The 223563-nt window shown below is 41.4% G+C and overlaps 1 protein-coding gene across 10 annotated transcripts; it reads right to left on the bottom strand.

The window, feature by feature from the left end:
- Window positions 1–11074: 11074 nt before the first annotated feature.
- On the bottom strand, window positions 11075–188859 carry OSBPL3 (oxysterol binding protein like 3). Of its 10 annotated transcripts, XR_012010850.1 has the most exons (25): window positions 188624–188857; window positions 123485–123616; window positions 100100–100339; window positions 79493–79609; window positions 79276–79329; window positions 78206–78319; window positions 74747–74914; window positions 74077–74200; window positions 72043–72146; window positions 71744–71836; window positions 70559–70715; window positions 60355–60485; window positions 57319–57426; window positions 50795–50929; window positions 49786–49879; window positions 45176–45426; window positions 42261–42398; window positions 32060–32123; window positions 28637–28715; window positions 27309–27453; window positions 24276–24420; window positions 20177–20303; window positions 18870–18992; window positions 14976–15195; window positions 11075–11827 (listed from the first exon to the last, which is right to left on the bottom strand). XR_012010850.1 is itself a non-coding variant. In XM_072783727.1 (24 exons), the coding sequence occupies exons 3-24, from the start codon at window positions 100193–100195 to the stop codon at window positions 15099–15101; spliced, it is 2664 nt and encodes an 887-aa protein (XP_072639828.1). In that variant the 5' UTR covers window positions 100196–100339; window positions 123485–123616; window positions 188624–188857; the 3' UTR covers window positions 11075–15098. The 10 variants fall into 10 exon arrangements, 9 of the variants coding, with proteins under 9 accessions (XP_072639828.1, XP_072639829.1, XP_072639830.1 ...); XM_072783727.1 differs by having other exon boundaries at window positions 11075–15195; XM_072783728.1 differs by lacking the exon at window positions 188624–188857 and adding an exon at window positions 147705–147807 and having other exon boundaries at window positions 11075–15195.
- Between the last annotated feature and the right edge of the window lie 34704 nt (window positions 188860–223563).

Below are 223563 nucleotides of genomic sequence, written 5' to 3'. Positions count from 1 at the left end.
CAGGGTGTGGCCTTTTTCTGGAAAAGTTGAACTCTGGAGATATTTAGTTGCAGAAGCTGAAAGATATACAGAGAGAATTTAGGCAGGAGAAACTGAGCAAGCGAAGCCGTGAGCGAGAGAAAAGGTGGTCAGGTGAGAAGTCATTGGTAAGTGCAGGATGGCAGGTGGAGCAGCAGAGAAGCACCCAGGAGGGGAATTCACTAGTCCTTGAGGAGAGAAACTTACTGACAGAAGTGGGTGGGATGCTGTATAATCTTCTAGTTTCACAAATATATTGTAGTTTCTAGAGCCTGGGAGTAAGGCTGCTCCTCCATTCCCTGTGACACAAAGGGAATGTCACATCTCTCAAGTTGGAAATGTGACAACATGGTATGTTGTGTTTGTTTGTATCTGTGTGGGTAAGGTGCCATGTGTGTGCACTCAGCTGGAGGAAAAAAACAGCTAAAAGTGGCCTAATGAGTAAGGACATCTGTCATATCACATATCAAGACATGCAGAAGTAGGGCAGTTTCAAGAGAGCTGATTCAGAGACCCAGTGACATCACCCACAGCCTAAGCTCTGTCTACTGCTTCTTGCTGCCACTCTTGGCCCCATGGTACTGTCCTCAAGCTCGCCTTTTCCTGGTTTCAGGATGATTGTGGAAACAATCCACACAAGTCATAGTCCAAGGCTGGAAGGGTACTTGTTCTTATTTTATCCCTTTGTGAAACTGGAAACATTTCCAAAGCTGCCAGCAAATCCTCCCTACCCCATCTCCCTGCCCAGAGCTACATCTCATGTCCCTTCCTAAATCGATCACTGGCTGGAGGAAGAATTCCCATATAGGCTTATCCTGAACAAGATGCTGGGGCCAAAGATTGCTAGAACTGATTCAGCAGTTCAGCAACATGGCGGGATACAAAACCAATGCCCAGAAATCAGTGGCATTTCTATGCACTAACAATGAGATTGAAGAAAGAGAAATTAAGGAATCGATCCCATTTACGATTGCACTCAAAACCATAAGATACCTAAGAATAAACCTAACCAAAGAGGTAAAGGATCTACACTCTAAATAAAACTACAGAACACTTCTGAAAGAACTTGAGGAAGATGTAAAGAGATGGAAAAACATTCCATGCTCATGGATTGGAAAAATAAATATTGTGAAAATGTCAATGCTAACCAGGGCAATTTACACATTCGACGCAATCCCTATCAAAGTACCATGGACTTTCTTCACAGAGTTGGAACAAATCATTTTAAGATTTGTGTGAAATCAGAAAAGACTCTGAACAGCCAGAAGAATGTTGAAAAAGAAAACCAAAGCCGGGAGCATCACAATGCCTGACTTCAAGCTCTATTACAAAGCTGTGGTCATCAAGACAGTGTGGTACTGGCACAAAAACAGACCCATAGATCAATGGAACAGAACAGAGAATCCAGAAATGGACCCTCAACTCTATGGTCAACTAATATTCAACAAAGCAGGAAAGACTATCCACTGGAAAAAGGACAGTCTCTTCAATAAATGGTTCTGGGAAAATTGGACAGCCACATGCAGAAGAATGAAACTGGACCATTCTCTTACACCATACACAAAGATGAACTCAAAATGGACAAAACATCTAAATGTGAGACAAGAATCCATCAAAATCCTAGAGAAGAACACAGGCAACACCCTTTTTGAACTTGGCCACAGCAACTTCTTGCAAGATACATCCATGAAGGCAAGGAAAACAAAAGCAAAAATGGACTATTGGGACTTAATCAAGATAAAAAGCTTCTGTTTTCAAGATAAACAGCAAAGGAAACAGTCAACAAAACCAAAAGACAACCTACAGAATGGGAGAAGATATTTGTAAATGACATGTTAGATAAGGGGCTAGTATCCAAGATCTATAAAGAACTTATCAAACTCAGCACTCAAGAAACAATCTAGTCATGGAATGGGCAGAAGACATGAATAGACATTTCTCCAAAGAAACCATACACATGGCCAACAAGCACATGAGAAAATGCTCTGCATCACTTGCCCTCAGGGAAATACATATCAAAACCACAATGAGATCCCACCTCACACCAGTGAGAATGGGGAAAATTAACAAGAGAGGAAACAACACATGTTGGAGAGGATGTGGAGAAAGGGGAAGCCTCCTGCACTGTTGGTGGGAAAGTGAACTGGTGCAGCCACTCTGGAAAACTGTGTGGAGGTTCCTCAAAGAGTTAAAAATAGAGCTGCCCTACGACCCAGCAATTGCACTGCAAGGGATTTACCCCAAAGATACAGTGAAACATCGGGACACCTTCATAGCAGCAATGACCATAGTAGCCAAACTGTGGAAGGAGCCATGATGTCCTTCGACAGATGAACGGATAAAGATGTGGTCTATGTATACAATGGAATATTACTCCGCCATCAGAAAGGACGAATGCTCACCATTTGCTTCGACATGGATAGAACTGGAGGGTATCGGGGATCTCTGGGTGGCGCAGTGGTTTGGCGCCTGCCTTTGGCCCAGGGCGTGATCCTGGAGACCCGGGATCGAATCCCACGTTGGGCTCCCGGTGCATGGAGCCTGCTTCTCCCTCTGCCTGTGTCTCTGCCTCTCTCTCTCTCTCTGTGACTATCATAAATAAAAAAAAAAAAAAAAAGAACTGGAGGGTATCATGCTGAGTGAAGTAAGTCAAATGGAGAAAGACAATCATCATATTGCTTCATATGTGAAATATAATAAATAGTGAAAGGGATTATAAGGGAAAGGAGGGGAACTGAGTGGGGAAAAATTAGAGAGGAAGACATACCATGAGAGACTCCTAACTCTGGGAAACAAACAAAAGGTTGCAGAAGGGGAAGTGGGTGGGTCGGGGTGGGGGGTACCTGGGTGATGGGCACTAAGGAGGACACATGATGAGATGAGCACTGGGTTTTATACTATATGTTGGAAAATTGAATTTAAACAAAATATTTTTTAAAAAAGATGCTGGGGCCAGGGATGAGCTTGGCCTCCTTTCAAACACAGACTATCCATATCCAAAAAGACCAATGTTCTGTTAGTAAGTAAGAAAGAGGATGAACAGGTGACTTTGGGAAACAATCTATAATGTCTGATGCAGGAGGTCTGAAGTTCAGCTGATTCTTCTGGTCACTCTCCTGGGGGTTGGTTATGTCCTGTGGATCATACTGAAGGCCTTAGTGTTAGGGTTAGAAACATAATGTGGCCACCCGACATTTTCTGAAGTATTGATACATTAAAGGTCAGTTTATAAGTTGGGATATCAGTTTAATGATTTGCAATGCAGTGTGCACAAAATGTCACTCCAATGGCTGAAAAACTCACGTTTACTATCCAGTAGAGAATAGCTAAATAGCCCAATTAATATCCAGAAAGTTTCTTGGTTGGGCATAACATCAAAGCAAAGGATGCCAGATGGTTTTGTGCCCTTCTATGTCTGTGCCACACACTTCCTTGCTTCTTTGCTGTTGTATACGATATTTTCCTTGCCTAGACACCCTTGCTGCCCTTCACTGCATAAAAATGCCCATTCAAGCCAACTCAAGTGTCACATCTGTGAAATCCTCCCTGACCCTCATCCCAATAGATCCAAATCTCCTTTTGTGAATTTTCCATAGGTGGCCAATATTCCTTCTAAGCTATATTTCCTCTCTCGTAATATAATTCTTAGTCATCTTTGTCCCATGGATGGTAGAGTGGCTCTTCTGGAACCTACAAGTATCTGGAAGAGCAGTTCTCAGACTTTGGTGTGCGTAAGAACCACCAAATCAACATAAGACTTTCTTTTCAAAAATCATAATCTTGGCTAGAATATAACCCTAAACACTACAGAATAAAGGAAAACCAACTTCCTTCAACATCTAAGCTTATTACTAGCCCATTAAATTAGAAGAAAACCTACGGCTGGCTTACAAGCAGTACCTCCTGTACTATTGATTGGTGGCTGTTCCAAGAACATACTAAGGACTGTAGCGCTGAATAAATTCATATTTTTCTGAACAGCTTTGTGGAGATATAATTTGCATACAATAAAATTTACTGAGTTAAAAAAATCATATTCTCAGGCCCTATGAGGGGCTGACTCAGTAGGCTGTAGACGGGGGCAGGAATCTACATATTAACTTGTGCCTCAGTGACCTGGAAGCCGGGGCTCTAGGCCATATTTTGGGAAACACTGGCCTGGCCCATGATCCTCCTTGCATCCATTTTCTGCCGAAGTCAAGGTGAGTATGGTTCAGTGGGAAGAGCCTGGACAGGGGGTTCGAGCAGGAGCATCTAACACAGAACAGTCTTCTAAAAGGTGCAGGTGCCTGAGTCGAGGCCGGTAGGGGAGAAGGTATGAGTTTGGTAGGTGTGGCATGAAGTGTGCAAAGGCGTGGGGATCCAAGCTTGCGTGTAGCTCAGCGTAATAGGATAGAAGAGTGATGAGAAGGCTCAGGCAAGTCAGAAGCCAGTAAATTCATGACTCGTGTGCGCAGCCTTATAAAACAGTAAACACAACCATTTGTTGTGTCCTCATCCTCTGTTAGACACTAGAGTAAGTGATGACATCCAGTCTGCACAGCGTTAGTGCTCTACTTCTCACACTATTTGGTCTCAAGACCAAATAAGCTCTTAAAAAAAAACAAACCCAAACACAAAGATTTTATTTATTTATTCATGAGAGACACACACAGAGAGGCAGAGACACAGGCAGAGGAAGAAGCAGGCTCCATGCAGAGAGCCTGATGTGGGACTCGATCCCAGGACTCCAGGATGATGTCCTGAGCCAAAGGCAGATGCTCAACCACTGACTGAGCCACCCAGGTGCCCCAAGACCAAATATGCTCTTAAAAACTACATGCTCTCAAGAAAATCTTTACTTTCTTAAAACTTACAGAGAAAAAAGAAAAAAAAAACTTACAGAGATCCTCAGAGAGCTTACATTTATGCAGGGAATATCTTTTGATGTTCACTGTATTAGAAATTCAAACTGAGGAATTGGGAAACAAGAATTTATTTAAAATATCACCAGGGCAGCCCTGGTGGCTCAGCGGTTTAGTGCCTCCTTCTGCCCAGGGTGTGATCCTGGGGTCCTGGGATGGAGTCCCACGTCAGGCTCCCTGCATGGAGCCTGCTTCTCCCTCTGCCTGTGTCTCTGCCTCTCTGTGTGTGTCTCTCATGAATGAATAAATAAAATCTTTTAAAAAAAATCAACAACAACTCCATCGTATGTTAATCGAAAAGCATACTTTTGGTGAAATAGAACTACAGTTTTCCAAAAAAAAAAAAAAAAAACCAGAGAGAAGAAGAGCATTGCTTTACGTTTTTGCAAACATCACTGAATGTCTGGCTTAAAGGCAGACAGCTGGACATAGCGTAACTGCTTCTGCATCGACCTGCTGCTGCATTCTCATGGCTTGTAGCTTCTGGAAAAGTCCACAGTACACTCGTGAGACCATGAGAGCGAGAAAGGCAAATGGTGTATTGATATTATTGTGAAAACATGGGACCTCACACATCCCTCGGATGGGTCTTGAGGGCCCGCAGCGGTGCCCAGACCACTTTCTGAGAACTGCAGGCTTTGGGGCTAAGAGCACCTGCAGCCTGACTTCGTCAAGCCTGAGGCTGGACTGTGAGCTAGCTACCTCACCTGGGTCTCGAACTCCTCTTAGGGAAAGTGCGGATGCTGAAGGAGCCTGGAACTAGTGGCTAACCCAGAGTGAGCAGCGATCCTCACAGCAGCCCTGGGGATTAGAACCGAGAAAGGGCACACAGAGCACAGCAGAGCCGGGTTTCAAACCCTGGTCTCTCTGATCCCAGGCTGGGCTTGTGACCTCTGTGTTACACACTCACCATGCTGCGGTGCCCTGCGCACAGCAAGATTACAAAGAGATTAAGAATATGATGAGAGTCTAGAAAGATCTCTGTGTTTGCCGCCTAGAGGATGAGTGGGAAGGGGTTGTGACCGCGCCGGGGGCCCTGTGCGCCAGGCAGGAACCGACAAGGGCCCCCCTGCGGCATGGACAGTGGGGCTAGGAAAAGGAACAGCACGGGAGGGCTGGGAAGGCTGGGCAGGCCTCGGTCCCCATGAGCGTGGGGATGAGGGCGATGGTGGAGTCCAAACCACCCTGGTTTCCCACAGGAGAAATCCCAACAACATGGTGTGACAGCATATTCAGAGTGCTGTCAGCCAGGGCAGGCTTGGTCTCCAGGCTGGGTCGCAGGAGCACGGGGCACCCATGTGGCTGACCATAGTGACCTAGTCTCTGACATGTGCAGATGTCAAACTGATATGGGGTTATCCAAAGTCTCCGCTGTAAGACACATTTTTAGCATAAACGATGGCACGGGCCAAGGTCCCAGGTCTACAAAGCCACTCTTGTCAGGAGGGATATTCCGAAGGCTCGGAGGGTATCTCCCAGGAGATGGTCAAGCGCCAGCCTTCTCCTTGCTTACATGTGCAGGGTTTGAATAAGCCAAGCCAGCTGCACTACCCTTTACTGCACACACACATCCAGCTGCCTTCTTAAGAGGCCCTCTGGGAAAGAATCACCACCTCATTTTTTCACCAGCGCACCCGAGTCTGCTCTGTCCATAGTGCTCCTTATCTCAGCCCATGGCAACTCCGTCCTTCTAGGAGATTGGGCCACAGAACTTGGACTTGTCCTTGACCCCTCTCCTCACACCCCAAATCTGATTCATCAGCCAGTCTTACTGATTCCACTCTCAAAATATGTCCAGTTTCTTATGGCTTCTCTCTACCTCCACTGCTTCTGCCCTGGTCCAAACCACCACCACCGCCACCTCTCTCTCTGGACTGGGCTCCCCGGTTTTGCCCGTGCCTCCTAGGCTCCCCCAGGCAGCCAGATCATAAGTCAAATCATGTCATTCCTCTGCTCAAAACCCTTTATGACTTTTCATTTCACTCGGAGTAAAAACCAAAGCCCTCTGATCCCAAATACCTCCTGGCCCTCATTTTGACTTACTATCCTCCCCCACACTGCTCACCCACTCCCAGGCTCCACTCACACTGGCCTCCTGGCCATTCCTCCAACTGCACCAGACACAACTTTGCATCAGGCTTGTATTTGCTGTTCCCAGAACTTCAAATGTTCTCCTGCTTTTCCTCTGCACCACTCTCAAGTCCTGGACCAGTGAAACCTTCCCTCACCATTCTGTGTAACATGAAATAACAGCCTCCTCCAGTTTTGCCTTCCCACCATCCTTGCATATCTGTCTCCACACATTTGTCTGTTTCTGTGCTCTTGTCTCTGCCCCCACCCTCTGCCCACTAGACTCTAAGCTGCAATGTGTAGATAAGGGTAGGGACTGTGTCTGGCACATGCTTGGTGCTCATGAATACTTGTTGAATGGCCAAAGAACATTCCCACCTATTCTTGACATCACAAAGTGGTAACATAGAGAGAAACTTAAGGATAACTTGTCCCATTTTAGCCCCAATTTGCTGTTGGGCCTAAATGGGAGATTTGTAGAGGGTAAATGACTTACCCAGGGTCTCACCGCTAACTAGAATTCGGTTTCCCAAGTCCCATCCCATGGTTCTTTCCCATCCTTGAACTGCTTATGTCAGCTTCAAAGACCTGATGAGACCTTTGGAGTTCTTAACATTTGGAAGGGACAAGGGAGTCGCGGTCACATTGCACCTCATTCTGTATCAGAAGAAGTTGGATTCGGACAGGTCAGCAGAATGTCCCCATAGAGCTATCAACTAGTTGTGAGAGTTGGGTCAAGTGGCTTAACTTCTGGTCCTCAGTGAATTCATCTGTTAAATGGGGATGACCTACGTGGTGCTGTTGTGAGACTTCCACAGCAGGGTGACCCACGCTGTGACCCACGCTGTAACTTACAAGTCAGGAAGATCTAGTGCTTCCATCTTGTCGGTAACTGACCTGGTCTTCCTCATGAGCCCTTCACCTATTGATTAGCAAGAAAAAATTAACTCAAAATCCAATTTTGTTTAAAACTTATCTAAATGCAGGACACCTGGGTGGCTCAGGTTGAGCACCTGCCTTTGCCTCAGGTCATGATCTCAGGACCCCAGGATCGAGTCCAGCATCAGGCTCCCTGCACAGAGCCTACTTCTCCCTCTGCTTATGTCTCTGCCTCCTGCCTCTCTCTGTCTCATGAGTAAATAAATAAAATTTTTAAAAAAAACAACCAACCCTAGTCTAGATGGGAACAGATTTTCAGTATGAGACAATGAAAAAGTTCGGGAGATGCGTATTGGTGATGGTCCCACAATAATGTGAATTTACTCAATGCCACAGAACTATACACTTAAAAATGGCTAAAATGGTAATTTTTTATGTATATTTTACCACAATGAAAGATTAAAATAAAAAACATTAGTCTATTCAGATAATTCAGATGCTGTTCTGGTAATGTTGAGTCACTTCTGGAAATATCATCAACCCTTCAGATTTCTCAGGCTTGGCCTCACTTTCCCTAGGACTGTGTTCGGATGTATGGAGTGGGGGAAAGCCTGGAGGTGGTGGCTTATGTGATCCAGCAGCGAAGGAGGAAGAGTGAGGTCCTGGTGTGACTTCCTTGGTATTCTTCAGTCCACAGAGGCACCTGGCAGCTGCCTGCCAACACCCCCCACCCTTTGTCTCATGGCTCCAGGCTGAGGAAATCCCAGGTCTTGTGACACATCAAAAACTTCACTGTGATGTTAGTTGGGAAGCAGCGTTGTGACTCAACTGGCATGGAGAGGGACTGGGAGTCAGATGTGGTACCTCCTTCCCACCCCGGCCTTCTGGGTTGCCAGGTCCTCTTGTTCTCTTCACTGCCAGAGGTCTGTCCCTCCTCTCAGCGCACGTCTGAGGAGACCCCGTCACCTCTCCCCTTGTCACTTGGGCGTCCTCTGTCCTGACCTACTGACTTCCCACCAGACTGGAAGCTCCTCAAGGTGGAGGACTGTGTATTCCCAGGGCCTGGGGCCATTCCTGGCTGGGCACATGTGTTTCAAATAATCTATCACAGCAGCTGCGGACTGCTCCCTGGGGGCAAGCCCCTTTTAGAGTACCCATGAGGTGTCACAGGAGAAAGAGGTGACAAGGCCCTTATCTTTACATTTCCAACGTGGTACAAAAGCAATACACAGCATTTTGTGAAAAGAAAGACCAACACGCTACTTTTAAAGACCTAGAACGATCATACAATCAGAAGGTGGTGTCGCAGCTCAGTGGTGAGCAAGTGCTGGTGAACAGAATATGTGCAGCTGTCTGGGAAGTGTGTGTGTGTGTGTGTGTATAATTACTACTAGCACATTATCCAAATTTGAGAATCCCTGCTGATGTTGCTATGTCCTTCCTAGTCTGGTATAAGTTATGGTAGTTAATAAAGAAGAGAGGCTGCTTTTAGCTCATCAAAAATTTGACAACCATAATATTACAGAGAACCAGTTTTGTTTTGTTGTGTTTTTTTTTGTTTTTTTGTTTGTTTGTTTTTTTAGAAAGCACAGTTAATCATAATTCATCCTTGGTAAAATAACTGGGAGCCAAAATAATTTAACAAATTCTATTCTCTCAAAAAATAAAAAAAAATTAAAAGTTCTTAAGTCTATTACTTACTGCAGATTCCTCTGAGAGCCCAGACAGGAATTCCTCCCATCCATATAAGATCCAGGTGTCTGCTCTGTTTGCCGTGGCCCTCCCCACTGCCGCAGGGCTAAGGTCTAAGAACAGTGCTGCAGGTTCTGGCCTGACTTGGATTCCACCACCAAGTAGGATAGAGGCCAGAGGAGACAGAGATTGGGCTAAGCTTCCTTACTCTGGGCTGGGTTTTCTAGCAGAGACCCTCCACTACAGCTCCTGATGGCACTTCCCTTCTTTGAAGCTCCAGCTGCTTCAGAGTGGTGGTAACAACTTCCTGCTGTTGCTACTATGCCTTCAATTTGCTAGAAGCCCCACAAGTAACCCCTTTACTCACTCTCTAGAATGACCAGAGTTAGATTTGGTTTCCTGCAGGGTCTCCAACGAATAAGTGCATGATAAGAGGTGACAAAGGTGTGGAGGAGGACAGTGCTGTCCTGTGAGGGTGTAGAGGAAGACAGTGAGGTCCTGATTTGCAGATAACTGACGGCCATGAATCATGTCAGTGCTAATATTCTGTTGGCATGACTAAGGAAATAGTATGACCAAGTTTGTAAAAACCAAGGCCTGGAACCCATACCTCCAAACTTTATTGCCTCCTCAAAGTTGACACCATAGGATGTTTTAAGACCTATTTCAGCATTGGCCAACATGTTGAAATATTGAGGTTGCTTGTTAAGATTTCCTTTAGTAAAAAAAAAAAAAAAAAAAAAAAAAGATATTTCCTTTAGTGTTCATCACCCATTATTTTGGATAATGTTGGAAAATGGTCCTTCTCTGATGGCAGATTTGATTCAGATCAACAGGCAATATCAACAACACAAATTTGAAAATTAGCAAGAATTTCATTATGTTTCCATGCAGATTTCAGTGATTATCCTCACAATGTCTTTTATAGCTTATTTTTCTTTTCTTTTAAGCCAGGATCCAATCAAGTTTCATAAATTGTTTTTGGTGTCTAAGTGTTTTTAGGGATACAGAGATGTGAGTTGATGCACATAATTCTACGATCCAGTGTCTTATGTAACACGATAAATATGTCAATGAATCAGACGGGTCTTTGGTGAAAGCTAAGGATGTTCCTGGCATTGCAGAGGACACAACTTGCATAGGGGAGGAGGCGATGAGTCAGTCATTCATAAGGGCCATTACATGGGTATGAGCAGTTAGCATTTCCTTTCTCATGTTAGGGCAGACAGAACATCATATTTCCATTGTATGCTGGGGTAAACATAGGGCACTCCTTGGGAGGCATCTGGGACTCCAGCTGCCTCAGGTCCCTCCTCCAAAGGGCTGGGGGATCTACATTTGTAGTATGGCAACTTTAAACTCTTAGTTTATATCCCAGGGTGTTCTTATTTCAAATCTCTATCGCTTTAGATAACCAGGCGTGTTTCTTCAAAAGAGCCCAGCTTAGACTCTTGCTTTGTCCCCTTCAGCAGCCACTAAAACTCATTAACCAGCAAAAACAAAGACAAGGGTGACCCTTTTTCCAAGTTGTTTATTCACTGTCAACTAGCTACATGAGGAGGATAAACAAATTAGTAGGAGCTTTTGGGGGAGAATGGGGTATGGGTGGAGGGGTGGGATTTAAACAGAAAATAATCTTATACACAGCCAGAGAGAAGATTTACAGATATCCTGTTTAAAAAAAAAAAAAAAGTATCCTCTGAAGGTAATGGAGGAAGATAAAATCATGAATAAAATAAATTAGCAACTTCTTATCATTGTGTAACTCAAAACAAAAGTCTCAGAAAATGGTTTCCATTTTCTGTCATGATTTACAGATACTTCTGTGATAAATATTTCCAACACAGAAAAATAACGACTAACACCAAGTAACAGATTCTTACAATGCAGAAGGAAGCTGAGTGCATGAAAATAGCTATCATCTGGTAGCAAAAATAGATTTATGCCAATGTTAATATCAAAATTAAAGACATTCAAATAAATATTGCCAATGCACTGAAACTATTATTCCCAAACATCATAAGAACAACTTTATTGCTCCTACCCATAACTAAGAGGTCTGAGGATATTCCATGATAGCTTGAGGGCATAATATAACTCGTTGAATATGTAGGAGGCCTGCCACAAGGTTCAAGAGCCAAATAAAAACTTGGTTATTTTTCTTCTCAGATTGACACGGTTAATAGCAGAATAAGACCATTCATCATAAATCTGGAAAATACAAGAGGAGGGAGAGTCCTCTCGAAGCCCAAGCAAGTGATTTACTGGAAATAAATTAAAAGTAGAATATGAGAAAAGCAGCAGCTCAAATGAAGTAAACATTAAGAACTTTTTTTAACTTGTATGTTTTTTCTCTTCCAGAGACTCCCACAGGAAGCACACAAAGATCCTGGGCTATCCGGGCACTCTAGGGACTTGATAGAGACCTGGACTCTTGTCCTAAAGTGAACTCTGTCTGCTTAGTTTGTATCAGAACCAGGGCCACCTGGATGGCGCAGCGGTTGAGCATCTATCTGTCTTTGGCCCAGGGCAAGATCCTGGAGACCAGGGATCGAGTCCCATGTCGGGCTCCCTGCATAGGGCCTGCTTCTCCCTCTGCCTGTGTTTCTGCCTCTCTCTCTCTCTCTCTCTCTCACGAATAAATAAAATCCAAAAAAAAAAAAAAAGAAAGAAAGGAAGGAAGAAAGAAAGAAAGAAAAAGAAACAGCCTGTCTTCTGGGAGGTGAACCGCATGGAGAGCTGCACTGTGATTTTGATTATGACATTTGACTCAGGGTGATCCCAGCCTCTGCTCTGGGCCCTGCAGAGGGAAGTGACTTGCTGCCTGGCTCCATGGGACACTGCTGGCTTCTCCTGCAACTTGGGGTGATTGATAGTGGCCACGGCCACATCTGAAGTACAACATGGTTGACTGCACAGAGTCCCATTTCCAAGTATATCTATCTATCTATCTATCTATCTATCTATCTATCTATCTATCTATAATTCACCATAAATTCGGGATAGAATAATCAGGAATAAAATGGAGGTTAAAACATGTATCTCAGCGCGGTGAATGCAATTATTTCACTGGGATTTTCAAAATCCAGAAAGTTAAATTCTATCTCCCTTCATCCCAAATAATGCTACCATGTTTCTGTTTTCTTTGTCCCAAAAATATAAAATGCCCTTGAACTACAAATTAGATGGGAGGGTGCTTTTGAGAATAGGGACTGAAAGGAAAAAGAAGCATTTCCCCTCCAGGTAGTTTTGAGACTCTAACAGGATGCATCCCTAAGCTGTTTACATTTCAGAAAAGCCCTTCATAGGGCTGGTACTCACTAGTAGCTTTTTAAGTCTGCATACAGTCCCATATCATATTCTAATTTATCCCCACTTCCATCTCAAATAAGATGACTACGAAGGTGGTATTTGGTCCATTTGTCCTTGTGATTCCAAAATAAAACATAAGGTCAAGTGAGATAACCGCAGTGGGACAATTTTTTAAATTTTCCAAATACTGTATAACAAAGCTATATCCATTCAGGCTGCACGTCTTGCTTGTGTTGCGGGTTTTTTTGGTTTGTTTCTTTGTTTTTTGTCTTTTTTTTAGCCAGCCTCTGGAGGAGGCCCATTTAATAGTCAATATCGCTAAGAGTCTACATTTTCCTTCAGAATGTGAAAACTAGATTTGTTTTCCCCTTGAGCATCCTTAAATCTACAGCCTGCTTTTCCTGTCTGTGGAGAATTTGGATACATGCTTGAAAAGAAAAGAACAAAAAAAAAAAAAAAAAAAAGAAGAAAGAAAAAGAAAAGAAAAGAACAAAGCACATACCAAAGAATTGGACTGTGTCATTTAAACTGCTTAGAAATGGAAATGATATTCACATTGTACTCATCTTGACTTCTTGATATGGAAGGAATGGATGTAATATTTAATGAGCCATTTATTGTCTTAAAAATGCTACTCACTTGCAGATTCCAAAAGGCTGCTAACTCCATTTTGAAAATGCAATGCTGTCCGACTACTTGGTTATTTGGTGTGACACTGAAAAAAATCATGCGTTCTCTTTTCCCTTTACTTATTCTACTTTTCATTCATAGAATTCTATATGCTCTGGAATTATTTAAGTATCTGTAAGTGTTTTCTGGAGAAATCTTTTTACTACACCATTATACTTGATATTCCACAGGATTGTTATGGACATGAGAGCAAAAGGCTTAAAAATCAGGCTTTGGTTTTAATGTAACCTGGGCAGAGGATGGCATTGCTTTGATAACACACTTCGACTGCTGCATAAATTGTGTTTTTGTACTTTAAAAAGTTATTTAAAAAGACAAAGTTTCCCCTTTCAGTAGTTATAATCTGTATTACTCAAGACTGCTGCAAAGCTCACAAAAGAGTGAAATGAGTAAGAAGAAAGTATAGGGAAGAGATAAAACAAAGCGTTATCAGAACACAACACAAAGGAAGGACATGAATTCTCTACATTTGTCTATAAGGCAGATGGTCAAACTTTTTATACAAGATCTAAATTACGGTGTTATTAAGAGGTAGAAAATACCAAAACAGTATTTAAGAAAATCTTGTTATTTAAAATAATCAGTTATTTTGCTAAACCTTTAGAAAGTCAAACTGCAGTGTGGAATGTACTGTATGTTTTATGCTAAACTGGAACATTCCACATTCAACAGAGCTAGAGTAAAGGGTGGGGAACCTAGTGCTGGGGGTGGGGGTGGGGGAGTGGGAAGCAAAAAAGTTAACTTGTCAAGAATTCAGTTCTCACGAAGGAGAATCTCCTACTGGATCTCTGGGATGCCACTCTAGCATTTAATTAATGGGAATTTGTCAGATTAATGACAATTTCTCTGAGTAACAGGGTACAATTTTGCACATAAGGCAATAAAACTCTAGGGAGGGATGAGCTCAAATGCTTCCTCCTCTTCAGGAAGGTGCCACATCTATCTGATATAAAAACATACATTCCACTAATCTTATGCCATCCTCCCAACCACCAAAATGCAAATGCAAACATTCTTCAGACTCCAGCACCAGCAGAATTGTTCTGTATGAGCAATTCAAGAGCTGTCGGAGGCAAAAAGATATCTGAGCTACCAAATTAAACTTGGGTAGCTTACGCACGAGTGAGTAACCCTGCGTATTCTTATTTCTTAATGCACCTGGGAGAGATAAATTTTTTTCTCCAACACAATTTTATAAGGCATAAATTTAATTTGAATTTTCCTAACCTTTGGAAAATTAGTGTTAAAGCTGCTTTTTTTTTAACCCACACATTAACATTCAATCTTTCATTTTTATTAAATAGTTTATATATAAAATGAAATATCAAGGTGTTCTACATTCATATAAACAATCATGATAGCATTTGAAATTGTAAAGAAACCTACTGAAGAAAATACATAAATACTTACAATGCTAAGCTAAGCACAGGTGATCATTCTAGATAATTTCTCCTAAATACATAGACACAGGTTTGTGGCTTTGGAAAGCAAACACAGGAGAAGTCTAAGGGTGCATCATTCTTCTTTCCTTCTTCACCACAAGACAGGATGGTCCAGTTTGGAAAAACCAAGATCTTTTCTAAGTTCTAAATAGGTGCCATTGCTCACCCAGGAGTCATCACTGGATTTCCTGTGAAAGAGAAAAGAATTTCTTGAAGGCTATTGAGAATATTGTCATATTGTCTCTCTCTTTATCTCCTTTCTTTTTCCCCAACCCTGGGCCTGGCTGTCTTTCTCATAGGCTTACCATAGCCCTGACAGTCTCCTAAGGGAATTGTGAGGGAACAGGAAGCCTGGAAACCAGGCTTTGTTACTCCTAGCTTTGCCTTCTCAAACTCAGAGGCTGTGAAAAAGGGTGCTTCTGAGAGAAGCATGGATAAGGGAAGAGTCTGTCATATACAAAACATGGCTGGAAAGATGGCCACCACCTTGGGTGTGACTATGTAAAAGCTGCAAATCAACCAGGTGGTTGATAACAAGTTACAAGTTCACGTTTAAAACAAAAGGAATTGGAAGACATAGGAGTCAGGAGACAATAGCCTTGGTTTACTTTCTTTGAGTAGATAATATGATAAATAGTTAAAAATTCAAAAGCTACAAAAGAGTGGATAGCTAAAAGTTTTCTTTCTATTCTTATCTCCCAGACTCCCAGTCCTTTTTCTTCAGAGGCAATGATCTTACAAGCTTCACTCGTTCAGAGAAATTTCATGCACGTGTGAACATGCGTACATATACATACACGGTCTCTCCTATTTTTTACACAATGACAGCACCGTATGGTGTCCTACCCTTTGAATTTTTGGCATAACAATATCTACTGGAGATCATTTTCCATTGTCACAATAGAGTCAACAAACTATAGCCCAAGGGCCACATCCAGCCTTCTGCCTATATTTGTAATATTGTTTTTTTTAATTGAAGTATAATTAACATACAGTGTTATATTAGTTTTAGGCGTACAACATATTGATTCAACAATTCTATGCATGTCATTCTATCAGTGGTTACCATACATTATTACAATATTAATGACTATATTACCTATGCTGTGTTTTTCATCTCTGTGGCTTATTTATAGCTAGATCTCCTTTAATCTTACTACCTTTTTATTGGAATATGACCACGCCCCTTCATTTAGCTATTGTGTTTGGCTGCTTTTATGCTGCCCAGTGGGCCTGGGTAATTACTACTAAGACCTCACGGCCCACAAAGCTAACAATATTTACCATTTGTCTTTTATAGGAAGAGTTTGGTGACTCTGGCAATAGGGAATCCTAATTTCTTTTTAAAGAATTGCATGATATTCCACTGGAGAAAGGGACCACAATTCAACAGGTACCTCACCAGTGAGGCTTAAGGAGGTTATTTTTAATCTCTAGCTATCACAAACATATGTTACTAATGTGATAGACATTTAACAGTATGTAATTTTATATGAGTGAGAACAGTTACATTAAAAATTAAAAAAAAAAAAATTCTTGTTAAGTAGGACGCCTGGGTGGCTCAGCGGTTGAGCACCTGCCTTTGGCCCAGGGCCTGATCCCAGGGTCCCAGGATTGAGTCTCACATAGGGCTCCCTGCGGGGAGCCTGCTTCTCTATCTGCCTAGGTCTCTGCCTCTCTCTCTCTGTCTCTCATGAATATATAAATAAAATCTTTAAAAAAAATCCTGTAAGTAGAACTGCTATGTCAAAGAATATGTGCATTTGTAATTTTGTCTCATATTTCATGTTTTAGAAGCAAAAGTGGAGAGTGCCTGCTTTCCCATGCTCTCAGGAACACAGATTTTTGTCACGCTTGTTTCCCTCTTCTAATAAAGAGATGTGTCTAAAATGAACCAGTCTGCATTTCAGATACTTTACTATGACACAAGGAGCCTCACTCTGTCCCAATTCTAGTTTCTACTTGAAATTCCTGCTGATGCTTTCTTTGTTCCTACAGGCCTCTCTGTCACCTCTTTGCCAGGACCACTACTTCTGAGGATTCTTTGCCTTTTCTCCAGCTCTTTATTTGCTGCATCCAATACTCTGATAATTTCACAGACAATCACGAGGAAAAGGAGCCGTGGCCACCTGACTGCGGCTGTGTTCAGTCCTTTGCCATTCCATTCTAGGTGGTTGCAACAACAGCCTAAATAAGGTTTTATATTTTGCATTTAAATATTAATTCATTTCCCATAGAGTTCCACAGACTTTGTGAAGTTATTTTTGATGCTTTCACATTAGGTTGAATTGATGAATCTCCCTACCTAGTTCTTGAGACAGCTTGGTTACCCACAAGTTTTAATGATCCTAAAAAATACTGCAATGAACATCTTTATAAATGTAGATTTCCTTGTTCAAAAATGACACTAGATGATTTATGAAAGAAAAAAAAGAACTGACCTACTTAAGGGTATATGTGTATATCTACCAATTGATCAGTAAATCAACGGATCAATCTGTTAATCCATCCATTTATCTCTCGCCTTTTTTTTTTTTTAAGATTTTATTTATTTATTTGAGAAAGAGCAGAGAGCACAAGGGAGGAGTGGGAGTGCAGAGGGAGGGGGAAAAGCAGGTTCTCTGCTGAGTGGGCAGCCCGATGCAGGGCTTGATCCCAGGACCGCAGGATCATGATCTGAGCCAGAGGCAGACACTTAACCAACGCCTCTATCTCTTGCCGTTTAAAAAAAAAAAAAAAAAAAAAGTTTAAAGTGTCTTGTTTTTAAAGTATTTAAACAGAGTCATGAATATTTTGGGATGAAACTCTGGGCAGTTGAATAATCTTTATTTGCTTGTAACCTGAGTTTGTGGAAATGATCAGAAGGGATCTGAAAAAATTCACATTGGTTCCAGGGGAAAAAAAGCATTATATTTTAGAGATAAAACATTACTTGTTGCTATTTTGCCATTTTGGAACACACACCTTATTGCTGCTGCTGCTGCTGCTGCTAGATTAGTAGCTAATTCCTGTTGTCCACTAAAACACAGTGACAACAAAAAACCCCTTGAAACAACAAAACCCGGGCTGCCCTGAAAGTATGCCTGGGGTGGAATGGGTAGGGCAAGAATCTGCTGCTCTTCTATATGGGCCTGGTTTAATGTTGATTTTTTTTTTATTTATTTATTTTAATGAACAAACAAAAAAAGCCTCTAAAACCATACAGAGCCCTGGCTTACAGGCAGGAGGGCCAAGCCCTGGTCCAGGACATCTGACTTGGGCCTTCCATAGATCACCTATGTTCCCCGGGTCTCTGTTTCTTCTCAGTTAATATAAAAGAAGGGGTGAAGGGCTGATGATCTGTGATGCTCCTTCTAAATGGTTAAGTCGATTTTTAACAACACCTTTAATGGCAAGTTATTTTAAAATTAATAAGAGGGGCACCTGGGTGGCTCAATCAGTTAAGCATCTGCTCAGGTCATGATCTCAGGGTCCTGGGATCCAGCCCCACGTCCAGCTCCCTGCTCAGCAGGGAGTATGCTTCTCACTCTCCCTCTGCCTGCTGCTCCCTCTGCTTGTGCCCTCTCTCTTTCTCTCCCTGTCAAATAAATAAATAAATAAATCTTCAAAAAAAATTTTTTTAAAACTAAAATTAATGGTAAATGTTCCAAGTCCAAACTGCAGTGCTTTGGAATGAATCAAGCATTAGATCACTTGCAAGTTCCATGTTCCAGAGGAGAGGTTTTGGCACTCTGAAGCAGGAGAGACCCCCAGAACGCTCGCATATGAGGAGGAGACGCCCTCTCCCTTTCCGTCCCTGTGAACCAAAGCCTCAGGAGTCATCAGTCCCTGCCAATCCAGGACCCACGTGACGTGCATGCACCTGAAAAACCGTGGCTGGTGCTCCACGCTGTTTTCTTCCAAGACCCGCCGCCTCTCTCGCTGCAGCTGCTCAATCCTCTGCTTTTGTATTTCAGCTTCTTCTATATTCCCTTCTTCGAGGAACCTGGGGCATTCAAGGGGAAAATAATACAACACAAATTCCAAGAAAATATTGTAATCACGACTACTAGAACTATGTGTCTAGGATTGGAGATTCAGTCCACTTCCCTAATCATCAGGCCCCTCTCCAACCCTAAAGATAGTATTTTGCGGTACTTAGCGACATAGTATTTGTTGAACTGGTGGTACATAATGGTTCAAAAAATTCTATCTATAAAAAGGAATTTGTCCCTTTTGTCCCTGCCTCTCATCCCACCATGCCTTTTTCCAGGAGCTGCAGAGCGCATCAAACTGTTGAGTCTGATAGGTTAAGAATTAATATGTCAACATGCTTTTAAAAATATGCATTTCTTTCAGTGAGACTGAGCATCTTTTCATATGTTGAAGGTACAGCTGCATTTCCTATTTCATGAGCAGTTCATTTTCCTACGTCCATTTTTTTTTTTAATGAGTTGATCTTAATTTTTGGAACCAATTCATGAAATGAGTCGCAAATATAGATTTCTCAGTTTGTCAGTTATGTCGTTGATTCTGGGTATGTATATATACATGTGAATATATGTATATACACATCTTTAAGAATATGAAAAAATATATATAATATACAAAAAACATAAAAATATATGAGTGTATATGTAGTATATACATTACTTTGTCATGAAGAGGGATTTTTTTTTCTCGAATAAAGTCAAATACATATTTTTTTTCCTTTCTGGGTTTTGAGTCTCTTTCCTTCTGGGCAGAGATAATTATTTCCATTTTCCAGAATAAGAAACTGAGACTAAGAAAGATTACATAGCTTATTGTCAGCAAATGTAGGATCAGAAGTTAGATTTTTATACACTAAAATAACTTAAATCTGAGGTTATAAGGGAACTGGGTGTCCTTCACTCTTTCAGATACACGGAAGTTCTATATTATTGTATGCAATAAAAATCTTAAAAGTAAACACTTTTTTTGGGATATTTCAGTAGAATCAAGGCTCTACTGATGAATAAAGGTCAGGCCACATGTAGAATTAAGCTGGGTTCCACTATTTCCATGACATGATTGCTTAGAGTCCCCCTAGATCTCTACTGCTGATGACACCATCTCTCGGGTGCCTCTGGTGGTCTGGGAGTTGTTAATAAGACTTTTCATAAAGAGTTTTACATCTCTGGAGATAAAGATCTTTTAAAAAGTACTTACCTTTGGTCTGGTCTAAACCGAGTGTCAGTAGGTGGTAATAAAGGCTTTGAAAATGGATCCATTTCATTTAATTCTAGTGCAAATTGTGTGAAGCCATAATATTGCTCATAGCCTTTTGGCATGGGGTCTAAAAGAAAAAGAAAGCATTCATCTCTAACTTGCCTTTCATTTACATTACATTTTAATTCCTTCACCTTTTTCATCTCAGACCAGCTATAATTTTTCTCTCTCAGTTTTAAATTCCTCCATTTCTATTAAAGTATTCTGGCTATCAAACTGGTGGTGACCATTCTTCTATAGATCTTTTTCTCCCGAAGTTTTCTTCTACCTACAAGGATAAGACCTCTTTTGTGTGGTCATATAGGGAATTTATGTAATGCCATGAAGTTTTTATACTGTGTAAGCTATAAAAAAAGTTTGTTACAAAAATAAACATGTTAAAAAGAACTCTGGGTCCATTTTTTTCCTGACTAACAAGACTCTCACTCTGTAGAATTGATTTTTCATTTAAAAGATGTCAAATCCTCCTGGAACTCTGTCTAGTTCCTAGAATAGTGCTGAACCCATAGCAAGTGGTCAGTGCTATTCTTTACTTCCATTCCTGCCCCCCCTTTTGTTTTACCAACTCTTGTCCCTGAAAATCTTATATATTTAAATTTATATCTAGTTCAGCAGAAGCCAGGAATAAATGGATTAAACCAGCAGAGAAATGCTGCCTGATGTAAAGGGTACAGAGAAAATGGAACCGAAAGAAGTAAGGCTGTTGGGCTACTGCCATATACAGGATGGGACCCTGGAGCTGTCCAGCTGCAAACACGGATTATCATTCAAGAAAAGGCAAGAATGAATGGGAAGGTGATTCAGAGATCATTAGTGCTGCCCTTCCCACCACAGGCCCAGACTACACAGGCCCAGGGGGGAAGGCTGCTTCCACCTTTCAAAGGGTGGGGCCACTGGTGGAGTTTCAACCTGCCATGCTGTCACCACCCAGCCTTAGGGACCTTGGGAGCAGAGCCACTGCCCCAAAGGATCTGGAGGGCGGGGCACTGAGCCAAAAAATATCATCTACTGTCTTAGGATCTAATGGCATTTGCTTTACTGGGTTTTAGACTTACCTGGTACCCATCATCCCTGTCTTATGCCTCCTTTTTGGAATGAGAATGTCTATCCTATACATGTCCTGCCATCGTATTTAGAAGCACATTTTGGCTTTATGGGTTCACAGCTAGAGAAGATGAATTATACCTCAAGTCTCACCCATACCTCATTTAGATGATATTTAGCAGAGACTTTGGATTTTAGACTTTAGAGCTGATGCTGGAATTAGTTAAGAGTTTGGGGGCTGTTAGGATGGAATAAATATTTTACATGTAAGGAGGGTGTGGCTTTGGGGGGCCAGGGGCAGTGTTACAGACTGAAGGTTTGTATCCTTCCAACATTCATACATTGAAGCCCGACCCCTTCACATGGCTGTATTTGGAGAGGGAGCCAAAGAAAGTCATTAAGGTTAAATAAAGTAGAAAGGGTGCGGCCCTGATCTGGAGGCTGTCTGTGAGCCAAGAGGAGGCCCTCCCCAGAGCCCAAATTTGCCAGCACCTTGATCTTTGATTTTCCAGCCCCCAGAGCTGTAAGAAAACACATTTCTGTTGTTTAAACCATCCAGTCTGGGACGCCTGCGTAGGTCAGTGGTTGAGAGTCTGCCTTCTGCTGAAGGCGTGATCCTGGAATCTCTGGATCATATTCCACATCAGGCTCCCTGTATGGAGCCCGCTTCTCCCTCTGCCTGTGTCTCTGCCTCTCTCTGTGTGTGTCTCTCATGAATAAATAAAATCTTAAAAAATAAAATAAGTCATCCGGTCTGTGGTATTTATTATAGCAACCCAAGTGGACTAATCCAAGTATATTGCCTTAACTTGAATCCCAGCTAAAAATCAACCTTTTTTTTACGCTTTTTTTTTTTTATATTGGGTAAATCAAATGTAGACAAATAAAATCCACTTCTAGCCTTAGCAGGCAGGCATTGCTTTCACATACAAATACACTTTCCACGAACTGTTCTGTAGACCCAGTTTTCCAAGCTTAGGGAGTCCTTTCTGTCTAATTTAAAATCTAATCTGCTATGTATCCTAGTCATGAAAATAGCAGCAAAGCTTCCTATCGTGCATTCAAAAATCCAGCCCAGTCTCCCAACCACAAGAGTAAAGACAGTGCTTCTTCTTGAAGATGGGCCAGCGACTCTTGTGGCCAAGGCAGAAACACAAAGTCAGTGAGCAACAACAAGAAGCGTAACAGCTCACACTGTGTGCTTTGTCAATGTGCTATTTTAAATCCCAGAGACAATGGCTGTTCTCATCTCTGATACACACTTTAAGCAAAGGATAGTGAGTGTCTCTCTGAACTTCAAAAGCTAGGAAGGTGGCCACTGGTGCCAATTCATTCTGGCTTCAAGGCTACCTCTGTGACAGTGGACGATACGTGGCTGCTACCTAGCAAAAGAGACACTGTTGGTTGCTTACCCTACAGTTATTTCCTTTTCTTACTTGCTAATGGGAAACTGATCTGTTCAAGTGGCATTGTGTCCTCCCTAGGGAGTGAATCTTCTTCTTCTTCTTCTTTTTTTTTTTTTTTTTAAGATTCTATTCATTTATTCATGAGAGACACAGAGAGGCAGAGACACAGGCAGAGGGAGAAGCAGGCTCCCTGCAGGGAGCCCGATGTGGGACTCGATCCCAGGACTCCAGGATCATGCCCTGGGTTGAAGGTGGTGCTAAACCGCTGAGCCATCCGGGCCAGCCCCTAGGGGGTGAATCTAAGCCCACCTGAATCTCTCCTGCCTATCCAGTTGCCCATGACCGACTCAAGCATGGGTTTGGACCCACTTGAAGCTGACAAAACTTAATGACACATTTGCTGGGGAATCCTAATAAATAGTTCATTCCTGAAAAAAGAGAGGCACAGAGAGGACAGTGCTTTTGTCCTCGCTTCTCCCCTGCCTAGTGAGCTGTCACATGAGGATATGATAGTGAATCATGATAAATGTTTTACACCCATGAACAGAGACATCACTGCCATATTGGGAGTGGAAGAATGTGGTTTATGCTCTTGACACAGGTAACTTGCCTGTGTAGCAGCAACAACTTGCCTATGTAAGGCCATCCAACCCCTTCCTGGTTAAGTAATAGCACACATCCTAATGGTTTAAGTCACTATTTGAATGGTTTGTTGTTGTTGTTGTTGTTTTATTTTGATCAGCCTAAAGTGTGCTAATGGTGGTATCTCAGAACAATAATTTATAATGTGGCCAAGACTTGGCAATATACTTATCAGATTAGAAGATGGAAAAAAGTCTTAAAATGTTTGGGGGGACATGTTATGAAGGTTTGGCTTCCCTGGCCCTTCTCCCCACAGCTGCAAGGGCTCAGTATTTTTCCTAGAATTACAGGAGAGATCAGAGTGGCTGATGGTATTGGGTGAATCTGGGAGACCCCTCACTTTGGAGAAGCCCCAAGTCACTCTTCTTGTCTAGTAACACTTTTCTCTTTATTTATTCCTCCTCTAGAATGACCTCTTGTACTTCACCGACACTCCTTCTCCATACCCAGGGTAGGCACAGGAGTGACATGCAGAGCCTGGAAGATTTCCTCGGAGACAGTGACCATGGATTGGCAATGGCTTTGTCCTGGGATTAAGAACCTAGGAGACCAACTGAGGTATGGATAAGCAGGAAGATGAGTCAGATAGGATTAGTGAATGAAAGAAGGGCTGGTCTCTTGAACAGAGTTCAAAGGTGGGAAATGTCAGAAAGGGAGACAGAACACGAAGACTCCTAACTCTGGGAAGCGAACTGGGGGTGGTGGAAGGGGAGGAGGGAGGGGGGTGGGGGTGACTGGGTGACGGGCACTGAGGGGGGTACTTGACGGGATGAGCACTGGGTGTTATTCTGTATGTTGACAAATTGAACACCAATAAAAAATGAATTTATTATTAAAAAAAAACAAAAACAAAAACAAAAACAAAGCAGGTAGAGGCTGCCCCTCTGCAGTTCCTTTGGCCATGTCCGCCCACCCCTTGCCCAAGACCGATTAACCCAAATACTAACTCGCTCTCCAGACACAAGCGGATGAGGAGGAGCCACCGCAGTAGATGCTTTCATGCCACTTCCCGAATAGCCGATGCACCGCCTTTCCATTCTTGTCAAACACTGTACCTTCAATCTCACGAGCATTAGTGCTCCAGTATTTTGCCTATGATTCAAATGAGAGTTTAGTCCTTTGGAGTCAACTTATTACAGATACAAGAGAAAAAAAAAAAGTAAAGAGAAAAAACCCCATAGGAATGATTCCACATTGCATTGAGTTTGCCAGTTCTGGGTTCTGGGCTTTTTTTTTTTTTAGTCATACTTTTAATGACTTAATAAAAATTAACACTAACCCTTTATTTATAGTTTGCAACGCAACAGCGTTTGTGAAAGATACAGGTTCCCCCCTATTTTTGCTACCTACAACATCAGAAGGAAAGGCTCAGGTCTCACACATTGGCCAAGTAATGTGGTTGGCTCCTAAGCCCCCTCCTCTGGCATAGCTGCTCCCTGGATGTCACTGCGGCTCTATTGCAATTGAAAAGTAACTCATTTTTTTTTTTTTCTTGGACAGTCTTTAGTAAACCACCAAAGGAGGCTCCTTTGTAAAGCACCCAATTTTCCATTTCTCCTATCATTTCTCCCCCAAACCAGATTTGTTAATTCAATCCCCTGGCACGTTATACAGCCCATATGTACCCTGTGGAGGGGTCCTGGTCTGAGAGCAGCTCAGCCCCGCGCAGCCCTGCGGGTTCCGTACAGTACCGCACGGTGGCCAGCAGAGGGGGGTCTAACTCCCTAGAGTTGATTTTTCCCCAAGTCTCCCAATTACCTGAACGCCCTAGAAAAATCTCTACGAAAGAATGGAAGGCATTACTTCATAAATCACAACTCCTAGTGCTATTTACAGCCCAAACAGAATCCATATTTGGAAACCAATAAAGCTGAGCGGCACTTTGGGGCCATATTCGGATGGTCTAGTTTCCTCATTCTTTGTCTCTGGGGAAGATGGGAAGGAGAGAGTGTAGCAGCATCACAGAGCTGAAGCCCAAACCTCAACCTGAAGTCTCTACTCACACAAAAGTGGAGGAAAAGGGAAACAAATGCTGTCTAGGTTCGTAAGTTTATTCCAAAGCAGGTGTCAGATTTTCTGTTACAGACATTTGCTGACCAATCCAATGCTGGCAATACCGTGGGATGCCCCAGAGGAAGGCAGTCATGCTCCACTGGGAACGGCTGTATCTGCTTTCAGATTCTCTCCCAACGGCAGAGGTACAGCCGATGTTCTAATTCCCTCCTCTCTCACAGCCACAGGAATCAATTCTCTTGCCCTAAGTGTGCAAGGACCAGGTGGGTGGTAGAAATGGGACTGAGCACCTTTCCTCGGGGAAGGTGCTGAGAAGTAGGTGCTCTCATCTGGACTGGGGGTGTAGATCCCCACTCCAGCTTGCCTTTTTCTTCTTTTTGCAGAGAGCCTGCATGAAGTTTTGAGGCAGATTCGTTTTTATTTCACCCTAAACACTATTAGCTTTTTACCTGTCTACATCCCAGTCTGAATTACAGGATATAAGAGAGATCCCAATCCACTTCTCTCCGTAGTGTCCCCTAGTATCAATAGGTGGTACAGAGAAGCACTGCATGAAATTCCACAATTAGAGCCTAATCTCTCTGCTTATGATTTTGATCCTAATTAAATGCAAATATTCCTGTAAGACCATTTTAAGTACATGAAATTTTTAAGGGCAAGAGGAATCTAAGGGAATCGAAGCATTTGGAAAGGTAAGCAGACTATTCCATGCTTTTGCCTTTGGCCAATCTGTTCATTTATCCTATGAATGTTCATGAGCCTTTCCAGACATCAGCCTACAGCAGTGAACAAGATTAGATCAGGGTTTTGCTTTTCCGGAGTCAGGGATGGTAAGGAGGTGCGGGGAACAGAAAATGAAAATACACAAGCAAACCAACAGCGAGCAAGCTAACTAGGGAGGAATAAAAACTCTGAAGAAAATGGGATATGACAGGAAGTAACTAACAAGGCAGGGCTGATGGTGGAAGGATCTGGGGAGAGGGGCCCAAGCAGAAAGGGGTGGAGTGAGAAAAGCCAGTGTGGTCAGAGGATGGTGGGGAGGGAAGGGGAAACGGGGTGGTGGGAGCTGAGGTAGGAGAGGAGTGAGTGTATGTGTGTGTGTGTGTGTACATACCTGTGCATGTACAGGTAGGTGTGTATGCGTGTGTGCACACACGGGTATGCACTTACAGCCATGCATAGGTGTGTTGCATGCACATATATGTGTTCACACACATACATACTTGCAGGTGTGCATGTGCGAACATAAGGGCTGGGTGGGCAGTGTATACTGCACAGGGTCTTGTGGGCCACTGTCAGGAGGCAGGCTTTTATACTGGGAAAGATGAAAGTTGTTGGAGGATTTTTGTGATATACAGCATAACTTCCTTTTTTTAAATTCTAGTAAAATAGACATAACAAAATGGACCATTTTAACCATTTCTAAGCATATAATTCAGTGACATTAAGCACATTCATCATGTTGTATAACTTACATCATCATTATAAATTTCCAGAACTTTTTCATCTTCCCAAACTCAAACTGTGCATCCATTACACACTAACTGCCATTACCCAATCCTCCAGCCCCTGGCATCACCATTCCAATTTCTGTCTCTAGGAGTTCAACTGCTCTAGGTACCTCATACAATATGCATCCTTTTGTGTCTAGCTTATTACACTCAGCACATTGTCCTTAAGTTTCATCCATACTGTAGCATGATGAGTTATGTTTTAAGAGGGTCCCTTTGGCTGCTGTACTGAAAGACAGATCATTAGGGAGTATGAGTGGAAGGAGGAAGGCCAGAGGGGCCATGGCCCTGATCCAGGTGAGAGAGGTTGGCAAGGGGACACCAGGGAGTCCCTGGCATTACTGGCCTGATGGTGCAAAGGGGAAGGTGAAAAGTTCCCTGAGATATCCTGTGCCCTCAGGCCCCAGCTCTGCCAAGGCCTTTCCAGGGTCAAGCTCATGGGGCCACTTGGGTTACCTTTATAAAATTCACTTTGCAGTGGCAGGAGTCATCATTCAGGTTCTTGATGACAATCTCTCCATAGTGCTCAATCCATCTCTGCCCACTTAAGATGTTATGGATGCAAGAGGTCACTTTGTTCCACTCAAAATGATCTCCAAAGCTAAAAAGGAGGAAACAGTGACGTTAACAATTCCCAGAAGAGATAGCAGTGAATGCAAACAAATATCGCTATTTAAAAAAATAAGTCACAGTGAATTACTCATTCCTCCATTTATGGAAGCAGCATTGACTGGGCGCCTAAGCCGTGCTGGGCTTTCAGAGCTTCCACTCTCCAAGGAGACATGCATGCCACAGAAGGCCATGGCAGCCAGAATCAGGCACTCTGGAAGCTGCCAGGGACCTTACCAGAAGCTGGTGAGCTCCTGGAAAAACCCACTCTCTCCTTGGAAAGAGGAGAAAACTGAGAGCCAGAGATGACTTGCCTAAGTCAGCAAACTGGAAAGAAAAGGGAAGAGGCAACGGGGAAGGTGTGGGGATCTTTTACAATCTGCTCTCTCTCTACACACATACACACGTGCATACACACAGAGATATGTGTATGTGTATATGCAGAGCCATGCATCTACCTTATATATAAATCTTAAGATACACATATCTTAAATCTTCTTATAATGAGAAAGTATTCAGATGCTACTTACAGAGTCATACAACAGTTATGAGGATAATGGTAATGAGACCAAACACTTACATGGCATAGACCCTGTGCTAAGTACTTTTTTTTCTATGCTTTACGTATATTATCTATTTAATCTTCACAACAGCCCTGCGAAGTAGGTGGCTTATTATTCCCATTTTATAGATGAGGGAACTAGTGATCAGAAGGGTTAAGTAACCTGCTCAAGGATCTGCAGTTAGTAAGCAGCAGTGAGCACATGAGTCCTGTTGGCCCTGTCCCAGGAGCCACCCTTAGAGCCAATTTGCTTTCTAAATGAGTATCAATAATCTCTGTTAGATCAAGATCATATTTTTCTTAAAAGGAATTTTGACAGTGAGGTAGGACAACAAACGAAAGCAAAACTACCATTCTTAATTTTGTTAAAAGGGGAACTGAATTTTTAAAAAGCTTCTATTCAGGGAACTTTGGATTCCAGGTAGCATTCCTATTTGAAGGAAAGAAAATGTGAGCTTGTCAAAATGAGCTAAATTTGAACTTACTATCAAACCAATTAAAAGAAAACAAACAAACATGTACTCAATACCCTCGAGGATAAATGGGAATGCCATTCTTAAAGCTGTATCTTGGCCCTAAATTCTATACAGTTCTTAACCACAGAAGAACTTACGCTGGTAGAGTCACATGGGTCGTGCCAATGGGAACAATTTCCATGGATTTGCCCCAGAATTTGTTTTTCCATCTCACATCTGAAATGAAATACCAATTAGTACATATTTGGCAGGAGAGCTACATTCTTAGACTGGATAAATGATCAATCAGTATATAGAACAATCTTTTCATAATAAAATCCATTATCATATAGAATAACTTTTCATTCAGTGTAAGTACCATTGGGTAGCTGGAACAGAATCAGGAAAACTAAAATTATAAGATAAAGTCCCTCCCTTTAAGAACTCACAGTATATAAGGCAGACAAAAGTGAAAACAAGTAATGTTCAAACAGAGAGCCACAGGCTATAACTGAGTATGTTGTAAGATGAAATGGAGCCAGAAACAGGAATGATCAGCATGCTTGGGGAAAGCATCAGGAGAGGCCTGTCTGAAGGGGCCACTTAGCCTGGGCTTTGAAGAATAAGCAGGAGTTCACCAGGCAGAGAAAAAGCAATATAAAGCAGAAGACAGCTTGTCCTAAGGGAGAGATGTATAAGAGAACAGGGTGTGCTTCTGTCTCATGGGTCTTGGATTGTTTAGAAAGAAGAGCAGAGGAACAGATTGAGTACAAAAACAGTGGGCTCAGAAGCCAGGCTAAGAAATCTGGTTTACATGCACTAGGGGAAAATAAAATGTTTATTTAGCCAGAAAACTCATGTGATTAGATACAGACTTTGCAAAGATAATTGGGAGTAATATGGAGAATGGACCAGGAGCACAAGAGATGAGGAACAAAATGAGGAGTTACAAGGCTGCTGTAATTGTTCAAGGGATAAGTGAGGGTGAAGTAAACTGAGACAGTAGCAGATAGAAGGGAATGATCCCAGAACCATGAAAGACATAGAAATAGAACTAGTTCACAAATTAGATGCAGATTCTGAAAGACAGGGAGAATTTGTAGACGATTTCATATTTTTCTCATTTGCATAAGTAATGATGGCACCAACAAGGAGATCAAAATAGAATAGAATAGAAATAGAATTTTAGGAAGGATGGCAGAGACAGGTGATCCCTCTGACTGCCACATGACAATACACAGACCACAGGGGAGCAAAGGTAAAAGCAAGGATGCCAGTAGGGGGCCATGGCCGTGACCCAGAAGAGTGATAGGGCTCGACCAGGCAGCCCCAAGCCACATATACATGATTCCACTTTTATAAAATATCCAGAATAGGCAAATCTATAGATAGAAAGTACATAAGAGGTGGCCTAAGGGTAGAAGAGGTTGATGGAAATAGGAAGTTGGGGTAATGGGTGGGTATTGGTTAAAGGGAGTCCTTATTGGAATGATGCAAAATTTTTTTTTTAAGATTTTACTTATTTATTTATTTGTTTATTTAGAGAGCTCACATGGGGGAGGGTGGAGCAGAGAGAGAAAGAGAGGGAGGGAGAGAGAGAGAGAGAGAGAGAGAGAGAGAGAGAGAATCTCAAGCATACCCTGCACTGAGTGCAGAGCCTGATGCAGGGCTCAATCCCATGACCCTATATTGTGGGGTTTATAATATACATAAATAAAATGTTATGTCCACAGTAGCACAAAGGTTAGGAGAAGGGAAGTGGAAGTATACTTTTGCAAGTTTCTTATACTATTTGTGGGGTGGCATAATATTAATTGAAGACAGACTATGATATATTAAAGATACATAATACAAATCCTAAAGTAATAACTAAAAAATGAAACAGAGGTATAACGAATAGGTCTGCAAAGGAGATTTGATGAAATCATAGAAAGTACTCAGTCCAAAAGAAGGCAGAAAAAGGAAAAATAAAGGGAGCAAAGAATAGATTCAACAAACAGAAAACAAATACTAAGAGGCCACATTAAACTCAATTACATCAAAAATAAAAATAAATGTAAATGGTTTAAACAACCTGATTAAAAGGCAGAGAAATGTCATATTGGATTAAAAGGAAGATCTGGGAGTCATGAGCCTATGGGAACAGGTGGGATGGCCCAGAAAAGGCTGGTGAGGAAGAAAAGAAGGGGGCTAAGGAAAAACTGTTGTATAAGGTAAGGGGCACACAGAAACTACTTGGAGAAAATCCTTCCCATTACCTAATCTATAACTTAAAAATAAAATAAAGTGTTTATAGTGTCAATGACACTTAGTAATTAAAAGGTTAGAGATCTTAAGAATTATTCCCAGAGGGTTTCAGTGAAAGCTGGAGACATTTCTAATCAAGCTTCAATTCTAAACTTTAATAGCAAAGCTTCAGAAAAATTAATATGGTACTTGTAAATTACACTGGTAATATTGCCCCCAGAGCAAGGAACTGGGTAACTGGGGACCTGGGTGGGGGAAGGAACTTTTAAAAAAATTTTTTTTTATTTATATGTTTTTATTTAAATATTTACATATATATTAAAATATATATTATATATAATATATTATAAAATATATATATACCTTAAAAACAAATTTTATAGATTTTTAAAATTATTTTATTTTTTTAAGATTTATTTTTATTTATTCATGAGAGACACAAAAAGAGAGAGGCAGAGACATAGGCAGAGGGAGAAGTAAGCTTCTCTCAGGGAGCCCGATGGCAGGACTGGATCCCGGATCCTGGGATCATGCCCTGAGCCAAAGGCAGACGCTCAACCGCTGACCCACCCAGGTGTCCCTATAGATTTTTTTTAAAAGGCAAAGGTGTAACCTAGTGTTATCACTGTCAACAGAGAAAAATGCTTTAAAAACTGGTGTGTGCTCATTGTTTAAAGAGCCAGGATGCTCACATTTTCCTTGTATAGTACACTCTGCCTTTTGAATAAATATATTAAGTTAACAAAATTAATTAATCCATTTAGGAAACATTTGCTGTCTTACTTATTCTACAGAACAACCCACCCTCCTTCCAAATCCAAAATACAAACTGAATATAGAGACAACCTCCAAACCAAAAAAAAAAAAAAAAAGAGTCAGAAATCTAAAATGTGCTGTCTAGAAAAAAATTAAAACTTTCAAAAGCAAAAAGAACTCTGTTGTCTAGACTCTGATAAACATCTGTAAATATTTAGTGTCTCTTGAAATACACATGGCATTAGAGAAATGTTACACAAGGAATTAGAGAAATGAAATACACAATGGATTAGAGAAAAAGTTACAGGAATAAATGGTGGTGGCCCAGACAGAGATAAAGAATTTTTTTTAAAGGGGGAAACAACTAAATTATCTTTCTAAATCCTTATTTATGAAGTAGGCAAGTATCGGTAATTGTTCAGGGAGGAGAGGCAAGAACAGCAAGTGGTGCAGATCCATGCAACAGGGCCCAAGTCTGGGCCCATTTTTTACCTTAACAAGCATCTGCAGTAGTTCCTGAATGAAATAAATCTGACATTACAAAAGATGATGAAAGACTAAATACATGAGCACATTACCTTGCCAGAAAACAAAATTTCCAGACTCAGCATGACATGCAGAGATAGGTGGATGGTGGCTGACCTGATGGAAACAAAGGCCAGAAAATAAAAATTAATTCATTTTTGTGTCTCATGAAATCCTTTCCTTTGCCCTTGCCTTGAAAGTTAACACAGTGGGCAGCGTCTAAGTGAATGAAAACTTTAGCTTTCCTTCAACAAATCTGTCCTCAAGAGGGCGCTCCTGATACGGTCAGCCCCAATTTGTTCAAGTTCCTAAGGCCTGGGAAGATAAGAGGTGAATGAACTCACCAGTGGGGAAAAATTAAGAGAGGGAGACAAACTCCTAACTCTGGGAAACAAACAAAGGCTTGCTGAAGGGGAGGTGGGTGGGGGGATGGGGTACCTGGGTGACGGGCACTAAGGAGGGCACTTGATGGGGTGAGTTCTGGGTGTTATACTATATGTTGGTAAATTGAATTTAAAATTAAAAAATTTTTTAAAGAAATTAAAAAAGAAAGAAAGAACGAAATCAGGTGAATGGAAACCTCCAGAAGTATGGGAAAAACAGCCAAAGGGCAAATGTTGAAGATAGAGACACATTTTGAAAGATATGAAAATGAAAGTACGGTCAAGCAAGGAATGCCTGCTCTTAAACCATATAATCTGACAGTGGATACCAATGTAATAATCTCTATTAGCTGCTGTGAAGGTATCTGCAAATGTTTTAATTAAAATACCAGATAATAGATATTTTTAAATGCTACTCCTGAGCAATGCAAAAATGCTCTTGGCTCAGCAAGTTTTGCTCTCTTGAAAACCCTGCATTACAAAACTCAGCCCCTTTTCAAATCACCTGTAAGAACAGATCCAAGATAATTTTTTAAAAGAATAATGTTTCTATTTAAAAAAAAAAAAAGGGCCAAGCAGTTATTAAAGAAGCGTTAATCAACTGGTAACAAAAATATTTTAATCATTTTTTTGTCAAGATAAAAATATCTTGAGTAAATATGTAATTTTGTCCCAGGAAAGAGAATTCCTGTAATGGACACGGTCTCACATTTCCCTGTGTTTTGTCACTGGGGTCATTACTTCTGTTCTATTCACTAATGAAGAAGCTAATGAGAAAATGGTTCCCGAGTTGGATTTCTTCATTATCTTAGTAACTCAAGGCAAGTGAGTGGTGTCCGTACCATGATTATAATTCAGTACCAGTGAAACCAGAGTAATGTTACCAGCAGTGTTTCAAAACATCTCTGACTTAGCTGGCTCTTAGGAAAAGTATCTTACATTTAGAGCAGCTAGCCTAGCTAACGCCTTCATACTACACAGGAGGAGACCAAAACCAGAACAATTCAGTAATGCTTCCTAAACACACCGACAGGGAAGAAACAAAGGTAAAACCCAGCATCTTGGGTGTACATCATTGGTTTTCAGTGGGGAAGTGACACATCTTCAACCGTTCACCTTGCTCCGGACCCTCAGCTGTAATGAGGAACACAGTCTGGAAACCACTTGTATGTGCCTGCCACTTTAGGTGGAGAATTCAAGGACAGGCTAATCTAGAATCGTGCCACATGCACATTTAACTGGTGGAATTTTAACTGTACCAGCTTGACTCAAAGAAAAGTAGAGACAAAGATTTCAATAGTTCCATGCATCTTTCAGGTCTCAAAGAACACAAATGGCAGATCTGATATGAGGTGGGAGATGCAAATTTGCTACCCCTTGGATGGTTTTCATTCCCATAGGCCTCTTAAGAACGTAGCCTCTCTTCGTGTCTATGAGATTTCCCAGGGCAATTTTCACTTCCAGCACGATTTAAAAGCCTAAGTCCTAAAATGCAACTCTCTGCTGGCCTTCATTGCCTTTTTTCCATTGAACTCCTTGGAGACACTTTATATTACAAAATGCTGCATCCCTTGTTCCTCCTCCCTCCCTCACCAGCTCTCAATGTAAAGAGTGGAGTTAACTTTGAAACCTTGGCATCATATAAAACTGATTCAGGCAAGAAAACACCTATACCCTATTTCTCCCTTTCCTTCCCTTGCCCCTTGCCTACCCCACAGTGCAGCAGGTGAGGAGCTATGGAAAGTTCCCCTTTCCCCATAACATAGGCATATTTTCAAGTAGACTATTAAAAGTAGATCATAGTTATTCTCACAGAAACAATGTAGTAAAAAACGTAGGGATCACAGCTTTGATCAAGAGCTTGGCCATTTTATAGGTGTGCCAAATGTAAACATCAAAGCAAAATACAGTATATACAAACTATAAACTTCCTCTGTAATAATTTTAAATCCCATAAAATAGGGACATATTATCCATATGAATTATAAAAGAAATCCTATCATACCATAAAATATATATATGTCCCATAAAACTGCAACTTTGACCTTCTAAAGCTCTCGTGTCAGATACAGGAATCCGTGCTTAGCAGAATGCTTTTATATGGATTCAAAAGCTGCTTTCTGAATGAAAATAAGGTTTTTGAATAAGAGTATTATAATAATAATAATAATTGATATTTATTCAAATAAATGTGACTTTGTTTATCTTTTTCTGGCTTAAGAGGGCCTTTGGGAGTGATGTATTTCGCACACGATGCTTTTAAGAAGTTTACAAAGCTTCCCAGGAAAATTAAAGTGATTTATCATTTTTCTTCGATACATTTTCTCACAACAGGTATTTACTCATGTAATATTTCTGGAGCATCTGCCGTGTGCTGTACTAGGGTCAGGGAGTAAGGGAGCCTTCTAGAGTCCCAGACGTGTAGGTCCTAACTCAGCAACATCATCTATTGGCCAAAGGGCCTTTTTAAGCCCTCCGAGCCTGAGTTACCTCATCTGTAAAATAGGGCTAATACCATGGGCTTTGCAAACACAAAGATGACATGTATAGTGTTATAGGATCCTATGCTGTGTAGGAAGTGGGCAGTGGCTACCTTGTAGCCATTTTTCATGAGTAGTATTCCCATTTAGTTATCATAATGACCTTGTGCCTTCGCTAGCCTTATTTTATAAATTAGGAAACAAAGAACCTGTCCAATGCTACACAGTTAATGAGTGACAAGGGGTGGCACTTTAAGCTAAGGTCCTCTGATTTCAGATCTAATGCTTTTTTTCTTTATGTCCCGGTTGCCTCTCTATGGCTGCTTTCAAAGCTGGGCTCTGGTCCTCCCAATGCCTCCGTACACCATTAAGATCCCATCTCATGGATATTTAGACAAAGAATCTTTTGAGTCTGACCTTCCAATTTCTCTGAGTCTCATTTATTTCATTGTAAAATGAGGTCGGAGGGTACTTCTGACTTCCAAATGCCTCAAATCTAATATCTAATTCTCAGTGTCTCTTCAAATCCCAGCATCGGTGGATGTCGGCCAACTGGAAAAAGATTATACTAAGGCTTTGACTAACTCAAAGGCCCATTGAAAGGGGGGTAATTCAAGGCTCATAATTTAATTTTTGTTGATGGCCATCTTTCTAAAATCCACAGGAGTGGAGAATGATGAGCACATTTTAACCTTAGTGTGGGACTTAGTTGACTTTTTATTCTTGTTACATATTAATCCAGACGTAACCCAGAAAGGTATCATATTTTGAGTCTGAACTGACCCAAGCCTGAAGCAGACACTGACTGTCAGTATACTGGATAAATCCAATCGACATAGGCTTTTAGCATCCCTCTCTATCTCTTCCTCTCCAATCCCAAATAAGAGCAATTTCCAATTTGTAAAGATTCCCAAACATTCAGGAATTTAGTATATATGGTTCTTCTTTTTAAAGATTTTATTTATTTATTCCTGAGAGAGGCAGAGACACAGGCAGAGGGAGAAGCAGGCTCCATGCAGGGAGCCTGATGCGGGATTTGATCTCAGGACCCCAGGATCATGGCCTGAGCCAAAGCTAGACGCTCAACTTCTGAGCCACCCAGGCATCCCTAGTATATATGGTTTTTATTGTGCAGGCATTTATATGTATCTTTGTTTCTATAAGCCCAGAGTCAGTGAATTCCCCGACTAATTGAGAATTCCTGTGGTTTATTTGTATATCTCAAGACTTTCTTCACCCTGGCCTGATCATTTTTGATTTATGCTTTGAATGTACTTTATAAAAGAGGTGAGTGGTATAGGGGAAGCAGATGGGGAAAGACTATATTTAATATTTGAGTATTTTTGTGACTATATCTTTTTGAGATTTAGAAAAATATCCCTTAAATACATCACTTCTGCAGCTGCCCAAAGATGTAACTATACAGTCTACCTAGTTCCTAACTTGCCTCTGAACTTGATGGGCAGCTTGTAGAAAAGAAGACAAATGCCAGGTGAGAAATCATGCAGGTACCAGGTGAGAAATCCCATGGCATTCCCCATTCACTGACTGCCTTTGATGTGTCAGGCACTGTCCTAATCACTGGTGATATAATGCGAAACAAATGAAACAAAAATCTTTAGCCTCTTGGGGTTTACATTTTAGTGCAGGAGTGGGAGAGATAGATAATAAAGAAATAAGGACATAATTTATAAGTAGTAACGGATGTTAAGCAGAAGAATGCAGGGCATGGGGGGGGGGTGGTAAGTGGGCGTGCTATTCCAGACAGGGTGGTAGGGGCAGGACTCTCTACAATGGAATCATCTGGGGCTAAGAGAAATAAGAAGTTAGCCATGTGGAAAACCGGGAGGAAGGCATTCCCAGCAGAGGACACAGGCATTGCTCAGGGCTGGCAAACGCTCCGTATGTTTTAAGGGAGGCAAGAGGCCAGTGTGGCTGAAGCTAAATGAGCAGGGGTGGGAGAGGCATGCTTTCTGGGGCTAGCATCTTTGTGGGGGGGGGGGGGTGCTTTGTGGGGCCATGGCCAGGACTCTGGATTTTATTCCAAGTGACATGGGAGATCATTGGAGGGTTTAGAGCAGGTGTTCCTCCTATTGGAAGCAATCGCTCTGGCTGTTGGGTGAAGAATTGGCTATGGAAACCAGCACCGGTGAGGGAGGCAGGGACAATAGGTGGCTGTGTAAGGCATGCTTCGGGGGGAAGCCCCCAGGATTCACTGATGAATAGGATATGAATTCTAAGAAAAAGCTATTAAGGATGATGCCACAGATGCTGGCCTGATTTTTTGGGAGAATGCCGTTGCCAACTATATTCTCTTCCCCCACGTTCAGAGTTAACCAGTTTGTTTGACAAACAATGGCTTCTTGCCCAAACCAGAAACAAAAACACTTTATGTGATGACTTGACCTAGAAGTGGAGAGCACTGGTTTAGCTGCCTTGTATTTGATCTGTTGCTAGTTTTATTTGAACAGCCTGAATTTCCCTTCTGATAACGTCTTTAAATAAGATGCCACTGTAATCAGTAGTGACTAACTCTGCCTACTAGCAGATAAAAGAGCTATTTTATCATGAGCCAGCGTGCAGGGAGAGAAGTGATAGGTATGGTATTTATAAGTCTGTCCAAGAATGTATGTTCAGAGTTCTCGTGATGAGTAACAGAAAAGCAAGGAGAGCTGAGGCCAGAGAGCAAAGGAAAAAAAAGACTTCATTTGAAACTTTGATAGTTTAGTTACTTCCAATAACTCCATTTAGCTTTCCCAGCACAAATTCTCAAAGTGCATGGCTGGGGGGAGCGGGGCCCGAGGGGAATGCATGGTTAAAATGACTCCAACAGGGATCTGACAACCGAAGTTCCAGATCATCAGGAAGAGCCACGTTTAGGTAATAGCTTAACTGTGGATCCTTTAGATCCCAAACCTTTCCCAAAGGTATAAAAAGAGAAGCAGCTTTCTGAAACCACCCAGTCTCCAGTGAGGCTCAAAACCCATTCGTTAGCAGCCTGCCAGGCAGCAGAAACCAAGTAAGGAAGAACTTGTCAGCAGGAGACTCAGTCCCTGAGGAGAAAAAGGAAGTCCTTTCTGAATTCCCCCTTTTTCTGAGCTTGTTCAGACAGCCAAGGCTGCATCACATTTCTTGGCACAAATTGAACTGCTCCCCTGAGAAGGTGGAACCGCCAGAGGGTAGAAGAGAGGCCAGGGATGGTTATGATTTACTCCTGAACGTTGTGCATTCACAAAGGCCACTCCCCAGACCACAACGGGAGCTGGGAACAAAGTCCCAGCTGAGTTTGGAGGATGAAAGGTCTAAGGGACAATGGCAGACAAAGTCCCAAAGTCTGATCGGCATTCAGAACACTTTTTCCCTTCAGCAGCCTATGACCTGGCAGCTCTGAGCCCAGTAACTATACCTACGAGAGACCCCAAGAAAGGAGAGGAAGGGAGGCCACTGGGGTGAAACAGAGGGAGTCAGCTGCATGGGGCACTGGGAGAGGCTGACGCTCCAGGCCTGCTTCCCTGCCTCTAACTGATCCTCGCTTCACCTGCCACACAGCAGGTATTTTGAAGATCAAATAGATCCTGTACGTTTGAAAAGCATAAAGCATTCTGCAAACCTAACGGTTCATTATTGTGGGAAAAATTTGAGGAGCAAATGCTTTCTCTGGTTTCTGACCACATGAATCATTTAGATCTGCATTTTGGGGTCTTTGAAAAGGTGAGAGACAATACAGAGGAACAAGCTGTGATGTAACCAAACTCTGTGAAGAAGCAATTACTTCAATTTCTTTGGCCACTGACTACTTCAAACACCCACATTCCCAGCCAAACCCCAAGACAACTACATCTCTGAGCTAAAGGCTCGGAGAAAATGAATAGATGTCGCTTTTCAAATCTAGAAAATTCCACAGAGACCCTTGTTTCCTTCCAGGTCCTTTCACTGGGATATATGAGTTCCATCAACATCGTTGTTTGAATAAAACTCCACCCAAAAATACTAATTTGGGAGTCCTACCTGTTTATTACATTAATCATTCAGTAGGTAGAGAGGTACACAAGAAAGCAAAGCAAGCCCCAAACTCCGAAAGCTGCAGCATATCACCTACACATAATGCATGCTGGTAGGGTCTCCATCAAGGTAGAATGTCTCCCGGGCCAGAAGCAGAAAGAGCCATACTGGCAGGTCCCAGCATGAAACACAATAAATAGTCTGGCACTCTCTTTCATTGTGTTAAATTAGAAGCTCTTCATGCACAAAGAGTCAGAGGTCAGCGTAAACAAGGGTGAGAAAGGCAGTGCAGGAGGCTGAGCTGACGTGTCTCCTGGGGCCCAGGAGGGTCCCAAACGCCTTCCACTCTGGGGGCGGTAGGCAGCCGAGCGCCTCAAATTCAATAGCCACTTGTCCTTCTCATTGTACATGTACCTGGTGATTAAATTCTGGTTTCCCAAGTAATCTGTTCATGGAGAAAGTATGCCTGGCCATGTGACCAAGGCCTTCTGGGCCCCATGGTAGGTCTATTTTTTAGAATTTAAAATTCACAGAAATAAATAAATAAATAAATAAATAAATAAATAAATAAATAAATGTCACAGAATAGCATTCTAGGTTGTACATCAATTTCTTAAAGGCTTAGCTGGGGTGACTCCGTCCTTGAGAGACTCATCCATTCTTGGGTGTTGTAAAAAAACCAACTCTCTGAGGCCATAAGGCTAAGTTCCAGACAGATGAAGTGGCTCCATCACGATCAGGACTGGTGGTGCACTACACAGCTGGCTTTCCGTCAGACACTCACCAGGGACAGAATGCCCCCTTCAAAGCACTTGAATTAGTAGAAGAGATCTATCTTATTTGCTATTCTTAACACTGCATAAAAAGCAGTTTTTAAAGCTGCCCCTAAAGATGAGAGCAATAACCATGTACTGAGCATTTACTGTCTTCGGTATAAGTATTCTTTATCTCAGGGTAGTATTTCACTTGAGCCTTACTGCAACCTATGTGTTAAGCATTATCATTCCTATTTTATAGATAAAGACATTATTGAGGCTCAGAAAGTTTACATAGCTTATACAAGGCCACACACAGAGGAAGTGGTGGGGTCAGGGTGTGAAAGCAGGTCAACATTACACCCAGCACACCCGAGACTACGAACAATGGCCAGGATCCCTTTCTTGCTTATTTCCTCGGGATCCATTGCATGGAACCAAAGACTGAGTTATGTAATGCTCTTTCTGTCTTTGTGCACACGTGCCCACGAGCTCTGCTTTCTCTCTCCATGTCACCATCAGAGGTAGGCAAGCAGATCCTGAATTTGGCCCTGCCCTGTCAGGGGCTCATGGGATGGAAGCACAGCTTTACGCAAGCTCATGTTACTACTCTTTTCTTACACCATTCATCCTGCCCTGATTGTCTGCTGTAGTCTGGGCTATTTTGGGCCTTTATTTTTTCACATGAGTGCATATAATGCCATGGTAACCCAATTATATTTTCATTTATTCTCTTTCCATTTTAACTTTAGTATTTAAATAACCCAGTTGAGTTTGAATCAAATTATCTTTTCCTTTTAACTACTGATTTAACTCTCACTTCCCCAATATCAGTATTTAATTTGTTTTAGCTTCTAACTGAAAATCTACTAAAAATGTGCTTTGGGATTATCGTATATTCATTTTCCTTTGAGTTTCAGAGAACACTGCTAGTAATTGACAGTCAAGACCAGCACCATCCTCCTAAGTCTCTCACCACCTTTCCTTTCCTATCCCCCAAATGCAAAGCCATTGATCAAGGAGGCAGCAAGATAACAGGAAGGAAAATAATATGCTAGCAACCCACCCATTTTCCCTTAGTTTCCTAAGAACTAGGAGAGAGGTGTATCAAAGCAATGGTGTTTAATATTCCCAGGCTGACATTTAGGGATACGAGGAGGGTGGATGTGTTGAGTCATTGTTTCAACTAGGGGTGAAAGGATTATTTTTTATTTTCAGTATCAGTGCATCCTATTTTAGCTAAACAATTGCTTACTGACAGATATTTGGGATGTTCCCAATATTCCACTATTACAAACTATGGTGTCATGCAGCAATAATGACAGCAACCACTCATGTAACACTTTATGTACCAGACACCATTCCGAGTGCATGGTAGAGAGTATCACTTATTTTTAAAAATTTTTTACAAGATTTTATTTATTTATTTGACAAAGAGAGAGCACAAGTACGTGGAGCAGCAGGCAGAGGGAGAGGGAGAAGCAGGCTCCCTGCTGAGCAGGAAGCCTGAGGTGGAGCTCAATCCCAGGACCCGGGGATCATAACCTGGGTCATAACCAACTGAACCACCCAGACGCCCAGAGAGTATCTCACTTAATCATCACAAAGCCATCTGAGGTCTGTCCCACTGTTATTATTTCCACTTTAAAGAGGAAACTGAGGCACAGAAAGGTTAAGTAACTTGCCCTGGGTTACAAACCTAGTGAGATGTAGAGCTGAGATCTGAACCTAGGCTGGCTCCAGAGACCCTGCTCTTTCTTCCCAAATATTATTATGTGCTAATGCTTAGGTGCAAAAGTCTCATGGAACTTCAAGGAATGCAGGCTCCATAAGTACAAAGTACGTCCATCCATCAAATGAAGACAGGTATTATCTGCCCCCAGCCCCCATCCCACTACAGTCTTCCCACATCTACAACAAGGCTGTGTATGAGTTACATGCTCAAGAAATATTTATTGAGGGTGCCTGGGTGATTCAGTCGGTTAAGCATCTGCCTTTGGCTCCAGACATGAACTCAGGGTCCTGGGATTGGGCCCCACATAGGGCTCCCGGCTGAGCAGGGAGCCTGCTTTACTCTCTCCCTCTGCCTGCTTCTCCCTTTCTGCCTGCTTGTGTTTACTCTCTTTCTGCCAAATAAATAAATAAAATCTTTAAACATATATTTATTGATTGAATATGTACATGAATGAATGATTCCTCTTAAATAAAATTAAGAACAATGCCTTTATTTGGTGCAGCATTTTGATGGGGCATTCATACTCTAGAAGGACAATGTCAATGAGTAAGGGTATACGCTTTAAACCTTTAAATCAGTTGGGCAAATGCTTCTTCATACTTTGAAGATTTGTCTCACTATGACTTGACACAAAGGGCTCTGTTGATGGACATAGTCAAAGGAGTGCTCAGCATTGCTAGTACCTTTGTGCTAAGGGGGTGGTTTGGTTTCAGTAGAGGGGAAATCATTCCTTCTCTTTATGTGTAAAAGCACTGTAATTATCTCAGTTGCTTTAAAGCCAGTGAAAGGTGGACAATAAATATTTCAAAAGCACATGTAATGGAAGGCGTAAGCAACTCCTCCAGTGCAAGTGGGCAAACAGGGTGTATACAACAAACAGAAAGGGTATATATATCCACCTGTTCGGAAAAAAAACGGAAGCCTTTGTCCTCACGGATACACTCATAGGTTTCTCCAAGAACAGGATTAAAGGGCTTGCTCCCGGCTCGGAAGTAGCTGGATGCATACGCCGATACAGCAAAGGCTGCCACATACACCTAAGGAGAAGGAGGATAGAACTCTATTATTTCTCTGTCATCAAGAATTTTTTTTTACAAAGACATGAACAAAATAAAACCCTTATTTCTCTCTTTATGGGTTATTTTGGAAATCCAACAATTTGTCTCTGGTTTAAAGACAACCAAACCAACTTTGGTTTAGAGTTGCAGGTTTAAATAATGTTCATTTTGGCCCAGAGGCCAATGAACCAAACATTAGCAAACTGTCCATCTGTCCTGATTCCAGCTGGTAGAGGCTTTCCAAAGGATGGTATTTATCAAGTGAACCACCCTGTTTTTGAGCTGTTAGGCTAGGTTCAGGGCCTTTAACCCTGATAATATCTGAGAAGCCTGATTTTCAGAAAGGAGAAAGAAGAAGAATGTAAAAAAAATCCAAACTTCCCTCAAAATTCAGGAAAAGGAACCATTCCTAATTTGATACTGTAGAAACCACTCTGACAAAAGAAAATCTGTGATAGCAATTTCCTGAGTTTCCTGTAACGGGCCACAGGACCGCGCACAGTGCCTTTCAAAGAGTCTAGCTTTTCTGGGAGGAAAAATGAAAAATCAAAAGGAAAAGGATAGATTATAGGTAAACATGAAATAAGCATTCACTGTGAAGCTCTCGGGAATTTTTTTTTAATCAGTTCTCCTTTCAGGACACCAAAGAGACCTATTATTTTTCTTATCTTTTTTGGGGGTGGGTGGGGTACAGATCGTTGAACCTAGGTTGTGATGGCAACTTTCTCTTTCTAAGTGAGTAACAATCTCAAGGTCTCCCCTTCCCAACACATTTCATGAGGTTTCTTATCCTGGCAGGGGGAAGGGGGGGGCGGGGGGGCTGAGTGCCTTTCATAATGTTCACTAGTCATATAACTTGTCTTAAGCCTTTTGCAACTAGAACCCAGTTTACCACTCACTCACACCACAGAATGCTATAGAGCATCTAAGGGTAGTTCATAAAAACCAATTCGGTATGCTCAATTCTCTTTGTTCTGGAAATCTGGGGATCTGTTCCTCTCTTTGTTTCCCCATATGCTTGTTACCTGTTAAACAATAAGCTCACATTGTCTATATGGAATTTTGAATCAACCCTGAATCAACCTCACAATTTAAAATATAACAAAATTTGTAATAGAACCTGGTATCATTCATCATGCTGCAGGGAGAAGGGAGGGAGGGAGCCGACACGATGAAGCATCCTCCTCTTAGGCTGGCAACAAGAGAACCTATGCAGGGGCAGAAGCTGACCTACAGGGCAGTGAACACCCCCACGGATGCGGTTCCTACACAATGCTTTCCTCTACTTGCCCTTCCAAGTGCACTGTACTGGAATGTAAAGCCTTCCCTCAAATTCCTTCTCAAGGTCAAGTACACCAATCATTCAGCTGACATCCTAAGGGTCTCTAAATTGCCACAAGAATGAAACACTGAGATGAATATTTTCATCTTCAAAGTCTATCTTTTTTTTAAAGAAAAGAGCCGACCACAAATGTTGACTTTTAACACTCATTTTAGAAGCTATTTGCCTCCCTTTGTTTGGCAGAAATTATCTAGGAAAGAGTAGCAAAGAAGATTAAAAAAACACACACAGCTTGTTTTTTCTCTCCTACTCTTATTACCATTAGTATCAAGAAAGCCTCTTTGATGGAGAAGTCCCCAGAGACCTTGGAAGGAAGGACGGTGGGATGCTCTCATCCACCGCTGGATTTCCCCTTCATCTTCAAACCACTGAAGTAATGAAGTTTTAATAAGGGTCAAACCTATGGAATGCTCAGAATTTAAAAAAGAATGCTGTCTTCCATCAGTGAAGGGATGATTTAAGGTCAGGTCCATGAAGCCCAGGGATGTGCCGACGCCAGTTTAGCCCACCAGTAAATGCCCAAGACAGAGACCGCATTTGTCGGGGAGACAATGAAGTGCCAGCCTCCCATTCAAGCAATGACCTGACTGTGGGGCAGGTAATATATGAGGGAATAAAAAGAGGAAGGAACACTCAGTTTCAAAGAACAAAGTTAACTAGTCACCAAAAGGGCTGATTTGGCTATCATCTGACCACCTTGGTCCCTTATCTCCCCCCACCCCAAGACAAGGATGAGAAACACCTGGAGGCCCCTTCATGGGATGACCCATCACTTGATTGGAAGTAATACTGAGTAGAGGACAGAAGGTGAATTTTTTCTAAGATGAGCTGCCCTTTTTTTTTTTTTTTTTTTTTTTAACTTACTCTATAGAATAAGAGTCAGGGTGGAACAATTATCTTTCTTCTGTAAACCCCTTGACTAGGAATGTTATTTTCGAAAACCTCGTCGCTCGTAGGACAATTCCAAAAAGAAACAAAAACATTCTCAAGGGAAATTCACCCTTGACAAGAAAAACAACTTGAGAAATTAAAGTCTGTCCACCCGGGATCATAAAAAAAAATAAACGTGCCGACAGCCCGCAAGACATGTTTTCCAGTCGGACCTATCAGAACAATCACTTGGAAGGTTCTGGAGAAAAAGGAAGTGTAAAACCACAAAGCAGAACTACCCAGAGGCACCAACCGTCACAGAGAAGCTCCCCCAAATGGCAAATCCTGACACATGCCTGAAAACAGCCAGGCATAGGGGATCTAGACCCTGGTGAGAAATGAACCTATCTAAAGAATAATCCGAAGGAAAATCAGAGGAGCCCAGAGCTCAGGCCCTGCATATCTTGGCTCTGCCTGGTGGCTCAGGAGCAGAGGCTGGACCCACAGCTGAGCTGGACCCACAGCTGGGCAGGGGGTTCCTCACCATCCTTTCCAAGGCACTGGGGATTTGTGCGGCCTTGTCCAGAAGCTCACTGTACTCCAGCTCCTCGCAGAGCCGCTGCAGTGTGTTCAGGGGTTCATTCAGCTCCACTGGCATTGCCACCTTAGACAGATCCTTCCCGATGTTATTCCTCAGGATGTTCCACAAACTGATGTTACTTGCGTTGGGGCACGGAGCCGGCAAGCAAGTTCTTCTTCTGGACTTGGCTTCTCCACCACTTTCAAGCACAGGCCCTAAAAGGGAAAGAAGCCTCGTTGATTTCTGTAAGACTTTTTATTTTATTGTATCATTTTTAAAAATTCAGAAATAAAACCTTACCCAGCAAGTGCTCAATTCTACTGTTAATCTCAGTTGCTGAGAATGGGACCGCAAGTCAGAAAATAAAAATTCTGTGCAGCTAACTGAAGTCAAATTGCATGCCCTAGGACTCATGGACTCTCTTCCCAGGGAGGTCTTCAAGGTCTGAGTCAGAAGCTAGTGCCGCATAGCTTAAATAAACTGGAAGCTGGACTCGTATGTTCATAGCAGGTTACTGTTTATGTCTTTAAATGCTTTATAAATTTTTATTTAATTTTTAATCTTTTTAATGTGGGGTTTCAACTTCTGACCTGGAGACAAACACCTGAGCTGAAATCAAGAGTCAGACCCTTAATTGACTGAGCCACTCAGGTACCCTCAACTCTTTAGATTTTTAAAAAGCCCTACAGACTCTGAATAAAAACTTTTCAGCTGTTTTTAAAAATCACTTCAAGGGGCACCTGGGTGGCTCAATGGTTGAGCGTCTGCCTTTGGCTCAAGTTGTGATGGTGGGGTTCCAGGATCGAGTCCTGCATCAGGCTCTCCACAGGAAGCCTGCTTCTCCCCCTATGTCTCTGCCTCTCTCTGTGTCTCTCATGAATAAATAAATAAAATCTTAAAAAAAAAATCACTTCAAATTCTGATAAAGAAAACAATTATGTTTATTACAGAAAAATGGTAAGAGAAATTAAAGTCTTCCATTATTCCACTACCCACAAATAGGAGCTATTTATATCTTGGAGTATTTTCTCCATCCACAGAACTCATATAGCACATCTAGTTTTATGTTCTGCTCATTCCCTTAGCTATTTTTCCATGCTATTCAATATTCTTCTAAAGCATCATTTATAATGACTGGAAAAAAATTCCATGCTATGGATTTGCCACAATCTACTAAATCATTCCCAAATGATAATGATAAACAAATCATAGATTTGTTTCAATGTTTTGCTATGATGCAAAAAAGAAAAGGTAGTGAATATTTATATTCTTAAAATTTGATTGTATCTCTGAGCGTTTGCTTAAGATACATAGACATGAAATTACTGTGTCAAAAACTAGAATCACTTTTAGACATTTGATTCATATGATCAGACGGCTCCTCAAAAAAAGCTATATCAATTTCCTATTTATCATCAGCATATATGTGTCAATCTCCTAAGAACTTTATGGGCTTATCATCATTCATTTTCGATTTCTGGCCAATTGTTGGGTGGATGGTGTGATTTCTTTGTTTTAACTTACATTAAAAAAAATTCTTAGTGTGATCTGGAATGTCTCATGAACACTTCTTTACTGAATTATCTGCTTTCCTATTTATATATTAAGATATATATTTTTATTTTTATATTTCTTTTACAATCAAATCCCTATTTGACATTTATCTTTAAATTTGGTACATGTGGTTAGTTGATGAATAAAACATTTATATCTTAGGTATTTACATTTTTTTTTTAAAGATTTTATTTATTTATTCATGATAGTCACAGAGAGAGAGAGAGGCAGAGACACAGGCAGAGGGAGAAGCAGGCTCCATGCACCGGGAGCCCGATGTGGGATTCGATCCCGGGTCTCCAGGATCGTGCCCTGGGCCAAAGGCAGGCGCCAAACCGCTGCGCCACCCAGGGATCCCTAGGTATTTACATTTGTCAGTCTTTTCCTTTGTGACACTTCCATTGGCTCAGGCTCTGATAGTCTTTTCCCATCCCAACTGAGCCTATGCAAATGAAATCTCACCAACATATGAGGAAAGAGCATTTTATTTGTATATATTTATCTATTAAAAGTAAATATTTAACATTTACTCATTGTAAAGCCAATTGCTCTGAATAAAGAGGCTTCTTTGATAAACAGAAAAGTATGAAAATGGGCTCACGCTTTGCAGTGTCACATTAACCTAAGCATCCAATTTGTTGTTGAATTTATTTTAATTGCTTGACACGAGCAAAAATCTGATTTGCCCAATAGCTGCAAATGAAAGTAGTTTTTAAAAACAGTTTTCCATGTAATCTCAAAATATTTTCTCTGATTGCACAAATCTAGATTTTGAAACACTATATGATGATTACTATCAATGAATGACCAGTATCTATCTAGTTTTTACTCTGGAGCAGCAGGTCTTCAAGCATTTTACATATATTACCTCAGGTATTTTTACATATACTTTACATATATTACCTCTTAAGTAACTTGTCCTAGAACACATTACCAGCGAATGGCAGAGCTGAGGTTAACGGAGGCAATCTGGTCATGAACTTACATTCTTAAGTCCTGAACCTCCCACAGCACCCATCACAGTGACAGATCCTAATATTTGCCTCCTGATTTGGGGAGGAAGAAATCAACAGGAAGCATTCTAAGTATCTAGCATTTACTATGGGCCCAGAGAAATTCTCATATCATAAATCATCAAGAACTTGATTCAATCCCTATTTCCTTTCATAGGCAAAACTGTGTCATATGATGCAAAGGCTATTATTTTTACCTCTAGTCTTCTCAGTGGTGTCCTAATGTTTAGAAATATAATCTTCAACAGAGACAGTTAAACTGGAGGACACCTATTTTTTACCTCTAAATACTGCTGAAGAAGAAAGATGAATTTGGTCTAGTGTTTGTTCAAGCCAAGGCAATGTGTTAGTCAGTACTTCAGCAAAATGAATGTGGAGTAAGATAGAACCAGCCTTAGCTTCTCTGCTTTTCCTGGCTGATGCCAACTCAACACAGCTGTGGTCTTAGGTTCTGGGGCAAGTCTTGTTTCCACCTCTGACCTCTGAACCCTCTATCCCTGCACTCCCCTTAACCCCTTCCTTAAGGCCTCAAAGAGAATGAGGACTGCAGCATTTGTCTGTCTTCCTCATCCATGGTGGGAGTGCCATTTCAGTGGGTGTGCTGTCTGTCAAGGGGATGTGATGTTTCTTCATTTCTCTTTCAGTTCACTTCCTTGTTTTTCTAGAAAAACAAGTAGCTCCTATAGTGTTGGGTTTCTCCTTTGAACCACTGGTTCTGACTTTCCACCAAAGGGTTCATCTCTCCAGAAACATTTCAAGCAAGATAGAATGTAATGAGCATCAGACTTCTAGCAGGTCTGATGATGAAAGGATGTTTCTTCCAAAGAAGTAAAATTACCTGCCTTTTCTGTGGTCCCCGGAGAGTAGGCCCTTTGGCATTCAGATAACGACTCATCATTATCATATTTCACATATACTTACTAACCTGGGAAGCACTAAAATAGAAAAAGCAATGACATGTTCCCTATTCTCTGGGTAGATATGAAAATAGGTGGTGCTCTGGTATCCAATACATGGCACAGACAACCCCCAAGATGTACTGAGTACAAAGACGGGAATATTTGATGTTACAGGATCCATGCCAAGAACTGTCCAGTGGGCCAATTCTTCTTAAGGGCAGGAACCTTCTTCTTCTTTTTTTTTTTTTTTAAGATTTTTATTTATTTATTCATGAGAGACAGAGAGAGAGAGAGAGAGAGAGGCAGAGACACAGGTAGAGGGAGAGAAGCAGGCTCCATGCAGGGAGCCTGACGTGGGTCTCGATCCCGGGTCTCCAGGATCATGCCCCGGGCCAAAGGCAGCGCCAAACCACTGGACCACCGGGGCTGCCCGGCAGGCACCTTCTAAAGAGACTTTAGTCTGCCTATTAAACTCCTAAATCAGAGGTGTCTGGGGAGACACTCCAGGTACCCCACGGCTCAAACTAACATTTCTTGGGCATTTTGCTCTTGGGATCAATCAGTAATAAAGGAACATCTTAGGATAGCTTGACAGCCCCATCCTCCCTTCTAGGAGGTAGCAGTTTGTTACTTCTGGGGGGTGGCGGGAGGGTACTTTTAAATGTGTTATCTTGAAGAATCTGAGGCTAAATTACCACTTAGACCAGACCTTTTAACTACATGATTTCCACTGAATTCCTAAATCATGAAAACCACTAGGTATCTAAAGGCAAAAAGCTGTATTATAATATGTTTGCAGAGAGAATTCTTGACCATATCAGAAGTACCTGTTGTACTAATTTTTGATATTTATGTGATAATTGGTATACATTCACTTTATAAAATAGAAGTTTTCATGAGCAGACAAGTATATTTGAATGAATACATTTTTAGCACACGTGAGTGCTATCTCCCTACCTCGATTATATAAACATCAAGGGTAGGGAGCATGTCTTAATTTTCTTTTACAGCATGTGTTACAGTTCAATGCCTATAGCAGGCACTATATCTGCTTGCTAGTATTCTGTGAAGAGGCAAGGTTTCAGATATCAAATAATTTATATCTTACCCAAGGTCTGTCTCTCATTATCTAAATCATTACTGAGATTATCTAAGGAAAGATTATCACTTATGTCACTGACATAGGAGTCATCTTCAGAAATCTGTGGGAAAAGAAAAATACATTAGTGTTAAAAGTAAACAAACCAGATTTTGTCAAAACTTTATTCCAAATCAAACATCTTGAATCCCACCATTAAAAACCTACAGAAATAATTTTGGGTTGTTTTCATAGAGGCCTATACACCAGTCTGCATCGGAGGTGTTCATAATAAACACCTGTTATTAACATTTCTATACTTTCTTGGCCAGTTATCCCAAAGAAAACATAAGTAAACTCAGGGCTGCAGTTATTACAGAAATTCTTATTCAGACTGTGTTTTCAGAATTTGTTACTGTTCACATAGAATGAGTTATAATTTGTCTTTTAACCACTTGTGAAAGAAAAGAATCTTCTATGGAAATTAAATAAGATTAGTACTTCTATACTTATGAGATAAAATTATCGATCTGCATTTTCACAAAGTAATGCCAACTATGGTGTTTGCTTATTCAGGAAACTATGATTTTAATGCATCAATATAAAACAGTATTATTTTATACTAATTATTATAACACCCATATTGCAATTATTATAATAATATAATAATTGCATGTTATAAATTGGTATTGGTCAAATTCAATGATTAAAAAAACCCAAGATGCTAATTTCTGGCTCTGTGATAGAAATATTACATCAATCACCAAATTAGCTAGTAGTTAAAATTATGACAAATAATTGAAAAGAGGTAAAATAAATCAAGTAACAGAAATGAGGAAGTACCCAACACCTTCTACTTTTCCAACCTTTTCCCTAAGGTCTTGTATCTTTTGTGTTTTGGGGGGTAGGGGTGAGAAGAAGATCCTCAGACTGGAACGGCAGAAAGAGGCCATTGAGTTTAGCATTTCTGAAGATGGGTATTTACTGGTAAAGCCACAGAAGAGATTTTGAGGCATCGAACTGAAAACAGTGCTCAAACCTCATTTTCTGATGAGCTTGGAGATAATAGAACTTCCTGTGCATCAAAAAACTCTGAAAGGGAATCAGTGATGGAGAGTCTGCTCTCGTTGGAAAGCTGATGGACCAGAGCTCGGTTGTCATCTCTCAAGTTTTCCTATTTGAAACACAAACACAAAGTTGCATATAATTAGAAACAGTCTCCAGAGAAGTAAAATAAACAACTGATTTCACTGCACAATACATAAGGTCACAGGTGCATGCAAACAAGCAGCTCAAAGCAGAGGTCAGCTCCCAAGTGGAGAAGCAGCGAGCCTTGCACAAAACAAAATGAAAAACAAAGGTCTCCTCCAAATGGGTGCCTCACTGTCGCGGCTCAGGCTCATGCGACACATCTCAAAGCAAAAAGAGACTCTCCAGGCCAGTCTTCGTTCCATTGAAGAGGGGGAAATTCCCACACTCTCTGAATCATATCCTCTTATTCTCTACCACTGCAGGATGTTTCTTTTCATCCTAAAATTTCTTCTGAATCAGGGAATGTCCTAGTGTGGCTGATTCAGAGCAACCCTGCTTTCTTCTGCCCCCACGCTCTCCCAGAGGCCTACATACTGCTCTGGATGCATCCCTTGACAAATCCATAGCGTGTTTTGGTCTAGAAGTGCCCCTGGTGGCAGATCATTCATTATTCATGGATGACTGAAAGGAATTCTCTTTGTCCGGCTCTCTCCAACCACAATGACTCTAAGAGCGAAGGAAACTCTCAATCCCCTTTAGAAACCTCCCTTTATAAACAACACAATGGCATATCATGATTTTCTCATCTTGCACAGCCCTCCCTTCCCTACTTCGCTGGGTCTAAACTCCCACCCTAGGAAGGACCTGAATATTTTGTGTGGGCATGTGCTTTGTGCAAATTCAGTACAACTCAACAAATTGAACAACCGCTCTGTGCTGGCCTTGGGGGTGATACCAGGATGAATGAGACAAGGTTTCTGGCCTGAATGAGTGGCACAGAGAATGCACCCAACACAGGAGATTGAGGCTGTGGAAGAGAAAGTATACAGAAGGGAAGAGGAAGGTGAGATTGATTCTATTTAGGGCTTTGGTTTAGGGAGGGCTTCAGAGAAGAGGTGACGCCTGACTGGACCTTGTGGAATGGGAACAGATTCAGGACAAGATGACTCAATCCCTTCAAATCAGAGGAGTAGATTCATGCTCTGAACTTCCCTACAGCTCACATTTCTCAGGGCTGATAAAGGAACTGCTTCCACATCATTGTTGTGTCTGAAAAATGAGTCCCAGAATAATTTGAGGAACAGGAGTTAAGGCAGATTATGTCTTTTGCAGAGTTTTTTTTATGAGTTCAGTATATACTCTTTGGTCTCCTAAACAAATTATATTCAAGAAGGGAATGTGATAACAGGAGGACCACAGCAGATTTTCAAAGTGGCCCCTTTGGGAAATGTTTCCTTCGGGAACTTCCTCTTTGATTCTCCCTAAATAAGATACCTGGTCTCTCAAAGTTCTTAGCCATTTTAATACCCATACAGCATTGTGAAAAGCATGCATCTTCTCTGCCCTGATCAAGAGACCACTTTAGGATCTACAAACAATTACCATAGCTGTCACCTTTAAGGAAAAGGCCTGTCTCCTCAAAGGAGGAGTCACCTTAGTGAGTAACTGAGCCCCTTCAACACCCACTGAAACAGAATCTTCCCGTGTCTTTGGTGTGCTACTGCCGCACAACACTCTCATGATTTACTTACTTGCTTTATTCACAAATTCATCATTAGTCACTCCTGCTCTCTTTCTCCTCCTAGACTGGTGGATCAGAAGGATTGGCTGATCAACAATAAAAATTATACACCTAGCCCTAGCCCCTCCTGTTCCACTGCTCCAGAAACTTCCTATTAATACCCACTGAAAACTCAATGGACTGCAGCACCCCGAGCCCCAGCGTACTACCTTACTTACACACACAGGACCACACTTCTTAAATATCAACCTGGTTAGTTCAGTTCAATGATTTCCCCACAAGTTTAGAAGGCCTGAATGGTTGTTTTATCTATTTCTTACATTGAAAAAAGATAAACAGAAAAGGGAAGGAGAGGAGCACTCATAATCCTATCACACTAAAACCACTATATGCATTTTGATACATTTCTCTCCCATCCTTTTTTTTTAAAGATTTTATTTATTTATTTATGAGAGACACAGAGAGAGAGAGGCAGAGACACAGGCAGAGAGAGAAGCAGGCTCCATGCAGGGAGCCCGATGTGGGACTTGATCCCAGGACCCCAAGATCATGGCCTGGGCCAAAGGCAGGCACTTAACCGCTGAGCCACCCAGGGGTCCCTCTCTCCTTTTGTGTACATAAAGCCTTGCTTTGTTTTAAAATAATTGTACATATGTATATATTTATAAACTTCCCCCAAACATTATACCATAATCATTTTTTTCAAAATTAACATTTATCTTGAGGGCAAAAGTAGTATGTGTTCAAACTAGAAAATACAGAAACATGTAAATAAAATACATATCATTTAAAGCCTCATCACTCAGATGTGACCCCTATTAACCTGTTGGTGTATTTTTTAATATTAAAATATTTGGGTGGGTGTGTATATGGTATGTATGCATATGTGTACATACTATATATAGACTTAAGTTTAAAATACAGGGATCACACTGTACAATCTTTGCATAGTCCTCTATATTCATTTAACATTATATTGTGAATTTTTCCCTAGGCTATTAGTTTTTTGAGACATTAACTTCAGTTGATAAATAATATTATATACGTGCCTTACAGAGTAACCCTTTTATGTATCGGAAATAAAAAATGCTTCCAAATTTGTAAAAATGGTAAGCATGTTTGCAGATGTCTTATAAATAATAAGCTATTATCCTTATTTTTTAGAATCACTATCTCTGTTTAGAATAACATCTCTATGGCTAGTTCCTTTTAAAAGAAAAAAAAATGTTAGACCTAATTTTTAATAAAGAAATGCAAGTTAAAGCAATTAGGTTAACATAAATTTTTCTGAATTACAGTATTTATGCCCTTAAACATAGAGAAAACAGAGATTCTCAAGTTTGTTGATGTAATTAGGTTTTACATATATATATAATTTTATATATATTTATATATATTTTATTATATATTTACATATATATGTAAAACCTAATATATATTATATGTTATATAATTTTTAAATTATATACATATTATAATATATAAAATTATATATATATGTTAACACTAGGGGAGACTAGACCAGATGCATGGGACCTCTCTCTGCATTTCTTTGAACCTTCTGTGAATTTATTAGTACAAGTCCAAAACAATCTGTATTTGGGGTTTTTTTTGGTGAACTGTGTCTTTTTTTTTTCATTCATTTGTTGAGGTCTTCAGTTGCTTGTTATTACTTATTAATTACTTAAATATCAAAGACATGCTCACCTATTTGGCATTACCTGTCATTTTTCCTGACAATATTTTTCCAAGTTTATGATTTGTCTCCTTATTTTTCCACACACACCAATTTTTCCCTAAAAAAAACCAATCAGATCTAGACAACATTTCTTTTGCATTTTTTCTATTGCTTCCAAATTTAGGAAGTCCTCCCTACTCCAGCCATTTGATAAATATTTAAACCGATCTATTTCAGCTTGAGTTTTTATATTTAACTCTAATTCACTAGCGATTCATTTTAGTGTGCAATGGGAAGATTTAAACTGCTTTCCAAATTGCTTTTGAGCTGTGCTAACTGAATTTATTGAATAATCCATCTCTTCTCCATTGATTTTTTTTTAGTCTCTTCTATCATATATTTGTTTCTTTTATATGAAATGGTGTTTATGTCTGAGATGGTTATTTGGTCCATTCTCACACCATCCCCAGAATATTCTCACTACTGGAGCTTCACTCTGTCTTATTTTCTGGCCTGGCGCATTCCTCAATATATAGCAGGAGTGTGATACTATTGAGAAAACACTTCGGACTCATCAGATGGGGGTTGAGGTTCCAGCTAGGTCTCTTACTAGCTGTGTGCCCTAGGGGTAGCTTTTTTAACCTCTTTGGTTTCCTTGTCTCGAAAATGAGACTACCATCACCTACCTCAAAGAACTGTGGTTAGAATTTTGTGAGTTAATGCATTCAACTGCATATGGAATATAGCAACCAGATAGGCAATTAAAAGAAGTTCCCTTCTTTCAGATGTTTCTTTAAAGTTCTTGCCTACTTAGTTTCTTAAATGGACTATAGATTTGGTAGAATGTTATCCCCCAAAGTCACTTAGCCTTTCATATGAAACCTAAAATAATATAAAAACTAACATGTTGATCATGTTAAATTTTCACATTCAGAAACACAGAACAGGAGAACTTAATAGAATAATGTGGGAGTAATTTCTGACAGGAGAGGGGGAGATTCTAGAATCCGGGAGCCAGGTTCAATGTCACAGATGGGTAATTTGCACAACTCACAGGTCAGAGGTAAGGGAAGAAAACAGAAACACAGAAAACAGCAATCCCACTGTGGAGACTGTCATTCCCTGATGGAATGCTTGGGGTATCTGAGCCACCAAAGAAAAATAAACGGGAATGGAATTTTTAGGCTCTGGGGCGGCCACTTCCACTCCCTCTCTGGTTTCCTGAAGACAAGAATGGCTTTTCCCTTTCTGGGAAAGTGAGCCTGAGTCACTCAGTAAAAGCAGGATAAGACATGGAGATCAGAAAATCACTGCAAGAGGAAACAGCAAGGAGAATACTCCATCGACAAGATTCCAGAAGGCTGTTTTGGAAAGTGTGAATTTGGGCGATGTTACCACTCCTCCTCAAGGACATTTAAGCCTTCACGTACCTTCCTTGTGAGATCAGTTTAAAAACCTACATTTTAAAAGACCCGTGATTCTGGTTTCCTTTCCCAAATGCAAATAGCCCCAAGTATATAGAATCATAAATGAGGGATCACCTTGCTTACATGGGTGAATATAATGAGGTGGTGATGCTATTGAGAAGGCAAGCACTGCTTCGAAACAGACACGAACCCCACCCCCCTGTCAACAACGCCATGGCATGTGGCAGCCCACAGCACTTGGTGATGTTGGGTCACACTGATTGCTTTAAAGATGATTCAAAGGATCCCTGGGTGGCTCAGCGGTTTGGCACCTGCCTTCGGCCCAGGGTGTGATCCTGGAGACCCAGGATCAAGTCCCGCATTAGGCTCCCTGCATGGGGCCTGCTTCTCCCTCTGCCTGTGTCTCTGCCTCTCTCTCTCTCCTCTCTCTCTCTCTGTGTCTGTCATAAATAAATAAAATCTTTTTTTTTTTTAAAAAAAAAAAAGATGATTCGGTTTAGAGCTGAGCTAAAGTGATTGAAAAGATCTTTTGGTGGGGAGTGAGCATGGCAAGGAATGTCATGGTCAACCACTGACACGTCTCGGAAGTAACAGTGGCCTGGGAGTCTCTACAGAGATAGGGTAGGTTCCTCGACAGAGAAGAGGGTCCCTTGGCCTGTGGCCCAGCCTGTGGTCCATGGGCTGTGGGTGCCCAGGCCTTGCTGACCACAGATCTCTGTGCTGATTTCAGCCACTACCCTTCTCAGTGCCTGAACACGTGGCTTCCTGCAAAGTGAAGTAGTGTGTGGGGGTTTGCTTTTCTTTGAGGACAGGAAAAGGAGGAAGAAGGATTAAGCTTCAACCTTAGAAACACCTTTTAAAAATTTACACACACGCACGCACACACACGCGCCTTGTACATCACCTTCCTTCTTTTTAAGTGTTCTCAGTCTAATAAGTTAATGAAAAATTTAGCATCTCTGAGGCAGGCACATACATATGATAGCCAAAAACAGTTTCAAGCCTTATTATCCTTTTCTACTTATTTTTTTAATAATCCACTTGTATCTTTTCCGCAGTTTCTCATTTTAAACACAGGCAAAGAACATTTTGTGTAAACATCCTGAGTTTTGAGAAAAGCCATTTTAACATCCTACTGGTTGACCAAAAGTCTTCAAGTGTAACACAGTATTTTTTTCCCCCTCACAGGGTACAGCCGTGCTTTTGAAAAGAAAAAATAAATCACAGGAGAAGAAGAAGGGAACAGCCACAAAGAGAGGGGAGAGGGGATCTCACGGAGGGGGGCAAAGAGGAGGGGGGCAAAGAACGCTGGCGGGGATTCTGGGATACCGCAGGGCAGAGAAAATGAAGATGCTGCAGAAGGAACAGGAGAAAATGTTTGTCTCTGCATTTCCACTCTGGTAGTAACTAGTAAAAAGATGATACTTAGGAGGAATGGGGGCAAGAAATACAAAAGGAAGAAGACTTCTGGGGGGAAGGAGCATTTAACAATGCAGTTAGCAGGTACTCAGGAAAGCCTTGGGGGAGGGGGGCTCCCAGGCAGCTCCGGGAGGAGGGGGGCGTCCAGAGATGGGAGCACCACCTCCCCCTCCGCAGGGGGAAACAGGTGCAGAGGGACCAACGGAGGGTGTCAGGTGAGGGGCCGGCGGTCGTGGAAACATTCCCAGCCAAGAAGCCTTACCCACCTCTGCCAGACTGTCACCCGACTTGGCAGCAGCGGGGGGATCGAGGAGCAGAGACTCAGCATGGATTCTGCATAAGCGTTCTTTAAGGTCTGTGTTTTGTGCTAGGGCCTGGAACATGTTAAAAATAGTGGGGCTCTGTTAATAAATACATGTAGCGGAAAAGCACAGCGGTGCGCCTAGTGGGACGGAGCCCCAGGTAGGGGCACTTCCTGGATCTTCTTGAATATCATCCCACAGGACACTGGTTCTGGGATGCTCCTGAGGTCAAAGACCCTAAACTTTGGAAGTGATGTCCGTTCTCTAGTTCTCACTTCTGCGGGTGGAAGCAGGGGTTGGTAAGGCTTTCCTTCAGGTGGAGAAGGAAATCACCAGCATGTTCAGCTGGCATTAGGGCCAGTGGCTTCGTGGCCCTGCCCCCTCCCCAGCTCCCTCCTTATGATCCCATGTGTTTCTCATCTTTAAAGAAGACGTTGCTCCCACCCCTTATGATTGGACATCTTTTAATGTTATTTAATTTTCATACCAGTTGAACTGGATCTTAGGAAGTATGCTTGGAAGTAAGATTTTGTGGAGGATTAATTTTATTTCCCAGTATAGGTGATGACTGTTTTATTCCTTCTTCATGACTAAGACATTTTTATTGAAAACAACAATAACAACGCACTTTCACTTACCTGGGTAAAGGTTAAGGACCAGGCCCTGGGAATGCAGGGAGGGATGTGAGCACATGTAAACCTATGCTCTGGGCAGGTCAGATTCCCTCTCCCAACCTCCCAAATGGAAAGGAACTGGCTGGAAGGTAGAGGAAGATGTTTCTAAATGATTTTCTCTCAAAAGGGACAAGTGTGCCTGATTGTCAACCCAGACACTCCCACAGTCAGCTCCTTGGGTGCCCGCACACAGATCTGTCTATCTGTCTTCCAGGCTCTCTTCCAAGAAGCTTGGAGCCTTTCCCATCCATTAGTGCCCACAGGATCTACCTGCTGAGACCATGGAATGGTTTGGCACTGTCTGATTTGCTGCCTGGATCTCAAACAAGATGTTGGTTTTATTTTTTAATGCCCAGGAATGGAACGGGTTATTTGGAAATTCTTGAGGATCATTTAGGAAACACTGAGTAAATGTCCTTAATTCACACAAGTACATGTAACAATCTCTGTGGGGTACTCACTTTTTTCTAACATTTTGCTGGTTATCTTAGCATAGGTGGCTAGAATCTTAGCATGGCCTGGAAAATGTATTATTTTAGCTGCTTCTGTTTCCTTTGTAAGAGGCAGATGAAAGAAGAATACCAAGATTGCATATACAGCACAAACACATCCATTCTGATAGCCCTGAGATGACACTAAAATTTTTATTTTTAGAAGACAGGTCTTGAATCTAACCCAGAATCTAAGCCAAAAAAAGGAAAGAAAGAGTCATTCTGTTATATTTTAAGTTTCCAAAATCTGAATATGGGAGAGAATAAATTCCTTAGAAGAGTAACGACTTTGGCCTAAGGAAACTATGCCCTCTATAAGACAAGCAGATGAAGAAGAGTCGTCCAGACCTCCAAAGGAGGAGGGCACGGGAGAGGAAGATACCCCCGTGAAAGGGACTTGTGGGAGCCCATCAGAGGTATCTTCTGAAAGTATTAATGGTCAACCTACTGGGAACAATAAGACATGCTTTGTAGCACTAAAAAATAAATTAAAAAAAACAAACAAAACAATAACCTCACTTCTCTCAAACCCAAAAGCACCCAGTGTGAAGCTGGCTGTCCCTTGCAATCCAAAAGAGGGTGTTTCTGTCCCTGACCTTAGAAAACCCAGAACTTCTCAGGGTTGGCAACATTAAGACTCTCTGCATAGAATAAGTCCGCACTATTTTTTATTTCTTTCAAAGATAACACACTTGGAATGTCAACGGAGTAAATATTCCTTAAGTATTTCTCAACAACAAATATGTACTACTCGTAATGTTTCTCATTAAAGTGTCACACCAAAATCATTTCTTTTCTCAGTAACATGATGAATCGAAAAGATGAACGGATATTTTCTAGTTCTCTCAAAGCCTGAATCAGCCCCTGAAAACGAGATCCTAAAATTCATCACCCCAACCTAACCCTAACTGAAAAGTTCAGGATTGCTTCAGCTGGTAATTTCACAAGTGCATGCATACTCTCTCTTTACAGTAGGGATTCCAAAGGACAAGCAAAGATTTGGAGCAAATAAAATAACATAATAAAATAAAATAAATATATAAATAAATAACATAATAAATATGTTATTTTTAAAATTCTCCAGATTTTCGACAGATACAGAGTGAACAATCAGACAACAATGCCAGCTGTTCAAAGTAGAGTCCTAGGACACTGTGCCTGAATGGAGCCCAGCTGGAATCAAGGGGAAAAAAGCAGAGAGAGTGAATAACAGAAGGGCTTACTGAAAAATATTTGAGGCTTGACAGTGATTTTTCTGTTATGAAAACACAATGATTATCTGACATTCCTTATGACTCATCTCTTTGTGCCCATGCAGGAAAAAGAAGCTAAATGTTTTATATTACCAAAGCAAATCAAATGACTTCCAAGTAACTTTGGAAGAGTGGTAAGTAGGATCAGTGCTGGGCAGCAAAGAAGATAAGAGTGAATTTAAAATTGCCTTCTGCTGTCATTTGCAAAGTCAATCTAAGCTTGAGAAGTCTTAGGTACAGAAATCTCCAAACCGCTGGATTTTGTATTAATAGACAAATGTCTGTAAGGCCCACACAAACGCACAACAAACACTTTACAGAAACATAAAAATCAAGATAAACAGAAGGAAACCAAACTTAAAGCATCTAATGCTCCGTGAAATACTAGCTACTAAGACTTGAGATAGGCTCGGTTTTGGTGTTCAGAATTAGCAGATCTGATAAAAGGTTAAAATAGAATTTGGATAACTTGTTTGACTTTTTCATGAATTTTCAATACAACCATGGAGTTGGGAAGTATTAAAAAATTCATGAGATTGGCCATGTTGTCAAGTGTTTCTGTGACACAAACATGCAACTTACGGATGACAGGGCACGCTTCAGGCCAATGACCTGGGCAGAGGGGGAGGAGGAGACATCCTGTTCCATCAGCTGCTTCAGCTTCTCTCTCTCCGTCGATATGGTATTAAAAGCTGACCTTAAAGCGAAGTAAACTATAAAGATATAATCATTATAAAAAGGAGTAAAGGAAGAGGCATAATTAAAAACAACACATGTATTTCTTATTTAAAAAAAAAATGTAGAAAAGTAACGGCCCTGAATAGTGAACTGAATAGTATAGCAAATGGACATTCTAAATTGACTTTTAAAAAGCACATCTGGTTGGGGCACCTGGGTGGTTCAGTGGTTGAGCATTTGCCTTCGGCTCAGGTCATGATCCTGGGGACTCTGGGATTGAGTCCCGCATCAACATCCCCAGGGGGAGCCTGCTTCTCCCTATGGCTCTGCCTCTGTCCCTGTGTCTCTCGTGAGTAAATAAAATATTTTATAAATAAATAAATAAATAAATAAATAAATAAATAAATAAATAGCTAGCACATCTGGAATGTACAACACCAAGAGTGAACCCTAACTTAAACTATGGACTCTGGATGATAACGATGCTTTGTTGTAGGTTCACTGACTATAACAAATGGACCACGCTGGTGGGATGTCGACAGTTGGGGAGGTTGTGTAGGGTGGGGGTGGGGGGGGGACATTCAGAACTCCATACTGTTTGCTCAATTTTTCTATGAACCTAAAACTGCTCTGAAAAATAAAGTCTATTTAAAAATTTAACAGCATATACATTGACCAATTCCAAACCTCCTACCCACTATACAATTCTAGGAATTTATAACTTCTCAAGATATTTGGACACTGGAAAGAACACTTCTGTATTCTCCATTACTAGTATTTAGTTTTGTTTGTATCCCCAAAGACTGAAAATGTTTGCAAACAGAGCTTATTGGTTGTTGGGGAGTCATGGCGACAATGCAACCAAGAAACCAGACAGCACCTTAACCAGGTGACCAAAATGAATCACCAGGGAGGCTCAATTGGGCTTTTTGTGCCTCCAGATGTAATAGCCAGAAAGGTACACCTTCGTTTTTGTTGTACCCCGAGTCAGGGAGAGACCACTCCAAAGTGAGGAACATTCTTATGTTTAAAAATTGACCTGTACCTTTCAAAAGCATCAATTTCATCAAAGAAAAAGGCTGAGGAACTATTCCCAATTGCAAGAAACTGAAGAAGAGACATGACAATGAACACAGTACGTGATCACAGGGGAGATCCTGGATTGAAGGGGAAAGCGCTCTTTGAAGGACACTGGAACCACTGACAACACCTGAACACGGTAGAAGAGATGAAAGTACTGCTTCAACATTAAATTCCCTGAAGTTCATAACTACGCTGTGGTTAGGTAGCAGACCATCCCTATTCTTAGGAAATAGAAACTACAGTACAAAGGCATTTAAAAAAGATATGATGGATGATTCTTACCCTCACACGGTTCAGAAAAATAAATATATACACATGTGCACACATCTAGGGTGTGTGTAGAAAGAGGTAGGTAAGGGACATGTGGCAAAATATAAAAAATGATGAATTTGGTTAAAGGATAGATGAGAGTTCTTTGTATTATTCTTGCAACTTCACTGTACATTTGAAATTATTTTAGGGTGTGGCCTACAGTCTTGTTAGGGTTCTAGCTGCTTGATCCAGAATCCCCCACCCAGCTCTACACTTGGCATTCAGCTACTCTGTTCACTTCCGTGAGCCCTCGCGTACATGAGAGCTTAGCACTGCTACGCACTCAGATGCTGGCACCAACGTTTTTAAAACCCGCTAACATATACAGGAAAAGATTCATCAAATTTTGATCACATTTGTATGACTTATCTCCTAGGGATGGGGAAATGCCATCTAACTTACTTATCGTGGATATCACATTTGAATAATATCTTTCCAGTCTCTTTTAATATATTTTGTTTTAGAGAGGTAGGAAGAAGGAAGAAGCAGAGACATACTTCTTCTCAGATGGCCTGGTGTATATTGAATTCCACAGGCTTGCATTTTTAGAGGCACTGTCATTCAAGAGTGGCCGATTGAGTATCACAGAAACTAAATACACATTATTGACTTACTTCCCTCATTTCCACAAGGACAGCTGCATCTCTCCATAAGCTGTTGCTGAATTTGTCTGAGGTTGTCATGTTCCGGGATGGATTTAGACTGTCTTCGTAAAGTCATCATACAAATTAGCAATTTGTTTAAATACACACATACATACACACACACACACACACACACACACACTTTCCTTAGTTTATTAAGCACAATTCATTTCTTCTGTGAACAGAACACAGGGTAAATAGGTGCTCAAAGCAAATAGGTACTAAAATTTCCTAACAATGTCTATGGAACACACTTAGCTCTTTGATGTAAACAATTCCATTGAGCAAAATAATGGGCAGCACCGCAGAGTGAGCAAGTGTGAGCTCCAAACCAGCCCTGGATTCCTCCCAACTCTATCACTGAGTCATCACATGACCCCGGACAAACATCTGCTGTTCCTGGACTCCCGTTTCCTCATTTGTAAATGGGGGTCATGATTGCGTTTATTTATAAGATGGCTATGGGGATTCGATATGATAATGCAGGTATGAGACTTAACCCAATGCGTAGTACATGATAAATAATAAATGTTGCTGCCATAATAATGGTGATGGTGATAAAAGCAACATACAAGGGTGAGAGTGGTGGCGATTTGAAATACAGGCACGAGTTTTAGGAGAATACTTTGGTCTTTTGCCAGGACAACATTTGTAAATAACTGGATGCAGGGTACAGGCTCTATGAAGGAGGGACTGACCAGAATCTGTTCAACAGTTGGAAGAGCAGCCTCAGCTGGGGAGCAATGAGCCCCACAATTAACATTTCACATCCTGTTAGATAGGCACCCCCTCCCCTCACCCACACATGCTCTATGGGATACCCATACCCAGCTGAGGATGGGTGGGAATTTCTCTTCACTGCCAAGGGGTTTTTTTTTGTTTTGTTTTTTTGTCTTTTGGTATAAGTGTCCTTAATTTGGTATTACAGTCCATTTTTTCTCTTTTTTAAATTGAGGTATAATTGACATTAACATTATATGAGTCTTCGTGTTTACCATAAAGATTTTGATTTCTGTGTCCACTGCAAAATGATCCCCACAATAAGGCTAGTGAACATTGGTCACTTTACATAGTCGCAAAAGAATTTTTCAAAAATTTTTTTCTTTCTTTCTTTCTTTCTTTCTTTCTTTCTTTCTTTCTTTCTTTCTTTCTTTCGCTGTCATGTCTATTGCTCTAGAATAAGTAAATGTGGCACTCAGCTGGCTGTCACTTTACCAGATCAATTCCTCTGGCTCTTAGACAGCCTGTAGTAAAGGAAGGTCTCCCACTTGATGAGAAGATTCCATTTAAAATTGGCAGCATCTACACTGCTTGGTTCAAAATGGATAGCAAACAAGATTGGAGAGAGCATAAAATAAGCAGAAAGAAACTCATATAGTCACTATATTTAATTTTCAGGTGTAAATTGCTTTCTAAACCACCTGACAAAGGAGCTTGGATGATCAAATTGCCATGCACTGGATTTCTTAAATGACTGGTTAGGCCCACTCAGAGGGCATCAAAAGAGTCCCTCACAGCGGCCTAAGGATCCAGTACATGCAGAATGATTGCTGGAGGCTGCTTGTGGGAAACCATATTTATATTAATCGTTAAAGACACAGGATCCCAGAGGTGAGGAATATTCTCTGTGACACAATGTTTTCTCACTAATTTCTAAATGATGCTAGAGAAAAACCACCACAACAAAAAACTTACAAAAATAGAAAGATCCAAATGACTGTATCACATCTGTGGATATCCAACAACAAATAAAATCACACAGAAAATCTTCAATGCTCAGAGCTGCAAAGAACCCCCAAGATCACTAAGGCCACCTACGGTATAGAATGGCCAACTCCTCTCTGTCTCTAGACTCCCTTGCCTGTGGTTTTGGGTCATGTTTCTCAGAGCACTTGCTATTTCCTAAAGCAGTTCGCTCTGCCACTAGACTGCTGTGGGGAAGGAAGTCCTCCTAGTTCCAAGTCAAAATTCCCCTCAATGTCTCCTCATTGGCAAGTAGAACTACCTCTTCATTCATGCGGTGTTCAAATATGGAAAGGCAATTATGGCATCTCTGCTTACTCATCTTTCCCAGCCAGGCTTTAGCTGTTTCTCAGACCCCCTCACTGTACTAAGACAGTGGGATACAGACAGAATGGAATGCCATAAGCCTCTCGGACCACTACGTCTCCCATCTCCACAGTCTTCCATGGTATTCTTTTATTAAGTTAGATGGTAAGAGTATAGTTAGCATGGATGGATGGTGAAAGGAGGTACTAAAGGACACCTGTACTCTCAGTCTGCCTGAGCTCTACTGTTTAATGTGCTCCTTTTCTAGCAGTTTCTCCTCATCACAAAAGAATAAGGTCTGGGGGAAGACAGTCATGAATACCACAGACAGCACTTTTATGGAGACAGTATGGTCCAAGGCAAAGACATTTTGTAATAAGGCAAATGTGAACCAAAATCCTACTTGTGCCACTTGGTTGCCATTTTGATTTTGGACAAATCCTCGGTTTCTGTATCTTTTATGTGTGGATAATGCCCACATCTCATGAGTACTCTAAGGAAACAATGAGAAAACATGCTATATTGTATAACGCCCAACCCACAGTAGGACTCATTATTTTTTTTTAAAAAAAAGGACTGATTATTTTTCTTTCTTTCTTTTTAATGAAAAGCACATTTTGGTGAATTTTCTTTAAAATGATAACATACCCAAAATATATCCAGAGTGGTTTGGTCTTCTGTAATCTGCTTCCTCTAATTTTCAAACCTCACAAAACATCCATGGTTTTAAAATATCTTCTGATATTGTACCCAATGGTTCTTTCATTTAGATGCATTACATAATTTGATTAAATGGTCCCACTTATTTTGTGATAATTTGCATAAATACAATTGCTCAGCAGAGTTTTATACTGAATTCTAAATTATGTTTGATAAATGATCTGGCTTTTCTTTAGATTCTGTATGTCTTCTAGCTTTTAATATGTGGAAATGATACCACTGTGACATGCTTGGCTTTTTATCCAATATTTCCAGAAACTCCAAACAGTTCAGAAAATGATCCTGCAACAATTAAAACTCAACACAGGAAAAGAATCAGGAACAAAAGAATACCAAATAACGGAATACAGTTTTTAACTTTGTTCTACTTTTAACCTTTTCATTTGTAAATGAGGATTTCCCTTACTGAAAATATCTTCAGGGAAGTATCATTAAATTTATCCTTGTTTCTTTTCAAAGTAGAACGCAAATGCCCCACTTCCATATAAGATCCTGGTCCCATCCTAGTCCTTTCCCTCCCTACAACTGCTCACCATACTCAGCCATTCCTGTTTCAGCTAGGAATAGAACATTGTCTCCTAAAACTTTCACGTAACAATGAGCAACAGCATGAATTCGTCCTATCCAGAACAAAATAATCAGTCATAGAAAACAGTTATAGAATTTGAGACCAAAAAGTCAGAAGAACTACTTTAGGACATTTAACAGATGAGGCAACCGAGGCCCAGAGAAGTTAACTGGCGAGATCAAAATTTCACAGCTGGTCCTAACAGAGTGGCCCAGAATGAATGCCTATCTTCTAACCCAGGTGGTACAGAGGGTTAGCTCCATAAAGGCTTATTATTTACCATGGTTCTTGCATTATGTTTCTCAAGAACTTTATTTTTTTTAAAGATTTATTTATTTATGAGAGAGAGAGAGAGAGAGAGAGAGAGGCGCAGGAGGAGGGAGAAGCAGGCTCCATGCCAGGAGCCCGACGTGGGACTCGATCCCAGGACTCCAGGATCACACCCTGGGCCAAAGGCAGGCGCTAAACCGCTGAGCCACCCAGAGATCCCCTCTCAAGAACTTTAGTTCCTGGGTATCAACAGCTACTGGGGAGTGGGGGAAAATGTTCTAAATACATTGAAAATCACTGACTTAAAGCTAAGACTTCTCTGCTGCGGGATTTCTCAGGGCCTTTAATATTTACTATTCTTGTGTAAATTCAAAGGGAGCCATAATCAGCAGTATTTTCCAAACATTTTTAATCCTGTAACTCTTTTGTTTTTAAAAGCATTTTATGGGCAAAGTGTTCAGTGAAATATATTTGGAGAAATGTGAACGTTAATATATGCAATGTAAATTCCTTAATGACTTTAAAGTTTTAGTACTCTTTGTTCTCTGTTTACTTATATGTGTGTCCACATACACGCAAAGCCAAACACATGAACCAACGAAAACTCAATGATATACCATAAAAATCAAATTCTGTTTATGATATATGAGGGATTTTTTCAACTATGATGGGTATGAATTGGTTGTCTACCCTTGGATCGAATCTTCTACAAAACAGAGAGAATTCACATGCATTTAACAAATTAAAGAAAAAGTAGGCAACACAGACTATGTCACAACAGCAGTGGAATTCCTACATTGAGTACATCTGCTCTGGAATCACAGTCAATAGATTAGTCATGCAGTCAAGAAAGTACAATAAAAACCGACCGTGACCCGATCAGCCTCACGCAGGAAGAAAGGTCAAGATGCTTTTTTAGAGTTTGAATGTATGGAAGTGAGAAAGCACGCGAGGTCACAGGACTGAGGAGTATCTCCATTCCAGGAGGCCTTTGAGTCACAGCTGTGTAAAAGCGACTCCCAGAGATCTTTCGGTCTAAGCAAGTGGACTTTAGAGCCACAGCACTGAAACAGAGCTTGTTAGGCGCCCTGTGGAATTGGAGTCCGTAAACCTGTGGGGCAAAGGCTGTTGGGGAATAAGTGCACCTGGGCCTTTCTCGGAGCTCAAATCTTGACCTACTCCAGGTATGCGGCCGGCTCTGCAGCCAGCTGTTTCTAACAAAGCCTGAAAGGCAAAACATCTGGCCACAGTCCATTATAGACAGTCTGTGAGGCTGAGCCCTCCGCAGGAGGATGGGATCAGTGGATTGACTCAATATGGGCAATATATCTCTGCTGAGGGAGCAGCTTCTTCAATTGTAAAAGTCAGGATATCCTTGCGGTGGAGATGCATTTTCTTATTTATAAAAAGACAGATTGTGGTTTGGGGTGTATGTGTGTGTGTTTAAAGATTTATTTATTTATTTGAGAGAGAAACAGAGAACAAGCAAGCACAAGTAGGAGGGGAGGGAGAGAGAGAGAGAGAATCTCAAGCAGACTCCCTGCTAAGTGTGAGCTCAGCTCGAGGCTCAATCTTATGACCCTGAGATCACCATCCAAACCAAAACCAAGAGCTGGATACTTAACTGTGCCACCCAGGTGCCCTGACAGTTCATGTTATTTAAAAGTCATGCTCTTTTTCAGGAATTTCCTCCCACAAAGCCTAAAATACAACACCCTAATTACAATCGATCCTTTAATACTAGAGAACACACAAGGCCTGCGTGAAGAGTTTTGAAAGGCTGGGGGCAGGTAGTTCTTCTCCTTTAACAGACTGACCCTACAACTGCATCGTAAATGCTGACAAAGTTCTGACAGCAACTAGGACGGGAGTTTGATTGAGGTAGAGGTTTGTAAAGAACAGGGAATGGTTTCCTCATAACCACCATGTTTTATGTTTGTGGGGTAAGGGAAAAGCAAGCTGAAAGAATCAGGTCATGGAAGAAAACTCAGGGCTAGGGGAATAAAGCAGCAGAGCCAGTATCTTCCTTCCTTTTACTTCAAGCACTGTCCTCTCATTTAAAAAAAAAAAATTGTGTAAGAGGGATGGATGCAGAGGAAGAGGGAAAGTTTTAAGCAGACTCCATGTCCAGTGTGGAGCCCTACATGCGGCTTGATTTCACATCCTTGAAATCATGACCTGAGCCAAAATCAAGAGTCTACCACTTAACTGACTGAGCTACCCAGGTGCCCTACTGCCCTCCCATTTAAAACTTTTAAGCTCATCTGCCTCTTTAAAAAATGATAAATTTACCATATTTTTAAAAAATATAAACGGTAAGATAATAAGCACTTAACAACTGTAGTCTCCATTATTAAAATGCTAGTGTAGAACGTTCCAGACTTTTTAGTACACCTATACGTGCCAATTTATATAGTTTCTGTACAAACAGCATCATACCTATACACTGTTTTGAGAGCTGTATTTTTACTCAATGATATGTTGTGAACATCTTTCTATGTCTATAAACATAACCCTGGCCAGCCCATCCATAAGGGTGGTGAGACACCAAGTGAGGAGCACAGACTCGGGGCCAGGCAGGTTAGGATTCAAGTCTCAGGTTAGCCACTTTCTACCACTTTCTTACTCAGGAAGCTCTCCAGCTTCTTCCAGCCTCGGCTTTCTTATCTGTGCAATGAATATTACAATAATATCTGTTCCACAGGTTGCTCCTAGAATGAAATGAAATAGTGCATGTGGGATCCCTGGGTGGCGCAGCGGTTTAGCACCTGCCTTTGGCCCAGGGCGTGATCCTGGAGACCCGGGATCGAATCCCACGTCGGACTCCCGGTGCGTGGAGCCTCCTTCTCCCTCTGCCTGTGTCTCTGCCTCTCTCTCTCTCTGTGTGTGTGACTATCATAAATAAATAAAAATTTTTAAAAAATTGAAATAGTGCATGTAAAGTATTTAGTGAATATCTGACATAATAACTATGTGTTCAATATAAGGAAGCTATTTTTATTATTGTGGCTGTTGACTATTCTATCATATAATTATATTGCATTAAACAGTCCATTTTCCCTATTTTGGGGCATTTAGGTTATATCCGTTTAAAAACTTTGTATTTTGAAATCATGACAGATTCACAGGAAGTTGCAAAAATAGTACAGAGAAGTCCTGGGTACCCTATATCCCATTTCTCACAGTGGTAACATGTTAGAGAACTATGCCACAATATCAAAACCAGGAAACTCACATTGACATAATCTACAGCCCTTATGCAGATGCCACTAGTTTTACATGTTCTCATTTGGGTCTGTGTGTGTAAATACAGGTCAATGCAATTTCATCACATGTGTAGATTCATGGAACCACTACCACAATCAGGATACAGAACTTTCCATTACCATCAAGATCCCTCTTGCTACCCCTTCATAATTCACCCATATTTTTTTTCCTTTTCCTAAGCCCTGGAAACCACTAATCTCTTCTCTCTATAATTTTATCACTTCAAAGGTATTAATAAGTAGAATCATATACTATGCAACCCTTTTGAAACTGGCTATTTTCACTCATCATAATGTCGAGATCCATCCAAGTAGCTACACATATCAGTATTTGTTCCTTCCTACTGTTGAGCTGTATTCCATTGTATGGACATCCCATAGTTTGTTTAATCATGTGCCTGTTGAAGGACATTTGGGTTGTTCCTATCTTTGGCTAATGCAAATAAAGCTGCTCTAAACATTTATGTATAGGCTTTTGTGTGGACTTAAATTTACACTTCTCTAGGATAAATGGCCAGAAATGTGAATGGTAACTGATGTTTAGTTTTATATAAAGCTACCAAATCACTGTCCAGAGTGGCTGTACCATCTTGCTTCACCACCAGCAACATATGAGAGATCCGGTTTCTTCATGTCCTCATCAGCATTTGGTACTGTATCTTTCTGGAGCTCTAACAGGGGTATGGGAATACCTCATCCTAGCTTCAATTTGCCTTTCCCTAACAGCTAATGATGTTGAACATCTAATTTTGGATATGATAAACAATGCTACAATAGATCTCTTTATTCAGATAAGTTTTAAATTAATTTCTACAAGTGAATTTTTCAAAGTGGAATTGCTGGATAAGCAGATTTTTTTTTAAAACTCAAAACATAATGTCATACTGCTTTCAAAAAAAGCACCAATTTATACTCCCACCAGCAGCATGTGAGTTCCTCAGCTTTTAAAGAATACCTAATGCTCTCACTATCTCCCCTAAGGGCTTAAAAAAGAAACTTTGTGTTAATATACTCCCTACTACCAGGGAAATAAAATAAAAATTAGATTGACCCAAATCAATTAATAGATTGATTTCTATTTCTCTAATAGAGCAGAAAACAAACCAACCAAGATCCCCTCTCCAAGGACATCCCACACCCAGACATGCATCTGACAGTTTCATCAAACATATCAAGAACAAAGAATATTCACTTACCTTTATGTGCAATATGACACAGGTCTTCTTGCATTTTAGAAAACTCTGACGAGGTTTCAGAGCCATCAGAATAATTTTTCTCTTCTCCAAAATCTAATGTTGACAAATTAGGGTTGGAGGAATGAAGTCTTATTGGGCCCGAGAAAGGTTTAGGGACCTGAAGTGACACCAAAGGGAGACATTTCTTTTCAGATGTAGGTTGCTTAGACTATCTTGTTACTAAGATTAGAAAGCTGTAGGAGAACATTTTATAGGTAAATCTTTCTACTGGGTGATAAGTTCAAAGAAAATAAATGAAAACCCAGGAAAACACTTTCTCCAGCAACCTGCTCTGGCTTCTTGCAAAATAAAAATGGGTGAGAAATCACATTTCTTCTGGAAATGATAGAAGCATCAAAGCTCTAGGTTGCAAATGACAGCAAAAGCTGCCAGGCTCTTTCTCCTTTATACTCAATTCCTTCTTCCTGGCAATAATCATCCAGTATCTGGGTTGTTAACAGTGGGTAGGTTTAAAATGTTTTCTTAATTTGCATCTGGTGCTTCTACAAAACTAACTTCTCATGGGCTTGTACACAAATCACCCTTTACTTTGAAAGTACTTATGTCCAAACCATAAAGTGCTTTGAACAGAGTCTATGAGAGTAGAACAGATGACTTAGCCATTACGTTTCTGATTTATTTGACCCTAACAATGTCCCAATGTAATATGCAATGACCGAGCTGCAAATCTTGGCCTCTGGCTTAGCTATGCACTGGGGAAGTCGGCGGCTAGCGTAACACAGTGAAGCCCTGATGGGGGTTTGGGAGGTTGGAGGCAAGAGGCAAAAGAAAGTCTGCACGATGTCGCATTTCCAGAGACTCCAGCCAGTAGGTTCCAAGGGATGGTGAATCCACTGACTGGCAGCAGAAGAGGTGGGTCAGAGCACACATGCAGGTGGGAAGAGGGCGGGCAGGCTCTGCATGAAAGAAGGGAAACCGAAGTCCTGGAAATGGCTGTACTCCCTCCCACCTGGTGTCATTTTTCCCTTACCCAATTCCATTACATGCTTATTGTAGCATGCAGAAAATCGAAGTGATTGAATTTCTCTCTGCACAGGGTATTTGCAAGAACAGCCACGGAAAATCCTATCAGAGTCCAAGCAGCCCCCAGCACGAGACACAGAGAGCAGGGGAAGCAATGGTTACCTGTAGCATTCCTTTAGCATCTTTGCCAATAGCTCTGGACCGCCACCTCCTGTGTGATCTTTTTTCCTTTTTGGGACTTTCAAAAGCTCCACCCTTTGTTTCAAAACAGGAAAGAGAGCATAGAAAGTAAGGTCCACCAGACCACAGAGAAAACCACACAGCAAAGTGACCACCTCCATCCCCTTGAGTTTGGCTGAAGCAACTGACCGGACAACGTCCCACTGTTAGTGGCGAGGCTGGGGAGCAGAAAGGAAAGCAGAAAAATGCCAGAATGCAAACAGAAGAGGGACCTGGCTGACCTGGATGGCATTGATAGCCGGCGCCGAATATGTCCGATGCAGAACATCCATATTCTGTAGGAGCTGGCTCATTTCCACCAGGTAGGCATGACAGTGTGCCAGGTCTGTGCAAGACAGGCAAAAGGAAGATTCATAAGCCCTTACCTTGGCATCCAGGTTTCCCTACACCAGGGCCTGCTACTTTTTATTTATTTTTATTTTTATTTGCCAGCTACTTTTTAAATTTAGCTATACTCTTCAATTTATATCTTTATAAAGATGAAATTTTATTTCATTTTTTACAGAAGAGGCAGTAAACTGCCATGGTTAAGGACACAGATTTGGAGAATCCGAGGCAAGACTGCCTCGGTTTGAACACTTCCTGAACTCTGAATCTTGGGCGAATTACATAACTTCTCTGTCTTCAGTTTCCTCATCTGGGAAGGGGAGATAATTAAACACTTGCCTTCATGAGCCAGTCGTGAGTTGACATATGTGGCATGCTTTTAGAATGCTGGCACACTGTAAGCACTCAATAAATCAGCTATCATCATTATCATTATTTCTAATATTGTAATAATAGGGTTTCGTCATCTGTGTATCAGGACTCCAGGCAAGTAAATGAAACAAAAATGAAGGTTGTACTGGTCTCTAAGGGGAACTGTCAATCGGGGACCCACCTTGGGTCCTTGAGACCCACCCATCAAGATGACTTTGATGATCATCTGCACATTGACCTGAGAGCACCTAAGTGTTTTCACACCAGTTCTTGGTTGCTAACTCAAAAGATAGTTCTTAATTTGATGTTCACTGGATGATAATGGTTATTTCCACTGAGAAATCAAGACCCAAATGGCTCTCAAACTTTGGCATCATCAGAATCAACTGGAGAACTTGTTAAACCACAGATCATTGAGATCCACCCACAATTTCTGATCCAGTCTACCTGAGAATTTGCATTTTAAATAAGTTTGGAGGCCAGGCCAATGCTGCTGGTCTACAGATGGCACTTCAAGGACTAGCTGTGCCAAAATGTCACTCAGTGAAGTTCACTCAGGAGCTTCATTGAGTGACATTTACTGGGAGGGCAAAACCTCTATGGCCCCAGGTGTGATAGTATCTGAATTCAACAGGAGAAAATGTACTTTTCAAGGCCAATGCCTGGCATCTTTCTCTCATAGTAGTTCTCAATCATAGCTCAACTGGGGAAATTTTTAAAATTCCATATGTCCAAGTCCCATCATGAGATAATTAAATCAGAACATCCCCAATCCCACTGGTGACTTGTTTTGTTTTATAGTTCCCTGGGTGGTTCTTAGCTAATTAGGGTTGAGAACACTGAGCTTCCTGATAGAAGTGTTCTTAATCCTGATTCCTTATCAGAATCATTTGAGAAATTAGAAAATCAGTGATGCCAGGACCCAAGTGCAGACCAATTTAACGAACTTCTTGTGGAGAGTGGGTATTCTTGCCTTTTAAAAGCTCTTTTGATGGGCACTGGGTGTTATTCTGTAAGTTGGCAAATTGAACAACAATAAAAAATAAATTTATTATAAAAAAAAACAAAAAAATAAAAACTCTTGGTGATTATAGTGTGCAACCAGAGTAGAGAACTCCTATTTCGTGGGGATCTCCATTTGATTCACCCACTCACCTTCAGCAATGACTCCCAATTTTGGATATATACTAGAGTCAGTTTTGGCACTTCAAGAACACACACACACACACACACACACACACACACACACAAACAAAAAACAAAAAACAGAGAGATGTGCAGAGACCACCCAGGGAGACTGATTTAGCAGGTCCTCATGGAAATCGCACCTGGGTACTTAAAGAATATGAAAAGAAACCTGTCTGCATGCACACCCAGGTGAAGACGTAAAGCTCTGCAAGGAGAATGTCATTTGTTCATCACCAGTGCAAACTCAGAAGCAAACTCTGGAGGGAAATGTAGACCAGTGATGGGGAAATTCACCTGAGGTGTAAATACTCAACAAGCACAATTTCAGAGCCATGACAGAAAGAAGCAGAAGTTTCAAGTCACTTTACCTTTTGAGCATTTTTCCATGTCCTCTGAAGACTGTAACCATAATGGAACTCGTGTCTCACCACCACAAGAAAATGATAAATTGCTTCCAGTTTGAATCGAGTTCTGCTTTGATATACTGCTACGCTGTTCCACAGATGACAAAAGCATGTTATAAATGAAAACAGAGCCCAGTGGGAACACTTTAGGGTAAAGGACAACAAAGTGAGCTAGTTGCTAATGGAAGCCATCTGCTTGTCATGGGGAAGAAGCTCCTACAAAGCACTCCACTAGAGACCTGAAGCTCTGGCTGTCACCTCAGCCTGGTCATACCATGCTCTCATACCTGGGGCTGCTCTCCTGAATTTCTTCTTTGGTCAAATGCTAATCATGCCAAAATAATGATATAAATGTTGAGAAATCTTGCAATCCTGCATGGCTATAAAGATACATCCTGCATTTTGCAATCAAATAAGAAAACCAAAGTCAAAATGGTCAAGGAAGAGCTGGAGCATTCGGCCCTATTAAACTCTTCCTTATGTGCTGTTTTTCAGTTACTGTCCCAGTGATAACAGATACTCCTCTGGCCCTGGTTCTGACCAGCAAGGCCAACACATTCCTCCCCACAAGCCCCCCAGTTGGGACTCCCCTGCACAAGCCACTCCCTTCTTTTAATTATTGGCAAACTCTTACCTTCCTACTTGAAATGGAGTCCAAGACCCCAGGTGCAGAGTCTGTGACAGTGGATCCTGGGAAGTAGTGATTAACCTCGTGTGGAAACATGGCGATTTCATTCTGACGATACATTCTGTGGTGGCGGAGTTTGGAGACCCACTCATCAAAGATTTCTTCTGACTTGACCTAAATTATAGTAAAAAGAGGGAAACAAGAGCATCACTCAATGAAAGGAGCAATTCTTCATCAAATTGAGACACCTTCTCTTTACATGTTGGCACACGTAGAAATGTAGAGATAGGTTTATTGACTTAGTTTATACTTAGGTGGTCTATGGGAACAAGTTTGAGGAAGAAATGGGGAATAAAAATGGTCTTTGTAAACTTCATTTGGCCTCTCCATGAAAGGGTCCAATTGTCATGCTGTTATTAAGAAAGCAAACCATTAAACAATGAACTAGAACTCCTATTTATCTGTCTCAAAGCATTTCCACATTCACTTGTCCCCACCTTTCCTATTCTTACTGAAAATATTAGCACCATGTTTCTTTTTAAACTCTTTTATAATTCAGATTTTTCAGATTAATCTTCTCTGAACTGGAACAAATTCGTAAATTCTTCCCAAAATATTTAACCTTGTTAATCTTCTCTGACAAAGAACACATTGCTGAGGAATGTGAAGTCTATTTTAAAACATATTTCTCCTGCACTTGGAAATAGAGAAAAAATGTGAAAAACTATTATTGGTGATTTCCAAGATTTTTCAAACACACCTACACAAACATTTAGCCACTCTCTCCATAAATGAGTATCAATGTCTACTTTCCACGAAGAATAATATTTATAACTAGCAACTTTTATTATAAAGTATTTCAAATGTTTATAAAAGTACTAGAAAGACTATAACAAGCACCTATACACTAGATATTTCTTAATAGTCAATGTTTTGTGTGTGCAAAGGTGTATTAATATTTTTAAAGTGAAAAACAATAGATACCCACATATTAGAACAGACTCATGAAGTGGCAACTTAAAATCACCCAAAAGGATGCATGGTAGGTTACCTTCTAAGAAGAAAACTCCAGGTCAATCTGTTAAATCTTTATTACTGCCACTGCTGAGAGCAAGGATGTCAGGAAATTTAGGAAATGTAAGGTCGGCTCTTAGGTTTGTTGTGTTGATTAGAAGTACATGCAGGACTTAAAACACTTCCAGGTGCTACTGAATATATAATATACAGGAAAAAGCAATACAAACAGACTTATACCTATTTATCTTCCCCTAAATTATATCCTCGAAATGTATTTCCTTTCCAGATGCAGTTATAGCAGGGATTTTACAGGAATCTTACATCACCCTTTGCACTGATCTGTTCTCAGAAGCCCTTAGAAATTGGTGCCCAGAGTATTCATCTTGACCCATTTTTTTATTGGTTAAATGAGGTAGAGGAATAAAAGCACTTTATTAAATAACTGTCCAGCCTTCTGTTCCAACCCCACAAGTAGTTATAGGACCATAGGTGGACAGCCACTTAACCTCTCAGCTGCCCTCCCTGATTCCTCATCTATAAAATAAGATGATGGGACTGGATGGCCACCATTTAAAAACTGCCTGACTCAGAGGCTATCAACAAGGACCCTCAGATAACCACACATACCCACACTAACATTCACAGCTGACATTCAAACAAAGGAACAAGAAACATGAACAGAACAAAGTAAATCAACACAGAGAAATATTAAACTGTGTTTCTCATGATATTAGTATCCAATGTTATTCTAACAACGAATCCTTACTAGCTGCTGCACCCCCTGGTTCTTTAAAGATTAGGAATTAATAATTACTTTTATTCTGTTAACTGGAGTAGTGGATGAACAAGAACCTATTATTTCCTGATCATGTCAAAACAGAATTAAGCATCATTGGAAGTACATAGAGACACAATTGAAACTATTCTAAAGGAGACTGACCTTTAAAACAAGGGGGCGGGGGGGGGGGGGTCTTTCTTTTTTTTCCTTTTTTTTTTTTTTTTTTTTGGTCATTCTCAGCCAAGGGACATTTGGCAATGGGAGACATGTTTTTTTTTTTTTTTTTTTTTTTTGGCTATTATAACTGAAGGGGGCTTGTTATCAATATCTAGCGGGTAGAGGCCAGGGATGATCCTCAACATCCTATAATGCACAGGACAGGCCCCACAGCAGAGAATTTTCCAGCACCCTGTGTCAATAGTGTTGAGGGTGAGAAACACTGCTTTACTCTGAGCTTAGGCCAGGAAACAGTATGGATTTGACTATTTTGTGCAATCAATCAAGCACACGTATTTGTTATGTTATTTATGTAAGCACCATATATGTGCTTTGGGGCATCTTAAGACACGGAGCTCATCATCTCATGGTTTTGTTTTCCCAACCCCCAGCCTCCATTCTTAATTTTCCAAGTAATTTGTCTAAGTAAGAAAAGAATCTTAACATCCTCTCAATTAATTCCTCACATTTGAGTACCACCTAATAATTACACACAAATACTAAACTATTGAGCTTACAGCAGGCTGGGCATTATGCCAAGTTTTTTACAGGCTGCCTTACAACATGGGCACTATAATTTTCATTCTGGGGAAGGGTAGTGAGAAAACGGAGACTTTGGGGGATTAAAAAAATTTGCCAAAAGCCCATAGCTAGTAAGTAGCCAGGCAAAAATTTAAAACAGATCGGGACCTCTGAAGCTCTTATATCATGCTCTTAACCATCTATGCCACCAGCAGGGAGAGGGCAGAAGGGGTTAGTTAAACCACTTTCAGAGGTACAAATTGGAGGCCCATACTTAAGGAGGAAAGTTCTTGACATTCACTGTAGTATGAGAATTTTAATGGAATCCCTGAAGTGGTAAGATTAATTTTTTTTCCAAGATTTTATTTACGTATTCATGAGAAATACACAGAGAGAAGCAGAGACACAGGCAGAGGGAGAAGCAGGCTCCGTGCAGAGGGCCCAATGTGGGACTTGATCTCGGGACCCCAAGATCACACCTTGAGCCGAAGGCAGACGCTCAATCACTGAGCCACCCAGATGCCCCGGTAAGACTAAATATTAAATGTTGTATTTCAGGAAGACAATTTTAACCTATGGTTAATGGTTCTCCTCTAAAGGTGGTACAGTTTGGGGGAATGAGTTATTTGGAGACATGAAGATTTTTTTATTACTGATTGTTGGCACAATCAAGGTATGTGTGTTGGAGGGATGGGGGGCAAGGATGCTAAGCCTTCAGCAGTTGTGTGAGACAGTCCTGCACAATGAAGACCCATCCCACCCAAATATTAATAGCATCTGTTAGAAATGCTTTTATAACAAAGATCTTCTACATGTTGCTTGGATCTTTTGAAATATTCAAAGAGCATCACCAATAGTTCTTTAACTTACAATCCCTTTTGCAATATAAAGAAACCGTGCCACAGGAGATGGATCCTGGGAAGCAGGCTCACCTTCAGATGGTAAATGTGCTCTTCCGTATCCAGATCTATGCATTTTGATGACTTCTTTACAGACATTACCGAGAGCCCAACATCAATGCAGCCATGCAGCTTCTCTCTCTCTATCTGCAGAGGCATGAGAAGAGGGCCACTTGAGGTTCATGGTGTTAAAAACAGTAGTAACATCCCTGACGCTCCTCCCCTATAGCCTCCCCTTCAACATCCACCAATATAAACACAACGACTACGACTTACCAAGCACTTAGTGTGAATTAAGTACTGTACATGCACTGTCTGTTTTAGCCTATGAGGGTTAAGTACCAAGTGGTTCGCACAGCCAGTGAGTGAGGAAGCAAGAGAGCAAGCCCCACAGATCAACTCCCACAGCAATGAAATCACCTGTTAACTGCACTGCCTTCCACAGAATTAGTTTCTAGTATCTAAATTCATGTGGAAGTGACTTTAAAAGGAGAGTAAGGGCAGGAAGCTAAGATAAGTCACTGTGGGTTGGGGATTATGCCAAGTTTTCTACATGCAGCCCTACAAAATGAGCACTCTAGGAGTCAAGGGAAGCAAGAGAGGATGAGGGTAGTCCTGGGTGAGAGGAGGACCCACACAAGGGGCAGGGTCGTTGTAACAGTCATTCCAGCCACTGTGAGCTGTCTACCTAGTGTTAACAACAGGAACTGTTTCCCCTTCATCAAGGGGCTTCTCCACCAAAACCCCTGGCCCCTGTAATAGTGAAGTGACACCTGTCCCATGTTTTGTTCCTGCTATCTCACTGGGAAAATGTTTTCTCCCACCCATAGGACCCCCTCAGTCCAACCCTAAGACCCACACAGACCCCTGGATCCCTGGTAGGATGTTTAGAAGAACCCTCCACCTTCACTTGGTGGGTGAATTGAGCCAACTCAGAACCCAGAGCAGAACCTCTCGCCCATGTGAAAGAACTATTATTACTCCCTATGGTTTCCAGTTCAGAGAAATGCAGTCTCCAAATGTGTACAACCTCATCCATGAGCTGACAACAATTAGCCCTTCAGAATTCTTTAATAACATAGTTGATTAATGAGAAGACTTACATCCGTCTGGCTCTTGGCATATTTCAAAATCCCTTTGTCCAGATAGAAAAATCTCTGTAGGGAAGAAAGTAGAATTCACTAAGACATTCCATTTAAACAAGCACCCTTCTGTTGGTCCCAATTTTCAAATTCAAATTAAATATAAGTGCCTAAGAACCATGTACTGAATGGGGTAGTGTGGAGACAAATAAAGGTGAAGCCAAGGCCAGTGTCTTACCTTGTGCCAGCCTTTCAAGGGCCATTTCCTCTTTTTCAGCAAAAATCCTTTCTGGATGGGTGGCTCCTGGGTGTAACTCATCTCTCCTCTCAGCCCTTCCACCACTTCCCAGCTGTCCTGTTTCAATAAAACAGATCATGCTAAATGTCTACCTTTAATAATAATAATAATATTCAGAAGCACTTCATCCTATTGGTAAATCCATCAAAGATGGTGAATTTAGCTGGTTTTTTGGGGGAGAAGTTATTAAAAGTTAATTTTCATACAGGTCCTGGACATCATGGATTTAATGCTATAATTTAATGGCATCAAATTTGATTTATTTTTCCAAAAGCCCTCTCCTGAAGGGAATGTTTCTCTTAGTGCTTGAACATGGCTAATGGTAAAGCTTTACTGTAAGTTCTATACCCTGTTAGCTCACCACTAGACTTCAGTTTGAATTTTAACCAAAAGCTATAGATACCAGGTGATAATATGGTAAAACTGGCTTAAGAAGTGGCTGAAAAGTAGGATATTGAATGCAAACTGGTAAACATAACAAATTGGTCAAAATAATGATTCATTTGCAAATTAATCTCTTCATATTTAAATACTGGAAATACTGAAGCATCAAAAAAATGCTTTTGAAATGAGAATTTTCATCCTCTTTTTCCAGAAATGTTGCCTGCCACACCCTCCTTTTGTTTCAAAAACTTCTGGCGGGGGTGGAAGTAATTATTGCTTTACTGAGCTGTTCATAATTTTGAAGAGGTACAAACTGTTATTATAATTAATCTTCTGTTGTTGGCTATCTAGGGTAGTATCAACCAATTGAAAAAGAATTTAAAAGGGAATACTAAAGAAAAACACTAAAAATTCTGAAAATTTATTTTTTAGTGCTTGAAAATGCACAAATCATTGCGAAATTATCCCAAGATAGACCAAAATTGGCAATATCTATTTTAGTGGCTGAGATAATGGATTTTTAGTTTACTGATGGATTAACTTATGTGAAATGCACAAATCTTAAAAGTACACCCTGATGAATTTATACATCTATACCATTAGTAACTACCATTCAGATTAGAGAGAAACATTTCCAACACAGGATAATTTAGTTTTGACAAACGTGTCCTTCCCCACCTCCTCCAGCTTTTTTGAGATATTATTGGCATATGACATAAGTAAGTTTAAGGTATACAATGTGATGATTTGATAACCTCTATTTCCCTACCCCCATCATTACCACTTTTTTTGTGTAGTGATAAAACTTAAGATCTATTTTCTTAACAACTTTCCAAGAATATGGCATATAATCACCATGTTGTGCATTAGTTCCCCCAGAACTTACTTCTAGCTGGTAGTTTGTATGATTTGACAAGCATTTTGCCATTCCCACCTCTTCCTATCCCCAGGAGACTCTTTCCATGAGCTCAGCTTTTTCAGATTCTGCATATAAGTGACAACATACGGTATTTGTCTTTCTCTGATTTATTTCACTTAGCATAACACCCTTAATGTCTATCCATGTTGTTGCAAAAGGCGGGATTTCTGTCTTTTTTTATGGCTGAATGAAATTCCCCTCTGTGTATGTATCACGTTTTCTTTATCCATTCATCCACTGATGGACGCTTAGGACGCTTAGGAAGGACGCTTCCTTGTCTTGGCTACTGTGAATAAAGCTGCAGTGAACACAGTGTGCAAATCTCTCTCTAAGAAACAAATGTGTCCTTTTGGTCAAGATTTCATGTTGACTTAACTTGCTCTTAGTCAAATCTCCAGACAATAGGTGAGGGTTACAGGTAGAGGCCAAAGAACTGGGAGATGGACAGTAAGTGTGAACCAGCACCAGAAAGCAGAAGCAATTTGATTTAAGCCCCAGGAAATACTCTAATGACAAGGCATGGAACCTTGTCAGAATGCTGTCTGGCTCAGTTTCTGTGTTGTCCTCAAGCTTAGCACATGGGAAACACGTGGTAACAAGAACACTTCTGTACTTTAGCAACCGAACTCTTTTTATGACAATCCTGACAGATCTGCCTTCTATCTAATTGCACTTTACTGTGAATATAGTTAAACGTACATTCCAGACTTTTGAAATGTGGTAGTGGTATCCCAGGGTCTGGAGTTGTAAAAGGGAATTCTTCAATGGAAAAAAGCAAAGCTTATATTTAGCTCTTTCTTTGGAGGACTTTTTCAGAAAGGCAGCAATGTCAAATGAGATTTCTTTATAGTATTACCAATTATTCAAAGTGACTTAATCATACCCAGAATAAATGGGGGATGCATATTATTAAGTGATGAGAAGCCTACGTGCACGTACGTGCACACACACACACACACACACACACACAACTTCTGTTCGCATGTATTTCAGCTTAGAAAGCCATTCCTCAAAATCTAAAGTGTCCTCCCTGTCAAAATTGTAATGAATTTTTAAGGTCAAGTTAAAAGTTCCAGCTCCTCTAGGAAGCCTTCTTCAAAGGAAAGTACTATTTCACCCTAGAAACTCCATCAGCATTCCATCTACCTTTCCAATGGTTCACCACTTATGATATTATATGTGAGATTTTATCATCCCTACCAGACAGACTCCTTGAGGATGTAAAGTGTCTAGTTCATTTCTGATTTCTTCACAATGCCTAACCTGCTGTCCTGTGAATAGTATAACATCTAGTTGGCTAATAAACAAACTTGGTCTTAGAATAAGACTGCAAACAGATTTTTGTTCTTGGAATATTATAAATCAGCATGCATTTGAAATGTTCCCAAAATCTTTGGGCCAAATAACTATTTACAAACTAAACAGACTACATTCATATTTGTGAAAGAGGGTGCATGTGTGTGTTATCATTGTTAAATGGGAATCTATGGCTCAAAATCTTTTGGAAAGTATTCTAAGGGGATCAAGTCCTATCGATTTGTTTAAGACACCCAAACAGAAGGCAACACACAGTGATAATACTAGACAATCATGCATGTCTGCTCAATACATTCAATTGTGCAGAATGCAAATGCCAAGAGGGATTAGACGTTAATTGCATACTTTACAAAACTGAAAAAAAAATGGAATGAGATCATATCTGTAGTTTAAAGAAAAACAAGAATTAAATTTAAAAATTGTCTCAAGGATTCACGTTAGAACTGGATCTCTCCTGAATTCTTAAGACATAATACATTCCTGCCAGTGAGCCAATGTGGAGGGCAGGGAATCAGATTGCATTTGTTGGCATTTAAAGGAAATAAGTCAGAAAGGGTTTGCATTTATTCCAAAGAAAATATCGTCTTTTTTCATCACTTTATTTTCTACCTGGGCTCAGAACTTAAAAGTCTTACCAGGTTGGAAAAGCCAGATTTGAAGTATTTAAGAAAGTGAAGACTCTGCTTGACTCAGGAAGGAAGCTCTGCAGCCAACTCCTTTTCTGGGCTTGCCGTCCAAATCCTCCCCATCCAACTTCCTTGTCTGTCACAGTCCTTGAGTCACTTGGCTGAAACCTGAGAGCCAGCGTTCCCAGTGGGGGCAGTACCTACCCTCTGGGGCTGTGAAATAGTGGGGGTACTTTTAGTTCTCACAGTATCTCTGATCTAATGGTTGGGATCCAGAGATGGTAAATGTACCACAGTGCCTCTTAGACAATGAAGAAGTTGTCCCACTTTCCACGTGACTTTCCAAAGTGCCAGTGGACTCTTTTGTAGGTGAAATCTGTTTATAATTTCTTGAGCACAGAATTTGACTCTGTTTCACATCCATACCAAACTATTTCTGCATGGTTTTTATACACTTTGAATTCTTGGTATTGCAACTACTGGATAACTGAGGGAAGACTACATTTCCTTCTGTTTGGGACTTTAACAAGCATTACCCACCATTTTGGAGAATTGTCACTGAAGGCCAGGCCACTTGTGGTATTTGAGTTAGTAGCACAACACACCTATGTGGGTCTGCATTAGTAGCTGTCACATTTTATATATAGGTATATCTGACCACATCATTATATCTTCTGGCATAATCATATGTGGGCTTCTACACAGTAAAATAAATATTTTAATATTAACCACTTTCTTTGAGTTTTCCTTTGTATTTCAGTTAAGTATACGGTGATATTTTCGGAATTATGTGTACAAATAAGTCAATAACAAATTTCATTTGAGGAGAGTAATGGGGTCATTAAAATATTGTCACAATAAGGGATATTGTTTTGGTGGAATTAAGAACCACTGCAGAACCTGACACAAATTCTATGAGAAGAAATGATATGTCCTCATGGTGTAGTGAAATCACTTCAGAATTGTAAGGGCCTAATTAATTAATTAATTTCTCATAAGTAGTCCTATTGCTTTCATCCTCAAAATGTTTATCCTCTATGTCCCTTCTTCTCTGTTCCCCAGCCACCATCCAGACCCAAGCTCTCATCCAACCTGGCTTCCCAAGACTCTCCACTTCCATAATCATTCATGGGGCCCCATTATGCCCTACTCTCCATGCAATATACAAATGAATATAATACTTGTCTGCATTTCCACTTCTGTGGTTTATTTATGTCGTTCAAGCCTTCCAGAATCTTCTCTTAATCTTTTCTACCCATGCAAACCCTTCAAAATTTTAGTTCAGTTTTTGAAATTTTCCTAAATTACCTAACCACATTAATCGTATACGCCTATGAATATAATAGTATTACTGTCTATTACCAGATAACTTAGTGTTTAATTAACTCATGACTTTTTTTCCACTTTCATTCCCAGGGCTTTGGTGTTTACTACTCAGAACAGTTATAGGGACCATCTTTTCAACATGAGATATATAAGATAGATAGATAGATAGATATAGATACATATATATATAGTTTTTAGCAATAAACTATATATATTTTTTATTTCAACATCATATATATCATTCTTCTACATATTATAGTATAATGCATATAGTATAATGCATATTTTTTATTTCTACATCATATATATATCATTCTTCTACATATTATAATATAATGCATATTCTGCTATAATTTAAATATATAAATTCTAATTATGAACCAGAGTAAATGCCAAGCAGTGGCCAAAATCTCGAAGCAATTTGAAGGAGTTAGGATACACCATCCGATGGATAGAGACCAGCAAGTTCTGGGGTCCTGCTCGGAGCTACCGTGTTTCCTATCTGTAATCCCACTGAACTAGGACAGGAAGTCAGCCTGAGCGATTTAATGCAGCCAATTCTTTGCTCATTCACTTTTTTATATTTGGAATGTCTGCCCCCATCTACTTCTCAGCCTGAGAATTCTCATTTGCCCCAAACCTCCTTGGGGCACAAATTCTCTCCCTCACCAGCACTGACAGAAACCTCACTCATACGAGTCTCTCTCTGAGCCAGAACCTGGGTTCCAGGAGAACAGGGACAGGGTCCCTCTTTGCAGTAATCTCACTGCTTGGGGACATGGGGGCCCTGAATAAAATATTCACTGAATGGGCCAGTCTGAGGAGCAAAGGGATGTGAGAAAGGCTCAGCAGAGTCCTCGGGGTGAAGGATTTGAATCCTGTGTACTGGAATGGGGCAGAAAAAAAAGCAAAGATACCAGCTTCCCTTGGCTAAAGGGATCAGATGTCCTGAAATAGCTGTTTGTGTTCCACACACCTGGTGACCGGGCAGTAGGACACGCACCTTGAGCTGAATGTCCTAAGATACAGTACAGGGTGGACTCGGGGCCCTGGGGAAGATCAAGGCCCTCCTGACTTGGCCCAGCAAGGCTGGGCTGGTGTCCTGCCCTGAGGGGGTCAGGCCAACCACTCACCACGCATATAAGATGGAGAAAGAAATGCGACAGGGTCTGGGGAAAGCGGCTTCTTAAGGTTTTCGCTTCATTTTAACTGAAGACAGTCTGGCACTGTCGTCCGGCATTAAATTCAGTCTGTTTTACTGAATGTCAAAAGAGTGCCAAATATAGAAAGCTGCTTTGTGGTTGGAAAGGCAACTAAGCATTTATCCATGCTCATGAGCTGGCACGGTTCATTTCCATATTGCTGAGTGCACGAGTTGAAAGCCTTCCCCGCACCCCCCAGCACAGCTGTTTCCACAGTGTACGTCTCCTCTGCAACTTTCAAATGCTGGATTCTCAGCACTGTCCTTCCAGGGTTGTCAGAAATAGAAAATGACCTAAAACTTCCATTTTTCCTGCAGCTGAAGAGTGTTGTGGAAGAAGTTTTGGTTTTACTTCCCCTATCTGGCATGACCAGGGAGTGGGTTGCTCTTATTATTTATTTGAATTGCTTATCAGGTTTTTTTTTTTTAATTCACGAAGCAACAACACCCAGCATTAAATCACATGGAGCATAATCTAACAGGTCTTTAATGATTTTAAAGGCATTTCTGATATTTTTTAAAGAGTTTATTTATTTATTTGAGAGAAAGGGTGTGAGCATGGGGTGAGGGGGTGGGGCAGAGGGACAAGCAGACTCCCCGCTGAGCACAGAGCCCAGACTGGGGCTCGATCCCAGGACCCCTGAGATCATGACCAGAGCCAAAGTCAGATGCTTAATTGACTACATTGCCCAGGCACCCCAGCATTTCTGATTTTCTTTTTTTTTTTAAGATTTTTATTTATTTATTCATGAGAGACACAGAGAGAGACAGACAGAGAGAGAGAAAGAGAGAGAGAGAGAGGCAGAGATGCAGGCAGGGGGAGAAGCAGGCTCCACGCAGGGAGCCCGACATGGGACTCGATCCCAGGTCTCCAGGATCACACCCTAGACGGAAGGCAGCTCTAAACCGCTAAGTCACCCGGGCTGCCCATTTCTGATTTTCTAAAACCTCGGGATTATCAATATTATCTTTTATGATTATACTATGAACATATGGAAATAATTCTCAGTTAATATAACGACAGCTTTAACTGATGCCAGATCAATTCTGTACTTATATTCAATCACTGAGAGTTGTCATTGTTACTTCTTGTCCAATGTTTTCTTCCTCAACTAAAATTTTTGAGCATCAGCAGGCCTGACAGCAAGAGCAATTTAAAGGAACAAATTAGTTGGGGGGATGATGTGTTTGAACTAACACAGTGCTTCTCAACCTGTACCATGCATACCAATCACTGAAGAGCCTTGTCAAAATGCCGATGTTAGGGGCAGCCCGGGTGGCTCAGTGGTTTAGTACCGCCTTCAGCCCAAGGCCTAATCCTGGAGACCCGGGATCGAGTCCCATGTCAGGCTCCCTGCATGGAGCCTGCTTCTCCCTCTGCCTGTGTCTCTGCCTCTGTGTGTGTGTCGCATGAATAAATAAATAAGATCTTTTAAAAATATATTAGTTTCAGTAGGTCTGGGGCGAGGCCTGAGCTGCTTCTGCACCTGCCCAGGTGAGGCTGCTACTACTGGACCACGGGAGCACTTGAGAGTAACCACACTCCAGGTGACCAGGCTGTCTTGAAGAATTGGAGTTTGACTTCATAGGCTCTGAGGGCCAAACTGGGACTAATGGGGTAAGAAGTACAAGGCCCTGGATCCCAGTGCTGCACAAAGGACAGATCATCTGATTCTTTAATAATCAGTGCAATGAACAATTACAAAAGCAACATGGAGCCAGTTGCCTAGTCACTGGAGAGCTCCATCGGAGGCTGGCAGAGGGACTCCAGGGGGATTCCTAGACCAGGAAGGAGGTCAGAATAAATGAACGAAAGCCCGTCCAAATCTTACTTCCCAAACTCATGTCATGATAAAATTGGTACAAAGTCTCAGTTATGCAGGATGAGTAAATTCTAGAAATCGGCTGTACATTATGCCAATAGTTAAAAATATTGTATTGTGAACATAAAAACTTAAGATAGAAGATCTGTTAAGTGATCTAACCATAATAAAAATTAAAATAAAGTAAAATAACATAAAATAAAATAAAATATTGGCTGATAAAGTCTCCTAAAGCAAACCAAAAACCAGTAGCACTAGCTTCTATCTAGTAACCTCAGGTACAATCCCTGATCTTAGGGTCTCAGTGAGAAGAAAAAAGGAAGTCTACACAGGGAAGAACCCACTCTGAAGGCTACATGGGGAAGAGAGTCATGACCTGCCAATGGCCATCTCCTTCCTTTCCCTTCACACTCGAGATGCAGCTCATGCCCAGGTGGGAGTGGCAGGGGGATGACATTGGGATGACTTAGTCCTTAAAATGTGTTAAGCCTTCATTATTTGGGCAGTCACAGACCAAAACTCTGGTGTCTTAATTACTTAGATAATGCAGAGTATGAACTCAATCTTGGGGGTGAACTCTTGAGCTAGCACAGGAGGTGAGGGGAAAAAAAGGAGGGTCATTGGCAGCAGGTGATATCTACAATAAGGAAAAAAAAGAAAAGAAAAACCAGGTGATGTGTCAGCTGTGCTGCTAACTCCACCTGAGGTCCAAATAAAAGAAAAATGCTTTCTAGTCATGTTAACCACAGATGGATTTATAATTAAAACAGTATTAATAAAAAAAACTTTAATGTACACATAATGATTATTTCTACCCTGCTGCGCACTCAGCAGCTATGGCTGTAATTACACTGGTACTTTTTTAGGATCTTCAAATAGATTTGTGGGTTATTCATTTTGTTAAATATCCCCCTAATTGTATGCAAGCTCTTCAAGACTACGGACAGCATCTTTTATGCACTCTTTTCTCTATAATCCTCTGCTCTGTCAACAGGACCCAGAGAGCTGTAGCTATGTTTAAGATAGAGACAGCAAACCTATAAATGTCATCGTGCTGTGGCCGTGCAGTCCACCAGAGAGGGGGGAAGGGGCGATTAGTTGCTACTGTGGTAGCAACGATAGGAATACAAGTAATAACTACTGCTTCTTGATGATCTACTATGTGCCCCCAATGACTCCATAATGAAGGTATTACTACCCTCACTTTACGGATAAGGAAAATTAAGCTCCTATGTAGTCTGGCCAACATCACAAACTGGTAAGAGGGCTGCAGATCACACAAGACCCTGTCTGCTCAGTGTCCACTCAAGGTGAGATCACCTATGGGTAAACTAGAGACCATGCAAGGCCACCTGCTGCCCTGCCAGCCAGCTCCTCGCACCCTGCACTGTTCTCTCCCCAGGCAGAATCTGTCTCTGGTAGCACGTTCCTGTACTTAATAGGCACGTGTGTTAGCCAGTGATGACAAGATAACTCTATCTACTCAAGGGACTCAAGAGTCTCTCCTGGTTTTTTTTTTTCCACACCCCCAGGGTACAGAGGTACTGATTTGTTTTCCCTCATAAAGTCATGGAATAGTTTTTTTTTTTTTTTAAGATTTTATTAATTTATTTGACAGAGAGAAAGAGAGCACAAGCAGGGGGAGCAGCAGAGGGAGAGTGAGAAGGAAGCTCTCCACTGAGCAGGGAGCCTGAGACAGGGCTCGATCCCAGGACCGTGGAATCACGACCTGAGCCTAAGGTAGACGCTTCTCCGAACTGAGGCCCCCTGCCCAGGTTTCCCAGAATAGTTCTTTTAAACCTCAGAGTTTGAAAGAGAACATGAAGTCATTTACCTAGCTCTTTCATTTTAGAGATGAGGAATCCAGGATAAATGATTTGTGTAGGACCACAAAAATAGGTGAAGGGCTTCTGAGGACCAGGACCAATCTTCTGACTCCAACCTGGTACCCTTGCCAATACCCCTTGCTAAGAATTCTCTCACTGTCACAGTGGCAGACGGCCTCATGGAAGGCTCCCCACCCCCACCCTGGCTCACTCACCACACAGGGGCAGGTGCATGTGGTGCCAGGGAAAATCTCCCACATGGACTCCTCTGTGAGTGGAACTCAGCCAGAGGCACAAAAGGGGGGAGACTCTCTTGCACTCTTTGTTGTATACCTTCCAGCACCATTTTAATATTTTATCTTTACTATCTTTTCATTTAAAAAAAAAAACATACTCTTTTTGGCATGTTGTAGAGCTCTGCCCTTTGGTGTCTGAGCCTGGAGAGAATCACAGACTCTCGGTATTCAGACATAACACTTTGGCACTCCAATTACGGGGTACGTAACTCCTGAAGAAAACCCACTTCATTGCTGGATGGCGCTAGCTGATAACAGTGTTCTGACAAGTGTGCTCAAAACTGTTTTTTCAAAGCTAATTAAAATTTGCAATCAAAGTAGAGACACATTCTGGCTAACTAATGCACATATAATTTAGAATCATAGTAGTAGGTGCCAGAATAAACTCTTCCTGTCCCTGATCCAAATCATCCATGATTTTTCCCTCCGTCTGTAGAAGAATAACTGGTTCTCTAATGAGAACCTAGTGACAGGATAAGATCGTGGAGAGCCTTATGAATCAAAGAAGGAATGATCCAGGTGTTCAGTTAGACTCTGATTCGTAACTGGCCTTCTATTTAATAAGGCAGCTTCTACTCACAGGTCTGAAGCTTAGCATCAGGCCCTAGAGATGGAAAGATGTAAAACCAGGTGCTGGCCTCCAAGAAGCTGGCATATATTAAAGATACGATAAAGAGATAGCACAAGGCCGAAGACTTGAAAATGCGAAATGGGAGATTCAGAGGAACATGCTACAGGAGTTCTCGAGCACAATCACACGAGCTAGACCCACCTTAGGAAGAGGACTTGAGACAGGACTCAAAGAAAAATGGACACAGAGTGCAAAGGAAGGTTTCTGCAGCTGTCTGGACAGCTGGGTGGCTTAACACAAAAGCCATTTATCCCCTCACTGTTCTCCAAAATCGAAGTATCAGCAGAACCTCACTGGCTCTGGAGGCTCTAGGGGAGACTGTGTTTGTATCAGCTAAGGTTGCTATAACAAAATACCACAGATTTGGTAGAGGCCGGGGAATCTAAGATCATGGTGCTGCTAGATTTGGTTCCTGGTGAGAATCTGCTTCCTGGCCTCTACACAGCTGCCTTCTTGCTGTGTGCTCACACAGCCCTTCTCCTGTATATGAGAGTGAGCTCTGGTGTCTTTTCGCTTCTGATAAGGGTCCTAATCCCATCATGGAAGGCACCAGCCCCCATGTCAGCATCTAAACCTAATTACCTCCTGAAGGCCTGCCTCTAAATATCATCAGGAGGGTTAGGGCTTCAACATATGAATGGGTGGCAGGTGAGGGAGACACACACATCCAGTCCATGAGAGCATTACTTGCTTCTTCCAGTTTCTGGAGGCTACTGGCATCTTTGGCTTATAGCCACATCACTCTAATCTCTGCTTCTGTCTTCGTATCCATGTCTGTATTCTTCTCTGTTTGCTTCTTACAAGGACACTGGTGATTGAATTTAGGGCCAACCTGGGTAACCCAGGATGATCTCCTCATCTCAAGATCCTTAAATAAATCACATCTCCAAAGACCCTCTTCCCAAATACAGTAACACAAGTTCCAAGAATTAGACTGTGGACATATCATTTGGGAGGGGAGGACACCATTCAGCCCACTAACACAGTAAAAGGAACCACTAAGCCAGAGATGTGCCAGGGATGTGCCCCCTCTGGAGTGGGACAAAGGGAAGGTGATTTTAACTGTGATGCAGGCTTGTGTACAGATGCAAAGGGAGACACAACTGCACTGGATGGTAGGGCCAGCGTATAGAGGATTTAGGAGGGATGTCAGATTATTCTAGAGAAGTCTTCTGTTTTTCCACTGTCTTACTTCTTACACTGTTGTTTCTGGGCCTTCAGCTTTTTAATATCATCTTATCACTGAAGTAGATTTAGACTACCCCCTCCCTAGGAAAGAACAGTTGAGTCAATTTAGTTCATATTTGTATCTATAACTTCTGGAGAAAATACAGTAACTGTAGAGCCAGTGAGCTGTGCCCTCAACAAAAGCTTTTTGGGTCACTCTTCTGCTTTCCTGTATCCTGCCCTATGGCCGATGCCAACCATAGATAAATATATTGACTTTCTTAGGGTACCCTATGTAGTTTCTACCAAGGTAGTATTTCTAGAACCCACCAGAATATATTTGCTATGCTCATCCTCCTGCAATTGCACAACAACACAAGCAGGTTTCTGAAAACCTCCAGAAGTGTTTCAAAAGTTCAACTTTTCCTGTTCTTCACAGCGGGAATATAGCTGACAGGCTATCATTTGTGGACATGGAGAGTAACAAAGAAGCCCCAACAATTCAAATATGTTCTTTCAGCTGAAGTCCTCACCTCTTCTATTGAACATTTATTTTTTTTTCTCTCTAAGACTCTGAGTGGAAAGATACTGAGAATTGAGCCTTGTATCTTTGCCCTGCCTACTTTCAGTGCATCATATCAGTGTGACTTGTTTAGGTATGATCAAAAGGTAGGCAATAGCAAGAAATAAAGGCCCAGAAAGTGAGAATCTGGAAAGCTAACACAAAAACATATAGGTTAATTATTTTTATCTGTTGGGTCAACCAGAAAAAAAAAAAAAATCAAAACAAAACAAAACAAAAAGCACTCCAGAGAGACCTCAGGGATCCTAAGACCACCTCTGCGTTATCCTTGTCTCTGCATTCAGAGAGGCCTTAGCTTAGGGAGCTTTGTTACAATGACAATCATTTGTCCATGAGGCACATAGAACTTGAATGAACTTCTAAAGCAGCTTTCTAGCACCCACAGAAATCCAGAGTTCTCCAAATAGATGGTTGCCTGGTCCCCTACCATTTCCCAAGCTGTGTGACTCTGATAAGTCGGTTAGTATCTCTGAACCATATTTTCTTTCTAAAGTTTCTAAAATAAAAACAGACCTTACTGGGTTGTTCTGAGACTCCAAGGGATGGCATGAAAGGATATTATGAGCTGTAAAAATGCTAACAGATACTTGTTAATTTCTAGTGTCCGTCACTAACTCTTCCTTTCTCAGACCAGTCCAGACAGCAGAAGCCAAGCTATGTGACTACACTGTGACACCCAGCTCGTAGCTGAAAGAAGTGGGGAAGCAGTTATCATGTGGTATTGCATGAGGACTCCTGGGCCTTCTGCTTATGGAAGGTGATGGTTTATGTATCTAACATTTACGTAGCACCTACCGCAAGCAGCCTTTCTTCTAACTCATTTGCACAGCCTTATAAGAAACCACGGCAAAGAGAGTTAAGTAACTTGTCCAAAGCCAAACTGCTTATAAACAGTTCAAGATTTAAACTCAGGCCACCCAGCTCCCAAGTGAGTTCATGCCTGCTGCCTGTCATCTTTTGTGACCATCGTAGAACAACTGACTGACATAATCGACATTCTCAAGTCCCTCCTCCTTGACTGGTCTTCCTTGTGGTGTTTATATAGCTCATGCTTACAAAAAGCAGATATTAAATCTCAGAGTCTCTAAAGACATGATCATTTAAAAGAAATAAGTAGGACTAATCATGTTCAATACCCAGACAGCTGAAATTATAAACACCTGAGCATTACGGCTTTCACTTTTCACTCCTTGGTTTATATATTCTCTCCCATTCAGGCCCATGTCTTAGGGGTCCTGGCACCAAACCCAGACAGCCTCGGCTCCCTGAAGCACAGCATAATCTAATAGCCTGCATAAATAAACCCTCATCAGGTGACCCTGAGAGAGCTCAAACACCATCTCAGATGAGCCCAGGGGCAGGCGGGTGACCAGAGCAAATTGCATAATTGTATGGAGACTTATCTCGCAATGGCTCTCTCCTTTCAAATCCCCTACAATCATGAGTGAAACAGTTGCCAATTACTTTAAAAGGATTCACCTTCTGATTTCCAACTTATACAGCAAATACTAACAACACATTAAGAAAGAAAGGAAACGTTCTCTCTTTACAAAGCAATCTCCCCAACAGAGTCAATTTCTCAATAGTGGTCTGTTCAGCTGTCCTGTCCTTGGTAGCCTCACATAACCCTGGCCCAGGGTCTTTTAATAATTGCTTCTTAATAGATATTGGCTAAAAAAATAAAAAATAAAACGTTGGCATACAGGACTCTTTTAATAAAGAGAAAACTTATTCATCTTTATCTAGCTCGGTCTGGCTTCTGAAATGTGTTACTTTGAAAGTTCTAGGAAAAAAATGTAAGGGGGCAGTGGGAAGAAGGCGAGAGGAAATTACTCATATTTTACAAGTTCAGAAATAGCAATTCTCTCTCCCACTTAGGTATCCCTTAACCTACTTAATATATCCACAGAACTTTGTGAATAGTCATCTTTCAACCTAGCAACTGCATGCTTATTCATTCATTAATCCACACTTACCTCATGTCTACCGTGTGCTAGCCTAGGTACTTCATATTTATTATTTCATTTAGTTCTCCAAAGGAAGCACAACGATCCTAATTTCACAGCTGAAGAACTGAGACTCAGAGATTTTATATAACATGGCAAGGTCACCCAGCTAGCAGAAAAGCAGAGCCCGTGTGAATACAGGTCAGCTTAAACAAAGACAGCCCAGGTGGCTCAGCGGTTTAGTGCCACCTTCAGCCCAGGGCATGATCCTGGAGACCCGGGATCGAGTCCCATGTCAGACTCCCTGCATGGAGCCTGCTTCTCCCTCTGCCTCTCTCTCTGTCTCTCATAAATAAATAAATATCTTTAAAAATAAATAAAGACAACCTTTATATCTGTTCCATACTTTCCAAGAGAGTGTTTGTTCAGAGACCACAGGCATAGAAAGCATTTAGGAATTTCATCGTTTGCCAGAAGAAACTCAATGGAGAGGCTTTTGTTCATTTTTGAAGATCCTCACAATATGTCACTGGAATGAGGGAGCTCAGGGATTTGTGGGCATTCTGCTCCCATTCCCCATGTACACCTGGCCATACATTCTAAGCTGCTCTGATGGATACGTGCTATAAGCATTCAGTAAATTTAGTCCAATAATTGGAATCTGCCATGTGCAAAGCCTTATGCTAGGTGCTATGAGAACTAAAAAGATGTGTGAGTAGAAACCCAGGACTCTGAGAACTATACACTCTTTCAACCAATGAATTAATCAGAAGAGGGTTATCCATGTGAGGAGAGAAAAGGGTAATGTTTAGCATGGTATTATTTAAGCTCAAGGTTCTCAGATGGAACATGTGAAGGCTTCTCTCAAATCCTGTCTGGGGCCTGGAAGAATTGGGGGGTGTCCTCTTTCTCTTTTCCTATTCTCTCGTGAATGAGCTCTAACCAGCCTTTCACACCTGCCTCTCCCACTAGACAACACCAACTCTGACCTCCACAACCAACAGTCATTCTCAGGCTTCAATTGATTTGGCCTATCAGCAGCATTCATTAAAAGTAAATGAATCAAAGTATTGCAATTCAACATAGATGTGCAGGTACCTTGGAAATGATCTGCAGTGAGCATATATTATTTTTATAAAAGTTATTTTTGAAGTGTTACAGCGATAAATGAAGATTCTTTTCCAGAAAAATCACAAAAGTCAAAAGGATAGTACAGTTTCATATGGATCAGTCTAGCTGAAGGGGTAGCTGAAACAAAGCCTGAGGCAGGGAAGACCGCTAAAGCAAAGATGGACCTAGATCACTACAAAACAATAGGGTATGAGTAAGACAATCAGAAGGGACCAACGGCCTATTCCTTGGGTAGTCTGGTTCCTTCAGTTGGGGGATTTCCTTGAGAACAGGTATCTATCCTACAAAGGCCCTATATGGGAAGGATGCTCTGCTCCTCTTCAAAGAGATCCTTTTCTTCCACGGACTATCAGGTTTCTTGACCATTTCAAGACCATTTGATAAGACCATTTCAGTTCTGGCTCTGGAACTGGTTTGAGTTCAAAGGGAGCTGATCTGTAATGGTCAGAGTTTCTTAAATTTACAGAGGATCTTTCTCCCAATAGTTTCAATATCTTTTAGTCAGTAAAACATTCAATTTTCTCTCATAACAACCCTGAAAGGAAGCAGGAGGCAAGTTTTGTCTCCATTTCATGGATCAAGAACTGAGGCAAACTTCACTTGCCTAAAGTTTCTGCAATAGTGGAATATAAAGACTATAGCAGAGATTGCTGGACTTCAACCCTCTGGTATCACTATGGGGCGACAAATGTGGCACCTGCGCTGCCATTCACCCTTCCTATGCCCATGAGCCACAGCTGAAAACGTGGCACTCTTTTTCACGATAGTCAGTCTCAGCTGTAGAATCCATCTCAACGCAACACTCTAAGCAGCTACTACCATTAAATAGGCCCTGGCAAGGGAAGAGATAAAAATATATATATACCCAGGAGAGGACAAAGCCCAGCAGAACAGAAAAGGGTAAGGATTCACCAACTCTTCTTACTTGTTTTAGGTATGAATTATGCCAGATATTGAAGATACCAAATGCAGCCCAAATATTAAATATTCTATTACATTCTTCTCTAAAAGCATTTTGGGGACGCCTGGTTGGCTCATTCGGTTAAGCATCCTACTCTTGATTTTGGCTCACATCACGATCTCAAGGTCATGAGATCAAGCCAGTGTGTCTAGCTCTATGCTGGGCATAGAGCCTGCTTGAAATTCTCTCTCTCTCTCTCCTCTGTCCCTCCCCCTCTACCCATGCACTTTCCCTCTAAGAAAATAATGCTTAAATAAATAAATAAAAGTGTTTTGTTAATGTGCATAAAAGAAGGCACTTTTATTTTAAAAGTATATATTCATATATGGATTGTATACTTTTGTAGGCTTTTGTACAGTAGTAAGGAGGTATGGATAGATACACTTATAATGCCTATAGAACTTTCTAGGGGGAAAAAGCAGAACTATTCTCTATGAGCACTTAGATTTTTCATAAATAAGTTCAAATTAATGTTAACTATAACAACAAAAATGAGTATTAATATGAACTCTGGACCTATTATGAGTCTGATCCTAGATGCTTTAGTTTTAATCCTCACAATAATCTGATGTGAAAAAGAATGATAATTTCAATTTTGCTGATGAGAAACAGAGACTTAAGTTTAAAGAGTTTAAGGTCACAGAATCAATGATGGGGTGGAACCAAAGCTGGAGAGTTCAAATTCTAATCACTAATGCAGACATTCCTCCCAAAATTATCTTGATGAGATTGTATTTGCAGGTTGTTTCCATACTGAGAAAATGAGGCATACTAGACTTAAATTTCAAAAGCCCTAGTATTTAAGCTAAAAGATGACAGATCCCTTCTTGGGTTTTCATGGTCTTAGGTTGTAAACTTGGGTCAGATGTAAAAACAAAGACACTAATCACAATTGTTGGTCATTCTATCCTTCAAGGAAGCAAGCTCTTCTCACAAGACATGCAGAGAGGGGAATATCTATACATAAATGCATAGCTCCTTGTGGTTTCATGTGAGGAGGCTCTGGGGTAAGAAGGCCACGTTCAAATTCAGTTCAAGAAACAAGAACAAAGGCAAGTTCAGTGCAAGGAACTGAAAGAAAGCCAGTGTAACTGGAGTACAGAGACTCTCAATGTCACCTAGTGATGCTGGAGGAGAATTTAAGTAAAATGACTTAAGACGACCAAGCCTTCCAACCAAGACTATCTTGTTAAGTTTGGGCATTTAGTACCCCTCTCTTATCACCACCCCAGCCCCAAACAGCAAGAATATGCAAAGTTACAAACATGTAGGGGGTTTGTAAGTATGTGTGTGTGTCTGCGTAATTAAAAAACAAAGATTAAATATCTCCATGGGTCTAAATAAATAAATAAATAAATAAATATCTCCATGGGTCAAACACAAATAGAGATGCAAAGGACACTTTGAAGAGTCCAGGAGTCCTACTTCTGTGGGCCATTGGGGCTGAAAATGTCCACAGGGACCTGAGCTAGCCTCCCTGCTAGAAATAAGCAAATGCAGAAGGGGAGCTCCATACCACAATGAAAGGGGGTTTTTAAACCTGCCTTATCCAGGGAGGTAGCAGAAGGCAGACACAGCCTCACAACCAGACCTGGGCCATGGGTACTGGCCTGGTCGTGGATCTTGGATGTTTTATCATTGAAGTGGAAGAGAAGCTCCCAATTGCTTATATACCCCTGGCTCTGGGTTGGGGACTTTGGTGGTAAGAAGCAGGTAAAAGCAAATCCCTTGATAGGGCAGGGTGAGAGCAAGGAAAGAACAAAGAAACAAACTCAAGATCATGCTCCAAAGCATAATTCCAAAGCATATGAGAAGAACCAGCATTAAAGAGGGTCCAATACTGTCAATATCAGACTGTTCCACCCCCTGCCCCTGCCGTGAAATGAAAAGAACAACCTAATAGTGACTTTAAACTGGAGCTTTATAAACATGTAGCTTGTTGCACAGACTATCTGTATCAGAATTCAACATTCCTCACAGTAAATTTCTTATTATATAAATCTTTAAGTTTGAAGTGTTGAACTTGTACTTTCCAGTGAAGTGATCGGAAACACAGCATCACTATCTTTAGCATCTGTGAGACCATGGGCTATGGCTCTGTTCCCTCCAAGCCATGAAGGCTGAACTTCCAAGGTCTCTGCACCTCCACAGCATCTTTAGAGAATGAAAGACAATCTTGGGACAGTTTGTGACAGCAGAACGGACATGGCTGCCAAGGTAGGTGATATGGATGGAAAAGCTAAGCCAGTCCTGCGACAGAACACCTCTCCTTGATAGAAGGATGGGAAAGTGGGCAGAGCAAGAAGATGGTTCCTGAAGTTAAACATGGCCTTTATAACTAGATTCAGTCTCGAGTTAGAATGAACTTATTAAATTCTCCACCTGCTCTGCCACAGAACTGTTTATGTTTACAAAGCAACATTATATGTACTTTAAAATGGGAGATCCTAAATATAAAAGATGGCCATTCGATGAATGAATAGCTGAATGGGCCAAATCATCCTAAGTTAGAAAAAAACTGGGGCATCATGCATATTCCTCTTACTTTTCATGACAAGCTCAAAAGAAGTTCTGTGAAAACCAAATTAATCAATTCAAATAATCCACCAAAAGAAAGTTTCTATAGTATTCAATTGCAGAAGGTCACAGCACTGCTCTAATTTCAATGGTGGTATAAGCACTGGCTGTTTAAATCAATCATGTTCCTTCTCTTTCTCCAAAAAAGGCATAGTACTAGATGCTACTAAGTACAAAGGATGAGGAATAGATCACATATTCAGGCTCCAATCCCAATCAGAATTTTGGTTTAGGGAGAGAAATACCTTCATGGAAAGCTGACAATGTGGGCAAACATATAGCCACCCTTGTGAAACTACAACTCCAAAGAAGCCATGATGCATTAGCCAAGGACTAATTTTAGTCCTTTTTTTTTTTTTTAAATCCCAGACAGCAGTGATTACAGTGCTGAAAAAAATGTTTTCTTCCTAACCCCTCACAGGAGATCTAGGAGGGCTCCCCAAATGTCTGGTTTGGGGTAAAATCTAATCTGTCAAAAACTGCAGATTCTAATGACAAGATGCAGCACTGTGAAGTGGCAAGCTCCCTGTCCCAGGCGATGTTCAGATGGAGAGACCCGTGATGATGCGTCATAAATGTGCGGACGTGCCTGAGGTGGGAGGTTGCTGGATTATTGCTTCCAAATCTGGAACCAAGGACTCTGGGCCAATTCTTAGGCCAGCACTTCCCATGGGGGAAAGGCAATGACAGCACAGCCGCTAGATCCTGAAAAAGCTCAGAGACCACTTTGGTTGTGAACCTACGGCTTGTTGACAGCCCACTCTCTACTTAACTGCAGGTGGCAGACTTATAATGATTCGTAGGCATTTACTGCCACTGACCTAAAACCAGCGAATTCTGCTAACAGAGATTTATTAGAAAGAAAATCAAGAAACAACGTATAATTACAGGTGACGCTTAGTTAGCAGTTAATTATTCAGTTCTTTGTTCCACTCCTTTCTTCTTCCTACTTAATTCCTTTTGGCCACTTTTCTGTGAATTCACTTCCTTCGTCCAGTGGATAAATAAAGCAGGTGAGATTCAAAGTCCCCAACAGGGCAATCTGTGGTTGGAAGCGGTGGGAAAAGGCTTGGGAAGGGGAAGGAAGGCAGGAGGATATTAAGCTTACTGGAAAAGTGATTGTGTTTTTTTGTTTTGTTTTGGTTAGTAGGGTATAAAGTCTGGAGTCAGACTGAGTTTTGATTTCTTGTTCTGCCACTTACTAGCTGTGTATCCTTGGGCAAGTAACTCGGCTGGTCTGACTCAGCTTCCTCATGGAGAAAATAGGGATATTAATATCTGTGTTGGAGGACGTTTGCAAGGATTGGATAAAATAATGCAAAGAGCCAAGTATGGTTCCTTCCCATCTGGTAAGCACTTAAGCTGCGTTATTAAAAGTACCTAAAATTTACTCTTCTCATGTAATTAAAATATGTCTGAAAGCTCTTACACTGAGAAGTAGGGGTTCCCAAGTATATGCACACATATTAATCTAAAAATTTCTTAGTATAAATTTGCATTGGTTAAGGGTGGCTCAGCTGGTTAAGCATCTGCCTTCGGCTCAGGTCATGATCCCAGGGCCCTGGGACTGAGCCCCAGAGTTAAGCTCCCTGCTTTAGTGGGAGCTTCCTGCTTAGCCTGCTTCTCTCTCCCCTTCTGCTGCCACTCCCCCAGCTTGTGTGCATTCTCTCTCTGTGTCTCTCTGTCTCTCTGTCTCTCTGTCTCTCTTTCTATATATATATATCTATATAGATATATATATATATCTTTCTCTGGCTTTCACTCTTGCTCTATCTCAAATCAATAAAACCTCTTTTAAACATTTTTTTAAAATTTGCATTGGTTAAACTTTACCTGTCGACTTCCCTGCTTGGAGGAGCAGCTACTTGTGCTCCTTGAAGGGGAGACCAGTTTTTGGGACACCCCAAGGTTCTTCTCGTCACTCATCATGAGCAGTGGGTCACTTGGCCTCGATGCAGTCAAAATGCCATCAGAAGACAGTGGAGCTGAGAGTATGGAAGTCCCACACAGGCAGGTGGCTCAGTTCTTATCCAATACGTTTTAAAAGCATTTTGGATGACCCAGAGGAAATCTCTAAAAGCAAAAGAAAAGGATTACAGAGAGGGTCAGAGGCATCAGACACCATCTATAATTAGCCACTGATAGTCTGCAAGTGGTTTGTCTATGGTTCAGATCACAGAGCCATGATGCTTAGTTGTATCAAAAACTGAGAAGGAAAAGATGTTTTTATACCCATCTTATATTGGAAATTATGTATATGTGGTTTTTCATGTAGTTTTGCAAAATGACAGAACTAAGAACAGTAGTAAGAAAATATGAGTCCAGACACATACAAAATCAGTACTATAAAAACCATCTGAAACCACAATGAGATACCACTTCATACTTAGTGTATAATTTTTTTAATGGAAAATAACAAGTATTAGAAGAAACTTCAACCCACAGGCATTGCTGGTAGGGATATTAAATGGTACAGTGAAGTTGGAAAGAGTTTGGCAGTTTTTTAAAAAGTTGAACAGTACTATCATCTGATCCAGGAATTCCACTCCTGGGTGCATCCCCCAAAGAACTGCAAACAGGTGTTCAAACAAAAACTTGTACAAGAAGGTTCACAGTAATGCTATCGGCAGTAATCAAAGGTAGTAACAACCCAACATCCATCAACTGATGAATGGATAAACTACATGTGATATATGAGGTATTTAGGTCTTGAGGACACAGTCTTTATGAATGGAATTAATTATAAAAGAGACCACACACAGCTCCCTTCCACCATGTGAGGATACAATTAAGTATGAGACCCAAAGGGGCCCAGTGCCCACACTGGCATTCCTCATTTTGGGCTCCCAGCCTCCAGAACTCTGAGGAATAAATTCCTGTTGCTTATAAGCCACCCAGCCTGTAGTATTTTGTTACAACAGCCTAAATGGACTAAGACTGTATATCCATTCAGTGGAATATTATTAGGAATTAAAAGGAATGAAATAGTGATACATGATACAGCATGAGTGAACCTTGAAAACATCATGCTAAGTGAAACAAGCCAGACAGAAAGACCACATATCTTTCTATTTATATGAAATAATCACAGTGGGCAAATCCATAGAGGCACGAGGCCAAGTATGGGTTGCCAAGGGCTGGGGAAATTGGGAAATAGAGTATGGCTATGAGGTCTCCTTTTAGGGTGATTAACTTCTGGAACTAGATCATGGTGATAGCTGTACAACAGTGTGAACAACTAAATGTCACTGAATTATATATGTGAAAATAGTTAAAAGTTGCTTTTATGTTATATGTATTTTACTGCAATTTAAAAAAAACTGTTGTGTGGTTTTTTGTGGGTTTTTTTTGTTTTTGTTTGTTTGTTTGTGTTTTGTTTTGTTTTGTTTGCAAGGATCGGGTAGAAGATTTATTCTACCAAAGGTTTTGGAGACATTGTCTAAAAACACTATTATATAGTGTGACAAAACTATGAAGGAAAACAAAACTTCTCACATCACCTAGAGAATACTAGTAATTGAAACAATAATCATCTTTGAGTCCACACTACTTACTGCCAAGTCCTAAAGTAAGAGTCTCCCATACACATTATCTCATTTAATCAACAGTCTGATGGGAGGAGATTCTCTCTCCTTTACAGAGGAAAACACTGAGTCTCTGAGAAGTTAAATAACTTGCCTCCTCGCAAAGCTGGCAAGAGGCTGAATTCACCCTAGATGCCAGGTCTTTAACCTTGGGGTTGGAATTCAGCATGCTTTAATAGCCAGGTCTGGCAACAACAGCCACTGCCCAGCTCTGGGACCCAGTAGAACCCAGAAGCTGCCTAGAAAGACTCAGGAGGGCATACATCCTATATCAGCTCTGCAGAGGTACCACCCCCCTCCTTCCCACATCCCACAGCACAGGACCTTTAAGATGGCAAAGTGTCTGAGATGGGGAAGGGGACTGATCGGGGAAGGGGCAGGGACGCCTCCTACAGTAGTTAGCTGGGCTGCCAGCTGCCACCCGCAGCTCTTCCCGGGTGAACCACTGCCTTCACCCACAGCCCTGAGCCAAGAGTGAGTAACGTGTTTGGTTTGGGCTGAAGTAGGCCAGCCTTTTATTTGACATACTAAGTTCAAATAAATTCTGTAACTTTCCCAAGCATATTAACAACAACAATAAAAAAAATTATATCCCATCTATTTGGTTCTTAGTGTTCACATAGTCTAATTTTAAATAGAAGCGTGTTATATAATCATCCGGGACCCAGCTAGTTAGATATTATTTTAAACCTTTGGTTAATTATTCAATATTCAATCTCCTATGCCCTTCATTAACACTTAGCTCTTTAAAAATGAGTCTGCTAATCAGCAGCCAGTGATGTATGGAAGTTTTGACTCACTATAGTGTACGCCAGATACCAATACTTCAGTGTTGTTAACTGGGATTTATTATTTTATTTTATTTTATTTATTTTATTTTATTTTATTTTATTTTATTTTATTTTTTTTGTTACCTGGGATTTAGATAAAAACTTTTAAAAAATGAGTAGGCTAAAACCATCAACTAAAACCAAGACAGTGAGGGAAACCTGGGTGGCTCAGTGGTTAAGCATTTGCCTTTGGCTCAGGTCATGATCCTGGAGTCCCGGGATGGAGTCCCACATCGGGCTCCCTGTGTGGAGCCTGCTTCTCCCTCTGCCTGTGTCTCTGCCTCTCTGTGTGTGTCTCTCTCATGAATAAATATAATCTTTTTTAAATAAATAAATAAATAACCCAAGACAGTGAGAAATATCATCTCAGAAAATAAAATTAAGGTACTTGTGGAGCTGGAGAACTCAATTCGCACATTGCTTTCCTAGAAACCCCCCAAATCTCTGAATTCAGATATATTGGATCCAACAATAACTAAGACTAACACCAAACCAACAGCAGCTTGTCCACAAAGTCAGCGTTACTTGTGGGCCATGACTAATTGGACCCGAAGTTAGAGGCCAACACCGTTGAGTTCAGAAACTGCCAAGCAAGGCTGTACGGATATATTAATAGTTGGGTTTAATAGCACGGTGGCTGTTGCTGTGTAAGAAGGAGGGGGGAAGAAAGCTGTGACGGGAACCCCAAATGATGAACTGTGTGCGGGGGCAGCCGTTGCCATGACGACCAATGCCACAGTGGATCCGGAACACCAGCAAAGGGTTTGTGCGTGTGCCCGCCAGTATTTCTGTCATGTTTTTAAAAGCTGAGGCTCCCCCAGGGTGAGTGCAGGCTGAGGGGTGCTGTCTAACGACTGTGCAGCAGGGGCAGCAAGGAAGACTTAGGCAATGAAGGGTCGCAGGACTTCTGAAACTACCCGGTTAGCAACACAACAACCCTGTCCCAGAGGCAGCGGATATACAAGGTCATCTTTATCTCTGAGCTCCACTAAATTTCACCTCGAAAGGAAGAGCCAGCAGGACTAGGGCTGTGAGCAGGCCAAGTGCCATACTCACTGAAGTGGGTACTTTGAGGTCCGGCCTCTCTTTCTCCCTCAGGACTCCAGCCTCTCAACATCCATCCTCGAAGGAGTCAGGGATTACCACCCAGGCAGATGCATCTTATTTCATCTCCCAGAACCTTCCAGCCTAGCTGCATCAGAAACTCAGTTAAAATCTCTAGTTAAAATTCAGTTCACTTATGGCTCGAAAGGCAAAAGAGGTCAAAATCTTGGGAAAAGGAAATACTTGAAACAGGGTAGAACAAAGCGTGAAGGCACCAGAGGCCCGAGATGAAGGTGCCTCGGGAGTAAAGTGGTCATGTGGAAGGAGTAGTTATTGTGACAACCTAGAGGACCCTAAGGGCTGGCCGGGAGGGTGCTCAGAGGGAAGACCCTGACAGGAGTCCCAAGACAAAGGACCCTCACAGAGGAGTCACACAGAAGGTTGGGGTCTTCCATGCCAAGTGCTGACCTAGTCAAATGGAGAAGACAAAGCCGTTAAGGGTGATGAACACTGGCCAGGGCCCAGGGCCGCTGGTTCAGGGGTATATGGACCTATGAAGGCGCTTTGGTGCTTTCTCTTCTCCCAGTGACCCTTCCATGGAAATCCTCTAACTTAAGGGTTTTTTTTAAAATAGTTTCCCTGCCCACATGCTGTGAATGACTTAAGGACAATAGTTTATCCCTCCTCCCCTTATTTTTTTCACTGAAACATAACTTCCATATAGTAGAGAGAACAAATCTTAAACAGACAGCTCTATGATATTTTACATTGGTAAATCCTGAAATAATCACCACCCAGACCAAGAAATAGAACATTTGCAGGCTCCCCAGAAGGTTCCTCCATCCCTTGACCCTTGATCCAATAGGGAAAGGAGCAAATCCTCCTGCTGAAAGCTGTGGTACCTGCCCCCAGTCAACCTGTCTGGCAAGTATTTGTCTAAGCCTCCAACAGACAGACAGCTGAGACTTCCCAAACTTATAGGAACAGCTCGTATGACTGCTCTTGTGCCTTCTGCCTAATGCAAGTGTTTGCTGCAAGACAGAACTCAGTGTGGAACCCGCTTTCATTTCAACAAACCACCTGGTAGCCAAATCCAATGGGTATGAGAAGCTCAATGCACTTAGGTCAATTAAAAAATGCCCTTCTGGTGCTTCTAAGATGAGCTAGGTCCTTGCATCATTGCCAGTCCCCTTGGAAGCTAATGGGTCAGACCGAGGCGAAAATAGTATTCCAACTAAAAGTCCAATGTGCATGAGACATGCAAGCACAGCGCTTCCATGAGGAAAGAGAACTGATTTCTACCAAGAATGGGGAAGAATAAATGATAAAGACACTGCCAAGCATTTGGGCCACAAAGGCTGATTTTAAGACTTATTGTGGCTATTTTTTAAAAAGATTTCATTTATTTATTCATGAGACACACACACACACACACACACAGAGAGAGAGAGAGAGAGAGAGAGAGAGGCAGAAACACAGGCAGAGGGAGAAGCAGACCTCCACGCAGGGAGCCCGATGCGGTACTCGATCCCAGGACTCCAGGATCACACCCTGGGCCGAAGGCAGGCGCCAAACTACTGAGCCACCCAGGGATCCCCTGTGGCTATTTTTACTTAAAAAAAAAAAAAAAAGAATACACAGTTTGGAAAAAGATGTAAAGAAGATGTATAGACTAAGATGTATGTGACTCAGAAGGAGCTTTGAATTGGTGCTCTCTTATTACAAACTCTGCACACCTTGACAGATGTAGTAACCTCTGTGATCTTTAGGGTTTTTGGGTAGGAAACGGAGCATCATGCGGATTAAATGAAAAATGAGAACAAGGTGTCTGGTGTGTATAGAATAGACACTCAACAGACGTTAGCTCCATTTTTTCCTCTCTTGGCTTCCTGAAAGTGGCATATACAGCACCAAATAAGATCCTATACTCCTCTTACAACAAAAAACAAATAAGAACTCTACAGAATTTTAAAACATATTAACATTTTCCCCAAATCCGTACCACAAGTGTGAACAGATTTTTAAATCCTCAAAACAGCATGCTTACTTTGAATAAGACATAAATGCAAATGATGAAAGCCACGTTATTCATCAGCATTGGCTATCCAAGAAAGCAACTGAACAATAACTAGTAAGTTTGAAACAGTGGCATATAGCACAGCTATTTATTATTCTATTAGGCCTGGGAGTCTGCACTTACACACTTGGTCATGTTTGGCTGAGAAACAGCTTTTCTTTTCATCCTTGAAAACAACTCACAAGAAGGCCAGATGGCATACAGTTCTAGTTAATTTAAAATTTCCCAGTATAATATATAGAAGAATTATGTCCCAAATTAACACCAAAAAAAATTATAATGGAATATCCATTTCTGGTCTTCCAGTCTGCTTTGGTAAAAGAAAATTATTCAAATCCTGGATATGCATGTTTTTAGAAATGATGCCCACTGAGACACCCTGATTTCCACGATGTTTACATGATCAATAGTAGGGCTTTGGTCATTTGACTCTAAGATCCATACATTGATCAGAGGTTTCTGGAAGCAGGTTCTAATCACAATGGCCTCAAATAGCTTGATCCTGCACCTCGGTGTGTAATGCTGGCCAATATGCCTTAACTACATGGATGGCTGACTTGATGCAGAGATGTTGCCGACTGCTCCTGGGGGGATAAGTATTGAGGCTCACAGCCAAACTCATCTCCAAAGAAGTCTATTCTAGACAGTTTTTCAATTAGAGTTGAAACCTGTCTCACTAGGACACACTGCTCCCAGACCTGCCCTCTATCATGACACAGGGCAAGATTAATAATTTCTTTTTCATCAATGCCTACACTGGAACCACCACCACTCCCCCATCCTGCCCAGCAAATCTTTTCTTCTCCAGACCAAACAGTCCTATTTTCATCAGCCATGTCTTATGTAATCCTTATGACCACAGCCATCCCATTCTGATTACACTTCCATTTGTCTGTGCTTCCCCAAAAATGGTGCCCAGATCGAGGCAAGCTCCAGGTGTGGTCTGCCCAGAACAGGAGGGCAGAGAGCACTCAGGCTCCCTGGCCACGTTCGCACCACAACTGTAACCACTGCCTACTTGTGTCTGAGCTCTAGGGACACCCACACCTCTTTCTAGCACTCCCTTCCTTACAGTCCTCTAGGGCTCTGATGTGGCAAGAGCCATGAAGAAGCTGGGCTTTTCTCTCTGAATAGGACTCCTTTCCTTCCTTTAGCTGAAATTCAGGACTTGCCTATTCTTTTTTATTTCTTTATTTCTTCATATTAGTTTTGACCCCTGATTCCAGTCTGTCAAGACATTTCTAGGGACCAGTTGCCATTCAGTGTTCTTGGCTGGTTTTTCCTTTGTGGAAGCAATCACAGATTGCATAGGCATGTGAATTCTGTCCTCATCTAACAAATGATACTAGGAGATTTACTAAGAAGAGCACCAACGGCACTGAAATCCTCTCCAATGCTTGATGCTAATTTATCCCTTTATTCTCATTTCCGGGTTCAAATTTGCCAACCCACTGCAATCCCCCTACCTGTACAGTCATGCCCAATTTCTCAAAGTGTCCAGATCCACCTTCTTCAAAGTCTCCTGGATTCTTGTTTCAAATGCAGATTTTGGAAGCTCCACTTTAGATGGATTGAATCAGAATATCTGGGGATGGGGATGGGCCTGATAACCTGTACATGTGACACATTCCCCACGTGATTTTGTGCATGATGTAGCCAGTAGTGCTTAACCCTTCTTATCTCACCCCGAGCCAATCCTTCTATTTGTGTATCTGTGATGTAAGCAGAGTAGATAGGAAGCCAAAACTCCCTTTTATTATCCTAGGCCTGTGGTTTTCAAAAACTGGTCCTCAGAGCAGCAGCATCAACATGACCTTGTTGGAAATGTTCGCTAGAAATGCTAATTCCCAGACCCCGTGGAGGACCTGCAGAGCAGGAGCTGAGGGTGGGACCTGTTTTTAGTAAGCTTTCTAGGTGATTTTGATATATGAATTTAAGAACCACTGCCCTACATTAATATTCTAGCCATGGAATCTTGAGATTTCTGGTATACATTTGTCAGGGACTGGACTAGATCCTGAGCTCTCCTCTGAGAAAGATTCTGTTCTGTGGCTTGACTGTTCCTTTAAGCCAGGGATGGCAACTACCAGATACATGTGCTTCCAGTCCCCACTCCCATGCTTAGTCACCATGGCACATTTTCTTGACCCTTCAGAAAACAAAGACAGAGGGGGACAGACTAAGGCCCGTGCGGGCATGGTGGGGGTGGGTGGAGATCCATGCATTCCCTTTTCCTGATTAGGAGCCTTCATTTCGTGAGACATTAACTGCACTCTGATCACAAGAGTCATCACATATGAATCTGTCCTTGATCCTCAACACAAAATATCTACCCTGGAGGCTCTTGCCAAATATCATAACCTTGAGTGTTGTACTGTCTAGACTCTGTAGAGCAGTGGATCTCAACTCTAACTGCACCTCAGTATTATATGGGGAGCTTTTAAAAATGCTGATGACCAGGCCCCATCCATGGTCTAGTATGGTGGGATTTGTGGTGGGGCCAGGCTTTGAAAGTCCTAAAACCTCCACAGGTGATTCTGATGCACATCCAAGGTTGACAGGCAACAGTAATGATCTAAAAAGGTAACATAATGTGTGCATGTAGCTCAAGCCAGATTCATCAGTGGAGGAGTTGGTCAAACTGCACTGTTCTTAGAACCTCTAAAGAACTGCTTTGCCTGCACTGCCCTCTGAGTCCTCTCCTTTGCCTACAATGAGAGAGATCATATTTACAAAAATAAACAACCAACCCACCCAATGATATTGGAAGGTTTTATACAGTAGTGTAATAATTAAGGCCATGAGCTCTGGATTCAAACTGCCTGGGTCCAAAGCCAGTCTTCCTAAGTGGCTTTCAGCAAATTTTGAGTATCTCTAAATCCTCAGTGTCCCGTGTGACAAATGGAAATAATGAAAGGATCTTCCCAAAGGGGTTGTTGAGGTGATTAGATGAGCTAATGCATACAAAGGCCTATGAAAGGTGACAGGGCAGTCACCTCTCCATGAGCCTGCCAGTGTACAGTGCTGTCGTCACTCTTGTGCACAACATCACAGTGGCTGCTTTTCTCTTAGAATCAGAAAAGTAGGGCAGCCCGGGTAGCTCAGCAGTTTAGCGCCGCCTTCAGCCCAGGGCCTGATCCTGGAGACCCAGGATTGAGTCCCACATCGGGCTCCCTGCATGGAGCCTGCTTCTCCCTTTGCCTGTGTCTCTGCCTCTCTCTCTCTCTCTGTGTGTGTGTGTCATGAATAAATAAATAAAATATTAAAAAAAATAATCAGAAAAGTAAGAAGGATATTTACAAATATCCACATTCCTATTACCTAACATTAACAGGTCTCCATCCTTATTTAAACAATATTTTATTTTTATAACTACCATTTTTCTGGCTTTTAAAGAATTTTGCCTAATGTATAGTATCATACCATACATTTATTTCTTTAGTAGGCTGATTTTCAATAACAATCACTACACATGCATACACTCTAGTTCATTCGTGTCACACAGTTTCATGGTATGAATAAGCCTTGTTTAACTTACTCTTCCTTTACGTTGTTTTGGATCCTTTGCTCTTAAAAACAGAGGGGTAGGGTCTGCTCTTTCTGATGCTATGGAGTGATTTTCTGAAATAAGTGGAATGACCGTGTATCTCGAGGTAGAACTCATTTTAGTTCCAAACTGCTCCTCAAACTGGTCATACCACCTTACACAGGGTTTCTTTAAAGAACCTTTCTAAGAAAACGGCCAGGTCTCAGTATCAGAGTGCCACTCCTAAATGACTGGTGTGTTCTCCACTTTTGGAGCCTGGGAATTCACAGAGAACATATCCCTCTTTGCTTGGGGTGCCAGGGTGGACAGAGAACTACCATAGTGAAGGTGAACATTTCTGTGTGCCTGGCTTACCTTACTGTCACTGTGCTCTAATTCTCTCAACTACCCACTAATTTCCTGGATCCTGTGTGTATTCTTGGGAACCATTTCAAATACTTTGTGAAATAAGACAACATTTAAATTAAAAATCTGTGGGTTTTTTTTTTTTGTTTTTTTTTTGTTTTTGTTTTTTTTTAAGCTAGAAAGTAACATGAGCTGCTGTTGGCAAGATGTCCTGATAGTGGGCAGCTTCCTCCTCGGCTCCCTAGGATGCCCCTGTGTTATCTTGCGGGGGAGCCCCAGCCCCGGCCTCACCATCCAGATGCCCCAGAGATGCTCTGAACAAGTGAGAGGGGCGGGAGGGGCAGACACACAAATAACCCCTAGCTCACAGAATCGGCAAGTGGCATATCAAAGGTGCCTGTTAGTAAAGAAAGGTAAAGGACAGGACAATTGGAGGAGATCCTAGCGGCCACAGCTGCTCACTCCAGCCTTTCAGAGGGCACAGATGGCCAACTCAAAGCTGGCAGGATTTCTAGGACAGAGCACTTGCATGCGGATATGGGGAAGGAGGTAAAGGTAATTTCCAAATGATTCTTATTTTTTGTCCAAATGATTATTATGAAAATTCCATGTCATATACCTAGATGAATCCTACCCTTTAACAGGAAAAAAAGCTTATGACTCAGACCTTAGATTTCTACCTTGTTCACAAGGATATCACAAGATAAATACTGTAGCAAATACATCAAATATGCTTCTTCGAGAAGTCTGACATCCTCCGTAAAACATGGGAAAGGAACCTGCTACACAAAAATGCTCTTGTCTGGCAATTCCAGCTGGTTGCCTTGATGCCCGGGGCTTTCCTCCCAGAAAATCCGAGCACCTACTCCTGGTCACACAGGCTGCTCCACTCTTGGCACTCATTACCTCCCTGCCCCTAACCTCTGACTTCCCTCAGGATAGTGGCTTTTGCTGCTGGCGCAATTTGATCAGCCTGTGTCCTCTCCAGAAGTACTATATTCTCACCATTGTCCACCTGAGTGGGGTTTCCAAGGTCATAGATCTCACCTATGGTTCCATCGCAGCTCTCCCAGGACAAGTTCCTGACCTGAGGGTGACCCAATATCCTCAGGTGTCAACTGGTAGAAGGAAGATATACTCTCATCTGTGATGTTTTTCATTCTTGATTCATTTTTACCATCCAGTAGCCTAACCACAAGGGGAAACTAGAATAATTCAGCCTGTCTTAAGTATACCCAAACCTAGTCCCTTTCTAAATGTAAACTGTTCGCTTGATTAGTAAGACTACATTATAGAATTCTGCAGTGGACAGCTGGAACCGCTCGGTGTGCAGTTTTGATTCTTAGCCCTGAGTGCTTGTTGGAATGTCCTCAGGGGCAGTACAATGTCCTCATAGCTCTTTCATTGAAAATTTAGGGGTAGGACCTGGGCAGCAATAGTTTGATAAAAGCTCCCTAGTAGATTGCAATGTGCAGCCAGGATGGAGAACCACTGCTCTCGAGTTTTCAGGAATTTCCTTTCTCTAATATTCTTAACAACATATACCCATTTTTAGGCTTCTGATACCCATCGCATTCTCTTTCATCCAGCACAGTTTGCTCCCAGAGGTTCTATGAAGATCAGTTCAGTCCCCTGGTGTGTTCTGGTTGGAACTGACACCCAGAACCCATTTCGCAGTGCGAGGTACGTGTTTCCTATCCCTTCACCTATCTTGGGCTTCAATTTTCTCTTTTCTTGTGTGTATTCAATTATTTTCAGTTAGTACTACTCCTTTAGAATATAGATTCAGGGGATTCCTGGGTGGCTCAGCGGTTTAGCGCTGCCTTCGGCCCAGGGTGTGATCCTGGAGGCCTGGGATCGAGTCCCACATCAGGCTCCTTCATGGAGCCTGCTTCTCTCTCTGCCTGTGTCTTTGCCTCTCTCTCTCTCTCTCTCTCTCTCTCTCTCTCTGTGTGTGTCTCTCATGAATAAATAAACAGAATCTTAAAAAAAAAAAAGATTCAGAGAAGGAAAAAAAGTGGAATTAGAATAATTCTTTTCACTCCTGATGTTTTGTGAAGAGAAAGTTTCCACACCCAGAAGCTTACTTTTGTTTGTTCATCTGGCTCTGGATATATGTTTGAAAATCTGTTTTTGTAGCTTTTAAGCACTTTTTGAATGCCTCAGCTCATTCCTGACAGTAGTTCTGCAGACTTTATTCTAGCATGCTTGCATAGCACTCTTCATTCGTTTCTCTTAACTTTCAAGTGTGGCTTGCTGGATCCTCTTTTCCTCTCTCAAACACACAGGCATTTACTAAAGTTTTGTTCATCCACTTCCTTCCACAAGCTTTAGCTCTTGATCATCTCACCCATGGCCCTGACTTTTGTAAGGCAGCTGTCTACCCATTCCGCGATCTTGACCCTCCTCCAGACCACAGCCTGGACTTACCACTGGAATATGAAGCCTACTGCTTATTTCAAAAGCAAACTCATCACTCCCTCAGGCTGACACCTGGGCTGACTTCCCCGACTCCAAGACACCCACCCTCTCCTGGTCCACCCCAACTCCCTTTCCCAGATCCCTCAATACCATAGATTCCAGCTCTGACCTGACACCCACCTCAGCACCCCCAACTAGATTTCCATTCTTCCATTCCCAAAAGCACCAGTCCACCATAGACCCCCACTGGGGGTCTCTCCCATAACTTCAATCTACCTTACTTTTCCTCACCCAGCTCACCTTCCTCAAAAGATTCCAAGTGTCTCTCCTCAGCTCAAAATTCCCTTAGTTAAAAATCCTAAGCCCTTCACATTTCAGTTAAATTTAGCTGGCTTTGGACTCCAGCTCTACCCACCACTCACTGTGTGTTACTAAACTTCTGAGTCATGCCTCATCTGAAAAGAGAATGAATAATAGTATTAAACTTTTGTGAAGATGGACTGGACTGAGACAATGCATAGAAAGCACTTGACATGGTACCTGGCAGACATGCTCTGTTATATTTTAGCTGTTATTAGTTACATTTCATCTCCAAAAGCTCACATAGTACACCCTGTATTCTGAAGTATGGAATATACCTGCAGTTATACCACTCTGCATTGATCTTTGCTAATCTCTCTCTCTCTGTGAAGCACCCTGGAACCCAGGTTTCCTTCTCCATCTGTGAAAATGTCCTCCACCCTCCAAAGAGCACTTCAAGTGTCATCTTCTCCATTAAACCTTTTCTGAAACCACCCCCACCCATGGTTTTATTTCTTTTTTGAACCCCTGTGCTCTCTGAAAGTATGTCTTCTGTGTCCTGTAACTGACTCACTCTTCATACACCCACCACTAGATGTTAGGTCTACATCTAACTCAGGGACTGCATTTTACTCATCTTTACATTCTGTGGAAAAGTAACTTACAAAGATTGGTAGCAATGATGATAATAATAATTGTTGAGCCAGACTGATACGAGTTTCAGAACATTTTAGCCATCCCTTCTTTTTGAGGTCTCCTTACCATTTTATCTTTGGCCACGAGAGAGATCATGTCTCTCTTTTGTCTGAACTCTTGAAATGTTTCTAGAACCATGCTTCTTTAGGGATTTCCTCTCCTGGTTCCTGTCACTTTATATCGCTAGCCAATGCTTCTTGGTTGGATCAGAAAAGAAATCCAGAGATGTCAATCCTTGCATTATTTTTTCAGTCTTAAAAATTAAATGGTCAGCAAAACAAGTGAAGAGTTTATCAGAAATTAGCAGAATAAAACTTCTGGTGCTTCTATCAGCACATTTGGCAGCCACTCTAGATTTATAGTCTCTGGGGAGAAAGCATCATCCATAACCTCTGTCTTGCAATCTATAATATTGATCCTACTGTAACAATCTTTCTGTGGCTTTTTTCCCCCTTACCCAGCAATTCATCTTTAAGGTCTGGATATTAATAGGTCTGCTTCTTTAAAGCAAAATATTCCCCTCTAGAATCATATTTCAGCCACGAGAACTACCCTCACCTTCTAGGTGAGATGATCAGATGATCCTATCTATATCCAAGTTTTAATATTTCATGTTTACTTTGCTCTGTCTTCATAGGCTGTACAATGGCAGATGATACATAATCACACTGTTTCCCAGGTGTTTGCACAAATTACTAAAGTTCTCCTCTGTTACCGCTCTTTCATTTGTGATGCCTATTGTTCTCTGTCCAATCAAGTCTTTTTTTTTTAAGATTTTATTTATTTATTCATGAGAGCCGGGGGAGGAGGGGGAGAGCAGAGACATAGGCAGAGGGGAGAAGCAGGCTCCATGCAGGAAGCCCAAAGTGGGACTTGATCCCAGGATCCTAGGATCATGCCCTGAGCCAAAGGCAGACACTCAACTACTAAGACACCCAGGCATCCCAGTCCAATCAAGTCTTAACGTTACCTCCCTGCTATTAAATTGCAGTTGAACTCTCTTGACCAAGCTGGTGAATTTCTTGGCAAACACGCTTGCTTGCAAAGATGCCATGAGGCTGCCCTGCAAACCAAACCCATTTGTCAACACCATCTGTGCTCTGGCTACTTGTCCACTTTCTACATGTCTTCCAACTCATGGACTCCCTTCTCCCGAAAGGTAGAAACACCACATGGCCCTCTGGAGACCTTCAGTGTCCTACCATGACTTTATAGCACTAGAAATACATTTGAGGTTTCTTTTGACAGCTTAGTGTATTTTTAGCCAAACCAATGAACAGAGGTGATAGTTGGTAGATCTAATATTTTGGCAGATAATTATGCATCCCTCGGCTTACAGTTCACTAATATCCATTCTCCCTTTCTTTAATAAAAGAACTCCCAAGTTGTAGTAGAGCGCAAGGTCATCCATCTAATTAGAAGCTATATTTCCAGCTGACCTTGCAGCTTGGTTGGGGGGTCATGACTATGTACTGCCAATGAGGTACAGTAGGAGCTGTGCTAACAAGAGAAGTGCATGTGTTTTCTATCCTTTCCCCATTGCTGAGTGCTGAGAGACCATGACAACTGGATCCATAAATGAAAGCCATTGGTTGAAGATAGTAGTGTTACTGCGCTAGCTCGGGAATCGCTGTATTTGGACAGTTACATGAGAAAGAAACTTCAGTTTTGTTAAAACTACTTAATCTGGGGATCTCTCAGTTACAGAGGTGTGATGTCAATAATGTATGTCCTAGAAGGCAGCAGGCCTTAAAATTAAGGAATTTCAGTAACCTCTGTATCCCTCACCAGGAAGGTGTCAACCACTCTTTCCCTGGTTAGCTTCCTGGGCCAGAAATGGGAGCCCCTGAGACACTGGCAGTGAGACTTCACAGTTTGACAAAGTACAGAAAGCTGCTGTGTTCCAGTTCCAGGGGCACAGTCTCCTGGAACAATCCCATATTCTTCAGTAGGCTTTCCATAGAGAAACTGCATTCATCTACACATCTTCATTTTCTACAGCAGGAGAGCCTGCCTCATTTGCATTTGCCACCCACATGGTCCTGAGACCCACTCTAGAGTGGGATGGCTTCAGTGTTCTGATTGGAGGAGGAGGAGTCCACAGGTCAATTCCCCCCAGGACTGAATGGCAACACCAGCCACTGCCTGAGTTTCCTCCTCCTGCTGCTCAGCCACTCTTACTTGCCCTGTTGTATCTCAAGAGGAAGAAACACTTATGAATAGATGTGGGCTATGAAAATGCAAGAAGCCAAAGGAGAATGGCTACATGGCTGAAAATTCAAGTCAATATACATATATAAAGTACCTACTAAGCATCCACAGCTGTGTCAAACCCTGTAGGATGAAAACTAAGTTACCAAAGTAGTGCAAGAAAGAAACCACTCTGATCAAGGAGATAAGCTGTGTGTAGATGAAATGAGCCAGAACCCACTCATGGTGGGATATCTATCTAGTCAGGGTTATGGGCAGTCATAGGGAAGAGCTCAGTGAGGCTGGAGTTGTGAGCAAAAGCTTGAAAGAGGTGGCCTGTGTTGAGAAGCTCCCCTGGATGATCCTGTCATGTAGCCAGGCTTGAGAAATATTGCATGAGGGCACCTGGCTGCATGACAGGATCACCCAGGGGAGCTTCTACAAAAGACCAGTCTGGCCCTGCTCCAAGCCAATTCATCCAGGCACTCTGGGATGAGGCCCGGGCCCCGGGGAAAGGCATCTGGAAAGCTCCCCAGGTGATTTGGATGCACCTGGAGGGTTGAGAACCACTACCCTAAATCTGGCATCCAGAAATGATAGCAAGCTTTACTCCACAGACCTGCCCTCTTTTATTTTGGCATTAAGTTTTATTTTAGTATCTAATGCTAGACCTGCGTCTACTGCATCTAATTTATACCAAATTAAAATGCAAAGCAGGATGTGACTTAGCAGTTTAAAGGGTAAGAAGAGAGAGCACCACCCAAGAACTTAAAATAACATCTTGTGGTTTGAATTTTATCAGTGGGTGTTGTTATCTGTCCTTACTGACAACTGCTGGCGGAAGCAGGGTAGAGTTTTAACAAGTGGCAACTACAGGCTACATTTCAGTATTTATCTAAAAAGGCTATCAACCGAGTCACTGTGACATGTGAATACGAATTTTAAAAACTTCTCTATCTTCTGTAAAAATCTACTAATTGTCTTGCCAAAACTGTAAACGTGAAGCTAGATGTAAACATGAATAATGCTCCATAAGTGCTACCTGAACCTTCTCAAGTAACAAGAAACTAAATACCTAGTGGCTAATGTATCAGATGTGCACACTTGAATTCCTTTGGGCACTTAACAAAAATAACCCCAGGACAGAGAATCGAAGCTGAAAAAAATTCCTATAAAACAAATTTCTCGAGAGACAGTTTGGGGGCATCTTTCCGGAATTAAAGGTGCAATCATAAACAATGTGTTTTTAAGAGTCTCGAAAGAAAGCAAGAATTCACTAATTTAGTGAATGGAGGTGGGAGGAAAAAGGGATAGAGGGAAGTTTTACTCCTCGGGGAAGGACTGTTGTAAGAAAATGAACATACAACACTTTTAAAACTGTGCAAGCTGAATAAAACTATAAAGAGAATTGGATGGAAAGGGCGGAACAGATTTTAAAGAACAGAAAGATGTCAGGAGACTAGAGCTAAAAAGGGAAGAAAAACATAAAAGCCCCTCTATAACTGATGTCGACAATGCCATGCTTATTTTTTCTCTCCAGTAGTGTACAGACCAGAAGCAACTTGAAGGTGCGTCTTATTCTTTTTTGGTTTTGTTTTTTAAATTGCCTCCAACTGGCACAGAACCTGGCCTATGGCAGCTTATTTATCAAACTGATGATCTGTGTGTCCCCTTCCCCCTTATACTAGCTACTAGATTTTTGCAAAAACCTATTTTAACCTAGAAATAGAAAAAGAAATATTCTCAACTATCCCCATTTATCAAATGTAAGAATGCTAAGTCTGGATGAATCCTGTTTAGAAGCTTGTGTCTTATGAGAGCGCTATAAAAGTAATAAGGAACAGAAATTACAAGAAAACCTAAGTCAGAATGCGGGATGTAAATAATGTATCAAAACTCTAGCTGGATTCCATCAAATTAATTTTAAAAATGATGGTCAGGAGTCAGAACCCTGCTCTTCACTGTGAAGTCCCCAGTATTGGGCATTCACTGCAGACCCAGGCTGAGTCAGGGAGGGGAGCACACTGGAGGTGTTTCAATACTCTATTTTGTATTCAGACAAGCATCTCTCATCGAAGAAGTCCCAGTGCTATGGAAATGGCAACCCCCACCTTCATCCCCAAAGGCAGACCAGCTCTGGCACAGCGCAATGACAACCCTCTCCTGAAAGGGAAAAGTGCCCCAGTTTCTAGACGCAGGTCAGATCTCAAATCTTATTTATGGTTTAGCGAGAGCTGATGCCAATTCTGATTCATCATTACCCAGTATGGAAGACATAGTTTTCAAAGATGACGCCACGAATAGATCTTGTGCTCAAGATTGCGAATCTCATTCCCAAAAACGCTGCTCCTCTGATTGGTGGGGTATATGTTTCCTTCCCTTGAACTCGAGTTTGCTTGTCATTATGGCCAAAGCGATGCTGTGTGACCTCCAAGGCTACGTTAGAAATGGTAACACAGCTTCCACCTGCTGTTGTGTCTCTCTCAGGATGCTCAGTCTTCAACTTAGCCATCAGAATGTGAGAAGCCCACGCTAGGCAATGTGGAGGGAACACATGGGGAGGATCATTTCGAAAAGAACTGAGGCCACACCCCCACACCAACTGACAGCCACCACTGACTAACTCTCAAGCCTGTGAGTGAGTCTTCAGAGGTTCCCACCCCTACCTTTTCACCATCCCAACCGACACAGAGTGGAGTGGACTCCAGCTACTCCCCCAAATCCTGTTCACATGGCAGATTTGAGGGATAAATGAAATGTTAATGTCTTAGTCCACCAAGTTTTGGGGTTGTTACAAAGCATCACATAACTGTAACACTAGGCAGGAACTCTTAGCAGACTCCCCTCCAGGTGGGAAGCATGAGAACATGGGGTCAGAAGGACAGTTCAGTCAGAAGTAGTGCCTCCTCCTCCTCCTGACCCTCAGGCCAGCAGGCTCCTCCTACCAGAGCATCCTGCTCCACTCAGGTAGGTCAGAATTAGAAGCGGGCTCCTTGGTCAACAAACCCCAGACCTTCCCTAGAAAGTCACTTACATAAGGCACACAGCAGGGCATATGAGTCAATCAGCTGATCAAGGTGGGTATTACCTGGTAGTCATGAGACTACAGATGGGACAACAGAAGAAAACAGGAGAAAGATGAGAAGATAAACAAACCCTTAAGAACCCTTTCAACGTACCTTTTAGCACAGACCACAAAATTTCTCACTCATCACTTGGCATTTATCAGTTGCTTAAGTTGCGTCTGGGAGTGAATTCTCAGCTTGCAAATGGGCCACAGAGAAATTCGTACTGAGGTCACAGGGTCAGTCATGGGAGAGAACCCAGAACTGTACTCTCCCATCAAGAACACACACCCAGAGCCAAAAAAGGGCATTGAAGTAAAAGTCCTAAGTAGATATATTTACATGTTGCTAAAGAGTCAGGTGGCACCTGGGTGGCTTAGTCAGTTGAATGTCCGACTCGTGCTTTTGGCTCCAGTTGTGGTCTCTGGGTCACAGAATTGAGCCCCTCACCGGGCTCCATGCTCAATGATTCTCTCTCTCTGCCCCTCCTCTGTATGTGTGTGTGTGTGTGTGTGTCTGTGTGTGTCTCTCTCTCAAATGGGTAAATCTTTAAAAAAAAAAAAAAAAAAAGTCAAAATCCCTAGCACCATTCAATTCTTTGGTAAGAACACTGAGAAGCTCTTGAGACTTGGCCAGAGTGTTGTCAAGCTGACCCTGCAGTGCAAAGATCTAATCCAGTCCATGCACAGGGTTCCCAGTGGGCTATTTGCGCTCAGAGACCAGAGGGTACCAACAAGGCAATAAGGAGAGCAGTGCCTCATCATCTGAGTTAGAGCAGAAAAAAGACTGAAAGCAGAGGGAAGGAGGGAAAAGAGCCAGGAGACCAACTCATTCAGGCTATAATGAGCCTTGGATAATCATGGTATCGTGATGAGCATAGAAACCAGGGCTAGCCAATAGAATTTTCAGTGCTGTCGGATACCACGGCCTCTTCATCACATGAGGCTGTTGAGCACTTGAAACGCGACCAATGCAACTAAGAAACTGAATTTTAAATTTTATTTAACTTTAAATAATTTAAATGGACATAGTCCCATGTGACTGGTAGCTGCCATACTAGACAACACAGCTTCACCACAGCATTCTAGATCACGGATTTCCTCCTAGCTTTCCTTTGGCACAAAGTGAGAGTGCCTTCAGGACACACCTGCCTCCTAAAATCTTCCAGATGTGTTCTCACCCCTACCAACTAGAAAAGGTCAGTGGCTGGCGTGCAGCTGCATCACCATAAAGGATGATGGCCAAAATTTAAATGTAGTAACTCATCTGAGCAATTTTCTTTCCCACCCCATTTTTCGAGAATGAATTAAAAGGTGAGACAGGTTGTTGGTTTTCTACATAAGGTCAGTGCGGAATTTTATTAATAAGCCCAACCTAACAGATACCTCAAACTATGTCAGTACGGAGATTAGCTTTTTTCAAAGAATCAGACCTGGGACACCTGCGTGACTCAGTGGTTGAGCATCTGCCTTCAGTTCAGGTCGTGATCCCGGGGTCCTGGGATCAAGTTCCACATCGGATCCTGCTTCTCCCTCTGCCTATGTCTCTGCCTCTCTCTGTGTGTCTCATGAATAAATAAATAAAATCTTTAAGAATACAATAAATAAAAGGATCAGATCCTCCAACTCATAATCCATGAGGAACATTACAAAAAAGATGTATTAAGATCATGTGTCAATTGGCTAACAAGCACATGAAAAAATCCTCCACATCACTTGTCCCATCAGGGAAATACAAATCAAAACCACAATGAGATACCACCTCACACCAGTGAGAATGGGGAAAATTAACAAGACAGGAAATGCCGGGACACCTACACCCCAACGTTCATAGCAGCAATGTCCACAATAGCCAAACTATGGAAGGAGCCTCGATGTCCTTCAACAGATGAATGGATAAAGAAGCTGTGATCTCTATACACAATGGAATATTCCTCAGCCACCAGAAATGACAAATACCCACCATTTGCTTCAACGTGGATGGAACTGGAGGGTATTATGCTGAGTGAAGTAAGTCAATCGGAGAAGGACAATCATCATATGGTTTCACTCATACGTGGAATATAAGAAATAGTGAAAGGGATTATAAGGAAAGGAGGGAAACTGAGTGGGGAAAAATTAGAGGAAGACAAACCAGCTCAGATGAGAGACTCCTAACTCTGGGAAACAAACAAAAGGTTGCAGAAGGGGAGGAGTGGGGGAATGGGGTACCCGCGTGACAGGCACTAAGGAGGGCAGGGCACTTGATGGGATAAGCACTGGGTGTTATATACTATATGTTGGCAAATTGAATTTAAATAAAATATTTTTTTTTAAAGATCATGTGTCATTTAGGAATGGCTGATAATGGCTGCTTAGTTGTAAGACAACAGTCAGTGATAGGCAAAGATCATATTTTGTAACAAAAGAAATATTAGTTCACACAATTATCAGATGTCAATTTTTTTTTGTCAGATGAAAACATTTACCACTTCCTACTATCTTCAGAAGACAACAAAATCTACTCTTGGCCAGCCAAGTGCCTGTTTACAGAGAGTGGGGAGGTGAGAAGCCTTTTAAGAGGGTTCCTGCACAATTTACAGCGTCCTTGAAACAGCTCCATGGAGCTGCCCAGTTATTATCATTTGACCTGCAGGAAAGTTGTAGATTTGGCAAGGAAATGAAAGGTTTACTGAGAAAGGGACGCCTGGGTGGCTCAGTGGTTGAGCGCCTGCCTTCAGCTCAGGTCATGATCCTGGGATCCAAGATCGAGTCCCACATCAGGCTCCCTGTGAGGAGCCTGCTTCTCCCTCTGCCTATGTCTCTGCCTCTCCTGAATAAATAAGTAAATCTTAAAAAAAAAAAAAAGAAAGAAAAGTTTACTGAGAAAACAGCCAGTCTCCCAACATTCAAGTGTTTCCATAATCTGATATCCAATTTACCAAATTAAATATATTTCAGCCAGTATAATAACCACTTCTGGGGCAGTCCCGGTGTCCCAGCAGTTTAGCACCGCCTTCAGCCCAGGGCGTGACCCTGGAGACCCAGGATCGAGTCCCACGTCGGGCTCCCTGCTTCTCCCTCTGCCTGTGTCTCTGCCTCTCTCTCTCTCTCTCTCATGAATAAATAAATAAAATCTTAAAAAAAAAAAAAACCCAATTCTGCTTGCCTAAAATAACTATTTCAGGCAAGCAGACATTCCCCAAAAGTTCCCAATTCATGACAGGCGTTCTCATAAATTGCTAGTAGCCCATAAATTGGCACAATCTCTTTAGAAGACAACAAAGCAATAGCAAGGCTGTCTTTCAAAAATAAAGGCAATAGGCAATAGTTTCCAAAGATAAAAGCAACTCAGAAAACATGGCATCCAAAAGCCCTTTTCCAAAAAAATCTTAATGACAATGAAGCCCAACCAAACATTAAATGACGGAGAATGACCAAGCCATGGGGGAAGACCAACGGTTAACAGTGCATGGATTACGATTCAAGCACTGGGGGAATAACCAGGGGAATAAAAGCTAGTGAGTGTTAGAAGTATAAATCCTAACAAAATAAAAATAAAACCAGTGACAACCATCTGAAACCAAGGGAGGGATGCTGGGTAAAGACCTCAGATTGTTTATCACATTGTTACAGTGCGTGCAACTCATTCTGACTCCCACAATGTTGGAGGTGTTCATCTCTCTTCTGAGCTAAGAGAACTAACCCTCTTCAGATAAAAGATGGCTTTTCAGGAGATTGACAATTTATTTTCCTTTTGTTAAATTCAAGTAAGATAAACTAGAATATTTTACTTTTAAAACTCCATTTAGGGCAGCCCGGGTGGCACAGCGGTTAAACTCTGCCTTCGGCCCAGGGCGTGATCCTGGAGTCCCAGGATCGAGTCCCACGTCGGACTCCCTGCATGGAGCCTGTTTCTCCCTCTGCCTGTGTCTCTGCCTCTCTCTCTCTCTGTGTCTCTCTTGAATAAATAAATAAAATCTTTAATAAAATAAAATAAAAATAAAACTCCGTTTAGTTTGAGCTCAATCTTTCACAATTACTTCTGCCTGCCATTTATCTGGCCATCCCTCTGTCCAGCTCTCTCACTACAGGTACAGAGGCAAGCCTGAAACAAATGTCAACACTGGTTTGTTTTTGTTTTGTTTTGTTTTGGTTATTTTTTGGTTGAGATTTTTTTGGGGGTAATATTTTCATTTCTCCTTTGAGCTTTCTTTGTTGGGCTTGATTTTTTGTTTGTTTCTGTTAAAGATTTTATTAAAGATCTTATTAATTCATTCATGAGAGACACAAAGAAAGAGGCAGAGACACAGGCAGAGGGAGAAGCAGGCCCCATGCAGGGAGCTGGATGGGGACTCGATCCCGGGACTCCAGGATCACGCCCTGAGCCAAAGGCAGATGCTCAACCACTGAGCCACCCAGGCATCCCTGTTTGGCTTGATTTTTAAACATAAGGAACACATATCACTGATATAAAAAAGGAAGAAAAGCAATACTTTTCTGACTTGAACTGTTCATTTTCCTAAAACAGTCACCTGATCCATGCTTCTCTTATTTCCCCAGCCCCACCAACCTCAGATTCTGACTCAAATACTTCCAGCAGGTCCTCTGCATTCTCTGATCTTTCTTTCTGGCTTTTGTCTTAGTTGTTAGAAACACATTATAGTCCCAGTTAGAGAATCTGCCTACGTCACACCTCCCCACAGGTATTGAACAGGATAAGGCAGCAAGCCCCAAGAACGTGGGCAAGACAAACAGTGGTGCTTGGGTATTTAAACGATAGGTGTGAATGGAAACTACTGACACTGGGAATCCCATCTGCGCTGTTACTCCATCACAGTGGTGACACACCAACCCACTGCATTTACAAGAAGTGAAGACAGCTCTACCACTAAGTCCCCTTCCAATCTCTATCTCTCTCTACTCTCCCCCCACCCCTCACCCCCTCTCTCTTAATGAAAGTCAAAGAAATAAACCCTATCAGACATGGAAGCAAGAAGGAAGAGTGGGGGTTTGGGTAGAGGGAAGGATAATGGAAAAACAATGAGGGGAAGAGAGTAGCCTATATCCACACTGGGAGCTGGATACAGTTTGCTCTACCCCAAGACTCTAGGAATGGATGCCAGTCATCACAAGCTTACCTGACACTCCGAACAAGGTAGCTGTCTGGGCTTTGTTTATTCCATAGAAGTCAGTGGCCTTTGTTGGTCAGGGTCCTCCTTCTCCTGCCTCTTCCTGTCCTTTATCTTAAGGACTATGTATCACAGCAAAAGCTGCAGAAATCAAATTTTACAAACTCATTAGATCAGGGATTATCAGACACCACAAAAACCAAGCTGTACACAAAACAGATTAAAAATAAATAAGTATTTAGCTCTTGCAAGATAAAATATCTTGTAAGTTAAATATACATATACACAGTATTTCAGGGGTTTGATTATAGCTCCTAGTTTAAGCTCTTACTTTTTGGACAGATCTCTTAGTAACACAATAGACACAATCAGCTTCTATGTATCTGCAGTCATGGCTCCCTAGAAATAGCAGGTCAAAAAGATTAAAAAATCAGAGTTCATGTCTGAAAAATTAAGGTGCTGCTCTAGATCATAATTATTCATAAATGCTAACTACCAGTCCCACAGGGTTCTCTAGTGGCAGGGAAAAATAAGTCCCCACACACCAGTCACCTTGGGGATTGCTGCTCCTACCTTCCCTACTGAAGACATGTTGGCATAGTAAGGGCTCTGAGAAGTCCTGCAGTTAAATGCCAAATCTGTTAATTTTATTGAATCCATTCCAAACCTATTTGACCATGGAATGTCTTCCTTGAGGTGACATTAACGATATTCCTTCAGCCTGACAATCCTGTCTAGCCTTAAAACTAAATTATCCTGAGTCCGTGAAATTATTTGAACTCTTACCTTTAAAGGTTTATCCATCATGTGGATAGTAGCTTAACATGCACAGGCACCACTTCTTGGTTATAAATTAGGCTCACAACAGCCAGTAAATAACAGTTATTCTTTGCTTACAGTTTCATGTCTAGACTTGGTCTAGAGAAACCACAAGAAACCATGATAATCACACAAAATCAAAAGCAAGTCTCAAATACTGGCAACATGCTTCCCTGTTTGACCCAATCTTCTCTAAAAGTCCCTCCCTGGTCTTTCATTATCACACATCTTCCTCCAAACCCAACATCCCCATTCCCAGTCCGCTCTTGCTTTCTAAAGTTTATACTCAAACTTGATCCTTTCTACTTCAATCTGAAATTGCCCCAAAGAGGAAACATCTGAATGGGAAGTAAAGTATCATTTAGAGAAAATAAGCAGCACTCCATAAGGAGGCATCCCAAATTAACTGGACAAAATGCTGAAAGAAATATTGTGGAAATTATCTCAGAAATCAAGTACTTACACAACTGTTATGTAAGCTTACTTAAAAATATAGCTCAAGGGGCAGCCACCCAGGCTGAGTGGTTGAGCGTCTGCCTTCAGCTTAGGGCATCATCTGGGGTCCGGAGATTGAATCCCACATCAGGCTCCCTGTGAGGAGCCTGCTTCTCTCTCTGCCTGTGTCTCTGCCTCTCTCTCTCTCATGAATAAATAAATGAATCTTAAAATATATATATAGCTCAAGTGGGGCACCTGGGTGGCTCAGTGGTTGAGCATCTGCCTTTGGCTCAGGTTATGATCTCAGGGTCCTGGGATCGAGTACCACATGGGGCTCCCCGCAGGGAACCCATTTCTCCCTCTGCCTATGTCTCTGCCTCTTTCTCTGTGTCTCTTAGGAATAAATGAATAAATTCTTTAATGTGTGTGTGTGTGTGTGTGTGTGTGTATACACACATACATATATATATAAAGCAAAATGTTTATTGATTACTTACTGTTGGTCAGGGACAATTCTAGACAGTGGGGATAAAGCAATGAGCAAAGTCTGAAACACTGCACTACCAACAATACTACAGAATAGATTGGAAAACTCAGTAATACTCACTTACATGATAACTTTGGGGAAAACAGTTTCTAAATTGAAGAAGGCTGATTTTAGGAAAGAATTTAAAACCATCTTATAAGGCACAAAGTTTTCTTGCATCTGTGAGAAGAATATGGGAAAGGCAACAGGTATTTATTTTGTACCTGTCATTTCCCAGACACCATGCTAGATGCTTTTACATACGTTATGTTATTTAATTCTCAGAATGATCCTTTGACTTAGGTTTTAAGCATCATTCTACAGTTAAGAAACCGAGACAGAGCTAGTGGGCAAACTTTTGTGTATGCCCGATTCCAAATTCATGTCTTTTATACAAGAATAGTGAGGTTCAACCTGAAATGGAATTCATGGCCACTTCAAAGTAACATTTCTAATTTGACTTTACAATGGCAGAAAAAACATAAGCAAAACTATGTGAGGTAGGAGAATGGGCATCAACATCACATCCAAAAATAACCTTCACATATTTGTAAGAATCATACTTCCCGATTTGAAAACTTACTACAAAGCTACAGAAATTAAAACAGTGTGTACTGGCATAGAGAAGGACATAGAGATGAAGGGAACAGAGTTGGGAATGCAGGAATTAAACTCACATACATGGTCAATTCATTATGAACAAAGGTGCCAAGACAATTCAATGGGGGAAAGAATAGTCTTTTCTAATAAATGGTGTTGGAAAAAAGTGGACATTCATATGCAAAGGATAAAGTTGGACCCTAACTTCATACCACATAGAGAAATTTATGCAAAATAAACCAAAAACCTAAATGTAAAAACTATAAAAGTCCTTAAAAGAAAACACAGAAAAGAAAATTTTCTGTCCTTAAATTAGGTCATAGTCTATTAGATACAAATAGACCTAAAGCAAAAGCAATAAAAGAAAAAAAACACAAAAATGAAAAAACTTTTGGGGTGCCTAAGTGGCTAAGTCAGTTGAGTGTCCAACTCTTGATTTTGGCAGGTCATGATCTCGGGGTTGTGCTATCAAGCCCCAGAAAACATCTGCAAATCACATACCTGATATGGGTCTAGTATCCAGAATATATAAAAAATTCTTACAACTCAACAATAAAAAACAACCCAATTTTTTAAGTAGGCAAAGGACCTGAAGAAATATTTCTCCAAAGAAGACACACAAATAGTCAATAAGCACATGAGAAAATATTCAATATCATTCATCATGAGAGAAATGCAAATCAAAACTATAAAAAAATACCGCTTCATACCCCTAGGGTAGATACAATAATTAAATAAACCAACAAGCAAACAAACAGGCAGATTAGCAAGGATGTAGAGAAACTGAAACCCTCATATATTTTAGTGGGAAAGTATACATTAGAACACAGTCTGATGGTTCCTCAAAATTTTAAGCAGTTACCGTATGAGGCAGTAATTCCACTCCTAAGTATATATACCCAAGAGACCTGAAAACATGTTCAGAAAAAAACCAGTACAAGAATGTTCATTCATAGCAGCATAATTCATAAACGTTAAAAGTGGAAAAACTCAAATGTCTATCAACTGCTGAAGGAATAAACAAGAAAAACAATCTATACATTATAGATTGAATGTTTGTGTTGTCATTTCAAAATTCATAAATTGAAGCCTAAGCCCCAATGTGATAGTATTTGGAGGTGGGGCCACTGAAAGTTAATTAGATCATGAGAGTAGAGTCTGTGTGAGATTAATGCCCATATAAAAAACGAAAACAAAAACAAAAACAAAAAAAAATCTTGCTTCCTATCTCTGTTCCCAGCCATGTGAAGATACAGCAAGTTGACAGCCAGGAGGTGGGCTCTCATCAGACACTAGATCTACTGGCACCTTGATCTTGGATTTCCCAGACTCTAGAACTATAAGAAATACATATTTACCTGCTATTCAAGTCAAGCAGTCTACGGTAATTTGTTATAGCAGCCTAAACTGACTAAGAGACCATGTGATGCAAAACTATTCATCTATAAAAAAGGAATAAGGGATGCCTGGGGGCTCAGTGGTTGAGCGTCTGCCTTTGGCTCAGGGTGTGATCCAGGGTCCTGAGATCAAGTCCCACGGCGGGCTCCCAACAGGAAGCCTGCTTTTTCTTCTGCCTATGTCTCTGCCTCTGTGTGTGTGTGTGTCTTTCATGAATAAATAAATAAATAATCTTAAAAAAAAAAAGGAATAAAACACTGAGTCATGCTACAACGTGGATGAACCCTGAAAATGTGCTAAGTGAAGGAAGAGAGGTTTAAAAAAAGAGCCCACGTATTACATAATTCCATTTATATGAAATGTCCAGAATAAGCAAATCTATAGAGATAGAAAGTAAGGAATGTTTGCCAGGGCCTCAAAGTAGGCAAAATGGGGAAGAATGGTATTCCTTTCAGGGAGAAAGAAACAACGTGCCAGAATTAGATGATAGTGATGGTCACACAATTTTGTGACTGTACTAAAAAAAAAAAACCAAAACAAAACAAAACAAAAAAAACCACTGACTTACACATTTTAAAGGGTAAATTTTGTGGTATGTGAAATTACATATCAATAAAAAACATCCTCCTCTCCTAAAAATAATCTCTGAATCAAATAGACTCAGATAGTTATCCATCTTCCCCCGCAAATACCACTGGCATGAGGTAAATCTACTTTGGTTAAATCAGATATATGACCCTGGAATCTAGTCCTCAGATTCAAAAAAGAACTCTTCTGTGTTCTGAAAATGCTTTAAGACAGCATATTCAATTAAAAACAAATGAGCAGGGGCATCTAGGTGGCACAGTTGGTCGAGTGACCACTTTGGCTTTGGCCCAGGTCATGATCTTGGTCATAGGATCAAGCCCCTAGTAGGGTTCCACACTCACTGTGGAATCTGCTTGAAATTCTCTCCCTTTGCCCCTCCTGCTCATGTGCATGCACATGCCCACTCTCTCTCTCTCTCTAATAAATAAATAAATCTTTAAAAACAACAATATAATATCGACATGGAAGCCTACATCTAGATCAGTCTACTGATAAAGTCTTTCAATCTATATGTGCTATGTAAAGGAAAGAATGAAATAGTCAAGTCAAAGGTCAAAGTCAACTTCAACACATGGAAGCACCAATACAAATCACAAGATGTATCAACGCCGCCTGTCACATTAGTCATCCTAGAAATCATGAATGAATAGATCATGGACACTCCTTCTCATTTGAGAGGTTGCTGACAATCATACCTAGAAATGAAACAAAGGGTCCTCCCTCCAAGATCTCAAAGGCATTCTTCTATGTTGGTAGGCAATAACAGCTTCCATCACCGAGGGCCTAGTTACAAGCAATAGGGTCTAATTAAAACCCTCACAGAATGATTGAAAACCAAATCTGGATATGATGTTAAAATGACTTTCAAGCTCTGAAACAGTCAGTTGGTCTTTGATCTTTACTCCTGCTTTACATTTAGCAATGACTCAAATCCACATTTAAAAAAAAATTTACTACAACTTTAATTCTCAGAAATATCGCCATGTAGGTTAAAATAGATATGTGCGCACACATGTTCACACAAGCCAACCCATCACTAGTCAAAAGAACACCTCAAGCTAATGAAAAGCCTGAATTCCACCATCTGTAGTAAAAGAGCAGGATAAAATTGAGCAAGTACAGATAATTCCAACTTTTGAGAGGTTATGTTCTAAAAGGTAATTTTAAATCAGCTGTTTCAAACTCAAAACATTCTTCCACAAAAGTCTCTTAGCTTGTGATCATGTACTCAAGCTAGTCCAGAGACAAGTAGACAATGCACTTAAAGTAGAAAGACGGTGGCACTTATAGGGGGAAAATACCTTCCATGTCCTCTTCAGAATGTAGCTCAGAGTGGCAGCACCCCAATTGTAGCATCAGGAAATAGGATGGGAACTCTCTCGTCCCATTATTCCCCAGCTATTCTCAACTGGTGGACACATCAAGGCCATGCTTCACAGTGGGAATTCCTTTCTACTCCTATTCAGACATAAGAATCCTTCTTCACAAGGACCTCTAAGGTTGAGAAAGTCTGTGGTTTTTCTCTACTCTCCCAAAGTTTTTGGTTTTTTGATTTTGGTTTCGCAGGATTTTTTTGAGAGAGAGAACACACATGTGAACAGGAGGTGGTTGGGGCAGGGAGGGCAGAGGGAGAGAGAGAATCTTAAGCAGGCTCCATACACACTGAGGCGCCCAACATAGGGTTTGATCTCATGACCGTGAGATCATGACCTGAACAAAATCAAGAGTCAGACATTTAATCAATTGAGCCACCCAGGTTCCCCTCTGAAGTTCTAATTTCAGTAAATGTCTGCTTATCCGGAAATGAAAGCAAATCAAAGAATTCACATTGTAAGATTTTTTTTAACCTTTGTTGAATTGTAACAGTCCTATAGAAAGTCACATTACTGAATTTTTGATTGGAGAGAAAGAGAGAGAGAAAGATTGAGAGAGTGCAAGCAAAGGGAGGGAAAGGGACAAGCAGACTCCGCACTGAGCGTGAAGCCCAATACAGGACTCATTCTCACAACCCTGAGATCATGAACTGAGCTGAAATCAACAGTTGGACTCTTAACTGAGTGATCCAGCCAGGTGCCCCCAAATTGCTGAGTTTTAAAAAATGTATTTTGTAAAGAAGATATGTGGAAAGTAGTGATTTTCAGCAACTTCTCAAATATTTCTACAGTCAATGCAGATTCCATTCTTCATTACAACTATGTCCTACACCTAGCAAAAGGCTGCCCAGAGCAAGCACCTCAAAGACATCTATGGACTCTCTGTACCCTTAACATCATTACTATTGTGCATATAGTTTATTTTTTAAATACCCTAGAATAACTTCTGTACACTGTGTTAGGGACTAACAGGTTTGGCCTGGCCCTAGAAAAGATATCATGCAGGTGAAAAATAGAACATTTTAAAAATAATAATAACTATCCTTAAAAGCTGCAGTGTCTGGACTATGTTATAAGGAATTCCAACGGGAAGCAATGGGATGCAGTGGGTACAGCACAAACTCAGATGGTAGAAAGGCAGGCCCGCACTTGCCACAGTGTGACCTTGAGAGAGCTGAGTCTCAGTGCCTCAATCTCCTCAACCACAGAACTATTCTCACCCAGGGAATTGTGTGGCTGAGTGGCCAAGATGGGAGGGAAGTTAAGTTTTCAATGGATCCCCTTGGTGCCTTTAGAATGTGTTTCGCAAATGTGTATCACTCATTGAACAACTGAAGAAATAGGATGCATTATGAGATTGATCATTACAGCGACCCCACATGAGAACTGGGTAGTGCGTAATAACTCAGGCCACCCTCTGTAGACCTCTAACCACCTCCCCACTCTCCTCTCACTTACCCTGAGCTGCCGCCCCAGCCCCCATTCTCCAGCCCGACCTCATTCTAGCCTGACCACCTGGTTCTGACTCAGCCTTGCTGTGAACCCTGCTATTTGTGCTAATCCCCCTCCAACCCTGCTTCAGGTTTTCAGGTCAAGGATCTGTCTGTCTCCTCCACACCCACCACCACCTGCCAATGCTGGCACTGACCCGGAGCTTCCTGGGTGAAAGTGATGATGAATCGGCCTCCTTGTAGAAAACCACTGGGGTAATTCTGAATACAGAGTGAGCTTTACAGTTTAGGAGCAGAAAAAAGAAAAAAGCAAACCTGTAAGTACAGCCATCAGAGATACTGTGCAGTAGACCTCACCTGCCTACCCTGCACACCCACGCAGCGTCGGAGACGGGGCTGACCCAGCAAATTCTTCTTTGTTTCGGGGACACCAATCTCATCCTACCAGGTAGGTAATCTATCACAACTGATGGAAACTGTCAAGAGAGGTTCTGACTAATCCTCTTTCTTTAATAGATCCTCAGATAACACAAGGCAGACTTGTTGAATCGTCTCTGCAGAGAAGAGCTCATCATGATGGGGTGAGGAGGGGAAAACGGGGAGGGTCAGGACTCTACACAGTCTCACTATAGGCACCTATAAGAGGGGCTCCTCTTCACAGCACCCTTCTCTCCAAGCACCAGTCCACCCCTGGCCACTGGAGTGACCCAAACCAAGGGCAGCCACTGCACTGACTGACCGGGCCCAACATGATTCTCTCTGTCCAGAGTTTGGAAGGCAGACACAGAACTTGGAGACATGTGGGACTGCCTGGGGTGCTGTTGTGAACCATGTGCAGGGAAAGCAAAGAGACAGAGATGGCAGGGTGGGCAGAAGGAGAGGGGCTGGGAGACAGAGAGACACAGGCCAAACAGAAACAAAGAGAAATGCAAATAGAACACAGAAGAAAGATAGGCAGACCACACACACACACACACACACACACACACACACACACACAAGCTAAGGCACAGCCCCGGGCAACATAAGAGGCACACAGAGACAACTCAGATGCAGAGGCCTAGTGGGGTAGGCAGTCAGGTGGGGGGATGTAGATTTGGGTGCATCGCTGCCATGTCTGAGGCCCTACCACCTTTCCGCTGTGCTTCCTGCTGCCTGCCCTGGGCACGACCCCTGCATCCATCCAACAAATCCCTCCCTCAGGAGGCACCTGGGTGGCTCAGTGGTTGAGCGTGTGCCTTTGGCTCAGGTCACGATCCTGGGGTCCTGGGCTCACTGCAGGAAGTCTGCTTCTCCCTCTGCCTATGCCTCTACTTCTCTCTCTGTGTCTCTCATGAATAAATAAATAAAATCTTTGAAAAAAATGTTTTAAAATAACCCTCCCTCAGCTGATCCAGTTGCATACTATTTTCCATATGTGAAATCAGAAAAGTAATTTTAGTTATCAATATCCAAGGAGAGGAAAGATGGGCAAATTTTAAGGCATATTGTTGATTACAGTACAAATAAGTCAAAATATTTGGGAAACCTATTGAGCAATCGTTATTCAAATGTTATGAAATACTCTTACCCTTTTACTTATATCATAATAGGAAAAAAGTAAATACAACCTTAATGCCCAAGGTAGGAGAAAAGTTAAGCAAACTAAGTCTGGAATATATTATTTCACATCAGGAATAATATTACCTCTAAAATCATTTGCCAAGAACGTAACCAGTAAGTTGTTCATGTTAAAAGAAACATGCTAAATATAAAGGTGCAGAAACTATGTAAAATATATATATTGAAAATAAAGATCATAGTTAACACTCAAAGAGACAATGGGGAACTACATTTGGGTATCAAATAAAAGGGGCTTCCCCCCTCCCCGTGCTTATTAATGTATTTTCAATACTTTTATGAGGATATAATCAAGACAATATATTTAATCGCTTAAAATAAGAGGGGGAAAATAGTAAGAGCCCATCCCCTCACAATTTCCCACTTGTTATTCTCTCTCTCTCTCTTTTTTTTTTACAAATTTATTTCCCACTTGTTATTCTCAAGCTGTGATTTATTCTATTGCTATGGTCCCTCTATGGATCCTTACATAGAACCACTGATTCCAATAACCAGGTTAAATTTCTTGCCAATGCTGCCACATGGACATTTATTTACTACACATTCTTCCCAATGCCTGCCCCCTTGTACAAGGCTGGGCTAAACTAGTGCAGACACACTGATAGGCAGCTTCTAATTTTCTGAGGCAGCCATTCCATTTTTTAAAAGATTTTTTTAAATTTATTCATGAGAGACACAGAAAGACAGGCAGAGACACAGAAAGAGAGAGAAGCAGGCTCCCAACAGGGAGCCCAATGCAGGACTCAATCCCAGGACCCTGGGATCAAGCCCTGAGCCAAAGGCAGGTGTTCAACCACGGAGCCACCCAGGTGTCCCTTTTCCATTAAAAAAAAAAAAAAATTATTTTTTAAAGATTTTATTTATTGAGAGAGAGAGAATGCAAGCAGGAGGAGTGGCAGGAGAGAGAGAATCCTAAGCAGACTCCATAGGGGAGCATGGAGCCCAAAGCGGGGCTAGATCCCATGACCCCAAGATCACCATTGCAGCCAAAATCAAGAGTCAGGAGCTCAACCAACTGCGCCACCCAGACACCCCAGCTATTCCATTTGTGTTTTAATGATATCAATGATCTCCAGCTTAATCTGCAGCCCCGAGGCCTCTGGGAGAGGCTCACCAACCTACCAGCGGTCAGGAGACTGTTCCATGTCCAACAAGGTCCCCTCTCCCCCTGGATATTTAGACCTACAGCTGTGCTACTCGAGGTTCTGACCAGGAATCAGATTTGTCCTGGCTCAGGCTGGTTGCTTGTTTTTTCTTCTTTAGGGAATAATACAAATCAGCTCTATTTGGCTGTCATTAATGTTCCCCTTTTCATTCCTCTTTTTATGTGTGTACATACATAGACGCAAAGGGCACAAGGGAGGAGGCATAGCAGTTTCTCATTTTTATATATGTTTTCGAGTCTTTACAACATAAGAGCACTGTAGACCTATACATATATATACTTAACATTCAAAAAACGTTATTAAAGATTGCTAAATAAATGGTATGACCACGGAGTTCAATGTTTTAAATACCATATATAAAAGCATGAGGTCTAATTAAAAGGAGCCAAGAGGGGCAGGTGGCTCAGCGATTTAGCACTGCCTTCAGCCCAGGGTGTGATCCTGGAGACCCGGGATTGAGTCCCATGTCAGGCTTCCTGCATGGAGCCTGCTTCTCCCTCTGCCTGTGTCTCTGCCTCTCTCTCTGTGTGTGTCTCTCATGAATAAATAAATAAAATCTTTAATTAAAAAAAAAGAGCCAAGAGATGAAAGAAAAATTATCCTGGTAGGTTCTTCACTGACCTACAGCTATAATACCAAACCCCCTTCAGCCACTCCTTTCAACATGCGTCCCAAGAAGCATGTGTAGATGGAGGGTGGGGAGGTCAGTATAACTTATTTTTATTATTTATTATTTACTTATTTACTTATTTATGATTATATACTGACTTTCTTATTTGTTGTCTAGATCTTGGAACACTAAAAAGGATGCCCACCTATTAGAATATGTGGCCAGATGCCTTTTCAAGACTAGAAGTAATATCCCAATTTCAGCTTAAATATTCCAAAACCCAGGACACTTTCCACACCTCTCCTTGGTGAGCCTCTCAATTAATAACAAAAACTTTCTTCCCCCCAGGAGGCCAGTAGGCAGGCCTGCTTGGAGTGAGAAGTACTGAAAGGTTTCTAATGATTTCTACAAGGATGGCTTTTCTTTCAGGTTCAATTCCTGAGAAAGGCAAACTTTCCTGCAGGAGCAATCTATAGCTTCTTAGAGCTAACGATGCATTCCGCAGTTCTTGTCCTCATGGGAACATTTCACTCTTAGTGTCACTGTTTATAGCAAACAGCATCACTGGGTTACACAGAAGAGGAGAAAAGCAGGAAGAAAGGTGGTTCCATTAACTGTTTAAATCAGGCTTTCTCCTTTTCACTTCACTGTGGTTAGAGCAGAGAGCTGGCTGGTGTGACACGTGCAACCCCACAGCCCTTATTTTACCCATATTTGTGATACAGGAAAGGTTGAGTAGAATAACTGTTTTGGCTCCCATGGATCACTCCCTCCCCCCCCCCCCATGGATCACTTTTAAGACAGGGTAGCACACCTGGAGTTAAAGAGATATAAAACTTACTCTGTTAGATTAAAATGATCCTTAAATAGCCATAGAGTAAAACCTTATCAGTCTTTGGTTTGCTGTGGTGTGGTGAAGAGGCGGACGGACGCAGTGACTAAGTGAACTCCTCTAACAGGGCTCGGTATGCAGTGGTAACTGGAACCTATTATTTATGTCTAGAACAATGACCCTCTGGGTGTTGAGTTGAGGGAAATGAGGGAAACACAGAAACAGTGTTTACAAGATGATCACCAGTTCACAAAGCTCTCCAGTACGTGGTTTGAACGTGTCAGGGCATGTCGTGCCCCTGTTCAAATTTCTTCAGTAGATACTCATTACCTACAAATAATAAACTGCAAATCAGAATCATCTGTGGACATTTGAAAAACCAAACATGCGGGCAGCCCGGGTGACTCAGTGGTTTAGCGCCACCTTCGGCTCAGGGCGCGATCCTGGAGACCCGGGATCGAGTCCCACGTCGGGTTCCCTGCACGGAGCCTGCTTCTCCCTCTGCCTGTGTCTCTGCCTCTCCCTCTGTGTGTGTGTGTGCCTCTCATGAATAAATAAATAAAATATTTTAAATTTTTTTTTAAAAATGCTCAAGTCCTCTTCCTGAAGATTCTAATTCAATGGTCCTGGGATCTAAGTGTGAACATTTTTTTTTAGAAAAGCTTTCTAGATGATTAAAATGCACAGGATTGAGGACTACCAATTTACAAGAGGAGGTCTCAAGCCTTCTGTACTATATACAAACCTCAATTCCCATAGCCCTCCACCTCACATTTCACCTTCCAACACCACCAAACCACTAGCAGTTCCCTATAAACTGTCTCTGAGCCTTTGTGCCCACCCCCCTGCCCTCGTTGTGAGTATGACAGATTAGCCACCATCCAGGTTGTGGTTCAAATGAGGCTTTCTGCCCTAACATTTCCAGAAACACAAAAGATATAGAGAAGGGGATCTAAGCAGACCAGTACAGAAAATCATCAAATAACAAAGGAAGAAAACAAGAGAAGAATAGGGAAACAAAGGGTTGCAAGACAGACAGAAAATAATTAATAAAATGCCAATAAGTGCACATTTATCAATAATCACTTTAAATGTACATGAACTAAATTCTCCAATCAAAGACACGGGGTGTCTGAATAATCTAAAAAGACTCACTTCAGAAGTAAAGACACATAAAGATGGAAAGGGAAAGAATGGCAAAGGATATTCCATGCAAATGGAAATAAAAAGAAAACTTAGTAGCTATACTTATATCAGGCAAAATAGACTTTAAGGCAAAGACTATAATAAGAGACAAGGAAGGTTATTATATAATGATAAAGAAGTCAATCTAACAAGAGATATAATATGTATAAATATTTATGTACCCAGCATAGGGGCACCTACATACATAAAACAAATACTAACAGACTAAAAGAAGAAATAGGCAGCAATACAGTAACAGGGGATTTTAATGCCTCCTTTTGTCAGTGGCTAGATCATTCAGACAGAAAATCAATAAGGAAACATTGGCCTTAAATGACAAGCTAGACTAGATGAATTTAACATTCCCAGGCTGGCGCACGCCAGGCTGCCCTTGCACATACCTTATTCTGGCAATCACATTTGTCACAATGAAGTTATTTGTTTGCCCATCTCATTTCTGAACTGTAAGCTCCTGGAGGACAAACATCATTCTTTTTCTTCTTTATATCCTGCTGTCAAGCAAAATACCTGTCATGTGATGGGTACTCAATAGATTTTCGGTGAATGAACTAATAAATGCATCATGTAAAGGTAATATAGCCAAAAGTATGATAAACAATACTGCTGGCATTATTTTGTTGAGCAAAAGAAATCTTGAATAAACAAAAATTGAATTGTTATTCAATTAAATTCTCCATAATGTGCCTGGGCAGCCCGGGGGGACTCAGCGGTTTAGCGCTACCTTCAACCCAGGGCATGATCCTGGAGACCTGGGATCCAGTCCCACGTCGGGCTCCCTACATGGAGCCTGCTTCTCCCTCTGCCTGTGTCTCTGCCTCTCTCTCTCCCTGTGTCCCTCATGAATAAATAAATAAAATCTAAAATAAAAAAAATTCTCCATAACGTGCCTTGGGTTCTAACAGTTACTTAATAATCCACAAGCACACTAGAAGGAAAGGTCTTGGTTATCTCTGACTTGGTTAGAAGCAATGCTGCTTCCATCTTATGTCTAGAATTCATTTCAAGGGGACTCATATGACTTCAATTCTAGTCTTAGACATTGCTGAAAGAAATCTCTGAAAGAAACTGGCAGGAGAGTTGGCAAGACAAAGATAGATTATATATGCAGTTTAAGGTTTTCTGAATAGCATTTTGCTAAGCTATAGGCTTACAGGATTTAAAATATGACTCAGAACACCAACTATGATGCCAACATTTTTATTTTTAGATTTTTTAGCAGAGAATATGGCTATAAATTCAACCTACTCAGTCTACAAATCCTTTAAACTTCCTCCTAGAGAACAGAAAAGGACTTGGCATTTCTCCGGGTATTATTTTATTTGCATATATAGCGATGCTGGTAAAATTTTGGTAACTAAAGAAGAATTAATAACTGAAGCTCTAAATGATTCCCATGATTACTGCTTAAGTTGGCAAAATATCCTTAAGCAAAGAAGACACTTGCTCATGGAAATGTGCATGGGCGGATTGTTCAGTTTTTTTCACAACGGTATGCTCGCTTGTAGTTATATCTGTGTTCTCAGACAAGTGCCAAGGGGGCAATAACAGAAGGACCACAATTTTGAGAGGCAAAATGGGACCACAGAAAATTCAATGGCATGGTAAAAATATTTCATCCCTCATACCAAGTGTGCTTTGCTGTTTGACACTTTAGCTTTTCATGATCCTGTTTCTTATTTTTTAAAAATTTGATTATATTGAAGTATAATTTATATACTACCCCTGTTAGGTGTAAAGTTGGATGAGTTTGGACAAATGAATTTACACCACCTCAAGCAACATATACAACACTTTCCTCACCAAAAAGTGACCTCCTGCAGTCAACTCTTACTCACTTGCCCCTCTGGTTTCCAACACTATCAATTAGTTTTGTCTGTTCTAGAGCTTCAGATAAATAGAATTGTGCAGAATATGCTCTTTTTGTGTCTGTTTCTTCCTTTCAACCTGTTTTTGAGTTTCAGCCACAGAGTATCGGCAATCCCTTCATTGCTGAGTAGTATTCCATTGTATAAATATACCACAAGTTATCTGTTCATCAATTGAGGAACATATGAACTATTTCCAGCTTTTAGTTTTTATAATAAAGCTGTAATGACATTCAGATATAGGCCTTTCTCTTGGGCAAATGTACAGGAGCAGAACTGTTAAGCCATAGGGTAAATGTGTTTAATATCAGAAACTACCAAACTGCTCTCCAAAGTAGCTGTGTCTTTCTCTACTCACCAGCCGTGTCTCCTGACCTCTCCAGTTGCTCCACATCCTAGTCAACACTTGGTATTGTCAGTCTTCTTTTTTTTTTTAGATTTTATTTACTTATTCATGAGAGACACACACAGAGAGAGGCAGAGACATAGGCAGAGGGAAAAGCAGGCTTCCCGTGAGAAGCCCAATGCAGGACTCGATCCTGGGACTCGATCCCGGGACTCCAAATCATGACCTGAGCGGAAGGCAGATGATCAACTGCTGAGCCACCTAGGTGTCCCGGTATTGTCAGTTTTTAAAATTTTAATCATGCTGGTGGGTACAGGTATACCTCACTGTGGTTTCATCTACAAGGTATGAAATGTGTTTCCTTCATCATTCAAGCTTTTCCTCCTCCTATAGAACACTGGCAATATGATATAATAAAAGATCACTGGGTTAGTTTCTGGAATCTTGAATTTTATCACCAACTTTGTCACTAAATAGTTGCATAAATGCCGTAAAAACTATCTACCCTGACCTCGTTCTTACCCCTAACTCTAAAACAGTTAAGTCAGCCTAAATGAGACTTAAATTCTTGTTCTAAATAAAAACGAGCATAAATTAGTTTTATCAAAAGCAATATATTCCTTTCATAATAGTTAAGTATTATTTTTGCATAATGTCCCATAGGTTTTTTTAAAAGATTTTATTTACTTATTCATGAGAGAAACACAGAGAGAGGCAGAGACACAGGTTGTGGGGAACCCGATGAGGGACTTGATCCCAGGACCCTGGGATCATGATCTGAGCCAAAAGCAGATGCTAAACCACTGAGCCACCCAGAAGCCCAATGTCCCAAAGTTTTCAAAGAGAACTTGTATCCATCCCAATGCCAAAGGAATAATTATCTTCAAAATATCACACATTAAAAAAAAAAAGGAATAAGAATTCATCAGAGAGGAGATTGCATTCAATGTAAGGCTCCATCTTTTGCCTGGTGCTACAAAGCTGGTTTGCTAAATCAGTTAACCTTCCTGAATTCCTTTTCATAGTCCTCTGAGATTAATTTCCAAATTGCTTTTTAAAACCTTTCTGATTCAAAAAATACAAATAATCACCTTTGATCACTGAAGTTTTACACACTAAGCTTTAAATTGCATTTTGTGACTCAATTAGCAAATCATTGGATTCATTGGCCATTTAACCTTATGTACATCAATTTTTCTTTACTATTTATTGTGAAGCTTCATATATCTAGCAACTTAGAGAAATCAAGCAAATTCCAAAAGTTAGTTCTCATCTTTTGTGTTTCCATAAGGCAAGGTAAGGCTAAAGTGAAGGTGAAGACAGAGTTAATGATAAAAGCAGGAAAATGTCATACATTCTTTATGAGGAAACTTAAGGAGTTGGAAGAAAGGATAAACAGTGATCAAAGATGAGGGGAAAATGCATGGCAAAACACTAAAAGAAATGAGTTTTCAGTCCGAAGAAATATGTACTAAAAGAAAAAAATTGCAAATAAAACATCGTGTTCAGGGAGATATAGTGGGAAGAACACAACACTTTTTACCTTCAATTCCCATCTCAGCAAACAAATTAGAGATTGCCTATCCAAGATTCAGATTACACTTAACAAAGGTTTCCCATATCTTGTTTGTTCTAAAGATATCTCAGAATATGCCAGCAGAGACAGAATAAACCCTTTATTGCTGACAGCAAAAAAGACACGGGCTTCAGTGGGAGGTCTATTTCAATATGAATGAGACAAGTTGAGTTGCAGCTAAAAAAAGGTCACATCATTTATTTAAAAAATATATATTTATACAGTATACTTCCAAAGGCCTTTTACCCATCGAGGTGAAAAGGAAAATAATCCACCTGCCATCAGTTCAGTTGATCATTAACCTTTCCTGGGTCACTAACCTCTTTAAAAGTCTAATGAAAGTTAGGATGCAATCTTTCCAGAAAAACAATCCTAAGGCTTTGCAGAGCCCCACGTGGTTCAGCTCCGTGAAAGGCCCTCTGTGGAGCCTTGAAGGGTTTAGGGACCCCGGGCTTAAATGAAGTGCCCCTGATTAAATAAATTTGTCAGTGTGCTTTCTGCTGCCAATAATTCGAATCGAATCTGTATCCAAAAAAGAGGAAAGCAAACCTCTCCTAATCCAAACCCCCAATATAATACACAGTAGAATCTGAAGATGATTTTTTATTTTTATTTCTTATGCTCTTTTATGTTTTTATGTTTTGAGTGTATGACTGTTTTATTTTTTAATATATATATTTTTTTATTGAAGTTCGATTTGCCAACATATAGTATAACACCCAGTGCTCATCCCATCAAGTGCCCCCCTCAGTGCCCATCACCAGGTTACCCCAACCCCTGCCCACCTCCCCTTCCTCTACCCCTTGTTCATTTCCCAGAGTTAGGAATCTCTCATGTTTTGTTACCCTCCCTAATTTTTCCCACACAGATGCTTTTTTAAATTCCAAAAATTATTGAATATTCACTTATGAAGTGTATGTTCAGAAGTAGAAAGTGAGCTATAGGGATGCTCCCCAACATCCATTCCCTAATCATTGCCCCTTCAACATGAGAGTCAGACAACAAGTATGAATAGTCATTTGAGTGGGTGATGTCAGCGCCTTCCATTTCTAGAATAGTTTTATTCTAAAAGGAGGAATTCATTATGGGGCACAGAGGGAGGAGAGTAAATGGCTAGAAAAATGTATGGGAACAAACTGATGTGATTTAATTTTGAGACATTCAGAAATATAAGTGAAAAAGAAGGATAATTTGAGAACTCTGGCTTGTAAGGCAGGTGTCTGTGGCAAATAAAATAACAACCCCCAAATATACCCACAGCCTGATCCCTGGAATCAGTGAATGTTACCTTATACGGCAAAATGGACTTTAGAGACATGATTAAAGTACAGCTCTGGAGATGGGGAGGTCGTCCAGGATTATCCATGTAGGGCCAATGCGAGGACAGAGTCCTTATAAGAGAGAGGCAGGCAATCTGTGAGTAGCCTGCAATATGATGAGATGTGATGATGGAAAATAAGATGTGACATGGGACCATGGGCCAAAGATGCAGGTGGTCTGGAAAAGTTGGAGAAAGCAAATAAGTAGATTTTCCACAAGAACCTCCAGAAGGAACACAGCCCTGTTGACAAGCTGATTTTAGACTTCTGACCTCTAGTACTGTAAGTGAATCGATCTGTATCATTTGAAGCCACAAAACTCAACAATTTAGTTTTGTGACAGCAGCACTAGGAAACAAGCATGCTCTCCATCTCTGTATTTTTTTAAATGTCAAGGAAACAAAGGGAGGTATGAAACAGCATATGAAAAGTATTTTCTAATGAATAAATACCTCCATCAACAAGGTTAAGAATAGTTCAAATCTGGCCTTGAGCCAGCAACACACGGGGAAGTTATGTGATATAAGGAAAAACACTGGACTAGGAGTTAGAAAATTTGGGTTTTCATCCTCACTCTTCTGTGTACAGCTATGTGTCATCAGGCAAGCACAACCTCTTTGAGTCTCAGTGACTGATTTTTAAAATGAAACCTGGAGATTACACAAATTATAACGTCTTAACGAAGGCCAAAGAACCTTCTCTAGTGACTAATTCTAACCAGTGGCCTGTTTTCCCATTACTTAGTGGTTACATGTCTCATCTTAATCCTTATATCACCCTGTGAGGTTGGCCACACATTTCCTATTTAACCTTAAAGAAGTCATGTCCTTTGCCCGCCATCTTGGGGATCTGAATGTAGGTCTGTCTGACTGGAGACCACCTTATTCTCCACTGTACTGTGCTGCCTTTCCAAGCCAAGGTGCACACTGTGGGCCTAGGGACCTGAGACAGGTTAGTACACAAGAGCTAGACCACCAATACCAACCAGGATCATGGATATGCTTAAGAAAATAAAAGAAAATTGGGGAGTGGTCAGGAGACTAAATTATATCCAAGCATTTTAAATGCTAGATATGAACTTTCTGGGATCACTTTTTTTTTAAGATTTTATTTATTTTTTCATGAGACACACAGAGACAAAGAGAGGCAGAGACACAGCAGAGGGAGAAGCAGGCTCCATGCTGGGAGCCTGATGTGGGACTTGATCCCAGGACTCCAGGATCAGACCCTGGGCTGAAGGCACCGCTAAATCCCAGAGCCACCTGGGCTGCCCCTGGGATCACTTTTTTTTTTGGTGGTGGTGGGGGGAATCACTTTTTAAAACAAAAACATTTCACGACACAAAGGGGTCTTAGAGGGCAGACACCTTACTGTTCTCTGAGGTAGAATGCTATATTCCAAACCAGTGAAACTTCTTTCCTTCACATTCAGATTCCACGCTGGGCCTATGCTGCTGCAGCAGCTCCAATCTTCACGGTTCACGGGAGGAGAATGGAAAGCCTGCAGCCCAAAATAGTTTAATAAGGCCAGCAATGATTCATGGAGTAATAACAGGCCAAGCAGGCACAGGCCTGCAGAACTGGGGCCCAGCTGAGAGGGGGTTTCACGGCCCAAGGTTACAATGAAGAATACAGAGGACATTCATTACACATTTTCAAGGAGAGAAAGATCATTAGTATCACCTGCAAACTCCCAAAAAGGAAGTCAAATATGAGGTAATTCAGCCTGACAATTTATTAACACTGTCCTAGAGTTCAAATGCAACAGACCCATAAAGGTAAAAAGCAACCATGTAAACAAAAGCTCTTGAGAATGTCTTCTCTCTCAAAGGCTCTGATTTAGTCCCAAAATTTGCTAAATGAATTTTATGTGCATAACTATCTTATGTCGAGGAATAGTTTAAAAGAAGCAGAACATGTAAAGAAGAACAAAAATACTCAGAAAACTGTAAAGAGATCGACATTTATAGGTCAGTCTAAAAACCCAAACTTGGGATCCCTGGGTGGCGCAGTGGTTTAGCGCCTGCCTTTGGCCCAGGGCGCGATCCTAGAGACCCGGAATCGAATCCCACGTCGGGCTCCCGGTGCATGGAGCCTGCTTCTCTCTCTGCCTATGTCTCTGCCTCTCTCTCTCTCTCTCTCTGTGTGTGTGTGACTATCATAAATAAATAAAAATTTACGAAAAAAATTATTTTTTAAATAAAAAAAATAAAAATAAAATAAAAACCCAAACTTGAATAACCCCACAACATAGAACACTTAGGTCATTAATGATATTTCTGATCATACTCCTGTTCCCAAGGAAAACTAAGAGTTGAGCAAAAGTTTAAGCATGTTTAAACTTAAGCGTGCAAAGAAAAAGGAAATTTGCAAAAGTTGCAAAAGTTTAAGCATGCTTAAACTTAAGTGTGCAAAGAAAAAGAAAATTTGCTTTTCCATAATTAATCTACCTTAAATTCCAGTTGAGGCAAGTATTTGCATATGCTCCCAGTTTTCTTCTGAAGTCAACATTTACATAATTAGTTATTAGACAAATAAACAGATGGGTAATTCACAAAGTTAATCACTATCTGCTTTTGCTATCAGAATTTCGTATTCCAGCCAAAGAGGGAGTCAAATATACCTATGCAAAGATACATACAAGAGTTACATATGGCCTAAATTGAAAGGGTAAAACAATAAACACAAAGATTCACTGGCATTACAGTGGTTTAGTCTAGAAATAGCTCTGTGGATAAAACGAGAAAAGCAAAGTTTATAAGAAGGAAGAGACAGAATGTGATGAAGCTGATGAGAAAAGGCAGGCCATATGTGTAACTGCGCTAAAATGGGACTGGGAGAGAAAGTCAATTTTCTCAGCTGGAGTTGAAAGTAAGAGTTTAGAAGTCATGGGAAATATGGTCATGTGAGAGCAGTTTTTTTACAGGTGAAAAGATAAATTTCACAACTTCAATGAAGGTCCCGTGAAAATCACCAATATCAATGACCTCAATGCTTTTTTTATTCAAATATTAGTTAGATAACCACAGCATGCTCAACACTGATCTCACCAACAAGTGTGAGTCTTTGCTGGAGAAGCAATAATCTTTTCAGTATATTCCTTTAATGTGTGAGTTAATGACAAATTACCAAGTTCCGGGATCAAGAAAAAAATTGCCAATAATAGAGGTGAAATGAAAACAATTGTCAAAAAACAGCAACAACAAAAATACCTTCATCAATTATTAGAGCATATGATATCTGCTGAGCCAAAATGGAAAACAACAACCCTCATTTCACAGGTGCTTTGCCAAAAATATATCTATCTTTTCCCTCTCAGCCACTCAGGAGTAGCAAAAAGTACATCATGGTTTCCATAAGCTTGTGTCCAGGCTGGTCTTCTGAAAATCAGATTGAAAATCAGAATGAACAGGGGTGTCTGACTGCCTCAGCCCATAGAGCATGCAACTCTTCATCTTGGGGTCATGAGTTCAAGCCTCACAGTGGGCATAGGGCTTACTTGAAAAAAAAAAATCAGGATAAAAAGAACATCAGGAAAATTTAGTTTAATTACTCAGATGGCTTTATCCTTAAAATAAAGATTGTAAAACTGAGTTTACCATACATACCTTTGAGAGAATCTTCTAGAAACAGTTCGCCCTTAAAAAAACAATGTAATGACCTATGTTTCAGTTAGGCTGCACTTTCATTTAGATCTTCTATTCCTTGGGCTTCAGGCAGATGGAAAAGCCATAAATTACAATTTTGCTGAAATGCCTTCTTCCTGGGAGAGTTGATTTTCCCCACCGCACAGGTTTGTCTCACTTTATGTAATGCGTGATCTTGAAAATTGCATGTAGTCATTGAAAAATGATTTCAAGAACCCTGTAGTAGCTTTTTCTTTTTTAAGATAAGACACCTTGAAGAATACATACATGGTTGCTTGCATTGTATACAAGCATAAAGCTGTTTATGAGTAAAAACTCCAGAAAATGAATAGAGAATTGGTTATATAAGCTATTATATATCTATACAGTAACCTATAAGACTTCCAGTAAAATAATAAAACAGGCATGAAGATTTTTATTAACTTAAAAAAAATAATTATGGAATCACAAGAAGTTGCCAAAACAGTGTAGAGTGTTCAGTGTGTCCTTCACCTAGCTCCCACCAATGGTACTATCTTACATGTAATTAGCCAAAATCAGGAAATTACCATTGGCACAATACAATTAGCTAGACTAGAGTCTATTCTGATTTCACCAGCTTTTACATGCACTCATTTTGTGTGCATGTACGTGCATTGTATATAGTTCTACAAAATTTTATCACATATATTTTCGGGTACCCACCACAACTAAGACAGAACTGTTCCATCACCACAAAGGAACTAAAATGGAGCCTTTTGCAGTACTAGTACATGTTCTCTATCTTGATCTGGGTGATGGTTATGCTGTACACTTAACATTTATGTAATTTAGAATATAATTTATGTCTGTATTTAAAAAGAATGATGATGAAGCTCTATTCATTGACATGGACAAATATTCCAAAAAGACTAAGTTTAAAGAAGTTATAAAACAGTCATTAGAAGAGGATCTTATTTTTGTATAATTATATATCCCAGTATGCCCAGAAAAAGAAATCCCAAAACAACAACAACAAAAAAAGCACATACATTCTCAAAGAGGGAATCTTTTTTTTTTTAAATCACCACTTAATTCATTCTTAGGTTTCTTCTGGTTGAAAAGTTAACTTTTATAACTCCAATACAATCCTTTTTATCACTCCCCTAAAAAGCAATGTCAATCAACTTTATAATGAGTGGGCCTCAGGCTACCAGTTCTAGTAAAATATGAACTTGAAAAGGCCTTCCTCCTGAAGCCCGGTGTGTTAGAAAATGTGTGAATTTTCCAAAGGAAGCTGAGACACTGAATATAGACTATTTAGGGCTAACTCTTCCTCTCACAATTTACAAAACAAAAAACAAAAAACCCACTACATTCTTTTGATACAACCTTCAATCATCACAGACTGCAGGCTAAATATGCAAAAGGACTCTAGGGACCTCAAAATGCAGAAGACAAATATCTCCCTCTTAACAAGATCAAACTGCAATACAACATGCCAAGCTCTTATACCAGCAGCAAGAAGAAAGTCAGACAGCAGAGTAAAACATCAATTTTGTCTAGGAGCAAGAAGGTGGAAGTATTCTAGCCAAAGGATGACTCTGGATCTGGGCCTTGAAAACTTCTATTTGGGCTTCCACCAAGTGGAAAGGAATGAGGAAAGAGGAGAGAGTCATTCTAGTCAGAGAAACTGCTATAGACACAGGAACTCCAAGGACCTGCTGGATGACAGGAACCTATAGGACAGGGAATATTTGAAGGGAGATGATTCTAGAAACAATTTTAAATATCATACTAGAATTTTGGTCTTCATTATCTTTTTTTTTTTCCCTAAGTCGGCTCCACACCCAGCTTGGAGCCCAACATGGGGCTTGAACTCACAATTCTGAGACTAAGACCTGAGCTGAGATTAAAAAAAATTGGACACTTAACCAACAGAGCCACCCAGGTACCCCTGGACTGCATTATCTCATATGTGGTAGAAAACCCAAGAATTTTTAAGCAGAACACTGGACTGGTGGCAGTGTTTAAAGTGAACTGGGATGGAGAGAATTGAAAAAAAGATAAATTACTGAGCTCTTACCAGTGTACTGGGTGAAAAATGATGAGAATCAAATAGGGGCAGAAACAGCAGGTATAACAGAGAAGGATACTAATGAATAAATTTGACTTGTACTTTTTCCAACTATATAAGTGGCATCAGGCTGTATATACCCCACAATTTGACTCTTTTTGTTCAACATTATTCTTGAGATTTACCTATCACAACCCATGTAGTTCTAGGTCTTTCATTTTAAGCTCTAGAGAATTTAGTTGATTGAATACACGATCACTCATCCATATCTTGTTCATGAACATTGAAGTTCATTCCAATTTTTTGTTCTAACAAACAACAGAGTGGGGAACAGAGCATACCTACCTCCTAATACGTGTATATGAGACTTTTACATATTTGGAAATAGAACTGCTGGTTTATGGACTCATAAGGTTTGAACATCTTAAACCAAACTATTTCTTGTCAAATTATTCTCTGAAGTGGTTGTTCCAAATGATATTCCCATAGGCGAAAGAGGATTTTCCATTCTACATGTGCTTACCCACACTTGGTATAGTTAAACTGTTTAATTTTAACAAATCTGTGAGTGTAGAATGGATACTCTTGTCCTGGTTTTATATTATGTTTCCAGGGCCTAGGGCTATTTCCAAAGGATAATCCACGAATTAGAATATGTTTAGTGAGGGAGAGGAAGAAAAACTATGGGGTGTGCTGCTTGGGTAACAAGCATAGAAATACCTGTCAGCAATTACATTTAGCTGCAATGTACATACACACTCACGAAAACACACACATACACACACAAATGGTGGCCTAAATAAACAAGGACTTACTTCCCATGAAAAAAATCCAGAAGGCATTCCAAAGCTGTTATGGCAGGCAGTTCTGTGGTCACAAAGAGCCCAGCATCCTTTTATCCCAAACTTCATCTGCAAGGTCACTGGAGGGTCGAAGATGGCGTCTGAAACTCTAATCATGATTCAAATTGGAAGGCCAGAAAAAGGAAAGAGATTTGGGCAAAAAGATCATTATCTCTCAGCGAGAGAGCTGCTTTTTTTAGCCTTCCTGGAAGTCCCAGGAAAGACTTCTAGTAAGACTCAATGGCCAGCTCTTAGTCCTGTGGCCATACTTAGCTGCTAAGAAGATTAGATAATGAGGTTTTGTTGCGTTGTTTGTGTTTGTATTTTTTAGGTAAGGTGCCTAGGAAGAAAAAAGGATTCTGTTACTAATGAGAAAGTGTCCAATGGGAGGCAAAATTCTTTGCCATAAGTAAATGATATGATTAATGAAGATACAGAACATAAGAACAGACAAGAAGAAAGGATACGGAGTTCAAACGATAAGAGGTCAATGTAGAGATCCAGATTTAGGAACTGTCATCTTGGAGCTATAAGTTATAATCATGGGAATGACTAAACTCTGGAAAAACCACTGATCAAGAAAAAGCATGGTGAGGTGACTGCAAAAGGAAAGAAAAGATTTAACAGGAAGAAAGATCAATGAAGGGAATCAACATATAGAAAGAGAATATTCAAGAAGGAAGATAATCAGTGTTTTTAACTCAAAAGTAGCAAAGTCTTTGAGGACTGAGGAAGCAGGTGTATAAGCTTCTAGTAACGATGTCTTCAGTAGCCACTCTACCAAGCTTCTTTGTTGGTAATAAAATTCCAGTTTTGTTCGGCTACTGTCAACTTATGTGCTTGAGAGGAGCCTGAGCCCCTCCCCAACGCCAGGCTAGAAACCTAGATCATTCCAAATCTATCAGGAAATCCCATCACCCTGCCATTGATTGGCTTAGGCAAAGGCATGCGGTGCAATCCTGGCCAGTGGGGGTCCAGGGTCAGTTTGAAGAGGAAATACAGGGCAGCCCGGGTGGCCCATCAGTTTAGCGCTGCCTTTAGCTCAGGGCCTGATCCTGGAGACCTGGGATTGAATCCCATGTCAGGCTTCCTGCATGGAGCCTGCTTCTCCCTCTGCCTGTGTCTCTGCCTCTCTCTCTCTCTCTGTCTCTCTCTATGTCTCTCATGAATAAATAAATAAAAACTTAAAAAAAAAAAGAAGAGGAAATACAGCTAACTAACATGCTATGAATGGGAATGGCAGGGAGGAAAGACTAAAGAAACCCCGTCTTAAAGACCCTATCAAGCCATTAAATTAAGCTAATCTGGAACTGTCTTACTTCCAGACTTCTTTTATGTAGATGTCTCTCAGAGATGAGAGAGACAGAGAGAGATAGAGACAGAGACAGAGACAGAGACAGAGAGAGAACGAGTACCCACCCACAAGCTGGGAGGGGCAGAGAGCAGAGGGAGAGAGAGAATCTTAAGCAGGCTCCATACCTAGGGCAGAGCAGAGGTGGGCTCCATTTGATGACCCTCAGATCATCACCTGAGAAATCAAGAGTCCTTAACAGACTGAGCCACCCAGGCATCCCTATGTAGCCTCTAATTTAAGCCTCTTGTGTTTGGGTTTTCTGTAATTTCCGCCCAAACCATACTAATTGATAAAATAATCAACAGTATCAAAAGTTATAGACAGGCAAGATAGCCTCAGGAGGCCTTGGGACATGGGATTTAGAATGGAATGACAGACACAGTTCCATCACTGAGAAGGGGAAACATCAACAACTCCGAGGGCTGTGCATCAAGTTGGATGAATCACTTCTCATTGACCTCTGCTTCTGGATAAGACAAGGACAAGTTCAAATGCTGAGAATGAGGTGGTGGAAGAAAGTTGCCTCCTTGAAGAGAATAATAAAGGTTTGGAATAGCTGCTCCAGAAAATGGGAAAGAGTACAAACTTTGGATCAGCAAAAAGATTTCAAGTAGCACCAAGGGTTCTGTTAACCTTAAGACCATACATTTGTTAGGGAGTCAGTGATCAGTTACAGAGTGAGTACAGAGATTGAAGAGGCTGTGGGGTTGATTCAGAGGTGGAAAAAGAGATGATAAGTACTTCTGCGGAAGATCCTCGGTGACAGATCATCAAAGTCATTGACCACACTGCCCAGGCGCACCAGGGAAAAAGTGAAGGTGGAGGGGAAGTAAAGGCCAGAGACAGACAGAAAACAGGGTGGATATCAAGGAAATAAATTCAGAGTCTGAAGAACAGATTTAGTGCAAGAAGCAGATGACAAAGTGGGCAAACTAGCAGAGGGAAAGAAGCAGATGACAAAGAGGGCACTCTAGCAGAGGGAAAGGTAACTCAGAAGCCAGGGTCCTCAGGTGTGATTGGGGGAGGAGGGGTTGTGAGGTAGGATGGAAAGGAAGGTCACTGATATCAAGGACATGGGGCACAGTGAATGCGGATGCCAGATTCATCCCCCAGAAGGGCACAAGCCAGAAGCTGCAAGGAAGTCAGGAGATGGCTACAGAGTGGGAGCTGACACCACCCAAAACCACTCTTCGCATTTCTTCTCATTTATGAACACTTGTGGAATCCAAAAATTTCTTAAGAAGAACTCTACTAGCCTGCACAATAGTCTCAGGCAGATAACCTTTAGATATAGATAAATATAGATATAGATATAGATGATACAGATATAATATAAATATAGATAGAGAAAATCTATATATATATAAATTAAAGGTGGCCCTGAGCCCTGGGAAAATCCTAGAAAACTTGGTCTATTATCAGACAACTCCTCCTAATAAGGTCTTTCCTTCTACCAATTTAAAACACCCTTCAGGAATGAAATAAGAAAATTGCATTTAAGAGATTTCTTAAAGTTTCTGTTTCCAGCATTTCCCTTTTTTCTGATCCCACTGCCACCTGCCAGGCTTAGGCAGAAATTACCGCTTTTTGCCTACAACAGCTCCTACCCGGCTTGCCGATCGCAGGGTGCTCCCCATTCAAACCATTCCATACACACTTACCAAGCCCATCCACCTAGAGCATCTCTCTGATCACATCACTCCTCCTTGCAGATGCCTGCAGTGACTTCTCACTGCCCAGGACATCAGCTGTCAAGTTGAGCTCTTACAGCCTCTACATCCCATGAGAGGCGTGCAAGTGCTCCCACCATGAAAATCAAGAGATGCAATCTGTTCTCAAATTGCAGAAAGAAATAAAATTAGAGGTAACAGATACTTTTCCTCCATGTTAAGCTTCTTTTTTATGCTTTCTTAACTTCTGACACTGCCTCCCTCTTGTCCACATTACTACCTAATGGAAGAAGTATCTAATCTAACAGAATATCTTTACTTACTTGAAACATAACACATCATTTTGTGGAATGCTTTTCCTTTTTTCTTTAATATTTTATTTATTTATTTATTTGAGAGAAAGCAATGAGAGAGAGAGAGAGAGAGAGAGAGAGAGAGAGAGAGAGAGACAGCGAGCATGAGCTAGGGGAAGGGGCAGAAGAGGGAAAAGTATAATACCCACTAAGCAGGGAGCCAGATGCAGGGCTCAATCGCAGGACCCCAGAATCATGACTTGAGCTGAAGGCAGACACTTAGCCGACTGAGCCACCCAGGCACCCATCATGGAATTCTTCTCTGTGCAAATCTTGTGAACAAATGATACACAAAATAAAGTCCACCTATGTAGGGCTGGTTTTCAAGGCCCTCCTCAGTTCTGATCCAACCTTCCTTTCCAGCCTTACCTCTCACACTTTTGTCTACTTATCTTAAATGCAAAGCAAGCTGGACTGGCTTCACAGTTATTTGTATCCACAGTGATCTCTCTAAGGACGTAAGGCTGAATCTTGCTCACATTTCCCTACGTCACACATAACACAGCATGTAGGAAGCAGCTTTGCTCTGCAGGCCCTCTGCTCATCTGCTTCATATACTTTGGGCACCACCAGAAGTGTATGTTGAGTCCACCTGATTCGAGTAAATTTACCTTAAAAATCTCAAGATGTTATTTCATGAAACTTTACAAAGAAAGCAATGGATTACTCGAAAAGAACAGAACTTGCAGAGTATAGAATATACCAAATGTATTAGTCAGTCTAAGTACAGGCGTTCTCATATACAGCAATAATGAATACAGAGTTCAAAATAAAGCTAAGACCTTTAGGAACACCTGGGTGGCTCAGCGGTTGAGCACCTGCCTTTGGCCCAGGGTGTGATCCCGTGGTCCCGGGATTGAGTCCCACATCAGGCTCCCTGCATGGAGCCTGCTTCTCCCTCTGCCTGTGTCTCTGCCTCTCTTTCTCTCTCTCTCTTTGTGTCTCTCATGAATAAATAAATAAAATCTTAAAAAAAAAAAAAAAAAAAGCTAAGACCTTTAAAAAGTGAGGAGGGGAGCCTGGGTGCTCGGTTAAACGTCTGCTTTCGGTTCAAGTCATGATCCTGGGGTCCTGGGATCAAGCTCCAGGTCGGGCTCTCTGCTCAGCTCCCTGCTTCTCCCTCTGCCTTTGCCTGCTGCTTCCCCTGCTCGTTCTCTCTCTCTCTCTCTCTCAAATAAATAAAACCTTTAATTTTTTTAAATAAAAATAAAAAATAAATTAAAAAAATAAAGCTAGGAGCCACCCCCCACCCCAACACAGCATTAAATCCATGTGAAGCCATGGGTGACTAAATTCATGACGGTCCAGCTCCTACCCAGGCACTTCACTTCTTTTGTTTCTTGGATTTAGATCCTTTAGATCTTCTCTGTCCCATGATGATCCACATATTCCATGCTGCTGGTCATCAGAATAGGGACATCCTGGTATTGGGTCTTATTTAGTTAGCAAGAGAAAATTCCAAGTCTCTGAAATGTGAAATTAGGACAAATGCAAAGTACAAAAGTTTCTGTGTTTCTATGACAATGGCCATTTCTCACCCTGTTAGGTCCAAGTCTTTGGTCCCCTTGCTGAAACCTTTGAGGCCAGAAATATGTAAATTGTTTTTGTTCTTAATTTTAGAAAGGTAACATGGTACATATGTCATATAATAATAGCTCCAGCAGGACCTGGAGCAGTGTCTCAGAGAAAAATACATTAACATTCCTGTAGCAAAATGTATGAACACCCCTATTAATTAGAACAAAAGCCATAAATAGCCTCCTGTCAGTTCAGGGCCGACTTTGCCTTCAAATGAGCTACAAAAATACCAAACCAAACCAAACCAAAACTTGTTGCTCTTCAGATTTCACAACTATAAAAAGAGACTGAATTACAAATAACTGCAATGCTGAGCTTAAGAAGGTGACTGCTGTTGTTCCTTCTGCAACGATACGATATTATGGGAACACCTGCCTGAAAAGGCCATCCTATCAGCAGCTCCAAAGAGAACACAGCCTCAGGGGCTGCAAGAAACATCCAGGTCAGATGCAAGCTCAGGTTTTCCCCCATAACTTACAAATGTCCTCAATTTATTGATTATTTCAAGTGACATATATCACGAATTCCTTATTATAATCATCTTGACTGTGGCAGCACAGGGTTTTAGGATTCAACCAATTTATGCCACGTCCATAAACTGCACCATACACAATGCTATATGGCAATGTTCATGCTGAAGGATCTGCCTCTCGTTCCCCAGTGCACTGGGTCAGACCACACCAATTCAGGACACAGTGAGCTGCACGAGAATGCTTCTGCCACAGAGGCAGCTTTATGTATCTGCTTACTCATCCTATAAGTTTAAGGAACAGAGAGGAAACATTTCAGTCTGTTCATTCATTCGGCCATTTCATTCCAAAACAAAAATCACCAAAAAAGGACTCTAACTTCTAAACTGGCTCCTCTCCACCGAAGATTATTGAGCAGGAGGACAGGCTCATTTAGAACTTCCTAGGACTCCACTTCCCAGCCCGTTGGCAACTGGCATTTAGTAATCAGCAAGCTCATCAGCAGAAAGTTAAAAAAAAAAAACAACAAGAAATGAAATGTGCCAGAAAAAATGGGGCATATGCAGACCCAGAGATGTAAATAAAGTAGTTTGAGTACACATTTGTGGAAATGCATGACCAAAGAAAACAGCCTGAAGGCTATAAAAATAGTTATCAAGTGTTTATGTCAGGTTTGTCTCATTACTTATGTATGATGTCAATTTGCATTTATACAGATCAGGTTGCAGCATAAAGGCACACCTGTATTTGGCATAGTTTGGAGGAAACATAGCCCAATACTAAAACAAAAACAAAGATCAACCTCAATCCTCTGAGCAAGATGTCACAAATTCCCTCCCAGGTTCCCTCCACGTTTCTTTAAAGTCTTCAAAGTCTGCAATTGAGACAACAGAGTTCTTTTTCTCTTAGAAGATTAGAGATTTCTATTTCTAATAAATAGAAAATGTCAGTTATATGCTCATTCTCTTTCAATGGTAATATGAATTCCATAAGTTGCTGGGATGGAGCTTGGGATTTGCTAGGTACAGGGAGCCACAGGATCTGTTCCTTTTGGAAGACCTATCTATAGTGATACCTAAAAATGCCATTCCTCATCTCTACCTTCCAAATCACCCTTGCAAATTCACAACAAGAAATGTATCACCTCAAGTCTCATCTCCGCAGCTTCTATATTTGCTTTTGTGGAAATTTTAACAACCTAAATAAATACATACCTTTCCAAGAAGGCCATTAAACTAGATAAGATCAGGGTTAATACTATAAATCTATATCTATGCATATCTCCAAGGAAACTCATCTAATATTAGAGCCATGCTAAGAAACAGATTCAATTTTGAAAGAAACCAGGCAAGTAGAATTTAATAAAATGGAAATATGACTCTAAGAAGAGCTTTCATGTTCCCTGATGCTGACTCTATCTTCACGATGACAATACTACGATGAGATGAACTGTTGAAGATGTCACAACCCACAATCCATATAATAAACAGATGTGACTTTGGCTGGTCCATTCTGAATCTTCCTTGACACTCATCACTGTACTCCATGGTAGTCCATTTATGACACTTACCTGGTTAAATACAAACTAGAAGAGGCAGTAATAGTCAAATTAGGAATCCTTTACTCAATCAGTCTTCCTCATATATAAGAAACCATAAGAAGTCAATAATTTCAAATGCAAAGAAAACCAAGGAAGAAATGAAAGTTTGCCATTCTGAAGTCAAGAATAATTTAAGAAAATAATTTTATTGGGTAGAAACCAAAGATTAAAAAGTTATCTGAGGGATGCCTGGGTCACTCAGTGGTTGAGCATCTGCCTTCTGCTCAGGGCATGATCCCAGAGTACCAGGATCGAGTCCGGCATCAGGTTCCCATCAGGGACCCTGCCTCTCCCTCTGCCTGTGTCTCTGCCTCTCTCTGTGTTTCTCATGAATAAATAAATAAAATCTTAAAAAAAAAAAAAAAGTTATCTGACTTTGAGGGATGATAGGGTGATCTTTGTATTCTAAAATACAACTTTCTGGGCTACAAACGTGGCTGTAACACCTCCTACACTTATGATGGCACTCTGAACAAGCGCTCCTACTTCCTTATTTGCATTATGCTTATCTGACTCCATTCCTGGGATTATAGGGCCATGCTAACCAGAAGACATTTCAGATGTTAAAAACGCCTTTAAGAATAAAGACTCAATAACTCTGACCCACCTTTCCTTCCTAAAAGACAAGGAATGCCAAGGGCTCTTCTGTAGGCTCTATTTTATCCAAAGGTTTGTACCATGTCAAAATGGTGTTTGTGTTTGTATTTTCCTCATCTAACGAGGTACATAACTCCTTCATAAGGCTTTTTCTATTTTCTTTAACAGTAACATGTAAATTAATGAACAACCGACATCTACACTGTTGTCAAAATATGTTAGAAACCATAAAACGTGAAGCAATAATTCTGGCCCAGTGAGTCAACATCTGAACTTTTTTCCTGATGAATTTCATGGTTAGCTTTTTTCTTGTATTTGAGCAAGCAACATTTGTAAACCAAACAGCCATGGCCACCTATTATCAAATAGATGGAGTTGATCAAATAAGGCACTATTTGATAATAAAGCAACAAAAGAAAATCCACTTTATTTCAAATCAAGCACCATTTCTCTTCCCCATGACAAGCTTTCCCTCCTTCAAGCAAGTCTTCTTCAAGGCTGAGCATCTCCATTTCATTCACTCATCCTCCCACAACACAGTTTCCTGTCCCTTCTCCATCTTGGTCACTCCCATAAGGACAGAATCTGTTTTGAGTACATGTTCTGACCATCTGACATGGTGTCCTGTATCTACTCACTCAACAGAAGCTTAGTGAGCAGCAAGTATTATACTAGGAACAAGGGATACACCTCTGGCAGACTCACTGCTCTTTCGAGGCTTAGCATCTCCTGTAGCACCTAGAACAATGCCCAACACAAAGTAAGCACTCGGTTTTTTTTTTTAAACAAACAACTCTCATCAAATATATAGCCTGCATTTGAACATAATATTACAATCATAAGATTTAACGTCTTGAAAGTGGTACTAGAAGTATGTACAAGACTTTGAAAAGCTGAGCCATCTAGCTCATTGTATAGCTCAAGGATATAACTATGTTAATCATAATGTAAGATAATAATAAAGGATATAAGATGGTCATGGTTCATAAGAGGTTCAAATTATGTCTGCATTCTATTCAAAAGTATAGATAATACATTTTAGAGAGATGCAAGACATGGTTGATTTAAAATATTTCATTTCTTTGTATTTTTTCCAATTACTATTGCTAAGTAACAAATTACATTGGCAACTTTAAACAACTATCTTATGTGGCTCAGAATTTGGAAGGGTCAAGAACTTAGGAAAGGTGTGGCTGGGCAGTTCTGGTTCAGGTGTCAGAAGCCAGGTGGGGCTGGAGTCATCTGAAGGCTCAATTGGGCAGATATCAAGAAAGCTGGGAGCTGTTGTTGGCTGTTGGCTGGGAGCTCCTCCACATAGCTTCTTCAGCATGTTAACCTCAGAGTAGTCCTATTTCTATATTGCACTTGGCTTCCCCAGAACTAGTATTTCAAGAGAAACAGGCAGAAATTGGATGGCCTTTTATGACTCAGTAACATAAGTCAAATAGTGTCATTTCTGTCATATTCTATTGGTTGAAGCAGTCACAAACCAACTCAGATTGAAGAGAAGGGTACACGGACCTCAGTTACCAATGTCAGGAGAATTCTGGCCATTTTTAAAAATATTGCCATAGTTCTTGGGACACCCGGGTGGCTCAGCAGTTAAGCATCTACTTTTGGCTCAGGGCATGATCCTGGAGTCCCAGGATAGAGTCCCACATCGGGCTCCCTCAGGGGAGCCTGCTTTTCCCTCTACCTATGTCTCTGCCTCTTTCTCTCTCATGAATAAATAAATTTTAAAAAAAAGATTTTTTTTAATTGCCACAGTTCTTAAAGGATAAAGTTTCAAATATGTTTAAAATGTGGGGAGGTAAAATACTGTGTCTAAACGTGAGTCATTATGGGAGAAATATTATCTGCTACTTTGCTCGGTCCAAATATTTTCTTTTGTTAAATAAGTTAAGCTTAACTAATTGATTAGCTAACAAGAGGGTAACAAACAGCTTTCAAACTTTGAGGCTTCTATGCAACAAAAGGCCACATGAGCATGAAGGCCTTCTCTTAAGGACTTCTTAAGGACAGGCTCTGGGTTCACCTGACCCACTCCATATGGTAGTGATTTCACCCTCCTCCGCTCTGCACCCTTAACTTTTCATCATGTACTTCAGACTGATGAGTTGTAGAAGCAGGTGGGAGCAGAGGCAGTGACAGAGACTCCATCTCTTCTGTTAGTTTTGTGATGCTAAGAACTATCTGAATTCTTTCTTTCCCACAGCATCCAGCAGGCACCCAAAAAAGGTTTCCTCCTTGACTTGTGCTCAGTCTTAGTGCTCATTATTCTTGCCCTATTGATATTTTTAAATGGCTGAAACAAGATGATCTGGATAACAGAGGCTGGACTGGTGAGTTCTAGAGGCGCTTAGAGCTATCTAAAACAAAGACGGGAGTTCCCCATTTCTGACAATGGTCAGGTCTTCAAGGTCTTTAGAGAGGATTAAAACATCTCATGGAGGTTGGACTCAAAGATTCTAAAGGCCTTTCTGAGTAAGACCTCCATAACTCTGTAATATAGGATTTATAAAATAAAAGCAAAATTGAATTCCTATAAATGTGTGAAATATTAACATTCACTATCTCCCTTCCAAAAATGTATTAAGATAGAGAAAAAGCACTTCAGAAACTCTGAATCATGCATCTTAATTGGGAGGATATATGAGGGAATACTCTGGAAAAAAGCTTTTCTGAGATGTATATACAAAGCGTATGGTTGTGTATGATTCAGCAAAGGAAATCAGTTGTTTCTGGTGGTGGTTGCTGCTCCCTAGTCAACAGAGCAGTAATTAATTGAACAATATTCGGGAGAAAGCTTTAGACACGACTGTCATGATCTGTCAATGACTCACCAAAGACTCCACAAGTCATGATTTCTCTGGGCCTCTATTTTTTTCTTTGTCAGTTTCTTGGTACCGTGTACATTCTCACCATGAAAATATCACTAAGTGATCTCATCCCACTGGGAAGAATTAATGTTAGCAGTTTGATGTGAATCCACCTAGAATTTATTGATCGATTTATTTACATTAAAGCAATATTTTACATATTATTATATGTATGTATGTATTCTGCAGATTTCATTTAACACCACATCATTCCATGATAAACCATACAGACCTACTGCGTAGCTTCATAGTAGTCATCATATACTGTGTTTCATCGATTTTAGGAAATGCTTTTCCTACATTTTTAATATCCCTGATATTAGGTGTGCCTCCTACTTTACTTGGCAGCATATTTTTCTTCTTTAGTGGTATATTTTCTTTCTTAGTGTCACATAAGTTAATGGTGGATCTTACCACCAACAGCCTTTGGTTCAGTGATATAGTTGGCTATGCTTTATATAACCAATCCACTTTTGGTGTTGGTGTTGGCAGCAGATTCTCTTGATGCCCCTCATCATGTTTCCCCAGCCCAGCTCTGATTTCAGTCATAGCCATGGTAGGGAGTTCCAAGTGGGATAGGTACAGGCTAATGACTCCCACCGCACAAGCACCACAGGGATCTCCTTGGTTTTCCAGGGTCTTCTCTGAAACTGGACACCAACTCAGTCCAAAGGCAATATTGTGGAGACATTAATGACCTAGGTTACAACCTCATCCAGGAGGCTACAGGGGTGGCTATGTAAATGCACTAGCCTTCTTCCTTTCCACAGGAGGAATCTAGGGGTAGAGCCAAGCCCCAGTTACCTACAGTATCAGCCTTATGACAAATTCTTATCTTGGCTTTTCCTTCCTCCCTGCCCCCTCAATTCCTGCTTCTTGGGATCCCTGATCCCTCAATTCCTGCTTCTTGGGATTGCCTCCCAAATAAACTACGTGCACTTAACTTCTTGCATAGGTTGTACTTTGGGGAGAATCAAAACTAAGGTAGTGGTCATTTCAGTTATTTCTAGGGCTCAGTTCATCTATAAAGTGAGAAAATGGACCTAAAATTCCTTCTAACTCTCAAATTCTTCAACTCCAAGGAATCTCCTTCTCCTATATATCATAATAAGGGTGACCTCTTGAACCCAGAGGAGCACATTGGCTCTTTCTTTTTCTATCACACCAATAAGCTCTGACATTCTAAAACCAAGGCACTAAGCTTTCTGGTAAATATTGGACCAGGCCTTCGAAGCAAGACAAAGAAGAAAACAAGAACCAGTCAGAGGTGCCATCGTTGGTGGGTGATCTGCTTCAATATGGTGATAATCACATTAATGAACTCCCTTGACGAGTCATTAACACAGAGATCCAGCCCCACCTGGAGAGTCCGACCTGACTGCACTATTTAGACAACCTTCAGGATGCCTGGGTGGCTCCATGGTTGAGTGTCTGCCTTTGGTTCAGGTGATGATCCCAGGGTCCTGGGATGAGTCCCATATCAGGCTCCTCTCAAGGAGCTTGCTTCTCCCTCTGCCTATGACTCTGCCTCTCTCTCTCTCCCTCTGTATCTCTCATGAATAAATAAATAAAATCTTTTAAAAAATAAAAACAGCCTCCAAATTTCCAGTGCGTTTTGCTTCAAAAGTTTGTTTGTAAATCAACAGCTTGGCCTTTGCAATTTACTTTTCCCAGAGAAATGCTATAAATGATTAGGTAGGTTCCCAAGCCAAGCCATTAGAGGTATTAATTCTGCAAAAGCACCAACAAAGAAGTTCCTAAGGAAACATAACTTTACCATGCTGCATTTCCTAACCACAGAAAGTATTTAGTTATGCAACCAAGATTCCCAGAACAAATATTCTCCCCACCCCAACACACAGACCTACAAATATACATACTGGTGAAAGGAGATTTCTCAAGAATCAAAATGCTGATACCATGTTCATTTATAACTGATTTTGAAATCAAGACAGGGAAAAAGAATTTAAACTCACCATAGCTGTCAAAGGTGAAAACAAAGACAATTAAGTCCAACACAAAACATGTAAAACTTCTTGGCCAAAGATAAGCGTAAAAAGAAACAAAGAGGGCCATTCAGAACAAGTATGCTCAGAATTAAAGTGGTTATATAATTTGAAACTCAGACCACAAAAGACTGTTTAAAGTTAATGCCCAACAGCTAAAAGCTAAGTTACAAAAATCACGAGACTACACCTAAGTTGAAAATAAAATTAGTTTCATATTTTATAAAGTTAAGCCTGAAATCTTAGTTAACAGATAAAAATTGCATTTATATGAAATTACATCAAAGCCCTACAATTAATATTTGTTCATTTAACATCTGATCAACCACCAACACCTCATAAAAAGACTTTCCTGATACTTGCAAGTCATGTATCTCATAAAGAGTCAATATCCAAAACATATAAAGAACTCATGCAACTCAATAGCAAAAATACCAATCTGATTAAAAAGGGGCACAGGATCTGAACATTTTTCCAATGAAAACACACATATGGTCAATAGGTATATGAAAAGATGCTCAATGGCATGAATCATTAGGGAAATGCAAATCAAAACCATAATGAGACAGCACCTCATACCTGTAGAATGGCTATCATCAAAAAGACAAGAAACAACAAATACTGGCAAGGCTATGAAAAAAAGGGAAGTAGGTACACTATTGGTGGCAATGTCAATTGGTGCATCCACTGTGGATAATAGTATGGAGGGTCCTCCAAAAAATTAAAAATAGAACTATGACATGATTCAGCAATTCTACTTCCAGGATTTAGCAGAAGAAAATGAAAACAACCTCAAAAAGCTATCTTTACTCCCATGTTAATTGCTGCATTATTTACAATCATCAAGATACAGAAACAAACTAAGTACCCACTGTTGGGTGAATGGATTAAAAAGTTGTGGTATTTATATACAATGGGATATCATTCAAGCCATCAAAAAAGGAAATCTTGCCATTTGTGACAACAAAGGTGGACCCCGAGGGTATTATGCTAAGTGAAATAAGTCAGATAGGGATCCCTGGGTGGAGCAGCGGTTTGGCACCTGCCTTTAGCCCAGGGCGGGATCCTGGAGACGCGGGATCGAATCCCACGTCGGGCTCCCAGTGCATGGAGCCTGCTTCTCCCTCTGCCTGTGTCTCTGCTTCTCTCTCTCTCGTGTGTGACTATCATAAATAAATTAATTAATTTTAAAAAAAGAAATAAGTCAGATAGAGAAAGACAACTACTGTATGATCTCACTTATACGTGGAATCTAAAAAGAAAAAAGGAAAGAAAAATTTAACTCATAAAGAACAGATTGGTAGTTGCCAGAGGTGGAAGTTAGAGGGAGGACAAAATGAGTTAAGGGAGTCAAAAGATAACAAACTTCCAGTTAAAAGTAAGTAAGTCCTGGGGACATAATATACAGCATGGTGATGATAATTAATAATACACTATTGCATATTTAAAAGTTGCTAAGAGAAGGCACTCCTGGGTGGCTTGGTCAGTTAAGCGTCCGACTCTTGATTTTGGCTCAGGATCCTGAGATCAAACCCCACATTGGCTCCAGGCTGGGTGGGGAGCCTGCTTAAGATTCTCTCTCCCTCTGCTCCTTCCCCTACTCCCCTCACTGTCCCCCATCCTGCTCCCTGGAATGTGCATTCACGTTCTAAAAGAAGGAGGAGGAGGAGGAGGAAGAGAAGGAGATGGAGAAGAAGTAGTAGTAGCAGTTACTAAAAAAGTAAACCTTACAAGTTCTAGGAACGAAGGGAGAAAGGGAGGGAGGAAGGGAGACTGATTTTTCCTAACATCAGTTACTGATAATTGTGGCATCAGGGAATAGAAAGTGGAGAGGAGAGAAATGAAGAAATCTGGGATTGTGGAAATTGTCAAAGAAATCAGTCAAAATCTTATGTGAAAATCTTTCATGGCCTGACTTAAGTAGATCCCAAGGTGATCTTTTCCCAAGTTTCTTAAAAATAAAAATGCTTTCAAAGAAAAGCAACTCCTTAGAAGAAGAAGAAGAAGAAGAAGAAGAAGAAGAAGAAGAAGAAGAAGAAGGAGAAGGAGAAGGAGAAGGAGAAGGAGAAGGAGAAGGAGAAGGAGAAGGAGAAGGAGAAGGAGAAGGAGAAGGAGAAGGAGAAGGAGAAGGAGAAGGAGAAGGAGAAGGAAAGAAAAAAAGAAAAGCTACTCCTTGCCCAAGTAAAAAGTAAATCATGATTACTTTACAAAAACAAAAAACACTTTTAGAGGCAGGGAAAAAAAATGGTTTACAAAAGCCAGAAGACAGTGTTTATGAACTAAACTTTATTATTGTACATTTTCTGCTTTCCTCTCTTTCCCCCCAAATTCCCGAGTTTACCTGTAAAGAGGTAAGAGTTACACTTAAAGAAACAATATCCTTTCACTTTTTTCTTCCCTGTAAGGGCTGACAAAAAGCACCACAGGAGAGAAACTGGTATTAATCATCCCCATGGTGTACAAGAAAAGCTCTTTATTAATTTCTGTCTAAACAAATACAAATAAACAGAGACAAAACACTCTAGACATCAACCTGCTGCAAAAGCTCTCAGAAATCAGACATAACACCCACAGTACGTCTTTCAGCTTGAATTGAGTAAACACTTGTAGCAAGACCTCAAATGTTTTCACTTTCTTAAAACATAAAGGGGGAATCATGTTATTTAAGCATGGATGAAACTGGAGAGAGCTTTTGTATTGTTGATAGCAACATTTCTTGGGGATACTAATACCTGGTTTATATCAAGGAATAACTAAAAGGAAGAACATTAGTGAAAGCAGAGGGGCCACCTCCCAGCCATCCTTTCATGCTTTGAAAAGAGAGCTCAGGCATGGATAGTTTTAGAATGCAATAGTCAAGAGGCACTTGACCTACCCAGGTACCAGAATGATGCACAAAATTCTATGACGGAAACTAATATTTGATTGGATTAGGATTAGTAATCACAAAATTAAGGAAAAGGATTTAGGAAACTAAGTAAAACATACATAGGTCAGCTTTTTATTTTAGGGGCAGGGAAACTGAGGCCCATAGGTGGACTCAAGATCTGCCCCATGTCATGTAACCACTAACCATATAGCTGCTTAGCTTATCTAGGTCTCAGGATCCTGCTTAAGATTCTCTCTTGTGTCTGCTTTGACACTCAATACAATGCACTATAGCAGATTGAAACCTCAGAAAGTTAAGTTCTAACCTTCCACATCTGAAAAATTATTTTTAACATCTTTAAACAATACATGAAATGGGGTGAAATTTGTGGTGTTGCTCTGCTGATAAGGAAAGCCTCACATGAGCCATCTCAAGAGACTAGGTATTAAAATTTTTCATCTAGTTCAATGTAATTCATGCCAGGCAGATGTATAGTCATAAACAAAATTCTACAACATTCTTAATTCCATGTATTATATCAACCCTAAAGAGCTTAGGTTAAATGGTTAGGTAATTTCTAGGATTCCCTCGACTTAAAATCTGCAAACCATTAGCTAAATCTATAAATAAGAGTATTAACAGAGTTCCCAGATCTAAAACATCCCCACTTCGCACCCCAACCAATTCCCTTTCCCCTCCTCCATCTCACCCAAAATAACTCTGGGCTTTTTCAAATGTATACCACCTTAAAAGGTGAAAACCTTCTCTCACTTGAAGGGTTTAGCATCATGATTCTAATTGTCCTGGTGACCCATCTACAGCTTGATTCCCAATACTCAACCATTTGTCAGCTCTGCCAGGGAGTCAGCCCATATCTCTCCAAACCCAGGAACTCTTCCCTGGAGTTTCTTTCAGGAAGAATTATACCAGCAAGTTCTAATTTCCTATCCCTGTAGGAGAGGCTGCTCGGAGTCTGAGTTTTAATGCTCTTATTAAAGTATAGCCTGCCTGCTGAATTATGACCAGGTTTTCAATCATCACTTAAATAGGAGTTTATTAATTGAGGGCTTATTATTCTCAGTATGAAAGTCAAATAGATTAACAGAGAAAGGATGAAGCATGATAAACAGCAGTCAGATTGTGTCACTAATTACACACTCCATAGCCATGGACAGAAGCTCACTCTACACAGAAGCTGCAGGTTTATCTCCACTCCCCATTTTAGGACCTGGCACAAAAGATGTTCGATAAATGCTTAATGAATGAAAGGAAATAAAACTCCAAGTCACTTTAGACCAAGGCACAGTTGAGGTTCCATTTTATAAATGGTCAATGCCACTTGGCACTGCGTTACATGCTCAACAGCATGACTACAAGGACAGTACATGTAGCTGAGGATAACTCTTGCTAAATGTTAGACAAAAAAAATTCACGAAGAAAATCATCTTCATGCCAATCAACATAACAACCATGATAGATGATCTGAAACACATCCTTCATCATGGGGACAGGCTTTAAAACATACTCAGAGAAAAGGGGTCTGGGTAACATTGGTAATAGCAGCCAAAAAAAATTACATGAAGCTTTATTCTACTCAAGACCTTTCTTTCTCTTTATTCCAACCTACTATCTTCCCCCCCAAACTGCAGTCTTCACGTAGGCAAATAAAGAAGCTGTGATGTCCAAATACACAGTCACTCATGCCAAAACATCATCCTGAACCCCAGGAATAAACTAGTTGCATTATTAAGTTATGGAAAGTCTTTCTAGTCAAACATTTTGGATTGTTTGGGTTTTTTAATGAAGTTATTATTTATTCTCTGAACCAAGACAGACTGTTATATCTTAATCCTTTCTCTGTAAGGATGTCAAAATCTTTCAGGCTCAAGGTAAGGCATCAAACCAAAATAGCTTTAAAAGTTCCATACAATTACGAATGTCTTTACAGCTACTCTTATGCCAAGAATCATGTTACACCACTTGAATTCATATAAACACATTCCCTAGAGACCCATTTAACCTGGGCATTTCCGCTCCAAAGAAAGTATTTAGACAAATAGCACTCTCACCGTTCCAAGCATATCATTCAATGCTGCCTGGCCAGTTTTCCCACACAAATCAGGAAAAAAGTTTAGGGGGGGGTGGGGTACAAAAAGAAGAATCCTGCAATCCTTCTCACCCCACCTCCTGCAGATAAACATAGGTTCTGTTCAAATAGCACAGTAAAAAGAACTGAAAAACTTGACCATAAACAGACTAACAAAAATCATTCTGCATTGACACATTCTCTAAATTCAAACCTAGAGATTTCTAGCAGGACTATGGTAACCAAACCATACTACCTAAAAATTATAAACGTAGAAGACACTCTCAAAGGATTTTTTTTTTTTTTTAAGCATAAGAAATACCATCCTGAGTCTTATTAGTGGTCTCTCTGGCCCAGGGTTCTTGACAATGATATTAAAGGTGATGGAGTCAAATATAAGCAATTGGGCAAATAAGGAAAATCTAATTATGCCTTCCATAATCATGATCTCAAAGACCCATGATATCCTTTGATCACCAGAAGTTTCATGAATACAGGGATTTTCTCACTGCTGTATATAAGCCTAGTACCTGAACAGTATCTGGCCCATAAGAGGCTCCCAAAACATTATTTGGGGGGGCTCCCACGTGGCTTGGTCAGTTAAGCACCTACCTTCGGCTCAGGTCATAATCCCAGGATTCAGGGATGGAGCCCACATCAGGCTCCCTGTTCAACAGAAAGTTGGCTTTTCCCTCTGCCCCTCCCTCTACTTGTGCTCATCTCTATCTCAAATAAATAAATACAATCTTAAAAAAAAAAAAAAAAAAAAAAAAAAAAACTCTGAAAGAAGGGGCCCAATCCAGCTGAAGCAACAGAATTCACTCATGTGGTCTTTGCCAAGATCATGGCAGAAGAGACACACCCATACACAAAAGTCACCATTCAACTAAGGTTTGTGAGAAACAAATCCTCCCTGAAAAAGCAAGATTACACTTCCAGACCCCCAAAACAAATCCAAAGGTTGCATTAAATAAAGTATTATCAAGCCGTCAACCATCTCTTTCTTAATGAATTTCAACTTTTTTCACCCAGAGATAGTTTGAAACCCAGTTCTAATCTAGATTGAACAGCTGAGATCTGATCCCAGAGGCAATAGTGGATGCACATAAAAATTGCTAATAAACACTTCTCAAATCACAGCTTCAACTACTATCATTCAGCACATGCTCATTCTCCCTAAAACCACCCTCATGTGGTCTGGTCTTTGGTCCTTTTGTTAAAATTCTAGTAAATGAAGTCATTTCTTAAATTATACACTTGGTCTCACATCTAGCATCAGCTACTGAAAGATTTTGTGCAAATTGCTTAAATATCAGAGCCTCAGGTTTCTCATTTATAGAACAAAAAGAAATTCCGCTTTCTCACTTGGTTGTTATAAAGATTAAAAGAGGGAATACATGTGAAAAAGTTTATAAATGCTAAAAAGCTGCACAAAAATTCAGTTGTTAAAAAAAAATCAGTTGTTAAGACTACAATTTAGTCTTGTGTGGTCTCACTTCCTATCTGGGGAAGGGGGGAGGGGAATAATTTTACTTATTTTTAGTAGGTAATACATTCACATGGTTCAAAATTCTAGAGTTACCAAAGAGTATACAGTAAAAAGTCTCCCATTCCTTCCTACCAATCACCTAATTCCCCTGTCAGGGAGCAACTAATGTAATGAATTTCTTTCTTTTTTTTTTTTTTTTTCAGATACATGTGCATTTCCCCCCAATTTTTACATAAAGGGTAAAATACTATTCACCATTTCACACCTTTTTTCTTCCAATTGAACAATACATCTTGGGGACTGTCTCATTTCCATACATCAATAGAGAGAGCTCCTCGAATCTTTTCACTGGCTGCCAGGGAAGCCATCAAGTGGAAGAATCATGATTTATTTCCCTGTCTCCCACATTTAGGTTATTTCCCATCTTTTACTATTACAGCCTTTTGTTCCTGTATAAACGTATTTGTAAGATACATTTCCAAAATGAAATTCATGGTTCAAAAAGTATACACATTTTCAATTTTGAAAAAGACTGCCAGATTGCCTTCCATAAATGTTTATAGAAACTGATTCTCCTTCCAGCCATAAGTGGAGACTACTATTTCTCCACACACTTGTCAATAAAATCTCTTGTCAAACGTTGTTAAATCTCAGCCAATAGGACAGTGAAAAATGTGTGTTTTAATTTGCTTTTTCTAATGAATTTGTTTCTGTCTTTTATTGATCAATAGTCGCTCTTTCAATATTAAGAAAAATTATTTCATTCCCATTAACTTTCTTCCTCTATATCCCTCTATACATCTTAAGGTCCAGCCACTCAGCTGCTTGCTATCCCCAAATGGGCCACATTTTGGGAAATGCCCATTCCTTCTAACTCACTCACAAAATTTTTTGACAGTCAAATTCAAAGGCATTTCAATGTTTATGAAATGTTCCTGTATTCCTCTCATAGGACTTAATACTTCCTTCCTCAGGGAACCCAGGGCACATTTACAGAGCTTCATAATAGTGTCATTTCACTCTGCTATGTACATGTAGGAGTTTCTTAAAGTTTAAAATCAAATTCTCCATCTTAGCATCCCCTATTGATGTCCAACACATTCACTCAGTTAATGTGGGATCAGAGACTGAATTAGAAATAGAAAACTGTGAATTTCTTCTTTTTTTAAGATTTATTATTTTAGAGAGAGAAAGAGAGTCCTCACAAGTGGGGAGAGGGGCAGAAGGAGAGGAAGAGGGAGAGAGCAGACTTCCCACCGAGTGTGGAGCCCAACTATGGGCTCAATCTCAAGACCCTGAGATCATGACCTGAGCTAAAACCAACAGTCCTATGTGTAACCAACTGAGCCACAACCCAGAAAACTGTGAATTTCTAATTGTGCGTGTGTCCTTAACCTTTCAAAATAACACTGTAAATCTAGCAATGGGGATAATAAAATAAAGATCTGGGGACTTGTTCTTTGGTGTAGAAGGTCATATCATAACTTAATAAATGCTAATAAATCCTTCTTCTAAATTTTTTGTTTAATGTTTGTTGGTTAAGCATTTAACATTGGTTAAAACAATGTTTGTTTGTTTTAACACCAAATCCTGACTGTGACTTAAATGATTGAAGAACATAATAAGTAAGATCAAAATATTTTTAAAGCAATATATTAATTCCCAATAAATCCATGAAAAGGGGTTTGACTTATTTAATAATCAAGGAAATGCAATCCAAAAATCACAGATACCAATAAACTACTATCAGAATGGCTAAAATGAAAAAAGACAGAAAATGTCAAGTATGGGTGAAGATCAACTAGAACTCTCAAATACTACGGGTGGAAATGTAAATTAGTAGAACCATCTTAGAAAACTGTTGGGAGAAATCAACTAAAGCTACACATATATACGCCAACCCTGTAACCCAGAAATTCTACTCCAGATACATACTCAACAAAAGTACACATGTTGTTCACCCAAAGCTATGGTACAAGAATGTTTATACCAGGGATCCCTGGGTGGCTCAGCAGTTTAGCGCCTGCCTTCAGCCCAGGGCATAATCCTGGAGTCCCAGGATCAAGTCCCAGGATCGAGTCCCACATCAGGCTCCCTGCATGGAGCCTGCTTCTCCCTCTGTCTGTGTCTAGCCTCTCTCTCTCTCTGTGTCTCTCATGAATAAATAAATAAAATCTTTTTAAAAAGAGAGAGAGAATGTTTATAGCAGCATTAATCATAACAGTCTAAAATGGGAAAAACCGAAATTTTATCAACAAATAAATTTTTAGTACATTCATACTGTGAAATCCTTTTTTTTTTTTTTAAGATTTTATGTATTTATTCACGAAAGACACAGAGAGAGAGAGAGAGAGAGAGAGAGGCAGAGACACAGGCAGAAAGAGAAGCAGGCTCCATGCAGGGAGCCTGATGCGGGACTCAATCCCCAGACCCCAAGACCATGCCCGGAGCCAAAGGCAGATGCTCAACCACTGAGCCACTCAGGTGCCCCCACACTGTGAAATTCTAAGAGCAATGGGAATGAGCAAACTACAACTTCACACCAAAACATGAATGAATCTCAAGAGTCTATAAGTTCCTATTTATGTAAATTACAAAAATAGTCAAAGCTAATCCAATGGTGTAACAAATCAAGAGAGCCCTTTGGGGTGAGGATATATGAGGGGGCTTTTAAGGAGCCAGTAATATTCTGTTTTTTAATCTGGATGCTGGTTACACAGATGTGTTCATCTCATGAAAACTCATTAAACTATGCATTTGTGCTTTGCATAATTTTCTGCATATATTATACTTCAATAAAAAGTTTACCTAAAATAAAAGCAGTAGGCTAAATCTTCAAAAGAGAATATATTTCTTTTTAAATACTCTTCATGTATAAATTATTATTTTTTTAATATCATGGTGATTATCTGCTGCTTGCAAATCCAACTAACATGCACTGGTTTGACCCAAGAGCCTACTACTAAAAAGAGATCCCAGTAAAAGCAATTTTCTATTTCCAAAACAATGCAGGAGCCACAAATGGTATGCAGACTTGTTTGATTGAGGAAAAAAAAAAAAAATGAGGTGACCAAAGGAGACGAGCTAAAGGGAATAAGCAAAAATTGAAGAACGGATGAAAAGAAACAGAACCTCCTTAAAATATACAAAAATAGCAATTACTCTTACGTGAGCTTTCTGTGGAGCTACTAAGAAAAAATAACTATTTATTCCAATGCAGATACATGCCTCAGAACCTTGCTTCCCTCCCAGTATTATTTTAAAACACTGCACAACAGACAAAGGAAGAGAGAGTGCCAAGGGAATAGTAATTAATGGCAAATGCAGGTGTCTGAATAGAGGAAAACCAAGGGAAATGAAACACAAACCCTTCCACTTCATTAGTGTTCTAAAAATAGTCTCATAATGCAAAGGCTTGCCTTGCTTATGTAGTGTGTATACACACACACACACACACACATATATATATATATATATATGAATGAAAAACTCATCAAAATGGTTTTTGGGAATCTTGACCATAACCCAGATATAAATACTTCAGAGATTCAAAACAGAAGTTTAAAAACTGATGGCACTGAATTAGTCAAGCAGTGCTTCAAATAAATAGAAACAGACAAAATAAATGTAAACTCAACTGTCTGTTGAGAATGAACACAGATTTTTTTGGCGATAAAAGTTTATTTATTTATGGGGAGGGGGGACAGAGGGAGAAAAAAACCCAAGCTGACTCTGTACTGAGCATGGAGCTCAATGTGGGACTTGATCCCACGACCCTGAGATCATGATCGGAGCTGAAACCAAGAATCGGATCCTCTAAAAGATATCCTTAATCGGATATCTTTTCTGTTTGGTTGTGAAATACAAAAACAACACTCCCTCAAGACTGATGAACAGACCCAAACACTTATCCTCTTCTGAACTTGACATTACTTTCATGTTTAACTTGATCTCAATAGGATTCGAGAAAAAGGCAAAGGCAAAGATCTGAATTCCAGGCAACTACGAGAGAGAGAGGTGACTTTGCAGCCAATGTTCAAATTCCTGTTGACAGGAGAAAGATGGTTAACTGAAATTCACAGATAATCCGTCACAGCTCATGTTGGTCAATGTACAAACTGGTTTTGCACAGAAACATAGCCAAGGAGATAGCCCCTCCAGGAAGAACAAGAAAAAAGACAGGATGCTGTCAAAGTTGTAATTACATAGACTCCTTGATCTTGTCTCCCTTCAGGCAAAGGTGTTAATAAGCAGTGAAATTTGCAGAAGACAGGTAGCAACAAGGAAAATAAGCAAGAGATCTGAATAATCAAACTTGCAGTTAAATTTTTTCTTAAACCTGGAACTAATAATTCTTGGCTCACGTAATGATAAAAAAATAAAAATTGGTCTCCTCTTACAGAGGGATTAGAATTAGCTACTAATGATCTGAGCTACAAATAGCGTCAAGGGAAAAAAGAAGATCAGAAGTCACCTCCCTTCCCCCAGTAGCAGAGCAGATTTATTAAAGGCATCTATGCTGACCATTCGGCCAAAACCAATCATAAATTGTCGAACACTAACATGGTTAAACAGGTTCAAAGACTGGATCACCATCATCTAGCCAAGCCTAGCTGAAATTGGCCTTACAATTAGCATTAACAGCAAGAGGAGCATTTGCTGGAGGCCTAACAAGGGCTGGCAGTCAGGTTAGTACATTAATCAAGAAATGACGCGGAAGTCTCTCCAAAAGAACTCACAAGTCTACAAAATAAATGGATAGTTTGGGAAGGGACTAAATAAACAAATGTCTAAAGAGCATGAGAGCTGAGCATCTACTCATCCATCAAGCATTTACCCTGAGTGTTCAAAACACTATAAAAATGGCCTTCCATTATTTTTGTTCATCCAGCCAAGTCATCTGCCTGGCAGCGGCACCTCAAACTTCCTCAGAGGAACCATCCGTTGCCCTGTTCCACAGAAAACACCAGACCTGCCCCCAGCTAGGGACAGCCCGGATAATTCTGGCCCCAGTTACTGGTTCCGAGTTAGGAGCATGAGCAAAGGCAGGGACAACCAGAGGCAAAAAGCATCCCCAGAATATAGCTGCTTGGCTTGCAGGAAAAAGCCAGTCCCTGCTAAGAGGTATGCAGGTAGAGAAAGCCTGCCTGAGAATGAGGCCGGATAAAAACAGGGTGTAGGAGATGGCAAGAAACAGCCCTGATGACATGATTTAGGCCCCTAAATCCAGCCATGCCTGAAGCTTAGCCCTGCTCTTGGACTTTTTAGCAACATGAACCAGTGAATTTTCTTTTTTTTTTTTAAGATTTTTTTTGTCATTTAAGATTTTATTTATTTAGAGAGTGCAAATGGAGGAGGAATAGAGGGAGAGGGAGGATCTCAAACAGACTCTCTGCTGAGTGCGGAACCCCACAGGTGGCCCAATCTCACTACCCTGAAATCATGACCTGGGACCAAAACAAGAGTCGGATGCTTAACTGAATGAACCACCGAGGTGGCCTGCAAAAAAAATTTTTTTAATTGTCTTTAAGCTCAATGGGTTTCTGTTATTTACAAACAAAATGTCCTATAATGAATGTCCTTGTCCTTTAAACTCCTTTATAGGAATAATTTTTCTGCCAGAGCCCTCAACCTCAATTATTACACATTTTTAAAAAATATCTTTTGAAGTGAAACATTCTGAGAAATGGATATGAAATAAGTTTGTCCTTTATTATTCCCTGAATCTTAGGAACCTTTTGGTGGCTGGACTATTTCCTCCCACAAAGTAAAATAAGTTTCGTGGTATAATGGATTATTCACACCAGATCCTAATAACAGGTTGTTTGGGCCTTTAGAACACCCAAAACCTTTTTTGTTCAGCTCTTTGTACATCCCAGGAGTTCACAGGATGAAGTGAAATTTGAAGGTTTTGCTCCTTGAATTCACTTCTTACTGCCTCCCCCACCAAAAGGGGAGAGCTCCAATGAAGAGTGCGAGGATTCTATAAGCCTCCCTTCCTTCTGTCCCCACTTCCCCACAAAATAGAGGCTGGTCACATAGAACCTCAGTTCCAAGGTGCTGATATCAGTGGTTACATTCTGTGGGTTTGTTAAGTCATTCACATTACAAAACCCTACTCTGACTGGAAAACACACACGTGCCGTGGCAGTCTCCACCAGGAATCTGGCCAGCACTCTCTTAGATCTATCCTTGGTAGAAGCAGTACATCCAGTTGAGTTCACATTTGATTGCCTATGCACAAGGATGTGGGTCAGATGGGAGACTGATGAACCAGGTTCTAAATGGCAAAATTTGCCAACATAAAAGGAGAGAAAAGACCCGGAGCTACAAGTCTAGAGGACCTGGAACTGGTCCTGGCACCAGCTTTGCTACCAACTACGCATGACCTTGGATAAGTCATCTCACCTTTTACGATGTCAATTTCCTTACTTGTAATATGTGATGAGTAGAAATGGATCAGTGTTTTCACTGGGTGATGACTCAGGTAGTGGATGATGAAATCAATTTAGTGGATCAAGACCAACATTAAAAACACTATTCTAGGGCTAAGTAAGGATAATACAAGATAGTTCTAGAGCATCTTGTAGCTCCAGAAGGTAAGAAGACACACACACAAAAAATCAACAATGATGGGCTTATGTCAAAAGAACACAGGATCCAACTGAAAATGTGCCTACTAGTCAAAACTGATACAATTAGAGAGACAAAATAAAGAAAGCACTATTGGACTATAACCCAAAATATAAAATAAACATCCATGAATTCACACTGATATAAATACTGATTAACTGAATAAATCGATAAATGAAGGACAAACCTAACATGCAGAAAATACCAAATCATGTATGTAGACACTCCATCCTCAAGGAGGTGGACATAACTCTCTATTCCTTAGGTGTGGACTGCACATAGCAGGTTGGGGAAAGAGTAACACTAGAGCAGAGAAAGCTGACAAACAGTACCTCAACCAGCTGATCAAGGTCACATGGAGAGTGATAAATCATTTTGGCAGTATGTACCCTCATTACGATATGGGGAGAATGGCACTTCATCTCTGTTATCTTTCTCCCCAAAACCCATAACCTAGTCTAATCATGAGAAAAACACCACACAAATGGCAGCTGAGGGCCATTCTATAACATGCCTGACCAGCAGACCTCAAAATTGTCAAGGTCATCAAAAACAAGGAATCCTGGAATAGAAAAAGTATATTAGGTAAAAACCAAGGAAATCTGGATGACGCATAGACTTTGGTTAAAAATAACGTATCAGTGTTGGTTCATTATCTGCGACAAATGGAACTTCCTCATGTAAGATAGTAATCATAGAGGAAATTGAGTATGAGGCATATGGGAATTCTAGTATCTTCACAACTTTTCTGGAAATCTAAAACTGTTCTAAAATGAGAAGCTATTTTGGAGTCAGACGGTGATTAAAACAAAGTCTGCGCATTGTCAGAGCAGCTCATCTCTGTAAAGGCTGGTAAAACCAGAAGGAACACTAAAGCTGCAATAAGAAAAATCTGGATGTAATCTCAGTTCTGCAATTTGCCCCTCAGGTTAATCACTCACCTTACCCAAGTTCATCAGTCAACTCCCCAAGTTCTCCCCAACTACACAACACAACAAGGTCAATACCTGTTCTGCCTACCTCACAGCGTTGTTTTGTTGTGAGAAGCAAGGTATATTAATGCAACTTACAAACGTGGAAATCCCATACAAAATATGGGGGTTATGATAACCAGATTTCTCTGGTCCTTCCCCAAGTCAGAGTAGGCTCAGGGCTGTCGAGAACTCAGTTTGACTACTGAACCAATGTTTGGATTTTCAAAGGGGTCCCTGGACCAGCAGCCTCAGGATCACCTGAGAACTTGCTAGAACCACAGAATCACAAGCCCCACCATACATCCACTAAATCAGAAACTCCGGGGGTGAGGACCAGCAGTCTATGTTTTAATAGGCCCTGCAGGTCATTCTGGAGCTGCTGAAGCTTGGAACCACCCAGAGTAAATGACAGATCACTGGGACTGTGAGTCCCATTCACATGGGCCACATCCCTCCAGCTGGCTTCCTGCCCAACTAGCAACCACGTGGCTCTCATGACCTCCGGGAGCCCCCTTCACGTCTACTAACACTGAGCCAATCCTTACACAACTCCTCTGAGAGAGTGGAGGAGCCACAGTACTCTCCACAGGGATGTAGGCAAGTCCATGATATGCTAAACTTCAGTATGAGTTAAGTACCTGGAGCAAGATGCAAGAACATGGTTTTATTTTGCCCAACGAATCTGTGAAGTTCTTAGCAATGAGGGACAATCAGGGCACCTCTCAGGACCATACACCAAACAGTTTACCAACACCCAAATTCCAACATTCCGTCCTTCTGGTCCCAGGCATTCGTCAGACAAGGTGTCTTAATCTGTGGATCAGAAAAGGCAGATACCTTACACATCCATCTATGCTTATCTACATACACCTATGAAAATAAAACCTTGGGATGCCAGAGAACGAAAGAGACTTCCAGGCCCTTAAACAAGGAACAAATGATGCAGAGCTGAAAGTAACAAACAAACTGGAATACTACTAGAAAAACAGGAATTACAAGTCAGGAGCACAGCTCCTTAGCAGCTTTGCATGAAGAAGCCCATGCAATCCTTTCTCTGAACCTCATTTAAGCCATAGCTGGTACCCCTTTCCTTTTTCATTCAGTACTAGCATCATCCCCAAGGATACACATATGGTAAATGGAAGCCAATACTGGGCTAGAAAAAGACAGAGTTGAACACCTAATTGGGTGAATTTTTCTCTTGGTTAGAAATACTCTGTGGCTCTCCAACTGTAGAGGATGGAGTAGCCCGAGCTTCCCTGAATCTCTACCCTCCAGCTACATCAGATGGCGCCTCTTTCAGCCATTGTTCAACACTCCCTCTGCCTCAAAAGGCGTGACCTTTAAAATCTTACATTTCGAGGTCCTGCTCTGTTCACATCCCTCCCAGGAGCTCTATCCTGCTTTACTCTTTAGAATTACTTTTCTGCATTCACCGGGCAATCATGGAAGTCACATACCCCATCCCCACCCCCTGCCACTGAGGGGTTGCAAAAATTAAATCCAGTGATGTTCTTTGGCAAAGTACTGAGAATAGTGCCTCACTTTTTGTAGATAATCCATTAAAGGAAGCTACTATTATCATCATTATATGATCCTTCTATCTTATGACAAATCACTCTTCCCCAACCTTCCTCTTAGCTGGCATTTCCCAAGGTACCACATGCATCCATCCCCCTTTTGCTCTGGGGACCTGCCCAAATGTTGTACAGGTTGGGCCTCTCTTAGAAACCTCAACTGCCATAATTTAAACTAAACTCCTGACTCACAGAGGTGATTAACAGCTTTGCCCTCTCTTCTGAGTTACCTGCTAGACATCTCCAATGATGTCACCCATCTCCAATGATGCTTCAAGCTGAGCATGTTCAAAACCAAAAGCTTTCTTTCCCCCTAAAATCTACTCATCTTTCCATTTTTCCTTATAGTAGTCACAGGCACCTTAAATAACACAGTCACATCACATAGGCCTGAAGCTCTAAAGTTACTTTTTTTGTTTGCTTTAATATTTACTGCAGAATAATACATTGGTGTGGGACAAAATTCAAGACGTAGATTTTCAACCTCACAACTGTCCTTTTGCCACTCATTTTCCCTTTCTTGGGGAATCTGATGTTACTGACCTCTTGTGTATCCTTCAAAAAATACTTTATATTTATGATACACAGTGAGTACCAGTAAATGTTTATGAACCAGTTGTCTCGCAAAACAAAAACAAAAACCCTGATTTACTGCCTTGGCTGATTTCCATGGTATAAATGCTTCCGCTGTGGCCAATTTCAAGCTACCAATGCAAAGCCACCCACCAAGGATTAAAAAGAAATGCACACAGTTGGTGCATAAATAATGCATTTCTACTGCAAGCTGGCTAAGCTGGCTTCAGCCCATTGGGTTATAATTGTTACAAATGCATACATGCATATGTATAGATACATATAAAATATATATCATACACGGGTATACTTTTACTCAAATGGAAGCATACCATACGTGGTGCCTTGGTATGTGCGGCATGTATGCCACAAACCAATGTAATCTACACCTCGCTTTTTTTTAATTTAATACATCTCAGAGACTATTCCTAATCAGTAGCTATAGAGCTGCTTCATTTTTTTTACTTTACCTTTTTTTTGAGCTGCTTCATTTTTAACCGCTCCATTATTTATTAATCAGTTATTGATAGACAATTTGATTATTTGCAATTTTTTATTTATTCAAACAATGCTGCAGTAAATAACTTTGTACATAAATCATTGTGCACATTTATATATTTGTAGGATAAAATTCAGAGTTACTATATGGCTGGTTCAAATGGCGCATGCATTTGCAGTCTTGATAGATATTGCCAATTGCTCTACACAGAGCCATTTCATTCCATCCACCATAAATACCTGCTTCCTCAAAAAGCTATTGCCAACAGTTTTATCACATTTTGTTTTATTTGCCAATCTGATAGATGAAAAGTAGCGTCGCACGAAAGTTTTCATTGGCATTTTTCTTTTTATTTATGAACGAAGTTAAAGTTCTCACATATTGAAGAGTAATTTCACGCTCTTTTGTAAACTGTTCATATTCTTTGCCTCTACAGTAACTATTCTTTCCCTTATTTGTTGTAGTTCTCTATATACTGACAAAATTATGTCTTTGGGACATGTGTTGAAATTATCTAAGTTTATTAACTGCCTTTGGACATAGTTTTAAAAAAAATTAGCCCTGCAAAAATTAAATATAATCAAATAATTCAATCTTTTGTTTTATCGGGTCTGGATTCTGTCTTGAAGGAATTTTTCAACTCCATTATTATTAGAATGATATTTTAATTTTTTTCCTAGTTGTTTTCAGGTTAGTTTTGATCCGTGTGGAAGTTATCTACGTGGAAGATATGATGTAAGGCTCCAGCTTTTTTACCTGATTGTACCGACGCCACTTATTATCTCCCATAGAATCATCTTTGCCTTCTCCCTCAACCCTGTCCCCCAGATCCCCAGAGTTCCTAGGAACTGTCATTCCAACCTTCCAATATGTCTGAGTTGTCTTTTTCCTTTCCTCTCCATTGTTCCCTCCCCAGGTCAGGTTCACTGTGTTGTATTCCCAGCCTCTGACCTTCTCTTCCAGCCCTGGAATACCTCCCCTAACGTGGCGCCCACCACCTCACCTCCTTGTTCACTCTCTACAGAATAAAGTCCAAACTCAGGATCTGCTCCAGTTCAGCCTCAACCTACCTGTGTGTGCTCATATCCTGTCACTTCTCCCAATTAAAGCAATCCTTATCATTAAACTGGAAGGTTCCTCGTTCCTTAAAATGCTACTACGCCCTGACTCATCCTGCATGCTCTGTAGGATGTGCTTTCTACCCAGCCCTCTGTCCCCTTCCTTCATCCCAATCCTATACATCCCTCAAGGCTTGCCTCAAATGCCCACTTCCCTGCAAAAGCACCTCCCATCGTTCTTTCTCTGCTCCTCTAATTCGGCAATACCATCTTCACAGCAAGTACCCACCCCTCCTTGTCTCTCACAACTGTGCCTTTATATCTGTCTCCTGGAATGAATGTTCCCTGAGAGCAGCGCTGTGACCAATTTTTTCATGCTCCCTCCTTCTAGGAAGCAACTTATACACAATAAATAATGTTTAATAAAATGTAAATGTTTTTTTCTGTGCATCAGGATCACCCAAAAGGGCTTGCAAAAACACAGACTGCTGGGCTCCCCTGCAGAGCTGTCAGTAGGTCTGGGGTAAGACAAGAATCTGCACTCCTAACAAGTTCCCACATAATGCTGATAGGGCAACTCCTGGAACCCACTTTGAAAACCACTGCCGGGGCAGCCCGGTGGCTCAGCGGTTTGGCCATGCCTTCGGCCCAGGTTGTGATCCTGCAGACCCGGGATCGAGTCTCACATCGGGCTCCCTGCATGGAGCCTGCTTCTCCCACTGCCTATGTCTCTGCCTCTCTCTCTCTCTCTGTGTGTGTGTCTCTCATGAATGAATAAATAAAATCTTTAAAAAGAAAAAAAAAAAAAAAGAAAACCACTGCCTCAGACTACACCTCAAGCCTCAGACTGAAAGCTTTTAGAAACTGGGACACCGTATGTCCAAAAATCTCACGGAGGAGGACATCTCAAGTTGGCTGTCACGTAGACATGGGTAGATCTCATCCTGCCCACCCAGTTCGCTCTATAAAGGCAGTGACTGGCCCAAGGCTAAGAGGCAGAGGCACTGCTGGGAGTGGATCCATTCTCTGATTCTCTGGCTCCCAGTCCAGTGCTCTCCCCACAATGAGGAGCCCTGTGCTCAACAGCCTGGCAGTAGGAGCAGAATGACTGGACTGTACCCTACTTCTGCCATCCATTTGTGACTATGAGTAAACTACTTAAGCCTCTCTAGCCTATGACCCCCAGGGGTTCTTTGAGTGGAAGTCCGAGAAACCAACCTGGCAAGTGAAACCAAAAAAAATATATATCTTGGACAAATACCAGTGTCAAGAGCACACTATGAAGTCGCACACACAAGTTGTCTTTCTGATGCCAGCTTTATTCAATCGTAAGGCAAAGTTAATCATAATTATAAAGCAGTTTCAGGTTTCAAAACTCAGTGACATTTCACCATGTGATTAAACTTGGCTTCTTACAATGCACAGAGAGCAGAAGAGAAGACAAGCCACACAACAAACAGATAACAGAGGGTGTAGGAAGTGAGGGAACCAAACGTGAAGTCAGTCTGTGGGCCAGTGGTTGAGATAAGGCCTCGGTCTGGTCTGGTTTGGTCTGGTCTGGTCTGGTCCAGGTCAGCTCTCAGCACTTATTGCTTCTTGTGTTTCAGCACAGAAGGATCTGTTCTGTTTCAAGATCAATCCGGCAGAGCCTTTAGGGGCAGGTGCCTTTTTTTAAGTGGTCAGACGTAGAGGGGTCAGGTCTGGAGAGTCTGCCCAAATCCTCCCCTTTTTAATGGGATTTCATCAGTCCCGGGCCCCTGCAGACCTCCTCTACTTCTGCCTATTATGGGTTCTGGAGTATTGTCAGCTGATGCTGGTCCCAGTGAGATCTCCTCGCTGCAGTACCTTAGCTGCTTGCACCATTGCTCCACACAGGCTCCTGCTTGACACGAGAGACTCCTTGACAACCAGTTTAAGGAAGTAAGAGGAGAGGCAAGCCCTGGCACAGCTTCACGAGAACGGAAGCCAGACCACAACAATGTGGTGCAGACAGGAATGGTCTGGTCGGACACACCCTCTGCAGCAGAATGTCCACGGCCCTTGGCATTGGCCCCGGAGTCCAGCCCGGCTCACAGGCCTACCCATGGCCAAGGAGAATGGAGCCCCTGTTCTGGAATCAGCACACTAGATCCAAGAAGTGATTCTTCAAATGGAAATCAGGAAGGATGAGTAGATGCCGGACAACCAAAGAACAAGTAATTCCTCCCCAGCCTCTGTCTGGTCTCCGGTAAACCAAGATGATGACAGCCACCTCACAAGTTCCCCGAAGATCTAATGAGGTCGTGTAAGCAAAGCACTTAGGCTAGCACCCGGTGAGTGCTTCACAGTTACTAGCTGCCATTGCTGTTTTCATTATTCTTTGTAGTCATCATCACCACCTCTAAAGGCTGCATGGTTCCCCATTCCCCAATGACTCCAACGAGCTCCAAAGGACATCTCCATTAATTATATATATGCTAGAGATCTGCTGCTTGAAGCAGCTCTGAACCTGTGAGAAAAACCCAAGTGGATCTACCCTATATGCTTTGAGGCCTTCAAATACCCCACACTCACTTGTAACTCAGATGCTAGACAATGAGCTACTACAGAATTAGAGCTGGGAAGGGATTCTAAGCTACTTTCATGGCTATGCTAGAGAACAGGTTGTTAGATCTCATTCAGTTTCAGTTACAAAGGTGGTAAAAACTCAACTTTGGATTCAATTCCTGTGTAGCATCATAGAAAGCAATTCAAAAGCTCAAAAGAGACGTTAAGCCCCTCCTCCCACTCAGTTCCATCTGGCTGCCACAAGCCACACACACACACACACAAAAAAAAAAAACAAACAGGACAGGATTTTGCCTGGGTCATCCTCTGAGGATTCCCAGCCCCATTCTCTTTCCCCTCCTCCTTTAGACAATCAGCAGCCTCGATCATGACCTGTAGAAAAATGGAAATCTTCTCCCCAGAGTCCCAATTAAAATCCAGACTCATTCCCTTTGAGCTACGTGTCCCCACTGTAGCTAACACTCTATCCCCTTCTAAACTGTAAGTTCCAGGAGGGGACGTTCCACATCTGTCCAATTCATCATATTCCCCTGTACACACACAGCCTAGCACCTGACACAATACATATTATGTGTGTGAGCAGAAATCAAACTCCCACTTTTTCATTCCAGGGAGGCATTTACTTCAATGTTTATAATGTTTGTGAGATTTAAAAAATATTATTATTTAGCTTTTGCTTTGAAACATTTCAGATTACTGCCCATCACAAACGATTTGGGGAAGAAAAATTTGTTTTCTAAGACTTAAACTATAACTTTAAATTTTTTGTATTACAGCATTTGATATCAAGAAAGTACGTATGGGATTCTTTAACTGTACTACATTTTAATACATAAGTGGAGAAATGTTATACTGAGGAATGTGATCCACACATCTTTTAAAAATTAGATTTTAATATGTTAACTGTAGAGAGTAAACAAAATAAATTTGATTTTATACTGACAGTCACAGATCCTTTGATGATCTCTTGGGCTGTTCATGGCAATTTGATTATGTTCTGCTTACATCAAAGCTATTTTTCAATTCAGGTCTACTCTCTGTGAGTAAACAAAGACATCCAGAGAGTGACATAATGCTCATCTAAAAAAATTTTATATGAAAGCAATATGCTTCTCAGCCGTAAGTCCACTTATTATTTAAGAATCATATTCCACTCATATTCCAAGGGTCTTGGGAAGCCTAGAAACAAAACAATCACATTCTGACTCACAAACAAACAGATTTAGGCAGGGTGATTATAAATCAAATCCAGAAAAATTCAATTTCAGGGTATAAACATTGTGAATAAGAACAATGACATTACCATTGCATTTTCTCTATTTTTCCAAAATGGAGGAAATAGTTCATCAACTTAAAAACAAAAGAATCAGATAAATAACTAAAGGAACAACTCTCTCATGCTGCTTCTCCATTTATTATAAAAAATTTTTAAATTTTCACATCGATGAAGCAAGCCCAGGAATGACACTGCAAGACTACAGCCTGCCTGCCACAAGCTTCCCACAAAGAATCATCTTTGAACAAATCAATATTTCTCAATCTTTTCATATAAGAGGAATCATTTATGAAATGAAAAATATTTTACTTCAGACTTTAAAAAATTCATATATCTTTAATTTACGAAAAATCTCAGATATATGTAACAGTATACAGTAGCACTACCCCAACAGAAATGTAATATGACTCATATACATAATTTTAATGTTTAAGTAACCTATTAAAAAGATCAAAGGAAACAGATGAAATTAGCTTTAATTATATATTATCATACTATATCCAAAATATTATTATTTGAACATATAAACAAAAATTGAGATAATTTTACATTTTTTGTACTAACTCTTCAAAACGCAATATATACGTTATACTTGTAGTACATCTCAATAAGCATTAGCCACATTTCAAGTGCTCAGTAGCAACACGTGGCCAATGGCTGCCCTAGTAAACTGAAATATAGAGAATAGTTTTTAAAACCCCATGAATTAATCACCCAGCTTCAGTCATCATTAACTCATTAACTCATGGATAGCCTTGTTCCCTCTAAATTCTCTGCCCAACCTCAGATTATTTTGAAGCAAATGCTAAAAAATCATAACATTTCATCCATGTCCAAATTCCCTTATCTTCTTTTTTAACAACTGTACAATTGCTCAAATTGGGATCTAAGCAATCAAATATGAAAGCTCTTTTAAACGAGATTTTTTGAAGACACCGACATGATAAGAATTGTACTTTTAATAAAATGCTTCTTTGATTCAGATGTTTATTACACACTGCTCTCATCCCAAGACACAACGAACAAGACTCAAAGGAACTTCTGGTTTAGTTCCTGGCTGCACACTAGGACCACTCAAGGGGGACTTAATAATACTAGTTCCATCAATGGGCAAATGGATAAATAAAACATGGTATTACAAACTACGGGGTGGTATCAGGCAATGAAAAAGAAAAGTCCTGATCCAAGCTGTAACAGAGATGAACTCTGAATACAACACTTCCATTGATAGAAGCTAGACACAAAAAGACCACATACTATATGATTCCAATTACATGAAATGTCCCAATAGGAAAATCCATACTGGGGATCCCTGGGTGGCTCTGGGGTTTGGCCCCTGCCTTCGGCCCAGGGTGTGGTCCTGGAGTCCCAGGATCAAGTCCCTTATCAGGCTCCCCATAGGGAGCCTGTTTCTCCCTCTGCCTCTCTCTTTCTGTGTCTCTCATGAATAAATAAATAAAATCTTAAAAAAAAAAAGAAAAAAAATTGATACAGACATAAAGTAAGTTAGTGGTTTCAGGGTGACAGAGAAGACTGCTAATGGGTGTCATCTCTTTTGTGGGTGATGAAATGTTCTAAAATTAATTACGGTGATGGTTACACAACTGTGACTATGCCAGGAATCACTGAATTGTATACTTTAAGTGGGTGAACTGTATAAAATATGAAAGCTATCTCCATAAAGCTGTTGCTTTAAAAATAAGTAACTGGATGAAGTTTATGCCATTCACACAATGGGATACTATCCAGCTATGATACAGAATGGAAAAAAAAAAAAAAAAAAAAAAAAAAAACTCCTTTAAAGCAAAACAAAACAACACAACCCCAGTGACCAGCTCTTTTTACCCCAAGCCCCTTGATCCAAAAGCTTCGGGAGTGGGGCCTACAGAGGGAAATTTATTAAAAGCGATTCTAATGTTCACCAAATAAGAGTCAGTGGCTTCAGAAAAGAGTCAGTCAAGTGATCAACAGTTACAGAATGGTATGCTCACTGCTCCCTATAAAATGGGTAGGCCCAGAGTGCCAGGAGCATTCTCCAACTTCAACATGGGGAGACAGCAGAGGACTTCGTGCACAGGATATCCATGCTGAAACATGACAGACAAGTGGGACTCAGCCAGGTGGATGTGAGTGAGGAAGAGGAGATTACAAAGAGGATAGAAGTTTATGCAAAACTGGGAGGCCAGAGCACATGACACATAGCCCTGCGGATATAGGCAGGGGCTGAAATGAGTTCAACGTGACTGGGAAACACAGCAAAGTGATGAATGACGAACTGTGAACCAGAGCTGATTCATGGAGGATCTAGTAAATCTGGTTAAAAACGTGAAATGTTCATTTATCTATAAAAAAGTGAACAAGGGACGCCTGGGTGGCTCAGTGGTTGAGCATCTGCCTTTGGCTCAGGGCGTGATCCCAGGTCCGGGAATCGAGTCCCACATCAGGCTTCCTGCAAGGAGCCCGCTTCTCCCTCTGCCTGTGTCTCTGCCTCTCTGTGTCTCTCATGAATAAACAAAATCTTTTCTAAAAAGTGAACAAAATTTAGTTTCAATTCCATACTGTTTTAATCTGTTTTTAATAACATTACCAGATATATGAAAAAATAGTGCATTTAAGATAAAAGACATTTATTCTACAAACAATGTTTGTTTTGTGAATGGGTCTGAGAGCTCCTTGCAGTGTCTCCAAGGTGAAAACAATCAGAATGGGCACTCTCTGTGGATTTCAATAAATAGGATTTCTTTCACTTCAACCTAAATTGATGAAGACATTATGGTATTGTGGACCAAAATGTAGAAAACAAAATGCTACATTCCAATGACTTTTTTCCCAGAATATTCTAACAATATAACCAAATATAACACTTTCATATTCTCTCTTTAATTGAGCACCTACTATGGATAGCCTACTGTGCTTGGCGATCTGATGGATAGAAACATGAGGCATGGGCACATGCTTTCAAGGCATTTACAGTCTACTGAGGGAGGCAGTACATTTGAATAAATAACAAGCCAGGAGGCACCAGAGTGGAGGAATTGGTTGAGAGTGGGGGGAGATATGAAAGGAATAAAGAGCTAAAGGAAAGAAAGAAATCAATATACTCAGTGGTGAGAAACTGAACTGAGGACTTTCACCTTTTAGTTCAGCCTTGAAAGACTTGGTTTTTCACAGCAAGAGACAATGAACGTGCTTTCTAGGCAACAAGAGGGTAGGCAAAAAGCAAAATGTTCAGTTGCTGAGTAAAGTGCAGGCTGCCAGTGCTCAGGGTTGGGGAATGAAGGGTAAAGGCGGGCACTGAGCCCAGGCTGCCAAATCCTGACTCTAGGCTAAGGACTCTACGACTAAATGGGGAAAGAAAGGACCTGGGGTTTCAGTCTCAGATCCATCTAGTATTAGCTGTAAAGCAGCCACACCTGGAGCTATAACAGTACCTACTATGGGTGCCTGGGGTGGCTCAGTTAAACATCTGCCTTTGGCTCAGGTCATGATCCTGGGATTGAGCCCCGTGCTGGGCTCCCTGCTCAGTGGGGAGCCTGCTTGTCCCACCCTCTGGGGCCCTCCTCCCCAACACATGCTTTCTCTCTCTCTCCCATAAATAAATAAAATCTTTAAAAATAATAACAGGCCTACTCTGGTCTTGCTCTGAGGATTAAAGGCAATAAGTCATCTACAGCACGTAGGACAGTGTGGCACAAGAAGTTCAGCAGCTATTGCTGCTGCTATTAATTTCATTACCATTAACTATATAAGCCACTCAGGAATTTTTAGCAACACAATGACAGCATTTAAAGAATTTACCTGCCTGTGATATGCAGGAGAGCCCGAGGGAGGAAAGTCCACCTGTAAGTAATGTTAGGACAGTGCGCAGAAGTCCCTAAGACCCTGAACTAACAGGGTGCAGGGGCAACAGGAAAGGATCCGTGTGAAAGGTGCTGAGGAGGAGAGAGCCAAGAGTTCGGGTAAGCATAAACTGTGGCCTGAAACAGTAGCGACTGGGAAGTCAAGACAGAATTTTCCAGAAGAGAGGACTGAAAAGCTGATGAATAAGATGTAGACAGAAAAGAAATTCACAGGGAACTATAAACAACTCTCAATTATGCATGGAAGGCTCTTTCAACTGAACAGCTTCCATCTTCCTCTTTAGGCACACCCCCATCACTTCTGTGGGCATTTAGGTTGGAGGGTTCCCCAACCCCTCCTGGGGTACTCCTGAAATGGAATTAACAGTTAAGAAAACATAGTATTTCTAAGAGGCACATTATAAATAAAACTGAATTATTCAGCTCCTCGGGTAGGGAAAAACATTAAACTACCCCCTAAAACTGGAATGGAAGTAGAAGGAAAAAAGGATGGCAAATTCCTTTCCACCCTATTTTGCCATTAGCCCTTTAGGTGGTAACCATGAAACAAACTTCTCCTTGCCCTCAGTTTCAGTACAAGAGAGCAAAGAGCTGAAATGTAGCACCTTTACTAAAAGGTTGCTGCAGGAGCATTTAAGAGTCTGTAGTGCTTTCTGACTCTCCCCAGTTCTAGGAATGGAAACAGAGAAACCAGCTAGCTTTCCATCACTTTTCCTTACGAGGCATAAAGCATCCCTGTGTTCAGAGTTCATTTACCATAGTGGGTAAGACCCATCAGGTTTCTCTTTAGATTTAGGTGAAAGTTTCAATGTAAGTGAAAGAATTTCCTTTCCTCCTTATTATTAAATGTCCCCCATCTATCAAGCCCACAAACCATAAGCTCAACCACAAAAATCAATGGCAGTAAGAGTCTCAACAATTCCAAAAAGAGTACAACTAGATGCTTGATAACCGGCAGCAGTTAAGTGCACAGCCCAACCTGGCATGGTTTAAATGCATTGTATCACTGGACTCTGTAAGTCAGCAACTCATTGAATAGTGGGAGCAGGAGAGATTTCTGTGCCGTGAAAGGAGCTAAAGATTCAGAGTCAGAAAGTCAATTAACAAAATCTAGTTCAGCAATTTACTATCGACCTGGGGTTAGTTCTTGAACCTAGGCTGCAGTTTCTTGATCTGAAAAATGGAGACAACCTCAAAACACTGCCTCTAAGAGGGTGAAGATTAAATCAGCAAATGCAAGCTATGGCAGCCTGGTGGGATCTGTCCTACAATAAAACTGTTAGCTAGTATCAAAACTGTATCTCAATAATGATAAAGCACCAAGTATTCTTTTGGCTAAGCAATACAGTTTTTAGTATATGTGCTGCCGAAGCGAGCACTAAGCAATACAGTTTTTATTACAAATAAAGCTAAATGTCTATTGGCTGTAATGGTGAAAACTACATTTTAGCTTCTTGGAAGTGGTCCAGCACAACAGAAAATGAACTAGAATTTTAGGTCTGCCAGGATAATCTTGGGGAAACTGGTTAACCTGCTAGAGTCTCAACTTCCCATCTGCTTAGAAATACCTACCTAATAATAAGACTATGATAATGTTTAATGAGATAATCTATATAAATCTCCTAGCACATATCCAGTTCTTAGTAGGTACTCAATCAATCATAGTTACTGGTACACGTTAATTTTCCCAACAGGAAAAAAAAAAAAAAGATATATAAGCATGAAAATCAAAACCAGCTGTGAAATCACCATTCTTCATATTTTACAGAGAAGTTTTTATTCATTTATCCCATAATTTTTTCTTGCATCCCTACTCTGTGTCAGGCACTCTTGTTGACTTTGGGGATGGAATGATGGACAAGACAGATAAGGTCTCTGCTTGCCCGGAACTTCCACTCTAGTGGGGGGAAGGCAGACAATAAACAGCCCCAGGAGATAATTTCAGACAGAGAGGAGTGCTATGAGGAACACAAAACGGGGTGGGGTGCCAGCACGCTGGTTGGGGGGCTGCGGGGGGTGGTGGGGGAGGAATGATCATTTAGCTAGGGTGCATTTCAGCCCAGGCCTGCCTGATTGGTGCCCTTCGGCCAGAAGGGGAAATTCATCTTGTATGACATTTAGAGGTAGAGTCTGGATGATCAGAAATCAGACCTACATTTTTACCAGTGTGGGGATCTCTTCTGCAGCTGCAGCTTAAAATATTTCTAAATACCCAACCCAGCGCTCCAACTGTGAGGGTCCGCGCAACATCTGGGGGCTTCAGATGGTGGGGTGGGGAGGGCTTCAGATGCACCCAGCACGGTTCCCGTGCACGTCCAAAGCGACAAGTTCAGAGTCGCCCCCCCTCCCCCCGCCCCCAGGTCAGGGTCCTGCTGAGGCCGGTACTTTGTGAGACGCCGGGGGAAGAGGGCAGGTGTGCAGAAGGTGGCCAGCAAGTTGCATTAACGAAGGAAGGCGGCTTGCCCGGCTTAAGAAATATCTGGACGATCAACCATAACGCCCTCCAGTGACTCTAGGGGCTGCAGACGCTCCCCAGGGCGCGGGACGCCCAAGGGGCGGGTGTCCCCGGCGGGGCTAACCGGGAGGGGGGCAGGCGGAGCCGGGGGGCGGCGAGCGGGCCCGGGCCCCCAGCACGCCCCATCCCGCGGAGGCGGCGCCGCCCGCGCTCGGCGCCCCACACAGGTTTCCTGTATCTCCCGCCCCGCGCCGCGCCTCTCGCTGCCCAGGCAGGACAGTCCCTCCGAGGACGGCGCTCCAGGGTGGGCAGCAGCAGCCCGGCCCTGCCCCCGGAGCCCGGCGCCGGCCGCCGCAGCCATCCCCGCCGCTCGGGGCGGCCCCAGTGCCGGTTCCTCCCCGGGTCCCCGGGGTCTGGGGCCCTCCCCCACCCGCGGCGCTTGCCAGCCCCCACCCCCAGGACCATCCCGGCGGGCGCGCGGGCGCTCACCTGCCGCGCTCAGCCGCCGGGGACGCCGTCTGTGGCTCCGGTGCCGACTCCCGGATCCGTCCCCAGAGCCGGGAGGAGGCAGAGCCCGCCGCTCCGGTCCCGCTCCGCAGCGCGCCGAGGGCGGCTCCCGCGCCAGCCGCAGGCGATCGAGGCGGGGACGGCCACCGGCGGATGGACAGCGGGGCCAGAGCCCGCACCGCGCGCCGGCCGCCCTGCGCCGGGGCCCTGCTGCCCTGCCCGGCTCGCTGCCCCGCGCTCGCGAGGCCGGTCCCCGGTACTTTGCCCAGAACTTCTCGGCGCGCCGCGGGTAGGTGAGCGGGAGGAGCAGCGCAGGGGCGGGGGCGAGGGGGAGGAGCCTGTGGCGGCCCCGGGGGCGGGGCCACGCGGGGGGGCGGGCGGGCGCCGGCAGCAGGACCGCGCCCCCACCAATCAGGAGTCGGCTCCGAGGAAGGGGGCGGGGCGATGCGCTGGGCAGGGGCGAGCGGCTTCCGTGACGCAGGCTGGGCAGTTGGGACCCAGGTTCCCGGCAGGTGGGGAGGGGGGCAGCGGGGAGCTGCAGCAGCGCCGAAAAAGGGCCGCCGGCAGCCCCGCGCGCAGCTCACGTGCTGTGGGGGCTCAACGAATGTTCCTCGAGCGGCGTGTCCAGGCCCGGGAAGGAGGGAAGAGAAGCAGAACGGGGAGACGAGAGGGCGGAGCGGGAGGGGCTGGTTCAAGGAGACCGTGCCAGGGGACACACGTGCAAACGGGCAAAGCGGACTCGACCTCGTGAGGGTGTCACAGGCAAAGGGATGGAGAACGGAGAGGAAAACATAGTGAAAGGAGGGCTCGGCATCGGATGACAAAGGACAGAATCGGCGGGGGACGCCCGTCCAAGACTGTGACCCTAACATCCAGAGGCAGTGATGCAGAGTCGTGCCGGGGTCCCAGGAGAGGACCTGAGGGGACTGTGGTGGTTTTGTTCCATGCTCTTCATGGACGAGGGGGCAGGGGGAGAGGGCATCGCAGTTGCAATGAAACTGCCCAGCTCCTGGATGGACACGCAAGTCCGCCCGACCTGACTGCCCACTCGCTCCTCGCCCCCTTGGACCCTAGCAGGAAGGCAGCCTGGGTCACCTGGGGCCACGTTAGAGACCGCAGCACAGTGCCCCAACTGGCCGGGTGGGGAAGGGAATTCATTTACTCGGCGCCTGCTGCGGGCGCCTGGAGCAGATGGGCGCTCGCTTGGGTGATGACTGCACCCCGGTTCCTGCTCTCCAGGGGCTTACGTTCCGGCGGGAAGCGCACCAGGCACAAAGAACGTAGACAAATGTAGACAAACGAGTAACTACTGCTGAACGCTGAGGTCATTGCTAAGCGGAGTTGTCACAAGTATGCGGTAGGGCGCTGGGAAGTGCCCTGTGGGCTTCTAGGCAGAGGTGGCCTGCTCTTTCTTTCTTCTTTTTTCTTTCTTTCTTTCTTTCTTTCTTTCTTTCTTTCTTTCTTTCTTTCTTTCTTTCTTTCTTTCTTTCTTTCTTTCTTTCTTTCTTTTTTATTTATTTATTTATTTATGAGAGACACAGAGAGAGAGAGAGAGGCAGAGGGAGAAGCAGGCTCCATGCAGGGAACCCAATGTGGGACTCGATCCCGGGACTCCAGGGTCACGCCCTGGGCGGAAGGCGGGAGCTAAACCGCTGCGCCAGCCGGGCTGCCCCGGAGGTGGCTTTCGTGCAGATTCCAGAACCGGGGAAAGGAGCGGCCACGCCGCGCTGCAGGCAAAGGAAAAGAAGCTCCCTGGAGATGCAGCGAACCTGCCCGAGCGAGCTGAACAATGCGTGTGACTCGCCGGCTCCGAAATGTTCAATTGCAGCGCCACGTATCACCTGCGGCCCTGGACGCGTTTCCCGCCTCCCAGCTGACCCCAAATTGAGGTTTCCAGGTGTCTTGCCAGAGCCACACTATCTACGATTCATTCGCGGCGCTAGGTTTTCCGCGTGCCGGGGCGATCCCCGCGGCGTCGGGAACGTCTGGGATCCGGGGGGCGGGCGAGGGCGGGAGCGTCCCCACGCGCGCAGGACCCGCCTCGCGCGCACCCAGGGCCTTCGCGGGCCAGGCCTGAAATCGGATGACTCGGAAATTCTCCAGTGGAGCCCCGCCCCGGCGGAAGCCAGGTGGCCCCGCAGGTCTGGCGGGCGCCCGCGCAGGTCCGGAAGATCTCGGGGGGCACCTGGGCCACGCGCGGCCCGCAAGGCCCGAGCCGCTCAGACTTTGTTTTGCAAACCCTTCCTCCAGTTTTCCGTAATTCCCCCCTGGGAGACAGGCTCGCTCTTTCCTCCCTCTCCTCCAAGCTCTTTCTCCCCCCACCCCCTTTTTTTTTTCATTTCCACTCTCAACCTCCCACTCTTCACCCCGTTTCATTAGCCTTGTTTTGTTTTTGTTTTTCTGCAGGAGACAAGCTTTTTTTTTTTTTCCATTCTCCCAAGATTAAATGATTATTAAAAAAAAAAAAAGCACGGGGGGACAAGCTTTAAATCCTAAAGGAAGTTATTAGCATAGGGCTTTCTTGTTGAAACTAGCAAACCCTTCCTAGCTTTTTCTTCAATTTCTTCCAAATAGCCAAGTGTGTCTATTTGTTTTGTCTATTTGTACTTGCCATTAGAAACGACAAATACCCACCATTTGCTTCGACGTGGATGGAACTGGAGGGTATTATGCTGAGTGAAGTAAGTCAGTCGGAGAAGGACAAACATTATATGGTCTCATTCATTTGGGGAATATAAAAATTAGTGAAAGGGAATAAAGGGAAAGGAGAGAAAATGAGTAAAAATATCAGTGAGGGAGACAGAACATGAGAGACACCTAACTCTGGGAAACAAACAAGGGGTAGTGGAAGGGGGTGGTGAGCGGGGGTTGGGGTGACTGGGTGATGGGCACTGAGGGGGGGCACTTGGCGGGATGAGCACTGGGTGTTATGCTATATGTTGGCAAATTGAACTCCAATAAAAAAAATTTTAAGAAATTTTTTAAAAATGTACTTGAGGCAGTTAATTGGATAGGATGAGTTATTCATATTCACACTGCGACTCACCTCCAAGAAAGTAAGGAACATACTGTGCCTTTTCAGAGTTTCATTTCCTCTTCTAAATAAGCTTCCAGGTTCACCAGCCTCTAAAAACAAAAGGAAAAAAAAGTTGAATCCCATGCAGAGCTCTAATTTTTGAAAAATCTCAATATCCTAAATCTGCTTTCTCCTCAGAGTTTTGTTTTATTTTATTTTATTTTATTTTATTTTATTTTATTTATTTTATTTTATTTTTTTCCCTCGGAGTTTTATTTTAAAGCAAGGACCTGGGATCCCTGGGTGGCGCAGCGGTTTAGTACCTGCCTTTGGCCCAGGGCGCGATTCTGGAGACCCAGGATCGAATCCCACATGGGGCTCCCGGTGCATGGAGCCTGCTTCTCCCTCTGCCTATGTCTCTGCCTCTCTCTCTCTCTCTCTCTGTGTGACTATCATAAATAAATAAAAATTTAAAAATAAATAAATAAAGCAAGGACCTGAATGTCTCCTCTGGTGGAGATGAGTGGTTCTATAGTAAGAGTTTCTGAGGATCCTCTTTCAACTGTTGAACAAATACTTTCTATCTTTGGAGGCATACCCATCACGGTGGGAATTTTCCAGAATTGACTGAATGTTCTGAGCTTCTGAAATTGGTAATAGGCAAGATGTTTCTCGAGTGTACATGTTTTGATGGTAAAGGAAGCTGATGATAATGGGGTGTCACGGTGCGGAACGCCCGAGGCCTCTAGAATAAGACTACCTGGGTTCCTGTCCGGTCATGACCACTTCCTGATTCTGAGATCACCTTTCTCTGTTTTCTCATTTTCTTCCTGTGCAGTAAAGGCATTGGATTGGATCAGGGGTGACATATCTTACTTAGCTTACATGCTGCCATTCCCTGCCCTGCGTCATATCAGACATCGCTATTAAGTAAAGGCTATTGGGATGCCTGGATGGCTCAGCAGTTGACTGTCTGCCTTTGGCTCAAGGCATGATCCTGGGATCTGGGATCGAGGTCCGTATCAGGCTCCCTGCAGGGAGCCTGCTTCTCTCTCTGCCTGTGTCTCTGCCTCTCTCTGTGTGTCTCTCATGAATAAATAAATAAAATCTTTAAAAAAAAAAAAAAAAGTAAAGGCTATCTTTCCTACTGAGTCCAAATAGGGCCTCAGAATCCTTCTCAATACAGTGCTTTACAAAGCTGCTACTGATAAATCAGTGTCCAGTGTCCACATGTTGGTAATATAGAATCCAGAATCCCCATGCTGGGGCTATATGAACTTTAAGCCTTTTTATTTTATTAATTTATTTTAAGATCTTATTTATTTATTCATGAGAAACACAGAGAGAGAGAGGCAGAGGGAGAAGCAGGCTCCACGCAGGGAGGCTGATGTGGGACTCCATCCTGAGACTCCAGGATCACGCCCTGGGCCAAAGGCTGGCGCTAAACTGCTGAGCCACCCAGGGATCCCAAGCCATTTTAAGATTAAGATCTTACATCATCTTTCCCCCAGGGAGCCTGCTTCTCCCTCTGCCTGTGTCTCCATGTCTCTGTATCTCTCATGAGTAAATAAATAAAACCTTTAAAAAAAAAAAATCTTAAATCATCATACAATTAGAGCTTCAATCTTCTAGAATGGTGAATATATGACAAATGTGATGAGAAGGAACCATAATTCATCACCTCATCAATCCCTTTTATGGGGGTGGAGGACAGAGTTCATTCCAGCAATTTGACTGTAATCATACAGCTTTATGAGTGGCTAGACGCTGAGTCTCCTACCTCCTCAAAGTATCCTCTTTTTGCCACCTCCATCGTCAATGGGAGGTGGAAGAAACAGTTGTCTGAAGTGATGATACAACCTTCCCCAACCTGTACATATTTTTTTCTCCTTAATCTGGAATATGAATCAAAGTATTTAGTCTCATAGGAACACCTTGTAAGCATTCTTTCAAAAGCCTTAGTCCTCATGACGAAAGACTGCACAATGGAGGAATTCACCAATTCCCCTATTAAATGTAGATTGACAGGCTCCTTTGTAAAAGGATCCATTTTTAGCAGGCACTTTAAGAGATCCAAAGATGAATCAGTGGGTGTCCCTGCCCTCAATATTTTTATAGTTTCATATATTGGACAGATCAGAAATGGATATAAATAACCAATACAGGCTAAAAAATAGAAAAAGTCCTGTAAGAGGTACCAAAACTGTGTTTAGAGAAGCGTGAAATCATTTGGGGACTTGGGAGCAAAGAATCGCTTCCTGCATGTCTTTGTTGACATTTTTAGCTTTTTGATCAAATATTGCTATTTACTGCAGTCAAGTCATCCTCGTAGAGGGAGTGGCACCACTGTTAGGGTTCCTGGTGTAGACAGAGTTCCTGCTCAGTTTAAGTGGATACTACCAGGGCAACTAAAGTTCATTCTCACTCTGATAGTGATCTTCACCAGATTTTGAAAATCTCTGGAATGTTCTAGAGAAAGACTGCTCATCTTTAATGACAACAACCTAGGTTTCTGCCAAGCATCTGATAGAACCAGTTTTTTAGCACATTATACTGTGGGAGCACAGGCTACATGTAAAAAAGGAACATGGAAGAAGAGAAGGGCACTAACGTCATATACATTGAGCCATGACACCATATTTCCTTCAGGACTGAGCTACCTTGGAAGTCAAGCTGAGCATTCCATTGACTTTTCGAGACTGTCTTCCTAGCACACGGGCATTCTGTAGTATTCTTTTGGGTAAATATTAAGTATAAAAATAATAACCCACACGTGTTAAGTATTTACATAGCAGCCACAGCCGAACTGGGCTCCTAAAATTCTGTCACTCCTGCCACCGTCAGGAGGCTGCCCATCTGGATGGATGCCTGGGTGGCTCAGCGGTTGAGCGTCTGCCTTCAGCTCAGGGTGTGATCCCAGAGTCCCAAGATCGAGTCCCACATCAGGCTCCCTACTGGGAGCCTGCTTCTCCCTCTGCCTATGTCTCTACCTCTCTCTGTGTCTCTCATGAATAAATAAATAAAATCTTAAAAAAAAAAAAAAAGGAGGGCTGCCCATCAAACCAGAAAGACTTGGCAAAAGTGCCAGACCCAAGCCCCTCTTGCCCCAACCACAGCAGCAAAACGATGCCTCGAATCCTGCTTCTCCTCTCTTACCTCATTTCCCAGTTCATGCCTTGCGTGCATGCATCTGATTGGTACATTCCAAGTCACATTCACAAGTCTACCTGTAAGGAGGGCTGAGAAATGTAATCTTCAGCTTTTCAGCCTCTCCAGTAAGGCACGTTAGAAGGAGGTTGGGTCAGATTGAGTGAGCATCCACCACGTCTTTCCTTCAAAGCTCCAACAAGCATCTTGGCAGAAAAAAGTCCTATGTGTTACATCCTCTTTGACGTGTTTCAGTAGATATAGAATAACCCAGAAAGCCAAGACCTGTTCCAGCCTCCCTCAGTTCCCATCTCAGTCTCTACCAGCAACGCCACTGTATCCCAAAGCACCAGCATTTCTTGCCTCTATTCTGATATTCGCTTCTGGATTATAAGTGGTTTTTCTTATTCTTCCCTTCAACATAACACAGTGTTCCCTACGTAAAAGATGTTTTATCTGTTGTTTATTGAACAAATGCATAAACATATTTTTCCCAAAACTATGATCTAAATTCATTTAGCAAGGTAGTAAAATTATGTTCCTCTTGTCTGCTAGAATACTTTGGCTTCAAAGAAGAGAAAACCAATTAAAAATCACTTAACAGGAAGGAGATGTATTATCTCACATTACAGGAAGTCTGCAGATATAGTGATTTCGGTGTTGGTTCATTCAGAAGCTCAAACATGTCAGCAATAGTCCCAGGTTCTTCCTGTCTTTCTGCTCTGCCAAGCTCACCATGAGGGCTTCCTCCTCAGGCTGGACATGATGCAGATACACCAGTTACCAACATCATGTTCAGAGGCAGAAAAGAATATCCCTCCCTTCAGTCATAGTCTATAAGAAGCGTCTCCTACAAGTTCCCCAGCCAGATGATATTCATGTTTCATTGGCCAGAATTGGGGCACATGGCCATTCACACTTAAAGCAGTTACTAGCCAAGTGTCGGCATGATTGATTTAGACCAGGTTCTCCCTGGAAAAATGAAACCAAACAAAAAGCTGGAGTTCAATTAGCAAATATTGTAGACTGTGTTACATTTCATCAATATCTGCTTTCCTTTACTAAGAGAGGATTATACTCCCCTTCCTCCCACCCACTACCCCATCCCCACCATCCACTGAAGTCAGTCTTAGCCACATGACATACTTAGGCCACTAAAATGACAGTAGAAGCCTTAAGAGCCAGTGCTTGCCTTGCTCTGCTAATATCCTATCATGGGCACCAGCACTCTCGCAGTCAGAGACTGTTCCCTCTGCCTGCCTCCTGGTGTAAGAAAGATAAAGATGCAGGAGTATGGACCCAACTGAGGTGAAATACACTCTTACCACAAATGAGAAATAAATTTTTGTGGTTACATCATTGAGATTTTGGAATTGTTACTAACGTATATCTTAATGCATTTCTCCTGTTACATCAGGAAAAAAATGAGGAATAGATGTTGAGAAAGCAACCCCAAGTGTTGCTGTATTTCATTCCAAATAGAAAAGAAAACCAGTATGAACATAGAAGTGATATGACACACCTGACATCAGCATGTCAAAGCATCCCTTGCGCCCTAACTCAGGAGCTGTGATTGTGAGGGACTAAGGGGAGGGCAGAATGGGAAGGAACTGCTTAATGCGTATGACCTTTGACTTTGGAGTGATGGGAATGTCTTGGAAGTAGATAGAACAGGTAGTTGCACAACACTGAGAATATTCTAAATGCCACTGAATTGCTCATTTTTAAATGGTTAGTTTTGGGATACCTGGGTGGCTCAGCAGTTGAGCATCTGCCTTCGACTCAGGGTGTGACCCTGGGATCTGGGATCAAGTCCCCCATTGGGCTCCCTGCAGGGAGCCTGCTTTTCCCTCTGCCTGTGTTTCTGCTTCTGTCTCTCATGAATAAATAAATAAATCTTAAAAAAAATAATAAGATGGTTTGTTTTCTGTTATGTGAATTCACCTCAATTATTTATTTTTTAAAAAGTCAAGGGAGGAGCATCTGGGTGGCTCAGTGGATTAAGCATCTGCCCTTGCCTGGGGTCATGATCCCGGGGTCCTGGGATCAAGTCCCACATCGGGCTCCCTGCTCAGGGGGGAGTCTCCTTCTCCCTCTGCCTGCCAATCCCGCTGCTTGAGCTCTCTTTCTCTCTCTCTCTTTCTCTCTCTCTCAAATAAATAAATAAAATATATTTTTTAAAAAGTCAAGGGAGAGGGAAAAAGGAGTCAACATTTTAAAAATGCTGCCTTGAGGGGATCCTGGATGGCTCAGTCCATTAAACCTCTGTGGTTAAACCTCTGCCTCCAGCTCAGGTCATGAGCTCCTGCTCAGCGGGGAGTCAGCTTCTCCCTCTGCCCTTCCCCTGCTCATGCTTGCTCTCTCTCTGTCTCAAATAAATAAATAAACAAAATCGTTTTTTAAAAATGCTGCCCAGAGAAACAAATCATAAAATAGTGTTATTTTCCCAAGGAAGGCTTTGATGTCCATGGAGAGCAGGTTTAGTGGAGGCTAAAGACAGATTTTTTAAAAATATAAACTATATAAGCCTGCTTCTGTCTCTGCCTATGTCACATAAATGTGAATAAATGTACTCTAGGCAGTGAGGAAAGCATATGGACTTTGTGACATCATCTCTTTTGACTGTACAAGACCTTTCATGTTTAATTTTTTTAAGTTTTTTTTTTCTAGGTTCCAGAAAGTTGGGATTATTAGATAACCAATCCTTGAATACATAGTTTATTCTTCTAGGTAAATTTCTTATATATACATTTCAATTGTACATGGTTTAAAGACCAAGGATGGTGTCCCTATTTCTACCGGTCCCTGCTTTCGCAGGCCATGCTGTGTATACCAAAAGCTATCAGCAATGCATTTCCATTTATTATGGTAGGATCTGCACTCCCAGCTAATACAGCCGCAGTCAGCTCTCTGCCCATTCCTTAGTGAAAACAAATGGGTCACATGAAAGCTAGAGGCATTCTGGAATTGTCATTCCCAAAGTTGGACAGTGAGAGCTGCCCCTCAATGCCTGGAGATGCCAGGTTCTGCACCATATGGGCTCTGCCACAGATGTGGGTGTGGACCTCTCATTAGACCGCATCTGACCCCAGATCATTGGACTCCTGGATCTGTCCTGAGCATCTTGAGAATGATCCATTTGGTGGAGAAGAGCACGGAGAAATTCCAGGGTGTGGCACAGAATTCCAACTTCTGAAACACCTAGGCTAGATGAGAGATTCACTTCAAAGGAATATCTGAGAACCGCATATTAGAAATCAAAGCTTTAGCAAAGAATTCCCGGAGGACAATCATCCTCAGCTTCCTGCATACTCACTGTTCATTATTCATTTTTGTTTCCCTTTCTTTTTTTTTTTTTTTTTGTTTCCCTTTCTTAGAGCACTTTTTTGTGGCTCTCTAAAATGACGTTCCTCTGAAGTTTTGTCCAGGGATGACCTTCAAACTTCAGATAACACTTTGTATATATTTCTTCCTTTTTTTTTTTTTTTTGAGATTCTATTTATTTATCTGAGAAAGATAGATACCTGATATCTGAGCCACCTAGATACCCCACTATTTCTACATATCTATCACTCCAGTAAAAAAAAAAAAAAAAAAAATTAAAGCTTGGTTTAAATCTTTGAAACAAAACTGAATTTTCCAAGTTATGACTTGAGATTAGATGCCACTTAATGGTTAAAAAGGAGGAAAAAAATGATTTCTAATTAGTGTTGGCCAACTGGTCTGCACTTCAGCTCTCTCATGGTTTTCTTAGGCTTATGTTCCATGAAAGGTAAAAAGAATCTCCCACTTGGTTGATTGCCTTTTCCTGCTTGTTATCCAGAAAACTATTTTTTGTATAGCAAGCTATATTCTATAGTTATCTCAACTGGAGTGCTGTAAAATTTCCAATGATGTCAAGCATCAAGTTTTGTATTTGGCTTAAAGAATCTTTTCATTCTGCTAACAGCTGCTCTCCTATGTCAAGGACTTCTGAGACCACCTCCACATTGGAGGATTCATTAAGAGGATGCACAGGTCTTAGCACACAGTCATACTCATGACTCTGATTTATTCTAGCCAAAGGATACAACTCAAAACCAGCAAAAAGAAAAGGTGCATGGAGCGAAGTCTGGTGGAAACAAGGCACAAGCTTCTAAGAGTCCTTGCCCCATGGAGTCACACAGGATAAGACATGCTTAATTTCTCTGACAATGAGTATTGCGACAACCCAATAAAGTGCTGCCAACTAGGGAGGCTAAGTGTCCAGGGCTTTTACCGGGGGCTAGTTCCATAGGCACCCTCTGCCTAGCATATGCTACAACTCCAGACTCCCAGAAGGCAAGCAGGTGTTCACCATAAGCCACATTGTTTGCACAAACACTTCAGGCACAGCAAGATACTCAGCAGTTAAGGAATTGTGGGAACTTTGCCTACATCTAAGTTCCCAGATGCTAGCCAACAGTCAACCTTGGGAGCAGGACTCTCACAGGATCATTGTAGTCTGAGACCTGTCATGAACTCTTTCGCACATCTTCTCTATACTTGAAGTGTGGCTTGCCTACCCACAAACTTCCTTAAAATAATGAACTGTATTCTTTGCTTCTCAAGAGTGGGCTGAGCAGGTACATTTCCAAGGATCTGTTTCCTGTCTTGACATTCTATGGCAGGACCTACATGTCTGCTTTCAGGAAAATGAAGCAGTGTTTTGCTGGGAAATATGCACAGACTGAGGATACTAGAGTGGCAGGCCTTCTAGGGCTGTTCACAGAATACCCAAGACATGTTGGTGAAGCTTTGGTCAAATCAGATAATAATGAGTCCATGTATTCACTATCTATTTTTTTTTTAAAGAGTCTTACTCTTCAATGGCATACATAATCTTCACATCCATCTTGTCCATTCTTTTATCTCCCATTAGTGTCATTAGTCATCATGAAATATAAATCCAAGTGGTCATGGTTTTAAGTACATGCCCTTATTTTAACAATAAGCAAGCAAATAAGGCCATTGTTGCCTTTGCTTATAGGAGAAATCACATTTTCAAACAATGCTCATAATAAAGAAATGAAGACCTCATAATGTCAGCAAACATGTATAGGCATCCCAGTGTCACAGCAGGGACTTTGGCCAAGTTGGTGTAGAAGATGTTGCCCCTGGTTTAGGAAGAGGATGATCACTAGTGATCACATGGAAACTTTCCTTCAAAGTAGTAGTGGGTTTGATTTATTTCCTCAAGTATGAAGATGGATTTGTGTTGTTCACGCTGTAGGTTAGGAGTGGCAAGAATAGAATGTTCTTCCCTCTGCAGTGAAAAATCAGTATCTTGGCTTTGCATGGTGTCTTCAATTCCCAACTGAATGGATCATTACTATGGGTTGAATCATGTCCCTGACAATTCATGTGTTGGAGAGTCTTGTCCTCCAGTACCACAGACTGTGGCCTTATTTGGAGATAGGATCTTCACCAAGTTAAAATGAAATAATTATGATGGTTCCTAATCCAACATGACCAGTGACTTATAAAGAAGGGAATTTTGAACACAGATACACACACTAGGAGAACACCATGTGAAAATCAAGGCAGAGGTTGGGGGGATGTCCCTGCTAGCAATGGCAGAGATTGCCAACAAACCACCAGAAGCTAGGAGAAAGACAAGACACAGACTCTTCTGCACGGCTCTCAGTAGGGACCAACCCCGCTGACAAACTGATCTCATACTTCTGGCCTACAGAACCGCAAGACAGTAAATATCTGTTGTTTAAGCCACTGTGTTTGTGGTACTTTGTTACAGTAGCTCTAGCAAACTAATAGGACCAGTCAGTGAATTCAATAAAGGTGTACGGAGCTCTGAAAAGCCAGAAAAAAGGATTAGGTGCTGTGAGGAAGCTTAGACTCTGGCAGGAGAGGCAGACATACACACAGCACCCACAGGCTGCCACCCCTATGAACTCCCAACTTTGTTATATCTGCTTTTCAGAAGGATCCCTCTCTCCCCAAAAAGGTCACCTATAAACTATCTATACTATTAGGTTTAACTAAAAATAACACTTAGTAAGAATAGTAACCAAAACTGCTTAAGGTCATGGGTGGCTGAGTTAGTTAAGTGTCTGCCTTTGTCTCAAGTCATGAACCCAGGGTCTTGGGCTTAAGCCCCATGTCAATCCCAGAGGGATTGAGCATGCTCACAGGGAGCCTGTTTCTCCCTCTCCTCCCTGCTCATGCTCTATCTCTCTCTCAATAAATAAATAAAAGCTTTTTAAAAGTTGCTTAAGATTCTATCCATGAATAATGAATGACCACAAACCCTTCCCGAGGCTTTACACCTGTGTAACATCTCATTTAATCTCACAGAAACTTTGCAAGATGGATCCCAATTTATCCTCACTTCTCAGACTAGGAAACTGGGGTTCAGAAGCTTCACCTCTTACCCTGGGTTCCGACTTTTGCATGTCGGAGTGCCCAGCACGACTCTAACACACTCCTGACAGTGTTTCAACACATGTAATCTGTGGCCTCCACATCAGAATCAAATTAGTCACTTGTTGAGATGAAGAGTTTGGGGCCCAGTCCCAGAATTACTGAATTAATTAATCTTGCTCCTGAGAAATCTTTTTTGTTTGTTTATTAACACTAAGTCTCCTGGTGATCCTGACTGACAGGTACTATTAACGCAGCCAGTGAACTCTGCTGCCTTTGAAGAGCTTCTCCGCAGGTCGCCTGTTACTGTCAACTGAGTAGTCTTTAAAACTCCCAACCTCCCCTCCCCACCTGAGTCAGAGTCCCAGGTAGTGTATCTAGGGAATCATTTCTTTTTTTTTTTTTTTAAAGATTTTATTTATTTATTCATGAGAGAGAGAGAGAGAGAGAGAGAGGCAGAAACAGGCAGAGGAGAAGCAGGCTCCCTGTAGGAAGCCTGATGTGGGTCTCGATCCCAGGACTCCAGGATCACACCCTGGGCGGAAGGCAGGCAGGCGGTAAACCGCTAAGCCACCCCAGGTGTCCCTAGGGAATCATTTCTAAATATGCTGCAAGGGATTTGAATGGCCAGCCCCCCATTGAGAACTGCTGGTGGGGCATCCATATTTCTAATTCAAAATGTTGGACTCCATCTGACAAAATAAAAGGCAAATCTAAACAACAACCAAACAAACTTTTAAGAGCTATGACTTAAAGCCATCTGAAGGTAGAAAGAGGATTCTGATGGAGGAAGGAGGACCGTGGAATCAGTGCGCACACCTGAGCGGGAGTGGACAGATGTCAAAGACGGGACTGAGAATAGATCAAAAGGCCCAAGATCAAAAGAGTGAAACACCTGACAAGATATTCTGAGTTCATGCAATACCTGGGTGTCTCAGAGGTTGATCTGCTTTGGGCTCAGGGTGTGACCCCACAGTCCTGGGATCAAGTCCCACACTGGGTTCCCCACAGGGAGCGTGTTTCTCCCTCTGCTTATTGGCTCTGCCTCTCTTTGTGTGTCTCTCATAAATAACATAAATAAAATCTTAAAAAAAAAAAAAGATGTTCTGACTTCACAATTAGCCTCAAACTGACTTCTGGAAATGCTTTTCAATATCCAAACTGCACAGGACAGCCACATGTAATACATGTGTATTACAGAGAATTATCTGGTCCAAAATTATGCAGTCAGTAGTGCTGAGGTTGAGGCTTAAACACTAGTTCTATCACGGCCTTGAGCTTAACCCCTCTGAACCTCACTCCATCTTCCCCTATGAAAAATGGGGAGAATAAAAACCCGTGGCACAGTAGGAATACCTAAAATGCTTAAGAAGAGCTTACTGTGGGCCAGATGCAAGAACCAAGATATAGAAATTGATGTTCAGGGGCACTTGGGTGGCTCAGTGGTTGAGCTGCCTTTGGTTCAGGTCATGATCCCAGGGTTCTAGGATCAAGGTCCCAGGGTTCTCCCGTGGGGAGCCTGCTTCTGTCTCTGCCTATGTCTCTATGTCTCTCATGAATAAATAAATGAAATTTAAAAAAAGAAATTGACATTCAGAGAGGTTGGTGACCAGCTCGAGTTGGACAGCTAGTGAGTGGCCGAGTAGGATCAAACACTATCCCTTACCTGGGGCCTCCAAGACTCCAGGTTGGGCATAAAGCTCTCTGGACTATTCAGCTGTATCCCATAGTTTTCTCCCTGAGAACCAATCAGAATCCTGTAGATCCATTGGCAAGAATTTGTTCATCTGTATAAAGCTGAGGTGTCAAAAAAAAATCATAATCAGGAGCCAAGAATGTAACAGAACTAACGGCCAAGTATCTCCAGAGGGTTGTGATGCATTACAATCAGTGGAGGATAGTCATATTGGATGTAAATGGACAATCTAACGTCACTTTTCCAGGAACAAAAACCCTGACTCTAGCTCTTCAGAACCTTAAGGTGTTTAAATTTTCCAACACCATGCCATTTACTGCTGCCAAACCAATAGCTAAATTGCTTTAGCTGGAAGCTTCTTACCCAAATGGGTTTCTTTGACAGAAAATGATGGCTCTATAAACTTAAGTACCAAACAAAGGTCTTATCTTTTTCTTTCGTGGATGTATATGTCCATTGCTTTTCTGTCTTCAAGCTTACAACACTTATTTTTTATCCTGAGCAGGATTTTGTGACTAAAAGTTACAAAATTCTAATTTATTTATTTTAAGGATTTCATTTATTTACTTAAGACAGAGAGAGAACACGGAGGAGGGAGAAGGAGAAGCCAACTCCCTGTTGAACAGGGAGCCTGACGTGGGGCTCGATCCCAGGATCCCAAGATCATGACCTAAGCTGAAGGCAGCTGCTTAACCAACTGAGCCACCCAGGCACCCCTCAAAATTCAGATATCAGATATGGTTCTAACTCTGGATATACTACCCAATTTTCCTGGGTTTAAGAGTGTAGATTTATAGAAAATAACATTCTCAGTTTTATGTAATAGTGACATCTAATTATTACATGTGTATTATAGCCCATATGCTTGACGTGTACTATTATTCCCATTTTACAGTTGAGGAAACAGAGCCTCGGTTTCCTGATGGTAGCTTGCCTAGTCACAGAGATAAGAAATGACAAGGCATTTAAAACTGGGGCTCTCTGAATCTGAAGCCTGACATAATGCTGTTACACCCTAGCAATGACAAGTGTGATGCAAGCATAGTGACCTACCATGACAGCTTCAAAGAAGAAAAGGAAATTCTAGAACTAGGATTAATCATATTATCTTTACAATGGGATTTCAGCTACTTTGCCAGAGGCAAAAGGTGGTTAGTAAGAAAAGTAGGGAAGGGGCGCCTTGGTGGCTCCGTTGGTTAAGCATCCAACTTGACTTCAGCCCAGGTCATCATCTCAGGTCCTGATACTGAGCTGTGGGTCAGGCTCCACCATCAGCAGGGAGTCTGCTTGAGATGCTCTCTCTCTCTCCCTCTCCTACCTCCTACTGCCCCTCCCTCTGTACACGTGCTCTTTCTTTCTCTCTCAAATAAATAAAATCTAAAAAAAAAAAAAAAAGAAGAAGAAGAAGAAGCATTTCCAATCCTTGCACCCATTTCTTGAAAATCCTGCAAGTTGTCCTAATTCACAGCACATACTACACTTCCCAAGCTACTCTGGGATTTCTGATATGCAAAATCACAAAACTTTCTCAAGCCCCAGACTCACTCCTGTGGTTGTGGGCAGACCTCAGTCCTTTGCCACACCGGCCTCTCTGCAAGCTTGCATCAGGACATGGCTGCTGGCTTTCCCCAGGGCGAGTGATCTAAGACAGCGTGTCCAAGACAGAAACCAAATCCTTTTTTTTTTTTTTTTTCAAATCCTTTTTATAACCTACTCTTAGAAGTGACCTCTCATCACTTCTGTCCTATTCTGTTCATTAGGAGAGAATCAATAAGCCTAGCCACACGCAAGGAAAAGAGATGACACAGGACATGATTGCTAGTAGGCAAGGATCATCAGGGGCCCCCAGAGACTGCCTACCTTATTATTTTAGGTTATAACAGTATTCCAAAGTTTGGACAGACTATAATTTTTTTTCACTATCAGCCATGATTTCTCATTTATTTTCTTGATTTTTTTTCTCACTTTCTACTTTTTGTTTGGCTCTACTTTTTCCTTCAGTGTTTTAGAACTTATATATTGTATTCATGTTGACTGGTTGATATTTTTGTCAGGATCTGTATCTTACTACCTACCCAACCCTGAGAATAAGACAAGACTCTCAGGATACTTTTACTCCCTACCTACTTCTTTCTTTTCTTTTTACCTTTTCTTTTTAAAGATTTTATTTATTTGATGGAGAGAGAACAGAAGCAGGGGGAGTAGCAAGCAGAGGAGAGGGAGAAGCAGGCTATGATGCAGGGCTCAATCCCAGGACCCCGGGACCATGACCAGAACCAAAGGCAGATGCTTAACCAACTGAGCCACTCTACTTCTTTATTTTCTTTTAGTTAATTAATTAATTAATTAATTAATGATAGTCACAGAGAGAGAGAGAGGCAGAGACAGGCAGAGGGAGAAGCAGGCTCTATGCACTGGGAGCCCGATGTGGGATTCGATCCTGGATCTCCAGGATCGTGCCCTGGGCCAAAGGCAGGCGCTAAACCGCTGCGCCACCCAGGGATCCCTACTTCTTTATTTTCTTAAAATCATTTACACTCTTAGGTCTAGATCTGTGCTGTTCCATATGGTCACACTAGACACATGAAACTATTGAGCACTTAAAAGTTGGCTGGTCTGAACTGAGATGTGCTTCAAATATAAAATACACACTGGCTTTCAAAGACTCAGTATGGGGAAAAAAGTGAGATACATTGTTAGTAATTTTTATACTGATTATATTTTTATTATATTTCTGATTCTGGTGTACAGTCAGGGCTTGGAACCACTACTGGCTTTAAAATACACAACAGTGGAAGAGGAAGAGGAAATGAGAAGCTCTTATCAATACCAAACATACCTACATTATCTGAAAATCAGAACAAACTAGTGAATACAGATTCGCCCTTTTATTTTATTTTTAATTTTGTTTATTCATTTGAGAGAGAGAGAGAGCAGAGGGAACACAAGCAGGCAGAGGGAGAAAGAAAAGCAAACTCCCCACTGAACAAGGAGCCTGATGCAGGGCTCAACCCTAGGACCCTGAGATCATGACCTGAGCCGAAGACAGCTGCTCAACTGACTGAGCTACCCAGGTGCCTCTATTCACCCTATTTAAAAAGACCTTTAAAAAACACAGCACACTATATCCATAGATATGTTGGTTGGTTAGAGCTCTGTACTCAGAAATAGAAGGTATGAGGAGTCTGCAATGGCTTTTTTAAATGATTTAGTGTTAAATTCCAAACCATAGCAAAGATTAGCTAGCCTAAGCCTGGCCCCTACTGGCTCTAAATATGACTTTGATCACAAGATTTCAAAACCTAAATAAAACACTTCTTTTTTTTTAATGGCATCTCCTCCTCTCTGCCCATTCGATGGATGCTGCTAGGAGACTGAGGATGTAGGGATGAAAGGTTTTATTGCCTGAAGACCAAGTGCTAATAAAGCCTAACTCTGAATTTTCAGAACTTGCTTAGACAAACAGGAAAAAAAAATTACAGTCTAATTTTCAAGTGCTTGCAACTTTTTTGGAGGAAGAGAGCAGTGGGAGAGGGCTTCTTTGGCAACTCTAACCATCAAAGGGGATTTAATAAACAGTCACTTGTTTGTGTGCTAAAAGCTTGCCCGCACTAAGTGATACCCCTTAGAGATGACAAAAGGGTCTTAGATATTTTGCTAGAAACCAGCACTCGGTTGTACAATGAGCTAGAAACTCCACCACCTGCAGGACATTTCTATAACGAGCTAATGAAACTCCTACCGGACATTTCATTACCAAATGACACACTGGTAATGAAATGCAGCAGGAGTAATTAAACCTTGAATATTGATCACTGTGCTTTTCTACTTGACCATTTGTCCTTGAATTCCAACAGCCGCAAATACGTGAGACCTGGTTTATAGTTTATTAGCAAAAGCAAACACTGCAGCTATGTTAAAGCCTAGAGGGATTGTATATGAACTAATTTCTTTTCTAATTTTTGGACTCAGAGAAGTGGATATCTGAGCATCCAGCCACCCTATGCGTCATACCTCCTACATACTGTATGTCATCCTTTAGAATATGTATGGTCAAACACCTTTCAAAGTGTTTTCAAAGAACAGCCTTGTGGGACAGGCAGGAAGTATTACAGACTCCAATTCAGGAGGCGTATGTCTGTCAGGAGGACTTCAGCTGCAAGCAATGGAAAACCCAGTTTATGTAAGAAACATTTATTATCTCACATAATAATTGCAAATAAACACAAACTCGTTTTTCTACACAGGGGAGGAAGTCAATTTAAATCACTACCTGAGAAGATGGAATTTACATATCTATCAGTTAGTTACCTACCATTCACAAAGAGGTGGGACACCTAGGTGGCTCAGCGGTTGAGCGGTTGAGCAGCTGCCTTTGGCTGAAGTCATGATTCTGGGGTGCTGGGATCGAGTCCCACATGGAGCTCCCACAGGGAGCCTGCTTCTCTCTCTGCCTATGTAGCTGCCTCTTTCTATGTCTCTCATGAATAAATAAATAAACTGGAAGTTCAAGGTATAGTGGTTTGGGGGGTGGCATGCTTGGGTGATGCAGTTGGTTAAGTGGTAGACTCTTAACCTCAAGGTCCTGTGTTCAAATCCTGCTTTAGGCCCCATGCTGGGTGTGGAGCCCACTTAAAAAAAAAAGTATTGTGGCTTTTCATTGGCTGGGTAGTGACAGTCTCTCATTAGCTGGGCTATTGCCCGTGGAGGAAAAGAACCTTTCTTCCTGCTGGGGATAGTAAAGTAATAGCTAAAGTACTAGGAACTTACAAGCTCTTCTCTTCCTGGTTGGTCTGCAAGTGGCAGGGAGTGGTAGGGCCTGAGATTTCCCCCTTCTGGCCTCTCAATTCCATTTTAAACAATGTTTCCCTCTACTAATTTTCCCAGAACCAAAGAGAGAGTAAGCATCAGTCAGCAATCTTAGAGAGAGTGTTGGCCCACTGAGCTCAGAGCAACTCACAGAGAAGAACATGTCCCAGGGTCAAAATTTGGGCAAGCATGAGGCAGGTACAGGAATGGTCCGAGCTTGAGAGAAGTTGTAGAAACTAGTGCTAAGGCTAAGTTCAGAGTCAAGCTCCTGGTGAATCCTCTATTTCAGGTCTTGGAAATCTGAGCAAAGCAGTTGGTAGAAGCCTAAAGGGTCAGGAGGAGTCGAAGAGCATTCTGGACCCAATTTGTGGGTTCAAAGTCAAGGGAAGGGGACATTTACTGATCACTTACAGCATGACAAGCACTTTATTTTTTTTTTTAAGATTTTATTTATTTATTCATGAGAGACACCGAGAGAGAGAGGCAGAGGGAGAGGCAGGCTCCCTGCAGGGAGCCCAATGCAGGACTCGATCCCAGGACTCCAGGATCACGACTTGAGCCGAAGGCAGACGCTCAACTGCTGAGCCACCCAGACATGCCATGACAAGCACTTTAAACATACATCCTATTTAATCTAACAACACTAGAGAGACTGTACCTGGTATGTTCTGTTTACCTCTTCAGATCCACTCATCACCATTCTCCACCTTCCTTTGTGCCAGATGTCATCAGCAGTTCTCCAAGTGTGATCCTCTGATGGGCTGGATCAGCAACACCTAGGAACATGTTAGAACTGTAAAATCCATCCCCTATCCACCACCATTGAATCAAAAGTTGTGGGGTTTTTTGTTTTGTTTTTGTTTTGTTTCCGGATGGCTGAGTGGCTCTATCGGTTAAGCATTTGCCTTCTGCTCAAGTCATGATCTCGGGGTCCTGGAATGGAGCCCAGGATTGGGCTCCCTGCTCAGTGGGGAGCCTGCTTCTTCCTCTCCCTCTGCCCCTCCCTCCATTCAGGCTTGTGCTCATGCACTCTCTCTCTCAAATAAATAAATAAAATCTTTTTTAAAAACCCAAAGTTGGTTTTTCAACAAGACCTGCAGGTGACTCTGATGCAGGCCCAAGTTCCAAAACCACTAGACTTCATCAACAGGCCCTCTCACCCTTTGGATTCAGGTTAGGTTCAACAACAAGGAAGCGAGTGCAGCAGGTGAGAGGGAGGAGGTGTCTGAACACAGGTTGTTCCCCCAGCTTCTCACCTGCATAGTGACCTCAATCCCACAAAATGTGTAGCTCCTGTTGGGTTGGCCTCAATGAGATGTGCTTCATCTGTGTTTGGGTAACGGACACTGCCTTTCTTCTCCTTACATACAGGGATGAAAATGGCCCTCACTGTTTCTAGCCTTGAGGTACTGCACTATCCCAGTTGCTTCCTTGCATCTTGCTCATGGTCCTTTTATTAGATTTTGTAAAAATAGTCCCTTTAATCATTTTACTAACTTCTTCTCAAATTATATTTAGAAGACTAAATATTGGAGGGAAAAAACCCCAGCTCTTTACAATTTAATTTACAGCTTTAAAGTATTAAAATCTAGAATCTCAAAGGACTATTTTATTTTATTTTATTTTATTTTTTTTCCAAAGGACTATTTTAGAAGAAACAAACAAAACAAAAGATTCTAAAGTTTATCCAGAAGAGTAAACAGATTGGTAGTGCCAAAAGCATGTGTGAAAAAGATGAAAAATGGGGGGAAAATATTCCTAGCCCCTACCAAAAGCCCCCCAATTTTTTTAAACTCTAAATATATATCCTGGTATTGAAACTGGCATACAAATCAACAGATCAGAATAGATTGCTAAAAAGCAAACTAAAGCATATAAACTAACTCATTTATTATAAAGGAAGCCTTACAAATCAATCAGATAAAGAAGAATCATCCCATTAATAAAAGGGAAATTGACTTACATATCAGGGGAAATAGATCAATTCATATTCTCACTTCACAATATCATCCAAATAAGTCCTACATGAATCAAAGAGCTAAATGTAAAAGAAAAACAAAAGAAAATGAAAACAAAATACCACAAAGTTAGTGGAAAAATATTTTTCCTAACAGATAAGAAAAGCCTTTCAAACCTGAAGTAAATGAAAAATAATCAAAAAAGAAAAAGTGATGTGATTATATTAAAATATATTAAAAATAATTACAAGGCTAACAAGTTATGAAAAATATCTAGGACCAAAAATGCAAGTTTTTTTTCTAATATGTAAATATTTTACAGAAATCAATAAGAAAGCAGTAATGTATTTATAAAACAATAAGCAAAAGATAAGCGCTGACAGTTTAATTACAAAAGACCAAAGGGATTTTTTTTCTTAAGATTTTATTTTTAAGTAATCTCCACACCCAACATGAGGCTTGAACTCACAACCCTGAGATCAAGAGTTGAGTGCTCCACCCACTGAGCCAGCCAGGCACTGCTAAAGGACTTTTTTTTTTTTTAAGATTTTATTTATTCATAAGAGACAGAGAGAGAGAGGCAGAGACACAGGCAGAGGGAGAAGCAGGCTCCATGCAGGGAGCCCCATGTGGGACTTGATCCGGGTCCCTAGGATGGCACCCTGGGCTGAAGGCGGCGCTAAACCGCTGAGCCACCCAGGATGCCCCAGAAATTTTTTTTTTAATTTTTTTTAATTTTTTTTTTTTTATTTATGATAGGCACACAGTGAGAGAGAGGCAGAGACACAGGATCCCCCAGAAATTTTTTTAAAAGAAGAAAATTCAATCTCATTGAGCATCAAAGGATGCAACTTTCATAAGAGGATAATATGTTCAGGAACTTGAAGTGTATAAATTTTCATTAAAAGAACCTGACATGGGGATCCCTGGGTGGCGCAGCGGTTTGGCACCTGCCTTCGGCCCAGGGCGCGATCCTGGAGACCTGGGATCGAATCCCACGTCGGGCTCCCGGTGCATGGAGCCTGCTTCTCCCTCTGCCTGTGTCTCTGCCTCTCTCTCTCTCTCTCTGTGTGACTATCATAAATAAATAAAAATTAAAAAAAAAAAAAAGAACCTGACATGCATTAACTATAAAGGGGAAAAAGTGGATAAACTGGAGTCTATTAAAATACATATGGTTTGCTAATGGAAACTGAATGTAGACAATAATATTGTATTATAATCATTAAATGTGCTAAGACACTAGATTATAATTATTCCAGCCATTAAAAAGAAATGATAATTATGAGACATGATAGAGATGCTACATTACTACAATGGCCATCTTATTACAATATATAAATGTACTAAATCAATGTATTGCACACCTTAAATTTACACAATATTATATGTCAAATATATTTCAAATTTAAAAAGAAAAAAATAACAAAAAAAAAAAAAAAAAGAGAGAGAGTAACCAAAAAACAGACTCTTAACTGTAGAGAACTGAGGGGAGATAGGAGGGGGGTGGGTGAAATAGGTGAAGGGGATTAAGTAGACTTGTCATTATGAGCACTGAGTAATATACAAAATTGTTCAGTCACTGTATTGTACATCTGACACTAATATTACACTGTTTTTTTTTTAAAGATTTTATTTATTTATTCATGAGAGACACAGAGGGAGAGAGGCAGAGACACAGGCAGAGGGAGAAGCAGGCTCCATGCAGGGAGCCTAATGTGGGACTCAATCCTGGGACTCCAGAATCACACCCTGAGCGGAAGGCAGATGCTTAGCTGCTGAGCCACCCAGGCGTCCCACACTGTATTTTAACTGTACTGGGAAAAAAAAAAAAAAAAGAAAAAACACAACAAAAATAAAACTGAATTTATGCTGCTGCCAAATCATGGAAAGGGGGAAAAGGGGGAAAATCTTTTTAATTTAAAAAAAGAAAAAAGTGTATATCTTCTGTTCATCAAAATATCATTAGGATGCCTAAGAGGCTTCTAATGAAATTTTGGTTGGGTGTCTGCCTTCATCTTAGGTCCTGATCCTAGGGTCCTAGGATCTAGACCCGGGTCCAGCTTCTTGCTTTTCCCTTTCCCCATCCCCCTCCCCCGGCTCATGCTCTCTCTGAAGAAGGGAACCCAAAGAGTGAAAGATATTTGATACCTTATGGAATAATTTTAATCTAGAATATAAAAATAGCTTATACAATTCAAAGAGACAATTTAAAAATGGACAAAATACTCAAATAGACTGTTTACAAAAGAGGGCATCTCTGAATGGTCACTAAACACATGAAATGTTGTTCCACCTCATGAACCACCAAGTAATGCAAATTAAAGCCACAATGATGTATCATCACACAGCCTAGCAAAGCAGCTGAAGTGAAAAAGGACTGATTATATCAAGTTTTACCCAAAATTCGGAGAAGCTAGAACTCTTATACACACCTTGTAGAAGTCTAAATTGACACAACCATGCTAGAAATTGCTCTCTGCCAATATGTATTTTTATTTATTTACTTTCTTGAGAGAAAGAGAGAATTAGAGAGAGAGCACCAGCAAGTAGAGGGGAAGAGAGAGAGGGAGAAACAGACTCTCCACTGAACAGGGAGCCCAATGTGGAACTCAATCTCAGCACCCTGGGATCCTGACCTGAGCTGAAGACAGATGCCCAACCTACTGAGCTACCCCGGTGCCCCTCTGCCAGTATGTATTGAAGCTAAATATATGCATACCCTATGGTCTAAGAATTCTGCTCCCAGGGGCATGAGTATCAAAAATACATACATGAAGTCATCAAAAGAAATATACAGAATGTTCTTAACCCCAAATCAAAAACTACCAGATGCTCATTAATAGCAGTTAAGTAAATTGTGATATACTGTACTTATAAAATGGAATACTGCACCAAGATGAGAAACCAAATGGAACTAATCCAGTGTTGTTAGAAGTCAGAATGATGGTCATTCTTGTGACAGTAATAACAGGATTGGGGGGCAAGGGGACTCTGAAGATGGTGAATATGTTCTCTTCCTTGGGGTGGATGCTGATTACTCAGATGTGATTGCCTTGTGATAATCAGACACTTTTCTGCATATATCTTTATGCTTCAATAAAAGCTTTAAAAATAATCAAATAGCAGTTTTTATTATTTCTAAATTGATAATTCTCAATGTTGGCAAGGGAACAGAAAATGAGTGCTTTCATATACTGTTGGCAGAACTGTAAATTGATTCTACCTTCCTGGAAAACACATTAACAATATGTCTAAAATTTTTTAAAGTCTATGCTCTCTGACCCATTAATTCCATCTGCATGAATCTAACGTAAGGCTGTAATTCATGCAAAAAAACTGACAAAGAAAAAGATTTATGACAGGATATAAAACTATGTCTAAAACTACATACAAAAAAAAAAAAAAAAAAAAAAAAAAAACTACATACATATAATACAGTCCCAACTATTTTAAATTCATGTGGAACACAAAGAAAAGACTAGAAAACTAGAACATGTTGTATGCTGAACATTTGTGTCCCCCACCCCACCCCTCCCTACACATTCCTGTGTCAAAGCCATCCCCAGTGTGATGGTTTTGGAGGTGGAGCCTTTGGGAGGTACTTAGGTTTATATGAAGTCATGAGGGTGGGGCTTTCATGAAGGGAGTAATACCTTTTTTTAAGATGAGGAAGAGATAAAGAGCTCTCTCTATGTACATCATGTGAGGATACAATAAGAAAGCAGCCATCCACAAGCCAAGAAGAGAGATCTCACCAGAATCAGACCATGTTGGCACCCTGATCTTGGAACCTCCTGGCCTCTAGAACTGCGAGAAATAAATGTTTGCTGTTTGAGCTACCTCAGTCAATGGTATTTTGTTATAACAGCCCCAAGCAAACTAGATAATGATCAATAGTCAGATCTGACTTTATGAGATTATGAGTAATTTTTGTTATCTCTTCTTTCCATTTTTTCCCAAAATTTCTACAATCTTTATGAGTTACTTTTTAATTTTTTTCTTAACTTTATTCAAATTCAATTAATATGTAGTGTAATTTTTTAAAAGATTTTATTTATTTATTCAGGAGAGACACAGAGAAAGGCAGAGATACAGGCAGAGGGAGAAGTAGGCTCCCTGCAGGGAACCCGATGTGGAACTCGATCCCAGGACCCCAGGATCACGACCTAAGCCAAAGGTAGACACTCAATCATTGGAGCCACCCAGGTGCCCCTGGGTGTAGTGTATTATTAATTTCATACATAGAGCTCAGTGATTCATCAGTTTTATTTCTTTTTTAAAAATAATTCTTTTTTTTAACGATCTTATGTATTTATTATTTTAGAGAGGAATCTCAGGGAGGGGCAGAGGGAGAGGCAGAGAATCTCAAGCCGACTCCTCCCTGATCATGTAGCTGACCCACAGCTATATTCCATGATCCCAAGATCATGACCTGAGCCAAAATCTAGAGCCAGATGCTAAACTGATTGAGCCACCCAGGTGTCCCTGAATATTTATTTAAGTAATCTCTGCACCCAAGGTGAGGCTCAAACTCATGATCCCAAGATCAAGGTTCACATGCCCTTCCAACAGAGCCAGCCAGGCACTCCTACATTTTTATTTCTGTAATGCATAATTACTCACTAATACGTGAACAACTACATCCCCATTGCACAAGTCAAACAACAGAGAGATAAAATAAAACACCAACAGTCTCCTTTAATATATTTTCTCACCAATCCCTCTTCTCCAAGTTTGGTTTCTTAAAGATAAGCACCAAGAAAAAAATTTAAATATATTTTTCCAGGTATTTTATTTTGTGTTTATAAACATGCACATATACAGGGAATATGCATATCAGAGTTTGTTTTTTGAATTATTGCTTATAACCAGCCTTAGGGGAACTGGATATACCCAGTAGAGTGTTTTGTTTGATCCACACAATGATTTAAAATGTTGCATAGCTAAACAAATACAACTTTTCTACAACATAAACATCTTGGTGCCAATTGTCCTGTAGCTGGCCCTTCATACTCTTGATACCTGTGGGGCCTCCCTATGTTTTTGTCTGTGTCACCCTGATCTCTTTAGCATATTGCTCTACAATATGTTTAAAAAAAAAAAAACAGAACAAATAATAAATATGTCTGCATATCAATATATCTACCTCATTCTTTTCCACTTAGTACTCCATAGTCCAGATCATTTTTATAACCAAGATTTTGGAAAGCACATATTTTATTTTAAGGGAGTTTAGATGCAAATTTCCAATGTGATTCAAGTTTCCGGAATGTGTTCCTGTCTCACATAGCTCATTAGCTATGAAGCAGGAAGTCTTTTAGTCTCTGTTTAATTTTTCATCAAAGATGGTTTGTGAAAGGGTGCATCAGTGATCTGGAAGGCATTCTCATACTGCATCCTACATCAACAAAGACCCTGTTTACACAGTGGAAAGGCAAAATTATTATTTAGAAACTCCCTTGAGGAAACTGGCTGTTTGCATAGAATGGATTATTTGTCTAAATGTCAAAGGACTCTCTATAATTTTGGTAAATATTCTTCATGCCCAGGAAACAGGAGTTGGATAGAGATTTTGTGACGTATGGTTGTCTCTGCCACCCTAGATATAGGTTAAATCTTTGATTATACTCAGTTCCATACATTTAGGTATACTGTCCTACTATATGTTCCAACCATTTCATATCTTCATTTAAATATTTAAGCCATGAGTCCCCTAAATACGGTAATTTCCTGGAGAAAAGGATTCTTTTATCTGTATGCAGACAAAACAAAACCCTGGCACCCACCTGGCTCTGTCTCAACAGGGAGTTGCGGATTGATTCCAGCAGTCAAGAGTAATTAGGGGTAATTCCAATCTTACTGGCATCTCTCAAATATCATTAAAGTGGATCCAAATCATAGCCTATGGTGACAGTTCTCCAAATGCTCTTCCCCTAGTCCTCTGCATTCCCCACCCTTCTCAAAAATCTGGCTAAATGCTTTTCTTCCTGTAGCTCTCTCTAATTTCTCCCTCTCAAAGCCAATCGCCATCCTGGCTTCCCTGTTCTTCCCAATGAATGGCCTCCAATATATAGTTTAGAACCCTGGAGTAGGGGCAGACGAGGAAGGGCACAATCCTATCAGACTACACCAAGATAAACCTAGAAGGAAGGGAGAAGGCATGAGAGATGGGACAAAATCGAGACACTTCTGCCTAATGTATTTTTTTTCTTTTTGTACGTATTGAATATAGCTACCTACCAGGACTATATTTTTCAGATGAACAATTCATATGCACAATCTAGAACTGGGCAGCATATTGAAGATATGAAGATATACGAGATTATTTTGGAAAATCAAAAGACAGGTATGTTTGTGGTTTGTTAGTTTGTCTCTTGAAAAGAGGAGGAAAGTAACGTTTCCTGAGTGCAAGATACTGTGGAATGCCTATTTCGCATGTTATTTGGGGTAGCTGGCACAACCACCCTGAGAAAAATATATTATTGTCTCCATTTTCTATTTGAGCAATGTAAGGGACACCTTTGGTGTATAGGTCCATCTTCCTCCTAAGGAGCTCTGCATTCTCTAGCAATTGTCCTGTCCAATTCCCTGTCCAGGAAGGGAACTTCTGCTCTGGCCAGTGCTGATTAGACCAGAGGTGTGAGCATCTGACACGAGGTGGGCAATCAGAGATTCTTCTGCAGAAATTTGAAATTGTGATTCAGAGACCACACTGGAACTGGTAAGATAATTAACCCTCTCAGAGAGTGGGTCCTGGTGTCTGGAGAATCTCTGCTGGAGGACTGCCGTGGGATGGTGGGTGGTGCTGAGAATTCACAGTCAGTTCTAGAAGCTGGGAGAAAGTGTGTGGCCCTACTCACACAGGACGAGAGGTGGGGAAGCCTGGTGGAGGTGAGGTGCAGTGAAGAATAGGAAACTCTGGAGTAAGCCAGAGGATGGGTGGGGACAAAAGACAAGAACCCTTGATTAGTGTGCTGCTGGGAAGCTTTGGGGACATAGTGGGGATTGGAAAAACATGCTGGGCTGTTGCAGGGTATTCCCTGCTCTGTCCTTCCCTTGAATTCCTCAGTAAACACGGTTGAGTCACTCATGATTTCCAGAGAGCAGGCTGTTTCCCGAGTGGTGCTGAACCCAGTGTCTGAGGTGAGACAGGCACAGGGAGGGGACAGGGGGACAGCCAGCATTTGGGCTGAGTGGGTAAGCTCAGGGGCTCTGGGAGGCCCATGTGGAGAGGGAGTGGGTAAAGCTGGACTACAGAGAGAGAGAGAGAGAGAGAAAATCTGGCACCAAGAGAGAAATAAAGATGAACGACAGAGTAAAGTCTTGTTTTGTAGGTGGTAGTGCTGGTTTATTATTCCCAGGACTTGGTTCTAGCTCTTTCCTGCCCTTGCTTTCTGGGCAACATACTGTGTACGTATTATAAATTCTTTTTGGTTCAACCTAGCTCAAAGTTGGGTACTGTTGTAATGAGAAATCTTAATAATTGCAAGGAATCTAGGGTTCCTAGAGTTAAATCAGTTGAGAAAAGTTCTATGGCTCCTTAGTAATAGGAGTGGGGTTCAGACCTCAATGCGCTCTCCCCCTCACTCTGTCTGCTTGAGTGATACTGGCCACATCACTATTCCACAAACACAACAGGCTCCTGCCCTGCCTCGTGGGGTCTGTTTCCCCTGCGCAGAACAGGCTTATTCAGGTCTCAATTCAAATGTCTTTCAGAGATACCTACCTTAACAACCTCACCTGAAATAGTCACCCTCCAACCCCTTTCTCTGCTTTATTATCATTTTTTAAATAACACATCACTACCTGAATATATATTACATAGTTATTTCTCTATCTGCCCCCACCAGACCATAAGCTCCTTGGGGGCTGGGATCCACTCTCTCGTTCATTGCTGAATTTTTAGTACGTTGACTAGAAGAGTGTTTAATATATGGAAGGCACCCAACAAATATTTAATTAACCAGTTCATTAAACTCCGATCTGTTTCTGACTTCCATGCTATTTTCATGGTCCCAGGGCATGCTATGATTCTAGAATCACTCAGAAGAACCCTCCTGGATTAAGGAGGGAACCCCTGTCTGAAAGACATCTGTGACACTTGGCCCATGGTCACAGAGGGAAGGGGGAGGTGTGCTGGCTATTTGTAGGGACCGAAGGGCCGCAGGAGGTTGGGGCAGCATGCCCTGGGCCTGGCATTTATAAGAACCGAACTGAAAGCTGGTACACTTGTTTCTAGTTGTTTTCTCCTCATTAGTTTTCTGGTTGGGAAAACAAAGCTTCAATGACAGTAAAAATGCTCTTGTTCCCGTGATACCACACATTAAATAACAAATGACATCTACTTTGCTCTTGGGTTAATGTTCTTTTCTGGGTCCATTCCATAAGCTTGTTTGCATTTATCATGCTCACTGCCCCTGAGCTCACATGTCAGCCTGAGACAGGTTCTGGCTTGCTGAGAATACCCTGTCCCTACAGAGCTGTACGGGAGGAAAGCTGCGGGGGACTCGCTTGGGACCCGAGGGGGGAGACAGAGGACATGGGCCCACTCCCATCCCAGCCTCCCCAGGCTCTTTCATAGTTTGAGAAAGAAACCACATCATCAAACAGGGAGTCACTTTGGTGATGGCTTTCAGACCGTGTCCCCCACCCCTAATACATATGCCAATGTCAATGGTGGCTCCTAACTTGTTATCCTAACCCATGTGTCGTTTAATCTGTTTATATATTTCATAATATACAGTTGGCACCTATATATTACTCTGAATGACCCTAATGTCTTCACTTTCACTGCACTTAATGGGTAAGAAACTCACCGTGATTAAATGGCACCATGATTTTGGTTCTTCAGCTAGTTAGTGGCAAGGTGAGAATTCACACTCAGACCTCTAGACTCCAGGATCAGGGCTCTCACCCCTGCAACTGCCTCTCTACCTTTACATGCCAAGAATGGTTTGCTATAAAAATTATTTTTCATAACTATGTTGTATTGCAAAGTAAGCAGAGTCTTTAAGGGCCATAAATTCAGAGAAAGCTGAAGATAAATCAGCAGCCTATAAAAGACAGTTGATAACTTCTATTTGGGAAATGACCACATTAAGTCAGACATTTCCCCACCTTTGGGTGATAGCTTCATTTCTCCTGAGTGCCGAGGCCAATGTAGTGAGAAGATGCAGGCTCAGGTTTTGAGCACCCATCTCCACCGCCTGGGAGGCAGTGCTGGAACCTTCCTGACCAGCAGTATGGAGTCAGTCACCAACAGGTTCAGTTCCACAGATGGCAAAGGGCACGTCGCTACTTGACTGATTCCTACCAAAATTAAAACCCTGGTGTCAGAATGGCCAAGCGGATAATCATTCCCTCACCAGAACTCTCATAGAAAATGAAGTGAATTCAGTTCCTCTCTACCTAATTCCGGCAATTTTAAAGACGTTAATAATTAATTCTACTTTTCCCTCCCTCCCACCACTCACTGATGCCAAACAAAGGGGAGTTAATGTTTGCTCAAATGATCCAGATAATTGCTTATTCTTTCCACTTGCCTGAGCAGGTTCTGAAAGCAGAGATATCAATTACCACCAGGAAGTGGTGGTTGCCCCCCTTACCTCTTTGTTTTATCATTTTTTTAAGTGTAATGTGACCAGAGGGATAGTCCAGTGCCCAGAAGCTGAGACGTGTAAAGAGATGGGGTGGTGGGAGGAGGGCCCTGGCTGTATACAGAGATCTACAGGTGGAGGGAAGGGCTTATGGGAAAGAAAGACAGCAGGAAGAAATATCTTTAAACTTTGCTTTTAAAAATCCTAGTTTTTGACCCAGTAATTCTGCTTTTGAGAGTTTACCCTTGTATCAGCAGAGGTCCAACCCAGAAAGGAGCGATCTCCCTGAGTGGTTACAGCAGGGGGGCCCCAGAGTTGAGCACCATCAAGAAGCCTCTCCGGTTCCCTAGGCTGAGGGGAAGTAGGTGGGAGGACCAGTGTCTGGGGTCACCTGATGGAAGCAGGGATCTTGATGCCCCTGTTGGGCAATGTTGGGATCACTGAGGAGAGAGACACTTAGCGCTGGAGCCTGAAGCCTCCTGCTCTCCTCCATTCCCCCCTCCCACTGGACAAGTCAAGCTTGAGGAGCTCAGCCTGAAGGGTGCACCCACCGCTAGGGACACAGCAGAACCGAGGGAGGGCAAGAAGTGGCTGGGAGGGCTCCAGGCCCAGGAAAGCACCCTTGACTGAAGTAACAAGAAAATTGCTTGCAAATGGGTAGATGAGTTCATAGATGCTTGTCCCTTATTATAAAGAGTGAGTTTGGATTTAAGAGAAATGAGGTCATCAGAAGCACTTGAGGAAAAGAAGTACCAGAAATATAACAAACATAGGCAGAATAAAAGCTAGAGTTCAGATAGATAAAAGTGGAATGCATATTTGTAAGTGATAAGGGAAAGAGGGAAATAACCCTGGTGGAGAGAGCCAGAACATGCCATGATCACTACCGCTTACCTTCTCACACGTGAGCTGGGCCTTATTCATAACAGTAGAGTGTCAAAACAATTGCATGATATGACATGAGACGGGCCAGTGACAAAGAATCATAGAAGGTATGATTCTCTATCTTTTTTTTTAAGATTTATTTATTTATTTATGATAGACATAGAGGGAGAGAGAGAGAGGCAGAGACACAGGAAGAGGGAGAAGCAGGTCCACGCCGGGAGCCCGACGGGGGACTCAATCCTGGGTCTCCAGGGTCACGCCCTGGGCCAAAGGCAGGCGCTAAACTGCTGAGCCACCGAGGGACCCCTGATTTTCTATCTTGAAGTCCTACCACCCGTCCAGACACATGTTTGGTGTCTTGAGACCCTGCAGTCAATATCCTGCTGGATGATCAGGAATAAAGGATGAAATGGACAGAAAGGCAGTAACACAAGGGGCCATGGCAAAGCTGAGGGACATGACCTCTAGTGACGTGATCGGAATAGATTAAAAATCAACAGGCAACTCAAAGGGATGGCTAACAATGACACCCTAATTGTTATTTTGCCAAGAAAAGCCTAAACAACAACAACAACAACAAATATATATATATACACACACACACATATATATATATGAACTACAAATACCATATATCACTAGAAAAATAGGAAGACAAAGAAAATCTTAGAGTAAGACTAGGTCTTTACATTGAATACATTTAGATAAACTAACCAGTGTCTGATTTTTCTCCTGCTACAAAACTGTATTTGGTAACTACCAGATTTTATGACCCCTGAACCTCTTCCCATTCCCAAGATTCGATAATCCTGCCCTATTTTGTTAAAGCAGTTTGTTCTATAGGAGGCACAAGCTGAAGAGATTGCTAAAGAGCAGGTTTAAATTTGATTAATATCTTGCCAGGTGATTGACTCGCCATCGATCACCACTAAAGGACCCTACTGGCAGAGGGAAAGTTGCCCTCCTCCACCAAAGGAAAGAGGAAACAAAGTGGCCACCCCCTCCTCCCCAGCAGACCCCTTCACCATGTTGGTGCCAGATGAACATAACTTCCTTTGGCTGCCGTTCTTTGGACCACACGCAGCTCCTGACTCCAGTGTAATCAATCTCCAAGTCAGTCAGAAGTTTAGGGGGTGGCTCTGGTACAAGAAACATTGTCCAAACAGGGATGGTGATGGCTCAACAGACTCTTGCTCTTTTTGAGAATTTGACTATGAGACATATGTGGAGAGAATTCAGTTCCCGACCACTCTAATGATGATTCTGTTGTGAAACTAGAGATGGCCTGATACCAAACACAGTAGCCTCCGCTTGGTATCTGCAGTGTGGCTGTGTGAGTGGCTCCTGAAAGCCTAATCTTGAGCTTACTTTTCCCCTCCCAATGACTGGATAAGCCGCCTAATATCTGCAGGAAATCCTTTCTAGCTTGAACCGGTTGGAGTGGATTCTGTTCTTTGAAATGGAGCCTTGACTGATACAAATGTAATTTCTGCATTCAAGGCATGCAGCCTTTGGAGGAGATGGGTGCGTGAATGAGTCCCAGAGGATATTTCTATAATTCAAGTGCTTACAGAGGACCTTGGGTACATAGGGAAGCAAATATCTAAGCTTGTGTGTGAAGGAATGACTCACAGGGATGAAATTTGAAATATGTCTAGGAGGTTAGCGGAAGTACAGGAGAGGAGAGCTCACTGAGAAAATGGTGAAGATACAGATGATAGAGTTGAGGGACAAGGATAATGAGAGAAGGGGCTGGTCAGGTTGCAGGCACACGCGTGTTAGAGCTATAAGAAGCTTTAGGCATGTTCTAGTGCCCTCCGTTTGTTTACATATCCAAAAACTGAAGCCAGAGAGGTGACACGACCAGCTGCCGATCAAATCTAGCTTCATTGTCCATGCTAGAGCACAGGTCTCCTGACTCCCAGGTCAGTGTCCTTCCAGGTAATATACACAGACCCTGAATGTATTCTTTGGTGGTGAATGTTGTAAAGAACAGAATAGAGAAAGTGGGTGAGTGACAAAATGTCCAGAGAGCTGAGAAGGGTGAGGCTGGGATACCCTGAGCCAAAGAGGCAGGAACTGCCTGATTTCACTCCTCCATGTAGCGCACAGCCCCTCGCAGGGGACCCCTTTGGCACATTCCTATTGATCAGCCCCTGTCTACCACATGTTTCCAGTGGTCCCATGTGGGTCAATCATCTTGGCTCTGTTCTGTAAACCAAAGACCCCTTGTCACCAGATATTAAGGAAGAAGAAGGGAAAGACTGTTGGTAGAATGGCTCAAATGTGTGCTCAGAACTGCTTCTGGAAAAGCATTGTGGGGATCACACTCTCTCCTTCATCCCCTACATTGAAAATTCACTTATCAATTTCTTTACCATCCATCCAACCGCCCATCTATTTCTCTGTCTATTCTCTCATCCCTTCACTCATCTGTCCTTCCCACCACTTATCTGTTAGTATTTCTACATATCTATTTATTTGTCTATCTAACAGCTACAATGTCAAATATTTCCCCAGTGCTTCCCCTATGTGAGGTCGTGCACTTTATATGAATTAATTCAGTTCCCACGATCTTCACATCCCTGGGATACATTCTTTTTATCTACATCTTACAGTTGAGGAAATTAGACACTGAGAGGTTAAGTAACTTGCTCAAGGTCACACAACTTAGATCTATCTGTCTACCTTCTTTCATGTTTCCATCCCTTCTCCTTCCTTGACGGGTGACTCATCCCGCTGATCACAGACTTTGTTGTTTTTCTTTCTTAGTTACCTCTCAACCTGTCTCCTTCTAAGTTAGTCCTGGCCAGCTCCTGATTTTGGATGACTGCAATAGCGTTCCTGTGAGTCACTCTGATTTCAACCTTTACTTCCTACATCACACATTTCCCCCAGCAGAGGTAGAGTGATGGCTGTGAACAAGCGTTTCTCCTGAGCATTGAGGGATGTCTGGTAGGCCTGGGCTCCAACCACTAAGTTAACAGAGGCATCCCTCAGTCATTGTGAGAAAAGAAATGCCCCTGGACATGTTCAAACATCAGAACTGAGAATCTCTGTTAGAAACCCTACATAAGATCATCTTTCTTAAACTTACTGAAAACCCTAAGGTGGGTTTTAACAAACAAATATTTAACAACTATGTGTTAATCTCTTCCCATGTTGGGTTCTGGCTTAGGTGGTGGAGACGTAAGCAGTGAACAAGCCAGACATGGCTCATCCTCATGAAGCACACTGTCTAGAGGGGATGCCGGATGTTGAGCAGAGATGTGTTCAGTGCTACACAAGAGAAGTGCAGGCAGGGGGCACCAGGGGCCCGAGGGACCAGGAAATGTTCCCTGAAGGATCTAAGATTTCAGCTACAACCCAAAGGGTTAGCAGGAGGCAACTGGGCAACTCACCACAGCAGGGAG

Source organism: Canis lupus, chromosome 18 (genome assembly GCF_048164855.1).
Source record: "Canis lupus baileyi chromosome 18, mCanLup2.hap1, whole genome shotgun sequence".
In the NCBI taxonomy this organism is placed as follows: domain Eukaryota; kingdom Metazoa; phylum Chordata; class Mammalia; order Carnivora; family Canidae; genus Canis; species Canis lupus.
Note: the sequence above shows the minus strand (reverse complement) of the source record. Positions and strands in the feature narration are given on the sequence as shown.

Excerpts from the sequence above, each read along its gene's own strand:
- OSBPL3 (XM_072783727.1), bottom strand. The coding sequence starts at position 100,195 with ATGATGAGTGACGAGAAGAACCTTGGGGTGTCCCAAAAACTGGTCTCC. Across the intron at positions 74,201-74,746 it reads ACTCCATTTCAAGTAGGAAG|CGTAGCAGTATATCAAAGCA; the intron begins GTAAGAGTTTGC and ends TCTGTGGAACAG. Across the intron at positions 60,486-70,558 it reads GTGTCATATTGCACATAAAG|TTTACTTCGCTTTAAGGTCA; the intron begins GTAAGTGAATAT and ends ATATCTTTATAG.